Source organism: Adiantum capillus-veneris, chromosome 1, assembly GCF_014529385.1.
Source record: "Adiantum capillus-veneris isolate H3 chromosome 1, ASM1452938v2, whole genome shotgun sequence".
Lineage (NCBI taxonomy): Eukaryota > Viridiplantae > Streptophyta > Polypodiopsida > Polypodiales > Pteridaceae > Adiantum > Adiantum capillus-veneris.
The window spans coordinates 26,533,785-26,822,142 of record NC_140931.1 but is presented as its reverse complement, the minus strand read 5'-3'; the positions used below and the strand labels follow the sequence as shown (position 1 = coordinate 26,822,142).

General features: G+C 43.5%; 3 protein-coding genes across 7 annotated transcripts; 1 reads left to right on the top strand and 2 right to left on the bottom strand.

The window, feature by feature from the left end:
* The first annotated feature begins 5,580 nt into the window (after positions 1-5,580).
* Positions 5,581-30,102, top strand: LOC147464447 (uncharacterized). The gene is made up of 2 exons (XM_086515085.1): positions 5,581-5,814; positions 29,806-30,102. The coding sequence occupies exon 1, from the start codon at positions 5,633-5,635 to the stop codon at positions 5,804-5,806; it is 174 nt and encodes a 57-aa protein (XP_086371211.1). The 5' UTR covers positions 5,581-5,632; the 3' UTR covers positions 5,807-5,814; positions 29,806-30,102.
* An 18,624-nt stretch (positions 30,103-48,726) lies between these two features.
* On the bottom strand, positions 48,727-224,915 carry LOC147464445 (phosphatidylserine decarboxylase proenzyme 2-like). 5 transcript variants are annotated; one of them, XM_086515047.1, is made up of 23 exons: positions 224,668-224,905; positions 224,393-224,578; positions 198,816-198,895; positions 198,685-198,709; positions 184,707-184,766; positions 184,523-184,591; positions 183,501-183,593; positions 183,358-183,408; positions 183,009-183,092; positions 182,819-182,910; positions 163,023-163,178; positions 162,758-162,842; positions 138,788-138,899; positions 103,806-103,906; positions 96,544-96,591; positions 96,313-96,459; positions 83,378-83,473; positions 83,181-83,255; positions 83,011-83,103; positions 82,431-82,517; positions 82,294-82,344; positions 49,317-49,603; positions 48,727-49,240 (listed from the first exon to the last, which is right to left on the bottom strand). In XM_086515047.1, the coding sequence occupies exons 2-22, from the start codon at positions 224,546-224,548 to the stop codon at positions 49,334-49,336; spliced, it is 2,031 nt and encodes a 676-aa protein (XP_086371173.1). In that variant the 5' UTR covers positions 224,549-224,578; positions 224,668-224,905; the 3' UTR covers positions 48,727-49,240; positions 49,317-49,333. The 5 variants fall into 5 exon arrangements, with proteins under 5 accessions (XP_086371173.1, XP_086371200.1, XP_086371165.1 ...); XM_086515074.1 differs by having other exon boundaries at positions 49,317-49,366; positions 224,393-224,908; XM_086515039.1 differs by having other exon boundaries at positions 224,393-224,903.
* On the bottom strand, positions 72,935-74,315 carry LOC147464446 (uncharacterized). The gene has a single exon (XM_086509187.1). The coding sequence runs from the start codon at positions 73,662-73,664 to the stop codon at positions 72,969-72,971; it is 696 nt and encodes a 231-aa protein (XP_086365313.1). The 5' UTR covers positions 73,665-74,315; the 3' UTR covers positions 72,935-72,968.
* Positions 224,916-288,358: the final 63,443 nt, after the last annotated feature.

The following is a 288,358-nucleotide window of genomic DNA, read 5'->3' as shown; positions in this document are numbered from 1 at the left end:
CCCGATAAACATTTAAACACAAATGAATGAAGTGAGGAAGGGAAGAGCAGTAAATTTGCAAAGGTGGATAAGAGTGAGCAGAGTTGATAGAGAAGATGTCTCAGTAATGTAACATATTGAACATGACAAGTTGACAAAAGAGAAGATAAGAAGTTGAACAAAAATTTCTATTTTATATACAAGGCATTTACAAGGCGACTCAATCAGTATAATAGAAAGAGGAACTAATACTGAAGAGGGGGAAGGAAACTTTCACATTTAGATGGTCAAAAATCTAGATGGTGTGAACATCTCTGGCGTAGGGAGCTGCAGTAAATGTAGCCGGGTTCGCTTAGTGACGCGCGACAGCATCACGTATAGAAGGCCAGGGGCAAAAAATTCTTTTACAATGAGTAAGACGTTTGTGCTGATTGTTGCACCTTGGGACTTGTGTCCAGTCATAGCATAGGCGAGAGCTATTGGGAATGTGGACTTATGGTACCAGTGCCCATTGAATGTCCGCCTGCTATGCTTTGACCGTCGAAGTGTAATTTCCTGTTTGGATGTGTCCAGCGTCACTTTGATTGCTTTGACGCCGCCATCTTCATCTTGGAAGATTTCGTCTATGCCATAAAATGATCCATTGGTTGCTCCAATTGTTAAGTCTATGTTCTCTGTTATCAGCGCCTTTGCTCCTTCTGCTATTTTGTCAATTGTGTGGAAGTCGGGATCTTCAAGCCATGCTCGGAGCTCAGGGACGTTGTGTGCATTCGTCTTGAGGCTGATTTGGATGATGTGACTTGGAAGCGTTCCAAGAGAAGTTTATTATAATAAAGAACGTCACTCTTGTGTATGCAAATGATTGTAATGTTCCTATCCATGTGTTTCTCTATTTCACCTTGCTTTATGATGCGGTCACCGAGCGCATCGTCAATCTCTTTCTTTGTGGGGAGCCTGACTCTTATTGTATTGAGGAACTCTATGAAAGAGATATCTTTTGCATGGCGCACTGAGAAAAAACATAATGTACATAGTAGCAGAGGACCAATAAGTGGAGCTTGTGATGTGGCACGAGTAGTATTGATCACTTTGATGCCTGCATACCGGCGGCAACTGCGCTAAATCACTGAACAAGAAGACCTTTTTATCTTTGAATGGGTCTAGCAGTGTGCCGTTGGTAACATTCACAATTTGTCATACTATGAGATCAAAAGTTTGCTTTGTTAACATAGAAATCTCGTCTATGATAATCGTGTTTGCTTCTTTAATATTGACGTATCTGTCATCAGTTTCAGAGATTGACAGGGGATATTGTTGTGTGCACACTGGTATCTTAATTGGTAATGGACAGTTGTTGCGATGTTGCTTAACCTCGTGGCTGCTGCACCAGTCGAAGCACCGAGTGTGACAGTTTTCCCTTGCATTATGAGTTGGCTTGTGATGTATCTTATGAGGAAGCTTTTGCCACTCCCAGGAGTGCCTGTGATCACATGCAGTCCACCCTTTGCTGTTGTGAGCTTCTTGTAGATCTCTGCTTGTTCAGTTGTCAGTGACGCGTTTTGGACATTTTGAAGCTCGTTCAGAAGTGGAGAGATACGAGATGATGTGTCCTGTTGCTCGTAGTCTGTTTGCACATCTGGAGATTGAAATGAGGTAGCCTTTGTTGAGGATGTCTTCTGTAGTATCATGTTGTGAAATTGGTGTGTTTGATCTGTCATGAGCATATTTCACTGTGTGTACTCTGTGATGTACATCTCAAGGTCCTCATCTGTCAGTATCAAATTTCTAAGTTTGCACTCAAGATAGTATGACGTGGACGTGTTCTCCGGTGAGAGCAGCTGGGATTCATTTCTGAAGGTGATCCTCTTTAGCAACACATTGTAAAAGAAAGCCTTCGGATGATGCCCTGGGTGAAAGTCTGTGAAACGGACCAGTCGGCATTGCCGCTGCAGCGATTGGCCGTAGGTATTCTCCTGTGAAATACTTTTTTCCTTTCTTTTCCCTTCGTTACTATGTAATTCTTGTGGAAGTTGTAAAATGTAAGCTTCTCCAAAGTTCGTGGTCGTGCGTAATACAGATCAACAGGGTGTAGCACGACATCATTGTTGTGAGAAATGATTCGTTGTCGTAGTGTTGGGGGCGATGAATCAACATATTGATGCTATCGCTCTTTGAAATGATTGGGATTTGCAAAAAATTTAATGCCACTTCTGTTGCTGAGATAGGTTTCGAGAGTAAAGTGGCTAAGATCAGCTTCAATTTTACATTGTCGAGACCACCTAGGCCTAAGCGCTCTGCATCTTCTGAGCGGATGTTAAGATGGCCCATTGGTTCAATTTTGAGTGCATACTTCAAGAGGTAGTAGGACAACGATGAATCGGTGACCCGCTGTATATTCATATGTGCACCCCATAGCAAGAGCAGTGTAGGGTGGTACGGTACGACATTTCTGTCTTCATGTTGGGGCCTGAAGTATTGCCATCTGTGATTTTGTTCGTTGAAGATTGGGTTTGGATTCAGCTGCACATGAAATGGAAACCCGTGTTTACATACTCCATCTTTTTGATCGTGGTAACAACTGGTACAACACTTGTGAAGTTGTTTCCTGAGTACGAGTTCTCGGAGCCGGCTTATTTCTGGCAAAACCACAGAGCCAGTTTCTATCGGGATGTATGCAGCTATTTCAGCAGATAGTTGCTTTTTGTCTTCTTCATGCATCCAGAGTATGACATGAGCATGCAATGATCCTCGATTTTGAACCTCATATCTAACCAAGTGGTCTTGCACACGGCCCAACACACCTTTCGTAAGGATCTCTAGCGGTGAATGCTCTTCTCCTGACTGGTTCAACGATGTTTTCGATGATACCAAACATCAAACTTGTGTCAAGATGCGCCATCAGTGCAAACGGTGCATTGGCTTGTTGTTGCTGAATGATCTTTCTCACACTATCTTGACTTAGTATGCGAAGGCCAAGCTTCTTATTCGGCCATTCAGCCATCGACATGTACTTCTGTAGTACGAAGTTGTTCTCGAGATTGAATGCAAGTATGTCTGACACTTGTGATGTAGCTAGATCTTGCTCTGTGAAGGTTGTTCTATGCTCTTTACTCCATGATAGCAGAGGGTTATCTAATATTGAACGTCTGTCTAGTGTACCTCGTGCAATTGTTGTCACTATTGAGATGGCATTGACAGATATGTCAATGACACTCAGTAGCTGTATGTGAAGCTGATTTCCATTCAATATTCTTCTTGTGTAGTGTGGAAGTAAGGGCACACAATATCTGCGACGTGAACTTGAGTTCTCACATGTGGAGCACTGCACCCATTGCGTTTCTATTTGTGTAGCCTCTAAGCTAGATACCAATAGACTGCTAGGCAAACATTACAATCGATGTTTCGTCTAGAGCTCGAGTACAATCAAAAGAGGCACTTCTTTGGATGAAAACTACACCACAAACAAAGCATATGCTTAAAGGTCTGAATATCGCTGTAACGTCTGAACTCCATTGGTATACTATATTCACAATATCAATCCATGATCGTGAGCAAGGTAGAAATCTAGCCTTCTTCTTGATTGAAGTGCGACTCGCTTTCGATCTGCTGAGGTGTATCCTACGCTTTCGGTGATGGTCCATTCAACGCTTAAATCGGACTCAATCTAAATAATTCAATGCGATGAGAACCTTGTGATATTTACTTACTAGTCACATCTAAGCAACGAACAATTCAAGCGTTTGAAACAACCATGTACCTGATGCTGGATTGTGCTGCTGTGGGCTTTCGAGTTGGGAAGAGGCAAGCGATAGCTGATTTCCCGAATGTCCCTTGCAAAGAATAAGTACGAAGCGTTAGAAAAGTAATAGCACAATGTTGAAGGTTCTGAGAGTAATCTCATTATTTGTATGTGTTCTTTACTTCTTATGTTATAGAAAAAAAAGAAAACGTGCTGGTGTCCTTGCATGGGGGAGTTTGCACAGTCCTCCCCAATTTTCATAATACGAGGGAACGTGCCATTCCCACGGCAGCATGCAATTTTCGATGCGTTCTTTTTACCGTGTCCTCAACGTTCAAGACTAGAATGTGGCACTTCTTACTCACCGCACACTGGAATATGTCGCCGTTGCAAATGTAGAGGAGATGTGTCCAAGTTTCTCTTGATCAGTTTGCAGTGAAACACGATAGAGTTAGGCCATAACTAGTTGCGCCTGCAGAAACGAGCTGAGTAAGGTAGTTGAAGCTGGAAATACTGTTCAACTAGCCACTTGGTCTTGTTACACACAAAGCTGCTATGATTGCTACGTGGGGAAGGCGCATAGGCTTTACTGCAAAAGAAGGTCGATTCCAATATGCCGATGAGGCATACAGTGACATTGTCGACCTTCTACTGCTGGAATGAATAGGGAGGAGCTTGGCCTACAAACTCTATGATATTGAAGAATGCTCTCGCCATGTCGACGAGGTAGGCTTTTCTTCATGGCTCTTTTCTGCATGGCATAAAACCCCACTAAACAGTTCATTACAAAGGGTCTCCTTCAAAACCTTCTCTAACAATTTCAAAATGGAATTCTCGCCCAATTTGGAGCAATCTCAGTAGATTATAATCTCTGATTCCACAAACTAATGTGATCGCATCCGGACACACCCCCTTAAGCCTCATTTGTAGCAGACATGTCACAACTTCTTTGTAAAGACAATGCTCTACGTAACCTAAAATAAGTACAGTCCAAGAGATCTTATTTCGATCAGGCATAGATATCTAGTAAAGAGCACCCGGCTTTCACAACCGTGTTTGATGACCTGAGCATGTAGCTCTCAGCCCTTGTCACAATGATGTTACGCAAAGCACACTATAGGCATTATCTATGCAAAATTTGGTGAGCATGGGAAGGAAAAAGACTTGATATGCACAAGCGCAAGAAAACAAGCTATCGCGGCCTTATTATCTTGATCGAGAGGGTTAGGGCCAAATTTCTTTAGATTGTTTTGAACAAGTTCAAGGTAAGGTCACTCTTCAAGATGCAGTCAGCTATGCGCGCATGTAGATTGCTTTAAACAATTTCAGGGTAAGGTCACTCTTCAAGACGCAGTCAGCTATGCGTGCATGTTGGAGTCATTGGCCATGATGAGAGAGAGAGAGAGAGAGAGAGAGAGAGAGAGAGAGAGAGAGAGAGAGAGAGAGAGCACCAACCTTGCTACACGTATGTTGACAAGCTTGTGACGAGCGCTTGCTGCAATTGCGATCGAGGGTTTGCTCCAATTGCAACGACTTGCAGGATGTGTTGCGCTGAGCTATAGAGCTTACTTCTGGATCTTGCGAATTGCTTGTGGAGAAGATCGAATTGCTTCTGCGATTCTGGAACCTACGAACTGCTTCAAGGAAAAAAACGAATTGCTCTCAGGAGCAACGCAGAATCTTTTTTATTTATTTTATTCACTTGGTAGCTTTTGATGGCGTAGTTTTTATTTTTAGACCGTTTCAGCGCTGGGCTTCCGGGCGTAGTTTTTTTTAGAGCTTTTAAGCGGCGCTGGCACTGGAGCCACGTGGGCTAATGAGAGGCCAAGGTATTTGAAATGACCACTACGCTAACGAAGTAAGGATTACTAGGCCTAGAGCAGATACCTACTACCTAGCGTGAAAAGAAGAACGATGGGGAAGTCGAAAGGAGGATCTGTGCTAATACGACTGGTGTCGGCCGCAGGCACTGGCTACTTCTATGTCAAGCCCAAGAACCCCCGCAGGATTCAACATAAGCTTGAGTTTCGCAAGTATGATCCCATCGTCAAGAAGCACGTTCTCTTCACCGAACAGAAGATGAAATAAGGGCAATGGTACGTTTGCGTGCGTCACACACACACACACAGAGAGAGAGAGAGAGAGAGAGAGAGAGAGAGAGAGAGAGAGAGAGACTTTTTACTCTCTTTAGGAGAGGTTTTTCCCTTGCCTTCACCATTTGGGCGTTCATAATGACTTTAGGAGGTGCTTGTTGCTGTTATGACCACTATGAGATATCGGTCTTTAGAGTAGGACCTTGAAGTTGAAGAAGGTACAATTGCTTCACACTCACAAGATTCTTTTTGTGTAGTAGTTTATGACATGGCAGCAATCCCGGATTTTACGCTGACCTGTTTACGTGCGAGATTGTACGACAGATTCCGTGTTTGGCACTGACAACTGCTGACATGGCAGTGAACGGATTTCTTGCTTTTGTGTTGAACTTTTGGAGGCCAATTACTTTTAGAATCAATGCTTTTCAGTGTATTGCTTTTAGATGGCATGAGGGGCCTTTAAAATACAAGTTGTGGTCTTATTCTTTGCACTCTACCGCGTGTAAGTGCAAAGCAAAGCCACGGTTGATGTATCGAGTTCAAGTAATATAAAGAAATATTGAAAGGGGCATCAGGGTTTGGGGCCAATGCTCTCTTGGGATGGAATTCCTCCATTCTGCGTCTCATGTGTCGTGCATCTCTTTCGATTCAGTTATTTGAAGTTCTAAAAGTTTGTCTCGTCTATTCTTTTTCGTTGGCACGTGATGCCTATCCGTTATTGTGGTACCAAAGCTCCAATCGTGTCTCACAACATACCGGTCCTACCAAAGAACAGACAAAGCACAATGGCATTTATGGATCCAGCGATGTCACGTGCGCACTTGCGCTACGTGGACATGCTTCCGCTATAGTCTAGCATGAGGCTTAGCTTAGGACCTAGCCTGACACCTTTGTGAGCCTCTAGCATGTTACCATTTACATGTGGTAATGATGTGTGTGAACATACTTAGAACCGCCGGGACATTTTTTCTCTCTTTTAGAGGTATTTTCCCCGTGCATTGTATATACGCCCATTTATTCTAGGGCTATCAATCTTTCCATTGCACACTAAGTAATACACTCTCCGTTGTGTGCCTTAAGCTTCCTTCGTCTTCTCCAAGCTGTGTGTTTTTTTGCAACCCTAATTCCAACAATTGGTATCAGAGCAGGTTGCGTCCTCCTCGGATTTGTTACCATATACATGTGGTAGTGATGTGTGTGAACACATTTAGGACCGCCGGGGCATTTTTTTTCTCTTTAGGAGGTTTTTTCCCCCGTGCATTGTATGTACGTCCATTCATTCTAGGGCTATCCATCTTTCCATTGCACACTAAGTAATACACTCTGTTGTGTGCCTTGAGCTTCCTTCGTCTTCTCCAAGTTGCGTCTGTTGTCTTGCAACCCTAATTCCAACAATTGGTATCAGAGCAAGTTGCGTCCTCCCAGGCTTAGTCGCCAGCAGCTCCAGTACACGCCTGCTCACTTTCTCCGATTTCTGTGAGCTTTGGCGAGCGTTCGCAGGTCTATAAAAATTTCGGGTGGGTTCGTTGAGCTTTAGTCTGCTCAGATTTTTGATTCGGGCTCATTTCGGCCTCTGTTTTCACTACTCGTAGTACTGCACATGCTATTTCGTCATTTTGTGCAGAATTTTTGTATGTGTCGTTTTCTGCATAACAGACCCCTTATAATCTTCTACGGTTTGTGCTATATAGCACGTGTTATTCCCACTTCGTTTCTCCTCTGTTCTGGCAGTTTTCACATCAGGTGCAACATTTACCATGACTGACAACAACAGAGATGTGTTCAAGATGTTTGCTGCTGAGGAGAGATTGGATGGGGACAATTACCCTATGTGGGCTTACGTGATGCAACATGTTCTTGTGTCAAAGGGCGTCTGGAATATTGTGTAGGGCATTGATATACGTTCTGGTTCTAAGGATGTAGGCGATGTTGAGGATTTTGTAGGTCTTACTGCAAGGATTGCTGCCGCTAGAGTTGTTTTACCTACGGCATGCGCAGGCTCATGCGTTGATTGCATTGTCTGTGAAGCGTAATATTACTCCTCACATTCGTTCAGCGAAATCTGCAAAACAGGCTTGGGATATTCTGACTGGTTTTTATACAAGCCGCAATGAGGCAAAAATTGCATTGCTGCGTAAAGAGCTGGAGTCGAAGATTATGTATGAGGAAGATGATATGGACACTTTCCTTGTTGGTGTTAAGGATATCAATGAGCAACTTATTTCTGCAGGTGAAGTCATTTCAGACAGTTCCCTTGTGCAGAATGTTCTTGATGCCTTACCAGATTCTTACCAGACTTTTGCTAGTACTTGGAGACTTATAACCCAAGAAAATCCTGAAGTTGTCAAGTTTGATGCATTATACACATTGCTGTTGCAAGAGTCACTTTCCAAAAAAAACAGGACTAAACAGCGTGCAGTTGAACATGCTTTTATTGCTATTCAAAGGAAGGGTGGTAACAACACTTCTTATGATTCTTCTGCGAGTGGAAAATCACCTATTCCTAATGCTTCTGCTGGTAGCAATTTGTGTAGAAATTCTGGTGATAAGGGCAAAAAGAAGATGCGTTGCCATTATTGTAAAGGTAATGATCACTTGATTAAGCAGTGTCCTAAGTTGAAGGCAAAAGAGGCTAAGAAGAAAGAGGGCGGTTCCAAATGCTGGTTCCACTACAAATGCAGCTATTGTACCCCCAGATGCCCTAGCGTTTTTGCTTCACAACAGAAAATTGACCAGATTAGCGAGCGTTTTTGCTCTTGCAGATCCTTGGCGACAGCAGACCAAGCAGAACCCCCAACGTTAGCAGATTCTCCACAGCAAGACCATTTTCAGCCCTAGCGTTTTTGCATCTTCAAGACACTTCAGCGTTTTTGCAAATCTTCGCGACGAAATCTCCACAAGCATCAGCGTTTTCAGTTTTTAGCACTTAGGCACAGCAGAAGGACCCCTGAACCTCGTAGATCTCACCTTCCCGCAGCAGATCCTTGCCGCATGGTCAGATCCCGCGAAGTTTGCAGTTTCAGCCCGGAAAACGCAGATTTCAGCATCTGCGTTTTCAGCGCATCGTCGCCATCGACATCGTCATCGACGTAGAGTCAGAATTCATCAGATAAAGATTTGCAGATTTCAGCCCTTAGCAGTCTCAGATTTTAGCCCGTCTCGTCGTCCTCATCGTCGGCAAGTCCAAGCATTGTAGAGATTTGTGCAATCATAAGTAGACCGCTCTCGCCATAGAGAGTGGGGCCCTTGGAGGAGGGTTTGACAACATTCTGGTGTTGTATTCTTCTTTCTCTATCTCTCAGTCTCATACACTTGCACGCACAGTGTCCATTCACTTTGTTTGTGATCATTGCACTCTCTTATTAAGAACGGAAGGCTTTCCCTTCCATAAGAACAAAAGAACCTTGAGCACAGTTCGGAGCACTCATCTTGAGCAAAGTTCAATATTCATTCCGCTGCACCCTACATATTGGCATTTCTTTTACGACAAGGAGTTGTTTTCACACACAGTTCGGAACCTTCACGCAGTATCTTCACCCTGTATCGGTGGAGTACAACAGTTAACTACACTGCTCGTGAGGACACTTTACATGGAGATTTCTTGTTGCGGGACACCTCAGATTGTTGCTACACTCACGGAGTTCGCCGCAGTATTATCCTTCAGTGGACATTGCAGTAGACATCTTCATCATTTGCCTCATATCTTCAGCTTCACGCGGTTTGTTCAGCATCAGGTGCTGAGAAGGGGTGTTAGAATTACAATACTTGTACGGCTAGTATGTCTCCGGGCTAGCCATCCATAGTCTAGGTTTTTGCTTGGTCCGACCGTTCGAGTTTGGGGCCGACCACCCACTTTTGTCTGGGCGCCCATATATATTTCCATATATCATTTATCTGTTGGGTCGTGGGGATTTTTATTAGGCCTTGCCATACCTCCCCTTGGGCACCTATTTGTCCGGCGAGGGAGGTACCCACTTCCACCTCTCTCGTCTCACAGAGATCATACTGATTGTACTGAGGGTCTTCTGCTCATGGTAGTCATGGGGGTCTGATCGCCCCCTCTTCACCATCTCTGGTGTTTGTGTCTACCCTCTCTCTCTCTCTCTCTCTCTCTCTCTCTCTCTCTCTCTCTCTCATGCTTCCGCACGCGCACTCACTCACAAATATGATCAATTTTCAAGTTGACAAGATAGTTATGGTCATTAACAGTGCCATGACGTGGGACTTAATAGAAAGAGCTTTGGATGCAGAAGCACAACAACAATACATTTCCTTCTCCCGGAGTTTCTACAACTACCTTGGGTTTTATTTTAAATGGGAGGGAATGTCACGATTGTGATGTATTCTTTGTCTTTGTATTACCTTCTTCACTTGATTCTTTTGCAGAAATGAAGATGTACCAAATCAGAGACCCTTGATCTTGAAAGGACATGTCTCTTCGCCCAAGAGTCGCACCTGTTCGGCAAATATTCGTGCCTCCTAAGCGAATGGCTGCACCTTTACGCGGAAGGGTCATGACTCTACAACAGAGGGACACGACTATTGGCCTAGAGTCATGTCTTTTGACCTATGGTCATGTCTCTTCAGTTTCTATATAAGAACGCCCTTGTAACACATTTCAATCATTGAATCAATCAAACACAAAGTCTTTTGAGTCTTGTCTCTGAGTCAAGTTCAAGTTTCTTAAGTCTTAATCATGAGTTTAAGTCTTAATTAAGTACTTAAGTTTTACTTCTTCTTCAGCTTCAACCAGCAATGTTGATGACTCTCAGGTACGTCTTTTCGACCCTTCTTTCTTTTCAGTAACTAGAAGTAGTCATAGTCTGTATCAAGAAAGATTTAAGTTTTTAGCTAAGTCTAATTTGAAGAATTTGCATGTTTTTGGTGATGGTCCTATTCGGTGGGCTTCTTTTAAGAATGTCTTAGTTAGTACTCATTACACAAGTTCTTCCATAAAAGCCCTCAATCGTTTGAGGCGTTTAAGGAAAAAACATCTTGCGGTAGATCGTCCTCTAAGTCCGGTTCATACCTCTCAAGTTATTTATGTTATTTATAATATTCACGATAGTTCTATGATGTATGTTGGCCAAACCTTTCGAACAGCTTTTGTTCGTTTTCAGGAACATGTAAGAGAAGCGAGAAAAGTTCAAAGTAAGAGCACCGTACGTGAAAGTGTGAAACCCTTGTATGCGGCAATAGCAAAACATGGGTTTGAGTCTTTCCGTTGTTTTCCCATTGAGCACATAGAAGGTAATTTTAGAAACTCTAAAGAGTTCTATAAATCAGCGTGGCCTCGAGAGTTGTTTTGGATGAGAACTTTGCATACTTTTTTCCCTAAAGGTTTCAACTTGGAAGGAAAGTCTTCTTTACGTAAAAATAAGACAATTTACTATAAGAAACCTATGCTTTGGCGAAGGCATCCCAAACCCGAGTTAGTTCTCCCTTCAAGTCAGTTTAAAAGAATTTGGATTCCTAAAGGTTCTCGTTCAGATCCGCCTTCTATCCCTGAAATCAATCCAGTTGTTTTGCACAACACTATTTCTAGTAGAGTACAAGGTCTCCCTAGGGCTTCAATCTCTAGAATTGAGAGTGATAACCCTTCTAACCATAGAATTTTTGCTTATAGAGATTTCAAACGGAGATTGATTTACTTATCTAGTGCCATGGAATTGGGTTCTTTTTCTTATAAAATATTTGAAAGGTATAATATAAGGATCCTATTTAAGCTCTTGTATACCCTTGAGAACTACTCTTATGAAGATTTGGAGCTAAGAGAGTCTCACAGTACTCAACTTCGAGTACTGTTAGGCAAATTTCTAAAGTCCAAATGTCCTAGTCTGAAAAATCCCTTGGTTGGAAAGAAAGATTTGTTGATAACTATCTTTACCTCCCCTGACTTAGACAAGATTGGATTAAGCTCTATTTTGAGATCTCAAGAAGCTTTGGATGCTCTCCCTCCTTGTGTGAGAAAGGTATGGAACCATCCTGTCGTAGCTTTCAAATATGTGAAAACTTTAGGACAAAAAGCTTTCAACTATAGTGACATAGGACGTAATCTTAAAAAGCAAGAGAGGCTTGCAATCTCAAGTATTGATTGCCCTTGTAGTAAAACTGCCTTTTCTTCTTACGTAAATGGAGCTTTGGGTCATGTAGTTACTGCCGATTGTTCTATCCTTCCTTCGGATTCTTTGAAAGACCTTTTCTCAAGAGGTACTAAATATAGGCTCCCTTCCTCAAACGACTCTTGCCTTCTCAAAGCCATAGAAAAAGGAATTTCTAGTTTCGTAGTAAAGTTTGAGGAGTCTTTAGGAGTTCAAGGTATTTTTACCCATTGGAAGTCTGTAATCCTCAAGAAAGCTTCTTTGAAATTAGCATCTTGCTCTCGGAACGTTTCTTCAGGAAGGAATAGCTTATCTTCTTCTGATCGTGATGCTCTTAGGAAGTTTCATCGTGATTTTGTAATCTCTTATGTAGATAAGTGCTCTAATAACTTTGTTGTTACGTGCAAAAAGTTCTATTTAGAATGCTTGTTAGGTGAAGTAAATTCTCAGACTTACAGTGATTGTGATCTTTCAGTGCAAGAGGTTATCTTGAAACATGAAGACTTTTGTAAGTCTTTTGGCTTTAAGTGCCTGCCTAAATTACCTTTTTTATATACCGTTTGGAAGTTCCACAAGAACCCTATAAAGCCTAGATTTATAGCTGCTTCTTGTAACACCTCTTTGACCGAGGTTTCCAAATGGCTTAGTTATTGTTTCAAAGCCATTTTACCTAGCGTAAATGAATTGTGGAATAATATGCTAAAGGAAGCAGACGTACCTACCGATTCAAGTTGGATTTTAAATGATTCAGTAGGTGTGATTCCTGTTTTAAAGTTTTTGAACTCTTCAAGAAGCCTTAAGGAGAAATCTTCTCCTTTATGTCTCCAAACTTTTGACTTTACAACGCTATACACGAAACTAAATTTGGAGGACCTTAAATTTAGAGTCAAGTCTCTTATTTCAAAAGTTTTTGCGTTCAAGCTTGAGAAGGATAGGTACAAGGCATTGCTAGTAGAAAAGTCAGCCTTGAACTTTGACTTCTTATGGCTGAAAAATAAGAATGTAGATGTAGACAAAGGAAGAAAGAGATTCACCAGGATTGTAGATGACATTGACATCATATCTTGGTTAGATTTTCTTTTGGACAATTTATATATAACCATCGGCGACTCTCTTTTCAAGCAAACAATTGGTATCCCTATGGGTACCAATTGTGCTGTTTTTCTTGCTAATTTCTATCTTTTTACTTATGAGTTTGATTTTATGGAGCGTCTTGTCCTTGCTAACACTTGCCCAATATTTTTGCACAAGTTATGCAATGTAAGACGCTTTGTAGATGATCTTTTTGTCCCTGACGTTCCTTCTTTTCAAGATTTTATGTACTTGAATTCGAGTTCTGTAGGCGGAGGGATTTATCCCAAGGAGTTTTGTGAACTGAACTGTACCACAAATAGTGATTGTTGTGCCTTTTTAGACCTTAAGATTTTTCAGACTCCCTTGGGATTAGAAGTAGATATCTATGATAAGCGCCTTGAACCAGAATATGCCAATCTAAAAATCATCCGCATGCCTCACATTTCTTCGAACATTTCTCTTTTAGCTAAGTACGGTGTCATTTGCTCTCAACTATTTAGATTTTCTCGTCTTTGTTCTAGTAAATCTACTTTTGTTGTTCAATCTTGCCATCTTATTTCTTTACTAGTTGAAAAAGGATACTCATTCAAAAGAATCATGAAAAAAGTTCGTTCATTTTTGCATCGTAGTAAGTTTATTTTTAGTGTTTCTTCCTTTGGAATGTTCAAGATAATTAGTAGTAAATTCAATAGAAGTGGGGAGCTAAAAAGCCGACTTATTGTTTGACTTAATAACACCTTATGTTGTTGTTTTGATCTTTAGCGTTTCTAGTATTTTCACTATAGCTTGACAATTGCTAGCCTTTATCATGGCTGAGTATGCCCATCACCTCCGGAGGGTGATAGAAACTCAGCTCGTTGGTTTTGTAGAGTACGCTCAAAGCATGAATGACCTCTATATGAACCTGCACCTACTCTTGGGCACTGACGACGTGAGTAGGGATATCATAGCTGTTGTCCAAGCTATGCATGATAAAGGTGATAATCTTATTCTTCCTGTTTGGACAAGCAGTGAAGTTGAGATCACATATTGTCAAGTTTGGTTCTTTGCTCTTCGTAGGTTTGTAGTAGTATTCATTTTTCGATTTCATATTTAGCTTACCAGGACTTAAGAATGTGTTCCGTTATAGGTTGTTGTGTGAAGTTTGATTTCGAGGATTAAGTTTTTAAGATGTCTTATCCTTTTTTTTTTTTTTGCGCTTAAAGTTGAGTACTTGTTTTAAGCCAAGTAAGTCGCGTCAACTTATTTTACACATACCTTTTTTGAAAACATTTTTAAGTTAATAATGTTTTGTTTTATCTAGTTTTGTTTCGAAGCAATCAAAGTGATTTAGTTAGTTAGTTTGTTTGTTTTTGTTTTTGTTTTCTTTTCGTGTGTCCCTTGCTTTTATAGTTTGTTTGTTTTTGTTTTTGTTTTCTTTTCGTGTGTCCCTTGCTTTTATAGTTTTATGAGTGCTTTATTCCCTCTTATAATTCGTGAGTTCAGACTATTCTGAACTTATGAAGGTATACTTAATTAAGGATTAGTAACTAGAATCCTTACATTATTACCGTAATCTCGGTCCGCCTTGCCTTTGTCTTTAACTAGCTGTGAGTTCTTGCTTTTGGGTACGGAGGCAGCTAGGTAATTGAGTACTAGTACTGTCATCCTTGTCAAACTTCTACCGTTGTCCTCTAGCGAACTCGTCCGTTTGCTTTTGGCTTCACAATCTCGAGCCAAACAATCTACGGATTTCTTGGAAAACTGTGTCAAAGCATAGGCCGCTGAGTGGATGGTTGATCTGCTATCTATAGCCACTTGTTGGTTTTGGTCATTGTCGTCGCGAGCGCTCAAGCAAGGGGAGCCCATGTTGAAGTTGCAAGATGTGGAAATCTGCGAAGTCTTCTCGCACTTCAAAGGTGGCTGCACGAACCAAGCCGTAAAATTCTCCAATCTCCTCGTCTCTGCCAAGCCGCTCCACACCCTCTGCACTGAGAGCTCCACACGAAGTGGTGTCACGTGCACATCTAACCCTATGTGTACGTGGACAAGCTACTTCATGACATGAGTTTAGTTCAGTTAGAATAAGAAGTGTTCTGGCACTTTTGTGAGTCTGTTCTCTGTAGACGGCTGAGACAGTTTCACTAGGTGGGACTCGACTCCTGTGAGACGGGCAGCGAATCAGTAAGTAAATACTACGGTAATTACCATGGTAAACCAAAGACATATAAATAGGGCCCATTACATTGTAATCGGGTTAGTGTTTTGGTTGGCATTTGTTGGCAATTGTACTCGGGTTGTCAATCATTGGCAGTTGTTGTCGGCTGTACACTGTTCATCCTTTTGTTCATAAGCCACATCATCTCCATTGTAATCCTTTATCTGTAATTCCAATTACAGATAACTGGAATATACTAATTACAACAGTATATTCCAGTTATACTTACTCTGTACTCAGTACTCTGAATGTGAATGTGAATCTGAATATCATTCTCAGTACTTAGTCTGGTTCTCATTCCAGTAGATGTATTCTAGTTTAGTTTCTGTTCCTTTGTCCAGTCTACTGTCTGAACTAATACATCACCAGTAGCTGTAAGCTTCTAACACTGGAATTAGCTATCTCAAGAGATCAGCTCCAATTCCATTTTGGCGATCACGGTGGCTAGAGTTGAAGCTCGTTGATTGAAACACTCTTCTCCCAGTTGGAAGTTCTCAGCTACAACAATGACACCCAAAACCAGTCGAGGCCGGAAATCAACCATCCGTGTTGATCCTATTCCTGAGGAGTCGGGAAGAGAATCTGATCCTAAGCAAGAGAGGGTGACTGACACTGAGGCTCATGAGGAGCATAGTCAGGCTGATGAGATGTAGGACTCACAACATTCCAATCACTCTAGCCGTAGACGGGCAGAAAGGGAAGCACAGAAGGCCAAAAGTTCTCGGTCCAGGCAGGGGGATGAGGGTACCAATGGTAGTAAAGGCAGTCGCCACACTTTCAGTAGACAGGCCAGAGAGGACACTGGCACAAAGACAGAAACAGATATTGATTGGGATGCAGATACTGACAACTGTAAGAAGACTCCAAAGCGCCGTTCAAACTCTAAGAAGAGAAGCAGCAGAACTAGCGGTAATCGGCATGGCATGATTACACATCTTCAATGAAAATCTCTTTTCCAGTATTCAAAGGGGGCAAGAAGGATGATCCGGATGTTCACATCCAAGCTTTTGAGCAGTATGCAGAGTTGAAGAATATTGATGAGAATGATTGGGGGGAATACTTTCCGCAAACCTTGAAGGAGGCAGCGAGAAAGTGGTACTACCATTACCCCGCTTGTCAGCTTAGATCCTATAACAAACTACTTAAAAGCCTTCAGACTGGAGTATTCCGACAACAGAGGTGATGAAGATATTCTTTGTGAACTGGATAAGATCAAGCAGAGGAATCTGTCAGTCCGAAGCTGTGGAGAAAATCAAGGAGCTGACAAGGCAGTTGCAGGAACCGCCGTCAGAAAAGCGATTGCGTGCATGGTTCATGAATGGCTTTAGAAGTAAGAAGCTTAGAGAGCAGGAGGTACCAGCACCAACGAAGAAATTCAATGATCTGGTACAACGAGCACTGAAGCTGGAACAACAGGCCAAGAAGGAAAAGAGCCACAAGAAGAGAAGATCCAGTAGTAGTAGTTCTTCTATTGAGAATTTTGATTCCAGCGAAGTGTCCAGTAGCTTTGAAAGTAGCTCTAATGAACGGTTCAAGGATAAACAAAAAAGGGATCTTGGACTAAGAAGATTGAAGAGATGGCTAGGCAGATTGCTGAGATTAGCCATACCAGACAACCAGTTAGGAAAATGGAGACTCAGTGTTCAAAATGCAAATCCAAGGACCATGTTTCTAACGAGTGCCCTCATTGTACTTACTGTAAGGCCTTTGGCCATTTATGGAATAATTGTGGTATTAGGATTCATCACTTTAAGAAGGGCAAAGACTTGTCAGTGGTAGCATATACTGAACCAGTCAGAGTGGAAACAACCAAAGCCTCTCAAGAGGAGAAACCAGGTACCAGTGGTACTGGTCCAAGCAGAGGCAGATACTAAGCGGGTATTGGCCGAGGCCGAGGGCGTGGCAACTTCCAGAGCCAGAGTTTATGCTATACTTGTGGAAAGTATGGGCATTTCATGGCTCAATGTCCAGATACACCTGCACTTGCTGCTACTGAGGCAAAGGCACCAGAGCCAGTTCCAGTACGGGCAGTAACAAGGAGCAAAGGGATAGTAATTGAAGAAATTCTAGATGCTCTAGAAAAACCAGTCACTACTGAAAGCAATAAATGGGCTCAATAGAGAGGTATGGAAGGCCAAGGGTAAAGAGAAGGTGATAGATGAATGGAAGGAGCAGAGAGAACTAGCGGCGAAAATCACGGAGGATTTAGCCAAGAAGCTGCCAGAGCAGCCAGAAAGTTCTGAAGCCTGAGTCATTCAGAAGATACCAGCCCAATCTACTGAGAAAGATCAGTCAAAGCCTGGCATACCTGAGACCATGCTGGCTGCGGTACAAGGAATGATTGGAGAACTGGGAGTTGATAGAAGAACTGGAAGCAATGCAAGGGAGCAATGGCATTGTGAAGATACGACCAGTTGTTCGAGCTCCGACAACCAGTTTGATAAGGAGAAGGAAGAAATCCATGTTAAGATCTGTGATAGAATTTAGAAGCTTACTTTGGAGCTGGAAGATATCAGAAGAACCTTGCCTGAAGTGGCAAACTTCATCAGACAACGCAGGAAAGCTGAAGAGGAGGCCAGAACAGTTGATCTGACGGCTGTCCGAGATGATGGAAGATATCAGAAGAACCTTGCCTGAAGTGGCAAACTTCATCAGACAACGCAGGAAAGCTGAAGAGGAGGCCAGAACAGTTGATCTGACGGCTGTCCGAGATGATGAAATATCGCTCATTCAGGTGGATTACAAGGTTCGGAAGCAATGGGAACCACTTTTAAGTGTTATCTTGGATAGAGGAGCAGGAGTCAATATAATGGGAGTACATCTCTAGCAGAGGATGGGCATCACGAATCTAAAGCCAACACCGTTCAAAGTGAGAATGGAAGATCACAAAGTAGTGCAAGCTGATTGAAAATATGAAGATAAGAGTAGGCAGGGAAAAATTTAAAGCCAATTTCGTAGTTCTTGATGTGCAAGGGAAAAGTAAAGTTATGGCTGAGGGACCAGTAGTCGATGAGCAGAATTCATTACAGCTCATCACACTAAACAGGAGATTGAGACATCAACAGGCTTCCATAACCGGGCAATATCTGGAGGATGACGATCTCCTATCTGATCTGGAACGCTTTCAATGACTGTATGTCGGAGCCAGGGAAATGGTGGAGCATTGGAAATCAGTTGCTTTTCATGATCAAGAGACCTGCCATTTACCTGCGCATCCCAGTACAGTCCAGCAGCTGGAACGGATACCTGAATGGATAATCACTGCTGAAGAGAGAGTGACCAATCCACATTTGCAAAGACAGTCTACTGTAGATTGTCGCTCTCTAGCTCTCGAATTAGAACTTCTGTTGGGAAACAAGCCAACATACAAATGTATGAAGGATGTTAGGGATCAGTTGAAAGAGGTTTTGGTGCAGATGCAAATTGCTTGAGGAGTTTTAGATCAAAGGGTGCGGGCCATTCTTGAAGATCATACGGCTACCAGCAAAGGATCTCAGACCAGAATGACTGCTTTCCGGAAACTGTTTCAGCTGGTGAGAGTAACCAGAAAAATGATGCAGTAAGAGAACCAGGCTATTCTCAATTTCTTAGAATTTGTGCCCGATTCCCCAGTTCTCTTGTATGCCTTACCAGCAAGAGAGACAGAATTGCCAAGATTTTTTCCAACACTTTACCCTCAACATCCAGAACCAGTTGATCGCCTTACATATTTCAAGATTATTGATGAGCTCTAGGATTGGTATGAGCGATCGATGTGGAATGGAAAACTTGGCAAACACTGTTCAATGATGCTCTCTAACTCAATGATATTCAGGAGCTGAAACAAGAGATGCAGAGGATCAGGCTGTGTATGGGTCAATGGAAGATTCAGATTAGAGGCCTCACCAAGATCACCAATCAATTGCTGCAACTTATTGTTGAGTCCTCTAAACTGCCTGAAAAGGATATTATAGCTAAGTTAGGCCTAGCACCACAGTATAGAGAGATGGCTGAGATTCTTTTTGAAGCTCGGATAAAAACCAATCAGCCTCTCCCAGAAGGATGGATCCATACAGCTTCGCATTGTCACAAGCTGGCCAAAACTAGGATCACCAAAGGCAGACGCCCGCTCTATGATCCTGACACCAAAACCTATCATTCTCTTATGCCTTATGAAGTGGAGATGACCATGGAAAGGCGGGATCAGCTTGAGCACGAGGCCATTTATAGACTCATTCAGAAGGAGAATGCTGGCACTGGGACTTCTCAGACGCCAACCAGGCCAAAGGGTAAACGGAGGCTGGTTCAGCGGAAGGATACTAGGTAGTTCCATCTCAAAATTCAATCGGAGGCTTTTCCTTCTCAGCTGAAAGGTTGATATCAGTCTGTGTAGATGACGAGAGCTCTACACTGGCCTTTCCAGCTGGCTCTCTATCATTGGTCAAGTCCGGTCTCCAAAATCAGAATCAGACGGAGGATTTTTTCTCTTCAAACCAGAATCAGACGGGGGAATTTTCTTTTCAAAAATTTTGGAATCTTGCCAAAATTCAAGAAAGGAGGGAAGGATGTAGACGGCTGAGACAGTTTCACTAGGTGGGACCCAGCTCCTGTGAGACGGACAGTGAATCAGTCAGTAATTACTACGGTAATTACCATGGTAAACCAAAGGCATAGAAATAGGGCCCATTACATTGTAATCGGGTTAGCGTTTTGGTTGGCATTTGTTGGCAATTGTACTCGGGTTGTCAATCATTGGCAGTTGTTGTGGGTTGTACACTGTTCATCCTTTTGTTCATAAGCCACATCATCTCCATTGTAATCCTTTATATGTAATTCCAATTACAACAGTATATTCCAGTTATACTTACTCTGTACTCAGTACTCTGAATCTGAATCTGAATATCATTCTTAGTACTTAGTCTGGTTCTTATTCCAGTAGATGTATTCTAGTTCAGTTTCTGTTCCTTTGTCCAGTCTACTGTCTGAACTAATACATCACCAGTAGCTGTAAGCTTCTAACACTGGAATTAGCTATCTCAAGAGATCAACGGCAATTACTTGTACTTCGTGACTTTCATTGATTATTACTCCAGGCATGCATGGGTATTTCCGCTTAAAGCGAAGTCCGAAGATTTTATGTGCTTCAAACAATTTTTGGCTATGGCTGAAAATGTCTCGAAATGTACTATGGGCACCCTCCGTTCCGATCAAGCTGTAAGCTTCTAACACTGGAATTAGCTATCTCAAGAGATCAGCTCAAATTCCATTCGCAAACTGTGCATTTCCATGCACTTAGAATAGATGCATATCCTCTGGTTGCACATAACATGATCATCAGATTTCCATCGGAACCCATCAGGAGCATTTTTACAGTGCATAGACCCATTTTCCTATTTTTGACATTTTTCACTTATTATTTTTAAGTGACTTTTTTTGGGAACTAGGTAGGGCAAATTGGCAAGTGTAGTATATAAGAAAACCTAGCGCTAGCACTTTCTGGCAGAAGAGGCAGCAGGAGCTTCGGTTCAATAGACACCTTTTCAACAGGACCCTCCAGCAATGCCTATCGTTTTTGCAACACAGCAGCAAGGCTAGCGTTTTGCATTCACAGGACAGCCAATGTTTTTGCTCTTACAGATTTTTGGCGACAGCAGACCAAGGAGAAGCCCCAGCGTTAGCAGATTCTTCACATCAAGACCAGATCAGCCCAGCGTTTTTGCATCGGCTTGACACCCTCAACGTTTTTGCAGACCTTCGATACAAAATCAGCCCATAGACCAGCGTTTTCACTTTTCAGTAGTTAGAACCCGTAGAAGAAGTCCCAAACCCCGCAGCTCTCACCTTTCTGCAGCAGATCCTTGCCGCACGGTCAGATCCCGCGAAGTTTGCAGTTTCAGCCCGGAAAATGCAGATTTCAACGTCTGGTTTTCAGCGTGTCGTCGTTGCATTGTCGTCATCGACATAGAGTCAGAATTCAGTAGATAAAGATTTGCAGATTTCAGCCCGTCTCGTTGTCGTCCTCATCGTCGTCGACATCGTCAGCAAGTCCAAGCATTGTAGAGATTTGTGCAATCAATAGTAGACCGCTCTTGCCATAGAGAGTGGGGCCTTCGGAGGAGGGTTTTGACAACATTCTGGTGTCGTATTCTTCTCTCTCTCTCAGTCTCAGCACCTTCATTCACAGTGTTTGTGATCATTTGCACTCTCTCACTAAAGGAACGGAAGGCTCTCCCTTCCATAAGAAAAAGGAACCTTGAGCACAGTTTGGAGCACTCATCTTGAGCAAAGTTCAACATTCACTTCCGCTGCAGCCTGCACCTTACATTGGTATCAGAGCTTTGGTAGTGTTCTGTATCAATCAAGGAAAGAACCACATAATTTTATTTTTTTTTGCTTGTTGCGGTCGCACGTAACCCAAGTCCTCTTGGGCGTGCCGATTCCTAATCGTGTTGTTGAAGAGTGATAGAAACCCAAGAAAGAAGGGCTTGTCCGGCCTCCCCTTGTGCCTCTTTTCACTCATTGAGAGCGGACCGTGCACTTAGCGGCCGGCCAATCGACGTGAGGTGGGAAAAAGCAATCTTGGTGTGAGCGCAAGGCCGCTAAGGGGTGCGCCCGCGGAAAAGAGCAGAACTCGGGTGAAGAGAAGATTCTTCTCTAACACAGATTGCAAGCTCAAGAAGAACCCCAAGAACCTCAAGACCCCCAAGAACTCAAGAACCCAAGCACCACAAGAACCCAAGTTCCTCGTGAACTTAAGAACCCAAGACTTCAATGGATGGTCATCACCTGAAGCGGAATGGATACTTCGCATGGAGGTGATGAGCATGAGGGTGGCGATGAAGAATTTTTCCCACCAAGCAGTTTTTCTGACCCTCCCCCTTCCCCATCTACGCCAAGGATTTCACTAACTTCTATGGAGGCTTTCGACAAGATGATGATGGACAGGAAGTTAGAAAGCGACGAAAGAATAGCAGCCATAGAGCGTAAGTACCAAGAAAGAATGGAAGCCATAACACGTGAACGCGAAGAAAGAATGGCAGTCATAGCGCGTGAGTGCTAGCAAGCACGCTTGGCGGCCACAGAAAGAAACACAGAATTGGATTGCAAGTCCACAAAAAGACTAGCAAGATTTGATCGCGAGAACAAAGAAAGACAAGCAGAATTTGATCGCGATAACAAAGCAAGAAAAGAGAAGAGCGACCAACACATGAAAGAGTATTTGCGACTTTTTTCTATTGTGCAAGCGCAGTTTGAACATAATCAAGAAAAGGAGACTCTCTCAGTCTCGTCTTCTCCAAAAGCAAGAAACACATGAGTTGCATGATAATGACAAGGATGATGAATTGCGTGATGATGATAAGCATGATGATGAGCATGATGATTTGCATGATCAAGATGTGATTTCTCAGAGCATGATGATTTGTAGGAACAAGATGTGATTGTTCACAAGGATGATGGTTTAGTTGATACTTTTTCTAGTGAAGCTAACCTCATTGCAGATTTGATCGATCACAAAGCACCGATCTTGGCTTTCGAGTCGAGGTCCACAACACCCCCACATGAAGATTCGATTAGTCACGAAGAACCGATGTTGGCTCTCGAGTCGAGGTCCAAAGAACCCCCTAGGAAGTATTATGTGTATGAGTGATTACTCAATACGCATTGTTCGAGTGTTTCATTCGTGATGCTTTCTTGTATTTTAGTCACTGTCCTTATGTGATCCCTTTTCATAGGCATGCCCTATATGACACAGTTTCCGAAAGAGCACAAGAAGAATTGAGCATTAAGCATCGGCATTTCCATTGTGATTTGCTACAGTTGATTGATTTAGGTCAGAAAGTCAAGTTTCGACCCCATTGTTTGCGTATCTGGTATAAGCGCTCGACGTAATCATGCTAGATTTTGGATTCCTCCATGGGGTGGTGGGGCGTGGCTCTCTCAGAATCCTTCATGCTGTGGTGCAGTCTGTACTTATGAGATGGTGGTATAACTCAAGCTCCTGCGCCTCCTTGAAGGCCCGCCGTTTACGGCGTGTGACGGCCTTCATTTGTCGCCTGACCTCGCTCTGTAGCTGTTTGTATAGATCTTTGCACTCCCTGTCGTACCATCGGTTTTGGGGCATCGTCCCAGAGGGTGGGGGTCGGCCACTATGGGTAGTGTGTGGAAAGCAATTGAGGACTGAGGTGTGTAAGACTACGGAGAGCTGGCCAGTGAGTGTAGAGAGTGGTGTGTCTGGATCGAGGGTGTAGATCCCCTCATATATATGTGATGAGTAAACTCTGGCTAGCTCATGTGTGAAGTGTATAGTGGTGTGGTGTGGATGTAGGTGGTGTATGTGAGATGGGTGAGCCAGTGAGAGATAGGGCGAGATATGCGTGGTCAGCCCCAATAGGTAGTGGTGGGATGGTGAGGGATGTGAGCAAATGGGCTGCCTCTCTGAAGCCGATGATGTAATCCACTATGCTACCTCCGCTGGCTACTGATGGTGGTATACAATTCAGGCCGCCGGATGATGGCCATTGCACCATCCCGTTGTAAATAACGAGACGGTGTTGTGATCCCAAGCGAAGTAGGTGTCTCCCATATGGTATGGGTGTGGTGGTGTCTCTAGACTCTAGAGATCCTCTCTGCCCCTGTGTCCTCCATGGTGGAGAGTAGCTCTGGGTCGTCGAAGTCGTAAATATCACAGTGTCTACTCTGTGTCCTGGCGTTGAAATTCCCCACGAGGAAGACTTCACCCAATCTAGAGTACTCCATGATCTCCTCCCTGAGACATGCATAGGGTGAGTGTGAATCATCCTCCTCCTCTCCTCCATGTGTGTGGACCTCCTCTGTCTCTCCTCCCTTTGTTTATGCAAACCTAGAGCCGCTAGGTACAAAGTAGCATATGGTGATGTAGAGGATGTGGTCCTCAGATAGCTCAATCCATATCCACATGTAGTGTGCCTTTGGTAACCCCTATTGCAACCATGTCTATTCGAGAACGACACGTGCTACTATTTGTATCCTACTATGAAGTGAGTGGCGGTAGAGGACTATTCTGTGGATTTGAGAGTAGCAGCCAAAGCTACTTTGCCGTCCGTACCCAAATTGGATGTAATTTGCAGGTTGTTCCTCGATGACAATCGATGGAATACTTTGTTGCACCTCGAGCATGAGGACGGATGTGCGACCCAACAATGCTATGACAAGTTTGTTTCCGTTGCTACATCAATTGCCAAAGAGGTAGGAGCTCTTTCCACGAAGCCCCCGCTGAGGCCAAGGTCAGGTTGTCGACTCAAACCTCGGGCTCGGAGACTCATTAATGCACGCCAGAAAGCCTGGAATAAGGTGAGGAACAAGTCTGCGAACACTAGGGCTGGCCGGCAAGCGGTTAGGGAGTACAAGGCAATAGCACTTCGTGCGAAGGCCGCTGTCTGTGACATTAACCAAAGATCCTTCGAGCGCTTCGTGGAAAAAAGGAATGAGCTCCTGAGGGAGGGTCAAATGAAGAAATTCTTTACCCACCTCAAGAAAATAGTTGGGAAGGGGCAAGGAACTATTGCCAATCAACCTTTGAATGCAAATGGGGAGCTAGTAATGAAACCAGAGAGGCAATTACAAGTATGGGAGGGTCACTACTCCAAGGTATTGGTCGATACAGACGGTACAACAAGGATCCGTTTGCATGGTATGGCAAACATGTGCGCATATGGCTTGGTATGCCTGAAGTATGTGACCCGTTGAACTGGTATGAGGTACGGGAGGCTTGTCGGCGGTTGAAGAGGCACAAGGCAGTGGGTGGTGATGGTTTACCACCCGAATTCTTTAAGCTGCTTGTGAAAGATAAGGGGCTTAGGTCGGATCCGCGTAAGCCACGATCGGAGATGGGCAAGGCATACTTGCACATGATTGAGGGCATTTACGACACCGGAGACATCCCGGCCGGCACTAGTGACGCAGTGATTGTGTCAATCCCCAAGAAGGGCGATTTGACCAACATTGATAACTATCGTGGGATCGCGTTAATCTCCGTTGCCATAAAAGTCCTCACTACGGTCGTGATTTGGCGGATCACTAAGATACTTGAAAAGAGGAACTTCTTCAATCCGGGCCAAGCAGGATTCCGTACTAATGAGGAATGCATAGGGCAGGTCGCGTGTCTGAAGGAGATCGGGAAACTCCGTCATAAGGATGGGAAACCAACCTATGCGGCCTACATTGATTTCAAGAAGGCGTACGACACAGTATCGCACGAGGCGTTGTTCTTAAAGCTCGCTGCGGCTGGCCTGCAATGTCGAGCACTTGGATTTTTCCAAGTGCTCTACAGGTCCACCTCTGTTAAAGTCCGACACATGGAACAACTGTCGGATTCGATTCCGGTGCAGCGGGGAGTCCACCAAGGATGCCTGGGATCGCCCTGTCTATTCAATATATACATTAACGATATTTTAGACGCAGATGGGGAAACATGGGGCTTGGAAGTACCTAACCTCCTCAAAAGAATTGAAGGATTCCTTTTTGCTGGGACCTGGTTCTACTTGCTGACTCTCCTGAAAGCCTACAAACGAGCCTTGACAAGGTAAGTGAATGGGCAAAGACGTGGGGCATGACCTTTGGAATTGACAAATGCATGGTCACGGTGTTCCACAGAGACCTGCAGGATCTCTCTATGAGGATCTTTATTCTAGGTGGTGAGATGGTTGCAGTGGGTGAAACGTACAAGTACCTTGTCATCGACGTAGACTCGACCTTTTCCATTGAACGCATCGTCAAGGAGCGAGCGGACAAGGGGAGGAAAAGTCTATTCGCATGGCAGCACCTACTAGCGAACCGAGCCATCCCTATATGGTCTCGACTGACTGTTTTTAAGGCGTGCGTATATCCAGTGATTTGTTATGGCGCGGAAATTATGGGGGCCACGATCAGCGTGTCCTTCACTCTCTGCAGCGCCTCGTCACCACCGGGATGCGAATGTTACTCGGAAAGGGAGCAAGGTCAACCTCTGTAGGGACGACAACTCTCCATCACGAGTTTAACATACCACCCGTACCTGCCTTTTGTGGGGGACAACGAGCAAGGGCTTTTGACAAGTATCGCTCGGTTTCATCTACTTGGATAGGCTCCTTGGTAAATAAGAAGCCTAAGAACCAACCATTCAAGAAGTGGACTTGGACGACAAGAACTTAGAACTGGATGAATAAGTATATCTTAGCGGCTGACTTTAGCTCAGTTCGCTACCACGCATGGGACAATTGGGACGAGAGGCATTCGTGCCTGGCGTTGGAGCCCTATAAGGAGGCTGGCTTTGAACAAACATGTGGATACCTGCTGCAGCTCAATAGGAGCACTATAGTGAATAGGAAGGAGGAGAGAATGCTGGCTCTCGCGAGAGTAGGTGGGCTCAAACTGGCGGATAGCTACATGCGCAGACACAGCATTTGCACGTTGTGCTCCCAATTAGAGGGTCGTTCGCTTTCGCATTTGTTGATGAACTGTTTGGTGGTTGATGAATCTAGGGGGAGGTGGCTAGACCGATTCAACTCCACCTTCAACGTAATCGACCCTTCGTTGGACCCTGAAGAAAGGATCGTTATCCTCCTTGGTGGGGAGGCTCGCGGGAAGCAGATGCCCTTCTTGGTATGCCGTGATCCGCACTCGAGGGACGGAACCGCAGGGCACGTGCTTGTGGCGAAGTTCCTCGGTGAAGTTGTACCTCGATATTTGGGTGCTTTGCATAGGCGGATGGGGAGATAATGCTCCCCTTCCTATGTTGTTATTTTGAATCCGATCCCTTCCGGGGGAAATGACGTAATTCTCCCCAAGCGAAGCCAGATGAGCTACAAGAGCGCCCAAGTGCCATTCCCCCTCGGGGGGGTCAACTTCACCTAAAAGGGGTTGGGAGGTGGGAGACACCACCAACCTCAGTGGACGCCACCTGTGAGCCGACGCCCTTCCAAGCGGGTATGGCATTTCCTAAGGGAAAACCGTCGGGTTTCAAAGGCAGTTTAGTGAGGTGAGCGATAAGTTACCTGGAGGAGGTAACTCCAAAGGGAAGACCGAAGCAAGTCCCATAGTACCTAGGCCTCTGAACAGAGGTACTTGGTCGCTGTCATGCCCAAATCAAGTTGGCGAAATGGGTCTCTCAAGGGATTAGTCATGGCCCTAAGAGTGTAGATAATATGGCCTCTCGTAGTCCAGAGGAAAATAGTGACAAAAGCGTCTGCCTTCGGTTTTTGGGTGCATAGTCCTGGTCGTTCTTCTTGTATACTTTTTTGGTGTATGAGGGGAGCGGCCGGGCGTGCCCTACTCGACTCTGAAAACAAAACAAAAAGCGATAGAGGAGTGCTACTCTGCTAGATCCTCTGGAGGTGTTGTGCCGTGTAGACTCCCACTGATAGTCTTGTACTCGAGGTAGACCTCTCTCTGAGCTCTCGTGTGTCTCTGTGAGTAGAATGATGTCTCTACCATGCATCACCTCTTCCGGTCTCCCTGGGTGTGTCCATAGAGAGCCGTTGCAGTTCCAAACTGCCATATGTATCTCCTCGTAGAGTGTCCCATAGGCCGCGAGTCCCTATGCTATAGCCTTGCATCAATGATGACTCGGCTATCTCTGTATGAAGCCCTCTTCCCCCCCTTGCGAGCTTGGTGTACTCTAGGCATGCATGCGCGTTGGTGTGCCACTTGCAAATGGTGTGAGATCGTCGTCTAGGTAGAGAGGTGGTCCATCAAGCCCTCTCAAGATCACCCACTTGCGAAGGAAAGTAGACCGTGTGTCTTTGGAGGAGAAGTGTAGGATGAGGGCCCTCTTCCTTGTGAGATCTTTACCCGCTCTCCAAGCTTTGAGGAAAGGGGGTGATTCCTCTTCCTTGTTTTCGAGTTTCTTGCATAAAGCCTTTCCATCAAGCTCGGGGGTGAGGCCGCCTTTTTCTAAAATGCCCGTGAGGCGAATGTTGAGGCGTCGGGCTTGTCTCATCTTCTCTTCCTCAAGGGTAGTGTGCACAATGAGGATTTCCTCCTTTTGTGCCTCCTCTCTCGCCTCCTCCTTGATGTTCTTCTTGACTACTTCGACCCACCCATTTTTAGTAGCTTCCAATTTGTCCTCGATGCTAGCGGTCAAAGCTTTGGTGAGTTCTTCTTTGAGCACTTCCTTCGTGTCCGTGTGCATCTCGCCTTCTTCCGGGGTGAGGGATGCAATCGAGGCTTTGAGGAGCTCGATTTGCTCCCTCATGTCTTCTCTTTCTTTGGCCCATTCCTCTTGTTTCTTCCGCCATTCTTCCTTCTCTTGCTCCTTCTCCATCTCCCATCTCTCCTTCTCTTTCTTCCATGCTTCCCTCTCTTTGATATAGGTCTCCCCTTCCTTCTTGAGTTTGGAGATCTTGTGGATAATGGTGTTTAGAGTGGTATCCGATGACTTCTTGATCTTGTCGTCGAGTTTGCTCATCTCCTTCCCCATTTCTTCCTTGCTCACTCCCTTCGTCATTGTTGAGAATGAGAATAAATGTGGCTGTGATTGTGTGAATATGTATGTGGCTGAATGTGAGTGTGAATGTGTGTGTGTGTGTGGAGAGGGGGGATGTGGTGTGTGTGTGTGTGTGTGTGTGTGTGTGTGTGATCGGGGGCAGCGGGCCTGGTGCAGTTGGCAATGCTGCAACAGTGAATGGCAGCGGCCGGTGCTACAGCATTGGCAACGTGTAGTGGCAACAGGTCAGCCACAGCGGGTGCAGCAGCAGTGGCAGTGGCGCGCACAGGGGGTGAAACAGCAGCAGCGGGTGTGACAGCAGTAGCGCAGGCCTCCACAGGGGTGGCGCGTGGGCAGCTACAGGGGGTGCAGGGGCTGCGTGGTGGGGCAGGGCTGGCGAGGACGGCGGCGGGCAGGCATATGGGGGGGAAGAGAGAGAGAGAGAGAGAGAGAGAGAGAGAGAGAGAGAGAGTGCAGAACCAGCCAACCTTGGCAATGAAATGATGATTAATACAATGGGGGGCAGCTACAGGGGGTGCAGGGGCTGCGTGGTGGGGCAGGGCTGGCGAGGACGGCGGCGGGCAGGCATATGGGGGGGGAGAGAGAGAGAGAGAGAGAGAGAGAGAGAGAGAGTGTGCAGAACCAGCCAACCTTGGCAATGAAATTATGATTAATACAATGGGGGCTAAGGATTGCTTATATAGTAATCTTAATAAATTGCCCTAATCGGACTTTGTAAAATAAATACCTCAAAGCCAAACTAATTAATGGGATCACTTTGGGCAGTTCACTTGAGATGCCAAAACTCTAACAGGAAGGAGATTGGGTGCTTCTCAAGTTTGAGAGAAGGCCAGGTCGAGAAAGATAAAGGAAAAGGAGAGGCTTTACCCAAAGCTAAGTTTGCTAGTGCATTGAGTGTTTGCTTGCGAGAGCCTCCGACCCTACAACCATGAGTCTTATATTCCGGACAGCTTTGAGCTGAAATGCTTTCAATGCTGAGATGTAAATAGTTCAATTGTGACTTGGAAAGTTTATCTTTAGGTTCAAGATTTCTTATGTGAACTACTTATGCTGATAAGAAGTGTTTGGTCGGTAGGCATGCATGTAACTGCATTAGTAGCTCAACTCTTATATTTGTTCTAAGAAAGGAATTTTTAACCTTCCTAAGACTTACTGTGCTAGGTTTTTTTGTCTGTCAACAGAGCCCTTCAAAACACGCTTGATTGGAGAACCATAGAAGCTTGAAGACGGAAGTTTGATTGAAGAGCCTAAGGGCCCTTTTTGTTCTTGGTAGTCGACTACATGGTCACAAGCTAGAGACCTTGCATGCATTTGTAGTCGAGTTTCATGGTCATATGGAGAGATTTAATGATTTTGCCGTTTATGGTTTCTTTCTGCTGAGAGCTCCCAGCTTCTTGACTTTGTGAAGGGTGTTATGTTCAATTTGATGAATTCTGCATGTTGAAATTACGGATTTGAATGCCATTACTCTTCTGCTATCTTTCAATGGTTTGAGATTATGTGTTCACTTGAAGTTATGGTACCTGCTGTTTTGGTACAAGAGCAACACAGATTGTTGCCTTTTTTTTTTCCGTTGTGCTGATATGCCCAAGGAGTTGAATCATCTTTTTACGTGTGTTCAGATAGCTTTTGTATGGGATAATGTTGTGGGCTTGTCAGCATGAGTTATAATCTGTGGTTTTTAGTCTTGATCGATTGGCATAGATGACGTTAGTGGGGATGTTAGAGCATTTATTCAATACTCTGCAGGGTGACTACCAGGAACCACCCTTCATTGTGGACGACTACGTAGGTCAATTTTGACAGTCCTTCATTGGTAAACCTGTGCCTTTTGAGGAGAGAGACACACACGCACACACATCTGCATGTACATGCAGATGCAGGCGCACATGCATGCGATTTTTCCTGAAAGTACCGGTACATAAGTAAAGTTCCGTCTATTCGAGCTGATTCTGTTGATCCATGTAGGAACTGTCTGGGCATTCCTCAGGACCGATCTAATGTCGTCGGCTATGACTTAAGTGATGGAGCAGCTGGAACTTGCATGCTACCTGGGCTCGTGGTTTGGACGATGTCTTCATTAATGCATCAGCTCCTGCATCTTTCGATCCCAAATTCCTCCTGGGGCGTCGGACACAGAGTTCGCCTCCCATATGCAAAACTTGCATCATCTCTTTCATATGGATTTTTCAAGCCTGTTGTAAAAAAAGGGCATCTTTAGCTGATTCTCGTAACGGAGTGTGTTTGAGGGCTGCTGTTGAAAATTTAGCTGTCATCTTTACATGCCAGTGTCGGTTAGACAAAGATGCGGTTTATCAAGGAACATATTTTTCTTTGTTTCAACGGTATTAAAGTAGAAGCAATGGACAATCGATATTCACATCCTGATCAGAAATGTTTGCATTCAGTCAAGGAGGAGTTGCTTCATCATGGATAGGTGCAAACCTTTCAAATGGCATCGCCTACCAGCTTTCAAAAACAAGGTATGAGCGAAGTTGCTTGTTACACAATTTTGGTAAAGCAAGATATTTGGCATGGGCCATGATCCTTGAGGTGATCTGCATAGGGTGGTGTCGAATGAATAGGCCCTCCGTTGACATAATAGACGAGCAGCTTTGTAACACCCATTGGAGGCATTGAGAACGTGATGATTGAAAACCGCGTAGCTGATGACTGTAAATGATTGATGATAGGTACTTGAAGGGACAAAAGTTGTCAAGTGTACTTTTGATTCAATAAGCATCTACTCGTTCATTTGTTGCCATGTGGGTTGCCCTTGTTGATAAAAAGTTCTCCTTATTTACAAGAAGTCATTTTGCCACCCATGTCCATTTTCCTATGAACTCAAAGATGATAGATCTCTGGTACTGAAACATGTAATTTGAAAAAACACCACACCCTTTTTGGCCTACATAAGGCCTTATTAGACCATGGAATTCTTGGGAGCTTTGGGAGCATTTGTGGACCTTTTGGTAAAGCTTGTCGATTAGTTCCACATGGCAAGCTTAGGATGGCAAAATTTTTGCTTCCTTTTTCTTTTAAGAGACATTATATAAGGATTGTCTTATGTATATGTAGGCAATGTGAGAGTGAGTTGACATATGTTTTCCTATCCTATTTCTAGCGATAATAAGTTACACTTTTGGGAAACAAATTCAAATCCCACACTCCGTGGGTTTTTGTGACACTCTAAATGTGCATAGCGTACGGGTCTTCCAAGGGCAACGCCCTAAAAATGTGTAGTAATTTTTGACAGAGGGAGGGGACAACAACAATAAAAGTCCATTAGAATTGACTCAAAACCTTTTTTTATATTAAAATACATGACAACTTGTGTTACATTACAAAGTGTTGCTTTGTGCCATCAAAATTAATTTTGATGCGTTTAAGGCTTTACATGGAAGGACAATAAGGCATGAAAGGAAGTGCACTCATGCGTACGGAACTTCTAAAATATGAATGCCACTTTATAGGTGCATGAAAATTTCTCTTAAAATCTCAAGAATTCTACAAGACTCAAAGCGCCAAAGAAAGGCTTATGATAGGGTGGAAATTGGAGGCAAAGTGGATGGAAGGGATTGTAGATGGGCATGAGGGCCTAAAAAGTTGACATGTCTCTTCAACAAAGATCCTAAAATAAACTAAACTTTCACTTTGATACTCCCATACTTTGAAATCTTTCACCTCTTATACAAGATTGGATTGCAAATTTTTTTAAAATCAAATTTTAATTATTTTCAAGCTCTCTAACTTTGTAGAAGAAACCGAAAGCTCTATAACTTTGGACTCTTTCACCTCTTCCTAAAAATTCAAAGTTACTATTTTTGAAAAGGGAGGGGAAAAACTTATTGGGCATAGCTCTATAACTTTGTAGAAGAAATGAAAAGCCAACGGGATTTTCAAGGATGGTATGAAATTTCATGTATTCCCTATACTACTATGCAATGGAGCTTCTTGTCAATCTCATGAACAAAGCCCTATGGATTCCACTCCTTTTCTCTACTATATACTTAAATTAAGCATTCATTGATGTTTTAAAGAAGAGGAGAATGATTTATGATGATCAAGGAAGCCGCTAAGTTGCTTGGATCATGAAGATCTTAATCTTTACGGTTCTATTTATACTTAAGCTTGTCTTTGTTGTAAAGAGTTCTAAGAGCACGAGTAATGAAAGCCTTTTGAGGAGGGTCGGACTTATGAAATTTGGCCCTCAATTTGATGTTCTCATATTGATAATCTTTTCCTTAATTTTGGTTATAAGCATGGTAGTTTGAATATATATTTGGAAGTGATGTTTGGTTATGCATCTAAAAAGTAACTTATGCTAAGGTGAGTTTATGCATAAAGCAAGCTAAAGCTATTTAAGGTTTCAATGGCATCAAAGCATTAAGGTTTAAAGTAGAAAATGGTTCTAGTATATACTCTTTGAGAGTAGTACTCTTTTTTCTATCTTCTAAGTTACTTGATGAAAGAAAAGAGAAAAAACAAAACATAAGATGAAAATAACCATGGAGAATAATCCACCTAATGAGATTAATTATCATAAAATCAATTTTAAGGAAGATGAAGCTTGGAAGCAAGCAACTCATGCACAAAGTTATTTAGTATTAAGGTTGCATTCAATACAACATAATCCCAATTTAAGACCCACGATGCAAGTGTTGATGTTTGCACATAACATAGTTGTTACCACTAGGACTCATCTTTATCAAGAACAAGGTTCTCAACAAAAGCTTGAGCATGCTGAGAGCTTTGTCAAACGAGAGAAACCACTTCTCAAGAAGGACATGCTAATCGTTCTCCTAGTTGCACCATGAAGAGGTGAAGGTCTCCTTCAAGGGAAGGTTCTTCTTCCAAGAGTGGGAAAAGTGAAAGAGGTCACTTGCATCAAAGGAGGAAAAGATCTCCCTTGCTATCGCCAAGTCCTCCTTCTTTCCACTCCCAGAAAGCTATCTCATGAAGCTATGTCAAATGCAACGAAACGTCCTTCACAATGATACAAAATGACATATCATGCATGGAAGCGCGCACACAAACTTTAAAAGTTCAAAGAAAAGGGCAAGAGCATCACCTTCCTTTCTTTTGATGACACTTATGGCCACATGGATAAAGTGCTCAATTTTATCCAATAGTTTGATGCCACCTTTAGAGGTGAGAGAGAGTAATCCAAGCTATGCCATGTAGCTAGGTGTCTCCAAAAGTTCGCTTGTCAATGATGGGCTCGTATGCGAACCCAAGGAACCGTGGAAAGAATGAATATTTTTTGCTCTTTGATGGAAATTTTTAACCGACGAAGCCAAAGATGATGTGCTTACGGTTTGGCATGGTCTCAAGCTCAAGAAGGGAGAGTTGATCCAAAAGTATGTAGACAAGTTTTGGGATCGCCATCTCAAAGCTACTCTTTTCAGAAGAATTGACTTCTCAAAGAAAAAACAACAGTATTGTACACAACTTTTTGAGGATATGCGTGCATATGTTAATGCACAAAATCCAAAGATGATCTTATAATTCATACACCACTCTATGGTTGCTACCAAGATATTCTCTTCCAACAAGATGCTTTATAAAGATACAGCATATGAAAGAGTGAGAAGGCTCCCTACAATGAGTGCATATCTCAAAGTCAACAAAAAGAAAGAGAAGGGTGTATACAAGGGGCAAAACTAGATCTCACTCAAAGAGCTTCTTAAATTATAAATGAAGGAGAATCAGTATTTTAAGTGTGGAAACTAAGGACACACCTACCGTGCATGTTCGACCAAAATTTCCAAGAAGGAATATCCTTATGCTACCTATGTCTCTTGTCCCATAAAGGGAAATCAAGAAGCTACTCAACTATCTTATGCATAGGGTATGGTTAAGTATTAAAATCCAATCTCCTTGGTCCCGGCTCTAGTCATAACTTGATTTTCAATGAGTTAACTCAAAAGGTTGGCATAATAACTAAGAAATTGAGACCAACGCTAGATGCATTGAAACTTTTAAAGGGACAAAAGTTCTAATTACATTATTAATTGAAAAGCTAAGGCTCCACATCCAAGGCTATGCAAATCAAGAAGATTTCTTCCTATCGTTTTTGTTTCGTAAAGATGAACTTCTAAAAGCACCATGGTTCTAATGTATGGTTGCTCAAACTAAGTATCCTAATAGAGTCATACGTTTTCATCATAGAGATAGAGCTAATAAAGGGAAGAAAAATACAATTCAATGGTATCACAAGTATCTGCACAAAAATCAATAAAGTTTTTGTCGAAGTCTCCTCTCTCACCACCATGAAATCCAATAACAACTCATGTTTTAATCATGAAATGAATCATTTGTATTTTATTCAATCATATAATGATTGCTCTTTTGAATTTATCCCAAGTGAATTACCTCCCTCAAGAGGAATGATGACCATAGGATTCGGCTAGTGCCTGGAACTGCTCTTTTTGATACACCTTCTTATCGTGTTTCTCATGCACAACAAGAGGATATTATCTCCCAAGTTAATGAGCTTATAGAAAAGGGAATGATATGTCCAAGTGAATCTTTTTTTGTTGTTTTTGATTGTGCTTTTAGTGCAAGAGAAAGATGGGTATGTGCGTGGATTATCTGCACTAAATAAGAGCACAATAAAGAATTGATTTCCAATTCCTTGCAAAGAGGATATATTTGATAAGCCAGAAGATTCTTCTTACTTTAGTAGAATCGACCTTTAAAGTGGCTACCATCATATAAGAATTGAATCTAGTGATATATAGTATTTCATACGCAATTTGGGTTGGATGAATATCTAGCAATTTTTTTTTGCCTCACTAATGCTTGTGCAACCTTTAATAGGTTGTTGTAAAGAATCTTTCAAAAGAATAGAGCATATATAAGAGTATTCTTTGATGATATGTTCATCTACTCCAAAACTTTGGAAGAACACAAAGATAACTTAAATGAAGTTTTTGAAGAACTGCGTGCTAACAAGCTCTATGTAAATGGAAAGAAAAGCGAATTCTTTCTCAATGAGATAAGATACTCGGGTCATATTATCTCTAAAGAAGGAATCCGTATGGGTACTAACAAACTTAGAGTAATAAATGATTGATCATAAACAAAGAACTTACATGAGCTAAAAAGTTTTACAAGCAAGTATTCCTACCATCGACAATTCATTGAGAGATTCTCTATAATAGTAGGGCCACTCCATGATTTAATTAAGAATTTTTTTAAATATTAGTGGAATATTAGAGAGAATCATGTCTACTATATACGATTCATAGAGGGATTCTCTATAATAGTGGGCCCACTCCATGATTTAATTAAGAAAAAGGTTAAATGTCAATGAAATATTAGAGAGAATCATGCCTTTACTGAGCTCAAATAAAAGCTTATGATGAATCCACTTTTGGTTTTATGATATTTTACTAAGCCTTTGAGATCCATTGTGATGCATGTGGTGATAGCATTGGGGGTGAAAGTCGCCGACTACACCCAAAATTACTTGGGATCTATGAAAAAGAACTGCTTGCACTTATTCATGCATTAGATTCATGGAAACACTACTTGTTAAATACACCATTCATCATAGGAACAAACCATCAAAATATCAAGTACTATCCTACAAGCTAAGCTTTCCAACAAAAAAATGAGGTTAGAAACTTTTTTTTCGCAATTTGAATTTCAGATAGCTCAGATTTCAGGAAATCAAAATGCACTTGTAGCTGCACTAGATCACGTTGGCCTAGAGTCAATGGTATTTCGGTTGCATACAATCATGACCTTACAAGCATAAGTATGAGAAGATGAGAGACTATGTAACTATTATGGTGGTTGACTTAGAGAATGACAAGACCCATAAACCTTTCTCACTAAAGTATATATTTCTATTGCATCGTTCATGACTATGCGTAACAAATAATTTGCAAGAGAAGGTTATGTACAAATCCGATACACCTCTTTATGCAGGGTACTATGGAATTCAAGTCACAACCCAAGCAACATAAATTTATTTCTATATCGCCACTATGTGAACATGATCATTTTATTCCTATAAAAAGGTTGCTAAATCGCATCACATGGCTATTTTGTTCATTTCTTAATTTTAAGGTACTATCATGGGATTCCAAGTTCAATAGTCTTTGATAGAGATTAAGTATGATAATTCCTTTTTGGAGGCGGTTGTTTGAAAATATGGACACACATTTTGATCTCTCTTAAGCATATCATCTTCAAACGGATGACCAAAGTGAAATTGCAAATTTGATTATTCTTGATCTTCTTAAAAAGTATATTGGTGAGAAGGACCAAGGTATCAATGGGAGACTTACATTTGGTAGACTTTGCATACAATAAACGGTGCGTACTTCTATAAGAAAGTCTCCATTTGAGATAATTGAAAGCCACCCCGAATTAAAAATGCATTAAAGGATATTTGCAGCTCATAAAGATGTGCGTGACATTAAGATAGCTTTACAAAAGAGCTATTCAAACATCATAGTAAAAGAAAAAAAGAGCTATTGTTAAACATAGAAGACATTTAGAGTTTAAGAAAGAAGTATGGGTTTGGCTAAAATTCTTCAAGGTTCGATTATCTCAAAAAAGGGTAAGAACTAGTAAGGTAAGCCCATATAACATCAAAAGTTCTATGTTAAAATTGCTAAGAGGTACTATGGTCAATTCCAAATTTTGGAAATAATTAATGATACAAGAGTTTATAGACTCAAATTTCCTGAGCATTGACATATATGTAATGCATTTCATGTGAGTCAACTTAAGCTGTTTAAGGGTACATGGTTCCCATTGAAGAGGATCCTCTAGAGTTTGATGAACAAGAGGAGACCCTACAACCTGAGGTTATCCTTAAACATGAATACAACATTTCGCAAACTAGAAAAGATAATACATAGTATTTAATTAAGTTTAAGAATAATCCACTTGAACATGCTAAATGGATGCAAGAACTTAATTAAGGGATTCTCTTCCTTTATTGCAAGACTACAATTCCTTCATGACTTAAATGTAAACTAAGATATTGTTATACAAAATGCTCAATGTATTAATGCAATGTTTACTTTTTCTCAAAGTGCATTAAAATGCTTTTTGTGTACAATAATGTTTTCAAAAAATAAGTTTTGCGATGACTATGTGTAGATGGTGGGAACAATCTCTTTGTCAACATCAATGAGTTCTATCTTGATAGCACTCTCCTAGGGAAGAATCCATACTCCTAGAGGCTCTCCCATATTGAGGTGTTGTAGCAAATCCCATATGAGGATATTGTGGCGATTCTTGGGGGGGTGGGGGGGTGGGGGGGGGGGGTTCACTATATGTAAAACCTATATATCACGTGTGTTCAAGGAATATTTAAAAAATCCCTTAGCTATGAGTTTTTCATCAATAAAAGGGACCATTTTCCTATTCCATCTATAAATTTTTTTCAATATCATTTTTTCAACACCCTTCTATATGTGATATAGAATGAAATAATTACTATTGTTGAACCCACATGATATGCACTTTTGTATTGTATTGACCCCTCCAAGTAGTAGTTTCATACTGTACATGGGATGGAATAGTTAGAAATCCACTGGCGACTCATGAGGCCTATAAATAGGACATGCTAATCTCATTTTGGAGACCTTACGCGAGGTTATCGTTGACCATTTATGCCACTTGTATCACTTTGAACTATATCATGATCCCAAGCTGTTAATCAATCCCACTCAAAGTCTTCTGTCTATCTTGTCATCGAGTCTTGAGTATGATTTTGAGTCAATTTCTATTCAATAGAGTATCATCATTGTAATCTGAATCATGTTCTGAGTTGTATTTTATCAAGTGGCTCTATAATTTGAGCTTATCTAGTCATTTTGTTCATTCCATTAATGTGTTTTGATATTCTATGCTCTAATCATGAGTTTCACTTATTTGAAGTTTGATGTTGGACTCATTTGAATCTATTTATGCATCAATAACCAAATCTATGTTTTGTATGATTTTATATTATCTGGTCATTTGATAATTGAGGTTCCAAACCACTATCAGACCTTACCAATTCACCACTATCAGACCTTACCAATTCACCTTGTACTCATATATTTGGTCCAGTAACTCTAAATCTAGAATAGAAATGTCAAGCTCCAGCTCTTTTCATTTTGGCAATCACGATGAGTGAGCTTAAGCTCTTGACATATCTAATCTCCCAATTTTAGACTCCGAGTCAGTCATCCACTCACAATGCATGTACATCGTTTAGCAAGAGGTTGCAAAACCACCAGAGCATTTTCTAGAGAGGAAAATCATATCAATACTGCTGTTGAAGATTCATATCAAGAATTTGATGATATTCAATAATTCTCTATGAGTGAGAGCACGGAATTGAACCTAGCCAACAAAGAAGTTGAAGCACACAGAGCTTCAAGAAAGTCTGATATTTAAGAAGACTGCATTTAGTAAGGCCTGAACATCACTCTCACTCACATAGTGCTAGACATACTACCAAGAAAGGTAAAAGGTTAAGGTAGCCATTCATACAAGCGAATCAGTTAGGTATAAAAACAGGCATTCTGAATCAATGACAAAGCCTCGTAGAGGAAAGGAACCTGAAATAGTTTCAGAGATAGACACTAATTATTTTTTCAAGCTTAAATGATGAGAGAAGAGTGATGATCGGAATTTCTTTCCCAACTTTCAATGGAATAAAAAAGGATGATCCTGATCTACACACCAAAGCCTTTGAACAATATGCTGAAAAGTCCATTGAAGCAGATTGGGAAGAGCATTTTCCTTAGACTCTAACGGGTGCAGCTAGGAATTTGGTAATGGTATTACCATTACCAAATGAGTAAACTAAAAACTTACTCTAAGCTAAAGAAGGCTTTCATCCTTGAATACAGTGAGAAGAGAGAAGATGAAGATATCCTTTGTGAACTAGACAAAATACAACAAGGGAAGTTTTGAGCAAGTAGTTTTGTGGAGAAGACATGTTAGAATTTCTCTAGTAGAGGCAAAGCGAGGAGATTTCACCAAAAGAGATTTCAACCTTTATGCTTGTGGGAAGTAAATACATTATTTAGCGTAATGTTCATAAAACATGAAGGCTAAGGTGATTAAAGTGCACATGGCCAAACCAATCTAGCGCACGTGATTAGTAGGAGCTTTGGTGTCATCATCTAGGAAATACCCGAGGAACCAACAAGTAAACCAAAGCAAAGTAAATAAAGCCAAAATTGGGAGAAGCAAAGAGATGTGTGGAAAGCCAAAGAAGTGGATGAATGGCAAGAGCAAACGGTTTTGGATGCTCAGATCACTTAGGATTTGGAGCGAAAGAAGCGAGAAAAGCAAATGCTTGGAGGCCATAACAATTCAAAATCTTTCACCTAAAACTTTAATAGACCAAACAATAAGAACCCTAGAAACTAGTCTTGGTATAACATGTCAATGACTCCCACTGTGGCAATGGTAGTGGGAGTCATTGTTTGTAGTAATTTTAGTCTTGGTATAACTAGTCAATGGTTCTCCTAGTAGGCCATTGTCTGTAGTGCCCTAGAAACTAGCAAGCCATTTGATTGGAAGAGAACCTCTAGATAAAGGTAGAATCTAAACAAAGTAAAACTAGTTTTCTAGTCATGGATGTAGAAGGTGCGTATAACATGTTGCTATGGAGATCTTGGTTAAGGAATGCGAGAGACATTCATGATTATCAATGCTAGACTCTCACAATATAGGGACCACACCAAACAATTTAGATCCAGACCAACAATCCTAGAACTTGGAAAAAGGAAATGAGACCAAAAGACACGTGCAAAAAGTGTGGAACAAAGAAAATAGAGAAAATGCTTGCTTCTAGGAACATATAATCAATTGATTTGCATGCAACCCTTTTGGATCACAAAAGGGCTCAAGAACAACAACAAAATATTTGAAATCTTTACACAATGAACTAGGGGGAAATACCAGCATGCTAGATGCTAAAGCCTTAGAAGGAGCAACAAATCATGCACTAGGAATGGCTAGTTTAGACAATACTAGAGCTTCAAAAGGAGCAACAAATCAAGCACCAAGAATGATGAGTTTGAATAGTGCTAAAATGAAATTTTGTAGTGAGAAAGCAGAGTCATCAGAAGGGAGTGGTAACTTGGCACCTTAAGGAGAAAGCAAAGTCAACAGAAGGGAGTGGTCACTTGGTATCTAAAGGAGATCTTGTACTAGCAAGTTTATACTCTCTGCACAATGGATATGAAGCTAGGATAAGGAATGATTGGATATTTCTTAAGTTTTCCAAGGCACGTCCCCCATACAACAAGGACGCCTATCGGGTCATAAAAAAAATTATGCTAAGCTAGCAAAAACATATTATGGCCCATTTCAAATCCTTAAGCCCATTAACGAATCCTCTTACAAGATAATATTACCAACCACTTGAATCATTCAAAACGTCTTTCATGTGAGCCTTTCTAAAACTTATAAGGACGAGCCACACAAAGAACCTGTAATTCTACCCAAAGTAAAAGGACTAGTTATAAATTTATTTTCCCTACTCCATCGTCGAGGACGACTACGATTTCAAGGGAGAGATAATATCATGAAAATTGATTTCAAACCTTTTAATAGGAATTTTCCTCTCAAATTGGCTACTTAAGTATGGGGAAAATGTGCCAAAAAGTATTATTCTTCACATTGTTATCAACTCTAAATAAAGGTAAAAGTCTACATGTGGTATGAGTGGCATATTGACTATCTATTGTGAATATCAAATGATGTTTTTTTCTTTTTTTGCAAATAATTTTATGCAAGATGTGTTGGCATCATATAGTTAAAAAAAGGTGTAGGCTTTTGGCAACATATATCAAGCAAAGATAACGATGAAACAATCTTTGTTTGTGATTTACGAGGCACCTATCGTTCTATTGCTACGTTTGAAATCACTTTGTGTAGTCAACTAGATTCAACGTCTAAGTGAGAATGTGTCAAATTTTATCTCTTCATAAAGGGGTATGCTTTGTGGGATTGGTGTCATACATTACACAAATATTTTAACAATATATGTAGGCTATCTAGAATGTAGGTCCATTTAGTGAGCACTAGAATTTAGAATACATGTAGTCCTCATTTTACTTCATCCTACATTGGCAAGAATTGTATCTAAATTATAAGCATCTATAGTTGCAATATTAGGAATTTAGAGAAGATGGGACATTTAGTGCTCATTTTTATACTTGGCAAGATTTGTTCCAAAATGAGAGATGCTATTTCTTACATGATAGTGGAGACGCATAAAATTTGTAGAGTTATCCAAATTGAGCACACAATTTTTGATGGGAATGTGCATAATGTGAACTCTCTATGAAACATAAGGAATCATGCTAGGTTACTTTTGAGGAAGAAAAGCGTTGGGTCCAATGATTGATAAGGTATGGTCGAGGGAAAGAGGATCCTTGCCGTACAATCAGCAACGTTTCTGGCCCGGAATTTCAAGCATGCAACCGTGCAATCTTTGCCACCTTAGCTCTTGGAACAACCAGTTGCACCAACTTCCAATTAGAGTAATTAGCACCGCGTCAGAGCATGGAATTTTTCCTAGCAAACCTCGTGAAGAATCTGATTTGCAGTGTCACATGCCTGCCAAACTCAGACAGAGACAGAGCTCTGCGCAGCGATGTCTTCCTTTCCCTCAGCGTGGCCCTCTATCGTCGCCCTCCCTCATCGTGCTCCTCTATCTCCCCCTAGCTGCCCTGCACCCCCTCCCTTCCCCAACCTTGCTTCGGGGATAGACAGCGAGCTCCTGCCTTGGCTTAAGAGCCTACAGTACCCGCTCGCCGCCGTCCCATAAGCCTGCTCGCCCTCAGAGAGAGAGAGAGAGAGAGAGAGAGAGAGAGAGAGAGAGAGAGAGAGAGAGAGAGAGAGAGAGAGAGAGAGAAAACCACGCCACCCTACAAGGCTGCAGGAGAGAGAGAGACGCAGAGCTGCGCCCGACGCTTATAAACACACCACCACCGCCCAACACCTCTACTGGAGAGAGAAAGAGGCTTCGAGAGAGGAGAGAAAACACGACTTTCCTTGGCATCTGCTCTGGATTCTTGGCTTTTCCTATTTTTGGTTTTCTAAAAGAAACCCTTAGTGTTGGGCTAGGTTAGGGAGGCTTTCATAGTTTTGAGTGCATGATAAAGACTTATCTTTCATTTCACATCCTGTCTTTACTTTTCTTTGCATTCTATTGTTTTAGAATGCTATGCAGCATTTACTTTCTCTGCATACTTGAAAATGACTTCAGAGATCAAAACATTAAACAAAATATTCATAGGAGTTTGATCTTATGATGCAATCTTCGAGAAAATCTTTTTTGTCTAAGTGGCAAGTTTCCTCCTTATACAAATACAAAATGGAAATACTAGTAGAAAATTTTAAATTTGTAAAATATTCAAACTATTTTCTAGTATATTTTATCGGGTTTTTCTCCTTTGCCATCCTTTGCAATCGGCTAATCTCGATTTTCAATCGGCTTAAGTCTAAGCTCAGACATATCTTTCTCAAACATTGAGGTATTGATAACGATTCTCTTATTTGAGGATTTAAAAAAAAGCACACCACTAAATTGTTTAATTATTTTCTTTGCTTATTTGAAAGCATTAAAATATTCTTTTGTTTTGATTTTTAATGTGTCTTTTTATTTTACTTTTTTTTTGTTTTATTTTGTTTCAAAATACTAATGTTCAATGTGCACCATTTTCCTTATTATTGGGGCCCTTTCATAATATATAAGCCATTTGCGAGTAGCGAGTACCGACTAGAAGAACATAAAAAAATGGCATGATTGATACTTGCCTTAAATGTTATTTAAATTTTATTTGTTTTCTCTCACATAGCTTTATGTAGACCATAATGAACTTTCACATTGTTTTTTTGGGACTCCATGAGGCCATTGTAAAAGGGTTACATTTTGTGTGCAATTGTGGACCATTGGTTAAAAAGCTTGTTGATTAGTGATACATGGCAACAAATTATCCTTTTTGGCTTTCTAAAAGAAGCCTTAGAAATGTATTGGGTTAAGATATTTTCAATGAATTTTTTCAGTGATGATTGAGACTTACCTTAAATGTTATTTTGGTTTTAAAGTATTAAATGGATACTTTTATTTCATCTTAATTCTAGTAAGTTCTATACTACATACATACACATACACACATACATATATATAAATTAGCTATATATATATATATATATATATATATATATATATATATATATATATATATATATATATATATATATATATATATATATATATATATATAAACGAGAAAATCATGATAAAGAGAAGAAAAACCCGTGTAATGATGTCAAAACTTAGCACAAAAATCCTACATATTTCAAAAAATTTACTAGTATATTTAGTTTGCTTCTTTGCGAGGAGGACACTCGATCGCTCAATAAAAGAGACATTCTTGAATAGTGCTTCACCTTATATAATTCTAGTTAAACTCAACCTAAAGATTTTATTACTTTCTTATTGTTTTAGAAAGCCGTCGTGATCCTTTCACTTGTTAAAAAACAAGCATTCATACCTAGTAACAATGTAGTTTTGCAACGTAACAAAATCTCTTCTTGATCCCTATGTTAGAAATCATGAAAAAGATTTGACACACCTACTAGTACATGTAGTTTGGCAATGTAACAAACTCATGAAGCCACACATGTTCCGTCACCCGTGGTGAAGAAAAAGATTGCACTAAGGACTTTATCAACACTTTTCTCCAAAAGGGGGTGAGACTTCCATCATTTGTGATATTCCAAAGGCCTATAAGTGGTTTTGAGATGGTGATTGAGGAGATTTTGAGAACATCTTTGAGGAGTAGTTCTACCCAAAAAAACCAATCGATACAAATTGGAATGCATGCAAGATAAAATGTCTTACATTCAAGACGTTTCAAAATATTATGAGATCAACCTAAAAGCTTGAGGGGCTGAATAATTTTAGAAGGTGCATGTCTTCCTATGTTTTAGCCAATGGGAAGGCTCAATACCCAAAGACATTGAGCTAAAGATTTCTCAAAATTTTGATGATATGCCATTCAAAAGAAGAGTACTATAAAAAGCTTTTTAAATTAATCTCAAAGAAGTTCAGCTTTGCAAGAGGCAAAAAGAATGATAAGAGGCATGCACAAAGCTCAAAAGCTTGCTAGTGATACAACGATGTAGTTATAGGGGCCAAGAGGTCCTCTCTCGCACAAAGGTATATTGAGAGAGCCACATCTAGAAACTCTAACTTGATGCATGAGAAGAGAAATTCCCTAAGTTTAAGGAGGGAAACGATCAAGGGAAGGCTCGAGTCTATGGACATGGGGATTTGACCAAGAAATCAAATGAAGTTAAAAGAATCTTTATTTTAGCAAGGACATTAAAAAAGCCACATAATGAAGAATAAAAAAAAGGATCAAAAGTCCCTTAATCCACATTTGGACCACGCGATGGATCAAGAGTCTCCAAAATTTGTGGTGATTGGAGAGATCTTCTTTCTTTTCTTTACGAACTATGTAATAGTATATGGGTTAATATGGTTCGGAAGTGAAGGTGGAAGCTACATAAAATATTTTCTTTTGGGCAAAAAAAGATTCCTCAATGTACATCTCTTGTCCCATTTTCCATCCCTATTTGATCCAATTTATGTCGGTACAATTTGGAACAATTGTTTTAGGGGGAATCTCAAAAGATGCCTTTAGCTTGGGAGAAGCAAAAGTGGTGGGTGTGTACTTTTGCTATCTCTTGAGAGAGAGAGAGAGAGAGAGAGAGAGAGAGAGAGAGGGAGAGGGAGAGAGAGATTGACATCGAAATTGAAAAAGAGAGAGATAGAGAAGAAGAAGAAGAAGAGAGTTTTAACGTCGTAGGAAACTATCCCAAGAGACCTTAAAGATCTAGCCAACGAGGAGAGTTGAGCTCAAGACCTGTTATTCAAGAGGGAAATGGCATAACCCATCTACCACACTTGGGTGATAGAAAGGTTATACCATTTTCCTCTTTTTATTAGCGCGTGCACACACACACACACACCCGAGAAGAAGAGAGTTTTAACTTAGTAGGAAACTATCCCAACAGACCTTAAAGATCTAGCCGATGACGAGAGTTGAACTCAAGACCTGTTATTCAAAAGGGAAATGGCATAACCAATCTACCACACTTGGGTGATAGAATAGAGAAATATCTGGGTGCACGCAAAGACCCCTGGATTGGTGAAAGGGCAAACACTCCCTCTTATGGTGCGCACATGTGCCGTTCACCTCTACATTTTAGCATGTTCAACAAAGGTTCGCGTTGTTCGCATGGCGGGAAGGCCGCTCAAAGAGCAGCAAACCTGTAAAACCTGCCATGACCTGGTGTGGACCAACCGGATTCATTCCCGCTTCTGCAACGTTGCTATGATCAGATAATTGGCTTTGAACTCCTACGATCAATCGTCTGCATCTGCGCAAGTTCTATATCGGTCATCACCCGTTCAATAGTGAACAATCACCTACGTGAACGGCGCATGTGCGCACTACCTCATCGCACAGGAGAAGCTCATCGTAGGAGATGTGACGAGCGTACGCATGAGGCAGAGGTGTGATGGGCGAATCTAAGACTCTAGAGGGAGAGGGAGCTAATGCCTTGAACGCGGGTAGAAACTTGCGTGCATGTCAAAAGTTGATAGCTTGAACATACGGAAGTAGTGCGTGTAGGCCTAAAGACACAAATGAGAAGAGATTGGCAGGGCAAGCTGGGTTGTTTGAGCAATGTACCAAGGGTTGCAAGGCAGCTATGTCCACCGTCGAGTAGGAATGCCGCAAGTTGTGAGGGGGGTTGAAGGCGGGACTGCCGTTGCAAGCCACTACATGGCAAATGTATGCACTAACTTCGTGGCCATGTCCATCGCGCTAAATACACACGCACTCTATGAAGCAACACATGCTCAGGATCAAAGTAAAGAGGAGGATATTCAACAATCCTCCCATCCCAACAATAGTGGGGAAGCTCGGATCACCCAACATCGCTCTCAAAAGCGTCACAAAAGCTATTGGTAACCAATCTATGTTTCATTCAAGTCCTTCATGTAATTTTTTGCAAGCAGACCAACATGATTTGGCTAATGTCCATAGTTCTAGCTTCATATTAGACAGGAATGGAGCAGACTTGGCATGACGACACAAGAAGCACATGAGCAAGGTGTCTTGGGCTTGTTGCGCAGAGCATTAATTTGGGTGCTAGCAGTATGGTGGCTTACTATGGTCATTCCTCAGTAACAGACTCTACTACAAGAAAACTAGCGGTCCAGGTGGAATCGCATGTGACAATCCTTCATGTTAGCTAATATTTTACCAAAAGCCCACATTTGAAGAATATGATGAATCACTTAATCAAATTCTATTACTACTTTATCTTATGTGTGCCAAAAGCTTAATGAACTCTTTATGTTATATATACTTCACTTCCTTGATTGTAATGGATGGTGCATATTTCAACCTAGAAATCTCAGCCATATGCACAACTATTTGAAGCACAAAAACTCCGTTTGCCTTACTTTCCAAGGATATACTCCTATGCATTCCTAGCCTTTTCATCAATCCAAGTTACGAATTGCAAGCACTTCCAAAAGATTGTGTTTGCATCCAAACATGGGCATAACCTTGCACGCGATGTCTAAATGTGGGTAATGGAGACACCATATTACAAACATGTGAAGGTATTTTATACATTTATCCTGAGAGAGAACTTATATAGCCCATGAAAGAATGTACTAGATGCCATGTTTCTATCGCCCGATAGAATTGTGCAACCATAGATTTTACAAGGACAATAATCCTAAGAAGTACAAAAGTAGATAGCAAGTTCTTCTTGAAGCAATTTTTGCACAAATCATCTACAAATGTAAAAAATACTACCATTTGAAAATTAAGCATGATTTTTAAAACTCCCTGGACCATATGATGTTGCAAATTGACATTGTTAGTGGCATTACTTCCAAAGTACCACATGAGAATCCTTAGCCAAGAATACATACACTATGTACATTGGGTCATTGTGCACCAAAAGCAATCCTGCATGGCAGTTGCAAAGTCAGCATTTGAGGGGGAGGCATCTATGCCATTCAAAATTTCCTATCTTATTAAATTGCAAATAGTCCTTTCTTATAATTATTGATTGCCCTTTATCACAAGTTGAAGAGTGGGTACAAAACTCTGACAAGAATATAGGATGGGCAATCCCTATAATATTACTACATAGATGAGCTGTCAAGAAAACCTCATCCACAAGAACAGTCTAAACACATTTATTCCAGTCACAAGTGATCTTCACCCAAGGATTCCAACATTAGTTTCTTGTTAAATCTTTTTTGCTACAAGTTAATAAATCGAGATGTGATTATTATCATTAATGCCTATTTTCTTGATGACTGTAAGTTGATTGGTAGAGAATGAGGTTGGTGATATCTATCATTAGTGGTTTTTAGTAGTGGCCATTTATCACCCATAAAGAAAGAGAAAATGTGGGTCTTAAGGATTCACTTCATTGCACTTTACACTTTTGCGAGTGTACAATCATGACTAGACATTGATGCAATTGATTTTACAAATTGTGCAAATAGACTTATCTTACTCATGTATCTGCGGGCCGTTTCTTGATTTTGATCCCTTATTATTCTTGGAGACATAAGTTTTCTTGCACATTGCACTTCTCTATCAACTAGACACCTATGAGAGCAATAACATTCTAAAAATGCCTACAAGTCTGCTTGAAATCCTAAATTGCTTATTTCTTGGCCATAAATCACACTTGCTTCCAATGTCCACAGTGTGATCCAAACAAATTCAGAGATTCCTAATTAAACCCGATATTCAAGGCAGAAACATTCACATACATCCATTTTGCAACTATTGCCAAATCAATTTTGATTAACCTCTCATTTTCCGTGTTTTCTTGTGAAAAGGTACAGACTTGTCTAGAAGTACGGTCAGGTATTCGAGGGTGTGGTCCCCGATTTGTACAGGATAGGTATACCACATATGTATGCTTTCAAATCCAAACCACTTGTAGTACTTAAAATTGGCTTATGCAAAAGAAAATTTGTCATGCTTTAATATTTGATCAAGACATGTAGATGCTGCACAAAAATTGAGATGTATAATCAAATAAAAATCACAATTGTTGATCCAAAAGTTCTTACAATGGATCATCTGCACAGCGAATTTTACACCCAAATTACCTTTTAAGGTACGCCACTTGGTTTCATTTTTGCTTGCCCATGAATTCCTTCAAAAAGACAGTTGGAAGTACGCACTAATTTTGAGCTCACAAAGGCCTCGCAGTATATTTACACTGCTTAAGTTCATGAGCCAAAATCTCTCCTTGGCAATGGCGCCACAATAAAATGGCATTACCATTACCATTTTTCTGGCTCCCACATGATGATTATGTAAAATTCGGATTACCCACATGGCACTGTGCCACAGAACCACATGTTTGTCAAAGTCCCTTCCAGAAAAGGTGTTCAGGCTTCTGGCAAATCTCGTATGACCACCAAAAGAAATGTAGCCAGGTACCTTCTGCGAAGTGCATCCATAGGGCAGCTATGGGGTGCAACTCAACATGAACCTCCTCTAAAAAAGAATGGCCCTGTTCAGAAGCATCTTTGAGACATGCAAATAAAAAAATCAATAGCCATTATTTTTGTACACCGATGAGAACTTGCCTTTGAGAGAACATGATTCATGAACTAGTTGGCTCCTCTATATCATCTTCCTGTGTGTCACCAAGTGCAAATTCTCTAGCATTGAAACTGTTAGATGCTTTCACTCCTTTCCTTGCTATCTCATTGTCAAGTGCCACAACGCTCTGTCTAATTGTTGGCCTCGGTGTTGTTGCTATGTCTTCTATTGACATTGCAGTGGAAACTCCAAGACTCATCCCCATAAAAACCAATGTTTCTAATGATCGTTCACTATTTGCAATAAGATCCTCATCAAAATCAATAGCACTCTGCAATCAAAAGAAGCTCGTGTATACCCCACTCTCTCTCTCTCTCTCTCTCTCTCTCTCTCTCTCATAACAGATTGGTTATGCCATTTCCCTCTTGAATAACAGGTCTTGAGTTCAACTCTCCTCGTCGGCTAGATCTTTAAGGTCTCTTGGGATAGTTTCCTACGACGTTAAAACTCTTCTTCTTCTTCTTCTTCTTCTTCTCTCTCTCTCTCAGACCATACAAGTTTATAGCACCGCCGATCATAGACCATACAGGTTTAAAGAGTGAGCACGTCATTTATGTAGCCGCCACGATAGCCCCGTTGATTGCACATGCATTCAACCGGGCTATAGGGGAGGGCTTCCAAAAGGAGTGGACCAGGCACACTATTGTGCCGATCCACAAGACTGGAGACACTTTGGACCTAGGGAATTACATGACTATCATGATTGGCCATACAATGCCCAAGCTATATGGGGCAGTTCTTGAGGCTGAGCTTAGTTCTTACGGGGAGGCTGAGGCAGGATTCAAGTGGACCTACTCTACTATCGACCACATCTTCGTTTTGCGCTGCCTCATTGATGGGGCAAAGGTACAGAAGAAGAGGCTTTACAGTTGCTTTGTGGATTTCCGCAAAACGTTTGACACCGTCCCACGGGAGAGGCTCTTTCGACGACTCCAGAGTTTGGGGATACCCTCGGAGATGATATGGGCCATCTACGCTCTCTATGAGAGAGTGACTAGGAGAGTTCGCTGCCCAGGTGGCAGGCGCTATGATAGAGTCTATTGCTAGCACCATTGGTGTTAAGCAAGGATGCCCCCTCTTCGGACTCTACATTGACGAGATCTCCGACTACATCCTACGAGCAGGAGGGACAGGAGCGGACCTAGCAGGTACCACAATCCACATTATGCTATATGCTGATAACATTTTACAGATTTCGGAGTCACTAGAGGGCCTATAGAGCCATCTGAGAGCTTTGGATGAGTTTTGTACAGATAGGGGACTCACAGTGAATCTTGGGAAAACCAAGATCATGATCTTCCACATCTCCAGAGCAGTTTGCCGAGCAACCATATTTACAGCAGCAGGAGGACCAGTATATGTGGTCACCTCCTACATCTACCTGGGAGTCGCATTCACTAGTAGACAAGGGCCCTTCTCAATGGCACAGGCCGCCACTGACAGACTCACCAGAGGATATGCAACACTGGTCATGCTAGAGCGAAGATGCCATCAAGCACACTTTCAGGAGCCTTGCATGAAGGGGTGGCTATTCACACATTAGTCACTCCATGCCCTGATGTATGCAAAAGCAGTGTGGGCACCCGGATTGATGTTGGGCTAGGGTGGATCGATGAGACTAGCATTCATGATGATAACATTGGTAATTACACTAGTAATTAGAGAGAGAGAGAGTGTAAACTCAAAACATAACTTGATTATGATAATCTAACAAGATGCATACAATGATAATTGGGTTGGAAATGTGTACAAAAAACTAGCTACTTATGGTAGCTGCTAGTGACTAGATGCACCTCTCGAGGGTCACAAGTGCCTTTTCCAAAGGGTCAAGGGGAAACTCTCTAAAGGTCAAGAGTGGCTCCATAAAGTGTGGAAAGGCCATCATGACTGGGATGGCAATTTGGACTCTTGTGCAACTCATCTGCCACATGCTAAGCCATGTGCCCTCACATGCTTACTTGCTCACTAGACTGCTTATTGTACAAGAGATGGTTCTCACACCAGTTGTCGGCGTTAGGCCAAAGGCCACAAACCCAACAATCCTCCCCTTGGACTTTGGACTAGACAAGTGCAACTACAAAGAACTCAATTGACACGAAGTCCAGACCACACAGGTTGTAATGATTCTTTGAGCTATGGTGCCACAAAGGTTAAAGACGCTTCCCCTCGAACATGAATCTCTTAGGATCAGCTTTTCACCACAAACCGAGCTATCCACCAAGATGACTCCACGCTGGGGCTCACCCATATTTTGCCTACAAGTTGCCATCGTCGCTGCCAAGTCACGGGCCACTAGCTTTATTTCCATCATTCTACAGTGCTGCAATCTGGATGCTGTTGCTACTGCTACACGCTTTGAAACTCCAACAATCCATAAAATGTCCGAGCTCGTAATAGTTCTTGTCACTTTTATTGAATGAAAATCTAAATGCAGAATTGGAAAATGAAAAACTAGATACAATGCAGATTGACAGTGTTTCTCCCCTTGCAAATTGCTTTTTCCATTTTTCTCTCCCAATGTATCTTGGAGAGGTCTTAGCATTTGGACATTTAACCCGTTTGGACTCCGTACAATCGCACATGATAAAATCCTGAGTGATGATTATGGCATACATTGCTTTGTGATTGTGCTTGGTTGCAAAATTTAACTTGCAATTACAAGCGTGAGAGACAATTTGAAGCCTTAGGAAATTGATCCTTGTAGTCTTGCCTAAGAAGACTCCCTTGAAGTCTTTGTTGGGATGTTGCCTTGATGCCACGAAGAAGCCTTAGAATGCTTGAGGTTGAAGTCGAGGCTCGAGGAAAATTTCTTCTTTGATAGGAAAGGTTCTCTGCAAGAGTGCTTTAATGGCTTCATTGCTGCTGTGGTAAACTTCTTGCAGGACGTTGCCCCTAAAAGGGTTGGAGCCAAAGGGAATGGCCATTGTACGGGAGTGGGGGGCCTTGCTGGGCTGAGGGTGTTTGTGAGCAGGAATGCCTTCTTAGCGGGTATTGTGAGTCACAGAGAGTGGCCGCGAGAGGACCAAAGGCCAAAGCGTGGGACGACTTGCTTACGGAGCCGACAAAAGCATAATTTTTTTTTTTTATGAGGCTTTGGCATCTGGTCGGTGGGAGCAAGGTCCCCTACCCCGAAAATATTACTTCATTAGAGTTTGGCGCTGGCCTTGAGTTCTGCGCACCTTGCACACCCCAAAATTGGGTAGTTGAACACGTGACACACAATGGAACACCCTATTTCCAATGGCCTAGCCAAGTGGGCCAACTCCCACGCTTGTAAAGTCCTCCCAAAAAATAGAATTATATCCTTGCCTTAGTAGGGGAGCACAAAAAACTCACATACACACACACACACGCACCCAATAATAGCAAATTAAATTGGATGGGCAAATGTGATCGGATTGCGGAGCTTGAGGGCTCTATGGAGAGCTTGCAATGAGAGCTTCGAAAGGGAATGGATAGTGCTTGGCGATTGCAAAGTCGGAAGGACTTATTGAAGATGCAATTATGCAAAATCAATGCAAAAATGCACACTAGAATTAAATGCTAATGCACTAATTGACACTAATTGCGCGTTCCTCTCATGGATGAGGGTAGTGGCTCGCCATGAACGTGCCCAAAATCCATGAGAGTCACATCGCAATTGTGTAGTTTATTCGCTACTGGCACATGATGAAAAAGAGAGTAATCAAGTGCGTAATTAGGGTAGCTAATTAGTGAATGCTAATCACATGGAAGCTCTGCTACCACTTGTTGGGCTAAGGTGGATCTATGAGACTAGCATTCATGATGATAACATTGGTAATTACACTAGTAGAGAGAGAGAGAGAGAGAGAGAGAGAGAGAGAGAGAGAGAGAGAGAGAGAGATTCAGAACATAACTTGATTATAATAAACTAACAGGATGCATACAATGATAATTGGGTTGGAAATGTGTACAAGGAACTAGCTACTTATATAGTAGCTGCTAGTGACTAGATGCACCCCCCCCCCCTCCCCCCCCCCCCCCGCCAAATGGTAGTGGAGGCACTCTCTGCTTCATCTAGAGAGTGAGAATACACTCACATGACGAGCATTCGAATCAGCTATACAATTATCAAAGAGTGGATAAGACAGAGCATGGTACAATAGATTAGAGAATGGTTCGGAGCACATGGCCTTGACCAAGAGAGTTTGCCACCTTTCTAGTACGACCTCGACTCCCCCCACCTTCATCTTTCACGTAGTGAGAGAAACATAGTGATCCGACACGACCTCTGGCAGCTCTATATTAGACAGACTTGGATCAAATCCCCCCTCCAGCGGAAAATGTCACACTACAGAGACCATTTTCTTACCATACTGGAGGACGGGTTCATACAACGACCACGCTATATGGACACCTACATGCCACACAGCTCACGAGTGGCAATTGGTCAGCTCAGAGTGCCATCACACAGACTAGAGATCGAGATGGGGTGAGCTCATGAGAGAGTGTAGAGTATGCAAAGAGAAAGTGGAGAGCGAGAAGAATTTTGTTTGCAGATGCAGAGCTTATGCGGATATTAGAGGCCGATACGAGCCCCTATTCACAGTGCAGCCTACCTTCCAAGATATCATACTCTCGAGATCAGAGACAATTGGGTCGCTACTTGCTAGAGATACAGAGGCAAAGGGACACACTTCTACAGCCACCTACAGAGACCTCTGGGGGAGGGAGACAGTCATAGCTTACAGATTTCTTTCAGAGAGCTACATCCCTTCCACTCCCAGACCCACCGAGGGGAGTGACCCTTCAGCAGGCTGAGGCGAGCCGGGCCCAACGACACCCGCGGACTACCACATGCCAGGTCTCACGACTCCACCGTAGATAGATCGAGGAGATCTAGTCTCGAGCACATCGAGCTGCCGAGGAGAGACGAGCCCAGATGATGGCTTTTTACACCCCCCCATTAGCATAGGATGGAGCTAGCTAGATTGATGAATTTGCATGGTTGTACTACCCTCAGCATATAGACATGCACATATCCCTAGTACTAGAGCTCCACCCATCCCCATAGATCTCATTACCCACCAGACGTCCTTCTCTCTTTTATTTTGTACCAGTCTAAACTATTTTGTCTTTTCTGATAGATAGAGGACATACACACATGTATACTTGATTTTGTACATAGGCCAACTTCGGCCTCGCATAGACGTTAAAAAGCTCTCTTTCTCTCTCTCTCTCTCTCTCTCTCTCTCTCTCTCTCTCTCTCTCTCCTACCTACTCCTAACCAGATCGTGACACTCAGAGCCATCATTGAGGAGGGTAGGGCACACGGGAGATGGATTTATTGTAGCTTTGTGGATTTCCGCAAAGCATTTGACATGGTGCCCATAGAGACATTGATGCACAAACTACAGGAGATGGGAGTGCCATTGAGTTGATTTGGGGGATCATGGCTCTATACAGATCAGTGATGGGACATGTATGCAGTGAGCACTCTAGAGGGGATATTTGATTTAGTTCACTCCACTATTGGAGTGAAACAAGGCTGTCCATTGTCTCCTACTCTATTCGGTATGTATATAGATGAGGTTTCTGATTACATTAACAGAGAGAGTGACAGAGGTGCAGAACTGCCAGGGACATGGATTCCATTGTTGCTATATATGCTGATGATATTGTGTTGATCTCTGACTCACCGGAGGGTATGCACCGACGTTTGGATGCATTACATAGCTTTGCGGAGGATAGTGGATTGTCTATAAACCTTGGTATAACCAAGGTTATGGTGTTTAACACCACACGTAGTGGATCGGGAGATCAACACCTACATTCACTTATGGTTAGGAGACTGCGGAGTACACAGATGCATGCACTTATCTTGGGGTAGTCTTCACTAGGCCAAGGTTTAAGAGAGCAGCAGAGACTAGACTGACCAAAGCCTATGCGGCCTTGGGAGGATTGGACAGGATGTGTTCGCAGGTTCAATTCCAGGAACCTCGAACAAAGCTCTGGCTCTTTGATACCTTGTAGCTTCAGCGATGCTCTATGGGGTTCATGTTTGGGGACCCTCTATGGCTCAAGATGGGTGGAGAGGTATGTAGAGGCCCTTGGTATCTATGATCTCTTGGCAGATTAGAGCCAAGGCCCTCCGTGCCACACAAGATCATTAGAGCGGAGTTAGCAGCCCCTCTATGGAGACAGAGGCGCTTACCAGATCAGTCTCCTATATGCACAGCTTATAGATACTACCAGAGACATATTTGCCAGATTGGCCCTTGAGTCCTCCAGAAAATTAGCTTTACAGGAGGACACATCTTGCTGGTATGCACATGCCGTCATGGTTCCAGATACATGGATTTAGCATGGACAGCTTGCCTCCCTTCCAGTACTCCCTGAATGCACCATCGGTGTCTCTTACACCGGTGGAGATTACTAGATTCATTCGCCAGGACCTGACCCACTTGGACACCAGGAGGACATGGATAGAGCCGACACAGAAGTTGTGCATGAAGATGGCTTTCTATAGAAAGCATCTTCTCCAACTCACAAGGAATGGGTTTGTATTTTGACCCAGCTATATGGATACACATCTATCTCATGGGTTACAATGTACCATTCGTCAAATACAAACATCTTCACACCAGCTTGAGATTGAGACTGGTAGATTCAGAGGGATACCAACAGCTAGCACAATATGCCGCCTATGCCATACAGAGCCAAAGACGGAGATGCATTACATATGTCTGTGCATAGTGTATTACGAGCTACGGGGTTGCTGCCACTATCTATTCAGAGAAGGCTTTGGTCCCTTCTCCAGTCATGAGCTACTATCTTGACATCCAGAGTACAGATGAGGATGGATTCATCACCCAGTATATCACCCTCTTATATTGGGCACCCATTGTATCAATAGTCACACATACCCCACAGAGTTCCAGCTATTAGCACCTCTAGATTCATTTTAGTATCTCCTTTTTTTGTACCCAGACATGGTATCAGATTCAACAGTTTGTAACGGATTGGTCTCATAGGTCATTTTGGCCTTTTGAAGACGTTAATATATCATTTCATTTCATTTCAGCTCTCTCTCTCTCTCTCTCTCACACACACACACACACACACACACACACACACACACACACACACACACACACACACACACACACACACACACACACACACACACACACACACACACACACACACACACACACACACACACACACACACACACACACACACACACACACACACACACACACACACACACACACACACACACACACACACACACACACACACACACACACACACACACACACACACACACACACACACACACACACACACACACACACACACACACACACACACACACACACACACACACACACACACACACACACACACACACACACACACACACACACACACACACACACACACACACACACACACACACACACACACACACACACACACACACACACACACACACACACACACACACACACACACACACACACACACACACACACACACACACACACACACACACACACACACACACACACACACACACACACACACACACACACACACACACACACACACACACCACACACACACACACACACACACACACACACACACACACACACACACACACACACACACACACACACACACACACACACACACACACACACACACACACACACACACACACACACACACACACACACACACACACACACACACACACACACACACACACACACACACACACACACACACACACACACACACACACACACACACACACACACACACACACACACACACACACACACACACACACACACACACACACACACACACACACACACACACACACACACACACACACACACACACACACACACACACACACACACACACACACACACACCACACACACACACACACACACACACACACACACACACACACACACACACACACACACACACACACACACACACACACACACACACACACACACACACACACACACACACACACACACACACACACACACACACACACACACACACACACACACACACACACACACACACACACACACACACACACACACACACACACACACACACACACACACACACACACACACACACACACACACACACACACACACACACACACACACACACACACACACACACACACACACACACACACACACACACACACACACACACACACACACACACACACACACACACACACACACACACACACACACACACACACACACACACACACACACACACACACACACACACACACACACACACACACACACACACACACACACACACACACACACACACACACACACACACAACACACACACACACACACACACACACACACACACACACACACACACACACACACACACACACACACACACACACACACACACACACACACACACACACACACACACACACACACACACACACACACACACACACACACACACACACACACACACACACACACACACACACACACACACACACACACACACACACACACACACACACACACACACACACACACACACACACACACACACACACACACACACACACACACACACACACACACACACACACACACACACACACACACACACACACACACACACACACACACACACACACACACACACACACACACACACACACACACACACACACACACACACACACAGGGTGTGTGAGCGTGCGCGTTAATCAAATTGATTTACAAAAAAAAAAGTGTGTGCACACGCGCAAGAAAGGAGGGCTTGGTACCCTTTGTACTATGTAACTAGGTTACAAGCCTGAAGACACATAGGCAAACCAATAAGACAGATTTGGCAGTGAAAAAACCCCTTAAATCTTCAATGAGTACAAACCACCTGGTAAAAACTGTGAGTGATACATAGTTACAAACGATGGGAGAAAGAGGTAGCACAGAACTGAAGCAGAAATAGGCCATCCAGACTTTGATGAGGAGGCCGAAAACTCCGAAGAATCTCCAATATGCAACTCCAAACTTCCAAGGCCAAAAGGCGCCTCCCAGCAGAATAAGCATCTCCACCGCACAGCAACTCTGCACCAACCTCCAGGAGAGAGGTAGCCTAAGGCCACCCCTGACAATCATCAACAGGACTGTGACCCTTCTTACCATCACCACTCCCCAGAGTGCCTTAATAACCATGAGAGACGCCTACTCTCTCAAATCAGATGAGAAAACGGGGTTCACTATGCGGCGTTCGCTGGATAAGCCTAGCACATGAAAAGGGTCCCTACCAGCCGCGAGGCAGGAGTCCTTAGACAGAATGGTATCTAACTCCAACCTTGCAGGAGCACCCTCTATCATCGAATCAGAATCCACTGCAAACAGGACACAACCTAGGCAAACACCCAATAGGAGTACAGCTGGCATCAAACATACCCCACCATCTACCATGAGTAGGCAATTCAGCAGTACTCTGTATCCCTTTGCATTGATGAAACTCATCAACGATGAACTGTCCATCCAAACCAATGATGCCGCACTCACTCAATAAGGGAGGCAGTACGCTCTCTATCCAAGCCAACCCAATCAATATTAGTCAGCACCCCAACTGGCGCCCTCAAAATCCTGAACAGAGGGGCTCCATATGAAATGGCTGACGCTCAACTCATCGAATATCCGAGGCAGCTGGCCAACTAGACCTTTCCTCATCTTCACCCAAATCCTCCATAAGCAGCAAATAAAGGTTGAGCCGTAAGCAAAGGACAATCAGAATTTGTACAGCCTGCATCCATTTATAGGACCCACAAAAAATTAGCTTAATAAGTAAGGCATAACTCTGCATCTCTGGATCAATATTTATTGTTCCCCATGCCACAATCAGATCGTAGAAAAATGCATGTATGCCAAGCAACACTTGCCCTGGCATCCGAATCTCCAAAACTGAAATTCCTGATGGGATGACACCATATAGAAAAACTCTATGTATGCACAATTCAACACAAAGCTTTGACCTGAGCTGTAGCCAAAAACGCTTAGTTGGCTACCAAAGCACGCCCAGCTAGCCACAAATGAGAGGGTGAACTACAAAGCTCCTGACCATTAGGTTGCAAAATGCAAAAACTGATGGTAAAGGGGGACGCCAATTTCAATGTGAAAGCCCAATTATCGACATGCTTGTCCCAATGCAAGCCAAGAAAAATTATCTGCTCGCCCCCACTAGCGCACATCTTGCACCCAATGGAAATCCCATGCAACTTGCACCAATTGATGAGAACACAGCTAGCCACACAAAATCTATCCAAAGTTTGGCGCAAAGAAACCAAAACTGGCAAGGACTACTGAACAAAAACCAGAATATCATCCACATAATCCTGATGAAGCAAACAAGCACCCTCATCTTGACAATACAATTCTTTGTGTTCCTTCAAGACTAGCTAGTGCAATGAAGATGAAAGCTTCATGCACTAAGCAAAACACTTAGCAAACACAACTTCAATTATCCCCGTTCTCATACCCAAGACCTCACACACCTTCGAAGATGGTGAGAGCTAGCAGGGTATGAGAGTAGATTGAGAGGAAGGAGTATCTTACGAGAAAGATGTACATCTCCTCACATAATCACTCATATTAGCATAGCTTAGCTTAGTAATTAGCTTGGTAGAGGAGATGAGCATGCATTGAAGCTTGGCTCTTGGTTGGATTTGCATCCACATGCCAAGAGTGTGTCGATGTAGGCTTCTATCTCACAAGCTTGGAGTAGGTGATGAGCTCTCCATTAAAGCTTGGGAAGAGATAGTCTTCTCTTTCTTCACACATGAGATTGTGTGTGTGTGTGTGTGATAATGCCTTGCAAAAATCAGCCCCCTCTCTCTCTTGGGCGAGCCCTCTTGCTATTTGCTCTTACTCAACCCTCATTGGCCCTCCCCAAGTCAAGCCAATGACTATTAAGCAGCATAAGTGATAGCCTTCTGACATGTGTCCCCCTTTCCCCTTTTGTGAGAGCTTTAGGTTAATTAATAACTAAATTAAACTCTCATTGGACCCCTTTGCCTCCTGACCAATAAGAATCAGGCAAGCCATTGGGCTGCTGAATGCTCATTGGACCCCTTGGGAGACTATCCAATAGTCTTCTAGAGGACTTAATTCTCATTCGTTCTTTTATTAAGTGTTTTTAAATTAATTAAACTAGATTTACTCTAGCCTAATTCTCATTGGTCCACCTCCAAGGCCATCCAATAGGAATTGGGCACACCTTGTGGGCATCTGGGCTAGGGAGCTGACATGTGTCCCTAATTCCCTTTGTGTAAAGGGAGCCTGTGTGTGTGTGTGTGTGACTTTCTCTCTCATCCCCTACTCCCAAGGCTCGCCCCCTCCTATGTAGGGATTTGAAAAGACTTTTTGGTCACACACAAAGCATCCAATTTCCCCTAGGGTTGACCTTTGGACACAACCTTTGAATTTTGGAACCTTAGCATTTTGGAAGTCTTAATGGGTTGAACCTTAGGATCTTTTTAGCCCATTGTTGCACATGGCTCTTTTGCAGATGGCCCCCCCTTTGGATCCCTATTGTGGCCGGTCTGCTAGCTTAACCAATATTCTAGCTTTTTCTCCCCTGTCACTTCCCCATATTAAATGATCGGTTTAACATGAGAAAATCATTTAGGAGAATTAGATATTGATTATTATGACAGCTAACTGGAGAGGACTCAAGTGCAAAGCGGGCATATCTATCTCTGGGAAGTTCCCACATGCGGTGTATGAAGGAGACAGATCTGGTAAGTGCCTCAACCACTAGTGGGAGGGCAGCTAGCTCTGCTCGGATAATGGCACGTGTACTGAAGCCTTGGCTCTAATGAGCCGCGAGATCATAGAGACCAGAGCTTTCTCCATATCTTCCCATCCATCAGTGCAACCCGTCCTCCCGTGATGATCCAATGAAGGTCCCCATATCTCAGCTCCGTGTCAAAGAACCAGAGCTTCGTCCGAGGCTCCTGAAACTGAACCTGTGAACACATTCTCTCCAATCTACCCAATGCTGCATGGGCTCTGCTCAATCTAGTCTTTGCTGCTCTCCTCAATGAAAATGCTGGTCCACTAATAACCACTCCAAGGTAAGTGTAAGCCCACTGTCTCCTGGCCGTATGTGAACACGGGTGCTGACCTCCTGATCCACTGTGGGGTGGTATTAAATACCATGACCTTGGTTTCACCAAGGTTGACAGACAAATTACTTTCATGGGCAAACCTATGCAAAGCATCCAAGTGACGTTGCATCCCCTCTGGAGAGTCAGAGATCAACACTATCATTAGCATATAACAATAGTGGAAACAATGTCCCTGCCAGCTGTGCACCTCTATCACCATCTCTCTCAATGTAGTCAAAAACCTCATCCACATACATACCAAATAGAGTAGGAGAGAGCGGGCAGCCCTGCTTCACCCCAATAGTGGAGTAAACCGGTGTAGATAGGTGCGTACATGCCCCACTACTGACCTGTATAATGCCATGAGCCCCCAAATGAGCTCTGTGGGTACTCCCATCTCCTGTAATTTGCGCATCAATCTACCTCTGGGTACTGTGTCAAATGCTTTGCGGAAGTCCACAAAGCTCAATAGATCCGTCTCCCATGTGATCTGCCCACCTCAATGATGGCTTTGAGTGTCAGGGTATGGTCAAGAGTAGAAAAACCTTTCCTGAACCCTACTTGCCCGGCTGCGCGTATCCCCTCCCTCTCTGCCCATCTACTCAGTTGCTGGCTCAAGAATGGATGAGCACAACCGTGCCAATGTGTGTCCAATCATGATAGTGCGATAATTCCCAGGCTCCATGGGGTCTAGAATAGGTACAATAGTAGATAGGATCCAAGTATCAGGCAAGCCCTCACACATGGCACGGTTAAACATAACTACTAGTAGATCTCTAGCATGCATGAAATGCTCAGTCACTAAGCCACAGAGAGAGAGAGAGAGCGAATTGACAAGGCATGGTGGAGTTCCAAGCCAAGATGCACTGTCCCAAAGACTGGTGCCCCTTCCGGTATTTCTTTATTATTACTTTGAAAGAGTACAGTGTTTGAGGGTCCTCTCTCTTGTAGTACTCCCAAGCTAATCTACGAGAAGAAAGGCCATGACACACTGCAATTAAATGAAAAGCTCTATTCCAAAAGCACCGAGTCCAAGAGCAATAACCCCAAAATTTGGCGGCCTAAGGGCTGCTCAGTAAATTGCAGAAATCCGTACACTGTGCCATTTAGGCCCCTCAATTGGCTTCTACCAATTTGGCAAGGTTAGATTTTTAACCCTAACCCTCTTTGGGCCACTCGGCTAGAACCTGCAAGTTATTTGAGTTAGGTTTTTTAATCCCCAATCCCCAAGTGTTCTCTCGGTCAACATCTGCAAGTTTATGCAAGCCACATCATCAATTTGTGACAAAACCCTCTTCAAAGAATTGTAATCGCCCTCAATTACGCCTGCCAAAACAACCATAGGATAGACAACTAGCTTAGTAGACATTGACTCTTAAGTACAGACGTACTAGACCACATATATTCAACACTTGAACAAAGACGACAATCACTAAACATTCATATCATTATCACCATCAAGATCTTAGATGAGGATCATGATCATTGTAACTTATTTAGCAATCACATCCACACCGGCTGACCTTTTCAGGATGTCTTGATCTACTAAATCTTGTTACTATCATATTCACATTGACCCTTAGGTGATCAATCAAAAGGCTACAGTCATTTCATCTTTCCAACACGTGCTTAATACAATACTGCCAACCTGTCAGTACCCCTCAAATCTCCAAAAAAATCAGTAACTTTATTCTCATGGAGGTAGCCTGTGACAAAGGAGATGAATAAATCTCGGCTTGTGCAGCCCGCACTGCACCATATTTAACCTACTGATTCATCGGTAACTTTTGGAAGAGTTGGTGCTAAACCGAAAGCGTCAAGGTAAAGCTCTAGTATCTGAGAAGTCTCTGCTAAGTCCTCCTCCTCCATCCATTTGGCATCAAGAGCGGAATAATTCATGAGCTTGACCAAATATCTTCGTGGCAGCTTACCTTCCACTTTCCTTTCCTTGTGAGCCAGTACCTATAGTGGAATAAGAATCTCTAGTATCTGAGAAGTATCTGCTAAGTCCTCCTCCATCCATTTGGCATCAAGAGCGGAATAATTCTTGAACTTGACCAAATATCTTCATGGTAGCTTACCTTTCACTTTCCTTTCCTTGTGAGGCAGTACCTATTGTGGAACGAGAATCTCTTTTGTCTCATCCACTTTTGGTTGCTCGTGTGGCTCCATGTCCACTAGCACTTCACCTTTAAAAGGTCTCAGTAGTCTCACATGAATGCATTGTGAATCTTCCAAGTATATGGTAACTTCAATTTGAAGGATATATCATTTATGTTTTCCTTCATCTCGAAGGGTCCATAGTATAGCATACTTAGCTTTGGAGAAAGCCTCTCCTTACCTTCTGCTTTCAGCATGGTTTCTCAAACCGTAGTAGCAACCAATCATCTTCCTTCAACTATAACTCACGTCGATGCTTGTCTGCTGCCTTCTTATGCCGTGCTTGAGACTTCTACAAGTCTTGAGGTACCAAGAGATCCCCAAAGGGACGTCACACCACCCCAAAGGCATGATGTAAAAGTCTTCGTGTCCTAGATACCCTTGGCAATGCAACCGAAGTTTGCCTATGACAGGTGTAATGGCAACATCTCACCCTGGTGTCGCTAGAAATGACTCCATTGATGGTTCCATTTCTTTAGGCAAGATTTTAAGTCGAGCCGCCAATTTAGTCGATATTAATTTGGCCTTGGCTCCTCCATTGAAGAATACAAGGACTTCTACTTTGCCCCATGCTCTGTAGAGCTCCGTACTATTGTCTATCTTAGGCCTGTCCTTTCTTTGCATGCTCATCCACCGCTTTGGAACTCTCTAGTTTGTCCTCTGCTTGATCCTTTGGTGCTTTGTTAGGGCACTTTGCAGGAATGTGCCCCTACTCCCCACAACCATAACACTTGCCCTCTTTGTAGAGTTCAACACGTTGCTCAACTAACAGTTTCGGGCCGGTTGATTTCTTTTTTTTCTGTTTACCTGTCTTCTAGTTACCGTTGAACGAAGCTTGCCTTGTTTTAGAGGACACTCGCTTGTCCAAAGGATACGTAGTGTGCCGGCATGCATATCAAAACCTTGTTTGGCATGACCCATAAGTCTCTGAATGGAGTTAGACTTCTTTTGTAGGCAATATCGCAATATCTCTTAGGGTAACCCACAACAAAAACGTTGAACTTGTTGCTTGAAGGTAATTTTCATTAGAGAAGAGCCTCCCAGAACCTAATTTGAAAACCTCTGGCAATAGTCGTCCAAGGTGTCTTCATCTTCAGATGCTTCCAAGCTATGATGACATCCTCTTTGTATTCTGCAGTAAGCCAGATGGAAGTGAAGACGCATTTGAATTTTAACCACTTTGTAAGCGCTTCCTTGCGCAACATTAGGGTAGACCACCATGTCTCGGCATTCCCTTTCAGATAAAATGACGCTCTGCGTACTTTGGAGGGTTTTGAAAAATGACCTCCCAAAAAGACGATGTCGTACACCTGTATGAATGCAAGAGCTCGGTGGGTATCCTTATAGCTTGAAAACATATCAAACTTGAGTGCTTGCCCATCCTCTTTAAAATCCTTGGTCTTTCCGTCCTCCTTCTAGAGATCGTCATACTAGTTCAAAGGGTACCGGTGTCTTCTCTTCTTCCCATACATTGACTCTTTTGAGCCAAAATTGTCAAAGGACGAGGAAGTGTCAGAATGGATTCCGATGCTTCCGAGATTTCTTGTGGGATCTGCTCTTCTTAGTTTGCTTGTTTTTCTTGCTCTTCTGAGTCTTTCTCTGCTTCTGGTGCTTCCTGTCCTCGCTGGAGTCAAACGAAGAGAAACTCTCCGAGCTATCAAAAGGTGATGATGAACTGGGATCACCCTAAAAGCGAGCACGCTTCTTGGATTTGCTGGCTACCAGATTTCCGACCCAAATAGCCAGGATAGTCTACTAATCGACTCTTCTTTCGAGAGCTCTATGTAGTCTTCATCAGCTTATTGACCTGTTGCTCAACAACATTGTCAAATTCATCTCGTGAGTATAGTTTTTGCTTGTCTGCACTCAGCTTTGCTTTTTGTTTCACAGATGACTTGAGAGGTGAGTGGATAGTGGCTTGCAATCGTGAATGAATCTCATCAAGTGGGTGATTCTTAAAAGACTTTGCATACTGTGGGTCCTTAGAGTACTTAAGCATCTGATTAGCACAAGTGTCAAATTGTAGTTGACCCTGGAACTCCATCCTGTTGAGGTCACTTGGCAGAAGAGGGTCATGCTCTGCCCCTGATTCTCGGAAAGAGGTCGGCTCCCACTTTAACCTCCATTGTTTTCTTCACTCATGCGAGTAGGTGGAATGGTTTTCTCCTTGCCGGATTCACTGCTTGAATCCATGTGTGCTCCCAAGCTAATCTGCCAAAAAGAAAGGCCTCGGCACACTTATAAAGGCACTTGGCCAAAAGCACTTACATGAAAAGCTCTGTTTCAAAAGCACCGAGTCCAAAGGCAATAACCCCAAAATCTGACACTCTTATGGGCTGCCCTGTAAACCAAGGAAATTTGTGCGTTGTGTAAACGCAAAAATCCGTACAACACTGCTATGTGTCATTCTCCATGCAATTTTTGTCCTACTTTTTTATTTAAAGGGTTTAGGCCCTTGGCCGGCTTCTGCCCGTTGGGTAGGGTTAGATTTTTAACCCTAACCCTCTTGGACCAGTAGAATTTGCAAGTTGTTTGGGTTAGGTTTTTAAATCCCTAACCCCCAAGAGTCCTCTCGGCCAACATTTGCAAGTTTGGGCATGCCACGTTATCAGTTTGTGACAGGTATGTGCTAGAGGACAACCCTCTCGTGCAGATCATGACAATGGGAAAGACTCTCCGACAGAACGCCCAATCGTAACTGCACTAATGCCAAAATTGTATAACACTGAAACACAACAAGTCCATTGTTCCATAAAACCCATCCTTTGTAAAGTGCTCTCCAAAAATTCAAGTCCACTATAGATAAACCTTCTCCAAATAAAGAAGGAAGATTGCCAAGGACTGTTCCAAGGTAAGCAAGGAAAGCATCTGACCAATGTCAAAGCTCCTAACTAGAGAAGAAGCAAGTGCAAGACATCCCAATAGTCAAGAAAAAACTGCTTACTAAGACCATCATCTTCGGATAGGCAGCAACATTAATACCTACAAGATCATCATGCATCTCTCTAATTGTAAAAGCGGCCAACAAAGAACTGCTCATCAGGGAAGTGACTATCGGCACAGTGAATGACCAAATCTTCTCAAGGCCATTGTGGTTGACAACGCTGTGAACAACTTTGAGTAGAACTGCGTATCAACCTCCAAGATTTTGTTTAAATTCGTAAATACAGAGCACAAACAGTACCGTCATGAGCTCTCTCCCAATATAATGAAAGAAATCCTCGTTCATCCCATTTGCTTAAGTATTCCATGTAGAAACCGAGGCATGATAGAGAAATTGAAATCTATTGTAGATGCAAAAGTTCCAGTATAATTTGCTACTCTCTCCATAAAAAAAGCATCTTGTGGGAATTGCTCCAACATAATATTTGCTAGGACACAAGCCAAAGAGTCATGATACAACTGCAAATGAAACAGGCTTGGTTACCCAAGCGAGAAATCAATAGCAACACACAAATAGAAACCGTAAGAACTAAACTTGAATAGAGAGAGAGAGAGAGAGAGAGAGAGAGAGAGAGAGAGAGAGAGAGAGAGAGAGAGAGAGAGAGACGAAGCAGTGGAATTCCGCTTCTAGGCGCATTGACCTCATAGACCGACGCCCCTTTGGTATTTCTTTCTCGATTGATGGTTGACAAAGTACAACTATTGATGGTCCCTTCACCGCGATGTTCCCAAGCTAATCAGTTGGAGAAAGCCTTGGCCACACTTATAAAAAGTACAGAGGGGTCTAGAAACAGGGGGCCCCCAATAGCATAGCTTGCGAAAAGCTTTGCTCCCCAAAGGCTTTGCCCTAAAAACTGCCCCCTGCTGAGTCGTACAGACTGCCACGTCAGCCCACAAATCATGGTGGATTTTGCGCTAGGATGATGCCAACTTTTGGCATGAGCTTCTTACGCAAAAAATTGTCCAGCTGCATTAGTGACCATTCTAAGGTCCACTAGGAACCATGTGCCACATCATCACACTTATGACATATCCCCCTCTTGCAAAAAGAGTAAATGCTCTCGGTTACGCCTGCGAGACGCACAAAGGACAAAACCTAACTTAGTAGACACTGACTCTATGTGCCCATGCACTAGACTACACACATCCAGCACTTGCACACAAATGATAGTCGCTGAACAGTCACATCGCATTCACATCATTATCCTTGATCTCAAATCATATCGTGGGAGTGTACACCTTGGCGTCGCCACCAAGAACTGCCACTAGGAACGTTTTAAAATGCAGTCGGGGGGGGGGGGGGGGGGGGGGGGGGGGGGGGGGGGGGGGGGTGCGGATTGAAGCTTGCTACTTCACCGCAAGCTCTTCTCAACACTTGCTAGTCTCTTCCAAGGCTCTGATAACATGTCAAAGTTGACGATGCAAAAGCGCTAAACCAAGGAGAGAAGCGGAGAGAGAGAGAGAGAGAGAGAGAGAGAGAGAGAGAGAGAGAGAGAGAGAGAGAGAGAGAGAGAGAGAGAGAGAGAGAGAGAGAGAGAATGAAATGAAATGTTATATTAACATCTTCAAAAGGCCAAAAATGACCTATGAGACGAAAAGTTACAACCGGTGAATCTGATACAATGCCCGAGTACCAAAAGGTACCAAAAGTAAATGGTACTGAAAAAAGGGACGTATTATAGAATCCGAAATTGCTAGATGCGGACTAAGTAGGAGATGAGTTGGGGGGGGGGGGGGAGTAATGGATGAGGGCTAATACAACACAATGTGGGTGTATCCTCAAAAAACAGCTAAATCATAGAACATCCATCATCGGTCGCTAGCGGATCTCATCAATCTCCTTCATGGTCAATAGTCTGACAGGGCGTCGTGCATGTCGGGCCAGAGTGATCCGAATCCTCTGATGCAACCTTCGACGGTGAGAAATGAAATGAAATGAAATGTTAAATTAACGTCTTTAAAAGGCCAAAATGACCTATGAGACCAATCTGTTACAAAATAGTGAATTTGATACCATGTCTGGGTACAAAAGAACTAGAACAAAAATACTACTACTACTAGAATCCATCCTCATATGCACTCTGGATGTCGAGAGAGTATGGCTCGAATCCTTTGCTGTAGTCTCCATTGATGTTGTGTAGCCCCTCTCCTCAATCGTGGCCGTCTCGGTCTTCGTAGCTCGAGTGCTCGATCGATGAGAGTACCGGTAGTGGTCGAATGAGTGTAGGCCGAGCTCTACAGTGATGGCTATTCCTTTGGCTGTCCTATATCTAGTGAAAAGAAATCTGTAATCTGTCTCTAGGACTGTCTCTCTCTAGTTGTCCCCAGTAAAGTGTCTCTATATTTGTGTAGCTCAAGTAGATATAGCCCAAGACATCTCTGATCCTCCTAACTCATGACCCTAGGACCGTAGTCCTCTCTGAATAAGGAGTCGAAACGGCCCCGTACCTCATAGTACACTGTGCAATGATACATATAATGTAGCTCTGTCTCTGGCTCTAGCTGGCATAAGTGGCATATCCTGTTTTCTACGGGTATCCCTCTGAATCTACCAGTCTCAATCTCCAGCTGATGTAAGGATGTGCGTATCTGACCAATGGCACACCGCAAACCATGAGACATATGTGTGTCCATGTAGGTGGGTCGAATCACAAACCCATCTCCTGTGAGGTGGAGAAGATGCTCTCTATAGAAAGCCATCTTCGTGCCCAACTCCTTCGGCGGCTTTATCCAGGTCCTCCTGGTATCCAGCTGGATCAGGTCCCGACAAATGAGTCTAGTAATCTCCACCCGTGTAAGAGACATCGAGGGTGCCTGAAGAGAGTACTAGAAAGGGGGCAGCCTGTCCATGGTAAAGACATGCGTCTGAAACCATGATGTCATCTGTGCATACCAGCATGAAGTGTCCCCCTCAAGAACTAACTATCTGGAAGACTCAAGGGCCAGTCTAGCATATCTGTCTCTAGTAGTATCCCACAAGCTGTGCACAAAGAAGACAGGTCTGGTACGCGCCCCAAGCTCCATAGGAGGGCAGCTAGCTCTGCTCGAATGATAGCGTGGGGTACAGAGGCCTCGGCTCTGATTAGTCAAGAGATCATAGATACCAAGGGCCTCTCCATATGTCTCCAACCATCCTGGCCTATAGAAGGTCCCCATATCTGCACGCCATACAACATAGCTGAGGCTACTAAAGTATCAAAGAGCCATAACTTTCCGTTCCTGGAACTAAACCTGCAAACACATCCTCTCCAAGCCTCCCAAGGCTGCATAAGCTCTAGTCAGTCTAGTCTCTGCTGCTCTCCCCAAAGAAAACCTCGGCCCAGTGAAGACAACCCCAAGGTAAGTGTATGCATCTGTATACTCTACAATCTCCTGACCATATGTGAAAGTCAGTGCTGATCTCCTAATCCACTGTGGTATGGTGTTAAACACCATAACCTTCCACTATTCTCTGCAAAACTGTGTAATGCATCCAACTGTCGCTCCATACCTCTGGTGAGTCACAGATCAACACAATATCATCAGCATATAACAACAATGGGATCCACATCCCTACCAACTAGTGCTCATGAAAGAATCGCCAACCTCTCCTGAGTCTCTACTCAAGAACAGCTGATACAAGTCTCGCTCCATCTGGGTCAAGTAAGCTCGTTTCTTCCGTTGCACAAGGCGTCAGGAAGCAATCCGAGACTGTCTGTAAGTGATGACTCCTGAAAGAAAATCTCTCTGGAGCTGGGCTCTCATCTCTTTGCACTCCTCATCATACCAACTACTCTGGGGCATGCTCCCAAAATGTCGCCTCCGACCCGGCTGAGTAGTGTATGCCTCTGATGCTGCACCATGCAGTGTCTCTGTAGCGCGGATAATGTGTTGTGCTCTCTACAGTGTGGGTGCCCCTCAGTGCAATGTGCGTGGCAATCTCACTCAAACAAATGGAAACTTACTCGAGCAGAATGAAACACAGAAACAATGGATAACAACAGAACAACAGAACAACAGAGACACAACAGTGGACCAGAACATATGGACTCGACTATCTCAAAGAACCATGTACAGAGTCTGGCGTGGCAGCACACTCAGCTCCAGCCCAGGACTCACAGGTACAAATAGGGGTGTCAAGGCTCAGATGTGAAGGGTGAGTGCCGAGGTGCTCTGTGTAAGACACGCTACCTAGACGATGACTAGACCATCCATGAAAGATAATGATAATGACCCAACCGCTACTACTCAAAGATACAATCATAAATAGCCACCAACGGCTCATAAATGTCAGCCAGCTAAGTGTGACCTGGCCACATGTCCACTAGGCCACCATCCGTATCCCTGCCACGTGTCACTGCCCAGAGTATTCGTCTAGTGTGAACAAACCAGACCAACTGTACTAACTGTAACTATGTCCTGTAGCAGTGACACTGTAGCCTGCTACAGGTTACCCGCCACAAGACCGCTCACCGTCTCAGTGAGAGGAAGACTGAACAACTGTGAAAGAAAACCACTAGCTACTGCATATTTCTGAACCTGTCATCCAAGAGATAGAGTGGTGGCCACTGCTGCACCCGAAGTATCAGCCTCTGGAGGTGGAGCCATCAGATCGATGGGAAAACTCTGTACTCTATGAGGGCTATCCACAAACCGACTCTCAGTGAAAGGAGCAGCCACCTGCTGCTCGGCGGATGGGAGTACCTGACCTGAAGTGTACTGAGGCCTCCGACTCGAACACCCATGTCTATGTGCGCCTGCATAGCCATCATAGAGAACCGTCTGGGAGGATGACATATGCGGTACGGAGCCAAAAGTGCCAGGCTGCTGAATTCCCTGAGGGTAGTAGTCAAACTGCTGCTGTGAAGCTGTACCTACCCCAAACTATCGATGACTGTACTCAGCATAGCCCATAGTCGGCTGTACTGATCTAGCTGGACGAACCCACCCGTACCCCATGGTAGGCTGAGGGTGCTGCTGAAAATGCATGTCCCCTTGGACTAGCATGTCCCGAAATCCTACTGCATATTTCTGAACCTGTCATCCAAGAGATAGAGTGGTGGCCACTGCTGCACCCGAAGTATCAGCCTCTGGAGGTGGAGCCATCAGATCGATGGGAAAACTCTGTACTCTATGAGGGCTATCCACAAACCGACTCTCAGTGAAAGGAGCAGCCACCTGCTGCTCGGCGGATGGGAGTACCTGACCTGAAGTGTACTGAGGCCTCCGGCTCGAACACCCATGTCTATGTGCGCCTGCATAGCCATCACAGAGAACCGTCTGGGAGGATGACATATGCGGTACGGAGCCAAAAGTGCCAGGCTGCTGAATTCCCTGAGGGTAGCAGTCAAACTGCTGCTGTGAAGCTGTACCTACCCCAAACTATCGATGACTGTACTCAGCATAGCCCATAGTCGGCTGTACTGATCTAGCTGGACGAACCCACCCGTACCCCATGGTAGGCTGAGGGTGCTGCTGAAAATGCATGTCCCCTTGGACTAGCATGTCCCGAAATCCTAGCATTTGAGCTCTGAGGTCATCAATAATCTGTGTCTTTAAGTGCAGAGCCTGACGCAAGGCAAAAATTGTAGCATCTCTATCCGCTATGGCACTCTCTGCAACTCGCAAGCAGCCTTCCATGGCTGCATATGTGGCCGGGTGCTTCTGGTGGGTGGCTGCTAGTTTCTCTGCACCAAGTTCAATCATGGCTATGGCATTTCTTGACTCCTGTAGATTTTCTTCAGAGATTTTGAACAACGAAGAAGAGTCACCCCCACTAGAAGAAGAAGTAGTAGCACCTGGAGGTGTAGTAGTAGCAGGGTTACCCGGAGGCACTGCAATGGTCGGGGTGATAGGTGTAATCGGGGTGACGATGGTAGCGGGTTCAGTGGGTGAGTTGGAGATGGGAGAGAATGACGAGGGTACCACGAGTGTTGCCGAGAATGGTGTTGTAATATTGGTAGTAGTATAAATGGTAGCAGTGGGAAGAGATACCTGTGGAAGAGAGAGCGTTTCAGTAGCAGGAGTGGGCGTACTAAAAACATCGGAGCTCACAACGGCCTCTGGCACTGTAAAGATGGGAACGGGGTGAGAAGAAGAACGTCTTGGAGGAACTGTCACCCTAGTCTGACTCTCTGAAAATGGCAGAGGTCGTAGTGTCTCTGCCGTATCTTTGACCACTTTGACCCTTTTCTTCTGAGCATCTGTGCCGAGAGATTTCCTTTTTACTTGCAGTGGTACTGTTGTATCCTTATCCACTTCCAAAGGGTTGATACGGATGTTGATCACCCAGGCCAATAGTGGCGCTGCAAAACATTGGAAGCTGGATTGAGATGACTGTACTTGTGCTCTAAACCTTTTCGCCCTTGTCTACAATGATGTAAAGAGAATCTGATGAAATCCACAAGGAATGTTCTTGATCAAGCAATAAAGACCATCACATAGTGGGAACGTGGTCGGCACTTCTATTTTTCCCTTTGCTCCTTGCGCATCTCGCACCAAAAAGTAATCTCTAAAAGCTGCTAAGAGAGCTTTGTGATGCTGCAGCTCAGGATGATCGGGTTCGAACAATGCCTTGCATGCCTTTATGGTATCAGCTTTGGAGAGCTTTGAGTAAGACCGGATACTAGGCTGCAGGAAGGGAAAGTTTGTCATCCCCATTGCATTTCCTATACGTGCAGCTGTCAAAGTGTGACCTCTAACTTTTGGGAAATTCTTCAACATCTGATGAACCATGCCGACAGGTATGTCATCTGGGAGGATAGCTTCAGCTAGTGATTTGATACCCAAGGTATCCAATTGGGCCTGTGAGAGAATATCTCTCAGCGATGGTTTGGGCTGCTGCATGTGAAAATTTAGTGAAAACTTTGTTGTATGTTTTGTTTTTTCAGGCCTAGCAACCTCATGATTGATTACATGACTCATGATTTTTCGTTTTCCTTTTGGATCTTGCTCCTGATCACTTGAGCTGCTGTTGGAAGTGCTATCACTATCCACGTCCGAGCTGGACTCTGCCTCTGATGTCGAGGCCTTGTAACTTTCGTCGGATGGAGCACTAGCAGACATGTCAGTGACCCCATGGCTGGGTCAGTGACCCCATGGCTGGTATGTTCTGATTCTTCGTCAGTTGCATCAATTTCCTCTCTGTGTGGTTGAGCCTTTTTCCTAGGCAACAATTTTTTCCCGCCTGCCATAGCAATTTGTTGCCGATTGTATACACTGTAGTAGTCTCTTTTATACAACCCAATAGCTTATATCAAACTGACTGCTGCAGCAGAGTGGATTTGTTGGATTCCAAAGATCATACTTGGACAATATCCCCAGTGAATCACATACATTAGTACATACATCCTTGTGTCTCTCACACAATTTCAATTCAATCCCAAAAATTGCAGCTTTGTTAAAGCCTCTTTCTATCGGTTATGTTGCTGTTCTGTTCTGCTGAGAGAGAAAACGATGGATTAACGCCTTTCTCAATAATTGATTAATGCCTTTCTCAATTGGGGCAGACCCGCTGATGTAGCTTCGATAGTGGAGGCCCAGCCAGAATCCAGATCTGCACGAGAAGGTGGGCGAGGACTCGCCAGGTATGGCAGAGGTGCGGGTTTGACAGGGGGCTAATTTGAAGGCTGGAGAGGAAGCTAGTGTCGAGAGAAAGGACGGCAAATTCGATAAGGGAGGGCGAGGGTTCGATAGGTGGGGACGAGGGCGAGGGCTGGAGAGGGGAGGGCGAGGGCTCGATAGGGAGGGGCGAGGGCTCGATAGGGCTGGAGAGGGGAAGGGGGCGAGGGGTCGATAGGGGGGTTGGGGCGAGGGCGAGGGCTGGAGAGGGGGGCGAAGGGTCGATAGGGGAAGGCGAGGGCGAGGGCGAGGGCTGGAGGGGCGAGGGGTTGACAAGGGACTAGGGCGAGCTTTGGAGAGGGGGGACGAGGGTGAGGGAAATTAGTTGGTGAATGGTGAGGTTTCTATGGCTTCAAAAGAGGATTGAGGTAACCAATCCACACAATCAATATCCAGGGGGCAGCCATATTCGACAAACAACAGTTATGAGATGAGGCTTATTGAAAATGTAAGGAAATTGGTGGGCAGCAAACGGTATGAAGATGCCTTTTTGCTATAAGAAGTGCCAATTCATCTAAAGAAGAGCTCCATGTGGATGTCTACGAGGCATTGTTAGGTGATATAAAACTTGAGACATGGCAAAAAGACGCATTCAAGCATGTTCAGGATGGGAACTCTGTGCTTTTTTCTGCCCCTTGCGGTCAGTAGGAGGAGAGAATGTGGGGCAGGTTAAGAGATGACAAGGGGCTCAGTAAGCAAGAACAGTGCGGGGGAAAAGAAAGAACAAGGCCTAGATAGAGAGCCAGATATAAATGCTGTCAGAGATAGAGAATAACGATTTAGGCCTTATCTTTTCGGCTATGGGGTTTCATTAACCAGAACGGGCTTTTGACGAGGTGGGTGCTATGGAAGGATGTGTTGAAATTCCCACCCTAGAGAATCTCACCTTGCACGTGTGTGAACGAGAGGAAACAGATAACCAATTGAAAGGAGGAAAACATCAATACTGAATCAATTTGAGGAGTCTTTTACAAGAGATAGTCCCAGAAGGCAAAGAGAGAGATTTGATGGTGAGAGAGTGCTTGTAAAAATTAGAGACGGAAAAGAGAGATGCAGTTGAGTTGGTTTAATCGTCGAACAATATCCAATAATCAAAAGATCTATTCAATGAGACTTGAACCTCGAAAATTACAGAGGGGGAGCAGAGACAGAGACAGAACAACAGTAATTGATGCATGCATTGAAACAAGGGGAGTTTTGAAAGATAAGAGCTGTCATGAGGAAGATTTGAGAAGAGGGGAAAATGGTAAGCCAAGGAGAAATACCGAACTAAGGAGGGAATAATCATATGGTGTTGGGATAGCTATCATCAGTAGATGTGTATATAATTAGGGCGAGTGATAGCACTTAATCCTTGATCCGTTTACCAATAGCAAGGGAACACCTTCTAGAGTGACTAACTGGACTGCCCCCTGTGGTAAAATCTCTTCCACCACGAAGGACCCTTGCCAAGCTGGAACCAGCTTCTTTGCTTTTTTCAAATATTTTGCCTGATAGAGTAGCACGAGTGTTCCTTGCGTTATTTTCGCCTTTCAGAGGTGGCGATCATGCCACACTTTGCGACGAAGTTGCTCCGCTTGCAGAGCATGTGAAGCTAAACGGTGGCTTTCATCCAATAAGGTGAGACGGGATATAGAAGCAGATTCCATGCCCCAACTTGCACGCAGATTGCCCACCCTAGGGGATCCGGAGTTGAACTCAAATGGAGCTATGGCTTCCAAACCGAAAGCGAGTTGAAAAGGCGTGTGATTCGTTGTTGCTTTGAAAGATGTGCGGTATGCCCAAAGAGTGCCGTGCACAACCTGAGCCCACAATGCTAGATGGAGATGACATGCTTTCTGCAGGAGGGCGATCAGAACCTTGTTGGTGCTCTCGGCCTGACCATTGGCTCTAGGGTAATAAGAGCACGACTTGCGATGAAAAATCTTGTAATTGGCTAGCAAAGTTGAGATCATGTCATTGACAAAATGACCGCCCCTATCACTGGTGATCTCTAAGGGACATCCAAATCTGCATAAAATATTTTCATATAAAAATTTGGCTACTGTATTGCCAATGCAATCTACTATCGCCAGTACCTCTGCCCACTTTGTTGCATAGTCTGTAGCCACTGGCAGATATTTGCGATTACCTGGTTGAGCCGGGGGATATATTGGACCCACAAAGTCCAAGCCCCATCTCTCAAAAGGTAGCCAAGCCATCGAGACCTGCAGAGGACGGCTGGATTGCTTACTTGGCTTCGGCCCACAGCGCTGGCACACATCACAAACCTTAGAATATGCTATTGCATCCTTAAAAACGTAGGGCCACCATAGACCACTCTGTAGAATCTTCTGGGCGGTGATGTGACCAGGGTAATGGCCACCAGTGGGACCATTGTGGGCATCCTCCAGAATATGCTCCACCTCATGAGGCGAGACACAACGCTTCAGAACACCATCTGGTCCCGATTTGTAGAGCTGGCTCCCAATCAGAGTGAAAGGCCTGGACTTCAACAGCAATCTCCTCTTCTGTAGTGGAGATGCCTTCTCTGGGTACAGCCCAGTAGATAGAAAATGTAAGACCTCGCCGTACCATTCCGGTGTTGTATCTATTTTAAAAAGACTGCTATCTGGAAAGTCATCCGCAATCCCGGTAGCTTCTTCACCTGTGTGAATGCGAGAGAGGTGGTCAGCCATTACATGATGCTTACTAGGACGGAGTACCACTTCAAAATCAAACTCTTGGAATAGGAGGAGCCATCGCCATACTCGACCTGCGACCTGTGGCTTATTAAGCAGATAGCGCAAGGCATGGTGATCAGTAATAATTGTGAAGTGGACCCCTAGCAAATAGTGACAAAATTTTTGTAGAGCATACACTATAGCCAAACCTTCCCTCTCTGTGGTGCTATAGTTGCGCTCTGCTTTGGTGAGCAGGCGACTTGCATAATGTACAGGGCGATCCAAGTTGAACTCTTTGCTAGGCTGAGTCAACACAGCACCTATAGCCAGCAGACTGGCATCTGTATGCACATGAAAAGGTAGGGCCCAATCCGGGGCAACTAGAATAGGCGCTTCAGTGAGGCGTTTTTTGAGGTATGCAAATGCTTCAGCCTCGGGTGTTGACCACTGGAAGGGAACAACAGCACTGGTGAGCCGGGTCAATGGTTGAGCCACCTGTGCATACATACGTATAAACCTGCGATGATAGCCGGTGTGGCCCACAAAGCTCTGAACACTTTTGGGATTTATGGGAGGAGGTAACTTCAAGATGGCCACTATCTTCTCTGGGTCAGGTGCTAAACCTTGAGCAGACACCACATGGCCCAACGGTGTGGCCTCGGTGACCAAAAAATGACACTTGTTCGGATTGATCTTCAAACGTGCCTCTCTGCACCTGAGGAAGACTGCAGAGAGCTGAGCAAGATGCTCCTTTAGATTTTCTACTGGGGTCGAACATTGAGCACCCGAGAAGGTGGAAAAGTCATCCATGAATATGCAAAGGTGACCAGTAAGCAGAGGACAAAAGATGAGATATACTATGCGATTGAAAGAAGGCGGTGCATTTTTAAGTCCAAAAGACATTCTAGTGTAGATGAAAATACCCCAGGGAGTCACAAAAGCTGTTTTGACTTGGTCGTCAAGATGTATTCCTAACTGATTGTAGCCGCTCAACCCATCCACAAAACTATACAGTACATGGCCAGCGACATCTTCCAGGACTCCCTCAGTGAAAGGGGTCGGAAATCCATCCGGGATTGTGACCTTATTCAAAGCCCGGTAGTCGACGCAAACTCGAATTTTGTTGGACTGCTTCTTTGGGGCAATAACCATAGGAAACAACCATTCTGAGTGCTCTACTGGTACAATAATACCTGCTTCTTGTATTTTTTCCAACTCGATTTTGACTGCTTCTGCATACTTGGGATTCAGTTTGTAAGCCCGTCCTCTGACCGGCTTAGCCCCCTCAACCAGAGAAATTGTGTGGACTCCTAGCTCTGCTGGGATTCCTTCCAAATCGTGGTAAGACCAGGCAAACACATCCTCGAAAGAGCGCATGAAAGAGATTACCTGGTCGAGTAGAGCGGGGTGATCCCATAACCAAGCGGCTAACAAGATGGGCTGATGGTTGTCAGAGCCGCCTAGGTTGACCTCTCTGACTGGGTCAGGCGGTGCAGTGGGCGAGGCTGCGTCAGGGAGAGAAGACCGTGCCGCCTCTGTGAGCTTCTGGACATTATGAGCTGGCGTCTGATCAATGTTGAAATCAACATACTCTTCCTGCAACCATCCTGATGGAAGCTCTGCGAATGGTAAATCCTCATATACCTCAAAGTGCTCCGGCATGGGTGGAGAGTCAGATGGAGTGGAGGCTAAGGAAGGAGCTCGGGTGTTGGCCAACTCTTGCAAGGGAGACTTTTTCCCCCTTCTATGGTGGGTTATAGGCTCACTCAGGCCGACGGTTTCCATCAAGGGACCCTCTGAAGGATGGTCACCAGAGACCGGTCCACTTGGTTCTGGCGCCCTTGGGTGACTGGGATTACTGGCTTCAGGTGTAGGATCAGGGGGAGAGGGTGAATCTGTTGGCAAAGGTTGAAGAGAGACTACATAGCATGGCATCGAAGAGGTAGCTTCTAACCACTGTAGTAAGTCTTCATCGGACCCATCAGGAGGGACCGGCTGCTCCAAGTCAAGGTTGGACTCTACTGACAAAGAGCTATGCTGAACGACTGGATCCATACCTCCTTGGAGACGAATTTGTTGCATTGGAGAGCCAGGAGTATGTATCCACATGGCGTCGTTTCCCCAATCGTGAAGTGCTTTCGTATGTCGCAACCATGGCCTACCAATCAGCAAGGGATAACCTCCCTCTACTTGGGAAAGATTAACTACCACAAAATCCAAGTTAAAAGTGAAATCTTGTACCTTCAGAGGCACCTTGTCGACTATGCCCACTGGGTAGACTGTTCTCTAATCGGCCAATGTAACAGTGAAAGGAGCAGGTCGGGTAGGCTATAGACCTAAGGCCATCATAGTGAATTCGGGCATCAAATTGATTCCAGATCCACCATCAATGATGACGCCGGATAGCTGGTGCCCAATAATAGATACAGTGAGACGAGGACTTTTATAATCGGTGAGTGGAGCAGTTGGATAGGAAATCAAATAAGACTCTGAGGGCTGTACAGGGAGGTGCCCGCCACTAGGCCCAACCCCCAGGTACAGAGACTGAATGACTGACAGGGTGTCACTTCTGAGTGTTGCGTCGAGCCTTAGCATGTCGTATAGTGACACCTGCTGAAAAGTATTCTTCAAAATGGCTTCTACTGTGGGCTTGGCGCCTTCGAACTGGGCTCCCTTTGGGACCTTAATCTGTTCCAAGTCAGCCATTGCTTCCAAGAAGGCTCCATCAATGTCAGATAACAGGGAAGTTGGTTTGCTCTGAGCAATTTTGAAGGACTCGTCCTTTGGGTCAGGTAGACCAGATTGAGGAAGTGGGGACTGGTGAGGTGGACCTATGGGTAGACTGAGACCAAGAGCTGCTCTTTGTGCCCGAGTAAGGACACCAACAGGCTTCTCCACTTGTAGTGGCTTAACCACATGAGTAGCAGGTGATGGTCGAGGCACGGTGTTCACAGGTATTCAAGTTTATCTTCGGGAAGGTGAATTCTTGCTGGTTCTGAGTCGAGCCTGAAGACGTGGATGCCCTTTGCGTGGGACAATCCTTACTGTAGTGATCCTTCGAATCAGGGCGATGACGACAAGGAGGGGACCCCTCCGGTAAAGGACACTTGCTTTGATAATGCCCATATTCTCCGCATCTGTAGTAGAGTATGGGCCGATTGGAAGGACGAAACGGGGGACTGCATTCTTGCTCCCTCTATTCTAGTAGCAGTAGCAACAAAGTCTTCCAGATTGGCTTCAGGACGGAGGCTTTCTCTGAGCTTTTGTTGAGAAGTCTTAGGCAGAGCCTTCTCTACCCACTTCTTCACCATGAATTCCCCTGGTTGCTGAGGCAGCTTGGCGACCAGGGACTTTGTTCTGGTCATGAGCTCTGCAAATGTCTCCTTGGGCTGGAGCAACAGGTTGGCCAAATCATCTAGAATCTTCTCTTGGTAATCCCCTCGTCGGAAAGCTTCACAGAACTGCTGTCTTAACATGGTCCAAGTAGTAAAGTGGTTTTCAACAAACTGACTGTACCATTTATCTGCATGACCATCCAAGGTGGATGGGAAGAGCACCAGGTATGCGTCTTCTCTGTTGAGGCCACGACCTCTGCAAAGAGAGACAAACCTCCGAGCATGGTCGTCTGCATCCTCTGTGGAGAGACCCTTAAAGGTAGGGAACTTGATAATCACCTTTGCCAGAACACTTGTGAGCTCCTCCATGGCCTCTTGCTCCTGAGTCTGTTGCTCACTAGCTTGCTGTAACAAAATGGGAGAGAGCCTTACCGGAGAAGGTGACCTGGAGGATGTAGAACCGGCCGAAGGAATGGAGGTAGCCGTATGAGTAGGTATGGGTGATGGGGTTAATATGCTTCTACTGGGCACCAAGGGTTGACGCCGTCTGTGGTAGTACTTCAGAGGACTCAGTAGTGCACTTTGACGCTCCAATGACCTCCTTGTATGTGTCATGTAGTAACCGCCAACCCCACCAAGCTTTGGGCAAGAAGACCTTCACTTGGGCAAGACCACCTTCACTTGGGCAAGACCACCTTCACTTGGCTGAACATTGGTCTAGACTCTACTAGACCAGGGCAAGTGACTAGACCACCTGGCTTGGACCAGGACGAGGAAGGACTAGACCAGGGACGAGGAGGACTAGACCAAGACGAGGACTGGGTGGACCAGGGCGAGAGAGGACCAGACCAGCAAGGCGAGAGACTAGACCAGCTAGATTAAGCTGTCAAGGGTGAAACTGGACCAAGGCGAGAGAGGACCAGACCAGCAAGGCGAGAGACTAGACCAGCTAGATTAAGCTGTCAAGGGTGAAACTGGACCAGACCAACAAGCTGCACAGGCAAAGCGAAGAAAACCAGCTACTCAACAGAGTGAGACTTCAGTTGAGGTCCCACCGTGATCGCCAAAATGAGAGCACCTGTAGCGCGGATAATGTGTCGTGCTCTCTACAGTGTGGGTGCCCCTCAGTGCAATGTGCATGGCAATCTCACTCAAACAAATGGAAACTTACTCAAACAGAATGAAACACAGAAACAATGGATAACAACAGAACAACAACGACACAACACTGGACCAAAACATGTGGACTCGACTATCTCAAAGAACCATGTACAGACTCTGGCATGGCAACACACTCAGCTCCAGCCCAGGACTCACAGGTACAAATGGGGGTGTCGAGGCTCAGATGTGCAGGGTGAGTGCCGAGGTGCTCTGTGTAAGACTTGCTACCTAGACGATGGCCAGACCATCCATGAAAGATAATGATAATGACCCAACCGCTACTACTCATAGATACAATCATAAATAGCCACCAACGGCTCATAAATGTCAGCCAGCTAAGTGTGGCCTGGCCACATGTCCACTAGGCCACCATCTGTATCCCTGCCACGTGTCACTGCCCAAAGTGTCCGTCCAGTGTGAACAGACCAGACCAATTGTACTAACTGTAACTGTGTCCTGTAGCAGTGACACTGTAGCCTGCTACAGTCTCAATCAATAAAGTGGTGCACTCCTCCACTGAGAGGCCAGGACCAGCTGTGAGAGAGACTTCTGAACCAACCAACCTTGGCAATGAGTTTGTATATCTTTACAATGTGGGCAAGGTGTGCTTATATACTAACCTTAGCAAATTGCCCTACCCAAGATTTGATAAATAAGTAAATAAATACCTAAACCCAAAATAAACATTGGGCTTCTCACTCGAGATGCTCTAAACTTTAATAGTAAGGACATGCTAAACTTTTAACTGCAGATCATATTATAATCATAATAATATAGCATATGGAAAGTTGCACTGAGGGAAAATGCAGGATGGAGTAATGAATTTGCAACTATCCAAAAGAATTCAGACTTGCTTCTTACTATATAATGTCTACAAAAAGATATCTAGGTGACAATAGATGAGTCAACTCATACCTTCTGAAAGACGCATATAACCGTGCTACCACCAAACGAAAAGTAGCCAAACTGTAAAACAAGATAAGGAATTTCTAGCAAATGAGCTATTAGGGGCAAACATGGTGGAAAGTAAACCAGGGTGCATACTTAATTACCTCATCACCCTTCTTCACCCTATCTTTTTCATTTTTTGTGAAATTGATGCTCCCAACCATTGTTGCACCAATTGCAACAAATGCCACCTAAAAGTTTAAAAAGAAGAAAAGAAAGATTAAAGTTATTACAGGTGTCTAGCTCTTTGAGGTGCAAGTCAAGTATAAAGAGCATTTGATGTGCACAAGCTGCATTGGAGTGTGCATGTTCTTAAATTTAGAAGGTTGTGACTTTCAATAGAGTTTTTCCTCTTCTCGGTGTACAAAATCAGGCAAAGCTAGTGTCTTACTTTTTTTCCATTTGCCTTTTATGGATCTACAGCAGCAAGTCTACCATAATATGTGCAAAGAAGATAAAACATTGTGTGACAAATGGTAACGCAAGCAATGTGAAATGGCTACAGAAGCTATTTCCAAAAAACAGATCGCTCAATCGACAGTTTTTCAGTTGGTTAATGACAATGGCAACCTCCAAAATCTCATTTTTCGTTTAAACTTATGAATCACATTCCATAAAATCATTCTTGACAATTAGTACTTTCAACACAAAATATTCAGAATATCAAAACAAAACCTGGCTTACCTTTCCAAACTCTTTGCTGATGATCACATTTACCACTCGCTTATTGTCTGTAAATACATCGCAATACTTGCTATTTACCGCAATTGGGTTGACCTACGAGAAGAAACGAGCTGAAAGATGAAGATTCTGCGAAGATGCTTGTAATAAGTGTGAATTGCAAACAATGTTACCGTATAGAGGTGACCCGGGATCATGATGTTCTTCCCTATCTCACCATTAACAGGCATGTGAAACCTGTGATAGTCCTGTGCCACCACAGTTATGTCTTAAATAAGCATCAGTGGCTGAAAAACTACACACAAACACACATGAATAAATTCTACTCACTACAAGTCTGGAGTTTGAAATTCTTTATCCTATTACCAACCTGAGGTGCTAATCGAAAGATTGCAAGGGAGCCCCCCTCAAAATCATTTGCCAGAACCTCATCACCAAGAAGACCCTTCACAGAAAATTTACGACCCTACAAGAAAATAACATAGTAAATAACCACTCAACTTGAGAATGTTTGGACAATTCAAGCTGCACTAGGCACATGCCAAATATACTACTGCAAAGAAAACACTGCTGCATGAAGATAGTTGGATGTAAGGACAAAAGCAAGAAGAATGGCAACCCTTTAACAAACAAAAGTTGTGCAGGTTGCAGCTCTGCGGCTCAACATGTGAGACGACCAGTCGAAGTATTGACCATGGAGGATATTGATGAGATTCGGCAGCAACCAATGAGGGATCTCATCTGAGCTTGACCCGCCTACCTCTAATGATTTGTATCTCATTTGTATCACTAGTAATCTGTATCCATCTCTGTTTTAGCTTTGCATCAGCTAACCCATTATATCGACCCTCTAACCCATTATATCGACCCTCATCCCATCACCCCTCCCCACCTATTTCGTTTCAGTTTCAGTTTTTCAGTTCTTTGTACATTCTGTAATATAAAATTTCATCTCTCTCTCTCTCTCTCTCTCTCTCTCTCTCTCTCTCTCTCTGTGGACGGGCAGCAAAGGGGCACAGGGCAGCAGAGGTGCCCTGCCAGTAGGTGTGTAGGGCAGCAGAGAGGCGCAAGGCAGCTTTGCGCTAGCCTGAAACAAGTGCAGCAGCGGTCGCTTGGCCTGAAACAGGTGCACGCAGACCTGACAGGGTGGCCACCCTTGGTTGTGCGCAGCAGGCCATGTAGAGGGGCCGTCATAGAGATCTGCACATTCCAGAAACAAAAATTGACCCGCAGAAATTCAGAAAATTCAGTTTTTCCAGAAAATTTCAGAAAATTCAGATTGCATAAATTGCAGGGGGGGAAAAATTTTCAAAATTTTTCAGAAGGGCAATGCAGACTACATGCAAAATGTATGTTTGACATGCATGCTTGATGTGTGGAAACACATCTGCGTATAGTGTGGTCGTCTTTCTGCCACCATAACTTTCTGTACCCTCTCGTTTTTGGCGGCTATCAAGCATGAGGAAGCAGAATGACAAGATTGACCCTTCAGAGGATGCCATTCAAAAGTGCAAAGAAGAGATGACTGAAACCATTAACAAGATCAACCGCAACCTCTTGGGCACAATAAAGATGCTCGAAGAACGCATGTTGGTCCAAGAAAGCAAGATAACTACACTGGAAGATCGTGTGAGGGCCCAAGATGAAGAGATTGTCTCACTCAAGAAGGATCTCGCCGAGGTACGATCACGACACACTTGAAGAGGGAGAACTGCAACCCTCAATAATAGAAGAACTCAACACAATTGAAGTGCAAGTGCGGGCCATCAAAGAGGGGGAAGAGCAACACAAAGAAATGAAGACTTCTTGGGTGGATGTTTTTACAAAGACTCGACAAAAGGCAGATGAGGCCGAGAAATGAATCGAGGTTGCCAAGAAAGGCAAAGGCAAGGAAACAACACCATTATTAACCTAACACTAGAGGAGGAGCAAAGAAGGCGGGTGCGCGCTTTACATGTGAGAATTTGCGGCCTTAAAGACAAAGATAATGTGGACGAAGAGGTTAAAAAACTCATGGCTTTGATGGGGGTTAATGAGCCCTTGCACACAAAAGCTTGGAGAGTGGGCAATAAAAAGAAAAATGGAAGCAATGGGGAAACTTCAAAAGAAAGGGCACTCATCATTCATTTTCCCTCCATGGAAGTGAAGGACTTTTTGAAGAAAAGACCAACTCTTAAGAAGACAGGCATCTTTCTCAGGGATGACCTTACCCTCTCGCAGATCGCTCATATGTAGGAGGTAATGCCGAAGATTAGAGCGGCAAGGAAAAAGGTAAGATTGCCTTTTACCGAGATGGAAGAGTGGTGATATTGGAGCGACGCTCCACATGACGGTGCGAGACCTATGTTACCACAATCAAAGTTGCTACCTGGAATTGTAATGGATCTATGCTCCTTGATGTGGGTGCTTTTGAGGATAGTTTTACTAGGAGAGACATTGTCTTCTACTCTGAGACACACCAGGCCCCTAGGCAGTCTATGCCTCACATCAGTGCATACAGATGGGAGACAGCCTACAGACAGGAGACACGATCAGAGCACAGAGGGCGAGGCTCAAGGGGAGTGGTAGTTTTATTTAGGGAGAAGTTGCAGCAGTTGATACATACGGCCCGCAGGGATGAGCAAGCTAGGTACATGTGGATGAGATTGAGAGCAGAGACAAGGGTGTCTTTACATTGCTATTTGCTACTTTCCCCCGAGTACGCCAATATATGCACCACCCAGAGGACAATCCCCCTTTTCTATTTTAGATGCTGACATATGGGCGTTCTCTAGAGATGGTGACATTATCATCCTAGGGGACTTCAATGCTAGGATTGCACATCACCAGATAATATTTTATGATACTTCAGAGGAGATGCTAAGACAGCTAGATGTTGCAGAGACGGGCCTGTCTAGACTATCAAACAATGTGGAGCACACTGAGCATCGACGACACTTGATAGACATGGGGACTACACATGGACTAGCCATCTTCAATGGCCTACAGAGATTTCCCATTGCGGGAGGTTTTACATGCTTTCCACACAGACATGGAGCCAGCACAGTGGATTATGTCATGGCACAACCGAGCTTCGCTTCCAGTATCCAAGATCTCATGGTTGGACTGAGACCTTTTGGCGTGGCAATGGATCGTGCCCTTGTGTGGATGACCATCTCTTTCTAGTTTAGTGTAGCACATAGGCCTCGGGTAGCAACCCCTACTCGATACACCTTCACGTGGGAGACGGACTCGATATAACATAGATGGGATCTACAGGCGCCTGTGCACTGAGGAACCAGGGTGACCTTTGGAGGAGCTTACTACATATTGACACAAACATTACACGATACAGTAACAGAGGCATATCCACACACCTAGCCTGAGCAGAGAGGGCATTCTGGGAGCATGCCCCAGAATAGCTGTATGATGAGGATTGCCGTGAGACATGAGAGGGAGGTGCTTTTCCGGGACATTACTCACAGACAGTCAGAGATTGACTTCTGACGCCTTGTGCGGCGGAAGAAAAGGGCATTTTTGGCTCGAGTAGAGCAGGATCTATAGCAGCTATTCTTGAGTCACGACTCACATGAGGCATGTCGACTCTTTCATGAGAGGCCCTTGTGTGGATGACCATCTCTTTCTAGTTTAGTGTAGCACATAGGCCTCGGGTAGCAACCCCTACTCGATACACCTTCACGTGGGAGACGGACTCGATATAACATAGATGGGATCTACAGGCGCCTGTGCACTGAGGAACCAGGGTGACCTTTGGAGGAGCTTACTACATATTGACACAAACATTACACGATACAGTAACAGAGGCATATCCACACACCTAGCCTGAGCAGAGAGGGCATTCTGGGAGCATGCCCCAGAATAGCTGTATGATGAGGATTGCCGTGAGACATGAGAGGGAGGTGCTTTTCCGGGACATTACTCACAGACAGTCAGAGATTGACTTCTGACGCCTTGTGCGGCGGAAGAAAAGGGCATTTTTGGCTCGAGTAGAGCAGGATCTATAGCAGCTATTCTTGAGTCACGACTCACATGAGGCATGTCGACTCTTTCATGAGAGGCGTGTCGACTCTTTCATGAGAACCCCCCCCCCCCCCCCCCCCCCCCCCCCCCCCTTGCCATTACCTCTACAAAGGCCTGGGGCCAATATGCATAATCTTTGTACACAGTTCTTCGACAGCCGCCCCTTCCTGACCCCCCCAATCCATGCCCACACACATGTGCTTTTTTCATCACTGAAATGGTGAAGAAGGCCATTGATAGGATGAGGACTGGGAGAGCATATGATCATGATCAAGGTAGTTAGGTACGTAGTGTTCGATACAAATTGGGTTCGTAAGGTACGTAGTACAAAATGGATTGAGTTTTTAGGTACGTAAAATTTGTACTTTTTTCCACAAAGCCTAAAACTGAGTGTACTTCATACATTTATATATGCGCATAGACCATTGCAAATGCCAAAAACTAGAGTCCACGACTCTAACCGAACAATGAAAACACAAAGTTGAGCTTAGCTATCATGGTCACATGAAACTAAGAGCATCAAAATAAATACATAATGAATCATTATAATCCAAGACTGAAGTCTGAAGTCCTGACTTTAATAAGTGGTAAGTACTACAAACCACACACTGCACTCAAAGCTGGCACCTGCAAGAGAGGAGCACACACTGCACTGTACCTGTATCTCTGCTAAAACCAGTCGCTCTCAGCTGTAGCAAGGCGTTTTTCGAAAAGAGAGGCCTCATCGGCTGAAATAGTGCAACTCCCACCCGGGGAGGGGGGGAAGTGTACGGATCCGTACTGTACGGCTGTACTGTACGGATAGAACCCGTATGTATATACGGATGCAACCTTGATCGTGGCTTAGTGGCTGAGCATTTCATGCATGCCAGAGATCTACTAGCAGAGCTTCTAGCAGTTATGTTCAACCGTGCCATGTGTGAGGGCTTGCTTGATACTTGGAGCTTATCTACTATTGTACCTATCTTCAAGTCGGGAGATCCTATTGAGCCTGGGAATTATTGCACTATCATGATTGGACACACATTGGCACGGTTGTAAGAATCCTTGTTGAGCAGCAATTGAGTAGATGGGTTGAGAGGGAGGGGATACGCGCAACGGCGCAGCCAGGGTTCTGGAGAGGTTTTCCTACTCTTGACCATTTCATGACACTCAGAGCCATTATTGAGGAGGGCAGATCACATGGGAGACGGATTTATTGTAGCTTTGTACACTTCTGCAAAGCATCTGACACAGTACCTAAAGCTAGACTGATGCACAGACTACAAGAGATGGGAGTACCCACAGAGCTCATTTGGGGGATCATGGCATTATACAGGTCACTAGTGGGGCATGTACGCACCTCAAAGGGTCTTTCTACACTGCTTCACTCCACTATTGGGGTGAAGCAGGGCTGCCCGCTCTCTCCTACTCTATTTGGTATGTATGTGGACGAGGTTTCTGACTATATTGACAGAGATGGTGATAGAGGTGCACAGCTGACAGGGACATGGATTCCACTATTGTTATATGCTGATGGTATTGTGTTGATCTCCGTCTCTCCGGAGGGAATGCAACGTCACTTGGATGCTTTGCATACGTTTGCCCATGAAAATGGTTTGTCTGTGAACCTTGGTAAAACCAAGGTTATGGTGTTTAATACCACCCCACTGTGGATCGGGAGGTCGGCACCTGCATTCACATACGGCTAGGAGATAGTGGAGCATACAAATGCTTACACTTACCTTGGGGTGGTCTTTAGTGGACCAACATTTTCATTGAGGAGAGCAGTAGAGACTAGACTGATCAGAGCCCGTGCAACATTGGGTAGATTGAAGAAGATGTGTTCACACGTTTAGTTTCAGGAGCCTCGAACGAAGCTCTGGCTCTTTGACACTATGGTGGCTTCCGCATTGCTCTATGGAGCTGAGATTTGGGGACCCTCATTGGATCATCATGGGAGGTCACGTCGCGCTCATGGATGGGGAGACATGGAGAAGCCTCTAGTCTCTATGATCTCGCGGCTTATTAGAGCCAAGGCTTCAGTACCACGTGACATTATCCGAGCAGAGCTAGCTCCCCCCCCATTAGTGGTTGAGGCGCTCACCAGATTAATCTCCTTCATACACCACCTGTGGGAACTTCCCGAGACAGATATGCCCGCCTAGCACTTGAGTCCTCTCGACAATTACCCATGCAGGGAGATACAACATGCTCGTATGGGGAGATGACACCATGGTTTTAGGCGTATGGGTTCAGCATAGACAGATTGCCCCCCTTCCAGTACTCATTGGATGCACCATCTTTGGCTCTTACACAGTCTGAGATCACCAAGCTCATCCGCCAGGACACCTGACTCAGCTAGACACCAGGAGGACATGGATACAACCAGCACACGAGCTGGGCACGGAGATGGATTTCTATAAAGAGCATCTTCTCCAGCTTACGGAGGACGGCTTTGTGACAAGACCCAGATACATGGACACTCACTTGTCTCATGGGATACGATGTGCTATTGGCCAGATACACACATCTTCACACCAGCTTCGGGTCGAGACTGGGAGATACAACGGAGTACCAGCAGAGGCCAAGACATGCCCCCTATGTCACATGGAGCCTGAGACAGAGTTGCACTACACATGCCGCTGCCCAGTCTACTATAAGATATGAGGCCGCTTCCACTACTTGTTCAAAGCGGGCATTGGACCACTCTCCAGAGTCATGGGATACGAGGATTAGAGATGTCTGGGTTTATTTTTGCTCGAGCTACGCAGACACAGAGAGAGCTTGGTGAGGGGAGACGCTAGCCAGTCTTTTTTTTTTGGAGAAAAAGATCCTTCTATTAGTTAATGAAACTGCACATAGGGCTACAACAACCTCTACTAGAGAGGGCTACAACAATCATAAGGGGAGACTCCCCCAATGAAAAAACAGCATATGTACGTGAACAGTAGTGCCAGCTGAGCACACCCTAGACCATGGTGAAGAAAGGCCCCAGACGCCAGAGTCGAAGGAAAGCGTCTCTACGCTCCCGCATGCTATCGGAGCTACCCTAAAGTCTATCGAGCTGTCCCCTGAGAGTATGGATCAGCTCCAGCCAAAAATCTCGAACAGTCTCCGCTAGTGGCACTAGGTGAGCCTCAGAGATGCGGAAGCAGCGGGCTTGCCAGATGAACCAAAGAGTGAGGCCGCAGACGAGCTCCCAACACTCCTCTCTCTCACTACACCACTCCTGTGGAGTAAACTCTGTAGTAGGCTGGAGTGTAGGTCGACCCCTTGTATCACTATCATCCTGCTGGTGGAGGATAGCTCAAACTGTAATGCAAAGTGGACCAAGCAGCTGCTCCCCAAGTGTACTTCTGTGCCGTGGAGAGAGTTGGCATCAGTCGAAGGACCTGAAGCCACACCTAATGTGCCATAGGGAAGTCCCAAAGACAGTGACGCTGACTCTCCAAAGAATGGTCACAAGCTGCACATGCTGTCGAGAGGCCACTGCGTACCAGCCAACTCCCTTCTCCTATAGCACTACGTGCAACCAGCCACTAGAACAACGTGACTCCCCGCGGCCCACAACCTTGCTCAAAAAACTGACAAGAACTCAGCTATGAGACCCTTCTCCTGCCAATGAGGTGCTGTAGGAGCCTGCAACAGGATGAGCCTCTCTCCGTGCTGTCAGTATGTGACCTCCTAGTCGAACAATGTACTGAAAGAAGGGGACACCTGGATGGTCGGCTAAGGAGAAAGGGTCCCTCCAAAACCACTCTCTAAGATCGCACTGCACTCGTGCCAGTGGACAGCTCTCCCAAGCCCACAGCCTCCAGTGGCCTGTCTCAAGAGCTGTTGGGTCGGGGTCTATGACCAAGTCCTCCCACAGATGCCCACAACTCAGATCCTCTGAAAACAACACTCTGCAACCTGTGGGGCCTCTACTGACACTCTGTGTAGTCGACCCTCGCCCTATAGCTCAAAAAACATGGGAGGGTACAGTCTTTGAGCAAGCCCGAACTGCGATGAGAACCTCCAATCGCGTGAAGGCCCCCATCCATCTAGGCGCTATTGACTTGACAGGTGTAAGCCACTCAACAGGTACTGCCTCTGTGATGTCCTGACACATGCTCTACACCCCTCTCATGCACTGTAGTTGAATGCTCTGAAGCTCCTTTGACAAACCTAAAAACTGTAGCCAGTCACCTAGAGTGCGTGATGGGCCCTCTGCCATGGGATCCCAAGAAACATGAGGCCTACGACCAACCAAGTGGCCTCTCTAAGTGCTGACCATGGGGTTCCAAACAAGGGGCTGTCTCAGGCGCTCCTCCGTGCAAGTGGGCTGGTGCTGCTCTAGGCTTCTCTGTAGCTGCTCCCAGGAGCGAAGGAGGCTCACAGCAAATGGATCCTCCAGTCTCCTACTCGGGCCAACTCCGCGCATCTCTCTGAAAATCCATCTGATGGAAGGTCTCCAAGGGCCTCCTGCCTGAGGCACTCTAGCTCTAAGCCGCTGAAGCAAAAACTCCTTCCACGGCTCCTCCTCTGGACGCAGTTCTGCTCTGCTGTGCAGGGTCTATGATCCCCAACCCCCCATGAGAACAAGGTAGAGCAGCTTGGACTTGTCTCTTGAGCAGCATATTGCTCCCCTCCTTCTGTCCATCAGGAGGAAGCTGTTACATTGGAGCTTGGCACGACTTTCTTTGGTAGGCAGAGTTGTAGTAGCCAACCAGGTGTTGTTGGCTACTATGTGGTACATCACGTCTTGTTGGATCGTTTCGAGCTCTTGCATCAGCCAGGTAGAGAATCTGATCAAGAACTTCCTTTGGTCAAAGCGTGACACTCAGATAGCGCGGGCCAAAGTGGCGTGGCAGGTCATCGCGCACTGCCAACCGAGAAAGCCACTGTCTTCCTTCAGTTGATCAGTGCGCCTGATGCACAACAAAACATCTCGAGAGCCTACTCACACCTGTGTAGGTTGGCCTCCTGGCCCTCCAAGTACAAAGCTGAGTCGTCTACAAACTCAGCATCCAGTAGCTCATTGTCCCAAATAGGGAGCGCTAAGCCACGTAGACTGTGCTGTGAAACCAAAAATGTGCTCATGGCCTCAACATAGAACAGAAAGAGGAAGAGGGCAAGAGGGCAACCCTGTCCGACCGAAAGCACCTGACTGTGTGCACGTCTGTAGTAAGCCCATCCTGCGTAGAGTGTCCTCCAAAAAGTCCCAGTCAACTCTATCATAGGCCTTCTCAAAATCGAGAAAAAGAATTACCAAATCCTCACCACGGAGGCGCGGGAGGGCAAAAGCCTCACAAAAAGTAAAGATGTTGTCAAGGATACCGCGCTCCTTGACAAAACCTGTCTCAATCCCATGTATAATGCTCTCTAGAAGTGGCTGAATCCTCAAACTCAGAGCCTTGGCAAGAATTTTGTAGGCTGAGTTGAGTCGCCACTGCCGAACCTTATCCAAGGAACCGCCCTCCTTGGGAATGAGGTAGATCAAGCCCCCACTCATGATGTCAGACATCTTTCCTCTGTGTAAGATGTACCGAAAAGCGTTGCATAGGTTCGAGCCAAGCAAGTCCAACTACTCTAAGAAAAAGCTAGGAGTCAAACAATCCTCGCCAGGATAGCTACCACGGGGGAGTGCTTTGAGGGCCATGTGGAGCTCCTCTAGCTGATGAGGCAGCTCAAGCCTCTGGCGCATCTCCATCACAAGACAAGGCATCTGTGCCCAAACTTGCTCTCTGTCTGCATCTTGACGCTCTGACAGAGGCTCTGCTGACAACACAGGTCAAGGTAAAAGTCAGTAGCAACTACAACGCATATCCTCTGGCTCTGAGGCAACTGACCCGTCAGGTCTTCTCAACTAGCTGACACTAGCGTGCGCATGCCAGGGACCCACTGTCTCAAAGAACGCCCCCGTCACTCTATCACCCACTTGGGTCCACTAAGATGCCTGTCGATGGAAAGCAGACTCATGACGCCTCACCTCTGTGCTAGCAAGCTCTTGGCAAGCCTGTTGCAACTGCTCCTCCAACCAGGGACTGTCTGGGTGCTGCTCCTCCATCCTCTACAAGGAAGCAACCCGTCGGAGGCACTGCTTCTCCTCTCTCGCTGCAGGCAGGCGGGCAGTAGACTCCTGAAGAAAGAACCGACTAAGCTGAGAAAGTCCGGAGGTCACCCTGTCAGCAGGAGAGTCCAGCGTGTCCAAGCCCTCTGTCCAAAGAGCCACCACCCGCTCTCTGAGCTCAGAGTCCAGCAAGATCCTCTCAGGGATGCGTAGCATCGTGCTCCCCCTCCTCTATCTATCTGTCACTGTGAGGACCACACGTGCATTGTCCGAAAAAGATGTCCTGGCCACAATGCCGACTGTCCCACCCAAAGTCACATTCTCCTCATCATAGGTCATTTTGGCCTTTTGAAGACGTTGATATAACATTTCATTTCATTTCATTCTCTCTCTCTCTCTCTCTCTCTCTCTCTCTCTCTCTCTCTCTCTCTCTCTCTCTCTCTCTCTCTCTCTCTTAGTAGAGATCCAGGAGAGCCTTGGAGTCTATTCCATGAGCAGTCTCCCCCACCAGTGATTACTTCTACAGAGATATGGGAGCAGTATGCAGCATCTTTATACACTGTACGTGGACAACCACCACTACCAGATCCACCACAACCATGTCCGGATACGAGCACCTTCTTTACCACTGAGATGGTAAAGGAGGCCATTGACAAGATGAAGACCAGACCGGCACAGGATCATGAGGGTTTGGTAGCAGAGCACATTATACATGCTGGGGACTTGTTGGCAGAGATGCTTGCACGGTTATTCAACCGTGTCATGTGTGAGGGCTTTCCTGAGTCTTGGAGATTATCTACTATTGTACCTATCTTCAAGACAGGAGACCCCACAGTGCCGGGGAATTACCGTACTATCATGGTAGGACGCACATTGGCACGGTTGTATGCAACCATCCTTGAGCATAGGCTGAGTAGTTGGGCAGAGATTATGGGTATACAGGCACCTGGGCAGGCTGGTTTCAAGAGGGGTTTCTCCACACTCGATCATGTCTTTACACTCAAAGCTATCATTGAGGAGGGTCGAGCACATGGTAGACGGATGTATTGCAGCTTTGTGGACTTCCGCAAAGCTTTTGACACAGTACCGAGGGCCAGATTGATGCGCCGACTTATGGAATTGGGGGTACCCACAGAGCTGATATGGGGGATTATGGCATTGTAGAGTTCAGTGATGGGTCATGTACGCACATTAGAGGGGATATCTGACATAGTTCACTCCACTATCGGACTGAAATAGGGATGCCCATTGTTTGGTATGTATGTTGATGAGGTCTCTGATTATATTGACAGAGGAGGAGATAGAGGTGCTCAGCTTGCAGGGACATGGATCCCTCTTTTATTGTATGCTGACGATATCGTGTTGATATCAAACTCACTAGCAAGTATGCAGAGACATTTGGACGCATTGCATAGTTTTGCAGGGGATAGTGGATTGTCTGTCAACCTTGGTAAAACCAAGGTCATGGTATTTAATACCACGCCACAGTGGGTTAGGAAATCAACACCTACATTCACATATGGTCAAGACAGTATGGAGTACACTGATGCATACACATATCTTGGGGTGGTCTTGAGTGGACCGAGGTTCACACTGAAAGTGGCAGCAGACACTAGATTGACTCGTGCATATGCAGACCTAGGCGGTTTAGAGAGGATTTGTTCGCAGGTTCAATTCCAAGAACCTCGAACAAAGCTTTGGCTTTTCGACACCTTGGTCGCTTCAGTTATGCACTACGCGGTTCAGGTTTGGGGACCGTCTGTTGACAATGCTAGATGGAGTAATATGGAGAGGCCCTTGATATCTATGATTTCTAGGCTGATTAGAGCCAAGGCCTCAGTTCCACATGACATTATACAAGCGGAGCTGGCTGCCCCACCTATGGAGGTTGAGGCACTCACCAAATCAGTATCATTTGTGCACAGCTTATGGGACACCACTAGGGACAAGTATGCTAGGCTTGCTCTTGAGTCATCGAGACAGCTGGCATTACAGGGAGATAGCTCATGGTTTCAGAGGCATGGTTTCAGCATGGACAGGCTGCCCCCTTTCCAGTATTCTCTTGATGCACCATCCTTGGCTCTTACACGGCTGGGGATTACTAGACTCATTCGGCAGGATCTTATCCAGCTTGATAGCAGGAGGACATGGATAGAGCCATCACGGGAGTTGGGTGCGAAGAGAGCTTTCTATAGAGAGCATTTTCTCCAACTCACGACATACAGATTTGTCCCACGGCCCAGCTACATGGACACACATCTATCTCATGGGTTACGATGTGCCATAGGCCAGATTCGCACATCTTCACACCAGCTTGGGATTGAGACAGGTAGATTCAGAGGCATACCAGCAGACAGTAGGATGTCAGTTATGCCATGCAGAGCCAAAGACAGAGTTTCACTACATATGTCAATGCACAGTCTACTATGAGATACGGGGACGCTTTCATTGTTTATTCAGAGATGGTTTTGACTCGTTAGATAGAGTCATGAGATATCAGGATCAGAGATGTCTCGGATTATTTCTACTTGAGATACAGAGACATAGAGACTCTCTATTGAGAGGGCATAGACAGAGACAGCCCCAGAGACGCATCTCAGATTTCTTCAGTCCGAGTACCAAAGAGGCAGAGGGGACACCACCATCACAGAGCTCGGTTCCCACCCATACACACACCAGCGGTACTCTCAATGACCGAGCTATAGAGTTGGGGAGATCAAGACGACCGCGACTGAGGAGGGGAGCCACGCAGCACCGGCGGAGATTGCGGCAGAGGATTCACAGGATTCTAGCACAACACCCAGAGTGTCGATCAGGATAGGCTTCATGCTACTGCTATATTGTATCATGGTGACACTTATCCCCACTTTGTACCTCTGTGGCATGATACCATTGCTCAGCCTACCAGCCATCCATAGGAGTCGGTAGCACTCCTATCTCAGTGTTTAGTTTGTAGTTTTCTTTGTTTGTATCCAGACTTGGTACTAGACTCATCATTGTAATCAGTTGGTCTCATAGGTCATTTTGGCCTTTTGTAGACGTTAATATATCATTTCATTTCTCTCTCTCTCTCTCTCTCTCTCTCTCTCTCTCTCTCTCTCTCTCTCTCTCTCTCTCTCACACACACACACACACACACACACAGTAAAACGGTGTTTGCAAGCAGCTGTACTTAAAGCAGGATTGACAATGAGTTGCCAACAAATCTCACTACAAGTTTTTGCGGTTGTATAGCCCTTCTATCTACAAACCTTGATCCAAAAACGCTTGGCTTCATCAACAGACTTGTAGACCATCAGACGGCAATCTGCTGCGCAAACAGCAACATGAGGTTTGTCTTCACACATGATTTGACGAGCTCCAGGCTTGAGCTCTCTTATAAAAAATTCATTAAAAGTCTGTTTTTTAAGTACAGAAACAAAAGTTAGTACGAGGTGAATAAGCCAGCAGAGAAATCTTTAAAACATCACAAGGAAGCTAACCTTATAACTCTCAACTGGGTACTTGAACTCATCCACATTAATACGATCCTGCAGTAGAAACAGGCGATCACGTGTAAAGAAATAAGAATAGAGAATTTGAGTCTTGCAACGACACATGCATACACGCAATTCAGAGTACACACAAATGCAGGCTAAAATACAATTTTTGTACTTCGACTTCACTACTCAAAATGATCGTGTGGTAAGAGAGGTATACAATATGTGACCAAAAATATAAGTTGAGTTCTATACAATGGTAAACGTGTGCCTGGTCGTGGATGAGTTTGCAAGATAACATTACCCTTGGTAAGTAGACCACATTGGGACTCTATGAAGTGCCCCCTACGAAAAAGATATCTAGAATATACAACGATTTTCCATAATAGTGGACGGAGTCAAGTGTTACTCTGTCTGGCTGTAAAAAAAGCCGTGTTAAAGGACTTAACTCACAAAGCTCCTCATGTCCTCCATTACATGCCAATGGTAAATGTAGGCAAGAAGGTATCCAGCCATACCATGTGTTGAGCTTGATATTCCCCACTCCTCTCGAGGTCAACCTCATCTCATGCAACCCCGACATCTGCTCTGAGGCCCTTTTTGAAGATATCCGCAACCTACATACATCCGTGTGAGGCTCATTGTTGCTGCCGATGCTTCCTCTCCCCCTTTGCCCTCCCATTGATGCGTCCTCCATGAGAACACAAAGGCGCCCCGTGCAGGTTATGAGGTTCGCCCAAAGATCGCAAGTTCGGGCCATGTGCCTCCTCGATAATGGATCGCCCTTGTGGGCTTACAAGTGAGCACGGCTAAGCCATGAGACGTCGGAAATAGGGCTTCAAAGAGCACCGTTTTTCCTTTTTTGGGCAGAGAGAGAGAGAGAGAGAGAGAGAGAGAGAGAGAGAGAGAGAGAGAGAGAGAGAGATTTAATTATCGTCCACGGAGGTCAGATATGACAATGGGACCAAAACAAAAACCTTACATTTGTTCTTTCGAGAGTGGAGGTATTAGATAAATATTAGTTAGGGGCTGAGGGTCCGTCAAGGGGTAAAGGGAAAAGGAAAAGAACAAGAACAAAACCTAAGGGGGGCCAGGTGGAGGGGGAGCTAGCTTGGGAATCTAAAACTCCTGAATGATGGCAATGACCGCCACGGTAGACTGCCCATTTACCTTGTTTACGGGCTTCATGCATCTTATTGAGCTTGCTTGCTTTAAGCTTGAGTTGATTTGTAGTCAATTCCTCGGCCATCCAAAGCTTTGTCCCCTTGAGCAATAGGATTGGCGTGGCAATTTCGTCCGTTCTTCTTTGTTCTTGAAAGTGAGGATGCATTGGCCAGGTGGCACACGCCTATGCGTGTCGTTTTGATCCAAGAGACAGTGTTGGGCTCGATGTTGAGTGGTTGAAGAATGTCATTGAGTTTGGGGATGGCTTCTTTGAGGGTGTCCTCCTCGATGAGAGAGAGAGAGAGAGAGAGAGAGAGAGAGAGAGAGAGAGAGAGGAAATGAAATGAAATGTTATAATAAGAATCTTCAAAAGGCCAAAATGACCTATGACACCAAACTGATACAATCTTGGTGAATATAATAGCATGTCTGGGTACAAAATAAAATAAAATTGAAGTAAAGTGAATAACCTAAATCATCCTCATCACCATCATCAATGCCCGAGGATGCCTGGCATCGGACGATCTCCGAGAAAGTATTGCATCGGTCGCTCAGGAGCATTGTCAATGTCTGCCTCTATAAATAATCGTTCTCGACGTCTCCCATATCGTGCTAGACTAGTCTTGATCCTCTGATGGAGCCGCCGTCATAGTTACCTAGAACGGGAACGTGAACGGGGAACGCGGAGGAGGAGGGGGAGGCGGAACGGAAATGTGGCCAGAATGGTCGACTAAAGTAAGGCTTGAACTACCTCCATTCAGCTTAATCCCAAATAAACTCCTAAACAACCCAAAAACTGCTCCCAAATCTGCCCCCAACCTGCACCAAATATGTTCCCCGAACAACCCCAAAACTGCCCCCAAATGCCTACTTTTGCCAGTTCCGCCCCGCATTTCGCCGTTCCGCCTCATGTTCCCCCCCGTTTTGGAACACCGTTCTAGTTACACCCTGTTCCGGAACGGCGTTCCATTCCAGACTCCGTTTCACGAACGGGACTCGTTTGGTACGCCGTTTCGGAACGTTTGTTGTGTTCCGCCCGTTCCCTGTTACACTGGCCTCCGTCGATGTCGTGGTCGCCCTCATAGACGTAGGCGTATAAAGAAACACCGAAAGCGGTGCCAAGGTTTGGGGCCAGTGCTCTCTCGAGGTGGAACTCAATCACTCCCGTCTTGTGTGTCGTGCACTCTCTATCTCTTTCAATCCAGTCTGCCCCCAAACTGCACCAAATATGTTCCCCAAACAACCCCAAAACTGCCCCCAAATGCCTACTTTTGCCAGTTCCGCCCCGCATTTCGCCGTTCCGCCTCAGGTTCCCCCCGTTTTGGAACACCGTTCTGGTTACACCTTGTTCCGGAACGGCGTTCCATTCCAGACTCCGTTTCACGAACGGGACTCGTTCGGTATGCCATTTCGGAACGTTTGTTGTGTTCCGCCCGTTCCCTGTTACACTTGCCTCCGTCGATGTCGTGGTCGCCCTCATAGACGTGGGCGTATAAAGAAACACCGAAAGCAATGCCAAGGTTTGGGGCCAATGCTCTCTCGAGGTGGAACTCGATCACTCCCGTCTCGTGTGTCGTGCACTCTCTATCTCTTTCAATCCAGTTGTTAATTGAAGTGCTTAAAGTTGTTGAGTCTGTTCTTTCCCGTTGACAAGTGGTGTCCGTCCCCATGACATAGTATTAAAGCTTCAAGCGTGTGCGTTTCCTAAAGCATACTGGTCCTACCAAAGAGCAAACAAAGCAAGATGACACTTCCAAGCTTTACAGGAAACTTTATCAAAGAATCTTCGTATCCTGACCCGAGACTTATTAGCCACTCCCGACCTCACTCCATGGCGCATCGGGCACACTCCTGTTTTCATCGCTCTGTCTTATTGGGTATAAGCCATAAAGATCACTTGCAAGAGAAGGATCAAAGATTTTTCAAGCCGCTGTTTTTCTCTGAGGCAGTGCCATGCAGTGGTGGCTGTTAATAGCTACCAAGCCGCACACTTCAAGGCCTTGGCAAGCTTTAAGATTTTTTTTTGCCCGAAGTTATATGCCTTCTGACATCTTCCTTCGGAGTATAGCTTCTGGCAAGAGTGGGGTATCCTGAAATGCTTGCCACCAAAAGCCTAGTAGATAACAATTTGAAATTTCTCGACATCTCTCAACAGGTGTCTCTTCTTAAACCGATAACCTTGGAGGGCCAGTGTGATTGGTATATCTTGGGGCTATCATCACCGCCATAGGAACACTATCTGTTGAGGCCTGTTTCGACTATTTAAGAGCTTATGGACCATGCTATGGTTGGCTACAAATTTATGGAAGAAATCTAACCCTAATTTTCGTGTAGGTTTCAGAACGGGAGCCCTGTCCACTTTCGAGCTCGACTGATGTAAAGAATGCTTTCAATTTTCTGAATCCGTTTGAGAAACTGTTCGGTCATCATGTTTGGAATTTGTTTGAAATGAATGGTATTTGTTTTGAACATGTCTTGGTGTATATTTGAATTGTTTTAGTGATTTTACTCCTAGGTGGATGTAAAATCAATCGTTCTAGCCCGATACTCAAAATAAAAAGTAACTAGGAAGATCTCTCAGGCTCTCCATTGGCACTCCGTTAGTGGTGGTTGTTGTAACAAGTAAGGAAATTACATCTTTTATAAGTGACCACCACATTGACCGCATTCACCCGCCTTCATGTTGAACATCCATGTTCATTGGTGTCCTCGATCAGATCCCTCTTGTAACAAACTTGGACACCCCAAGTCTAGAATCTGTTGCAACACGAGAGAGAATCACTTAAAATACCTTTAAAAATCATAGTTCAATTTGGTCGACACGGCCCGGCGTAGTTCCGTGCCCAAAGAGATTGGCCATAAAGACTGGCGCCCCTTTCAATATTTCTTTTATATTAATTTTTTAGCAAAGTACAACTCCCGAGGGACCTCTGCTCTCAGACTCCGCGTCCAGATGCCCTAAAGAGTGAGGTCCTTAGGGCCCTTTTATTCTTAAAAGGGATGCCAAAAACAGAGCCCCAAGATCAGTCAAACTCAAAAGCAAACCGATCCTCAAAAACTTGCAAAAAGCAGCCAGCGCAAATTACGGAATTCCGTACAACCTTGCCATGTCAGCAGCCAACGTGAAACGTGGAAATCCATACAATCTGCCATGTCAGCATGTCAGCGCAAAGCTCGGAAATACGTACAGTACTGCCACATCAATTGTCAACGCAAAATCAGGAATTTTCGTACAATCAACCACGTCATCACTTTATCGTGTGTGTGTGTGTGTGTGTGTGTGTGTGTGTGTCCAAGTTGCATTGCCACGTCATCAATTTGTGACATACCCCCCTCTTGAAAGAATTGTAATCGCCCTCAATTGCGCCTACAAAATAGACAGAGGCCATAAACTGTCTTAGTAGACACTGACTGTTAGTACCGACGCACTAGACACGACACATCTAGCACTTGTACAAAGACGATAGTCACATCACTACACATGACATCACAGGACATCACATGACAATCAATCACAGAAACAGTCATTCCAAATCTCAGACCATGACTGCCAGCAACGTATTTAGTAACCACATCTAGATCCATTCTGAACCTCATTGATGTCGGGTTAACTAATCCCATATTGCGATCATGTCTCTAGAGATTTTTTTCGACTCAAGCACTGTCGTGTGCAAGAATCCTTCGCCTGCGAGAATCATTCGCCTTAAGCATTGTCGTGTGCGAGAAATCTTTTCCGAGGATCCCAATCCATCACTATGTTCATGCTGAACAGAGTGGTTCAGTCCTTCATTCCATTGAATCAGTTGTGCTTCATGATTCATTATCAGGTTCATTTGGGAGCTGTCACTGACTACTCCACAATCATCCTCATCTCATTCTTAATCCCGTCATCTGTTCACAAATAGCGGATTTCATTAGTCTCCTTCAAAATTCATGATACTTATCGTCACGTTCATTCTAGAGCTGTCAGTGCTCCGAATTCGTCATCCATTATCATCGATTTCACATGTTATCTGCACACATCTAGCAAGTTCTTCCAGAGAACATTAATGTCATATATAAATCAAATTCATCTTCAAAAATTTCTATTTCAAAGTTCTTCATTCACACACTTAGTTCATATTGAACACAATGTTTCAATCATCTAGTCATCTCATCTGTCTAGAAGTCTTGATGCACCTAGATCCCTGTGTAGCCATCTCATCCCGCAGAAACTCTTGATGCGCTCACCATAGCATCTGGTCATCTCATTCATATTGGAATCTTGACGCACTAGAATCATTCAACATGCGTCATCATTCATTTATTCAAATTCATCATTCTTATCTCGAATCGAAAGGATATCCGATTCATACTTGAGCTTCCGTCGCTCTTGATGTCACCATCTCATCCTCGATTTCACCTGCAACACAAGTAAGGAGATGGCTCACCGTGTTGCAAAAGAGTGGATTTCCAGCTCCATGCTTCCCAACCCATACAGAAGCAAGTTCTTTGCTCCTATTTCCGGTGATTTGTCACAAACAACCAGATTGCCAGTACATCAATATCCCTTTCGGTGTCCTTTCGAGTATCTGGTTTATCTTCTGGTCAATAGTTTTGTTCCAGCTCTTCCTGCGAGTAAAGATTCCGCTTTTCTGCACTCGTCTGTCCTTTCAGCTTTCCACCCCGTTCTGAGAGGAGACTCAATGGCCTCATGCCATCTGGAGTGAATCTCATCAATCCGATAATTCTTCAGGTGTTTTGCAAATCTCGGATCTCTGGAGTACTCAATCGACCTTTTCACACCCATGTCAACGTGCAGTGGACGTTGGTATTTTGCTTTGGCAAACTTCTCCACCAAAAAAAATTGCCCAATCTTCATTCTTTTCTTCAGTTCCCACGCCTGATTTCAACTGGGAGGTGTTATCTTTGTCAGATTCTCGACGAGAACCTATGTGTAATATGGGATCCTTAATGGCCTTATGCCCCTGTAAGACAGAGCAATGAAGATGGGAGCGCGCCCGATGCGCGATGAAGTAAGGAAGGGAGTGGCTAGTAAGTCCATGGTCGGGACACGAAGATCCTTCAATAACAATTTTCAAAATTGTGCCCAAGTGATTTGTCTGCTCTTTAGCAGGATCGGTATGCTTTGAGAAAAGCACACGCCTGATGACTTGATACCACTGTAACAAACTTGGACACCCCAAGTTTAGAATCTGTTGCAACACAAGAGAGAATCACTTAAAATACCTTTAAAATCACAGTTCAATTTGGTCGACATGGCCCGGCGTAGTTCCGTGCCCAGAGAGATTGGCCATTAATACTGGTGCCCCTTTCGGTATTTCTTTTATCTTAATCTTTGAGCAAAGTACATGCGTCCAGATACCCTAAAGAGTGAGGCCCTTAGGGCTCTTTTATTCTTACAAGGGATGCCAAAAACAAAGCCCCAAAATCAATCAAACTCAAAAGCAAAAGTTCCAAAAGCAACTGATCCTCAAAAACTGGCAAAAAGCAGCCAGCACAAATTACGGAATTCCGTACAACCTTGCCATGTCAGCAGCTAGCGTGAAACGTGGAAATAGGTACAATCTGCCACGTCAGCATGTCAGCGCAAAGCTCGAAAATCCATACAGTACTGCCACGTCAACTGTCAGTAAAAAATCAGGATTTTCCGTATAGTCAGCCACGTCATCACTTTGCCGTATGTGTGTCCGGGTTGCACTGCCATGTCATCAATTTGTGACGCATCTCTCCTTCAGGATCATGGATGTCCTGATCATTGAAGTGAGGAAATTCAACTTCCGTAGCTCTACCTGACACTCAAAGGGCGATTTTTTGAGGTGAGACCTGGCTAGTGGTTTCTAGTTAAATTATATGGATTACTATCACAATCTATCAACATTCATGCAATGTTGGCACAATGATTTCTCCTCTGCAAATTTTCCAAGTTTTAATGTATTCGTTGCCTAGTAAAGCCATCCACGGTCTCACAAAGCTGCAATTTAAGATCAATAAGAAATTTAACTTATTCATGATGCACAATGTAAACATATTGGCAATTCTATTAATTGCAAACAAAATAGAACTTGCCAAGGATGTCACAACCAAAGAAATATATTTACCTGAAAAAATTCAATAAACTTTGGTATCTCCTTTGCAGATTCTAGAGAGCTCATATGCAGTCCTTGCTTGATAGACATGTTGACAAGTAATTCCTTTGTACCTTGCAAAAACATAACAAAACAATTTCTTTCAATCTAAGTATAACATTTGAATGTGCGCCGTGACACCCGAGCAAGGAAAATTGAGGCGCCTTCATGTTCATTGTCAAGACAAAATAAGAAGTGGTAGCTTAAATTAACACTAGTATTTGAGATTATCGATTAAAAATTTTACGATTCCCCAATCAAGAAGAGGTAACTAAGTTTCCATTGGCATCCAAGACTCCTTACTAAAGAGTTTACACTTATCAACTACCCGTCGTCTGTAGACAACGATAGGCTGCCCGTGACCCTCTCTGTCTGCTGTCTCTATCCCTCCTAATCACTCTCATGATGTTGACTTTGTTAAGAATACACACACACACACACACACACACATATATATATGTACATATATAGATGTATATATATGTGTGTGTGTACATATATATATATATATATATATAGAGAGAGAGAGAGAGAGAGAGAGAGAGAAGAAGAAGAAGAAGAAGAAAGATTTTTTACATCCATTAGAGGCTGAACTCGGCCTATGAGACAAAACAATGTACATGATAGTGAGTCATCCATGGCAAAAGGACAAATATACAAAAAAAAAAAAAGTAACAATGCTGCTACTAGGGGGTGGTGATCCATGGGTGTACAATACAAGGTATGGGGGGGTGGAGCTCTATCTCATAGGGAGAAAATGGGAGGGATCTATATGCTCAGGGAGGTACAAACATGAGATGCATCAATCTATCTAGCTCCATCATGTGCCTTGGTATGGTTGAAGTATGTGATACATGGGGGATCGGAGACGAGAAGCCCTCTAAGCATGGCTGCAAGATCTGATATCGCTCTCCCCTGTGCCGCCGCCATGGCCTGATCTTCGTAGGTCTCAAACTCCTTGCAATGACATCTCTGGGCCATGTATCCTGGAGCTTCGAGTCTCCGTCTCTCTCTCTCACCTCCTCTATCATTGTTAAAGTGTCACCCTTCGTGGTGGGGTGATTTTGTGCCGTGTGGAATCTCCTTCTCTCTCTCTCTCTCTCTCTCTCTCTCTCTCTCTCTCTCTCTCTCTCTCTCTCTCTCTCTCTCTCTCTCTCTCTCTCTCTCTCTCTCTCTCTCTCTCTCTCTGCTCGATTTCAGCAATTTTGCAATTTTTGTTCGTGTATTTCTATTGATTTCTCGCTTGTATGTGTAAGCCTATTAACAGTGTTATCAGAGCTCAAAAAGATATTCTCTACAAAGGATATGATCCATCTACAGCACACATGGGTTCTCGCGGAGAATCTGATATAGACCACACCGCTCTGTAGGGAGAGCAAGAAAAGTTGGATCCCGACGTGGGAATTGAAGAAACAACGAAGATTTGGGTAAATTTCCGACGGGGAAGTTTGCAAGAGCCGAGTGCACACATTAACTGCAGGTTGACAAATGTGTGAAAAGATTGATCAAGTACTTCAGAGACCCCAAATTTGCGAAACAATTGAAGGATTACCCAATTGATGAGATTTACTAGAGATGGCGTGAGCCTAGTGATTCCTCTCTCAAGTCGGGAAGAAAACTGAAAGAAATGTCAAGTGCAGAAAACTCTACTCGCAGAAAGAGTTGTCCAGAGCTCTTGAAAAGAAGATGAACCAGATGAAAGGTTTGTGGCACTCTCAGAAGAAGAAGAAATCGGCAGATTTCCTTGGTTATTTGGGCCAAAAGTCGACTTTCGAGGTAGCAAGCAGATCCAAGAAGCGTATTTCTTTCGAGGATGACCCAAACTTTTCTTCTTCTTCTTCAGAGAGTTCCGACTCTTCACCGTCCTCTCATTCCAGTGAGCATAAGGAAAGCCGAAAGAAGCTGAGAAAAAGCAAGAAAAGCAAATTTTTGAAAAAGTCTAGAAGGTACGGGAGGCGATCTAGCAATTTAGAGGAGAAGGGCTCCTCCTCTTCTGACAATGAACACATGAGCAAGAAAAGCAAGGAGTTTAAAGAAGAGGGTCAGACCGTCAGGTTTAACACCTCTTTAGGCTACCAGGACGCCCATTGAGCCCTTGAGTTTATACAACAATTTGACGTCGCCTTCTCAGCAAAATTGACGTCGCCTTCTCAGCAGGTCAGTTTGTAAGATTTGATTAAGGCGGAAAAATATTAGTTGCATTCATGATAGTGAATGTTTCATAATGATTAGAAGCAAACAAATTAGAGAGAGAGAGAGCATTCAATGAAAATAAACTCGCTTGATTGAAAAAAATGAAAAAAGCCAAATACAAGCTAAGCAATATGGCCTTATATAGGCTCAAAGTGGAAAGGTGGCATTTAATGCTAGAAAGTGATTTCCATCACATCTGGGAGAAGGGTCAAATGTCACGTAGCTATAGTGAACAACATTTTACAATATGTTTAAGGAAGTCTATGTAGTGGGATGCATACATGCACATAATGGTGCATGGTTGATATGCTTGGCTTTAGGGGTTGGTTACACATCGAGTATAAGCTAAACGGCTTACCCCAACTAACGCCCCCGTAAGCTAAAGCTTACATGAAGTGCATGGATTCTAACCAAGGCTAATATCGGTTACTTAGGGTAACTACATACGGCTCATAAGGTGGAATCTGATGCAAGAGAGGGTAGGTCTTACCTCCAAACTTTGGGTTTGAAGCAGTGTCTAAAACCCATTACAATACATCCTCATAATAGACAGTGTTGACTTTCCCTTTTTCTTCTTCTTCTGCCACTACTTTAACTTTGGAATCTCTAGGATTCTTTTGGTTGACATGGTGCTTTGAGTAGAGTTGCATAGGATAGCCCATTAGTATGTGGCTTACCCTCACACAGTTCTCGAAACGCTCCAAGGTGCGAAAGGCGGCATCTTACTTGAAAGGAAATGCACAGACATGGTGGTCTAATCTGTTTTTACACAGAGAAGCACCTACGACATGGGTAAAATTCAAGAAAATTTTCACATCAACTTGGATAACTGAAGAATACGAAGACATCATCATGGCATGGAATCATCTGAGAATGACTAAGAAAGACATGTTGGATGACTACTACCAGAGGTTTTGGATACCTTTTTGCCAGTGTCCTCATTTCGGAGGATCACTTTGAGGGACCAGGTTGCGTGGTTTTGCTATGGTTTGCCAAAAGAGATCCGACAGTATTGTCTGCAACAGAAGTCCGACTCTATATAGAACTTATGGGACATGCCACAAGCAATGTTTGGAATGCATGCCGGCTCATTAACTTACCGTACGGACAAGCTAGTGTCTACCTCTACAATGCAAGTGTCTTTTAATGAAGAGAATCAATCAAAGGAACCGGACGAAAGTTCATCAGAGGATTTCGAGAAAGTAAGGGAATCAAATGATGGTTCCAACGAACCAAAGGAACCAAATGCAAGTTCATCAGAGGATTCGGAGAAGAAAAGGAATCATAAACCATCATAAGTTCACAATAGTCTGAACTCACAAATTATAAGAGGGGATAGAACACTCATAAAACTACAAAAGCAAGGGACACAAGAAAACCAAAACAAAAACAAAAACGAAATCATTGTATTTGCTACTAAACAAAACTAGATAAAACAAACAATTAATTACTTAAAATTGTTTTTCGGAAAGGCATATACAAGTTGACGCAACTTACTTGGATAAAGCTTGAAACAAGTACTCAACTTTAAACTAAAAAGGATAAGACAATTGGACTTAAGCCTAGAAATTAGACTCCACACAACTTCTAAAGGAACAAATTCTTAAATCCTAATGTAAAATAAAAATTAGATCTGACTACTAATAAAAACGTACGAAGAAGACGCCGAAAATAACCAGAGAAGTACAAAGATCGAAACTTTACAATATGTGACCTCAACTTCGCTACTTGTCCAAACAGGAAGAATAAGATTATCACCTTTATCATGAATAGCTTGGACAATAGCTATGACATCCCTATTCACGTCGTCATTGCCCAAGAGTAGGTGCAGGTTTGTATAGAGGTCATTCATGCTTTGAATGTACTCTATAAAACCAACAAGCTGAGTTTTTTATTACCCTCGATGGGCATACTTAACCATGATAAAGGCTAGCATTTGTCAAGCTAGAGCAAAAATACTAGAAGCGCTAAAGATCAAAACATCAAAATAGTGAGTTACCCAATTTTAGTGAATTTACTATTGATTATCTTGAACATTCCAAAGGAAGAAACATTGAAAATAAACTTGCTACGATGAAAAAATGAGCGAATGTTTTCATAATTCTTTTGAATGAGTATCCTTTCTTAATCAGTAAAGAAACAAGATGGTACGACTAAACAACAATAGATTTACTAGAACAAAGATGAGAAACTAAATAGTTGAGAGCAAATGACACCGTACTTAGCTAAAAGAGAAATGTTCGAAGAAATGTGAGGCATATGGATGATATTCAAATTGACATATTCTAGTTCAAGGCGTTTATCATAGATATCTACTTCCAATCCCAAGGAGTCTGTGTAACAGACTTGGACACTCCAAGTCGAGAATCTACCGCGACACCACAAGAAATCACTTCAAACAATTCAAAGTCCACAATTGATTTGACACTCCGGCGGAGTTCCGTGCCTAGAGATGTTGGCCCCAAAGACTGGCGCTCTTTCGGTATTTCTTTTTGTATTAATCTGCAACTCAAGTACAAGCGAGTGGTCGATGCTCACTCTCAGACTCTGCGTCCAGATGCTCTCAGAAGTGAGAGCCCGAGGCACCATTAAATAAGTTTACAAGGGATGCTAAAAGCAGAGCCAAAAAGCTTAAAAAATCAAAAGCTCTCTCTCTCTCTCTCTCTCTCTCTCTCTCTCAAATTGTGTAGCCAAAAGCTGGATGAAATGCGTAGAAAAAGGCAGGTCCCAAGCTGCCGCAATTTCTACCTTTTTCCGTACGCTACTGCCACGTCAGCACTCCGAAATTTGGTCGTGATTTCCGAACAGGTCTGCCACGTCACTGCCTGCCACACCATCATTTCTACAGGGGTATTCCCGCGGGGACTGTCCATGCCTAGGGATAGTGTGTGTGTACAAAGGCCACGTCAACAGTTTGTGACATACCCCCCTCTTGAAAGCATTGTAATCGCCCTCGATTACGCCTGCAAAACAGACAGACACCATAAACTGTCTTCGCAGACACTGACTATTAGTATCGACGCACTAGGAACGCACATCTAGTACATGTACCAATCGACAATGACATCACACAACATCACAAGACATCACTTGACATCACAGGACATCACATGACAAATCACATTCAACATTCATTCGGATGTCAGACCATGATTTATCGACAATGCAATTAGCAATCGCATCTAGATCCACTCAGGACCTCATAGATGCCCGATTGACTAATTTATTGCAACCATGTCTATCGAGATCATTCATACCAAAATGCTGCAGTCATTTTGTCTATCAGTTCCTGCACTTAAACAACTCAAGAACAAATCAGTATCATGTTATTGGGAAATCCATTTTATAAAGTCATTACAACAGAATACTGTAAGCTCTCAATATCCCTGAACCTCAAAGAGACATCAGTGACTAGTATCCAAAATCGAGGCATCTGTTGACAAAGGAGCGGAGTAACTCCCCTCTTGTTCTAATTAGAATAGACTATGCTAAACCAAAAGCTTCAAGATAAAGTTTCACAATATGAGGAGTATCTGCTAGGTCCTCCTCCTCCATCCACTTCGCATCCAATGCAGGATAGTTCTTGAATTTAACCAAGAACCGCCTTATCACTTTACCCTTAATCTTTCTGTCTTTATGTGCCAATATCTCTTTTGGAACAAGAATCTCCTCGTTTTCTTCCACTTCGGATTGCTAATCAGGCTCCCCATCTTCGGGCACATCGCCTTTAGAAGGCCTCAGGAGACTCACACGAAAAGCATTGTGAATCCTCCAAGTTTTGGGCAGCTTCAGTCGGAAGAAGACATCATTTATCTTTTCGGAGATTTGGAAAGGTCCGTAGTATCGCATACTAAGCTTTGGAAAAAGCCTCTCCTTTCCTTTTTTCTTTCTCAGGCGTGCTTTCTCAAAACATAAGAGCACCCAATCGTTCTCCTTCAATTTCAAATCGCGGTGATGGCGATCTGCTACCTTTTTCCGTCTTTTTTGAGATCTAAATGGGAAAAGTATTTACCATTGGTGGAATTTGCCTGCAATAACACGATACACTCTTCGACGGGGAAAGATGACGAGAACTGCAACCGCATGCCAATGTTCTCCCAAATAGCCTTCTAAACAAACTCCTAAATCTGGGTCCCTGTCGGAGACAATCGTCTCGGGCATGCCATGTAATCTGAACATCTGGGCCAAAAACAGTCTCGCTAAGTGATTCGGCTTAACTGTTTTCTTCATTGGAATGAAATGAGCTTGCTTGCTAAACCTGTCAATAACAGTCCAGATACCATCGTGACCACTCTATGTTCTCGGGAGATCAAAAATGAAATCCGTTGCAATACTTTCCCAAGGGCGGGGGGGTATGGGCAAAGGTTGTAACAATCCATGTGCTTTATGCCTGTAAAACTTGACCTTCTGGCATACCAAGCAACTGCGCACAAACTCCTCCACATCCTTCTCGAGTGTCGGCCAAAAGAAGTATCTCTCTACCCCTTTCAAGGTGGTAGCAAAGCTACGCTGACTCGTAAAAGGTGGACAATGGCATTCGGTCATAACCTTCTCCCTCAACGGCTGTGTAACACACAACATGGTTTTCCTCATCAAGTAGCCATCCTAAATGGAATATCTTCCTACTATCTTTGCATCCTGTATCCGTGTGAAAATGTCTGCAAAATCTGTATCTGTGGCATACTGATCGACCATACCCTCGAAGCTCCTTTGATGTATCGGGGAAATAGCCAGAACCAACGGCTTCCGAGACAAAGCATCTGCAACCAAATTCTTATGTCCCTGAACATAGACAATTGTAAGTGACACTGTGACAAGATGTTCGCCCACCATATCTCCTTTTCCGATAGCTGCTTCTGTGACAAGTAGCGTAAAATCTCATGGCCTGTAAAGACAGTAAAATCCGCTCCGAGTAGGTAGTGCCGCCACTGAGTAAGGGCATGGATAACTGCCAAAAGCTCTTTCTCATAAATCTGTGCTGTCAATTCCGGCCTTGAGAACAATCGACTCTCGTAAGCCGCATCCAGACTACGACCACAAGCATCACAATATACTTCAAATAACTTTTGCAAGTCCGGCAAAATCAAAACTGGTCCTGTAGTCAAATTCTCTTTCAATGTCTGAAAGGCAGTCACCTCTGTGGGTCACCACGAGAAATGGACTCCTTTTTGTGTCGAAATATGCAAAAAGGAAGCAACCTCTACAAACTTTCTAATGAACCGCCTGTAGTACGTACAAAAGCCCAAGAAGCTTCTAACTTCATGGACATTCTTCAAATCGGGCCAATCACAAATAGTCTCTATCTTGGCCAGGTCCATCTACACTCCTGTTGCTGACACAATCTGTCCCAAAAAGTGTATCTCCAGTAGAAAAATTTCACTTTTCCATGCATTAATCACCAACTTGTGAGCTCGTAATGCCTGAAAGACCTGAAGTATATGTTCTCTATGTTCTGTCTCACCCTTGGAGAAAACAATGATGTCGTCAAAGAAAGCACCAACAAATAGTATGTACTTGCAGTGTGGAGAAAATCTTGGTGTTCTTTATCAAGTTCAGACATATTTGTCCTATTCTCATCATTCATCTCTGTAAAGATGATCGAGTAAACAAACAGACTGGATTTCATTAATTTTGAAATGGCCGAAGCCGATAAAATAGGGACAGACACGCCGTTAAGTTTCACGTCAAGTACAATGGTTCTGCCCTTCTCTATGGTTAAAGTCGCTTTTCTCGCTTGATAATCGACCATGGCGTTGTTCTTGTGGTACCAGGGAATTCCCAAGAGGACATCACAACCTTCCAAAAGCATTATGTAGAAGTCCTCATGCCCCAAATACCCCTAACAATGCAACAGAAGCTTGCCAATGACAGGTGTAATGGCTACGTCCCTGTCGGGTGCCGCTAGAACTGCTTCTGCTAGTGGTCCCATCCGATCGGGTGTGATCTCGAGCCGTGCCGCCAATTGAGGTGAAATGAAGTTGGCCTTGGCTCCTCCATGAAAGAAAATCAGGGCTTCTTGGTCTATCACTTTGCCTCAAGCTTGGCAAAGTTCTGTACTCTCATCAATAGTGCCAGTCTTGCTTTCATCTTGCCTTTTTGTCCACGTTCCTCAGCTGCTCTCGAACCTTCAGGCCTATCTTCATCCTTGTCGTTCTATTCTTTCGGTGCCTTTTTAGGGCACTTCGCGGAGATATGCCCAGTTTCCCCACATCCAAAGCACTTCCCCTCTTTGATGTAAAGAGCTCTCTGTGAAAGAGTAAGCTTGGGTCGTGCATCCTTTTCTTTCTTTTCTGGGTTACTCTTCTTCTTTCTACTTTCATTGTTCGAAGTCTGTTCATTTCTTTGTGTCATGATTTCATCTGTGGGGTAGGTCAAACTGCCAGAGTGAATGGCAAAACCCCGTTTCGCATCACTCATCAGTTCCTGAATAGAATCCGACTTTTGCTCTAAGCAGTGATCTCGGATCTTTGTAGGAAGACCCAAGGTAAACCGCTCAATTTGTTCTTTGAACGAGATCTTCTTAAATGAAGAGGCTGATAGAAAAGAGCTCCAGAATCTCTCGCAATATGCGTCCAAAGTATCCTTCTTGGTCATCCAAAGATGGTTCCAGGCAGTTTGTATGTCGCGTTCCTACTCTCGAGTTAGCCAAGAAGAAATAAAAAGCCTTTTAAATTTCAGCCATTTAACTAACGCTTTCCTGTTCAATAGAAGCATGGACCACCAAGTTTGAGCATTTTCCCTGAAGTAGGAAGTAGCCCTCCGAATCTTGGAGTGCTCTGAGTAACGCCCTCCAGAGAAAGCTATGTCAAACTAATGTATGAAAGCAAGCCTTCAAAGCATCTCCAAAACGAGAGAACGTGTTAAATTTAATTGATTGTCCACCTTCTTTGAACTCTTGGACTTTCTTGCTTTTATCTTCCAGAAAGTCATATTGGTTGGCTTTGTAGAAATTCTTTTTCTTTGCATAGAATCTGCGGCCGTCAGAGTCCGAACTATTCGAAGACGAGTCCTCTATAGAACTATCTGAAACTGGGCGAGATTTAGACTTCTTTGCCTTTTTCTTGCCATTCTGCTTTTTGCTTCGCTTTTTGCCTTTTTTGTCTTCTTCGCTCGAATCGGAAGAGCTAGAAGAACTTGAAGAAGAAGAAGAAGAAGAAGAACTAGGTAATCCTTCAAACCGCACACACTTCTTTTGCTTCTTGGCCGAAGCAAAAGTAGACTGACGACCCAAATAACCCGGGAAGTCAGTTCCTTTCTTCTACTTTTTGTTGTGCTTTTCTGCTTTATTCTGCGTGTCAAAAAGCTGAGAAATCCGTGCAACCACCTCTTTTAATTCCTGCTCAGTAAACATCCTTGGAGTAGGAGGTTTCTTGAGTACTGGTTTGGGGGGTGGTTCTATGGTCTGCTGCCACTAAGCATACACCTCCTCGAAGGAGGTCTAAGTCATAAATTTTGCAAATTTTGAGTCCTTTGCAAAATTTAGAATCATCTTTCCTGCGTCGTCGATCAGTCGTCGACGCTCCATCTCTTCAAGCTCCACCGGAGTAGGCCGAGGCGGGCCGTACTCCTCGTGTGAATCTTCTTCGTGATCTCCTCATCCAGAGGGGATCTCTGTCTGAAGCCATAAGTGCCGCGTAAAAAGGATCGGATTTCCCGGTAGAAGAGAAATCAGCCGCGCCCTGACACCACTCTAACAGACTTGGACACTCCAAGTCGAGAATCTACTGTGACACCAAAAGAAATCACTTCAAACAGTTCACAGTTCACGATTGATTCGACACTGGCCCGACAGAGTTCCGTGCCTAGAGATGTTGGCCCCAAGACTGGCGCCCCTTTCGGTATTTCTTTTTGTATTAATCTCCAACTCAAAGTACAAGCGAGCGGTCAGGACTCACTCTCAAACTCTGCGTCCAGATGCTCTCAGAAGTGAGAGCTCGAGCCACCATTAAATGAGTTTACAAGGGATGCTAAAAGCAGAGCCCAAAAGCTTCAAAAATCAAAAGCTGTCTCTCTCTCTCTTTCTTGAGACAATGAAGCAAAAACTCTCTTTCTCTCTCTCTCAAATTGCATAGCCAAAAGCTGGCTGAATTGCGTAGGAAAAAGCAGGTCCCAAGCTGTCGCAATTTCTGCCTTTTTCCGTACGTTGCTGCCACGTCAGCATTCCGCAATTTCCGCCGTCATTTTCGGATAATCCTGCCACGTACTACCTGCCACGTCATCATTTATGCAGAGGTTTTCTCGCGGGGACTGTCCATGCCTAGGGGTAGTGTGTGTGTGTGTACAAAGGCCAGGTCACCAATCTGTGATAGTCTAAAAAATCTCAAGGTCTAAAAAGATAGAACAATCACTATTTGTGGTGCAATTAAGTTCACAAAACTCCTCGGGATAAATTCCTCCACCTAAAGAACTCAAATTCAAGTATATAAAATCTGGAAAAGGAATGTCAGGAACAAAAAGATATCTACAAAGCGTCTTACATTACATAAGTTGTGCAAAAATATTGGGCAAGTGTTAGCAAGGACAAAAGCTCCATAAAATAAAACTCGTAAGTAAAAAGATAGAAATTAGCAAGAAAAACAACACAATTGGTGCCCATAGGGATACCAATTCTTTGCTTGAAAAGAGAGTCACCAACGGTAATATATAAATTATCCAAAAGAAAATCTAACCAAGATATGATGTCAATGAATCTTTGTCTACGTCTACATTCTTACTTTTCAACCATAAGAAGTCAAAGTTCAAAGCTGACTTTTCTACTAGAAATAATGCCTTATACCTATCCTTCTCAAGCTTGTATGGGAAAACTTTTGAAATAAGAGACTTGACTCTGAATTTAAGTTCCTCCAAATTAAGCTTGGTATATAGTGTTGTAAAGTCAAAATTTTGGAGACATAAAGGAGAGGATTTCTCCTTAATGATCCTTGACAAGTTCAAAAACTTTACTACAGTAATCACACCTACTGAATCATTTAAGATCCAACTTGAATCGATAGGTACGTCTGCTTCTGATGATAGTACATCTGACGGTTCCGACAAAGCAGGGGAATCGGTTGAATGTTTTCCTCAAAGAATTCAGACAACCATGATTGAAGTGCCAACGGGCAAAGGAGGCCAGCGAGGCTACCAACAAGTCCCAGGGCACAAGAAAAGAACATGAAGGAAGATTAGAGAACTCCAATGATCCAGATTGAGGTGCCAAGGAAAGGGAAGGCCAGCAGGGCTCAAACAGGTCAAAGCGGCACAGTAAGTTAGGTCCATCGGATAATTTGGTCAAGGGTACTTTTTGGCCCTTGGTGCACAGTGGATAGAGGAGGAGAACAACCCAAATTCTCTTAAGAGAGAGAAGCTTTTGGGTCATTAGTAGTGTCTATGCCAAAAGTTACCGATGAATTAGCAAGTTGAATCTGGTGTGGTGCAGACTGCACAAGAGGGGGTCCACTCCACTCCTTTGTCACAAATTGCCTAGATTGAATTAAGTAACTAATTTCTCTCTGTGATATTAGGGGTACTAACGGGCTGAAAGTATTTTGCGGAATGACTTTATGAACATATGTGCACTGAATTGGAAATTTCCTTAATTGAATTGAAAACATGTGCTCTTTCATGTGTGTATTGTTAGAGATATGTAGAGAAAGATGAACTGCCTGCCAATTCCAATGGGGCGCCACATACAATGACGTGGGTACCCAACTAGAAAGGAAGGGCTGAGAGGACAAGACAATCCAAACCCGGAAGATGGCCAAGGGCTCAACCCTAAAAAGAGCTAAAAGAGCACTGGCCTAGGGCCTAACCTGAAAAATGCTCAAGCTTGGCGTCTGGCTGATGCATGCAAAATGCGCGGACAGTTGACGTGGCAGACTGTATGGAAGCTTTGCGATTTGTGCAAGCTATGATGTGGCAAGCTATAAGGATTTTCTCTTTTCACGCTGCTGAGTTTAGGCAGTTTTTATGTGAGCTATTTGGGAAGCAATGCATTTGGGTTACAGTGCTTTTGAACCTGATGCTTTTGGGGCTCTACTTTTAGGCAACCCTTGTACAATTTATAAGCACTCTTAGGCTTTAACTCTACAAAGCATCTAGACGTAGAGTCTGAGAGTACAGGACCCTCGGGAGTTGTACCATTATGACTCAAGAATAAAGAAATACCAAAAGGGGCGCCTGTCTTTGGGGCTAGTGCATCTAGGCGCGAAACTCCGTCATGCCGTGTCGATCTCCTTCTCTCTCTCTCTCTCTTTCTTGTCAAGTTCAATGATTTTGCAGTTTTTGTTCCTGTGTTGCTATTGATTTCTTGCTTGAAGTGTCCAAGCCTGTAACAACTGCCAACTCTACTCGAACTATATCACGTGGTACTATTCACTTGCATACAAATCTAGGGTCTCTTTGTCTGGGTCCATGTGTTTGCTATGAGGCCTGGGGCCCATACCGCTGCACCGTACGTCATAGCCGGCGTCACCGAAGTGTCAAAAATCTACCCCTTGGTGCAGGGCTCCTGAAAGTGTGATGAGTGGCATCTCCGCTCCAACATGGCCAATGTTGCATATCCTCTAGTGAGCCTCTCTATGGCAGCCCGAGCCATGAAGACGTGCTCGAGGGGGCTGGCAAAGGTAACCCCCAAATTCACATATGACTACCACGTCCACTCTGCCTCCAATTGCTTGAAGATTGTGTTGTGTCTGACTCCTCTGGATGTGTGGAAGTCTAAAGATCATGCCCTCGATTTTACCAAGGTTCGTTGTCATGCCCCGGTATGTACAAAAATCATTGAGGCCATCGAGATGGCATTGTAGCCCCTCCTATCACTCAGAGATCAAGACAATACCATGAACATAAAGCATAATATGTGCCAGCGTACCTGCTAGATCTACTCCTTGTCCTCCAACACTAAGTGCACAATCAGAGATCTCGTCAATGTAGAGTCCGAATAGGAAGGGCCCACCCTTACTTCACACCAATGGTGGTAGCAATGGTATTTGAAAGTCCTCCTCGGCATCTAACACACGATGTCACATGCACATACAAAGCATATATGGCCCAAATGATCTGTATTGGGATCCCCAATCCCTGTATGTGCTGGAAAAGTCTCTCTTGAGGCATTGTCTCAAAGGCTTCACTGAAATTCACAAAGCAGCAATATAATCTCTTCTTCCACGCCATGGCCCCATCAATCAGGCAACGCAAAACGAAGATGTGATCTATAGTAGAGAAGGCTCGTCTGAAGCCTACTAGTCTTGAAGCTTTTGGTCCCTCCCCCTTTGCATTTGAGCTAAACTCTGCCTCCAAAATTGCTCCATAGAGTTTGGCCATTCTGTGGCCAACCATTATGATCCCGTAGTTCCTTGGGTCCAGGGTATCGCCATATTTGTAAATAGGCACAATGGTGTATCTGATCCACTCCTCTGGCAAGCCTTCCACCATAGCCCTATTGAAAAGGTATGCAATCAATGGGGCTAAGGTGTCGACTGCATATATGAGGTGCTCACTCTGTAAACTTGTATGATCTGTAGATCTCGGATGTTGTAGCCTATGGATGGGCCACCCTACCATGTCTACTGTGAAGAGTGGATGTCGTGGGCCATGGCTCTGGTGGCTCTAGGATAGATCGTTGTCCTCAGATCTCCAAGTCGCTATGCATAGTCATGCCATGCCTGAAGTCCTCATTGGGGGTGGTAAGGCAAGGCTCTCAGAGTGTGCGCCATGTTGTCGCACGGTCCATGCTCATAGGTAGCTGATATAGCTCAAGGCTCAAGCTCCTTGGTCTCCTCAAACGCTCACCGTTTTCAGCGAGAGGGCTCTCACCTACATCTCGCTCTATGAGCCACTCTAGTGCTCTCTATGCTCGTAGTTTGTGGTTTAGCTCTGTGGACTCATCATCATACCAATTATTATGGGGTCCCAGGTGGGGGCGTGAGTGGTGTGTGGGAAGTTACTCATGGCGGATGTATGAAGGATGGATGAGATATATGAGAGGTAAGGGTAGCTAAGGGGGTGTCAGGATTGAGGCTAAGAAGGCCTTGGTAGACCTATGATGAGTAAACGAGGACTAGCTTGAGTGAAATGTATCATGGTATGAGGAGTATATGTGCGATGTGTGAAAGATGGGGGCTCCTATTGTAGCGCGGGTGGCCTAATGGATAAGGTATTTGACTTCTAATCAAGGGATTGTGGGTTCAAGTGCCACCGGGCGTGCCAAAAATGAGAGACCTGTAGCGCGGATAGTGTGTCGTGCTCTCTACATTGGGTGCTCCTCGGTGCAATGTGCGTGACATCTCACTTAAAACAACATGAAAACACAAGAAACAATAGATATGAGCAAATCAACACAGAGACATAGCAGCACACCAAAACATATGGTCTCGACTATCTCAAAGGAACCAGTACAGACTCTGGAGTGGCAGCACACTCAGCTCGAGCCCAGAACTCACAGGTACAATGGGGGTGTAAGGTGCAGCGGAAGTGAATGTTGAACTTGCTCAAGATGAGTGCTCCAAACTGTGCTCAAGGTTCCTTTTACTTACGAAAGGGAGAGCCTTCCGTTCCTTTAGTGAGAGAGTGCAAATAGTCACAAACAAAGTGGATAAACACCGTGAATGAAGATACATGAGACTTAGAGATAGAGACAGAAGAATACGACACCAGAATGTTGTCAAACCCTCCTCCAAAGGCCCCACTCTCTATGACGAGAGCAGTCTACTATTGATTGCACAAATCTCTACAATGCTTTGGACTTGCCGACGATGTCGACGACGAGACGGGCTGAAATCTGAAAACGCTAATGGCTGAAATCTGCAAATCTTTATCTGCTGAGTTTTGACTCTATGTCGGTGACGATTTCAATGACGATGATGCAATAACGACGCGCTGAAAATGCAGATGCTGAAATCTGCGTTTTCCGAGCTGAAACTGCAAACTTCGCGGGATCTGACCGTGCGGCGAGGATCTGCTACAGGACGGTGAGATCTGCGAGGTCTGGGACTTCTACTACGATGTTTGACTGCTGAAAACTGAAAACGCTGGTCCTACCTAATGGCAACAAATCTGGAGCCAGTAGGAGAAAATCAGCAAGGGGCTATGTATATGATATCTCGCTCCATGCAAATCCAAAGTAAATCGGTGTTTGGAATGTGTGCTACAATTTGTATCTTGCTCTGCAGCTCTCGGCGGAAAACTACGGCAACTCCTCTTGACCCTCTCGATGTGTTCTGGCATGCACACCCTCTGTGTATGGACTCCCAGTGAAAACCATGTATGCGTGGTAAGCTCCTCTCATAGCTCTCGTATGTCACAACCACTCATCACTGATGTGTCTCTCTGGATGTGTCCATAAGTCCCCATGGCAATTCCAGATTGCAAGGTGCATCTCCTCAAAGTGTCCCATAGGCACAAGTCCCTAGGCTATTGTTTTTCCACCAATGATTAACCAGCCGTCGTGATAAGAATCTCTCTTTCCGTCTTTGCATGCTTCAAGTACTTTCGGCGTGCATCTTTGATTCATCAATTACTCTTGGAATAGTCGGTGCTAAACCAAAGGCTTCAAGGTAAAGCTCTAAAATCTGAGGAGTATCTGCTAGGTCCTCCTCAATCCACTTGGCATCCAAAGCCGGGTAGTTCTTGAACTTGACTAAATACTAGCTTACCTTTTACTTTCCTTTCCTTGTGAGCCAGGACCTGTTCTAGAATGAGAATCTCTTGTCTCTTCCACTTCAGACTGCTCCTCTAGCTCCCTGTCCACTGACACTTCACCTTTAAAAGGTCTCAATAGACTCGCATGAAATGCATTCTGAATCTTCCAAGTATTTGGTAACTTCAGTCTGAAGGATACGTCATTCATCTTCTCTTGAATTTGGGAAGGGCCATACTTAGCTTTGGAAAAAGTCGCTCGTTACCCTTCCGCTTGGATAGGCATGCCTTTTCAAATCTAAAAGCGCCCAATCATCCTCCTTCAGCTGCAAGTCACCTCAATGCTAGTTTGTTGCCTTCTTATGCTATGCTTGAGACTTTTCCAGAGCCTTTCGCACCTTGGCAAAAGCAATGTGCAAATCCTGTGTGTATTGATCTACTTCAAAATCTTATCTTATGTGCTTAGAATAGGTGGATCCTTCTTAACACCCTCGATAATCTGAAATGGTGCCTTCTTCGCAGATGTATGAAAAAGTGGTGTTGTATGCAAACTCCACCAAGGGAAAATACTTCTCCCATTGAGTTTTCTGATCAGAGATGTACGACTTTAGCAATCCAAAACCAATGAGTTGGCTATCTCCAGATGCCCATCTATCTATGGGTGGAATGAGGACAAGCATTGTAGTTGTTGCCAATATTCTCCTAGATTGCCCTACAAAACAAAATCATAAAATGGGGATCTCTATCTGAAACTATAGATTCGGGCATACCATGTAATCGAAAAATTTGCGAGATAAACAGCTCAGCCAAATGGTCGGCTTGAACTGTCTTGTTTAGCGAAATGAAGCGAGCATGTTTGTTGAATCGATCAAAGAGCTAAAAACGCGTTTAGAGTACAGGACGGGACGTTTTAAAACGTTCAGTACGTTGCTTTGTTAGAAAACGTGGGCAATTTATAGACTTTAATAAAAGTTGTCTTGCCTTAAGAGTTTAGGGTCTATAGATGTCAACTTTCCATTTAATTACGTGCAACGTTTGACTTCAATAAATTATATATCTTTGTGTGGACCCATATAATATAATACTTTTAAAAATATATATATTTGAAAAACACCGACGTACTTTATTTTGATCCTCGAGAAATACGTCTAGTACGCATATTAAACCCCCCTGTATAAAACGTCTCGTATCGTACCTTAGCTACTATGGTCCAATGCCATCATGCCCACTTTGAGTCTCAGGAAGATAAAAAATGAAGTCCATTGCTAAACTTTCCCAAGATAGGCTAGGAATAGGTAGAGGTTGTAGAAGACCTAGTGCCTTATGCCTGTCAAATTTGACTTTCTGGAATAATAACCAAGAGGATGATAGTGACTCACGACGGCAGGCTTCCGCTCCAGCCCGTCATAGAGCTCATCCCTCGGGAGTGGTGCAGGGATAGAAAGTGGTGATGGTAGCTCATGTATGGCCTCACATTGTGGTTCATCTGGCGAGCCCACTGCTTTCGCATCTTCAAGGCTCGTCCTTTCCCACCGGCAGAGACTGTTTGTGACATCTGGCTGGAGCTGATCCATACACTCACTCAAGGGCCAATTAGATAGACTTCAGGGCAAGGGCAACTCCGATCACATGCGAGAGTGCCGTGAGGCCTACTTTCGACTTTGGCACCCAGAGACTTCCTTCACCATGGTTCAGGGTGCGCCTAGATGGCATTACCGGCCATCGGTGTGGTTGTTTCCTCCTCCCATCTCGTGATCTAGCCCTCATTGTACATATCTTGTCTTCTCATTGGGAGAGTCTCCCCATGTTTCTGATGTAGCCCTCTCTAGCAGAGGCCGATTGTAGCCATTCAGGTAGTTTTATTAACTAATGGAAGGATCTTTTTCTTGCAAAAAAACAACTACGAACAAACTCATCCACATTCTTTTTGAGCCTTGGCCAATAGAAGTACTTCTCCACACCTTTCATGGTGGTGTCTATGCTGCAAAGGCCGAAGAAATGTGCACACCGGCACTTTGTCAAACCTTCTTCCTCAATGTCTGAGTAACACACAACATAGTTTTCCGCATCAAATAGCCTTCCTTTAGAGAATAGCCTGCAACTATTTTCCCACTCTGAAACCGGTCAAAGATGTTTGCAAAATCTTACTCTGTGGCGTACTAATCTACCATATCCTCGAAGTTCTAATGGTGAATCACCGAAATAGCCGAAATTTGTGGCTTTTGAGACAACGCCTCTACCACGAAGTTCTGTTGTCCCTTCACATGAACGATCTGGAAGTGAAACTGCGACAAAATATTTGTCCATCTCATTCGTTTGTTCGATAGCTCTTTCTCAAACAAGAAGTATTGCAAACTCTGGTGGTCGGTGAACATTGTAAAATCGACTCCAAGAAGATAATGGCACCACTGAGTAAGAGCATGAAAAATTGCCAATAGCTCTTTCTCATAAATCTGTGCAACCCGCTTTGGTCCCGAAAACATTCTGCTCTCATAAGTGACGACATGGCCCTCCTGCATTAAGACCGCTCCCACACTGCGACCACGAACATCACAGTAAACCCAAATGGCTTTTGCAAATATAGTAGTGCCAACATTGGACCCGTTGTCAACTTCCTTTTCAATATTAAATGTTGCAATCTCAGATGTAAAAAGGAACCCTCTTTTGTGTTAAAGGTGTAACGGAGAAGCAATTTCCACAAACTTCCAAATAAACCGCCGGTAATACAAGCATAAACCCAAAAAGCTTCCAACTTCATGTACATTCTTCAAATCTGGCCAATTTTAAATAGTTTCAACCTTGGCCAGCTCCATTTTTTACACCCTCTACAGAGACAATGTGTCCCAAAAATAGTATATCTTGCGAGAAAAACTCGCTCTTTTCCCATTAACCACCACTTGATATTGCCGCACTGCTTGGAAAACCTGTAGCAAATGGTGTCTGTGCTCTACCTCACGCTTAGAGAATACGATGATGTCGTCGAAAAAAGTGCCCACAAATGACTTGTACTCTCTAACAATCCTGTCCATCATCCTATTGAATGTTGCAAGAGCATGAAAGGCATCTCCAAATGCTCGTACAATCCAAAGAACGTCCTGAACGCGACATCTCCAACAACGATCTTGATCTCATGATAGCCACTTTTCAGGTTGATTCTACTGAAACATGTAGAACCTTGTAGCATGTCTAGTATATCATTGATCATGGGTATTGGAAACTTGTTCTTGATGGTGATTTTGTTGAGAGCTCTGTAGTCAATGCACATTCTCCAAGATTCATCTTTCTTCAATACCAACAACACTAGCAAATAGTATGGTGATGTAATGGGCTGAATTAGACCCTTCTCCAGAAGCTCTTTCACTCGGTTCATAATTTCCTCATTTTGGCCTTTGCTGACCCGGCAAGGTGGCCGGTTCGGTGGTGTGTTTCCGGGAATCAGATCAATGGTGTAATCTTCAAGACGTTGGGGAGGCAACTCTCCCGAGTACCGGTAAGCCTTCAGAGAAACAATCAGCTTGAGCTTGCAGAAAATCCTGTTGCTTCTTTTCAAAGTCGGACAAATTTGATGTTTTTTTTTCATCTAACTCATTTAAGTAGATCGAGTAAACAACAGCCTGGATTTCATTACTTTGGAAATGGCCGAAGAGGATACAAGTCGACGGACTCGCCCTTCGATTTTACATCATGAATAACTAAATTCAGAGAATGCACATAAGAGGGTTTATAAAGCCAATGTGATATACATGAGGACCTTACTAACTGTGTCAAGTTACAATGCCCTCATGGACTAGGTTAGGCTAGGGAAGCTAGTATAGGATGTGGCTATCATGCTATCACGCATAATGTGACTGCTGGGTAGAACCATGTTGTGGCTCAGAGGGATGTTCCCTCGTACAACCAATCTGTCTCGGTTATCACCCTCTAGGGCAGTTCCTCACCAGATGACCCATCACATGACACTTAAGGCACTGCCCGTAACCACAATCCTCTGCGAGTCAAATGTAAAATAGACAACATAATCTTCGATGAATCTTGAATGGGATAAGAGGACGAAACCAGGAGACATGTCCCCAACGCGATAAAAGGAGGAAGCCGAGACACAAGAATGTCGAGAAGAAGAACATGATCTTTGATCTCTATAGCACTCCATAGAAGAACGAACGTGCAAGACATTTAACGTTGAAGAAGAGCAGGTTGTAGACAAGGCTAAGGCCCACCAGTCCTAAAGTCTCTCACAGGAGTGATGATGTGGCATGACACATGACCCAAGGGGCCCATTAAAATAAAGGAGGACTGGACAAAAACTCATGCCTAAAAAGACTTCGCAAAAGCTGGCATTGCCTTAATGAAAATCGCACAGTAAATCACGGGCAGCCACATGGCACATATTTTGTGAGCCTCTAGGGTGAGGTTTGCGCCTACGCTTTTGAGCATTGCTTTTGGAGAAAAGCTACTAAAGGGAACCCTCATTTAGGGGCCTATGTAAACCTTTAAATATGTGGCTAGGGTTTGTTTGGCAAATTCGCTTGGAGGAGCAACATGAGGCAACATGTAATTCAAGTACTATTGAAAGCTCTACAAAACTGGGAGATTTTGCTGAGGGTGCTTTGAAAGAATGTCACAAAAGCTCATTGGGGAGAAACTACAAATACTCCATAGAATCCGGAAACACCATCTTGCTTCGTCTGTTCTTGGGAGGACCGGTATGCTTTGAGAAAAGCACACGACTGAAGCTCTGATATCTTTGCAACGGGGAGAGACCTTGTGCAACCTAAAAAGAGCAAACTGAGACATACAATTATCAAACCAATGTAACAAGGAACTGGCGGAACTTAGCCCAAACGTTCCGAAACGACGTTTCGAACGAGCCCCGTTCGTGAAACGGAGTCCGGAATGGAACAGCGTTCCGGAACAGGGTGTAACCGGAACGGTGTTCCAGAACAGGGGGAACATGAGGCGGAACGACGAAACGCGGGGCGGAACTGGCAAAAGTAGGCATTTGAGGACAAAAAAGTAGGCATTTGGGGGCAGTTTTGGGGTTGTTTGGGGAACATATTTGGTGCAGTTTGGGGGCAGTTTTTGGGTTGATTAGGAGTTTATTTGGGATTAAGCTAAATGGAGGTAGTTCAAGCCTTACTTTAGTCGACCGTTCAGGCCCCGTTCTCGTTCCGGCTCTCCCTCCTCCTCCCCATTCCCGTTCCGTTCCAGACCCTCCCGTTCCTGTTCCCCGTTCCAGGTAACTATGCTTCAAACAACTCAAGCGAAAGACAGAGAATTTACATAAGATGCCGAGTAGCGGAGTTCCACTCCAGACTGCTTCAAACCATGGCAACCCATTTCGGTGTTTCTTTTATATTACTTCGACACCATACAACTTTGTGATCTACTCTGCTTCTCGTAGAATGCCAGAGACAGACACACACACACACACACACACACACACACACACACACACACACACACAGACCACAGTTCATATTTGAAGGCCTTGGGCCCATCCAAAAGCAGTTACGTGAAAGCGGTAAGTTCTACAAGCATCTGGTCCAGACTGCGTTGCAAAAGCTGACAGCGGAAATCACAGAAATCTATACAGCTGCCATGTCAGCATGTCATCGCAAATCACGGACGTCCATACAACAGGCTACGTCATCATCATCTTCGCAACTTTGGGGTAGTGTGTGTGTGTGTGTGTCCCCTGTTTTACTTTAAGTCGGGCCCCTCGGCCACGGTTCTATAAGTTGGTGGTCAAGGATTAGGGCTTTTAATCCTAACCTATTTTTATAATGGGCCACTTGGCAAGAACCTGTAAGCTGGTAATTCCTTCTTCTTTTCCTTCTACTTCTACGAGGGTTTAGGCCCCTCGGCCAGGATCTGCAAGTTGGCAAGGGTCTTCAATGGCTTGACACATCAGCACTTTGTGACACATTACTAATAGCCATGTTGAGCACATTCACACTACTATGAAGACCTTAGCAGAGCGGTTTCAGTAGATTCCTATCCGGTGGTGGCTCCACTATCTCCGAGGAGCACATTAGGAAGTGAGGGCTGTTTTGTGGCTGTGCCCGGCTATACCTGAGGTAGACGTACTTTCTCGGTGACGCATTCCAAAGTATTGCCCACCCAATAGGCTGGCATGAGGTGGGATCCCCATTCCAAAGGTTTCACGAGGTCAGTGTCTCTAGTGTTCTAAAGTTCTTCTGCCAAAGGTGGGCAGTTTGTCACTTTTAGGTGACTTTTATACATCTATTAGGCTTATCATTTATAATCTGGGTCATGGGGTCGTCAGACTCAGTAGGGCACTTTCAAATTTTCCCTTATTAAGGAGACCCCCCCCCCCCCCGACAGGTACTTTACGCATATCAGATTAGTAGAGCTTGCCAGTGTTTGGGGCCAACACACTCTCTCTCTACCATTTGTGCTCTCGCGTTTTTCTCACACTAGCGTCTCTCTCTCTCTCTCTCTCTCTCTCTCTCTCTCTCTCTCTCTCTCTCTCTCTCTCTCTCTCTCTCTCTCTCTCTCTCTCTCTCTCTCTCTCTCCATTGTGCCACCCTCTGCTACAAGTTCGCTTGCAGATCGACTACCCGTTCGGTGGACGGTACATGATTGGAGGACGTTTCTGAGGAGATTTGTCCCGATAGATCCAAGTTCCATTGGCTACTCGGTCCAAAGAGAAGATTTGCTTTGGTTCCAACAAGATCATCACCGCATTCACCCTTTTCCGTTGCATCTTTGACAGAGATGACATGACCCACAGATGGGCATTTAAGGAGCCCATTAGAATAAAGGAGGACAGGATAAAAACTCATGACTAAAAAGACCTCACAGAAGTTGACGTGGCCTTCAGCACAAATCACGTCGTAAATCACACCCTGGCCATATGGCACTTATTGTGCAGACAGTTGGTGCCAGATTTGGGCCTATGCTTTTAAGCATTACTTTTGGGGATGAAAAGCTACTAAGAGGGCGCCTTGTTTTAGGGGCACAATTAAGGCTTTAAATATGTGGCCAGGGCTCTTTCTCTAGCAGATGAGCTTAGAGACCTAAGGCAAGTTGTACCTTTGTGATCAATCAACTTTCAAGAAAGAAATACCAAAAGGGGCGCTAGTCTCTGAGGCCAGTACTTCTAGGAACTCTCTCTCTCTCTCTCTCTCTCTCTCTCTCTCTCTCTCTCTCTCTCTCTCTCTCTCTCTCTCTCCCCTTATTTGAGGATAGCTTTAGGGGAAGAGACATTATTTTTTACTCAGGAACGCATCAGACTCCCGGCGGCTACACTAGACGGGGCCCGGGCACCACGTACCAATAGAAAAGAACAAATTGAACTGGCTTTTAGCACTTCAATAACAACTAAACTGAAAGAGAGAGAGAACACGGGGAGTGGCGAAGTTCCACCCTAAAGAGAATTGGCCCCAAATCTTGGCGCCCCTTTCGGTATTTCTTAATATTACTTGAACTTTGTATAATGTCAGTACTCCACCCTCTGCACCTTCGTACGAAAGCATGCTAGAAAATGAGCCCTCTGCACATATTTAAAGGCCCTTGACCTCTAAAGCAGTTACATGAAAAGCAATAAACTCAAAAGCATCTAGCCCAAAATCTGCCAACGCAAAAGCAAGAAAATCCGCACAGCTCTATCACGTTAGCAACTAGCATAAAATCCGAAATCCCATACAATCTACCACGTCATCAGCTTCTACGCTTTTTCTCTCTGTGTGTGTGTGTGTGTGTGTGTGTGTGTGTGTGTGTGTGTGTGTGTGTGTGTGGGATGCTTTACTTTAGACCCAATTGGATAGGAACCTTAAGTTGGTTGGATCTTCTTCCGCTACTTTTGTTGCTTCTCTTAGGGTTTAGGCCCCTCGGCCGGGATCTCAAGGTTGGCTCCGTTCTTCAATGGCTTGACACATCAACAATTTGTGACATCCCCCCTTCTTGAAAGAAAGTAATCGTCCGCGATTACAGCATATCTGCAAAACAACTCAAGTTAGCTCAAAAATTTCCGAGGGTCATTCCGAGGGACAATCAATTTTCTCATTCCAAATCGGAGCTCTTGATTTCCTCGGTCGTATCTCATCCAATAAGGAGTGTCATTCCAAATCGGAACTCTTGATATCTTGGTCAATGACTTCCCAGAAGTATCTCATCCAATAGGAAATATACAGTGGGTGGCACATCACAATGCAACACAAATGCTCACATATGCATGTTACAAGACATACAAACATAAAGTCGTCAATAAACACTCCCCCCAAAAATAACCATCTTCGTCCAGGCCATGAGTTGTTCGATGACTCCCTCATCATTTCTCCCGCAAATAACCTAAAAGGTCTGGACCATGAGATATAGAGGCCCTTTACAACCAAACCACTGCCTGCATCGTTTGGAGGTGTTGCAAGTAACCACTGCTCAAATTTTTAATACTCCCCCCGTAAAATAACCATCCAGGTCCGGGCCATGAGTAAAAAGAACAGTTTTCAATCATTCAATACACCCCCTGCAAATAACCATAAGGGTCCGGGCCATGAGTATGAACAAGCATTCTCAAACATCATTTCTCACTACTCCACTCAGGAGTAAAATCACCAATCATTGAAACCAGTACCAAAACCAGAGTCAAACAATTCAAATCGGCACCAAGACAGGTTCAAAACAAATACCATCCATTTCAAACATATTCCAAACAGGATCACCAAACAAGTTCTCAAAAAGAACTCAAACAAAATTCAAACTTAAAAAGCAATGTCGACATTAGTTGAGCTCAAAAAGTCGACTAACTTTCCATCTTGAAACCTGCACCAAAAATTAGGGTTAGATTCCTTCCATAAGGTCGCTGCCGACCGCAGCATGATCCACAAACTCTTGAATAGTCGAAACAAGCCTCGACAAGCAATGTTCTTGTGGCAGTGATGGTAGTCTCAAGACCTGGAAATCACACTAGACCTCCAAGGTTATCAGCTCGAGAAGAGACACCTGGGTGAGCGATGTCCAAACATTTCAAGTCGTAATCTGCTAGGGTTTCTTGGAAAGCATTCCAGGATACCCCACTCTGCCAGAAGTTGCACTCCAAAGGAAGATGTCAGAAACCATATAACTTCAAGAAAAAAAATTCTTGAAAGCTTGCCAAGTCCTTGGAGCATGCCACTCGGTAGCTATAGACATCCACCACTGCATGGCATTGCATCTGAGAAAAACAGCAGCTCGAAACAAATCTTGGATCCTTCTCTTGCAAGTGATCGTTTTGGCTTATGCCCTGTAAGACAAAGCGATGAAGACGGGAGCGCGCTCGATGCACGATGAAGTAAGGGTAGGAGTGGCTAATAAGTCCGGAGTCGGAGCATGAGGATTCTTCAAATAAAATTTCTAGAAGTGCCATCTTCCTCTATGTCCTCTTTGGTAGGGCCCGTATGCTTTTAGAAAAGCACGCCTGAAGCTCTGATACCACTGTCAGAAGATGGGCACCACGTGCCAACGGAAAAGAACAGACTAAACTAACTTTTAGCACTTCAAAAACAACTGAACTGAAAGAGAGAACTGAACTGAAAAAGAGACGACATGGGGAGTGGCGAAGTTCCACCCCATAGAGTATTGGCCCCAAACCTTGGCGCCCCTTCCGGTATTTCTATATATTACTTGAACTCTATACAATGCCAAACTCCACCCTCAGCACCTTCGCACTAAAGCATGACAGAGAATGAGCCCTCTGCACATATTTAAAGGCCCTTGGTCTCAAAAGCTGTACATGAAAAGCAGTAAACTCAAAAGCATCTCGTCCAGAATCTGCCAGCGCAAAAACAGGAAAATCCGTACAGCTATGCCACGTCAGTAGCCAACGTAAAACACAGAAATCCGTACAATCTGCCACGTTGGCAACCAGCGTAAAATTTGGAATTCCATACAATCTGCGACGTCGGCAACCAGCGTAAAGTCCGGAATTCCATACAATCTGCCATGTCATCATCTTCTACGATTTTTGTATCTGTGTGTCTGGGCTGCTTTACTTTAGGCCCCATCGGATGGACATCTTAAGTTGGTTGGATCTTCTTCTGCTGCTTCTGTTGCTTCTCTTAGGGTTTAGGCCCCTCGGCGAGGATCTGAAGGTTGGCTCTGTTCTTCAGTGGCTTGACACGTCAACAATTTGTGACAGCGGCACATTACCTAGAGTGACGGGGTACCATTGGGAGATTACTTGTAGGCAAGAAGTGAGATCAACGCATAGAGGACGGGGACAAGAGGTGTGGCAGTCCTATTCAGGGAGGAACTGCACCCCCTCATTTGTATTGTTCGGAGGGATGAGCAGGCCAGATATATGTGGGTAAGAGTGAGAGCAGAGACGTGGAGGCCACTCTACATTGCAATATGCTATTTTGCCCCCAGCACATCTCATTATGCATCACCCAAGGGGGAGTCACCCTACTGGATATTGGATGAGGACATATGGAAGTTCTCTAGGGATGGAGATGTCATTCTTTTGGGAGACTTCAATGCCAGGACGGGCTAGTCTCAGACAGCTTTCTACGATACCTCAGAGGAAATGTTGAGAGAATTGGATGTCAGTGATATGGGACTGGCCAGGTGTTCGCAGGATGAAGAGCACACCCGATATGGGGGATATTTGACAAATTTGGGGACTGCACATGGACTAGCAATCTTGAATAGCCTCCAAAGATTTCTAGTGTCGAGTGGGTTCACTTGCTTTTCTCATACACATGGGGCCAACACAGTGGATTATGTTTTGGCTCAGCCCAGTTTCATACCATCTATTCAAGACTTTACAGTCGAGGGCCCAGGCCTTTGGGGTAGCAATAGATCATGCTCTCCTTACGTTTACCGTCTCATTCCTGTTCAACACAGCTCGACTGGCACACACACCTATGCATATTCGATACACTTTTACTTTAGAGATTGATTCTCTCTACATAGATAGTATCTACAAATGCTTATACATAGAGGATCCGAGGAGACCTTTAGGGGAGCTCACCTATATATTGACAGAGACACTACAGGATGCAGTAGCAAAGGCATACCCCCATACTAAGCAGTCGACGTTTTGGGAGCACACCCCAAAATAGCTAGTATGATGAGGAGTGCTGAGAGACGAGAGCCCGACTTCAGAGGGGGGTACTTTTAAGTTTTAGGTGTCATTACTCACAAGCGATCACAAATTTCTTCTCGGCATTTGCTACAACGAAAGAAGAGGGTGTTTCTAGCTCGGCTAGAGCAGGATTTATATCAGTTGTTTTTGAGCCAAGATTTAGGCGAGGCATGGCGACTTTTCCATGAGCACTCCCCCCCACCAGTCATCACTTCTACGAAGGTATGGGGTGAGTATGCATCATCTCTCTACACCGTCTCAGGGCAGCCACCTCTTCCAGATCCACCAAAGCCATGCCCACATACATGTGCTTTCTTCACCGCCGAGATGGTAAAGAAAGCCATTGACAAGATGAACACTAGGAGAGCATATGATCACAATGGCCTGCTAGCATAGCATTTTTTACATGCCAAAGATTTGCTTGCACAGCTTCTAGCAATGATGTTCGACCATGCCATGTGCGAGGGCCTACCTGATGACGTTTAGTATAACATTTCATCTCTCTCTCTCTCTCTCTCTCTCTCTCTCTCTCTCTCTCTCTCTCTCTCTCTCTCTCTCTCTCTCTCTCTCTCTCTCTCTCTCTCTCTCTCTCTCTCTCTCTCAGAGACAGATATGCCAGGGTGGCTCTAGAGTCCTCCAGACAATTAGCTCTTAATGGGGATACATCATGCTGGTATGCACAGATGGCATCATGGTTTCACCATGGACAGGTTGCCTCCTTTTCAATACTCTCTACAGGCACCCTTGAGGTCTCAGACGCGGGTAGAGATTAATAGACTCATTCGTCAGGATCTAATCCAGCTGGACACGAGGAGGACATGGATAGAGCTGATACAGGAGTTGGGCACAAAGATGGCTTTCTATAGAGAGCATCTTCTCCACCTCACGGGGGATGGGTTTGTGATTCGACCTAGCTATATGGACACGCATCTTTCTCATGGTTTGCGTTGTGCCATTGGCAAGATACGCACGTCCTCACATCAGCTCAAGATTGAGACTGGCAGATTAAGAGGGACACCAGCAGATAGCAGGATATGCCGCTTATGCCATCTAGAGCCAGAGACAAAGGTACATTATATATGTCATTGCACAGTGTACTATGAGATACGAGGCCGTTTTCATTGTCTATTCAGAGAAGGTTTTGGGCCTCTATCTAGGGTCATGCTTTATGAGGATCAGAGATGTCTTTGGCTATATCTACTTGAGTTACACAGGCATAGAGAAACTTTACTGAGGAGAGCTAAAGAGAGACAACCCCAGAGACAGATCACAGATTTCTTTACACTAGATATTGTACACCCAGAAGAACAGACAGAGGAGCAGCCAGCAGTGGAGAGGTCTGCCCGCACTACTGGCATTCTCATAGACCGAGCACTGGAGCTAGGGAGATCTAGACGACCCCGGTGGAGAAGAGGAGCTACACAGTTTCGAGGGAGGCTACAGCAAAGGATTCGAGCCATACTTTTTCGTCGTCCAGAGTGCAGATGAAGATGGATCTCCACTTCCCTCCCATATTGTCTACACATTGTACTGCTTAGTTCACACATTTCACGCCCTTCACCTTTCACACCTATCAGCTTAGTTTAGGTTTCCGCAGTTTTTATATTTTGTTATCCTAGTTTAATTTATTTTGTTAATCTGACTTTGTATCAGATACACCGCATTGTAACTTTCTGGTCTCATAGGTCACTTTGGCCTTTTGAAGACGTTAATATAACATTTCATCTCTCTCTCTCTCTCTCTCTCTCTCTCTCTCTCTCTCTCTCTCTCTCTCTCTCTCTCTCTCTCTCTCTCTCTCTCTATCAAGGAAATTAAGGAACAAGTAAGGATGATCACAGAGGAAGAGAAACTCAGTATGGCAAAGACATCTTCATGGGCGGAGATGATAACAAGGACACAGAAAAAGGCGGACGAGGCTGAAAAATGGATTGAGGTCGCCAAGAAAGGGAAAGGTTAAGAAACTCCTTGTACACCGACGATTATCAACATGACTCTCGAAGAGGAACAAAGAAGGCGGATGCGAGCATTGCATGTGAGAGTGACCGGTCTCAAGGGCATAAACAATGTGGAGAAAGAGGTCACAAGCCTTACATCCATGATGGGGATGGAGAAGCCTTTGCACACAAAGGCATGGAGGGTAGGTAAGAAAAGTGATGGCACGGGAGAGTCTTCAAAGGGCAGAGCTCTCATACTACACTTCCCCTCGTTGGAAGAGAAGAAGGAATTCTTGAGGAAGAGGCCTACTCTCAAAAAGACAGGTATTTTCCTCAGTGATGACCTGACTCTCTCACAGCTCGCACATATGAGAGAGGTAATGCCAGAGGTTACAGCGACAAGGGAGAAGGGAAAGATAGCCTTCTACAGAGATGGACGGGTGGTGATTTTAGAGCGGTGTACTGCATGACGGTGCGAGACATATGGGACCACACTGAAGATGGCTACCTGGAATTGTAATGGGTCTATGAGATTGGACGTGGGTGCATTTGAGGAGAGTTTCAAAGACAAGGATATTGTGTTCTTCTCAGAGACTCATCAAGCCCCTAGACAGGTAATGCCACATGTGGTGGGATACAGATGGGAAACAGCTCACAGGACAAATGCGAGATCTCACCATGGGAGTAGAGGCTCAGGAGGAGTAGCAGTGCTATTCAGAGAGGAACTACAACCATTACTGCATATTGTACGAAGAGATGATCATGCTAGATATATGTGGGTGAGACTGAGAGTGGACACAGGTCGATTCCTATATATTGCCATATGTTACTTTCCTCCCAGTACATCAATGTATGCCGCATCCAGAGGGCAGTCGCCTTTCTCTATCCTAGATGATGACATTTGGGAGTTCTCTAGGGATGGTGATATCATTCTCCTAGGGGACTTTAATGCCCGAACGGGCAACTCGCAGACAGTCTTCTACGACACTTCAGATGAGATGCTTAGAGAGCTGGATGTGGGCGATTTGGGACTTGACAGATGCTCAGATGACAGAGAGCAAACGGAGTATGGGAGATACCTCATGGAAATGACGACTACACATGGATTAGCCATACTTAATGGCTTACAGCGATTTCTTGGAGCAGCCGGTTTCACATGCTTTCCACATAGACATGGGGCCAGTACAGTGGATTATGTTATGACACAACCAAGCTTTGTACCCTTCATTCAGGACTTCACAGTGGGAGCCAGGCCAGTGGGCATAGCAGTAGATCATGCTCTCTTGAAACTATCCGTTAAATTTCAGTATAGTACAACCCAGACATCAGGAGGCAGGTCACACACCCGCTATACATTTACACCAGAGACTGATTTCGTTTATTCAGAGGAGATCTGGGACCGTCTATTGGAAGGCACAGCTGGCACAAATGGTACATGCCTCTCAGTGGAAGAGTGCACCACTCTACTGTCTAAGACAATGCATGGGGCTGCATCAGTGGCATACCCACACACTCAGCCGGGCAAGAGACGACATTCTGGGAGCATGCCCCAGAATAGTTGGTATGATGAGGAGTGCAGAGAGATGAGAGCCCAGCTTCAGAGGGTTCTTTTTTTAGGAGGCATCACTTACAGACAGTCTCGGATTGCCTTCCGACGCCTTGTGCGACGGAAGAAGCGAGCTTACCTAGATCAGATGGAGCGAGACTTGTATCAGATGTTCTTGAGTAGGGACTCAGGAGAGGCATGGAGACTCTTCCATGAACACTCCCCTCCCCCAGTGATTACTTCACCTGAGGTGTGGGGTCAATATGCGACATCATTATATACGGTCCTTGGACAGGAACTCCTTCCAGACCCTACCAAGCCTTGCCCAACTACGAGCACTTTCTTTACTCCTGAGATGGTACAAAGGGCCATTGACAGAATGAAGACCGGAAAGGCATATGATCATGACGGTCTAGTAGCGGAGCACTTTATACATGCCAGGGATATGCTGATGGAGGTTCTCGCAGTGTTGTTCAATCGTGCCATGTGTGAGGGATTACCTGAGACTTGGAGGTTGTCTAATATTGTGCCCATCTTCAAGGCTGGTGACCCTACAGAGCCCGGGAACTACCGCACTATTATGGTTGGACACACATTGGCACGGTTGTATGCATCTATCCTGGAGCAACACTTGAGTAATTGGGCAGAGGGCGAGGGTGTACGAGCGAAAGGTCAAGCCGGCTTCAGGAGGAGTTTCTCCACTCTTGATCATATTCTGACACTCAGGGCCATCATTGAGGAGGGCAGAGCACATGGGAGACGGATCTACTGTAGCTTTGTGGATTTTCATAAAGCATTTGACATGGTACCAAGAGCTCGATTGATGCGCAGATTACATGAGATGGGGGTGCCCATAGAGGTGATTTGGGGGATTATGGCTTTGTACAGATCAGTGATAGGACATGTACGCACTCAGGAAGGGGTATCTGAACTAGTTCACTCTACTATTGGAGTGAAACAGGGCTGCCCATTGTCTCCTACTCTATTTGGTATGTATGTTGATGAGGTGTTTGATTACATCGACAGAGAGGGTGACAGAGGTGCACAGCTGGCAGCGACGTGGATCCCATTGTTGCTATATGCTTATGATATTGTGCTGATATCCGACTCACTAGAAGGTATGCAACGACAGTTGGATGCACTTCGCAGTTTTGCAAAGGATAGTGGATTGTGTGTAAACCTAGGTAAAACCAAGGTTATGGTGTTTAACACCACACCGCAATGGGTCAGGAGATCAGTACCTACTTTCAAATATGATCAGGAGATTGTGGAGTATACAGATGCATACACTTACCTGGGGGTAGTCTTTACTGGGCCGAGACTTTCCTTGAGAAGAGCGGCAGAGACTAGACTAACCAGAGCTGGTGCGGCTCTGGGAGGAATGGAGAGGATGTGTTCGCAGGTTCAGCTCCAGGAACCTAGGACAAAGTTATGGCTCTTTGATACTCTGGTTGCCTCTACTATGTTATATGGGGTGCAGGTTTGGGGACCTTCTGGAGGCCAGGAGGGTTGGAGGCGTATGGAGAAGCCCTTGGTATCTATGATCTCTCGGCTGATTAGAGCCAAGGCTTCCGTACCACATGATATCATTCGAGCGGAATTAGCTGCTCCCCCTATGGTGATTGAGGCACTTACTAGATCAGTTTCTTTTGTACACAGTCTGTGGGATACTACCAGAGACAGATATGCCAGGGTGGCTCTAGAGTCCTCCAGACAATTAGCTCTTAATGGGGATACATCATGCTGGTATGCACAGATGGCATCATGGTTTCAGACACATGGTTTCACCATGGACAGGTTGCCTCCTTTTCAATACTCTCTACAGGCACCCTTGAGGTCTTTGACGCGGGTAGAGATTAATAGACTCATTCGTCAAGATCTGATTCAGTTGGACACAAGGAGGACATGGATAGAGCCGATACAGGAGTTGGGCACAAAGACGGCTTTCTATAGAGAGCATTTTCTCCACCTCACAGGGGATGGGTTTGTGATTCGACCTAGTTATATGGACAGGCATCTTTCTCACGGTGTACGATGTGCCATTGGCCAGATACGTACGTCCTCACATCAGCTCGAGATTGAGACTGGCAGATTCAGAGGGACACCAGTAGATAGCAAGATATGCCGCTTATGCCTTCTAGAGCCAGAGACAGACGTACATTACATATGTCATTGCACAGTGTACTATGAGATACAAGGCCGTTTTCATTGTATATTCAGAGAAGGTTTCGGGCCACTATCTAGGGTCATGAATTCTGAGGATCAGAGATGTCTTGGGCTTTATCTACTTGAGCTACACAGGCATAGAGAAACTTTACTGAGGAGAGCTGAAGAGAGACAACCCCAGAGACAGATCACAGATTTCTTTACACTAGATACTGAACACTTAGAAGAACAGACAGAGGAGCAACCAACAGTGGAGAGGTCTACCCGCACTACTGGCATTCTCATAGACCCTGCATTTGAGCTAGGGAGATCTAGACGACCCCGATGGAGAAGAGGAGCTACACAGTTTCGAAGGAGGCTACAGCAAAGGATTCGAGCCATACTTTTTCGTCGTCCAGAGTGCAGATGAAGATGGATCTCTATGCAAATAGATCTCTACTTCCCTCCCAAATTGTCTACACATTGTATAGCTCAGTTCACACGTTTCACGCCTCTCGCCTTTCACACCTATCCGCTTAGTTTAGGATTCCGCAATATTTATATCTTGTTATCCCTAGTCTAGTTTAATTTATTTTGTTAATCTGACTTGATATCACATACACCGCATTGTAACTTCCTAGTCTCATAGGTCACTTTGGCCTTTTGAAGACGTTAATATAACATTTCATTTCATTTCTCGTAATAGATTGGTTATCCCATTTCCCTCTTAAATAACAAAACTTGAGTTCAACTCTCGTCGGATAAATCTTTGAGGTCTCTTGGGATAGTTTCCCACGACGTTTGAAATTCTCTACTTCTCGAGGGTGTGTGTGTGTGGGTGTGCGAGTGTGTTGATAAAAAGAGGAAAATGATATAACCTTTCTATCACCTAAGTGTGGTAGATTGGTTATGCCATTTCCCTCTTGAATAACAAGTCTTGAGTTCAACTCTCGTCAGATAGATCTTTGAGGTCTCATGGGATAGTTTTCCCACGGCGTTTAAAATTCTCTTCTTCTCGGGCGTGTGTGTTTGTGTGGGTGTGTGAGTGTATTAAAAAAAAGTAGAAAATGATATAACCTTAACCTTTCTATCACCCAAGTGTGGTAGATTGGTTATGCCATTTCCCTCTTGAATAACAAGTCTTGAGTTCAACTCTTGTCGGATAGATCTTTGAGGTCTCTTGGGATAATTTCCCACGACGTTTACAATTCTTTTCTTCTCGGGGGGGGGGGGGAGTGTGTGTGTGTGTTAATAAAAAGAGGAAAATGATATAACCTTTCTATCACCCAAGTGTGGTAGATTGGTTATGCCATTTCCCTCTTGAAAAACAAGTCTTGAGTTCAACTCTCGTCGGATAGATCTTTGAGGTCTCTTGGGATAGGTTCCCACGACGTTTAAAATTCTCTTCTTCTTCTTCTTCTTCTTCTTTTCTCTCTCTCTCTCTCTCTCTCTCTCTCTCTCTCTCTCTCTCTCTCTCTCTCTCTCTCTCTCTCTCTCTCTCTCTCTCTCTCTCTCTCTCTCTCTCTCTCTCTCTCTCTCTAAGTTCGGTTGTTGCAGTTTCTATTCCTCTGTCGCTATTGATTTCCTGTTACAAAGTGGGCCAACACTAGCAGCAACCCGAGAAGGGCAACAGCAAGAGGAGACAAGGCCCTGGCCAAATTCAACAGAAACGACAGGAGGTTAAGAGACAAGTGAGATACATGATCGACCTTCGATGGGGATTGCACAGCAAAGTTAGCAAAAGTCACAGAATCCACCAAGAATGCAAAGTGGGGCAAAGTGGGCAATGTATACAGGATATCTTTTAGTGAGTATAGCTATTTTCTCGTTTGTGCCCATCTATGGAACACCTGATGTACCAACAAAGACATACATCAGTGTCCCATAGACTTTCCTGATATTAGAACCCTTCACTTGAATAGGGTTGTCTTTGTGATCTCTAGGGATCAACATTAATTGCAAAGAACGGCTGGTAAGGGCAAGCCAGGTGTATTTGTGCATAAAGACTGTTCACCCAAAAATTCTAGGCTTCATCACTCCAGGCATACTCAATCGTTTGAAAAGAAAGATCCAGTTCAAAATTTAAACCCTCTCATGCCTTTTGTACACATTTCAAAAAGACGTTTGCCACTACTTTGCCTCTCATACAAACTTTAGCTATTTTTCTTTCCATCGAGTTGCCTCCCATTTTCAAATTAACACCATTATTACAGTGGAAAAATTCCAAAGAACTACAAAATCAAAATAGCTATTGAAGCGTGCTTAACAGCTTTGTTTTTAGCGTGCATGAGTGGACTTCAAAGAATTTGTTGTTGAATGACATAAGTAATGACAAGGGAATCTCACTAGAATGTTAATTAGTACTTTGCCAACATTAAAATCTCGCACCCGAAAATGGAAGCAGCTCCTTTGCCTACTAACAACTGCTCCTTACCTTTGTCAACCAATGCAAGGCCCATTCTAGATTGGTAGATTGCCCGCATTGCCAGAACAATCTTGTTATCTATCAATTCTTCTTCCAATCTCATTGTTCTTCGATCAAAGACCTGTACAGTCATCATAGAGTCAATTTCAACAAAAAGCCTTGGTTAACAAGTGAATACCTCTACAATAACTTATGAAAACAGTGGCCCTTTGAAACTCAAAAAGAAAGGGCTATACTTTGATCAAATAAACAAAAACTAAGACCTGTTATCAACAAGAAAAAGGGGCCACATGTAAGCACAGAAACAAAACATTCATAGTGAAGACCATCAATATTAACATTACTACATCAAGACACGAGACACTTTTACAGTTTTTAAACCTTATTTGAAAGACAAATTTTAAATCCTAGATAATCGGGATTGATAGGAGGGTAGCTGTAAAAGGACGTTGTCGGGGGATTTGTCTTTGTAAGGTGAGCCGGGAAGGCGTGGGGCGTCTGGCTGTGATAGATGTGAGAGAGAGCGATCAATAGACGCAGATAGTTTCAACAATCACCATAAGCATAAATAGACCTCGAGTAAAGCTTTCTCAATAATCAAAGCCGGCCGTTAAATGGCACCATAACTTGGACTACATTAGGGTTAAGGAGTTTAAGCTCCTTACAACGGGTTAACCCGATTTAACATTGTGATTAATAGAAAATCAAACTTCGATGATCTTGCTGATGATGGTGATGGAGATTGGATTAATTGAGAAAAAGAGCGCCGACGACGGTAACAAGCACAATAGCTCCCTTTGTTCTCCTCTTTTACTCTTCACTCCGCTTGAATTGCTGAAAAACTCTCTCCTCTTGCTGCCTACTTAATGTCCAATGCCGAGATTTTAATGTATCACGGCTTGATTATGGCAGCCTTCAGAGAAAAAAAAACTTGAAACTTATGTTGGCACTTTATTAGGATTAAGCTTAAGATAGTTGAATCTCTTAAGCATTGGAAATAATGAGATTAATAAAAGCTTGGTGTCTTGGCAGAAGGGAGAACGAGAGTTACGGTTAGCTCAAGCATGAAGCTTATGGGTGCTTAATTATGAGAGCTTGATGCACTTCAAGAGAGATAAGAGTAGATATGGTTTAATGAAGCTTAAGCTAATAAGCTTGGGTTTAATGAGGGCGAGAGAGAGAGAGAGAGATTATGACATAATGATATTCAAACTTAACAGCTTAACAAATGTGAAAGGCAGATATGAAAGCATAGGGCTATGGGAGCTTGGCTATGATGGTGAGAGGGAGATTTGGCTATGGGAGCTCAGAGCTCAAGCTGTGGCTTATTCTTCCCCAAAGAGAGAATAATAATCCTTAAAAAACAACTTTTTCATGGTTTTATAACAACACCCCCCCCCCCCCCCCCCATGCATGCACTAACCCCCTTTCTAAATTTAGCCGAAATTGCCCTCCTCCTTCCTAGCACTAGCCTTAGCAACAGTGGTCTGCGCGGGAAAGGCTCTTGATGACGTGGCGGACAACTTCTGGAGCAGCTTCGAATCTGGCGACAGGAAGACCAAAAAGGGGCACCATGTACTGTTGAGGATTTTTCACTTGATGGGCGACTTCTCCCGAGCCCCCTACAGCCCAACGCAAGCTTCTCCTTCTCTCCATACGCCCTGCTTGCTGCCTGCGTTGTTGCATCCCCTCCTTTTCTCTCTTCTTTCACATTTACTCTCCCTTTTTTTAAATGGGCAGCCACCCCTTTGCTTTGGGCGGCCTTTAGCCCTTATAATACACCATATTTGGCATGCACAATCGCCCAAGGCATTGCTTAGCACCACATCAACACAAATCTCATCAAATGGTCAATGTGCTTTCGTAAAGGAACCACATTTGGCATATGTATCGGCCAAAGCACTGTTAAGCACATCACGGTTCTCCGAAGCCTTTATTGGCATACATATTCGATCAAGTGACACAACAAAGGCACCACGTGCCGATAGAAAGAACAGACTGAACAGACTTTTAGCACTTCAATAACAATTGAACTGAAAGAGAGAGACGAGGCGCGACACGGAGTGGCGGACTTCCACCCTAGAGAGTATTGGCCCCAAACCTTGGCGGCCCTTTGGGTATTTCTTTATATTGCATCAACATAGTACAAGCTGGTACTCCAAACTCTGCACCTTCTCCAAGAAGCATGCCAGAGAATGAGCCCTAACCTCATATTTAAAGGCCCTTGGCCTGAAAAGCAGTTACAGTGAAAAGCCTTCAAAACTCAAAAGCTTGTGGTCCAAAAGCAATGCCAAAAAGTTGCCAACTTAAATCACGGAAATTCTTACAGTCCTGCCACGTCAACACTGCCAGCGCAAAAAGCGAAAATCCGTAGAGTTCTGCCACGTCAGTGTTGGGTTAAAGGCCTAAATAACCCCTTTTTGTACATTTTTATACTTTGTCCAAGTTCATATTGAACCTAAACACATTTTTTAAAGGTCACTTATAATAAAAGTGGGAAAACCCAAAACTCACTTATTGAGTTTTCCCCAAAAACGTGAGCTCTCTCTCTCTCTCCCTCTTCTTCTGCTAGCGCTTCCTCTCCTGCTGCTCTTCGCCTCCCCTCTCTGCACACACACTGCACTTCCTCGCGTACTCTTTCACTTGCACACACCGCCGCGCGCTCATCAACTGGTATCAAAGCCCAATTAGGGTTTGCCCACAAACCTGCAAATGCTGAATTTCAGCCAAGAAGGTCAACTTTATCGCGAGATTTTGCGATTTCGTCGCCAATGGACTCGTCCCCAGACACTAGAGCGCTCCCGGCAACCCAAATTGACCTAAAACAGGCTGAAATTAGGTCAAAAACAAGAAATTACAGGTTATGATAACGAAAATACAGGTTTTGCAAATGATGTATTAAGGTGTGGGAATACTTTTGCTAAGTCCCCGCTACCCAAAAACCCTGAAATTGCCGAAAAACAAGCCCTAAAACAGGTGTTTTAAGCAAATTTCAGATTTACGTAGGTTTTTGCAAGTGTTTTTATGGTGCGATTATATTCGGGAAAGTGCAAATCGATGCAATCTACGCACATTTGACAAATTTTGTCGATGTATGACCATTTGTGGCTCAATTTCATGCAATTTTGATGCTACAAATTGGGGATTTTGCGCTGACATGCTTCTAAAGGCTGTGTACTAGCCTTATGTGTGTCTTCTAAGGCTAAAAACAACTAAATTCGTTGTTTTCGAGCACAAATTCGCTCGCTGAAATTTCCTGCGCATAAATTTCAGAAATTGAATTTTGTGCCCAAATCGTCCTATTTTGCCCCAAATTGCTCTTGAGAGCATTTGGAGCTGTAGTGCACATCTCTGTGAGGCTATACTCCAATTTTTGCGCATTTTGCCCAAAAATTCAACGTATTATCCCTCTTATTTCATGCAACTATGGCCTCATCTTCTTCGGATGTGAAGAACCTCTTCGAGATTAGGAGGTTTGATGGTACAGGTTTTGATCTTTGGAAAGACAAGATTCAGGGAATCCTATTTCTTAAGGATTGCGAAGGGGCACTTGAACAGCTGAAGCCACAAAATATGACAAATGAAGCATGGGTTAGCATGAACAGGAAAGCCGTTACATACATTAAAATGGCCATGACAGATAAGACCGTCATTGATGTGAAAGGTCTCACGACTGCTTTTGATGTGTGGGAGAAGTTAAAGGGAATGTATGAAAATACAACGTCTGTCAACCAGGTGCACTTGATGCGAAAACTTGTTGGCATGCAACTAGATGAGTCCAAGAGCGCGGCAGAGCACTTGTCATTATTCGCAGATACTTTGTCGCAGTTACAGGATTCTGGCTTGCCCCCTTTTGATGATAAGCTGAAAGCTATCTTCTTGCTTATGACCTTACCTGAGTCATGGGAAACTTTGGTGGTTTCGTTGTCCAATAACCCCAATTTGACCTTTGATGGTGTTAGGGGCTCTATGTTGAATGAAGAAATCAGGAGGAAAGCAAGTGGAGAGGGAGGCAGCTCTGCCAACATGGTTAGAGGCAGGACAGAAAAGAAGAATGCTTATGCACAAAGGAGTAAGAGTAAGAGTAAAGAAAGGGGAAATGCAAGCAAAGGCAAGAGTGATGTGGCTTGCTATCAATGTGGCAGGGAAGGTCACAAGAAACCCGGTTGCAGGTACTATAAAGCTGAGTTAGAAAGAAAAAAGAATGACGGAGACAAAAAGCAAGAGAAGAAGGAAGTCAAGGCAGATGCACAGGATAGCTCAAAGGAGAAAGAGAAGGCCAATGTGGCTTCTAGTGTCGTGATTGAGGAGCTGTCAGATGTAGAGGACATCTTGTGTGCCACTTTGTCAGATGATGATGCTTATGACTTTGATGCCTCTCTAAATGTTCATTCACAGGACATGCAGATCACCAAGAGTGATCTTATTGATGCTTTATTGACTGTCAATAATGCATTGTCCCAGACTTGGATTGTTGAAAGCAGGTAGAAAGCTAAAATGCTTGCGTACAGACAATGGGGGGGGGGTACACAAGTGCTGAATTTAACAAGTTTTGTGAAAATTTGGACATTAAGAGGGAGCTTACTGTGCCACACAGCCCCTCTTCTAATGGTGTGGCTGAAAGATTCAATAGGACAATTTGTGAGAGGATGAGATGCATGTTGTCCACAGCTAATCTCTCTCATGGATTTTGGGGAGAAGCTTTGAAAACTGTAGTGCATATATGCAATCGATGCCCTCACATGTCTTTGAAAGGTGACATCCATGAAGAGGTTTGGTCTAGCAAGCCTGCTTCATATGATCACTTACGCATTTTTGGTTGCGAAGCTTTTGTGCATGTAAGACCGGAGTTGAGGAGTAAACTAGATGCGAAGTCCATTAAAGGCCTCCTCATGGGATATGTGAAGAAGGCGAAATGGGTTAGAGGATTTGGTTACCTCAGCTCAAAAGGGTTGTACGCAGCCGAGATGTTGTTTTTAATGAGGCAAGGCTGCTTCAAAACAATTGTGCCTCAAAGCATGACCATAAAAGGGTGAAATTTCAGCATGACCAGCCACCTGTTATGCCTATTTTTGACCCTCAGGATGCACCACAAATGGCTGAAAATGTAGATGATCCAGTGGTGTTTGAGCCAGATGATGTTGGACAGCAAATTGAGGCTCCTGAAGGGCATTTGCAGCCAAGAAACAATGCTGAAAATGGTGCTGAAAATGATGTACAGCAGCCCATTGTCGATGATTTTGTAGTGCCACTTGATGTAAACCCATTTCCGGATAATGTGGATCATTGGGTGAGGCGGTCTACTCGTCAAAGATTGCCTGTGAGTCGATATGACCCCTCTTTGCATTACATTATGTTGACAAATGAGGGAGAGCCTCTTACGTACAAAGAGGCAAAGACATGTGAGCACAGCGACAAGTGGGAACTTGCTATGCAGGAAGAGATTAAAGCTTTGCATGCTAATCATACTTGGGATTTGGTTGAATTGCCCAAAGGAAGGAAGGCTATTCCTAACAAATGGGTGTATAAATCAAAACTGTTGATGCAAAACCCAAGTATAAGGCAAGGCTTGTGGCAAAGGGATATGTTCAAACCAAGGGCATAGACTTTCAGGAAGTGTTCTCTCCTATTGTGAAGATGACCACTTTGTGTGTATTGTTTGCCATTGTGGTTGCTCTTGATTTGGAAATGGACCAAATGAAAGTACATACCGCTTTCTTGCATGGTGATGTGGAAGAAGAACTTTACATGAAGCAACCCCAGGGTTTTGTCATCCCTGGCAAGGAACATTTTGTATGTATGCTCAATAGAAGCTTGTATGGGCTGAAACAATCATGTAGACAGTGGTACAAGAAGTTTGATCGCTTCATGCTTAAACATGGTTACAAAAGAAGCCATGCAGACCATTGTTTGTATACCAAACGTGATGAGGATGGCAGCCCTATCATTCTTGTGCTCTATGTAGACGATATGTTGATAGCTGCAAAGAAAAGAAGCACTGTTGATGCTCTTAAAGGGCAGCTGAAATCTGCGTTTTCAATGAAAGAGCGGCTGAACATATACTTGGAGTGCGTGTTACACGGCAAAGAGACAAGCGCCTATTGTATTTGTCGCAAGAAAAGTACATTGAAAAGGTGCTGGACAGATTTAACATGGCTGAAGCAAAGCCTCTTGGTGTGCCATTACAGCCATATGTCAAGATCTCCAAGGATGATTGTCCCAAGTCAAAGGAAGAAGCCAATGACATGCAAAGTGTGCCTTATGCTTCAGCTTGTGGTTCACTTATGTATGCTATGGTTGCTACTAGGCCTGACATAGCCCATGCAGTGGGAGTTGTGAGCCGGTTTATGGCTAATCCAGGCAGGTTGCATTGGGATGCAGTGAAGTCCATTATGAGGTACTTGAAAGGGACTAAAAACAAATGCCTCTGCTATGGTAAAGGACCAATGGACCTGAAAGGATTTTGTGACTCTAACATGGCCGGTGATGTGGATACACGGAAATCCACAAGTGGCTATGTATTTACTCTTGCGGGAGGTGCTGTTTCATGGTGTTCTAGATTGCAAAAGATTGTTGCATTGTCTACAACAGAGACTGAATATATTTCAGCCATTGAAGCTTCCAAAGAAGCTATTTGGTTAGCACGCCGATGCAGTGAGTTTGGTTTGCCTGCCAAGGCACTTATGCTTGGTTGTGATAGCCATAGTGCCATTTGTCTAGCAAAGAACGCCATGTTTCATGCACGCACAAAGCATATTGATGTGCGGTATCACTTCATACGAGAAGTGCTTGAGGATGGCCTTATTACATTGGTTAAGGTCCATACATCACAAAATCCAGCCGATGCTCTCACTAAGTGCTTACCCAAAGCACATCATCATCTATGCATAGAGATGGTGGGAGTCACGTAGCTTAAAGGCGCCATTTATGCCTTTAAGTGGGAGGTTGTTGGGTTAAAGGCCTAAATAACCCCTTTTTGTACATTTTTATACTTTGTCCAGGTTCAATATGAACCTGGACACATTTTTTTAAAGGTCACTTATAATAAAAGTGGGAAAACCCAAAACTCACTTATTGAGTTTTCCCCAAAAACGTGAGCTCTATCTCTCTCCCTCTTCTTCTGCTAGCGCTTCCTCTCTTGCTGCTCTTCGCCTCCCCTCTCTGCACACACACTGCACTTCCTCGCGTGCTCTTTCACTAGCACACACCGCCGCGCGCTCATCAATCAGCAGTCAGCGGAATTTTCGGACTGTCCGTATAGATGTGCCACGTCAACAAACCAGCGCGTATCTTTTGTGTGTGTATGATGGTCCTGCTTCATCTTTTGCTGCTCTCCCTCTTCACTTAGGGTTTAGGCCCCTCGGCCCACATCTGCAAGTTGGCTCCCTTCTTCAGGGCTTTGACACATCAACAGTTTGTGACATCTCTCCTTCTTGAAAGAGAGTAATCGTCCACAATTACAGCATATCTGCAAAACAACTCAAAATTTTCTGAGGGACATTCATAGGGATAATCAGTTTGCTCTTTTTGTTGAGGAGTTAGCTTCTCCTTTCGTCCATATCGGAACTCTTGATATTCCAGCATAGTAAAATTAGTCATCACACTCAGACCGTACTGATCTTCCACTCGTGTCTTGATACACTAAAATTACATACCCACGCAATCTCATCCAATTAGGAATATTTAGTGTTTGCACATCACAATGCAACACAAATGCTCATATATGCATTTTACAAGACATAGAAACATAAAGCCACCGATGAACACTCCCCCCGCAAATAACCATCCAGGTCCAGGCCATGAGCTGTTCAACGATTCCCTCATCACTCCTCCCGCAAATAACCTAAAAAGATCTGGGCCATGAGATATAGAGGCCTTTTACAACCAAATGCCCCCCAGACCGCAACGTACGTCGTTTGGAGGTGCTAAGAATAACCACTGCTCAGACTTCTTAATAATCCCCCCGTAAATAACCATGCAGGTCCGGGCCATGAGTAACAACAACAATACTCCCCCCGTAAATAACCACAAGGGTCCGAGCCATGAGTAAAAACAACACTTTTCAATCATTCAATACTCACCCCGCAAATAACCACAAGGGTCCGGGCCATGAGTATGAACAAGCATTCTAAAACATCATTTCTCACCCTCCACCCGGGAGTAAAATCACCAATCATTGAAACTAGTATTAAAACCAAAGTCGAACATTTCAAATCGGCACCAAGACAGGTTCAAAACAAATACCATCCATTTCAAACAAATTTCAAACAAAGTTTAAAACAATACTTTCTCAAACAAAGTTCAAAAGTATCTAACTATGAAACAACTAGAGAGTTCATTCACGGTTTTGTTCGAACAATTGAACTTTGAGGACGATTGGCTTGCCCTTCTGCATCACAGTGATGGTTCGGTTCCGAACCTGGAGAGTCGCATCATTCTTGTCATGCCAAGGCATGCCTAATAGAACGTCACAGTTGCCCAACTTCATAATGTGGAAATCAGCTTTTCCATGATAATCTTGGATAGTCACTGGAAGAGCACCAATGAGTGGTACCACTTTCTGAGTTTGCGCTATGGCTAGCTCAGCTTCAATTTCTCCACCTTCTGCATTATAATCAAAGTCCATTTGCTTCAAGAATTGTGGATGGATGAAGTTCTCTGTAGCTCCTGGGTCAAAGAAAATTAGGGCTTTCAAACCGTTGACTTTGCCATATGCTCAACACAATTCATTTGTACTCTCAAGGTGTATGCCATAAATATCAAGTACTAATCCAATGGCCGGTTTAGCTCGTTTGGTTGAAGATGGTCTTGGGTTTCTGTCGACCGTCAAAGTGGGAGTTGGCTCCGCGGGTCTGTCAATGCATTGGGGACAACCAAAATAGTTATGTCCTATTTGAAAGCATCCAAAACATCGGCCTTCTTGTAGTAAGGTGTCTCATTGTTGAGGTGTCAAACGAGGCCTTTGTGGTTGACTCTCACGAGACTCTCGAGAAGTTGTTCTTTGTTGGCGAGAGTTGTGGTTATTGGCCGGAGGTTCTTCTGTGGTAAACTCTAGCTTTCCCTTCATCAATTGTAGCCGACCGCGGCATGGTCCATAAGTTCTTGCATGGTAGAGACTTGCTTGGAGAGACAATAATGGTGATGGTAGTCCAATGGTGTAGCGCTCGCACTGGTCCTCCAAGGAAATGAACTTAAAGAAGGACACCGAGAGGTACACGTCGAGAAACCTTTGGTTATAGTCGTCCATGGTTTCGGTGGCAAGCATTTTCAAGTTGCCCCACTCTGCCAAAATCCGGACTTCAAACATAGAAGTCATGTAATTGCGTGCAAAAACTGTCATGAAAGCTTGCCAAGTCCTTGGAGCATGCGGTTGTGTCGCGATTGAACTCCACCATTGCATAGCATTATCTTTAAGAAATCCTGCTGCTTAAGAAATCTTGGATTCTTCTGTATAGTTGCCCAAAGCATAGATGTTGTCGAATTGCTATAGGAATTGTAATGCTTTCTTCCGATCTTTCACCCCGGAAAAAGTGAAAAATTTGATTTCGTGCCGCCATCCTTGAAATCTTTGGGTTGGTTAGGCGGATATCCCGAGTATGGCTAATAAGGGTATCCATATGGGCTCCAACCATTGTAGCCTGGTGGTGGCGGTGGTGGTGGTGGTGGAGGTGGTGGCAAAGGCAGTTGCATTGGATCCGGGTCAGATGGCTGCACCATATTCCTGAAGACTCCCCCAATCGGAACAGACGGCTGGGAAAGTTGCCGGTTGGAAGCTCTCGTACTTTCTGGTACCAGAGGAGGAGGTACAACCTGAGGCATCAGAGGGGGTAACATGTAATTCAAAAATTGTTAAAAACTTTGCAACATCGGAAGATTCTGTTGAGGATGCCGCGAAAGAATGTCTTGAAGCTCGTTGAGCAGAAACTGCAAATATTCTGTCGAATCCATGTCTTGGGTTCTTTATGGCTTATGCCCTGTAAGACATAGCGATGCAGATGGGAGCGCGCCTGATGCGGGATGAAGTAAGGGTGGGAGTGGCTAGTGAGTCCGGGGTCGGAGGCCGAAGATACCTCAAATAAATTCCAAAAGTCTCTGTTTTGCTCTGTCTACTCTTTTGTGGGACAACTATGCTTTCTGAAAGCACACACCTGATGCTCTGATACCACTGTCACAAGACGGGCACCACGTGCCGATATAAAAGAACAGACAGAACAGACTTTTAGCACTTCAATAACAACTGAACTGAGAGAGAGAGAGAGAGAGAGAGAGAGAGAGAGAGAGAGAGAGAGAGAGACGACACGCGACACGGAGTGGCAAAATTCCCCCCCAGAGAGTATTGGCCCCAAACCTTGGCGCCCCTTTCAGTATTTCTTTCTATTGCATCAACACAATACAAGCCGGTACTCCAAACTTTGCACCTTCTCTAGGAAGCATGCAGAGAATGAGCCCTAACCTCATATTTAAAGGCCCTTGGCCTGAAAAGCAGTTACAGTAAAAAGCCTTCAAAACTCAAAAGCTTTTGGTCCAAAAACAATGCCAAAAAGCTGCCAACGTAAATCACGGAAATCGTACAGTCCTGCCACGTCAACACTGCACGTAAAAAGTGGAAATCCGTACAGTTCTGCCACGTCAACAGTCAGCGGAATTTTCGGACTGTCCGTACAGGTGTGCCACGTCAACAAACCAGCGCGTATCTTTTGTGTGTGTGTGTGTGTGTGTGTGTGATGGTCCTGCTTCATCTTCTACTGCTCTGCCTCGTCACTTAGGGTTTAGGCCCCTCGGCCCACATCCACAAGTTGGTTCCCTTCTTCAAGGCTTTGACACGTCAGCAGTTTGTGATCCCAAGGCATTGCTAGGCATGGCATATCAACCAAACCAATGCTAAAGCACTGTATTAGGCATACATTTCAACCACAGTAGTGCCAAGCACAAGTCCACTAGCATACCTTGTTGTCAATGCACTGCAAGAGGCGAAATTCTGGACTAGGTGCTCCTCGAGCACATATTGCTCTATTAAGTGCACCATATTTGGCATACATAACATTGAACTTTCTCGTTACTGTCAGTAAACATGTGAACTTCAATTAGACTCCATCTGCATCTTTTTATTCTTTTTCCCATCACAAGAAGCAGAGCCACACGACAACGTGCTACAACCTTGTAGAATACAATAGCCAATCCAAGGGCTTAGTCACTAGATTGGATTATAAATTGAGTATAGGTTAGCTTATTTAGCAAAGTAACCTCCTAGCCAACAAATTGTCATTGATCGAGAGACTGAAAAGGTCCTCACCAACCAGTAGGAAACAAGTTTTCAAAGACAAGGATACCACAAAGTCATTTCCTCGAGGCACACAACAGATAGACTCTAACCGGTCTCAAGAACATAGGGAATAAGGTACAATGGTGAGTGTTCCAACAGACGAGTGCTCACAAAGAATTTGAGGTGGTCTTTCCTCTGGTGTTTTACTTGGGCTCAAGGAGAATGTCTAAACCTCTTAGAGCTTGACTTGAAGGATGCGGTTTTGACAAATGGATATCGACAAGCAATACGATCTTACTTTCTCTTGGTCCACCATTGATGATGCCATAGGTGAATGTAATCCTCTAAACGTACCTACTCCAAAGACTAAATATCCTATACATAACTTTTTCCATTGTGCCACTGCAATGAGATATGGCATGTGCGACATCCTTGGGTGATTTTTCATTGTGTTGTGAGGAGAGGTCTTACCACTATGGGCAATGTCTAACTCCTTGACAATTTCAGTAATCAACACATATGCATCATATGTGAGGCATAAGGTATGCATGCTGAAATGAAATGATGAGGATTGATAAGAGCAATTAAGAACAAATAGGGATGCAATGAAAATTAGCTCAAAAACTGTAAGTGGATTAACCTTATAGAAGAGTCGTCCTTGAGCCTCGAGTAAAGTGATATGCTGATTAGAAGTGTCGACCTTAAGCCTTCAAAGAGCTTTGAAAAGATTAATGGAAATTCTCCAAAATAACTCCAAGAACCTCCCTTGTCCACCTTTTGAAGATGGATGAGCTTTATGAGCAATGCAAGCGAGGAATGCCAACATGCCCAAATGTGTCCACCACTTGCTTGAAGATCTACAAAGCCTTACAAAGCGTGTATGTCTCTGTTGGATGACCCCCTTCTCTTGAGGATTCGTACCAAGGTTAGTCCACCATTGCTCAAGATGTTCCCAAGAGATCTCCTCCAAATGTGAAGCCAATATGAAGCAATGCTTCAATTATTATCACTTTAGAAAACTGGAGTAGAGGAACAATAGGGTAGAGATTGATTGAAAGCCTACACTCTTCACAAGACCACACTCTTCCTATCGACATGCTGACAGGTGACACAATTGGTGATGGTGTGGGATCTTTTCGAACTGCCATGTGGGAGCAATATGCAGCTGAGATGGGTGACAAGACGATGAAGATACGAACCCTACTCAATTCTCCCGATGATCGTCAGTTGGATGATACCAGCTACAGTTCTAGAGGATGACAGCATTGGCAGTGTTTGATTCGTATGATCTCGGGTCCTTTGTGACCGAGAAGCCTGAGAAGTCTTCACAGAAGTGTCAATGCTTAAGAGCGGTCCTTTATTATGTTGAATTGTACCCCAGTGATCTTGGAATGTGTGAAGGCAATGACGAGTGCCAAGCAGAATTAGGATCATTTGGAGTATATCTATGAAAATGTTACTCCTATGAACCGTGTTGCTTTGAAAGTGCAGTTGATGAATCTGGATGTAGTATATGCTTCTTCCATGAGGTCTCATATCAACGAACTGCAAGCATTGCCACACGAGATTATTCAAATGGTAAAGAACATTGTTGAGGAGGCCATGGCCATTTACTTGATGTCCCGATTACCGTTCTCGTACTCAGGTTTATATTGTTCATTGATTACGGGTGGACGACTAAACACTATCTTATAAGTTGGGTGGGTACTAGGAAATTAACTCAAAAGAGGCATAAGGGACACGTGGCGGCTTCAGGTGAAATTGGAAGACTCATCCCATGAGGGGGCGCCCAGATTGAGAGTGGAGGCTGATTTTTGGAATTGATTGTGACGACAATGTGTGTGTGAGTAGTGGATGCAGGTGATCACAGCTGTAATGGGAAGCTTGCCTTCTCCCTTGTCTCATGTAGCGCAATGATTTGCTCGTGCATCTCTCTCTCCGTTTAGCACATATGGTAATGCCCAACTAGTTGGGCTTCTCAGATGACCAAGTACAGTTCTGGGGGTTTTATGTGCATTTGCCAAGGCAAGAGCCTTCTGTACAGGAACCAGATTAGCTAATTGCTAATCCCCCACAAGTACGCACCATGCCATCGCGAAGGATTGCAAAATCGGAAAGTTTTCTCGCGTGAAAACTCATCGGATTCAAAGGAGAATTGTCCCGTTTCGTGCAAGAGCACGAAACTTAGACACGCGTAGCCGAGTTTGCTCCTCCCAAAATGATCCAAAACAGAAAATTACAGCCTGCTGTGTTTTCTGCAGGTTTAGGGTTTCGCACCTAAACTATAGGACATCGCCAAGGAAGCCTCTAGAAAGCCTTGGGATGCTTAAATAGGGCTTTGGCCACCTGACAGTGACAACAGGTAATTACAACATGCTGTGTTTTCTGCAGGTTTAGGGTTTCGCACCTAAACTGTAGGACATCGCCAGGGAAGCCTCTGGAAAGCCTTGGGATGCTTAAATAGGGCTTTGGCCACCTGACAGTGACAACAGGTAATTACAGTATGCTGAAATTGACCTGCAACTCACTGGAAAGCTTCAAATTGCAAGGGAAAGTGTCCTTGGCGTGTACTTTTGACCTACAAGGGTTTTTGTGCTGTTATACTGGCAAAATTCGGTCAAAAAACCTGCAATTACATCCATGGACAGGTTTGGACAGCTTGGTGAGAGTTAGGTGAAAGCGTCCGGATTGTGTATTTGCAATAAGAATAAAGAAATACCGAAAGGGGCACCAGTATTTGGGGCTTGCAGAGTGTCGCTATCTGCTTGGAAGTACTCTAGCTCCCAAGCCATGTTTTGTTTGAAGTATAATTTCTAGTCACAAGTTTATTCGTGAAGTTTTTTTGTGTTGTAAAGTTCAAGTAAAGTTTGTCAAGGAAAGAATCGGGTGAAAGCTAAATTCTACCACCCTACGGGCCAGTTTCATGCTTCTGTCACCGGGACAGAATCACTTTTTCTTTAAAGAGTGAGCCTTGGTTCGTTTGCGGCGAAGACACAGAGCACGGGAACTTGGAATTACACTATGGCTGACAGGACAAATGACACCTGGGAAGAGGGTTCCTCTTCATAGGACAGACAGACTGTTCCTCCTCCAGTGTTTTGAGCGTGGCGAAAGTTCACAGCCACCACTGATTGTACCTTTCGTTGATGTGAATGCTCCAACGGTCAAGGGTTTATGACTAGGCAAAGGATGCATTCAGGACACAGTTGGTTGCTTCTGTGAATGTGTTTTCTCAGTTGCTATAGAATCCTAGGTTTATGGAATTTTTGCAAGCGCCACCAATGTCATAGCAGACAAGGCAACTTTCTCATGCAGGAGAGACCGTTCAGGCTCAAGCCCATGTCCCTTATGCATCTGAGTAGGGCAAGATGCACTCGTATGCTGCGGAGTTAGTTGGGGCTCCAAAAAAATTCTTTTTGTCCACGAACAAGTGGTTAGGACATCGATTCCACAAGCTTTACCAGTTCGTCCAGCCACCTTTCAAAGTCCAAATGTTGCATTAAATGGACAGGGAACCAGTTTCCAGGCTATGCAACACGTTCTTCCACCACCCACGGTACATCCTGGGTATTTCGGGGGTGGATCTGTGTTTCAGAGCATGGTTGGTTATGAGCCTGGAAACCAACAATATATGCCAAGAACAATCTTTGGAGGTATGCAAGGCATGATGCCAAACCCCATGTATGGTAATATTGGCATGCAGCAAGGGTTTCAATGCAATCAAAGCCAATTTGGGGTGCCACAGGGAAAATTTCGCATGGCTTGCTTTTCCGACCAACATGCAAATATGGCACCAGTGACGTAGAATGTCAATGGCCAAGGGGCGCCGATGATCCCTATTACAGTGCCCATGTTGCAGACAATTCCCTATGACAATTTGGGAGCACAGGAAAAGCCAAAAGCATACAAAGAAGGTGGTGCAACTGTGAAGTTTGATACTTTCAACGGCTTTGAGGATAAGACAAAGGCTCTCACATTCCTCCAACAGTTTGATGGTGCTTATGCAAGAAGGGGGGGGGGGGATTTTACAGAAGCCTCCAAGGTTAGGAAAGCTGTCACTTTCTTGAAAGGTAATCGCTTACATGGTGGACGACACTGTTAATGCAAGGACAGGCATCTGCCACATGGGTATACTTCAAGCAAATGTTTGCATCTGCGTAGCTATCAAATGAATTTGAAGCCGATGTCATGACCGATTGGCACCAACTCACTGCGGCTACTTGCAAGAGCCTAGAGGAGTACAATCGGAGGTTCTGTAAAGCGTTGCTCTTAGTAACCTCCTACAGGTTTGTGCCACTAACAGAGCAGATTGAAAAGTATTGTTGTGGGCTGCCTAGAGGGCTTCGAAACTACTGTACAAAGAACCGAGTGGCCACCCTTACTCAGCTGATGGAAGATACAAACAAAGGTCATGCCTTGTTGAAGGGAGAGGACAGTGGGTTTCAAGGAAAAGTGTAAGGGGGTCAGCAAAAGAAAAATTCAGCAAAGAAGCCCTTTGTGAAAGTGACTCCTGAAACAACCCAAGGGTCAGAAAAGACAGGGAAAGACCACCAGGGAAAGCTGAGGACTGGACGTTTACGATTTCAAGAGGGGGGTATGTCACGAGGCTGTGGCAACCACTAACCTTAGTTGTTGGTTTCTTTGCGACCATCTTTTTTAATTCACAAACAGTCGGATATTGTTTGGTCACTGTGAAACGGCCGACAGCCGAGAGTTTCACTTGCAACCATGAAGGGCAAGTCCCCACGAGATGGTTGGGCCAGTGGACACTGAAATCCGGGCAGTAAAAGGTTGGCTAGGCTCAGTTCAAAGTCATTTAGGCCCCACGCGACGCTTATAAGTTGGGTGGGTACTAGGAAATTAACTCAAAAGAGGCATAAGGGACACATGGCAACTCCATATGAAATTGCCTGACTCATCCCATGAGGGGGTGCCCAAATTGAGAGTGGAGGCTGATTTTTGAAATTGATTGTGTGTCTGTGTGTGAGTAGTGGATGCAGGTGATCACAGCTTTAATGGAAAGCTTGCCTTCTCCCTTGTCTCATGTAGCGCGATGATTTGCTCTCGTGCATCTCTCTCTCCCCTTTGCATACCCCACTAGTTGGGCTTCTTAGATGACCATGTACAGTTCTAGGGGTTTTAGGCGCGCTTGCCAATGCAAGAGCCTTCAGTGCCATCGCAAAGGATTGCAAGATCTAAGAGTTTTCTCGTGTGAACCGATTCAAAGGGGAATTGTCCCGTTGCATGCGGAAGCACCTGAAACACGCGTAGACATGTTCGCTCCACCCAAAACGATCCAAAAAAATTACAGCCTGCTATGTTTTTCTGCATGTTTAGGGTTTCGCACCTAAACTATAGGACATAGCCAGGGAGCCTCATGAAAGCCTTGGGATGCTTAAACAGGGCTTTGGGCACTTGACAGTGAAAAACAGGGAATTACAGCATGCTGAAATTGACCTGCAGCTCAGTGGAAAGCTTCCAAATTGCAAGGGAAAGTGTCCTTGACATGTACTTTTGACCTACAGGGGATTTTGCCCCGTTATGGTGGCGAAATTGGGTCAAAAACCGTCAATTACAGCCATGGACAAGTTTGGACAGATTGGTGAGAGTTAGGTGAAAGCGTTTGGATCGTCTATTCGCAATAAGAATAAAGAAATACCGAAAGGGGCGCTAGTCTTTGGGGCCTACAGGGTGTCGCTGTCTACTTGGAAGCACTTTGGCTCCCAGGCCATGTTTTGTTTGAAGTGTAATTTCCAGTCACAAGCTTATTCGTGAAGTTTCTCTGTGTTGTAAAGTTCAAGTAAAGTTTGTCAAGTAAAGAATCTAGTGAAAGCTAAAGTCTAGCACCCTACAAGCTGGTTTGAGGCTTCTCTACACAATGAGAGCGCAATGGAGCTTACTCCCAAATGGCAACGAGAGAATGTATATCTCCCAAGTCTTATATGTGGCTTAGCTTGGTTTATCACCAGTGTCACAGGGGACCCGGGGACGGGAACCTTTTGGGCGGGGACAAGACAGGGGACCCGGGGACGCGGAATGGGACGGGGGGATGGGACGCCAGAGGAGTCCCTCACATGGGACGCAAAGGGGACACGTCCCGGGACGCGGGTCCTCAGTGACACAACCGGGTGGGACGCGGGCAAGGGATGGCAATGTTTGAATTTTGACAAGGGACAAGGTCCCATATATGTTAATGTTGCCCACTAGACTCTACTTATCCACTCTTCACTTGTACATCATTACTTTTTGCCCTTTCAGTATGAAGATTGATCACAATTTCACCACATCAAAGTGCACGGTGCGCACGTCACATCCTTACCACATGTCATATTTTGGTATTATAACTGCAAAACCCACTTTTTCTTTGAAATCTTGTGCTCGTAGTGTTGTCTAGTATACTTAGCACGTGTCCCCCCACCCGTCCCCTGTTTTGCCACGTCCCCGTCCCCGGGACCCGTCACATCTCCGAGACCCGTCCCCGTCCCCGTCCCCATGTGACTATGGTTATCACATCTTATCAGTGCATTAGCTTTACAAACTTCGCATGGTGGTAGTATTTGACAAGCATAAGGTGTCAATTTTAGATCAGGACTTCCATGGAAGTAAGAAGGGATACAACGGTGAGTAGATTGTGCAGACTTGATCCACATTCTTTAGATTTGGACTCACATCCAACAAATGTTACTCTCAGGTAAGTTACATCGGACCAAATGTTACATGGTGTGGCACACGAGAGCAGTTACATCGCAGGCGACAATAGCATGTACAAAGCATTGGGTGTAAATTAGAGAATTGTGTCACCATGAATAATCAAGGACTTCCTTCTATTGTATTATCCCTTCCATGATGTATGTCCATACCACTTGCAAGAGAAGAAGATTAAGAAGATAATTGGAGAGGAAAATGCCCATTTAAACAAAGAAGGGCATACATCATGAAAAGACTAACAGAAGATCATAAATAGTTGGAAAGTGGGAACAACTTCTAGGGAGGTCACCCACCCCATATTATCGTTGCACATGGGTGCACAACTCAAAGATTTCCCAAACACCCCCCTTGGTGCCAACTTGCCATGGTTTATACATGCCAACACATTCAAAATCCATTACATCATGAACACATGGCTACCAGCCAGTTTTGAAGGGCACAATACACAAGGCATCTTCGCTAGCCAACGACTCCCGAATGCTGGCCACTTCGCCTCCAAAGGCACATGAAGTTGACTCTAAGCCAATTGTGGTGAAAACGTCCTTGGAGGGTCAGTCTAGCCCTCTAGACCCCAAAACCTAAAGGTGAAGGAGACCTCCACTCTAACCAATTTGAGTCCTCTTACATGTTGGCAACATTTCAACATAAACCTGGTATTTGACATGAAGATCACATGCTATGGAAGATCAAAACACGTCACAAAGTTCAAGAGTGCAGCACCAGAAGACCAACAATCTTCGAGATGCAAATGAAAGAATTTCACAAAAAGGAGGGCCCTCTTGAAGAGAGTAATCTTACCTTCGCTTTCTCATTAATCCTTGATCTTTTGTTTTCTATCCATCAATCATCCTTATTGTATCACATAATGCCATGAGATAGCTACTCAAGGACTCTACAAAGAGCATTAATACAAAGGGGGCATCGAGGAACTCTGTGTGACATATCTTAACAATGCAAACCTCCATCCCTTCCCTATTGCAATCAATACTTAGACTAATGAGTAGTGGAATGCGACACAGAAACACCCCCAATCAAAGCCTCTAAAAAGTCCATCCTTAGCATAGTGCCTTCAAAAAGTGCCACCAAATCCTCATCACGCATACAAGCAATGCCACCAAATCCTCATCACGCATACAAGCCAAAGCAATGCCATCACCAAAAATAAGAACGTCAAGGCTATTGCGCTCCTTGATCCAACTTGTGGCATGAATTAAATGCCCAAGGAGTGGTTGGATCCTCAAACTTAGAACCTTCACAAAAATTTTGAATTTTGTAGGCTGAGTTGAGACTTTTGAGTCATGACTGCCACATATTATCCAGTGCCCCACCTCCATGGGAGTGAGATAGTCACACAACACACCTGATTCCTGAATCAATCACATGCTTAAAACCGCTCCACAGCCTAGAGCCAAGCTAGAGTGAGGCCGTCCTCTCCAAGGCACTCCAAGGAAGGCCTCTTCAAACTAGCCATATCATGGGCCCACACCACGGACCTACAAGCCTCTCTACTCTCGTAGGGCTCGTATATAGAGAGGAGAACCTTGTTATAAAAAAAAAAATCGATACTTTTGATCCGCCAAGGCTAACTTGTCAATGAGCCATCCTATTGTCTCACCTACCTAAGTCCGTCGTAAGGCTTGCCTTACAAAAACATAATCCTATTGTACCTCTTGAAGCTCAATGATCTGTTGTCTGCTGGCATGGCCAATTTGAGACTCAATCCACTGGTTTGCTCTCCCCCATCCGCCCCTTTTGTGAGGGCAAGGATACACCGCATGCACCGCTCACGGTTCCAAATGTCAAGCGCCCTAGAATGTGCAGTCTCATGAACAAAGAGGCAAGAAACTTTGCAAGGTCTAACAAATTCAGCTATTCATAGGAAAAGTATTCGATCGAAGAAAAATTGAACGAATGCTGTTCCATCGAGCTCGTATTCGATCAAAAATTTGAAACTGAAGTCAACCCTCTTTGTTCATGTGTCATCGTATTATACAACGTCTTGTTCAAGGTCCTTGGTATAATTTTCCCCTATTCTCAAATAACTAAGACTGCAGCCTAGTGAGAGACCATTCACATTACCTAAGGAGAACTACCTATTGAGACTTTGTTCGATGGCAAGAGAGCTTCATTGCAATCGGTTTTTGGTCACATGGAGTTCTATCAAGCAGAAGGCGGTAACTCAAGATGAAAGCATAGTGCTGCACGGCACGTCCACACCACCTTTCAGAGATCCTTTTGAAACAGTTTGTGCACTTGAAGTTCTGAAATATAAGTAGACCCATATTTTGTCAAAAAGATTACACATTTCTTTTACGAATACCAGCAGATGCAACAATCAATTTATTGGTCACATTTTCAAGCATATTTGTGAGATCAATTGTCACCTCACCTCCCTGAAAGCAATAAAAGGTGTTCCAAGTAGTGACCCAATGATTTGATAAACACTGGTTCAAACACATACAACCAGCAACGTTTTACCAGAAACATTCGTTTAGGTTTTAAGCATACACGGCTCGCTACTACTTGCGACCCCCCCCCCCCCCAACCCCCCAAACTCCTGCCTCGCTTAGACCTCGCCCCGCCCCAAATCCTTTGCACCCTCCAACCCCCAACTCCCTCCTCCCTCGCCCGTTACCTGTGGGCTGCCTCCAGCTCATCGGTGGCCTTCATCGTCGTCTTCGGCTTCCTCTTTCCAGCAGCAAACACAGAATGGCGGCCCCTGCTCCACCTCAGAGGGACTCTCATGAAGCCTCCTCATCCGACACCACGGAGCCGACCCTTTGACTTGCTCTTTCGCCAAAAGAGCAAGAGTGCTTGCTGGCCGAGGTGTGCCAACTTCAAGCCGATTGTTGGCACACGGCCCAGCAAAGGCGAGGTTCGGGTCTTGCTCCAAGCCCGACTCCTCACCAAAGTGTGCAAGATCATTGATGTGCAAATTCTCGAGAGAGGCTACTACTAGATAGAGTTTGAGTCTCTAGAGATGGCAACCAAACAGACTGAGGAGGAATAACACCAGATCAGGGGCCGTCGTCGACAGGACCAGGCCCCTCGCCGGGGTGGGTCCTACTCGAGTTCAACGTGGGTTCCTACGGGAAACCGCTTCGAACTTCTGCAGCACGAGTCCGCCTCAAATCCTTCCCCCTCTTTTGTGCAGGAGGATCCACCCCACCCCTCCCACCCCCCTCCTCCCCTAACTGCTGGTTCTGAGCAGACTCCTGTTGCACGACGCTCCTTAGGAAGGCTGGTTCACAAGAGGCAGCCCTCCCTTCGACCTCCCCTCTTGGTTGAGACAACCTTTGGGGCTTTGACATCAACAGACGGTGGGATCTCTTCAGCTACACCTTCGTTCGGTTGCTTCGAGAACCCCCATGCTCACTCAAAGACGGCTTGCTTTCAAGTTTATGTCATGTTTTTTACAGCACGTGGTACAACTGTTCTAGACTCTGCAATGGGATACTATTCTCCACTTTGTGGTAGAGACCGACCTTGGATTCATCACTTGGTTGGCTCCAGACTCAAGCCCATGAGTTCTCTCACCACACGGGGGACCTCGGGATCACAGGTTTGGTGCAGACTTTGTGGCCGTTGGCCAAGTTCACAGTGACTTTGCCCGATGCCACAAGCCGCACACACATTATTATCCACGTTTTTGCAGATGTGCAGCTCCCCCTGCTATGTTTATACTCGTGAGACTTTTGGGCAGAGGATGTGGGTCAAAGGACTGCACGGACATCTTGGGCATAGGTGAGACATGTTATGCAGACTCATTTATTGCAAGGTCGATCAGATGCAGATTACTCCACATCCAATTGGCCTCGAAGATTGTTTGTCTGGCTTCTGTAGCAGCATCAGTTTTCTCTCACTGACCCCATGAGGATTGTCTCATGGAATATCTAGGGCCTTGGAGGACCACAGTTTGTGTGCCAGCGGGGTCATTTGAGACAAGAGCTCCAGAGATGCCTTGTGGGTGATCCTATTGATATTCGTATGCTGCACGTGCATCATCTGTGTGAGAGCCCCATTCGGCGTTGTGGCAACGTTCTGCGAGGTAGATTTTAGACTCTTTGGTCAACTGCTTTTAGGCCTCGCGGCATTCATAGAGGTGTATCTATGACCATTCCGAACTCATGGCAGCAGGCCATTGTGGGCAGAGGTATCATTGTGCCAGGAGGGGTCGAGTGGGTCACCACGCAAGTTCAACGTAGCCTTGTGGGCTTCTTGAACATTTATGCGTGCTACCATGCGAGTGCACGGGCTGTGTTTTGGTCACATATTGTGGAGTCCTTGCCTCACGCAGAGTAGTGGTGCATTGGGGGGGAATTCAACATGTTGGAGGACCCCTTGGATAGGATTGCACGCAGCCATGCTGCTGTTCACGGGGCTGAGTTGGCTGCTTGGGAGCGCCTATGTATGACTATGAGGATTTCGGATGTATGGAAGCATATAGGCTATGTACAGCCCTCAGATAGCCTCTCGGTCTCAATGTCGAGTAGGGGGCGTGAATCTATCGAGGATAGATCAGCTCTATGCTAGTGACCACTGTTGTCAGATAGACAAAGGAGTGGCAGCGTCATGCTACACATCCCAGGGAGGATTTTGCTGGATACTGAGCTCAGGGAGCAGGTTGTGGGGGTATGGACAGAGTTTGGACACAGAGGGGGACCTTGCTCTTAGAGCGGCCACTGGCATTGTGGAGCTTAGTCGTTTCTTACTCCAAGGGTCTGGAGCTCGCTTGTCTGTGACAAGTGAGGAGGAGAAGCGACTTCGACAGGGCATTGCCTCCTTACGGTAGATGCAGTAGAGCCACCCAGGTAGCCCTTGAATGGAGGAGCAGATGCTACAGGCTCGGCAGAAGTGGACTCAGGTGGGCGACAGAGTTACTCGTCAGTTCTTTGAGATTGTGGGTCCTCGCCATGCACACACTAGTGTTGGTCAACTGAAAAGGCCCGATGGGTCCATTGCTACAGAGACCGTGGATATGCGGCGGTTGCTACTGACTTTTACCGCAAGCTATTTTCAGCCGACCGTCGAGATGCATGAAGAGTGCAGGTGTGGGCACAGATGACTTGTTTAGTCACTGAGGAGATGCGCCAAGGGCTTGAGCGCCCGCTCCAGCCTAAGCAGCTACAGGAGGCCCTCCTTGGGGATAAGGTAGATCAATCCCTCACACATGCTGTTAGGCATCTCCCTAGTGTGCAAAATGTGCTGGTAAGCTCTACAGGTCTCGACCAAGCACCTCCTAGTGCTCCCAGAAGAAATTGTGAGTCAAACCATCTTCCAGGCTCCTTGGGTGAGATTCAACAGTGGCGACCATCACCATTCTCAATTCAGCCTACAAAATCTTAGCTAAGGCTCTGCCTTTGAGAATTCAGTGGCTACTTGAGAGCACTATACATGAGACTCCGACGGGTTTTGTCAAGAAGTGCAACATCCTTGACAACATTTTTACCTTCTGGGAGGCAACTGCCCTCACACGTCTCCGAGGAGAGGATCTTGTGATACCCCTCGATTTTGAGAAGGCGTACGACAGAGTTAACTGGGGCTTCCTTGAGTTCACTATGCGTTGGATGGGGTTTTCAGATGCATGGATTAGGGGAGTGTCAGCTCTCTACAGGCCTGCGCACATTCAGGTGTTGTTGGCAAGGGAAGAGGAGAGCGTTTCATGCCCACACGCTCGGTTGAACAAGGCTATCCTCTTGTCGATGTAGCCCTCTCTAGCAGGGGCAGATTGTAGCCCATTGGGCAGTTTTCTTAACTAATGGAAGGATCGTTTTCTTGTAAAAGAAAAAAAAAAAACACATACAACAGCATGTGACCAGAATCATTTCTTAAGTGCAGAAAAAGACATCTATATCTTTGCTAGTCGTAAATGGAATTGCTGATAACCAGAACTTTATCACATTTCGAATATCTTCCATATTGAGAGAAAAATGAGAATTACTTCCATGGTCAACCACAAAAAGAAAATTTGGATTTACAATAGCCAATATAAATTACCAAACTCTTACCAAAATATGTGACGACTTGCTCCCTTCTTTCAAGCCAATGTCATAGGAGGAGATATGAGCCCACTCACTTAACTTAAACATCCATCTGCTCAATATGCAACGCTATTAGGATTTAAATGACAGGTGCAAAATAAAAATTAGACTTTTCTTAAGTTTCAGACCGTAGACACCCTACATACTATCAGAACTTGCAAATCACACATGTAGATGAAACAAAAGTTACCCTGCTAGAGTGCTATGCAAAGACAACAAGTAGAGACTTTACCCATATGATGCTTGTTTCTCTGTTAAGAAGCCCCCAGTCATGGTTTCATATCCAGAGCCTTCATCGAAGCAAAGGCTGACATGTATAACGTCATCAACTGAGCTGGACTGTCCAAGATTTTCGCCACACACAGGACATCTATTCATCAAACCTGACCTGCCTCAAAATAAGAAAGCAAATATACTTTACCTTCAGAACTTCCAAAACCTCGAACAAACAGGAATTCAAAGCTAACAACAAAAGAAACACGGTAACACATCTCTAAAGAAATACATGACAGAAAGAGCTCTTTTCTAAGTCAAGCATCAAAATATCTTAGCAAAACTAGTAGATGGTCCCCTTTTCAACCACCAATATATCTTAGGAGCAATGGAATGAAGAAATAGATTCTCTGAGAGAACCACAAAAACAAAGCTCCACTCCTATGGTCTCACCAAAAAAGGGCCACTATTACAAATGGTATCAACTGACTTGATACACATTCTCAAGCTCCTCAATAGAAAACTAGAAGGAAAAAGAAAGGATAGAATTTGGACTCCAGAATAGAGAACTAATACTAAGTTGCAGCAAATTGCAGCACTTGCAAAACATGAATTAACCAGATACATCCATAAGCAGGAATTGCTTCAAGCACGTTAACACTTGGATACACCCATACATGCCTGGAGTAATCATCAACAAAAGTCACAAGTACAAATGATTCCCATAAGATGGAGTATGCATCAGACCACAAACGTCATTATCGACAAGGTGCAATTTGTGAGTAGCCTGCACAAAACATCCTTAGGAAACTTACCCCAATATAGCTGCCTCACATACATGTTGATCATCATGTAGAGTCTCAATTCAAGCTGCAAATTTCTACACACACCATCAGTACCCACGAGCACAATCGCTACACAATGATGCAATATGATTCGATACGACATATTTTCCGTACATTCGAATTCTCAATTTGTGTGATACAATTAATCGAGTAGCTTTTCAAAACTTACATAAACCATCCTTCATGCTCGTGTGAATTTTAATTTTTTTTGCGAGAAAGAGATCCTTCCCAATGCGCCACAACCTGCCGCCGCTAGAGAGGGCTACATCAAAATGTGGGGAGACTCTCTCAATGAAAAGGTAAGATATGTACAATGATGGCCAAATCGGGATATGGGAGGAGGAAACAACCACACTAGTGGATGGTACTGCCATCTAGGCGCGCCATAAACCATGGTGAAGAAGGGCCCCTAGTCGCCAAAGTCGAAAGAAGGCCTTGGGGCACGCCCGCATGCGGTCGGAGCTGCCCTGAAGTCTCTCAAACTGGCTCTTGATTGTATGGATCAGCTCCAACCAAATGTCAAGGACAGTCTCCGTTGGTGGAACAGGTCAAGCCTCGAAGATGCGGAAGCGGTTTTCTGGTTTTCGAGATGCTTCGAAAGCTTTGGCCTTCATACAACAATTTGACATAGCCTTCTCTACAGGACGCTTCTAAGAGCACTCCAAGATTCGGAGGGCTACTTCCTATTTTAGAGGGAATGCTCAAACTTGGTGGTCCGCTCTTCTATTGAAGAGGAAAGCGCCAATTAAATGGCTGAAATTTAAAAGGCTTTTTATTTCTTCTTGACTGGCTCGAGAGTATGAACGCAACATACGAACTCCTTGAAACCATCTTCGGATGACCAAGAAGGATACTTTGGACGCATATTGCAAGAGATTCTGGAGCTCTTTTCACACGATGCACGACTCAAGCTTAGTCTTTCACAGAGAGCTCTTTACATCAAAGAGGGAAAGTGCTTCGAATGCGGGGAAACTGGGCATATCTCCGCAAAGTGCCCTAAAAAGGCACCGGAAGAACATAATGACAAGGATGAAGACAGGCCAGAGAGTTCGAGAGCAGCTGAGGACCGTGGACGAAAAGGCAAGATGAAAGCAGGACTGGTTCCAGATTGCATGGGTATTGACCCTAGCACGATTGATGAGAGTACAGAACTTTGCCAAGCTTGGGGCAAAGTGAAAGACCAAGAAGCCCTGATTTTCTTTGATGGAGGAGCCAAGGCCAACTTTATTTCACCTGAATTGGCGGCGCGGCCCGATCGGATGGGACCACTAGCAGAGGCATTTCTAGCGGCACCCGGCAGGGACGTAGCCATTACACATGTGATTGGCAAACTTTGGTTGCATTGTCACGGGTATTTGGGGCATGAGGACTTCTACATAATGTCTTTGGAAGGTTGTGATGTCCTCTTGGGAATTCCCTAGTACCACAAGAACAACGCCGTGGTCGATTATCGGGCGAGGAAAGCCACTTTGACCACAGAGAAGGGCAAAACCATTGTACTTGATGTAAAACTTAAGGACTGTCTGTCCCTATGGTATCGACTTCGAAAATTTCAAAATTGATGAAATCCATTCTGTTTGTTTACTCGATCTTCTTGAGAGAGATGAATGATGAGAATACGACACATGTCTGAACTTGATAAAGAATGCCAAGATTTTCTCCACACTCATGGCGATTGCTTCACAAAGGGCCTACCAGACGAGTTACCACCCGCTCGTCCTCAGGATCATACTATTGATCTGATACCTGGAAGCACACCACCGAACCGGCCACCTTACCGTGTGAGCTAAGCCCAGAACAAAGAAATTATGAACCAAGTGAAAGACCTCTTGGAAAAGGGTCTTGTCCAGCCTAGTACTTCACAATATTGCTCCCCAGTGTTGTTGGTTTTGAAGAAAGACGGATCTTGGAGAATGTGCATCGATTATAGAGCTCTCAACAAAATCACCATCAAGAACAGATTTCCAATTTCTAGGATCGATGATATACTTGACAGATTACAGGGATCCTCGTGCTTTAGCAAGATCGATTTGAAGAGCGGATATCATCATATCATAATCGTGCCGGGAAACGTCTACAAGACAGCTTTTCGGATGACTTTTGGGTTATTTGAGTTTTTGATGACGCCTTTTGGCTTAACCAATGCTCCTGCAACATTTAACCGAATGATGGACAAGATTTTTCAAGAGTACAAACTATTGTTGGCACTTTCTTTGACGATATCATTGTTTTCTCCAAGGGTGAGGCAAAACATAGAGAACATCTGCTTCAAGTCTTTCAGGCATTATGAGATCACAAGTTGGTGATTAATGCGAAGAAAAGTGAATTTTTCCTACCACAGATACACTTTTTGGGACACATTGTCTCGGTAGCAGGAGTGCAGATGGACCCGGCCAAGATAGAGACTATTCGTGATTGGCCCGATTTGAAGAATGTTCATGAAGTTAGAAGCTTCTTGGGTTTGTGTTCGTACTACAGGCGGTTCATTAGAAAGTTTGTAGAGGTCGCTTCCCCTTTGCATATCTTGACACAGAAAGGAGTCCCTTTCTCGTGGGGGCACAGAGAGGTGACTGCCTTTCAGACATTGAAAGAGAAATTGACTACGGGACCAGTTTTGACTTTGCCGAACTTGCAGAAGTCATTTGATGTATATTGTGATGCTTGTGGTCGTAGTCTGGGTGTGGTCTTAATGCAAGAAGGCCATGTCATTGCTTACGAGAGCCGATTGTTCTCAAGGCCGAAATTGACAGCACAGATTTACGAGAAAGAGCTTTTGGCGGTTATCCATGCTCTTACTCAGTGGCGGCACTACCTTCTCGCAACGGATTTTACTGTCTTTACAGACCATCACAGTTTACGCTACTTCTTGTCACAGAAGCATCTATCGAAAAAGCAAATGACGTGGGCGAACATCTTGTCACAGTTTCACTCACAGATTGTCCATGTTCAGGGATAGAAGAATTTGGTGGCAGATGCTTTGTCTCGGAAGCCGTTGGTTCTGGCTATTTCCGCGATACAGCATAGGAGCTTCGAGGATATGGTCGATCAGTATGCCACAGATAAAGCTTTTACAGACATTTTTACACGGATACGGGATGGGGAGATAGTAGCCGGATATTCCATTAAGGATGGCTAATTGATAAGGAAAACCATGTTGTACCTTACACAGCCTTTGAGGGAAAAGGTTATGACTAAATGCCACTGTCCACCTTTTACAGGTCACCGCGGCATTGCTACCACCTTGAAAGGGGTAGAAAGATACTTCTTTTGGCCCACACTCAAGAAGGATGTGGACGAGTTTGTGCGCAGGTGCTTGGTATGCCAGAAGGTCAAGTTTGACAGGCATAAAGCACAAGGATTGTTACAACGTTTGCCCATACCCACCCGCCCCTGGGAAAGTATTGCAATAATTTTCATTTTTGATCTCCCAAGAGCACAGAGTGGTCACGATGGTATCTGGACTGTTATTGACAGGTTTAGCAAGCAAGCTCTTTTCATTCCAGTGAAGGAAACAGTCAAGCCGGATCATTTAGCAAGACTGTTTGTGGCCCAGATCTTCAGATTACATGGCATGCCCGAGACGATTGTCTCCGACAAGGACCCTAGATTTACGAGTTTGTTTTGGAAGGCAATTTGAAATAACATTGGCACGCGGTTGCAGTTCTCGTTATCTTTCCACCCGCAGACTGACGGGCAATCCGAGATTGCCAATTCAGTGGTTCTAGATTTATTGAAGTCTTAAATCTCAGATAAAAAGACTCAATGGGAAAAGTATTTACCTTTGGTGGAATCTGCCTACAATAACACGATACACTCTTCGACAGGGAAGGCGCCATTTGAGATTATTGAAGGTGCTACGAAAGTTCCACCCTTCCTAAGCACGAAAGATAAGATTTTTGAAGCCAATGAGTACACCCGCGACTGGGACACGGCTTTTGCCAAGGTCCGCGATGTTAGGTTTTCAAGCCCGTGGGAACACTGCTTATAGCATGCAGTGCAGGTTCAGTTAGAGTCAAGTTTGCATGGCAGCCTTTTTTGGCTTTATATATTGTAAGGTTTCCTTTTTACACACAAGCATATCAATAGAGCGCTATTTTTACTATGTTTCGACCTGCTCTCTCTCTCTCCCCATCTCGTTCTGCTTGTTCTGCACCTGCCCCTCGCCATGAACCCCCACCGGCTTCATCCACCATAGCTGCAACGTCATCAACTGGTATCAGAGCTCCCGACCTCGGCTTGAATCAACACGGCATAAGAACCGCTGCCTACAGAGGAAAACATGAAGGTGTCGACTTCAGCAAACCGAGCAAACCCGCCAACAACAGGATTGCCATGACCTCATACAGAGTTTTCGACTCTTGAGCGTTCCCTGGTTCGGCCTTCCTAGCTCACTGCAAGCAAGTTTCGCCCTCGCGCAGTGCTCGTTCGTCTGCTACAGAGAGAGCCCTGGTCTTCACACCCCCTTTGTGAAGCCCACACTTCTTTTAGCCGTTGCTTCCGACACAGCAAGCCTTTTGGTGGTGAAGTTGGTCGTTCAAAGCCTAGCAAAGTGTTGCTTGGCAACTGTATAGCAGATAACCAAGGCAATGTGTGGTGCTTTTGATGACGATCATACACAACAAAGAGTATCAAAGTACTGCAAAGACAATTGTTTACAAAGATTCTCGCTTCATGGTGAGGATGTTGGGTCTGATATTGAATTTGATCAGCTAGTCAATAACTCAATTATAGATATTGATACCGAAGAAAAGCAAAAGTGCGACTGTAAAATCAAAGCAATAGAAAGCAAGTGCGTGACGATTTTTCACCAGTGTTGCTTCGAGCACTCTGTATATTAGCAACACAGCATACAAAAACTATTTTTCATGTTAAGTATCATAGTTTTGTTCATAAAAGTTTGTCTTTTTTGTCAACAAAATCAGTCAAACCCTTCTTTTAGCTTATTAGCTGTCAAGTATTGCCATGTACCAAAAATTTTGTACGGGTTATAGACACTGCCACACATAAGTGGTAAGACCTCCCAAAAATGTATCTGTTCTCAGCCCTTTTTTTTTTCATCTCTCGTGAGGTTATTGGGTACACCTTAAATCCAAGGTTTGGAAGTGAACCAAAAACTCCATTTTTGGTAGCAAAATATTTGGCCTACACCCTATCTGTTCAAGGGGGGGTTTACTGACCTAGCACCAGGTTATGGATACACCAGAAATCCTTGGTTGTGAGAGAACCTAAAACTCACGTTTGACGAGTACACCAAAAACTCGAGGTATCATGAGTTGCCTGTCTAGTTCGGGCTTGAGGGGGGGGTTGTTAGGGTTTCAAGTCCGTGGGAACACTGCTTATAGCATGCAGTGCAAGTTCAGTTCGAGTCAAGTTTCCATGGCAGCCTCTTTTGGCTTTATATATTGTAAGGTTTGTTTTTTACACACAAGCATATCAATAGAGCGTTATTTTTACTGTGTTTCGACCTGCTCTCTCTCTCTCTCTCTCTCTCTCTCTCTCTCTCTCTCTCTCTCTCTCTCTCTCTCTCTCTCTCTCTCTCTCTCTGCTTGTTCTGCTGCAGCTACACCTCGCCATGAACCCCCACCGGCTTCATCCACCATAGCTACAACCTCATCACACGAGGCACAATTCGGAGCACTCATCTTGAGCAAAGTTCAACATTCACTTCTGCTGCACCTTACATTCAACACGCTGTAGTTCTCTGTTTTGCCACTGTCACGTGCCCAAAGCCCTGTTTAAGTATCCCACGGCTTTCTCGAGGCTCCCCTAGCAATGTCCAACAGTTTAGGTGCGAAACCCTAAACCTATAGAAAAACACAGCAGGCTGTAATTTTTTGTTTTGGATTGTTTTGGACACGTCTACGTGTGTCAGACATTCCCACACGCAATGGGACACTTTCATTTTCGCGATAGAACTATGCGTACCTGAAGAAGATTAGCAATTAGCTAGTCCGGTTCCTATACAAAAGGCACTTGCCTTGGCAAACGCGCATAAAACCCCAAGAATTGTACATGGTCATCTCAGAAGCCCAACTAGAGGGGCATTACCATATGTGCAAAGGGGGGGAGAGAGATGCACGAGAGCAAATCATCGTGCTACATAGAGCAAGGGAGAAGGCAAGCTTTCCATTGAAGCTGTGATCACCTGCACCCACTACTCTTACACTCTCTATAGCACTTAATGAGCAAAACAGCCTCCTCTCTCAATGTGGGCGCCCCCTCCAACGGATGAGTCTGGTAATTCTGCTTGGAGTCGCCATGTGTCCCTTATGCCTCTTTTGAAATTTCCTAGTACACACCAACTTATAAGTGTCGCGAGGGGCCTAAATGACTTTGAACTGAGCCTAGACACCCTTTTACTGCTCGGATTCTAGTGCCGATTGGCCGAACCATCTCGTGGCGACCTACCCTTCCCGACTATGGGTGAAACTCTCGGCCATCGGCCGTTTCACACTGGCCACACAATGTCCGGCCATTTATGACTTCAAAAAGAGGAGCTCATAAATTAAATAAAAATCATCGAAAAGAAATCAACGACTAAGGTTAGCAGTTGCCACGTCCTCGTGACATACCCGCCTCTTGAAATTGCAAACGTCCTTGATTGCATGCCATTGATGATCTTGTGTTGTTAGCACGCTTTTATCATCGCATGTATGCGCAAGAAAGGTCATGAAACATAGATACAAATGACTTAATGAGACCTGCATACTTTTGTCATTTCATCTACGATAAAAGTGAGCATAATACCTTTAGCATTTGTAGAACAATGTCCACTTCTATTGCATTGAATCCGTATGTACATTTGATGTGCTAGCTCTATCATTACCCCTCCTCTGAGCACGTTGAGTTGGGGCATACGTAGGCTGTAACCAAAGGCCTCAAGGTAAAGTTGTAATACATTCGGTGACTCTAGGAGTTCACACTCTTCCATCCACTTTGCATCCATAGATGGATAGTCCTTGAACTTCACCAGATACAAAGTGAGAATATATCGACCACTGTACAAGATGGCATAGCACTGCAAACTTTTATGGCGAGAAGACGGGGAAAAATGAACAAAATTTCCTTTGCAAAATGAGGCAACACTCAACGCAAACCGCAAGCCAAAAAACTGCAAATAACTACCAAAGTGGGAGTAAACTTGATCACTAAACCATCAGACAGTAAACTGCAAATACGCATAAACCATGGCGAGAATCTGGGAAAAATCCAACAGAGTTTTCCTTAAAAATTGAGCAAAAACTCAAAAATATCACTAAATATGCATGAAAATAGATACTCAATGTCTCAATAGCAAAATCCACAAATGTCATACATAGCACTGTCAAAACTCTCGCAAAACAGCTCAATCCTAATCGAGTGGCTCTATGGACATATACTTGTCCAAAAACACATGTAAACCTGCGAACCTGCTACCTGCAAGCTATGCCAAGCTTAAATTGAATCCGCATAATGCATACATAGCATGAAACTACACCAAGACCGTGCCAATTCCTCTCTGGAATGCACTGTGCAGCCTGTGAGCAAAACTACTAGGAAACTGACACACTCTACCTCATCGGTCGATAAACACGTCAACCGAAAACGCTATCCAAGAGCCAAGTGCGCTCAATGGAAAAACCTACTCCGGAATGGGCCGTTGGAGCCGAATGTGTCGGTATGTGCCGTCGAGCTGAAACTAGGGAAAACCGTCGAAGTCGAAACATCGTGGAGAGTACGTCAGAGTCAAGCCACTCCGAATGGGACTAGAGGAGAGCCGATGTCTTTCTCGCTCTATGATCACCTGCTGTTCCGAGGTCGAGATACCGAGAAAAATGTCGTCGATGCCGTCTTCTGTCGTCGAGAAAAAGTACTCTAGGCGGCGAGGGAAACCCTGTGGGAGGGCGTTCACATACAACCCCGCCCCCCTCTGCTCAAGTTGAAAACCATCCCCCTGCTCACGCTTTTACCCGACTGCAGATGCGCTAGCAGCCAACTCCGCCCCCCTACTCACGCTTCTACTCCTGCCGGACTATGAATACACAAGCCAACTCCACCCATGCGCACTCCTGCTCGACCGCATGTGAAACCCAACTCAACTCGGGCCCTCTTGTGCTGCTCGTAGAGTGTTGTAAGCCATTCACAAAGTTGTCCCAATATGGTGCAACCTTCCAGATCTGAGCCTCAAACAGTGAGTTGAACTCCAGTCAGACTCTGTTGAGTTTGAAAAGGTAATAAAGGAAGCCAGATTGTCTTTCTTTGGCACCCCAATCCCACGCAAGGGCTTCCTCGCAAGGGCTGTTGCACCAAGAAAGGATCCCGCACGTCGCCAAGAAGTAAGGATTACTGCTCTCGAAGCTTAGATTCAGGAGAGAATGAGCAACTCAAGCAACGCTTGCTTAAGTTAGAGGAGACGAAGATAGAGAGTCAACCTCTACTCTCAAAAGCCGCAGGTGTTGAAGCCTCACTTACTGAGACCGTCAAAGCAATGAAGGAAGCCCGTGAAGTGCCACACAAGAAGATCGACACCAAGACACAAGCATTTTCACAAGAAGCTGCCTCTCCCGATCCCCCCGAGCTATGCCCACACACATGTGCTTTTTTCACCGTTGAGATGGTGAAGAAGGCCATTGATAGGATGAGGATTGGGCGAGTATATGATCATGATGGTTTAGTGACTGAGCATTTTATACATGCCAAGGATCTCCTCGCAGAGCTTCTAGCAGTGATGTTCAATCGTCCCATGTGTGAGGGTTTGCCTGATACTTAGTTTATCCAATATTGTACCTATCTTCAAGTCAGGAGACCCTATCGAGCTTGGGAATTATCAAACTATCATGATTGGACACACATTGGCACGGTTGTACGCATCCATTCTTGAGCAATAGCTGAGTAGATGGGCAGAGAGGGAGGGTATACGCGCAGCCGGGCATGTAGGGTTTAGGAGAGGTTTTTCTACTCTTGACCACATTCTGACACTCGGAACCATTATTGAGGAGGGCATATCACACGAGAGACGGATCTATTGTAGCTTTGTGGACTTCCGCAAAGCATTTGTCACAGTGTCTAGAGCTAGATTGATGCACAGACTACAGGACATGGGAGTACCCACAGAGCTGATTTGGGGGATTATGGCATTATACAGGTCAATAGTGGGGCATGTAGGGGTTATCTACAATACATTAGTTCACTCCACTATCGGGGTGAAGCAAGGCTGCCCGCTCTCTCCTCTATTTGGTATGTATGTGGATGAGTTTCTAGCTATATTGAGAGAGGGTGATAGAGGTGCACAATTGGCAGGGACATGGATTCCACTATTGTTATATGCTAATGATATTATGTTGATCTCCGACTCTCAGGAGGGAATGCAACGTCACTTGGATGCTTTGCATAGGTTTCCTCACGACAATGGTCTGTCTATCAACCTTGGTAAAACCAAGGTTATGGTGTTTAACACCATCCCACAGTGGGCCAAGAGATCAACACCCACATTCACATACGGCCATGAGACAGTGGAGTATACAAATGCTTACACCTACCTTGGAGTGGTGTTTAGTGGACTAGCATTTTCATCGAGGAGAGCAGCAGACACTAGACTGGCTAGAGCACATGCAGCATTGGGTGGATTGGAGAGGATGCGTTCAAACATTCAGTTTCAAGAGCCTCGGACGAAGCTCTAGCTTTTTGACACTCTGGTGGCTTCCGCATTGCTCTATGGAGTCCAGATATGGGGGCCTTCATTGGACCATCACGGGAGGTCGGGTCGCACCGATGGATGGGGAGGCCTGGAGAAGCCTCTAGTCTCTATGATCTTGCGGCTTATTAGAGCCAAGGCTTCAGTACCACATGACATTATTCGAGCAAATATGGCTGTCCTCCCACTAGTGGTTGAGGCGCTTACCAGACCAGTCTTCTTTTTACACCGCTTGTGGGACCTCCCTAGAGACACATATGCCCGCCTAGCACTTGAGTCCTCTCGACGGTTAGCTTTGCAGGGAGACACAACATGCTGGTATGGGGAGATGACATCATGGTTCAGGTACATGGGTTCAGCATGGACAGATTGCCCCCCTTCCAGTACTCATTGGATGCACCATCTCTGACTCTTACACAGTCTAAGATCACCAGGCTTACCCGCCAAGACCTGACTCAGCTAGATACTAGGAGGACTTGGATACAGCCGGAACAAGACTTGGGCACAAAGATGGCTTTCTATAGAGAGCATCTTCTCCAGCTTACTGAGGATGGTTTTGTGACGAGGCCCAGATACATGGACACCCACTTATCTCATGGGATACGATGTTCTATTGGCCAGATAACGCACATCTTCACACCAGCTTCGGATCGAGACCAGTAGATACAGCGGAGTACCAGCAGAGGCCAAGACATGTTCCCTATGTCACATGGAGCCTGAGACAGAGTTGCACTACACATGCCACTGCCCAGTTTACTATGAGATACGAGGACGCCTTCACTGCCTATTCAGAGAGGGCTTTGGACCACTCTCTAGAGTCATGGGGTATGAGGACCAGAGATGTCTGGGTTTGTTTTTGCTCGAGCTGCGCAAACATAGAGAAGCCTGATGAGAGGCGAGACTAGCCAGTATCAGAGACGGATCAGACTTCTTTAGAGTGGACACTCGGTAGCCAAAGGCGCAACTACCACAACAGAGCTCACAATCTCCTCACACCAGAGACACGTTGATCGAGCGAGCGACGGAGCTATGGAGATCTAGACGCCCACGACTACGGAGGACTACACATCATTGACGGAGGCTGCATCAGAGGATTCGGATCACTTTGGCCCTACATGCACGACGCTCGGTCAGACTATTGACCATGGAGGAGATTGATGAGATCCGCCAGCGACCGATGATGTATCTCCTATGATTTAGCTCTTTTTGTACGCCCTGCTCATCTTGTATCAGCCTTTATATCAGCTCTCACCCAATATAGTCCCACACGCACACCCACATTGTTTTGTATTAGCCCCTAGTCACTACTTTCACCCCCCTACTCATATCCTACACAGTTCGAGCTAGCTACTTAGTTCACATCTAGCAGTTAAGATTTTAGTTTTTCACTTTACTTCATTTTATTTTTGTACCCAGACATTGTATCAGATCCACCACATTGTAACTTTCTGGTCTCATAGGTCACTTTGGCCTTTTGAAGACGTTAATATAACATTTCATTTCATTTTCATTCTCTCTCTCTCTCTCTCTCTCTCTCTCTCTCTCTCTCTCTCTCTCTCTCTCTCTCTCTCTCTCTCTCTCTCTCTCTCTCTCTCTCTCTCTCTCTCTCTCTCTCTCCTGTGTGCGGCCTCGCTGCTCCCCCTGCTGCCTGCTCCCGCCTCGTGCTCCTCTCCCTACTCTTGCCTCCCCCTCGCTCTTTCCCTTGCTCCTGCCCTCGCACTGCCCCCTTGCTCCCGCCTCACGCTACTACTGCCCCCCTTGCTCCCGCTCCCACTGCTACCCCCGCCTTCCCACGCGCTCTCGCGCTCTCCCCCCTCCCCCCTCCCCCCCCCCCCCCCCCCCCCCCCCTCTTCACGCTCTTGCAACCCCAACCCTAAACGCCCCCTGCCGGCCCAAGCGTAAAGAGAGAGTGGGGAGGGTTTTTTAGGTGTAGAGAGAGAGAGGGCTGGGAAAGGTAGCGTAGAGAGAGAGAGAGAGGGAGAGAGAGTTTTAGGCGTAGAGAGAGAAAGAGGGTTAAAAGGGCATAGAGAGAGAGAACCCTCGAGCGTAGAGAGAGAAAGAGAGGGGGAAAAAAGGCGTAGAGAGAGAGAACCCGCGACCATGTAGAGGGAAAGAGGGTAGGAAAGAAAAATATATATATTAAAAAAATAAAAATAAAAAAAGGGGACGTAGAGGGAGAGGAACAGATGAATAGAGTAGAGAGAGAGAGAGAGAGAGAGAGAGAGAGAGAAAAAAAATCCTCTTCTTCACTCTTATACCCTGTTGTGGCCTTTCAATCATGAGAAAGCAGAATGGCAAGGATGACCCGGTGGAGGATGCCATCCAAAAATGCAAAGAAGAATTGAGCGAGTCCATCAGCAAGATCAACCGCCACCTCGTAGGTACTATCAACAAACTCGACGCACGCGTGGCAGCACAAGAAAGCACGATACATACACTCGAGGATTGCGTGAAGGCCCAAGATGAGGAAATCGCACTACTCAAGAAAGAGCTTGCAAAGGTGCGATCGCAGAATGTCCTCGAAGAGGGAGAACTTCAACCCTCTGTCATTGAAGAGCTTAAAACAATTAAGGAACGAGTACGGGCCATAAAAGAAGGTGGGAAGCAACAAAAAGAAATGACAACCTTGTGGGTAGATGTCATCACAAAGACCCAACAAAAAGCAGAAAAGACCGAAAAATAGATCGAGATTGTCAAGAAAGGAAAAGGCAAGGAAATAACCCCCACCCCCACACCAACCATCATCAACTTGACACTAGAAGAGGAGCAAAGGAGACGTGTGCGGGCCTTACACGTAAGGATATGTGGCCTCAGAGACCAAGATAATGTGGATAAAGAGGTGAAAGAACTCATGACTATGGTGGGGGTCAACGAGCAGACGCATACGAGGGCTTGGAGAGTGGGCACTAAGAAAAGTGGGAACAACGGAGAAACCTCGAAGGAAAGGGCACTCATTCTCGCTTCCCCTCCATGGAAGCAAAGAAGGACTTCTTGAAGAAGAGACCGACTCTAAAGAAGACAGGCATCTTTCTCACCCTCTCGCAGATTGCTCATATGCAAGAAGTAATGCCGTAAATTAGAACAGCAAGGGAAAAGGGGAAGATTGCTTTTTACAGGGATGGAAAGGTGGTGATATTGGAGAGACGCCCCGCAAGATGGTGAGAGACCTATGGGACCACACTAAAGATGGCAACCTGGAATTGTAATGGGTCACTCCGTCTTGATGTAGGGGCCTTTGAGGATAGCTTCACGGGGAGAGACATCATTTTCTACTCTGAGACACATCAAGCACCAGGGCAATCCATGCCACAGGTGAGCGGATATAGATGGGAGACAGCCTACAGACAGGAGACCATATTGGAGCATCGAGGACGGGGCTCAGGGGGAGTGGCAGTTCTATTCAGGGAGTTGCAGCCATTGATACATATAGCACGCAAGGATAAACAGGCTAGGTACATGTGGGTGAGGCTCGGGGCAAAGACGGGCAGATACCTCTACATTGCTATTTGTTACTTTCCTCCTAGAACGTCAGTATATGCATCACCTAGAGGACAATCCCCCTTTGCTATTTTGGATAATGACATATGAGAGTTTTCCAAGGATGGTGACATTATCATACTAGGGGATTTCAATGCTAGGACTTCCCACCACCAAACAATATTATATGATACTTCCGAGGAGATGCTTAGGGAGCTGGACGTCACAGAGATGGGTCTATCCAGACTATCACAAGATGAGGAATACACTGAATATGGCAGATACCTGATAGATATGGGAACCGCACATAGATTGGCCATTGTGAATGGCCTACAAAGATTTTCGACAACCGGAGGTTTTACTTGCTTTCCACACCGACATGGTGCCAGCACAATGGATTATGTTATGGCCCAGCCAGGTCTCATTCCATTCTTTCAAGATTTCAAGGTGGATACTAGGCCAGTTGGAGTAGCAGTTGATCATGCTATCTTGTCTTTCACCCTGACCTTTCAGTTCAGCACAGCTCCATTAGGAGAGGTCCCCACACACACTCGGTATACCTTCATGAGGGAGACAGACTCTGTGTATATGGATGAGATATACAAGCAGCTATGCACCCAGGAGTCGGGACGACCACTAGATGAACTCACTCAGATACTGACAGAGACGCTCCATGATGCAGCATCAGAGGCATATCCCCACAGCCCAGCCCACACGGAGACAATCTGGGAGCATGCCCCAGAACAGTTGGTATGATGAGGAGTGTAGAGAGACGAGGATCAAATTACATAGGGAAGTGCTTATGGGTATTACCACACACAGACAGTCTTGGATTATCTTTCACCGCCTAGTGCGACGAAAGAAAAGGGCTTATCTATCTCAGCTAGAGCGGGATCTGTATCAGTTATTTATAAGTCAGGACTCGGGCGAAGCATGGAGGATATTCCACGAGCATTCACCACCACCAACGGTCACCTCCACTGAGACATGGGGGCAATATGCCACATCTCTCTACACAGCATCATGGCAACCACCTCTGCCCGACCCACTAGAGACATGCCCGGAGACATGTTCTTTCTTTACTGCCGAGAGGGTAAGGAAAGCCATTGACAGGATGAAGACAAGGAGAGCACATGATCATGATGGTCTGGTAGCAGAGCACTTCATCCATGCCAGAGATATGCTTGCAGAGCTCCTAGCTATGATGTTTAAACTTTAATCGAGCCATGTATGAAGGCTTCTCGGAGACTTGGAGTATGTCTACGATTGTGCCTATTTTCAAGTCAGGAGATCCCATGATTCCCACGAATTATCGCACCATCATGGTTGGTCACACATTAGCTAGGTTGTATGCATCCGTTCTTGAGCAGGAGCTGAGTAGATGGGCAAAGCGAGAGGGCATAAGAGCACCAGGGCAAGCAGGTTTCAGGAGAGGTTTCTCCACTCTTGACCAGATTCTGACACTTAGAGCTATTATTGAGGAGGGTAGACACCATGGCAAGAGGATCTATTGTAGCTTTTTGGATTTCCGCAAAGCTTTTGACACAGTTCCGAGAGCCAGACTTATATGCACACTATAGGACATGGGTGTGCCTACAGAGCTGATATGGGGTATTCTGGCTCTATACAGGACAGTGATGGGGCGGGTACGCACCACTGAGGGAATGTCTAACATGGTCCACTCCACTATTGGAGTAAAGCACGGATGCCCCCTATCCCAGACTCTTTTTGGGATGTATGTGGATGAGTTTTTAGACTATGTAGAGTGTCAGGGGGACGAGGCTCATCTAGCAAGGACATGGATTCCGTTGTTACTATATGATGATATTGTGCTGATTTCTGACTCTCCACAGGTGATGCAACATCATTTGGATGCTCTGCATACATTTGCTCGTGACAGTGGATTGTCTGTCAATCTGGGGAAAACCAAGGTTATGGTGTTCAACACCACACCACAGTGGGTCAGGAGGTCGGCACCCACATTTACGTATGGCCAGGAGACTGTGGAGTACACAGATGCATATACTAATCTTGGGGTACTCTTCGGTGGACCGGTGTTTTCACTAAGAAGAGCATCAGAGACTAGACTGACGAGAGCATATGCAGCTTTGGGAGGACTGGAGAGGATTCGGGTATGGGGACCCTCAGTAGACCACCATGGGAGATCTGGCAACACAGATGGATGGAGATGTATGGAGAGGCCTCTGGCCTCTATGATCACTCCGATGATTCGGGCTAAGGCCTTAGTACCACATGAGATTATCCGAGCCAAGCCACTCCCCCCTCGTGGTGGAGGCGTTGACGAGATCAATATCCTTTATGCACGGTCTATGGGATCTCCCCAGGGACAGATACGCTTGGCTTTCCTTGAAGTCATCTCGACAACTAGCTCTACAAGGCGATACAGCATGTTGGTATGAACAGATGACAGCATGGTTTCAGTCGCATGGTCTCAACATGGATAGATTACCTCCACTTCAATACTCCTTGGATGCACCCTCCCCGTCTCTCACATGGACATAGATCACCAGACTCATACGTCAGGATCTGATTCAGCTAAATACCGAGAGCACATGGATACAGCCGACACAGGAGTTGGGCACGAAGATGACCTTCTACAGAGAACATCTTCTCCAACTCACGGAGGACGGCTTTGTGACTAGGCCTGCATATATGGATACACACTTATCTCATGGGATAAGATGCACTATTGGACAATACGCACATCCTCACATCAGCTCCAGATCGAGCTTGGCCGATTTCGAGGGGTGCCGGCATACTATGAGATACACGGCCGCTTCCACTGCCTGTTCAGAGAAGGGTTCGGACCTTTTTCTAGAGTCATGAGATACAAGGATCAGAGGTGTCTCGGATTGTTCCTGCTAGAGCTGCGCAGACTTACGGAGAGCTTGCTGAGGACATCAGGGGAAAGACACTCTCAGAGACGAATCACAGATTTCTTGATACCAGCTAGAGGAGAGCCAATGGAGCAGTCATTACAGCAGATCTCAGAGCATACTCATACTAGGGTATGCTGCTTGACCGAGCCACCTTGGCAGATCCAGACGCCTACGACCTCGGGAGGTCTCCCACTACCGACGAAGGTTGCAACAGAAGATAGAAATCACTCTAGCTCGACATGCAAGACGCCCAACCAAAGTACTGACCATGGAGGAGGTCGATGAGATCCGACAGCGACCGATGAGAGACTTCATCTTAACCCACAAACCCCCTCCCCCCCCCCCCCCCCCCCCCCCCACCCCCCCTCCCCAATTTCCTTTCTCCTTAGTGTTTTAGTGTTAGTTCTTTGTAATTTTGTAATTTCCATACTCATACATGGTATCAAATTCACCAATTGTAACATTTTGGTCTCATAGGTCATTTTGGCCTTTTGAAGACATTAATATAACATTCCATTTCATCTCTCTCTCTCTCTCTCTCTCTCTCTCTCTCTCTCTCTCTCTCTCTCTCTCTCTCTCTCTCTCTTTCGTCGATGCCATAGCACCATTGATCATCTTGTCACTCTTCGTGTTCTCATGGAGGAAAGTCGGTTGAAAGGCAAGCGATTGTATTGTTGTTTTGTGGACTTTAAGAAAGCCTTTGATATAATTTCACGTAACAATTTGTGGAGAAGGATGGAAGAACTCCAAGTGCCAAGTGAGTTTATGCTTGCGGTTTCTCGAATCTATGAGAAGGTGATTTGTCAATTGCGCATGGGAAGAGAAATTTCAAAAATTTTTGTAAGCACTATTGGGGTTAACCAAGGATGTCCATTGTCACCAACTCTCTTTGGTCTATGCATCGATCAATTGGAACAAATGGTACTTGACTTTATGCAAGAAGAAGGCATTGAAGAGGTCACTATTTGCAATGCGGTAATCATGCTTTTGTTGTATGCGGATGATGTAGTGCTTCTAGCACACACTTTAGAAGATGCACAAAAGCTTATGGTTGTCCTTGAGAACTTTTGCTTGCATAGTGGGCTGATTGTAAATGAATCCAAAACACAGGTTATGCTTGTGAAAACCAACCATAAGGAGAAGCCATGCATTGTGTACAACAACGAGACACTTGAAGTTGTTGAGAGCTTTAAGTACCTTGGCCTTGAGGTTCCATCCAATCACAAGTGGCATGAATGTGCTATGCGTCGTTTGGAAGCGGGAGAGAGAGCATATTATGCATTTGAGAACATGTGTAATGCGGGAAACATCAAGTGTTGGGTTCTCAAGAAGTATCTTTTTGATGCATTGGTGACACCGGTTCTTCTTTATGGAGTTGAAGTGTGGGGCGGGAGCATCTCAAAGTCTACTTGGAAAGAGTTTGAGAATGTCCAAAAGCGTTTTCTTACAAACTTTCTCCAAGTTAAGACACAAACACCATATATGCTCCTACTTCTTGAGTCGGGATCTCTTCCAATTGAGGTTATGGGCATGGAAAGGGTTGTGGAGTACATGATAAAGATGCGTCAAAACCCCTCACATCGACTTCCTACAATTGCATGGGAAGCAAGCAAAAAAGTTCAAAAGACGCATAAAAGCAAGATCTTGAGCACGGGATGGATGCAAGACATAAAGAAGTGGTTTGGCAGATGGGATGCATTACACTTGCTACATGATGCTTCAATTGACTCTCAAGTGAATGAAGCTTTTCTACAACGCCAATGTATTACGGCTTGGGAGAAATCCGGTGGGTCACACTTCATACATTACACCACCTATATTGCCCCCAACTACAAAACCATGTTCTTCGCTGAGAGAGGAAACCGTACTCACACTTACATGCTTGAGCCTATTCCCTTGTCCGCGATACGCACTATCGCAGCAATTCGGCTTAGCTCCCATTTCCTTCGATGCGAGATAGGGCGTTGGGGCAATGGAGAAGAGTCAAATCGATTGTGCACATTATGCTCACTGCAAGTTCGAGAGTCTGAGTACCACACACTACTAGAGTGCTCAGCTTTTGATCACATCCGAACTTGCTTCTCTCACATTTTCAGCCATAACTTAGACCTACACACTTTCCTCTCCCAGCCAAAGTGTGGGCTCTCCATTGCGACTCTCATCACTACAATTTTGGAGCATCGAGAGTCACTCATCAGCCATACACATACTACATCACATGTAACTTTGGTCCCATAGGTCATATTTGACCTCCGAGGACGATAATAAAATCTCTCTCTCTCTCTCTCTCTCTCTCTCTCTCTCTCTCTCTCTCTCTCTCTCTCACACACACACACACACACACAAGCGCGCACGCGCGCGCACAGAGCTTGGATTTAGATTTGAAGAGTTCCACACACACTTCACCTTAATGTCTCAAACCACTAAATTAAAATGACTTCTTTCCGAATTCTAGTACATACCTTCTTAGAAAACTTTTTTTCTTTTGTGCAATATTGACAGGTCCAAAGTAGAGCACAGAGAGCTTGTTCATAGGCCTTGAAAAAGAATTACTCCACAACTTCATATCTAGAAAATTTTCTTTCAACTAAACCACTTACAATTTGCTGTTGCTTCTATAAAATAAATTTAAAAGTTCCTTATTTCTTTTAATCAGAAAGCTATTGTGAATCCAGCATTCATCAAGATAAAGAAAGAAATAATGATAAGATTACTGTTTAAGCATGGCTTTTCTTGCTGACAACACAGGAAACATACAATCTCTATGTAAACAGTTTCATGTTAGGCCCTGAACATTGCAAATAGCTTGTTATGAAACACGTAATAGACATGCAAATCTTATGTTCTTCATCGCCTCTTAATCTTGTGCTCTCTGCATGATCATTTTCTATGGAGAAAACCAAAATTCAACTAGACTTACTTTTCCTGATACTCAGCCAGAAGTTGTGCTAGTTCATCAGCACTAACTTTTCCATCTCCATTCGTGTCAGCTTCAATGAAAAGGTTTTCAATCTACAAATTAAGAAACCATGGGTTGATAGCAGTCATGATGCATAAGCTTTCTATGAGGGGGATAGAAGCACATGCAAGAAGCAGAATGCACACCGTACCTCACGTGTTGAAACTTTGTTTCCAAATGCTTTGATCAGTTCGCGGAATTCTTGCAGAGATAGCTCGCCACTCTCATCTGCATCCTGTCATTAGCGATAAACAGGTACATACCAGTCTGGTAGTGTGCATATATATATAGCTGTAGACATGCCTTCTCTTGCAAGCATGCATGATGCAATGTGGAAAAACACCCAAGTAGCCGGGTTAGAATGCATGTTCATTTCTTGAGTGGATGTAATGGGGTTTCGCAATGCTATCTGAATGCTCAAAAATATCACAACCCCATGAACATTTGTTCTTGTCCGGAAAAATATTTCTTGCTACAAAATAAAATTAAAAAAACTTCACCATGATTGAAAGCAGGCGTCGAGCAAAACTCCTCTCCGTTTCCAATCGATCCTAAAAGAAAGTTGCACGTGTTAATCAGCAGCCAACTACCCTTGTCACAAACTTAAACTCTACCCTTTCAATCAAAAATGATAAAGAAGTACCTCAATGGTGTAGCCCAGAGAAATGGTTCCAACTATTTTTGCCTTTGTACTTGGATCATATAGCTCAAGTAATTTGTCTTTGTAATCTGGTCCCTGTGCAGCATCACTTTTTGTAAAGGGTAGCGACATTATTGGTAATTAGGAAATTCTACCCTAGTTATTCACATGATTGGTGACCCCCCATAAATACTTACTCTTCACACAATGAGGAAAGCCAAACACAGGTCAGATATTTTATTTTTATGATCCTTTCCTTAAAACACTACTTTTTCTAAATCAAAAGAGACAATAATAGGGTAGCTATATATGCTTTTAATGTGATCAAGCAGTTATGAATGTTTCATGGTGTGGTGACGTTGAGCTTCCACTAAGAGTCCAGCGTGTGTCCAGACAAAGCCATCACCGTTCCAAATAGCTGCAATGTCTTATGCTTCTCTTTCATCTCTTAGATCATGAGTCCCTATGCAACCCACCTCCCATCAATGGGCACCCTGGCTTTCACTTACTACAGTTTGCCATGTGGCTAGTTGTATCCAGGCTTTGCAGTTACATTCTAGCCTGCTTTGTAATCAGTGATGTACTTGCCCCCAAAATCAGCACCATTTGGGCTTTTTGAGGGACTTTTCAAGTAGTAGAAATCAGCCTCTTTCTTTGCCGAGAGAGAGAGAGAGAGAGAGAGAGAGAGAGAGAGAGAGAGAGAGAGAGAGAGACCTCCTTGCAATTCATTCCCATCAACTTCACCTTAAAGTTTATTTTTTAGCAAAATTTCTTGTAATTTGCTGCATTTCTATTTCCTTCCTGTCTTGACAGTACATGAAAAAGCATTTTCAATGAAAGCCTCAAGAATTGGTTTTGGTGACCATATTTATTGACAAGACTGGAGCAAAACAGCAAAAATGCAAGCAAAAAAAAACTCTGTATACTGTTTGCCCATTTTACCTAAATGTAAGCGCACTGGATCACACAAACTAAGTTCTTACATAAACACTTTCAGCAAAAAGCAAAAGCTCCTTATAACTTACCGAGTTCAGGGCATCTGAAAGATCAAGCTCACAATAGCCAACAAGATTGTTTTTTGACAGCCTGTTTGTCTGCAGTATTTTAGAGATAATAACTTTAGTTCAGCAGGAAACAGAAGCAAGCTTAAGGACTTCGGCCACTAATACTTAAAAAAGAACAGAAAACGCATATGCCCTGGATCATCACCTCAAACACTGATATACGAGCAATACGCGCCCCATTCTCCTCCAATGCGATCTTTTTTTCCTGAAAATCCAGCCAAAATTTAGGTAGTTCAAGCAACTTCATTAAGGGCAGTCTTTACTACCCTCGAAATGAAATGCCGCAAGCCAAGGTTGCAGAATTTTGAAATATTATAGTTGGATTTCTTTATCCCATGTGAATGGGCTCACTAGCATATAGACAGAGACATTTAAAGCCAATGAAAAAGAATGGGACTTTTTAAGCAAATGCGCTTTTTCTTTCAAATTTTGCTAAATAGGTCCTTGGCAGTCTCCAAAAGTGAACATCCCCAGATAACCACAATCTCTCAACATCTGTAGAAACCTGACAGTATAGGATTTTACGTATCAAAGGTCAATGTTTCGAGGGCCAAAAAAAAAGAACGTATTTCCTTCCGGCATATGATTCTCTTGTATGGCCCTAGGGATGTGTCGTGTAAGATAATTGAGTTATTGATATATGGCATGCCATACACACATGATATGCCCCTATGATTTGTCGAATTCGCAGCAAGATGTGCACTCATGACAAATGTAGTGCACACTCTCTTTAGAAACAAAGATGAGACACCCTTCAGTCCTCACACACAAGGACATGAGAGGAAGCCATAAGTGATCGATCTCTTGCTCTATAATCCTCCACATACACCTAGCAATCCCCAATCTGAAGTCGCTCTTCATAACAATTGAGAGACAGACAAAGAAGGTGGGCAATTAGGGGGGGGGGGGGGGGGGGGGGGGGGGGGGGGGGGGGGGGGGGGGGGGGGGGGGAGAGAGAGAGAGGGGTACATTTGACATTTGCAAAAGGCCAAAATGAGCTATGAGACCAAAATTTACGACCATCGTATGAATGACACAAAGTCTAGAGCAAAAGTAAACTAAAACCTAAAAGAGTTGCAACATATGCATCCAGTGCAACCTTTGATCACCAGCCATTGAGGCACTTCAAAGAAGGGGAGAAGCACAGAGTTGTACCTTGTTGAAGCAATATAAAGAAATACCGAAAGGGGCGCCAAGTTTTGGGGTTACTACCGTCTAGGAATGGAACTCCGCCACTTTGTGTCTCGTGTGGATTCTCGCTCTCTCTCTCTTTCAGTTCAGTTGTATTGAAGTGCTAGAAGTTAGTTCCAATCTGTTCTTTCAGTTCGCACCTGGTGCCGTCTCGTTACAGTGGTATCAGAGCTTCAGTCATGTAGCATACCAGTCTCCCAAGAACAAACAGAGCAAGATGGCATTTCTAGATTCCACGAATTACCTACACTTCCTCCTCGACGAGCTCCACGACTCTCTCTTGAGACATCCTCATCAGAATCTCCCAGTTCTGCAGAGCTTCCAGCATTTCCTAAATTACATGTTGCCACCTCTATTGCCGCTGGCAATTTCTCTTCCACCGGCACCAAAAAGCACCAGGGCTTCTAATCGACAACCTACTCGGTCATCAATTCTGATTGGGGGAGTTTTCAGGAACACAATGCAATTGCCATTGCCACCACCTCCCCTACCTCCACCCACATACAATGGTTGGAGCCCTCATGGTTTCCCCTACTATTATCCACATCCTAGATTTGCACCAAATCAACCAAAGGACTTCAAGGATGGTGGATCTACAGTAACTTTTCCAGCGTGAAAGATAGGAAGCAAGCCTTACAGTTCCTATAGCAATTTGACAACATCTGTGCCTTGGGAACTACATAGAAGAATCAAAGATCTCTCGAGCCACGAGATTTCTCAAAAATAATGATGCAATGGTGGAGTTCTATAGCTACCAAACCACATGCTCCAAGGACTCCGCAAACTTTCAAGAATATTTTTTCCTTGAGCCACATGGCATCCCTATTTGAAGTACAACTTATAGCAGAATGGGGGAACCTTGAAATGCTTGTCACGGAAACCACAAAAGACTATAACCGAAGGTTCCTCGATGTTTACCTTCTTGCATGTTTCATCAAGCTGATCAGCTTGCAAGACCAGTGTGAGCCCTATATTGTTGGACTTCAATCACCTTCATAAGAGTATTGTTCATCTAAACAAGTTTCTACAAAGCAAGAACTTATGGCAAGACCTCGTTTGACACAACGCTGGCGAGACACCCTGCTACAAGAAGTCCGACGCTTTAAATGTTTCCAAATGGGACACACTTACAATAATTGTCCTACTAAAGGGGATAAGCCTCAAGAACAGCCTCCTGCTAAGAGAACTAAAACTAAGGTGGGACTTGTTCTCGACGTTTATGGCACCTCTCTTAAAGGTTCTAACGAATTATGAACAGCTTATGGAAAGATTAATGGCTTCAAGGCACTTATCTTCTTAAACCCAGGAGCCATCGAGAATTTCATTCATCCAGAATTCCTGAAACAGATGGATTTTAAGAATCATCAATTCATTGGAGAACTTGAACCCGAGCTAGCCACGAGGCAAACTCAAAAGGTTGTACCACTCTTTGGTGCTCTTTCGGTCACCATCCAAGGATACCATGGCAAGGCCGATTGTCACATTATGAAGATAGGCAATTGTGATGCACGACAAGAATGATGCCACTATCTAGTTCAGGAACCGTACAATCACTTTGCAACAGAACGACAAGCTAGTCGTCCTTAAAGTTCGATTGACAAAGATGAACCCCGAATGATTTTAAGTTTAATTTGTATTTAGATCCTTTTTAAACTTTGTTTGACAATATTGTCTGTAAAATTGTTTGAAATAGAATAGATTTTTTTTTAACTTGTATTGGTGCCGATTTGAGATTGTTTGATTCTCGTTTCAATGCTGGTTTCAATGATTTATGATCTAGTCTTGAATCCGCCTTTCCCGAGAGGAGTATTGAAGAGATACAGGTGTTTGATACTATCTGAATATCTTTGGCTCGGGCTTTTTCTGAGAGTAGTATTCATGTTAGTTGTAGAACCTCTAAACAATGCAGACCGCTGGTATGGGGAGTGTTTAGTTGTAAGCTAAAAACGTCTAAATGAGGCAAACAGTGGTCTGGGGAGCGGTCAGTTGTACTCTTGGAACCTCCAAGCAACGCAGACTACAGTATGGGGAGCATTTGGTTGTAGTAGTCCTATCTATCTCATGACCCGGACCTTTTTAGGTTATTAGTGGGAGGAGTGATAAAGTACTCGTTGAATATCTTCATGCCTAAGACCGTTTGTTTAGGAGGAGTGCTCATTGGCGTTGTTTGTTTTCATGTCCTGTAACATGAATCTGTAAGCATGTATGTTACATTGTGATATGTCAACCATTGAGAATCTTTGAAATTGTGTGAGATTGCCTAGGTATATGACTTTGGTGCATCGAAACACCCCTTAAAAGGTCAAAGCGGTCTGGGTGTGATGGCTAATTTTGCTATGCCAGAATATCAAGGGCACTAATATGGAAGGAGGAAACTAAATGACCCTCGGATATTTTTTTATCTAACTTGAGTTGTTTTGCAAATATAATCAAGGACGATGACTTTTCTTGAAAGGGGAGGGGATATCGCAAACTGCTAATGTGTTGTCAACCACTAAAGACCAAGGGGGTTAGGACTCCCTGACAAAGTCACCGTGAAACCCACTTCACTAAGCCTGAAACACGAAACGACTGAAACGATCGAAACATCATAGAAACTTGGGTATCAAAAATCATGTTTTCTCTTTTAATGTTTATGGATTATAAGGTTGGAAAATGGAGCATCGCATGTGCCTTTTGTCTACTACAAGCAACAATAAGTTTAACCTATTGAGCATCTATCCCGACAAGACCTTGTTGATTCTCTCTCTTTTCTGCATATCTCACACTTTTCTGCATCTCAGACACATTCACTATACATAGAGGGTGAATTACTTTCTCTCATCACTTGTAGACTATGATTGAAATAGATTCTTCTTCTTCTTCTTCTTCTTCTCTCAAGGATACTTTCCATATAATCGACTCCCATCAAGTCAAAGAGGGTGTGGTCTTGATAAAAAGCTTGATGAACATTGTCTTTTGACAACAACAAAAAGCTTCAACAATAATGACGATAGTCTCCATATGCATCTTCGATCCATACAGAGAAGAAACCGCCAGTCATAGCAGAGAAAGGTAAAGCTAAAGCAAACATTGAAGCAGATCAACCTCACAAGTCGACTTTGCCTTCAATGAATCTCCATAAAACTTCCTACACAGCCTCTACATCAAAAGCCAAACCTTCATCAAGAACAGCCTGGCGTTTTCTTCAACTACAGGTCAGCCCCAACGTTTTGCAAGTTGCAGATCAGCCTGGCATTTGCAAAACCCCTAGTGTTTTTTGCAGCAAGACAATAGATCAGTCTAGCGTTTTTGGAACAGCAAGTCAGCCTAGCGTTTTGCAGATTCCCCACGACAGGAGCATCATTGTATCAGCGTTTTTGCATTTTCAGCAGTTAGCATCCGTAGTATTCTGTACCGCAACCCCCAAAGATGCATTTTGAGGTATTTGTGGGTTTAGCTAATTGGAACAAAGTATGGTATGACATGGCATGTATCAACCTTGGAGAAAATTCATATCATGCATGGGATCCAGGTGGGCAGTGGCATTTTGGCAAGAAAAAGGATGCTTTTCTCTTTGACAGGGGTGGCTTGCTTGAGCATGTAGTTGGTTCTATGCCGATGGATAAGTTTCCCTATGATCCTCGAGGAAGTGTGCGGTCACTTTTATAGGTTTTTGTCACAGTTTGATGCGAGTGTTGAGCATAAATGCTCAACTTGGGGTTGGGCAATGATGATAAATCACTTTTGGTCTGTACAAAGTAGTGCATATATGCAGGGTCATATGTACAAAAAGATGTAAATACATGCATTTGGGAGCTTTGCAAAGTGCTTTCAAGTTTTAAAAAGATTCAACGTGTACACATTGTGAATAATCAGGTTCGCGTGCCAGCAGTCGGGTTCATGTACATGCCTGGATAGGGTATCAGGGCCTTGGATATGATTCTAGGTGGCTTCTTTTGGCTCTAGAGAATGTGTTTGAGCTTTCTAGAATGTAAATAATGCAAGCAACAAGTGTGGGCACTCTCATCCCACTCGAGAAGTTTGGGACATGCAGTATCTGTCTATTTACGGTGCTTGATCTGCGGTGATGCGTGCACCGCCCTAGAAGTGGTCAAAAATGGAATGTGGGGATGTGGCAAAGGGCTTTGGGTATCAAGGATCAAGCGTACAAAATTTAGTGAACTTTGGAGTCCGTTTTGGGTTTTTCCCGCGAAAAATGCCCGCCGGGGGTCAAAATTGGCCAAAACTGGGCCAAAAAGGGTCAAAAAATGACCAAAAATGGTATGAAAAGGCTTTAAAAAGCCACGTCGCTCACGGTGCCGTGATGGTCCAAGCTGAGGGAGAATTTTTGAAGCCAAGTTTTGGCACTTTCACCTCTTTGTGTGTGGGAAGAAGCAGGGTTCCTACAGGTGGTCTAGTGCAATCCCGTCGCGGTCGCATCCTGTTTTTGAGTGTGGAGGAGTGAATGAGAGCTTGCTCTCTTCGATTTTCCACTTGGGAGAGTCTATGGAAGTTCTGAGGTTTCCATGGATGTGTGTATGCGAGGAATTGAGGGAAGAAGGTGCAGCTTTCTGCAAGATTATGTGACCCTGTATCGGTGTCATTAGGGTTGGCACTATACTCCAAAGAGTCCAACAGAGTGGAGTTGGTGAAGGCTTTGCAATGGTTTGAGTGAGGCCTTTTGTGGCTGGAGTTTTTGAGTTTTTGATGGTTTTTCTTGTATATTTTGGTCAGCATCGAGTGTGATTTCAAGCGTTGATCAACTCGACTCACCTTGTAGTGTCTACGCGCAGCAAGGGCTTGTAGGTCGAGGTGTTTGGAGTTTGAATAGGGATTGTGGGGAGGGTTTTTCATTGAGCTCTTGAGTGGTGGTGTGTGTGGTTTGGAATTTAAGTAAATTACATGTGTGGTGTTGAGTTGTCTGAGTGTGCCCACGGTATCTTTTGCTCCATCAATGGTAAGATGGATGCTAGCGTTATCCATTCTTGGTTGCATCAATTTAATATACCTTCATAAGTTCAAAATAGTCTGAACTCACGAATTATAAGAGGGAATAAAGCACTCATAAAACTATAAAAGCAAGGGACACAAGAAAAAACAAAAGCAAACAAACTAAATCACTTTGTTTGTTACGAAACAAAAATTAGATAAAACAAAACATTATTAACTTTAAAATGTTTTTAAAAAAGACATGCGTAAAATTTAAAAACTTAATCCTAGAAATCAAACTTCGCATAACAACTTCTAAAGGAACACATTCTTGAGTCCTCAGGTAAGCTAAATACGAAATCGAAAAATGAATACTACTACAAACCTACGAAGAGCAAAGATCCGAACTTGACAATATGTGACCTCAACTTCGCTGCTTGTCCAAACAGGAAGAATAAGATTATCACCTTTATCATGCATAGCTTGGACAACAGCTATGGCATCCCTACTCACGTCGTCAGTGCCCAAGAGTAGGTGCAGGTTTGTATAGAGGTCATTCATGCTTTGAACGTACTCTATAAAACCAACGAGCTGAGTTTCTATCACCCTCCGGAGGTGATGGGCATACTTAGCCATGATAAAGGCTAGCATTTGTCAAGCTATAGTAAAAATACTAGAAGCGCTAGAGATCAAAACAATTACATAAGGTGTTATTAAGTCAAACAATAAGTGGGCTTTTTAGCTCCCCACTTCTATTGAATTTACTACTGATTATCTTGAACATTCCAAAGAAAACACTAAAAATAAACTTATTACGATGCAAAAATGAACGAACGTTTTTCATGATTCTTTTGAATGAGTATCCTTTTTCAACTAGTAAAGAAATAAGATGGCAAGATTGAACAACAAAAGCAGATTTACTAGAACAAAGACGAGAAAATTTAAATAGTTGAGAGCAAATGACACCGTACTTAGCTAAAAGAGAAATGTTCGAAGAAATGTGAGGCATATGGATGATATTTAGATTGGCATATTGGGGTCTAAAAAATCTTAAGGTCTAAAAAGGCACAACAATCACTATTTGTGTTACAGTTAAGTTCACAAAACTCCTTAGGATAAATTCCTCCACCTACAAAACTCGAATTTAAGTACATAAAATCTTGAAAAGAAAGAACGTCGGGAACAAAAAGATCATCTACAAAGCGTCTTACATTGCATAACTTGTGCAAAAATATTGGGCAAGTGTTAGCAAGGACAAGACGCTCCATAAAATCAAACTCATAAGTAAAAAGATAGAAATTAGCAAGAAAAACAGCACAATTGGTGCCCATAGGGATACCAATTGTTTGCTTGAAAAGAGAGTCGCCGATGGTTATATCCAAAAGAAAATATAACCAAGATATGATGTCAATGTCATCTACAATCCTGGTGAATCTCTTTCTTCCTTTGTCTACATCTACATTCTTACTTTTTAGCCATAAGAAGCCAAAGTTCAAAGCTGACTTTTCTACTAGCAATGCCTTGTACCTATCCTTCTCAAGCTTGTACGCAAAAATTTTTGAAATAAGAGACTTGACCCTAAATTTAAGGTCCTCCAAATTTAGCTTCGTGTATAGCGTTGTAAAGTCAAAAGTTTGGAGACATAAAGGAGAAGATTTCTCCTTAAGGCTTCTTGAAGAGTTCAAAAACTTTATAACAGGAATCACACCTACTAAATCATTTAAAATCCAACTTGAATCGGTAGGTACGTCTGCTTCCTTTAGCATATTTTTCCACAATTCATTTACGCTAAGTAAAATGGCTTTGAAACAATAACTAAGCCATTTGGAAACCTCGGCCAAAGAGGTGTTACAAGAAGCAGCTATAAATCTAGGCTTATAGGATTCTTGTGGAACTTCCAAACGGTATATAGAAAAGGTAATTTAGGCTGGCACTTCAAACCAAAAGACTTACAAAAGTCTTGATGTTTCAAGATAACCTCTTGCATCAAAAGATCATAATCATTGTAAGTCTGAGAGTTTACTTCACCTAACAAGCATTCTAAATAAGAACTTTTTGCACGTAACAACAAAGTTATTAGAGCACTTATCTACGTAAGAGATTACAAAATCACAATGAAATTTTCTGAGAGCATAACGATCAAAAGAAGATAAGCTATTCTTTCCTGAAGAAACGTTCCTAGAGCAAGATGCTAATTTCAAAGAAGCTTTCTTGAGGACTACAGACTTCCAATGGGTAAAAACACCTTGAACTCCTAAAGCCTCCTCAAACTTTACTACGAAGCATCAATTTAATGCTTATTTTGCGACAACTAAGAAGACAGGGAATAGCAAGGTTTTAACGGCAACCACGTACCTTGCCAGTGATGCCATTAATTGGTATCACGCATGGCAAGAGGCACAGTTGGCCGTGCAACTAGAGACAGCCGACGAAGACACGTCCCTTTCCTTCAATTGGGCCGACTTCCAAGACAAGCTCAAGGGGCGGTTTATGCCTCCTTAGTACCTAGCGCGGTTGAAAGAAGATTGGCGCAATCACAAGCAGAATGGTATGTCAGTCATGTCTTTTTCTAACCGTGTTTTGCAGCTCGGCACCCAATTACGCAAATCTGATGATGAGCGCAAAGAGGCTTTCCTTTTTGGGTTGGACGAATATATCAAGTTTGATGTAGAAGTCTTCAACCCCGCGGATCTCAACAAGGCGGTAGCAATTGCTCTCTCCCAAGAGATGAAGCACAACAAGGGAAAGCCCAAGGAGAACAAGTCATTTCAAAGTACCTCTCAGAACCCTCAAAATGGTAAGAACGGTAAGAGTGGTAAGAATGGTAACTCTTCTAACCAATCTTCCTCTAGTCTCTCAGAAAAAAACTCTCCAAATGAACCTAAGGGTAAAGCAAACACAATTGCTAAACCTAAGCTCACTCCATATGAAAAGACAAAACAAGGAATTTTAGGAGGATACATCACGTCGAAAGAACAAAGCATTTATTCTAAGGAAGGTCGATGTTATCATTGTCACATCAAGGGTCACATAAAAAGAACATGTCCTAAGCTTGACTCTAATGAATCTAAAGAACCCATAGAACCCACATCCTCTGTCAATGCAATAAATGAGAACACGAGTGTGACCCAAGTTTCTCACGATCCTCCCATTGATGAGTCTCTCATTAACCAAGGTTGTTTCTGTACGTACGTACGGTATGGTTCCGTACCGTACGGTACGTCCGTACGTACCGTACGATTCCGTACGTACCCAAAAAAAAAAACCCTCTGAAAAAAAAAACCTCTGGAAAAAAAAAATCGCCGATGGTGCCTATTCCCCGTGGTCGGATTAGGTGGGCGAGGCCTTTAATAAGTCCACCTATCTTATACTGGTTATTATCACAACAGAGAATCAGAGAGTAGAACAGAGTCTCTGCACAGTGTCTGCACAGAGACCAAGGAAGGATTTGCCGCCACCGATAAGGTTCTTTCTCCCTCCCTCCCTTTGTGTTTGGAGTCTGCAAGGAGGCACTCTAGAGTCCTGACCTCGCGAAAGATTGTAAGTTTTGTATTCAGCTTGGAAGTGTGCGTTAATTGTGTTGCAGAGTTATCTAGCGGTTACGGTACTTGTGGGGTGATTTTAAGTGTTTTTTGAGAGTTGTGGCTATGTTTAAGTATTGTGCAGTGTTTTTAAACTAGATAGGTTGTATATAAATTTGAAATTCTTTGTATTTTTAGCTTTTAAAAAATATACTACGAATTTTACGCACCTTATGGCCCAATCCATACGGTACAACGTACAGTACGTACCAAACACGTACCGAATACTACGTACCTTACAACCTTGTCATTAAGTGTTATGGTCATGTAAAGGGTCAGCGTTTTGTTATATTGTTTGACCCAAGCAGTTGCATGATGTGATTAATGACTCTCTTGTCGAAAGAGCCCGCTTGGAGGTTAGCAAAACATCTCCTTTCGAGGTGTTGGGCTTCGCTCCCAGTATGGACTCTCTCATCACGCAAGAGTGCCTTGATGTTTTGTTCACTGTTCAACAAGCGTCCTTTCGCAGAAAATTTGTAGTTTCTCCTCTTTCAGGATGTGATATGCTTTTAGGCATTCGATGGTTTCGTGAGCATAACCTCTCATTGATTGGGCAGTTAATACTTTCACTTTTAATGCCAAGAGTGACTCTCCCATTGTCATTCGTGGGGAGCAAGTTGTTCATTCTTTATCTCTCATTTCTAATGTGCAGGCGAAGATTGAAAAGAATCAAGAGAAGGAGACTCTCTCAGTCTTGTCTTCTCCAAAGCACGACACACATGATTTGCATGATCAAGATGTGATTATTCACAAGCATGGTGATTTGCAAAATAACGATGTGGTTGTTCACAAGGATGATGGTTTAGTTGATGCTTCTTCTAGTGAAGCTAACCTCAATGCAAATTCGATCAATCACGACGAACCAATCTTGGCTCTCGAGTCGAGGTCCCAAGAACCCCCACAGGAAGTATTATGTGTGTACATGATTAGTCAGCACGCATCATTCGAGTGTTTCATTCGTGATGGTTTCCTGTATTTTAGTCACCGTCCTTGTGATCCCTTTTCATAGGCATACCATATGGTACGATGAACACAATTCACTCATGAATGAGCACGGATGTATGCGGATTACTCATGAAGAGATGAAATGTTTGCATTCAAGGAATTCACATTTCATGTCTCTTCCTTGGCATGACACAGTATCAAAAGGAGCACAAGAAGGATTGAGCATCAAGCATCGGCATTTCCATTGTGATTTGACACAGTTGATAGATTTAGATCGGAAAACAAGTTTCGATTCCATTGTTTGCGTGTGTTTGATGAACGGTTTGGCACTCCGTCTATATGTTCATTTCCATTGTTTGCGTGTGTTTGATGAACGGTTTGGCACTCCGTCTATATGTTCATCTACATTGCATGCACAGTCATTAAAGAAGACTATAATTTTTCCAGTCACTTTACATGGAATGGGTATGTTCATGTTTTTGTGTTGAAAGTGGTTTCAAGAATTTTTATCCTCGGAGATTCTTGAAGAAGTTAGACACATGACTATAGACGAAGTTGAAGCATTGAATGAGCCACAGATAACTTCGTGTCGCTTTCGGTGCAGCCCAAAGAAGCAAGCGTTGCAAACCTTTATGAAGTTCAAGTATCAAATGACCCACGCATCAAAGTGGGCCGACGAAGAGTCCTTTCCAGGATTCCAAACGCTGTTGGCAATCTCCCTCGACGCCATACAGTTCGATACCAGTACCTCACTTTAAAAAGGAGGGGATGTGACGTGCACATTAACCCTATATGTACGTGGACAAGCTACTTCATGACTAGGGTTCAATTCAGTTAGCTTAGGAAGTGTTCTGGCACTTTTGTGAGTCTGTTCGCAAACTGTGCATGTCCAGGCACTTAGAGTAGATGCATATCCTCTGGTTGCACACAGCATGATCATCAGATTACAATCAAAACCCATCAGGAGCATTTTTACAGTGCACAAACCTGTTTTCCCTATTTTAGCCATTTTGCACTTATTATTAATAAGTTACTTTGTTGGGAAACTGGGTAGGGCAAATTGGCTAAGGATATATAGAAGAAAACCTAGCGCTAGCACTTTCTAGCAGAAGAGGCAGCAGAGACCACAAGTCTGACAGTGTACCTTCTCAGCAAGACCCCCCGACGGAACACCTAGCATTTTCAGCCATCAAGAACAGACTGGTGTTTTCTTCAACTGCACATCAGCCCTAGCGTTTTGCAAGTTGCAGATCAGCCTGGCGTTTGCAGATCCCCTAGCGTTTTTGCAGCAAGACAGCAGATCAGCCTAGCATTTTTGGAACAGCAAGTCACCCTAGCATTTTGCAGATTCCCCGCAACAGGAGCATCATTGCATCAGTGTTTTTGCATTTTCAGCAATTAGCATCCGTACCGCAGCCCCAAACCTCGCAGATCTCACCTTCCCGCAGCAGATCCTCGCCGCACGGTCAAATCAGCCAGCATTTGCAGATTCAGCCCGCTATTCGCAGATTTCAGCATCTGCGTTTTCAGCGCATCGTCGTCGCGTCGTCATCATCGCCGTCGTCAACGACATAGAGTCAGAATTCAGCAGATACAAGATTTGCAGATTTCAGCCCTTAACGTTTTCAGTTTTCAGCCCGTCTCGTTGTCGCCATCATCGTCATATTCTTCTCTCTCTATCTCTCAGTCTCGGCACCTTCAGTCACAGTGTCTTTCACTTTGTTTGTGATCATTTGCACTCTCTCATTAAAGGAACGGAAGGTTCTCCCTTCCATAAGTAAAAAGAACCCTTGAGCACAGTTCGGAGCACTCATCTTGAGCAAAGTTCAACATTCACTTCCGCTGCACCTTACAAAGCATCGTCCCTAGTCAACTACAACTTGGGAGTTGGTGAGGTCACCTAAGAGTCTTCACCGGTTTTGTTGTCGAGGAAACTTGAGAAAGAAATTACACACAAGAGGGGAAGTGTTACATCCCTAGAACATCAAGATGGACGCATGCAATACATACGACCAGCCACTATGACTAGGGCCCCTTATGTTGGGGCAGTCAAGGTGTCCTATAAATAGACTCGTGTGTGAGCTATCTTGTGTGATCACCACATTTGGACTATAGACTGTTTGGAGTGGCTACCAAAACAACCAAGGTAGGGTATGGGCTGGTGATATGCAATGCCTATCCTTCAGGCATGGCTCCAAGCCCAGTAAATGCTGAAAGCTTCCGGAGGGTTCAGCCAATGACACTCCATTGCTGGGAGATGAGTCTAATGTCTATTCCTTATGTTGTGGCGTATGCTTGTTTGGCTTGTGTGAAATCTAGTATGCAGCATGGACAGAGCAGTAACTTTCCAACCATTTCATCCCGTTATCTCAAGATTCAACACAGCCTACTGTGGCCACTTCCAATCGTAGGCTGTGTACTTGGCAGCTTTTGCAGCTAGTGTTTTAAACTTGGGTCTGATTTTAGTGTTGAGAAAATAGTCTGTTTCCCTATTTTCACTCACAGTTAAGAGCATAAAATTGCAGCTGCAAGAAACCAAGCATATTATGCTCGCACTAAACACATTGAGGTGAGCAATCACTTTTACAGGAAGGAATTCTCTGCACACGGAAGAATGGTGACAAACTTTTGAAGTGCACACTGGTTTAGCTCAATGATAGGATTGCTCATCAAAAAAAAAGTGCTTCCTTTCTGGGAAACATCATGACTCCTCAACTGATATTCTGAGGCAGAAATGTCTCCCCACTATTCCCAATTGAACAACTCCAAATGTCTTCCAAACCAAGGATGGAAGTCACTCTGGTATACCATAGCAGGTATCTTTGTTTGCCATCTCCTTTGCTACATGCTTGCTTGATAACATAACAAGAAGAAAATTAGAGCCAGTTTCATCGAGATACAAAACGAGCAAAAATGGAACAAATTTTAGGACCTGAAGAATAAGGCACATGGTACAGGCACAGATAAAGGGCAAGGCATAAACAATTTCATGTGAAGGTACAAAGAACTGAGGCATTCTCTACCGTCTTGGCGAGCTTTACTAACCATGAGCACACATCCCAACTTGTCATACTTGCTAATGCGAAAGACCTTGTTCCCCATCACCTCCCTGGTTTGATCATTGCTCCAGTTTTTCCCACCTTAATGGCTATTACATATACCTATGCAGGCAACTTTGCCTAGGCATCAATAGCCTTCTTTATTTCGTGATATCATAAGGTTAATTGACTCGAGGATGTAAAATGTCACATTACATGTCAAATGATTAATTAAATTAAGGGCAACTCTACATAGGCAATGTTAAATTACATCTCAAATTAATAAAATTAAGAACAACTCTACATGGGAAACTAGGTTTTCATGTTAAAACACAAAATGAGACAGTCTTTCTTAATTGGGATTTCTTTCTGCTTCATAAATAAACACGTGGAAAAATCATGCCTTTTGATGCATCACAACTTCAAATAAAAACTGAGAGTGATAAAAGCTCATTACCGATCTCCAAACCGGTCTGTCTGTGCTGAGATTCCAACGATCAACATGCACAACAAGTGTTGAAAGAAAGCCATTGGTTAGTTGAGTGAGCATTATAACATCTACAGTAAATGTTGAACAAACTGAAGTACTTTGAGGATGTTGCAGTCCGGAATGTTTGCTGACCCAACGAAAGACACGCAAACCATCGATCCTTGAACTGCATTTCAGCCTGTAACACCCCAGCCCCCCCAAGCATGCCATGCATACATCCCCAAAAACAGACATCAATGAGCACAAGTTTTACTTACTTGAATGAAGCATGGTACCAAAAAGGATAATTGTTTGTGTACTTGAACAGTACCATTTGATTCACTGCCTATAGCAAATATTAACAGTGGTATAGAGACCCAATTTATGCTTGAAATTCATAATTTTTGTGTAAGGCTCAGTTTCTTGAGTTTCCTCTATTTTAGTAGCTCGACTACATTACACTACCATATTCAAACACATGAAGTTTCACCTCCAACAAGCCCCTCAGCATACAAAGACCAAGACAACATTTCAAAAGCTATGGCTGAATGCTGAAAACGCTAGTGATGTCGATGGCTAGAATCTGCAATCATGACGAGGCTAGGGGCTGAAATCTGATGGCTATCATAGGCTGAAATCGCTGGCTGTTCTAGGCTGAACGCTGATGCTACAGGGTTGAAAACGCTGATGAGAAAAGGCTGGAAATGCTGAGGTGCTGATCCTACGAACACTGAGGCTGCAGGTCCTTCTATTGATGCTGCCTCTTCCACTTCTCCCAGCACTGGCCATGCTGCCTATATAGGCCTAAAAATTTGGGTCGAGCAGTGTCAAATCAGTCCCCACGATCCAGAAGTTGAAAAGTCACTTATAAATAAAATGCAAGGCTAAGAGGTGGTTCACACGCGGCTAAGTGCACATGCTAAAACGCGGTACTGTGCAAGAGAGGGTATGCAACTATGACCAGCCTCGACATGCTAGACTACGTGAAACCGGCCCATAGGGCGGTATACTTCGGTTTTCACCCGAAATTCTTTACTTTACTTTAAATTTTCACACAGAGAGAGAACTTTGCAAAGGTAACCTGCGACAGGAATTAACACTCAAAGCACACACATAGCTCGGAAGCTAGAGTGCTCCAAGCAGACGCCGACAACTTGTAGGCCCCAAAATTGGCGCCCCTTTCAGTATTTCTTTATTCTTTAAGAGGGTATTTACCTGTATCCAGCTAGATACCACCTGTTCCGGTAAAATTTCGGCAACATAACAGCCCCAAAACTTGCCCAAAACTAATTCCCTTGCTAGAACTCACTCCCACTGACATAAACCCTCTGATTTCTACCCAAAAACAGTAAATTCAGCACGCTGTATTTACTGGTTTTTTCCCTGTTTTCAACCCTAAACAATCCTTGCACTGTCCTCTATCAGTGGGGCACTATTCCCAATGGTTCTGGCATCCGTATGGCTGAAAAACAGTCCAAATTCAGTGCATAACCAACACTAAAAACGCACCTGTACGGTGAGGTTATCACCCTCGCGGGTGCCTGCTTTTGGAGCAGCAGTTAGCTACTCTTGTTCCAGCTCAAAGAGGCTCTTGCCTCAGCAAAAACGCATAAGACCTCACAACTGTACATGGGTCAAATGAAGAGCCCTCTTGAGGGGCATCACATTACTACACGTAAGGGGGAGAGAGAGCAGTGTGAGGTGTGAAGGACATGACTTCTTGCACCACACTGTACATGAGAGGGAAAGCTTGCAATCAATAGCTCTTAACCTATGACAAAAACTTGCAAATGAGCTCTCTCAGCTGGAAATTCAGCGCTACCTTCTTCTGCATGAGGAAAGTGCACGAAAAGATGCCACTTGGCACATTTACAAGCAATTTCCCGTTTCGGGGTTGCCGCTTAAAATCTCCCGACTGGTTGCCCAGTTGACTTTGCAATAGAGTTCTAAAATGTTCCCCTTGTCATTCCGGAGGTAATGACGCGAACAGATTTCATGGTCCGGAATAGCAGTTCCCTAAATTTTAGGGGATGCTTCCGTTGGAATCCCACTGCTCATCTGACCATCTATCCCCACTGGAACCGCATCCAAAATGCAATGTAGCCCAACTGTCGCGTACTTTCCTTAGGTGACCCTACCTTGGCATTGTGCCTTTATTGAGTTCACTTCGTAGTATCCACCAACTTGCTAAGTGCGACGGGGGGACCTACATGATCTTGAACTAAGCCTAAACATCCTTTTACTATACGAATTCCAGTGCCGACCAACTTCCCGTCTGTGGGTGAAATTACCGTTCACATTGGCCATGCAATGTCCGACTGTTTGCAACTTCAAAAAGAGGGTCTCAAAAATTAAACAAAAATCATTGGAAGGAAAACAACTAAGGTTAGCAGTTGCCACGTCCTCGTGACATACCCCCCTCTTGAAATCCCAAACGTCCTCGATTGCATACCATAAATACATGCCACTAATGATCTTGTATTGTTAGCACTCTTTTATCATCGCATGTATCCGCAAGAAAGGTCGTAACACATAGATACAAATGACTTAATGAGACCTTCATACTTTTGTCATTTCCATCTATTACACTGAATTCTTATGTACATTTGATGTGCGTCACACTGGACCACAAATGACTTCCTGAGATCTGGCAAAACAATTACTGGATCTGAAGTCAACTTTTCCTTTAAGAGACTAAAAGCTGAAATCTCTTTTTGGGTCCATCTGAAAGTGGCCTCTTTCTTTTGCAAAGCGTGAAGACGTGATGCTATCTCTGCAAAATTCCTGATAAACCTTCTATAGTAGGAACACAATCCCAAGAAGCTTCTGACATCGTGCACAGTCTTTAAGTCTAGCGATGTCTTAATAGCTTCAACCTGCGATCCATTATAACACCATCCTTTGAGACTATGTGGCCAAGAAAGTGGATCTCTTCCAAGAAGAATTCACTTTTCTTAGGATTGACAAGTAACATGTGACTGCGCAGCTCTTCGAACACAATGGTCAAGTGACGCATATGCTCCTCTTTATTCTTCGAATAGACTATCATGTCATCGAAGAATGTCCCAACAAATTGTTAATGCGAGCGGAAAATCCGGTCCATCATCCTATTGAACGTGGCAGGCGCATTGTTAGACCAAACGGCATCACTAGGAACTCATAAAGACCAAATGTCATTCTAAACGCAGTCTTGTGCACATCCTTTGCCCTTATACAAATTTGATGGTACCCACTCTTAAGGTCTATCCTGCTGAAAATTGCAGCACCCTCTAAACGATCGAGAATATCATCAATCCTTGGAATAGGAAACATATTCTTGATGGTATTCTTATTCAACGCACGGTAATCAATATACATGCGCCATGAGCCATCCTTTTTCTATACTAGGAGCACTGGGGAGCAAAAGGGTGAAGAACTAGGCTAGATCAGCCCCTTCTCTAATAACTCCTCAACCTGGCCCATAATCTCTTTCTGCTACGCCGCGCTAACCCTGTAGGGAGGTCTATTAGGTGGGCTACACCCTGGCACCAAAACTATCCGATAGTCCTCGGGGTCTCTCTGGCAGCAATTGCGACGGTAATGAATCAAAAAAACAGTCACTAAACTCTAGCAAAAATGCTGACCTTTCTTTGTCTAACACAGATAAATTTAATTGACAATTATTTGAGACATCACGCGCAAAAATCAAGTACACAGAAAGATGATTCTTTATTACAGAAATGATAGCCGAAGCAGATATAATAAGGACAGACTCCCCTTTGAGCTTTACATCCAAAACATCAGTTTTGCCCCTATGTTGAAGGGTGATCGTCTTGCCGAAGACATCTAGCACGCCATACATACTCTGAACATCCACGAAATTCCAAGTAGCGGATCGCACCCTTCCAATGGCGTTATATAAAATTCTTCTGTGTCTACATATGACTGAATATGCAGACGTAGCTTTCCAATAATGGGAGTAACACACTCTGAGTGGCCAAGACATGCAACTCTGCCTCTGTCGTGTACCCCATCTCTTCAGCTCTGATGCCCAGCTTCACAGCTAACTCTAGTGAGATAAAGTTTGGTTTGGCACCTGGATCAAAAAAGATGAGTGCCGTCTGCATTGTTTTTCCAAAAAGTGGCAGCTTTCCTGAGCTTAGAGGCCTCTGTAAAATTCCCTCTTGCATAAGCTATATCAAACTACTGGAGGAAAGTAAGAGCCTTTGCCTTATCCTCAAAGCTGCTGAAAGTGCTAAACTTTACAGTTGCACCACCTTCTTTGTAAGCTTTCGGCTTTTCCAATGCCTCCAAATTGTCATAAGGAATTGTCTGCAACATGGGCACTATAGTAGGAATCATCGGCGCGTCTTGGCCATTGACATTTTGTGTCATAGGTGCCATATCTCGCTGCTGTCCAAAAAAGACAGCCATGCCAAAATTACGTTGTGGCACCCCAAACTGGCCCTAGTTGCTCTGAAAACCTTGTTGCATGCCCTTGCTACCATACATGGGGTTTGGCATCATGCCTTGCATACCCCCAAACATTGTTCCTGGCATGTATGGCTGGCGTTCCGAGCGCATAACCAGCCATACTCTCGAACATAGATCCACCCCCGAAATACCCACGATGTACCGTGGGTGGTGGAAAAACTGGATGCATTGGCTCGTAACCAGTTCCATGTCCATTCATGACAGCATGCGGGCTCTGAAAGGTGGCGGGCATAGCCTGTGGAATAGGCGTCCTAACCACCTGTTCAAGGACGGGAGGAACCTGTTTTGGAGCCCCTGACTCTACAACATGCGAGTGTTCCCTATCCTGTTGAGACGCATAAAGTACTTGGGATTGAGCCTCAACAAGCTCTGTTCGCGGTGTAGGTTGCCTATTTTGTTGTGGCAATGGTGGCGCTTGCAAGAACTCCATTAACCTTGGGTTCTGCACCAATTGCAAAAACACATTCACCGCGGTAACTAACTAAGTCCTGAATGCATCATCCTTGTCACAAATTGCCGACGTGTCAAAGCCTTGAAGAAGGGAGCCGACTTGCAGATGCCGACTGAGGGGCCTAAACCTTAAGAGAACAAGTAACAGAAGAAGAAGTCCTACCAACTTATGGGGACCCCCCCTCCGATGGGGCCCCAGTGACATAAAGAAACTAAAATAAAGCAGGACCCGCACACACAAACTGATGACGTGGCAAATTTTTGAAAATTGCGCTGGCATGATGACGTGGCAGGCTGTACGGATTTTCGCGTTTGGCGTTGGCTGATGATGTGGCAGTTGTATTTCTGTAAATTACACTGGCAGCCAAACGCATTGCTTTTGGAACCAGAAGCTTTTGAGTTTTGAAGGCTTTTCACTGTAATTGCTTTTCAGGCCAAGGGCCTTTAAATATGAGGTTAGGGCTCATTCTCTGGCATGCTTCCTGGAGAAGGTGCAGCATCTCGAGTACCTGCTTGTACTGTATTGACGCAATATAAAGAAATACCGAAAGGGGCGCCAAGGTTTGGGGCCAATACTCTCTGGGGTGGAATTCCGCCACTCCGTGTCGCGTGTCGTCTCTCTCTCTCTCTCTCTCAGTTCAGTTGTTATTGAAGTGCTAAAAGTCTGTTCTTTTCTATTGGCACGCGGTGCCCGTCTTGTGACAGTGGTATCAGAGCTTCAGGCGTGTGCTACTCGGACTTATTAGCCACTCCCACCCTTACTTCATCGCACATCGGGCGCGCTCCCGTCTTCACCGCTCATGTCTTACAGGGCATAAGCCATTAAGATCACTTGCAAGAGAAGGATCCAAGATTTGTTTCGGGCGCGCTCCCGTCTTCACCGCTCATGTCTTACAGGGCATAAGCCATTAAGATCACTTGCAAGAGAAGGATCCAAGATTTGTTTCGGGCTGCTGTTTTTCTCAAAGACAGTACCATGCAGATGTCTATAGCTACCAAGCCGCACACTTCCAAGGACTTGGCAAGCTTTCAAGAAAAAAAAAATTTGCCCGAAGTTATATGGTTCCTGAAATTGTGCAACTTCTCGCAGAGTGGGGTATCCTGAAATGCTTGCCATGGAAACCCTAACAGATTATAACTTGAAGTTTCTCAACATCTCCCAATAGATGTCTCTTCACGATCAAATGACCTTGGAGGTCCAGTGCGATTGCTATCTTGGGACTACCATCGCCGCCAAAGAAACACTGTTTGTCCAAGAGCTTATGGACCGTGTTGTGCTCGGCTACGACCCTATGGAATGAACCTAACCCTAATTTTTTGGTGCAGGTTTCAGGATGGAAAGTCGGTCGACTTTTCGAGCTCGACTGATGTTGAGATTGCTTTTTGAGTTTGAAATTTGTTTGAGAACTTGTTTGGTGATCCTATTTGGAATTTGTTTGAAATGGATGGTATCTGTTTTGAACCTGTCTTGGTGCCGATTTGAATTGTTTGACTCTGGTTTTAATACTCATTTCAATGATTGGTGATTTTACTCCCGGGTAGAATAGTGAGAAATGATTGAAAAGTGTTGGTTTCTCGACATCTCCCAATAGATGTCTCTTCACGATCAAATGACCTTGGAGGTCCAGTGCGATTGCTATCTTGGGACTACCATCGCCGCCAAAGAAACACTGTTTGTCCAAGAGCTTATGGACCGTGTTGTGCTCGGCTACGACCCTATGGAATGAACCTAACCCTAATTTTTTGGTGCAGGTTTCAGGATGGAAAGTCGGTCGACTTTTCGAGCTCGACTGATGTTGAGATTGCTTTTTGAGTTTGAAATTTGTTTGAGAACTTGTTTGGTGATCCTATTTGGAATTTGTTTGAAATGGATGGTATCTGTTTTGAACCTGTCTTGGTGCCGATTTGAATTATTTGACTCTGGTTTTAATACTCATTTCAATGATTGGTGATTTTACTCCCGGGTGGAATAGTGAGAAATGATTGAAAAGTGCCCGGACCCTTGTGGTTATGTGCGGGGGGAGTATTGAGAATGATTGAAAAGTGCTGGTTTTTTTTACTCATGGCCCGGGGAGAGAGATGCGCGAGAGCAAATCATCGCCCTACATGAGACAAAGGAGAAGGCAAGCTTTCCATCAAAGCTGTGAACCTACACCCACTACTCACACACACTCTGTAAATGCACTTGTGTTGAAAATCAGCCTCCACTCTCAAAAATGGGCGTCCCCTCTTGGGATGGATCTGACAAAACATTGTGGAGCTGCCAAGTGTCCAGTTTGCCCCTTTGGTTCGATTCCCCTAGTTCCCACCAATTTATAAAGTTATAAGTGACTTGCCGAGTGGCCCAAATTCCATTTGGTGCGCACAGGCTTCCATTTGGTCAGAATTCAGTGCTAACTGGCCACACCAGTCCCAGACTGCTGACCGACCTAGACTCTCGATGTGAGAAACCCGTTCGCTTCCGCCGCAGCCATTTCACACTGGCCATGCAATGTCCACTTGCACCTTTTCAAGGGTTCCGGGGAAAACAAGTAAAAATAAAATAGATAAAAATATGTAGTACATATTTAAAGAAGGCAACATGAAAAATACACCTCCTGATGACACCCAACCCTTAAAATACTGCATGCGAGAAATACATGCTGATATCTCCTGATATCACATATAATTTATGATGGGAATCAAGGATATACATTTTCCGAAAATGTAGCATTGGACGATCAGACAATCCCACCAACCTAGCTACCACACATATATCAAGCATAGAAGTTTTCAAGTGTACTCTCAAGCACAAACTTCTCTTGCCAAATTCTATATGGAAAGAGTAGATACAATTGCTTAACTACTCCTTTGAGCATCATGAACCATGCTCTCACCTTGCTCCATAGGGCTACATCAAGTCACTATGGGTTCCATCTGAAAGGCTTCAAGATATAGTTGCAATAGTTGAGGTGAATCAACCAATTTAAACTCTTCCATCCATTTAGCATCCAAAGATGGATAGTTCTTGAACTTCACCAAATAGCGTCTTGCAACCTTTCCTCTAGCCTCATCCAATTCTTCCACTTCGGGTTGTTTCTCATCAAGCATATTCTCTGGCACATCACCAATAAAGGGCCTTAGAAGGATGACATGAAAAGCATTATGTATTTTCCAGCTTTCTGGTAGCTTCAACCAGTAAGCTACATCCCCGATCTTTTCTGAAATTTGAAAAGGATCATAATATTGCATGTTGAGCTTAGGAAACAAATGTTCCTTGCCTTTCCTTTTCCTGGACTTTTCAAAGCGCAAAAGTACCAAATCCCCAAGTGAAAATACAAGTTCACGACGGTCACGATCGGCAACTTTCTTTTGCTTAGCCTGAGTCTTCTCGAGAGCAATCTTTATCTTCCTATATGCTTCATCCATATCTTGCACATACTTGTCTGCCTCAAATATCTTGTTCTTAGTTTGCAAAATGCGTGGGACTTTCTTCCCTCCTTCCACTATCTCAAATGGTGGCTTGCCTATTGACGTATGCACAGTGCTATTGTAAGCATATTCAACCAATGGGAGATGGTGTGTGTTCCCAAGTTGCCTTGTGCTCTTAACACATAACATTTGAGCAGATCTAGGACATTAGAATTTGCCTCTTCTGACTGTCCATCAATTTGTGGATGTAACAAAGATGAGAACTTTAGCATAATGCCCATGTTCTCAAACAATGCCTTCGAGAAAAGACTCGTCATAGGTGGATCCTTGTCACTGACAATTGACTGAGGCATCCCGTGATACTTAAAGATATTACTCATGATTATCTTGACCATGTGTAGCTTTATCTTCTTCCCAACAGAGATGAAATGGGCCTGCTTACTGAACCTACAAATGATATTCCAAATCCCATCATTACTTGTTTGCGTTCTTGGAAGATCAAAGATAAGTCCATCGCTATGCTTTCCCATGGCCTATCGGGGATCGGCAATGGCTGCAACAATCCCAGTTGCTTTTGCCTGTCAAATTTAACTTTTTGACATACTAGGCATGATCTTACAAATGTGTCAACATCTTGAAGTAAAGTTGGCCAATAGAAAAATGCCTCAACCTCTGTCACTGTCGCATCAATTCCACGATGCCCAGCATATGGTGGGGCATGACTTTCCATCAAAACCTTTGGCCGTAACTGTTTGCTAACGCATAACTTTCCATGCATCATGAGAAAGTCATTCTTAAGCATATAGTGCTCATGATGTTGCCCATCAATAAGCTGATCATAGATCCTTGCAAAATCTGAATCTTTAGCATATTGTTTTTTTTTTTTTTTTTTTGTAAAATGATTACCGTTAGCTTCTCTTTCAAGTGTTTGAAGGCTAGAATTTCCTTGGCTGCCCACTTGAAATGACTGCTTTCCCTTGTAGTGCATGGAGTGGAGAAGCAATCTCAGCTAAATTTCGGATGAACCTCCTATAATAGGAACATAAGCCTCGAAAGCTTCAAATGTCATGTACGGACTTCAAGTCTGTGACCTAATTGCTTCCACTTTGGCGGGATCCATGTGTACCCCATCCTTTGAAACAATGTGCCCAAGGAAGTGAATCTCTTCCAAAAAAAAATCGCATTAAGGAGTAACCTGTCCTGCGTCGCTCATAGAAAACTGCCATCAAGTGATCCCTATGCTCCTCTTCAGACTTTGAGTAGACAATCATGTCATCAAAGAAAGTATCCACGAAGTTTCTATGTGGTTTGAATATTCTGTCCAACATTCTATTGAACGTGGCAGGAGCATTTGTGACACCGAATGGCTTAACAAAAAACTCATAGAGACCAAATGTTGTCTTGAATGCATGTTAGACATGCACCACTCTGCTGCTTCACAGGTCTAGGGCATGCATGTACAGCTAGTGCGCCTCCGGGCTGGCCACCCATAGCATATGCATATAGGCTGCATTGTCTTGCTGCCCACTTCTGGGCCGGCCGCCTTCCCTCTTGTTCGGCCGTTCGAGTTTGGGGCCGGCCGCCCACTTGAGTTGGGCGCCCACCTTGGGCACCTATATATGGGGCCAGGAGGGTACCCATTTCATAGATCACAAATCTCATCTGGCATTTGTACGGTCTTCAGGTTTATGGTAGTCATAGGGGTTGATCGCCCCCTCTTCCCCATACAAGCGTTAGTGTTCTCTATCTCTCTCTCTCTCCTCTCCTCTCTCACGCTTCCGCACACGCACACTCACATGGTATCAGCAGCTTTAGGCTCTCCATGGTCCTGGCGCATCACCCGCATATGGTACTCCTCCCAAGGGCTGGATCAGCCAGCGTTTTTGCAATAGCCAGCATTGGGGAGCCCATTCTACAGCGATCAGCCCACAAACAGCCACCGATCAGCCTTTAGAGCATTTCCATTGCGGAAAACTCTTCAAAAGGCAAGCAATCATCAGCACCCCATCAGCGATCATCAGCACCCCATCAGCGTTTTCACCTCAGCCCTAGCGTTTGGAGGTTCAGTAGCGTTTTTGGGGCAATTGGTTGCATTTCCATAAAGGACATCAGCGTTTTGTCCTCACGGGCCTCTACGATCCTATTGTGCTTGCGTTTTCAGCACTGGGGAGACCCATCGTCTGCATTTGGCAGAGTTACCTCTCCATCCCCTACCCCTCATTGCCTTGACATTGGCTAGGCATTTACCTCTTCTAGAGCAGAAATTTCTCCTTGCTGCGTTTTCCAGATTTTCTGTGTTCTCAGCATACGAGGTGAGGAACACATGATATTTCCTTTGCCTCGCCGGCTTGGCATCCGGTGCCTTGCCGGCAACAATCCTCTTCATCTGCTACAGTTTTTAGCCATATACACCTGCTGTTTTCTCTGTTTACAGCCCATCAGGGGCAGTGACTTTGATTCACCATCATCCCTACACCCTCTCACTGCTCCGGACCCTGCCAAGAGCGTATGAGCACACTGAAAATCGCTGGACAGAAGCGTTTTCATCACCTCGCAGTTACGTTTTTGGGTGGACAGCAGCCACTTGGCTTGTGTTCACAGAGGATGAAGTTACCTCCTGCTAGGACACCATCAGGTGGTGGTCCGTGCGGCCTCTCAGTGACTGCTACAGTACACGGTCTCTTCGACATCAGCTTGATCATCTACGGGCGTACGATCCTTGGGAGATCCATTCAATCCCATTCGGCGGTTGTGCACTCCAGAGGGACGGTGACTTGTGGTTTGCTATGGACACACCTATGCACTCATCAGAGGAGTTCACACGAGATATGGCCATGCTCATGGCATATGGGATTCCAACATTCCCAAAGAAGACACCACCATCTTGGATGGACAGACACTTATCACTTGACCTCAACACGTCAGATCACTTGCTTACCCAGGAGCATCTACATGGACTTAGGGAGAGGATCTTGGATCTCTTCTTGGACAGGTTCATGCTTGGATCTACAGACTGGAGTGGGACTTCAGTGCTCTTGGAGAGTTTACCTGTGAGATGCGAGAGATTAGGCATCCCGCTACTACATCTGGAGTAACCCGGAGCTTGGCTTGAATGGTAGTGCAGTTGCTCTCCTACATGATTAGGATTGCTACCTTCAGAGTTGCTTACACTCACCCTCGGTAACCTTACAACAAACTTATCCCCCAACCTGGGCAGTAGCCACTCCCAGCTCATTTACATTGAGAGCCACACCAAGATGCGGTTTGGTGGCGTTGTTGGCGCGGATTTTGCTTTGGAAGACACCGAAGGATTGGAGGCAGGAGAGACAAGCAAGACGGTGAAGACAGATTGGTCTGGCCTTTCCTCTTCTCAGAGGTTATTCACGACGCAGACTTCTCAGTCTGGCTTCCCTTCTTCATACAGGATGATTACAGTGTAGACAGTTTGGTCTGACCACACCTCTTCTCAGAGGTCCTTCACAGCGCAGACTGTTGAGTCCGGCCTTCCCCTCATCTCGGATTACCCTATCTACTGCCAGGACACCATCCGGTGGTGGTCCGTGCGGTCCCTCGGTGACTGCTGCAGCTTACAGTAGCTTCTACAGTGCACACTTCTTAGTCTGGCTTTCCTTGTTTCGGAGAACGTTTATGGCGCAGATTGCTACATCTGCCCTTTCCTCGAGTTTACACAGCTTAGCCACCTGGCCACACTGGGTTACAGGTTCATGCATTGACAGGCTTAGCTGCCTCACCACACTGGGTTACAGGTTCATGCATTGACAGGCTTTCGTTCATTCTCATGACGGTTCCTGAGCTTCTCCATTTTCTCCAAACGGTTTGACTACACACACCCAGATCTTATTGGGCAGGACACTTGCAGGTCTATTGGCACTTCTTTTACGACAAGGAGTTGTTTTCACACTAAGTTCGGGACCTTCACGCAGTATCTTCACCCTACATTGGTGGAGTACAGCAGTTTGCTACATTGCTCGTGGACGGAACTTTACCATGGAAATCTCTCGGAGGTTGGGACACCGCAGATTGCTGCTACACTCATGGGGTTCGTCGGAGTATTGTCCTTCAATGGACATCACAGCAAACATCTTCATCATTTGCCTCACATCCTCGGCTTCACCCGGTTTGTTCAGCATTCAGTGTTGAGAGGGGGTGTTAGACATACACCACTCTCCTGCTTCACACGTCTAGGGCATGCATGTACGGCAAGTGTGCCTCCGGGCTGGCCACCCATAGCATATGCATATAGGCTGCATTGTCTCGACGCCCACTTTTGGGCCAGCCACCTTCCCTCTTGTCCGACCGCCCGAGTTTGTGGCCGGCCGCCCACTTGAGTTGGGCGCCCACCTTGGGCACCTATATATGGAGCCAGGGGGGGTACTCATTTCATAGATCACAGATCTCATCTGGCATTTGTACGGGTCTTCATGGGGGGTTGATCACCCCCTCTTCCCCATACCAGTTCTCTCTCTCTCTCTCTCTCTCTCTCTCTCTCTCTCTCTCTCTCTCTCTCTCTCTCTCTCTCTCTCTCTCTCTCTCTCTCTCTCTCTCTCGCACTCTCACAACGCAGTCTTATGGACATGTTTTGGCCTAATGTGTATCTGGTGGTACCCACTCTTTAGGTCTATCCTGGTAAACAATCACGCTCCCTCAAGCCGATCAAGGATGTCATCTATCCTCGATATGGGGAACCTGTTCTTGATGGTATTTTTATTCAAGGGGCGATAGTCAATGCACATGCACCATCCTTCTTCTACACTAGGAGTACAGGCGAACAAAAAGGGGATTTACTGGGCTGAATCAACCCCTTCTCTAAAAGCTCGTTGACCTACCTCATAATCTCTTTCTGTTGGGCTGCACTAACCCTGTATGGTGGTCTATTCGGTGGACTAGAACCTGGCACAAGATCTATGGTATGATCCTCAAGTCTCTCAGGAGGTAACTCCCCTCGCAAAGAGTCCGAAAAACAATCATTGAAACTGCTCAGAAAAGTTGACCTATCTTTATCTAAGGTAAGACAAATTAGATACAACTTCAGGTAGTTCTTTTGCAAAGATCAAGTACGCAGAAAGATGATGGTTTATTACAGATGAAATAGCAGAAGCAGAAAAACTGGACCAGACTCGCCTTTAAACTTTACATCACTCTATGTACAACGGTAATCTTTTTGTTGTAAGTATCCACCATAGGATGTAACATGCAACATCATGGGAATCAGGATACCCAATAACACATCACAGCCCTCAAGTGGCATAATATGAAACTCTTCCGCATCCACATAACTCTGAATGTGCAAACGAAGCTTCCCCAAAATGGGAGTAACAGGCTCTGAATGACCTGGGCATGCCAAACCTGCTTCACAAGTCATACCCATCTCCTCTGCACAAATGCCCAACTTTGATGCCTATTCTGGTGATATGAAATTTGCAAGGGCTCCTGGATCAAAGAAAACCAAGACTGTATGGTCTCTAACTTTGCCCTGAGCTCTGCACAATTCCGTGGCATCTATGTTTGGCTGGTCACCAACCAAATCTGGGACAAGTCCTACACTCCGCTTTGACTTCTTTCCTTTATGCTCTTGACTTTTCATCCTTATCCAGTGACTTCTTTTGTGGACATTCATTCGCAGAATGTCCCCCCTCTTCACAAATGTAGCATTTCTTGGCCTCTCTTAGAGCTTTCCTTTCTTCAAAAGATTTACCAAAAAAATGCCTTTTTGTCCTTGTCCTCGCCCAGAAAAAGATTTAGACTGCTTCTTGGACATGTCAGCTCCATAAGTGGAGGGTTTCTTTGTGGGAGGCACAGAAGGCTTTGCTGCAGCATTGCCCTTGGCTGAAAACTATTTACCCTAGGACCCCTTCTTGTGACTATTAAATCCATCAAAACTTGACCCTAATTCAACAATGTGGACCACCATTAAAGCGCACAAGGGAGTGGCAGCCTTGCGTATCTTTGAAGACTCTATGAAGTTTCCTCCATCATAAGCTGCATCGAATTGCTATATGAAGATCAAAGCCTTCAGTTGATCCTCAGTTCCCTTGAAAGTCTCAAACTTCACTTTCTGCCCACCTTCCTTGTAATCCTTAGGCTGACTCAAAGGAGTCACTTTGTCATAAAGAAGTACCTGCAAAAGTGGTGCTCCACGATTGTCCATTCCAACACTCACATCGCCTGTTTTACCTGTCATACCTGCATTTTGGGCATATGGCTGCGAAAAACCAACCATACCAAATTGTGTTCTAGGCACTTTGAATTGACCATAGGCACCCTGAAAACCTGGTTGGACACCCATGTTCCCATACAGAGGGTTACCCATGCATGTTTGCATTGTCCCAAACACATTCCCTGACATATAACTTGTGGAAAGTGCAGCCATAGCTTGAAACACTGAACCACCTCAAAAATAGTCAAGATATGAAGTAGGTAACGGAAGGGTCTAACGCATAGCCTGCTCATTACTCCCTTGACCATTCACGAAGGGTTCTTGTCCTGGTAAAGCAAATTGCTTGGGATTAATGGACATTGCTGGTTGCTCAATCACATGGGCTTTCCCTCGAGCATCACGAGTCCTCTGTGCATTGGAAATCTCCTTTTCCTGCAAAAGCTCAGTCATGCCCTGTGTCGGAGCCTAAAATTCCTGTGTAGGAGCCTGTAAGAACTCCTGCATCCTTGGGTTGTTAGCCTACTGCTGAAACATTTCCATGCAGCTACGCAGTTGAGCTCTGAACAACCTGTCCTTTGCTTGAAGGGTTGAAGGAACCTGCTCTGTGCCATGTGAGGAAGATCCCTCTTCAGGTACTTGGTCTCTCTTCTCTGCCATAATGACAAGCTCTGTGTTGCTTTCACCCACAACAATCCACGCTACATTTCTTGAAGAAAAAGTGGCTATCCCGTCGATGGAACCATATAACCGACCTATACAACGTAGAGGGCAGCACTAATTCAATTACCTGTTAACTTTGCACATAGCACTGAGAAGAAAAGAGAACACTAATGCGTCCAGCGACTAGAATGTCACTGCGCACACAAAGACTGACACCCTGTAGGCCCCAAAGACTGGTGCCCCCTCCGGTATTTCTTTATTCAATTAAGAACACACGATCCAAACATGTAGATCAAAGTCTCACAAAGCTGTCCAAACCTGGCGAGGGCTGAAATTGCAGGTTTTTGACCCAATTTCGGCATTATAACCACGCCAAATCCCCTGTAGGTCAAAATTACCTGTCTTGGACAAATCCCCTCGCAATTTAGAAGCTTTCTGGTGAGCTGGAACAGAATTTCAGCGTGCTCTGATTCTCTGTTTTTCCACTGTCAAGTGCCCCAAACACATACACGCATCCCAAGGCTCCCTTGGGGTTCTCTTGCACTTTAAATGCGAAACCCTAAACCTGCAGAAAAACACAGCAGGCTGTAATTCTCTGTTTTGGATCTTTTTTAGCGGAGCGCACATCTACGCATGCCTCAATGACTCTCGCACGCAATGGAATAGTCCCCCTGTGATTCGGACAAGTTTTCACACGAGAAAACTCTTCAAATTCGCAATCTTTCGCGATGGAACTGTGCATATGTCACGTGACACATCTAACCCTATGTGTACGTGGATAAGCTACTTTATGACAAGGGTTCAATTAGCCTAGCTTAGGAAGTGTTCTGGCACTTTTGTGAGTCTGTTCGCAGACCGTGCATGTCCAAACACTTAGAGTAGATGCATATCCTCTGGTTGCACACAACGTGATCATCAGATTACAATCAAAATCCGTCAAGAGCATTTACAGTGCAAAAAACCTATTTTCCCTATTTTAGCCAATTTTCACTTATTATTTTTAAGTGACTTTGTTGGGAAACTGGGTAGGGCAATTTTGACAAGCATGTATATAAGAAACCCTAGCGCTAGCACTTTTTGGCAAAAGAGACAGCACGAACACCTTGTTCAATAGGCACCTTCTCAGGAAGACCCCCCCCCGACCGCAAGCCTGGCGTTTTTCATCAGCAAAGCCTAGCGTTTTCAGCCATCAACAAGAAGAGCCAGCGTTCTCCTTCCATTGCAGATCAGACCTAGCCTTTCGCATTTGCAGGCCAATCTGGCGACAGCAAGACATCAAGATCACTAGCGTTCTTGCATCAAGTACCAGATCAGCCCCAACGTTTTTGGAGCAGCATAGCAGCCCAACGTTTCCCAATTCCATCGCGACAAAACCCAGAATAGCATCAGCGTTTTCAGTTTCAGCATCAAGACTCCGCAGTAGAACCCTCGAACCTCGCAGATCTCACCTTCCCGCAGCAGATCCTCGCCGCACGGTCAGATCCAACGTAGTTTGCAGTTTCAGCCCGGAAAATGCAGATTTCAGCATCTGCGTTTTCAGCGCATCGTCGTCGCATTGTCATCATCGACATCGCCATCGACCTAGGGTCAGAATTCAACAGATAAAGGTTTGTAGATTTCAGCCCGTCTCGTCGTCCTCCTCGTCGTCGTCGACATCGTCGGCAAGTCCAAAGCATTGTAGAGATTTGTGCAATCAAAAGTAGACCGCTCTCGCCATAGAGAGTGGGGCCTTCGGAGGAGGGTTTGACAACATTCTGGTGTCGTATTCTTCTCTCTCTATCTCTCAGTCTCATGCACCTTCATTCACAGTGTTCATCCACTTTGTTTGTGTCCATTGCACCCTCTCACTAAAGGAACGGAAGGCTCTCCCTTCCATAAGTAAAAGGAACCCTTGAGCACAGTTCGGAGCACTCATCTTGAGCAAAGTTCAACATTCACTTCCACTGCACCTTACAGCGTACCTGTGGGGGATTAGCAATTAGCTAATCCAGTTCCGTCAGAAGGCTCTTGCCTTGGCAAACGCGCATAAAACCCCGAGAACTGTACATAGTCAACTGAGAAGCCCAACTAGTGGGGCATTACCATATGTGCAAAGGGTAGAGAGATGCACAAGAGCAAATCATCGCACTACATGAGACAAAGGAGCAGGCAAGCTTTCCATTAGAGCTACGAACCTACACCCACTACTCGCACACACTGTGTAAATGCACTTGTGTTAAAAATCAGTCTCCACTCCCAAAAAGATCCAATCTGGGGATGGATCTGACAAAACACTGTGGTGCCGCCAAGTGTCCAGTTTGCCCCTTTGGTTTAATTCCCCTAGTACCCACCAACTTATAAAGTTGTAAGTGACTTGCCAAGTTGCCCAAATTCCATTTGGCGCACACAGGCTTCCATACTCATCATAATTCAGTGCTAACTGGCACGACCAATCCCAGACTTGACCGACTAGACTCCCGATGTGAGAAACCAGTTCGGCCGCAACCATTTCACATTAGCCATGACGTCCACTTGCACCTTTTCAAGGGTTCCGGGGAAAACAAGTAAAAATAAAATAGATAAAAATATGCAGTACATATTTAAACAAGGCAACGGGGAAAATACACCTCCTGGTGACAATCAGCCCTTCATTCCAAATTTACCCTTTGGTGGCCATCTGCAACCCCTCATCGAGACTCCAAAGGTGCATCAAATCAGCCCCGAAGGTGCTTCATTTTTAAGGTTTACCGCGGCGACATTCCCCATTCAAGTCAGTAGAGTCTGCATGTTAGGTGCAGCAAAATGAATGTTTGTGCTTTGCTTAAGATGAGTGCTCCGAACTGTGCTCAAGGTTCCTTTTGTTCTTATGGAAGGGAGAGACTTCCGTTCTTAATGAGAGAATGCTATGATCACAAACAAAGTGAATGGATATTGTGCGTGCAAGTGTATGAGACTGAGAGATAGAGAGAGAAGAGAGATATGACACCAGAGACGTAAAACCCTCCTCCGAAGGCCCCACTCTCGTCGGCAAGAGTGGTCTCTTATGATTGCACAATCTGGTACAAATGGTATGCATGTGACTGATGCAAGTCTAGGCTATGATGACGACGGTGATGGCAAAGTCGACCTAAGGGCTGAAATCTGCAATCTTTCTATTGCTGTCCAAAAACGCTATGGGCTGAAATCTATGACTAGTCCAAAAACGCTGATTTTGGGGCTGTTTTCTGTGAGTCTTTGTCGTTGAAAATCTACAGGTTTAGGACTGAAAACAGAGGTCTCTTTAGGCTGAAAACTGATGGTCTTTCCGGCCCGAATCTGCTACCTTTTTAGGGCTGATCTTGCATGTCTTCTGATGATGAAAAACGCTGCCTTGCTGAATCTGAAAACGCTGAATCTGGGACCAAGAACGCTAGGGGCTGAAGTTGGACCAAAAACGCTAGGCTGATGTTTCTGCTGGCGAGGATGCTGATGCAAAAATGCTATATGCTGTGACTTGCTGGCGATGGTGCTGATGCAGAACGCCAAGCTAGTGCAGTTCCAAAAACGCTAGTGGAAGGGGTTTTCTGGCGATGGTCTTCATGCTTGGTGGGGGAAACCGCCAAGGTCTTGATGAGAAGTTGCATGCTGAGCTTGGCTCCTCTTGCCTCTTCTCCCAAATAGTGCTAGCTCTAGTTTGCTTATATACAAACTTAGCAAAATTGCCCTTCCTACTTTTGTTGGAAAGTCACTTAAATTAATAAGTGAAAAATGCCAAAAATAGGTAAAATGCACTGGAAAATTCCCCTGACTGATTCTGATGGATTCTGATGGGAATGCTTATAATCATGCTGTGTGCAACCAGAGGATATGCATCTATACTAAGTGACTAAGCATGCACGGTCTACGAATAGACTCACAAAAGTGCCAGATCACTTCTAAATCTAGACTGACTTGACTGACTGAACCCTGATCATACTGTAGCTTGTCCACGGACACATAGGGTTGGATGTGTCACGTGACATCCCCTCCTTTTCAAAATGAGGTACTGGTACCGAACTGTATGGCGTCGAGGGAGATCGCCAATAGCATCCGAAATCCTGGAAGGGACTCTTCGCCGGCCCACTCTGATGTGTGGGTCGTGCGGTACTTGAACTTCATAAAGGTCTGCAACGCTTGCTTCTTTGGGCCGCGCCGAAAGCGACACAAAGTCTTTTGTGGCTCCTTCGATGCTTCAACTTCGTCTAGAGTCATGCTTTTTTCTTCTTCAAGAATCTCCATGGCTGAAAATTCCTGAAACCATTTCCAACACAAAAACATGAACATACCTATTCCATGTAAGGTGAGTGGAAAAAATCTTGTCTTCCTAAAAGACTGTGCATGCAATGTAGATGAACCAATAGACGGAATGCCAAACCGTTCACCACATACACGCAAACAATGAGATCGAATCTTTCTCTTATGATCAAGAGCAATCAACTATGGCAATTCACAGCTGAAATGCCCATGCTTGGTGCTCATTCTGTCATGTGCTCTTTCTATAACTGTGTCAGGCCAAGGAAGAGACATGGAATGTGACTTCCTTGAATGCATACTTTTCAGCTTTTCATGAACAATCCGCATACATCCGTGCTCATTCATGAGTGGAACGTGCTCAACGTACATGTCATGCCTAGGAAAAGGGATCACAGAAAGACGTTGACCAAAATACAGGAAACGATCACGAATGAAACACTCGAACAATGCGTGCGTATCAATCATGCGAACACATAATACTTCATGTGAGGGTTCTTTGGACCTAGGCTCGAGAGCCAAGATCGGTTCTTCCTGAATGATCGAATCGTCCTGTGGGGGTTCTTTGGACCTCCACTCGGAAGCCAAGATCGGTCCTTCGTGATTGATCGAATCTACAACGAGGTTAGCTTCGCTAGAAAAAGCATCCACTAACACATCATCCTTGTGAACAATCACGTCATCTTTATGCAACTCATCATGCTTGTGAGAAATCACATCTTGATCATGCAAATCATCATGCTCATCATTATCATCCAAATCATCATGCAAATCATTGTCAATCAAATCATCATCATGCTTCTCATAATCATGCAAATCCTGTGTGTCATGCTTGGGAGAAGAAGAGACTGAGAGAGTCTCCTTTCCCCAAATCTCTTGCATCTGTGCCTGAACTTGAGAAAAGAGTCGCCACAACTCTTTGTTTTGTCGGTCGCTCTGTTCTTGTCTTGCTATGGCTTCCTTTCTTGTTGCTTCTCTTTCTACTTCTCTTTCTGCTCTTCTTTCTGCGTGTCTGTGTTCCATTTCTGCCATTCTTTCTGCATATCTTGCTTCGCGTTCTAACTTCCTTTCCATAAACATCTGATCCAAAGCCTCCATAGGAGTTAGGGCAATCCTTGATGTAGATGGGGAAGGGGGAGGGTCGGAAAAAACTCCTGGTGGGGAAAATTCTTCTTCGCCTCTCTCATGCTCATCACCTCCAAGCGAAGTATCCATTCCGCTTCGAGTGATGACCATTCTGAAGTCGTGGGTTCTTGTGGATTCTTGTGGTCTTGGGTTCTTGAGTTCACAAGGAACTTTGGTTCTTGCGGGTCTTGAGGTTCTTGAGGTTTTCTTTCGCTTGCAAACCGTGTTTGAGAAGGATCTTCTCTTCACCCGAGTTTCTGCTCTTTTCCGCGGGCGCACCCCTTGGCGGCCTTGCGCTCACACCAAGGTTGCTTTTTCCCACCTCACGTCGATTGGCCGGCCACTAAGTGCACAGTCCGCTCTTAATGAGTGAAAAAAGGCACAAGGGGAGGCTGGACAAGCCCTTCTTTCCTGGGCTTCCTATCACTCTTCAAAAACACGATTAGGACATGTGTCCCCCTTCTGACATGTGTCCCCCTTTCCCCTTTTGTGAGAGCTTTATGTAATTAATAAATGCAACTAAACTCTCATTGGACCCCTTTGCCTCCTGGCCAATAGGAATCAGGCAAGCCATGGGCTGCTGAATGCTCATTGGACCCCTTGGGAGACTGTCCAATAGTCTTCTAGAGAGCTTAATTCTCATTGGTTCTTTTATTAAGTGTTTTTAAATTAATTAAACTAGATTTACTCTAGCCTAATTCTCATTGGTCCACCTCCAAGGCCATCCAATAGGAATTGGGTACACCTTGTGGGCATCTGGGCTAGGGAGCTGACACGTGTCCCTCATTCCCTTTGTGTAAAGGGAGCTTGTGTGTGTGTGTGTGACTTTCTCTCTCATCCCCTACAAGCAAGGCTCGCCCCCTCCTATGTAGGGATTGCTAAAGACTTTTGGGGCACACACAAAGCATCCAATTTTCCCAAAGTTTGACCTTTGGACACAACCTTTGAATTTTGGAACCTTAGCATTTTGGAAGTCTTAATGGGCTGAACCTTAGGGTCTTTTAAGCCCATTGTTGCACATGGCTCTTTTGCAGATGGCCCCCCCCTTTAAATCCCTATTTTCCCTCCTTTGGATCCCTACTGTGGCCGGTCTGCTAGCTTAACCAATATTCTAGCTTTTTCTCCCCTGGCACTTCCCCATATTAAATGATCACTTTAACATGAGAAAATCATTTAGGAGAATTGGATATTGATTATTATGACACTATGGGCTGAAATCTGTGACTAGTCCAAAAATGCTAATTTTGAGGTTGTTTTCTGTGGGTTTTTGTCGTTGAAAATCTGCAGGTTTAGGGCTGAAAACAGAGGTCTCTTTAGGCTGAAAACTGATGGTCTTTCTAGCCCGAATCTGCTACCTTTTTAGGGCTGATCTTGCAGGTCTTCTGATGATGAAAAACGCTGCCTTGCTGAATCTGAAAACGCTGAATCTGGGACCAAAAACGCTAGGGGCTGAAGTTGGACCAAAAACGCTAGGCTGATGTTTCTGGTGGCGAGGATGCTGATGCAAAAACGCTATATGCTGTGACTTGCTGGCGATGGTGCTGATACATAACGCCAGGTTGGTGCAGTTCCAAAAACGCTAGTGGAAGAGGTTTTCTGGCGATGGTCTTCCTGCTTGGTGGGGAAAACCGCCATGGTCTTGATGAGAAGTTGCATGCTGAGCTTGGCTCGTGTTGCCTCTTCTATCAAAGTGCTAGCTCTAGTTTGCTTATATACAAACTTAGCAAAATTGCCCTACCTACTTTTGTTGGAAAGTCACTTAAATTAATAAGTGAAAAATGCCAAAAATAGGTAAAATAGGTAAAATGCACTGGAAAATTCCCCTAACTGATTCTGATGGATTCTTATGGGAATGCTTATGATCATGCTATGTGCAACAAGAGGATATGCATCTATATTAAGTGACTCGGCATGCACGGTCTACGAAATTCGAATAGACTCACAAAAGTGCCAGATCACTTCTAAATCTAGACTGACTTGACTGACTAAACCCTGATCATCCTGTAGCTTGTCCACGGACACATAGGGTTTGATGTGTCACGTGACACTGCATTTGAGGTATTGCATGTGTGTACAGTCCATTTACGCGATCAAAAGCAAATCCCACATCGGTAACAGTGGTGGGGGTCCTTGAGAGGGTTGGTTGGGACCCCATCGGGTGTCCTCTCTCTCTCTCTCTCTCTCTCTCTCTCTCTCTCTCTCTCTCTCTCTCTCTCTCTCTCTCTCTCTACACATCGCTATCTTTCTCCCATTCTCTCTCTAAAAGGAACCATCATTCGTGCTAAGTAGCACACATTCAAGCAAGGAAAGAAGTAAAGATTTGTGGAAGTGTAAAGTCCAGATCTTGTCAACCATTTCAATTCTGTTGCACCTGACATAGGAAATGGTCTTCTCAATTCTCCCAGTTTTGGTTCCACATTCCACATGTATATTTTCTTTCGGATTCACCTACCTCGGGTGATCCAGTTACACAAGTACAGATTGTTGGAGAGTTATTGCAGTTATCCATAGTCCGAGCGTTCTCCCTTCAGAGGGGGGTGTGGAGCCAGCTTGGGAGTCCAGTTTCTCCGAACTACATCCTTTCAGTTCTAGTGGTTCCATGTGTAGCGGGCAGGATTGACAGTCTATTTGGTGGCTTTCTATAGCACCTTGTTCTTCTCTGGCAGAGCTTGGGTGTACGATCTCTTGATCTTGCCGTATGAGCTGCAGTCCCAACATTGATGTGTGTTCCTTTTTGCTGGATGTTTATTCCCGAATCACTCTGAGAGTAGGGTGATAATCTCTCAGGATGTGTTCCAAAAGATAAAGATAAGTAGCAAGAGTTTTCACTCTCCGTTCCAATGAAGTTTCCTCGGATACAATTTGCTATTCATCATGATATTAGTGAATTTCTTTGGTTCTTTGTCATCGGAGGGTTGATTTCTCAATATCCTCGGTTGTCCGCATTCTTTGGACTTTCCGTAGCAAATTAGAGATTCTCGTATGTGGTATGTGAATGGAGGTGCAGGTTTCCAACTCATTCCTTGAGGTGGAGCACTTGAGAGGTGAAAAATGATCCGGACATCCATAATTTATGCGTACACACTCAATTTTGATGCATTCTATTGGAACGGTTAGCAGCACTACCTTCTGTAAATGCTGGTTGTGCAACTTGTGAGTCGGTTGCGTTGAGGAGATTTTTGTTAGAGATGGATTTACTTTCAACGAATAGCATTTTACCTCTTGGACGTCTTTCGGGGGTAGTTGCTGGATGATACTACGGCACCTTGTATTATTCGACCTTGAAGTTATGTGGCAGATATATTCGTGCACGAAACCCTCTCTTTACAATTGCCGATTGCTCACTCCAGCTTTCTGGTCCTCCTTTCCGAGAGTTGGGAGGGGGTGTTGGCATCTCTCTCAATTCGTTCACTCGGTCCCACTTTCTCCTACGGACAGGTGTTAGGGAGTGGGGGCTGTTTTGTGGCCGTGCCCGGCCAGGGTGATGTAGTTTTTTGATGTCAGGACATTCCAACCATGTTTAGCTCACGATTTTCGCTTGGTTCCATGGCCAACAAGAGCCTTGCCCCAGCCTCACCCCTAGCCCTACTTGGCTTTTGGTGCCTATTTTTCTCCTATTTTCCAGCATGTATATGAGTGGGTAGAGTACATAGGGAAGGGGTGTGCCAGCCTAGCGTTTTGGTCTCGGATGCAGCAAGGCAGCACCACCGACAATGATGGGCAATATTGTGATCTCTCCTTATTTCCTCCTCACGGCAACCCGTCCCGTGGGCATTCAATGCAGAGGGCAAAGCACCTAGTTCTTGATACAAGCCTAGGAGTGCACAGACCTACATGTCCTCTAGATGGCAGCCATGCTTGTAGCCTTGAGGCATGTCCCTCTCTTTCTCCATTTCTCCCTTGATGCCAGGAGGATCAATCCAGGAGTGATAGCCCATGTGGAGACCTTGTCAGTGGTCTCCTGTGCAGGAGCATATGGCAGTAGCAATCGCAATTGTGTATACCTCGGGTCTATCCAATGAGCCATGTCTGATCTATGCCGGACCACCCTTGGTCGCTTATATGAGCAGCTTTTTATCAGCATGGAGAGTCTTTCCCAGATCTCTCTCTCTCTCTCTCTCTCTCTCTCTCTCTCTCTCTCTCTCTCTCTCTCTCTCTCTCTCTCTCTCTCTCTCTCTCTCTCTCTCTCTCTCTCTCTCTCTCTCTCTCTCTCTCTCATTTCAGATGTCTTATCTCTTTCTGATCTCTCTTCTCCACATGTGCCTTGTTTCATGTATGTGGCATTGCAGGTGTTCTAGATCGGAGTCGAGGCGTCCACTGGATTGCGAGCCAGTTCTTGTCTTCATTGCATCTTCCGCTGCCTACTTTGACAAGAGAGAGGTAGAAGCTGTTTCGCACTAACCTAGGGTACACCTGCAGAAGGTACACACGCAAGACGCCTACCACGCTGCTAAAAGATTTAAGAGACAAAGCAAGACAAACCCATCACATCTGCCCACTAGCAACAACTCAATTGCAGTTTAAAAATTTGAGTTTATCATCTTTTGATTCCGCAAAGCCTCAAGCAAAAAAGTTGAGACAAACAGCAATGGAGTATTAAAGAGTTGTGGCTTTACTCAGGTTCATTATAGTATCATGGCTCGGATTCTCTAGACCGTACCCACGCCACTTTCCTTATTATCTATCCATCACTTCACTATCACAGCTCAGATTCTCTAGACCGTACCCACTCCACTTTCCTTAGTATCTATCCATCATTTGGCTCTCCTTATTTCCATGACCTTCTAACTAACAAGTCTGTTGTGACCTTCTGCCCTCGAATCTGTGTCTCTGTGTCCGTGCCTTGGGATGCTTATAAAGCAACTGTTAAAAGGGTTGGACGGGTTCTCTCAAAAATGGAAGAGATTCTAGCGCCAGATAGTACTTCATACATTAGAAGAACCAACCACATTTCATGAATTCAAACAGAATCTGAAAGCATCAACAACAAAAAACCACAAAAATGCAAGTAGCTGGCAAGTTGATTATGAGATGAGCAGCAAATTTGTCCATGCATTGTGAGAAAACCAAAAAAAAATTGCCTTGAGTATCTCCTGGCGCAATGTGTATGCAGGGAATGAATTGCTTGAAGTTTATGGTAAGGAAGCTTACTTGTTCGATTCGAATGCGGATAATTCCACTGTAAGTTTTGTTGCGAGGAGCAGAAGAAGGCTCGTCTGCACCAATCTTTCCTCTACTTGACACTGAAGCTTCGCGCTCAGTGTTCTTTCCGTGGCGAGACCTACCTGTAGAGACCTTCTGCCCCATTTTGCTTCCTCCCTGCAAAGCTCGTGTGTTCTATGCAGGAAACGAAAACAACGACTGAATGTCCTAGACTAACAAAGGCGTCAGAAACTGTCAACAGAGTCCCACATAAATATTCGTACACTCAATCCATTTTAGTTCCTGTAGAGACTTTCTGCCCCATTTTGCTTCCTCCCTGCAAAGCTCATGTGTTCTATGCAGGAAACGAAAACAACGACTGAATATCCTAGACTAACAAAGGCGTCAGAAACTGTCAACAGAGTCCCACATAAATATTCGTACACTCAATCCATTTTAGTTCCTGGTCTTCGGGGTCAAGAAGTGTAAGGCGAATATTTATTCCCCACTACGGGCATGGGGGGTTCAATCTTACACGGGCATGGGAGGTGGTGGGATGATTGAGCACCGTAGATCTCGAGCAAAGTAAAGTAAACTCGGGTATCCGACATCTGTCACCTTGCCCCTCCCACCTCAAAGGATTGAACCCACAACCTGGGGATGAGAGCCATGTGCCCTAATCACGTTGTCTCCTCATGCCGTTTGTGGGGAATATGGCCATCTTTCTCGACTTTTGACATGCAAACATATCGCAATGAAGAAGTAAACTCGGGTACAAAAGTAAATTAGGGGGTAGTTGCTTGTGTACCCGAGGTTACTACCACAACAAGGTGGACTAGGCATTCTCAACCCTGTCACTAATGATATGGCTTTATGTGCTAAATTTTTATGCACCCTTGCCAGTTCTGAAGAGAGTTGGGCATGTATGGCAAGGGATATGAAAATGGAAGCCTGCATGAGATCTAAAGGTGGCTCATGGTCCAACCTCAGCATTCACAATAGACTTCTCCCCCTACAGTGTAAGGTCTCAATTAGGGGGGTTTACTGGGAAATTTATTGAAAAATGTTGTAAAGCCGTTGAGGTGCTCATTTGGAAGGAAGAGACCAGGTACTGGAAGGGTACTCGGGTCGCCATGGGGTCCTATTGTGGAAGACTTGGGCCTTATCAACCATTGAATTGAAATAGCCAGGAATCTTAATAATAAGGGTATTGTCACCTTGGATTCCTTTTGGGACTCTCAAAAAGGGGATTGGCATTCCTTGGAGCATCTTAAGCTATGTTGCACTCACTCCACGAGGAGATCCTCATTGGTAGACTTCTTCGAAAAATCTCACACATGACCCTTCCTCCTTGCTCCACACCGTTGGATTGGAAAGCTTGGAGGTGGCCGGGAGAAAGACTATTTTGCTTGCCCAAAACTAAATCGATATATGAAAAGCTATGCTCTTCAGAGGCTTGGCTCAACAAGATCTAGGCCAAAAAATGGGCTGCAAGCAAATGGTCTCAAGTAGTTGGAAACATATTGAAAGCCAAATGTGATGAGAGAGGCAAAGTCTTCCTTTGGAAGGTTGTCTTTGAATTCATGCCAACCGGTGATAAAGCCAAAGCCAAGGAACTAGCCGAAGGTTCTTGTGTCAGATGCAAGCACCTGAATGAATCCCTCGCAGACTTATTATGGGATGTCCCAAAATCAGAAACTTCACGGGCACTGTCTGTAGGTGGGTATTCGTACATCCGAAAACTCTGTTCTTTAGTGCGACCTTGCTATGGGCTCTATATGCATTGACAATGAGGATCTATTGGCTGACATATGAATAATAAGAGCTACAGTATTGAGAACCATATGGCATCCCAGAAATGAGTTACTCTTTCAAAAGAAGTGTGAACCTCTGGACACAAACTCTGTTCTGGAATCATGTAAGTGGAATATCATTTTGAACCGACCACCTCAACTTCCTTACCCACATGCCTTAATAACATTGCTCGCTCACATTTTCTTGATGTAAATGTTGCGACGCTCGTTTTCTGTGTGTGAAACATTGCAAGGCAAAAGTAATCTTGAGTACCCAACATTACTTTCATGAAGAAGATCTATGGCGCATAATTATTAGTGGCACCCACTTTTAAAAGGAACCCCTCTCCCTTATGTTGGAGGTAATTACAGCTAGCGGGAAGGGGGGGGAGGTGTGTTTAAGAGATTTTATATTGACCTAATGTCACTTTGTGAATCTATGTCTAGTGAAGAATTTGCTCCAAAACTTTGATGAGCCTCCTTACATCATGATGATAACAAATAGTAGCTAAGATCATCCACCATATGGGGACGGTTATGGAGCGAGCTCAATGGAGCAAGCTTTTTTTTTTCTTTTAAGGGCATCCACCACTACCTCCCATTGCCGCCCCTTAGCACCCATCGCCACCACCACCTAAGTCCACCATTGGTGGTTAGTGGTGCTAGCTTACTGCCACCGTGAGCCGCCCCTAATCCTACCACCACCGCCCATTGCCACCCCTCCTCTCTCTCTCTCTCTCTCTCTCTCTCTCTCTCTCTCTCTCTCTCTCTCTCTCTCTCTCTCTCTCACACACACACACACACACACACACACACACACACACACACACACACACACAAATCCTTCAATTGTTGACATAGATTTCAACAAGATTATCCAAGAAAGCAGGGAAGTGATAGTGTCTATTGGAAAAAGGAGGAGCTTTGAGGAGTGGGTTCAAGCAGTAAAAGACATCTTACTCCCGTCTAGAAAACACCACAAATAATGATTGCAATGACTAGATGCAACCCCATCTTGGCCCGCCTATGCACCCAAAATTGGCCCATATACAACTCTGGAAGACCCGAGTGCTATTGCATCTTTGGAAAAAAAAACCTTGGTAGATGGCCTCTCAAAGATTAGACAAGAAAACAGGGATGTGCTCACATCGCCATGGGAAAACTCAAGAGCCCTGAAGTCTGGAATTAAGCTCGCAAAGCCATGTCGAGGGTGTTACCCTCCATTGTATCTATCTTAGTAACTCTCTTGTGTATGTAACCAAAATGGCCCTCTTTGGTAATGTTGTTCCCCCAAGGCACAAGATGTGCTTGATGTTCTTTGTACATTTTTCTATTGAGGTAGTATAACATCTCCACTCACAATTGTGAGTATGGCAAAAGAAAAAGATAACAAATGTAATAATGCTTCCTAAACGCTAGGGTGTGTGATGGGAGCATGGGCCTCTAATCAGTGTAGTTTGTGTTTGGCTTGCAAGGGGCTCGGAATGGGGAGGCTCATGGTGCTGCCTACGGCAAAAAACATGCCTTCTCATCATGGCCCAGGACTTGCACGGAGTTGGCATGTGCCAGAGGGACAGAGGTTTGTCGCGTGGAGGAGGGCATCTGGCTATCCCTCCCACATTGGTTCTTGCCCAATCTCCAACCCCCCTAATTTTACAATGGGAGAGGCAAACCCTCTTGCCTCTACTCGAGGAGGCAATGGTGGCCCATGACTTTCTTGGTACCGCTCGGCATGTTGCTGATACATAGCACATCCTAGCTCCATGGTGGCAACAATCAGCATCAATGGATGGGGCATGGCCCCCCCATGGCCTGTCTTTGCTCGTGCATGCTGGTTTGGAGACAGAGATCAATGGTTTGGTGTCCGGAGGCAACAACAACCATTGACCCTGTGTGTCATCCTCTTGGTATCCTCACTAGACAAGTCTTGAAGTTGCTCCAATGCACATTGTATTTCCCTCCTCCTTGCAAGCTCCTCCAAATAGAAGACATACAATCTCTTGCAATACTCGAGGAACCCATTCACCCATCACCAACGAGCAACACAAACATAAGTAATGTTATGAAAAGGTGGAGGGGCACCGAGGGTGGATGGGGCGGATAAGGATTCTCCTTTATCTAAAGCTCAATGGCCTTGGATTCTTGTATTTGGAGAAAATCATGTAGAAGACAAATACTGGGTAGAGTTGCAGATTTTGTATCCAAATCAATGTGTGCTATTTGAAGCCTTTTTGTTTCCCAGAGGCTCTGCGGATCCGGCTCCGCTTTGGAGGTGCATTAGGTTGTGGGTGGCAGGGACATTATGATAGGTGATGGAGACTTGGGTTCCCCCCTTGAAGCTATGGTATTTTCTTTCTCTGATTGTTGTATCTGTGGCATTTTGTGAGGTTTTTGATAGGGTGGCTGCCTTGTTAACCAAGATGGTTGACTTGCTATCTCTATGTTATGTGGATGCCATGGCTCGTTTGGAGCATGGCTTGTAATGTAATTCATTTTTAGATTTATATAACTATATTCATGGTTTGTGAGTATTGCAACAAAAAAAAAATCCACCATATTAGCAAGTGTGATGCAAAATTCTCGTGAAATAGTAAAGGCATTGATGAGGGCAGGTGGTCAAGGACTTCACTTACATCGTACCTTAACATTAAAGCTCATCAAACTATCCAAATTTTTAATTCTTTCTAGAACAAAAAAGTTGGGTTTTTCCATGACTTATACTTCAATCCCCGACCAACTCTCTGAAGGGGATCGGGGAGCACCACAGACGGAGAGTGAGAGAGAGAGAGAAGGAGACACACACACGATATGGGTGGGAAGACTCAAAGAGTGAGCAGCCCCCTATACACTTATGCTATGTATAAGGTATACAAGTCAGTGGGCGCCCAGACTCTGGGCGGCCAGGCAAGGCACAGGCGCCTATACCCCAACAACCTCTCACTTAAAGGCGACTGTGCCTTTAAGCAAGGGAACCTAGTCTAAAGACTACAAAAGGTGAGAGAAAACCGCTCTCAACCGATGCCCACTGGCTGGCTGTGATCGTGTGCATCCGGCTCTACTGATAGACAAACATCCCGCTGCGGAAGCCACATAGAGCTAGCTCCAAGCTCTGCAAATAGTCTATAAGAGCTCATGCACTCCTGCAAGTATCGGTCCAACACCTGCAAACCTCCCCTATGCTCTATGCCGAGATCAGTCATCGAACGACTGATCAACCCTGCTGCAAATGCTCCCACTACAGCTGCTATGTCGGGCCTCGAGATCAGCATCTCGTACATAAGGACACCGAACGTTGATGCAACCCTAGCAACCTCTGCCACCTCCAACTCAGAACTCAACTCATGGCAATCTTGTCCCCTATCATAGAGACCATGGCACTCTGACTCCGAGCTCTGGAGTGACTCCTCGAGTTGAACCCGCAATCTCTACTTAGATCGCATAAATGATACGCATAAAACTCCTGGGAAAATTTCGCCAGAGTTTCGTCAGTAAAACGGCCACAAAACCAGTAACCAAACTGACTGAACGCTCAAAACCATGAGCAACCAAATCGCATCAAACCGCACTCCAAATGCATGCACCAATCTCCACACTTTGCATACATCATTGCAAACACCTGCAAATCTAGTACACAAATATCTTCTCTACCTGTGACTGCCAAAAAACATGCTCGAGGCATACATTGCCGAGCTCAAAATGCAATCCCATTAGTCTCCCTGAGGATCAAACCACATAAGGCATACATCGTATCCTCCCACCTGTGAGGAAACTTGCAGCAAATATCACTCTCACATCTGAGAGCAAACCATGTGTGGAATCCTCGACACACAATAAACAACTGCTGCTGCAGAAAATTCAGCGTTCAGAATTTTAAAATTCTGATATGACGAGCGCGTCCGGAGCATGCCAAAACCCCAAGGTAGACTCCTAGATCACATGTATCCGAGTCCGGGTGTGAAAGCTATGTCAAAAAACCTCCGTTTCGACCCAAAAAACGCAGCATAAACTGCCAAAAGAGGGCTGAAAAATGCAGCTCCTCAACCGTAGCTCGAATGAAGTTTTTGATGGCTCGAATGGCTTCGAAAGGGGGGTAAAACGCCAGGAGATCTGGTGGAAACGCTTTCGGAAAGCTGTTTTTGGAAGTCGAAACCCTGTTTGCACTCTTGAAAATGCGAGCGCGCGGACGCGATTTCGGGAATGAAACTGGCTCTCCGCTGTCGTCGTGACTGTGCACACACGCGCTCCCTCCGCACCTACACTCTGATACCAATTGAAGGAGATCGGGGAGCACCACAGAAGGAGAGTGAGAGAGAGAGAAGGAGACACACACGATGTGGGTGGGAAGACTCAAAGAGTGAGCAGCCCCCTATACACTTATGCTATGTATAAGGTATACAAGTCAGTGGGCGCCCAGACTCTGGGCGGCCAGGCAAGGCACATGCGCCTATACCCCAACACTCTTAGCCATTTGGTAATGAATGGCTTTGCTAATGTTATTTTGCAAGCCCTTGAAGCAAAGACCCAACTACGCAACCAAACCTTAGTTCGCATGAGCCACCTTGAAAGATGTGTGGCTGCAAAAGAGAAGAAATGTGCAGAGAGAATGGTTGATCACGTTGAAGCCTTCCTTAAACCAATCCATTAATGGGAAGGCGAACTTTTGGATACATCAGAAGATCTTCTGGTTGAGCTTGACCTCATCCAAGAACACCTAAACAAAGTTGCTGCTATATATGTCTAGCTCTTTGAAAGTGTCAGAGCCAACCATTAAAAGTATATATTTCTATCATTTTGTATCCTCATTTGCGAGCAGTTGTATGTGAAAACAAGGAACAACTAAATAGCGATGAGCGTATGTTAATCCTAGTAGAGATGAGACCATTGATCCATACGCAAAGGTAATCTTTTAATTATAGTAAAGAATACATAATGTGGATACAATATTATGGTGACATCTATTAAGTAGCTTAGGAAGCAAACACACACACACACACACACACAATGATATATAAATAGATAGAGAGAGAGAGAGAATTGTTGCATGCGTTGCTAAAAATGCAGCCTACTCATGCACTGCACAGAGTAGCGAACAATGCTACTATGTGCAATACTGCTACCAATGTTGCTAACTCCACACCCAAAACCTCTCCACGCATATCATCATTGTCGTTGTCATTTGTAGTGAATTCGGCCTTGAGTGTGGCTTGATTACCACCCATTGAGGAATCTCGATCAGGTTCTTGCCCCCAAATGTGCTACTTCAAAACAATTGCCCAATAGTAAATAACTCCTCTCTCCTTATTGTTCTAAATTAATATAAGCCTCAGAAACCACTTGCTGGCCACTCATGTTGAGAGAGAGAGAGAGAGAGAGAGGACGGCTTTGCTTTGCCTCTCTTTGCCCTATTATAATAGGCCGATTGCTTCAACAACCAGGTCTCTCTATACGAGCTCAATCAATTCTTCTCTCTCCCTGTGTGTGTGTGTGTGTGTGTGTGTGTGTGTGTGTGTGTGTGGGGCATAACAATAGCCACCATCGGCCAGCGCTAACAGTGCATCTTGGGCATACACACTAGCTAGCGTCTACGGGAACCTTCATCTAATGATGGTGATTCATGCCTTATGTGCCCTCTTGGAAGTGCATGAGGCAATTGAGAGAGAAAGAGAATAAAAAGTTGTTAATGTGGTCATGAGAGAGAGAGAAAGAGAGAGATGATCTTGTGGCACACTTTGAAAGCACATCTTTGCACCCCTTAGTCTCTCTTAATTTGCACATCACCCTTTGCTTAAAAAGCCCCTTCCGTTCTTCACGCCACTTTGCTTCTAGAATCCATTATCTCCAAGGCTTCGTATCTTCCATCTTCTCGAGTTGCGAGGCTACATGGGCACTGGATAAGTCAGATGCATCGGGTTGTAAGGGCCCACTAATGCCTACAAATCCATGAGTCTATGCGACGTGGCTAGCTATGTGCTGACGTTGCTAGCTGCATGGTGACATGGCTGGCTGTCCGACGATGTCCGTGTATGCATGGCTTGGGCCATGTTGAATACAAGCAAGAAATACACGACTTAGATCCCGTGGCTGCAAACATCACATGGATCGTAGCTACTATATTTTTAATAGATCGTAGATAGATGTTATATTGCACATGAAACCAATTAGCTCAATTCATTTTGAATAAAGCCTGGAACAATACTAAAACGAATATTTTTTATGGAAAACTACACATCTTGCTTGTTCCATTGCATATCTAACCCGCTACGACACAAGTAAAATCCACACATTTGGGTGGTATATGTTCCTCTAGTATGTTCAACATGTATTTTAGGTTGGAAAATGAGACACACTAGAAGACAAAAGTATAGGATAATGATCATATCTTAAGAAACACTTTTTGTGATAGTTTACGGATGTTTGCAAAACATGTTTAGTATTGTGATTCCAAATCTTTGTCTTTGCGTGTGAAAGGGATTGCCAATTGCTTCTTTAGCTGAAACCAACTCCCACTTTTGTGAAGCCTCACTATTTTCCTTCTAGGTAAAATGATCCCAAATAGCACGCTTGAAGCAAAGTAGCAAGGGAAAGATTTGCTAATTTATATTATTCTCTTGTCGTAGGTGAGAGGCTCAATGGGATCACGAGATGGACTTAACGAATTTCCATTTAGTGGCGTGTTCCAAATGATAATCACTAATGCCTTAAAAAAATATATATATCTATCTATAAGAGTCCTCACCAACACTACCACTACAAGAGAATGAATCTTTTTCTTGGGTTTTGGAGAGAGAGAGAGAGAGAGAGAGAGAGAGAGAGTGTTAAAAGGAACTTACTACATGGCTATTGAAATCTTCTTTTGTTTAAAGCCCTTGTTGCCTATGTGTGTATGTGTGTGTGCGTGTGCGTGTGTGTGTGTGTGTGTGTGTGTGTGTGTGTGTGTGTGTGTGTGTGAGAGAGAGAGAGAGAGAGAGAGAGAGAGAGAGAGAGTTAAAAGGAACTTACTAAATGGCTATTGAAATCTTCTTTTGTTTAAGCCCTTGTTGCCTATGTGTGTGTGTGTGTGTGTGTGTGTGAGAGAGAGAGAGAGAGAGAGAGAGAGAGAGAGAGAGATAATTGTGTTGGCCTTGTGTGTGTGTGTGTGTTTGAGAGAGAGAGAGAGAGAGAGAGAGAGAGAATGTATCGTTGAGCTCTTGGGGACTCTCACTCACCATGGACACCCTTGCCCTTCAAATTTTCAAGATATTCTAATTTTCTTGGACATTTAAGGTATATTTTGAAGAAAAACTAACATTTTTACATGTAGAAAAAAGGCAAAATATCTTGAAACCTATAAAATTTCCAACAACAAAAAACTATGACATTGACACACTCTAATGGAGATAGAGAGAGTATCAAGTCTTTTACCATTTCTAGAGTATTTTGTCCATTTTATTTTTAGGAGTAATATTGTGAGCCACCCTCAAAAATCTATTCTACACACACACACACACACACACACACACACACACACACACACACACACATGCTTGGCTATTGCATATAGCTTTAAATTTGCCTCGTGACACACACAACTAATCACTTCATCCATCCAACTACACAACAAGCATCTTGGTTGCGATATAACCTAACCTATGAGTGGAAGCCTTGAATTCCACCCTAATCCAAACCACCCCAAAACCACCAATTTTCTCTCTCCCGCCCGCCCACACCACCATTGCACCCTTTCTGGAAGATGGATAGCCTATGGGCATTAGCCCTAGAATCCTTTTTATTTGGTAAATTTTACTTCTTTTGAGATTGGGTAGAGTGCCCTATGGGCACTAACCCTTGTGCCTGGAATATAATCGGGTTAAATTTTTTCACCATGTGTGGCACATGGACCTTTATGGTCACTCTCAATGGGCTATTGAGTAACTGCCCTCCTATTATACCTCTCCCATGTGGGTCGTAGGTTAATCCATAATTACTTACCCTGACTATTGATATTTCAAGTACACAATAATGACAAGACGACTGTTCATATGAGAGTCATCCATGACCCATCGAAATATGCAAGGATTATGGAACAAATTACACAATACTTAAAGGATCATCCTCCTAAAAAAACCCTGGCCCCTAGAACCACACTTCCTGCCTAGAAAAGCTAAAAGCAATATGAAATTGTATCCCAAATAAACCCCATATAATCTGTCAACTCTGTTTTACAAGCTTTATCCCTATCCCAAGGACTTGAGCTACCCTCTGAACCCCTTTTTGTCACCACTTCTTTTGTCCTTTGATGTATAAGCAATCTGGATGCTTCACAACTTATCTATGGATCATCCCTAACTGCTGACCAAAAGTCGTCTATTCTACATTTGCTCTCTTTCAATGACTGGGTAAAGATTTTGGCTACCTTGGATAAAGATTCAGAGGATGGTGTTGCTATGGCTTTGCAATATATAGCCCAACTCCCTATTTTAACTATTCATACAAGCAAGAACTTGCTCAATTCTCTTCCTCTGGTGCTGAACTTGCTAACTTTCTTAAAAAACTATGTGGACTTAACCCAGCTTTTATTAGTACTCCGGCTACCCTTGCTGTTAAAAGAGCTCCAAAGAAATCTTTGTACCCTCAGTGATTCCACCCTCTTGGAAATGGTGCCTAAAGTCTCTAAAGTCTTTCCTTTCTTGCCAATTAGGTAGATTGAAGTTTATCTGGCCAATCTTTCGACATCTACTGTGGAAGATTGCAGACTCAAAGTAGTAAAAGGTGGACAGTACTTGGATGAAGGGGAACTCATCAAAGCCCCTTTCAACCTCGACTTTATTGATCACACTAAATGTTCCTCTAATGTTAGCCTATATATCCGCACTAAAGGGAATATGGAGTTTGCCAAAAGCAACCCTGACTTTTATACTGAGTCAATTTAGAATGTTTTTCGACGTTACATAAAGTGTGCCTACAAATTCCTTGACCCTAAGGCCTCCTGTGAATCCAATATTATGTGGTTTGATCATGCTATTTGGTACATTCTCAACCATTTAGAACATCTATTTCCAGAAAAACCAATAAATTTCCATTTATCTTTAATTTGCTCATGGCTTGGTAGGCAAGCCAAACCCCTTGTTGTTACACATATTACTTTCAATGCCTTTAGAAACCTTATGCTAGATATTCCTAAGGAACTAAAATATGAGGATCCTGGCACTTATCTCACCACATATGCCAACTATAAAGGGATCAAGATTGCCACTGGTCTGCTCAAAATGTGCATCAAAGATGAGAACTCTTCATCTCTCAAAAGACCCAACTCTTTGACCACTCCTAATAACTTTTTCACATAATTTTTAACACCTAGCAGTTCAACTAGCTATAATAGGGGTAAATCTCGTAGTTTTACAAGAGGCAGAGGGAGAACGACCTCTGTTCTACATCTCCTTGACTTGTGACTTATTTTGATATGCAAGTGATCCCAGGCCTTGCGGAAGAAAAACCATTGTCTCGATTGTTTTTTCCCTAAATCTATCTTTTTTGAATGTTTTAAACTTCTTTTTGGTAATCATAACATGTTAGATAATATCATGTTTGGATGGACATATCATCAACCTATCAAGAATTTAGTTTACCACAATGAATTTTTGCAAGATAGAACTATTTTTTAGAATGCTTTTGTGAAGAATTTGATAACTTTTGTAAAGACTTTGGAGATCTAGGTAAACATGTGTATACATGTCACCTTAAAATTATTCATAATTCTGCAATTTAAAAAGTTATGGGTAAAGGCTTAAACCGCATCCCAATGTTTCCAAAGAACCCATACCTTGTTGTTTCAGCTTTACTAAGCTGCTTAATTGACCTTGTCAATACTCTCCAACTGGAGATGGCAGTCCTATTGGACTTAACCAATTTGGTTAAACAATGTTTCTTTCACAAAATTGCTCTCCTACCACTAAAATGGCTGTCTACTAATAGTGCTGGATTACTCCGGAGTTAGGATTAGAATCTCAAAGACTTTCACAAAAATGGTTCATTGTTGGTATTGGCAAAGCTGCTACCTGTCCAACCCTTATGTGTAAAAGTCTGGCTTGGATGGCGGGCCCAAGCCAGGCTCACTGGAAATGAGTTTTCACTACTTAAAATACCGCCTATGGAGACCACAAACCATATCATCAGGGACTGTGTAGATTTTGGCTATTCTATTGACTATGTCAAGCTAGTTGTACTCTTTCCAACCTACAAACATCACAAACATAAATTCAGATGGATTTTGGATGCCTCTAATTGCGTCTTTACTAATATCACTAAGGATATCAGTTCTTGCCTAGATCTTATATTATCCAAATTTGAACTAGTATGTGCAATCAAATAAAAGGTATGTCTGAATTTCTGTAAAAAAGTTTTGAAACATGGCTTTATATTAAGGGCTATACTTTACATTCTGTCTACTGGCTCACTAGCGATTACTTGGCCCGTTTACTTGGTTTTTTGCTGTTAACTGCTTACTAATGCTTAGGAAGGATTGTTTGAAAAAAAAAGAGATGGTTTACCATTTACATCACTATGGTATTGGTTGTCGCCATGATTACTTTTGTGATGGTTCCCTAAGGTCTAGTTGTTACACTGCCTTGTTGACTGCTGCATAAGAGCTATGATCTTGTAAATTATGGTGTAAATTGTGTCTAAACCTGCCACTTATGGGTGTTTGATGGTAACACCAGTTCTCTTGGTTATTAGTTAAATGGCTGAAACCAGCATGTGGAAATTTCTACAAATAATCTCCTGTTTACATTCTCATATAAGATTGCATATTGTGTAACATTAAAAAAAAAGTTAGATTCTGCAAGGGCTTCCTACTACTTGGGTTGGCTGAAAAGATGATTAAGGGGTGTTAACTTACAAAATATGGTAAGTGTTGGTAACATGATGGGCCTAAAAATTTTGCCCAAAAACAAACATGGGACTAGCCTATGGCTAGATTGTGACTACTAAAGGAGATTTTTTATTTAAAACCTACTGCACTAAAAAGATGAACTTTGACTAAATATGGGGGATTCTGACACTTGGATTAGAAGGGGTAATGGTCTTCTAATCAAAATGATGTTAAATTCTTCTATAAATGGAAAATTTTGGGTTCCTTTTCTTAAAACATTTATTATGGACTAAGCTTGTACAAAGTTGAATAAAAGTTTGTAAGATCGACTTGGATAACAACTGGTATAGTCCATTGATACTTGTAAAACACATCCAAGGCTAACATATATGTTGTCTTGTTTGGATGGATACAGGTAAGGACTCTATCTTGTCTTGGAAGGTTTTCTTTGGCTTTGGTTAGCTGTCCTACACTCGATTACACATTCACTTACTACTTGGGAAGTTCTTATGTCACCTTGTACAATGGAATGAGGCTTCGTTCTTACAAACATTGTACAAAATTAATTCTAAGACCGAGTTACTTTTGTACTTATCTTTTTATTTCTTCTAAAGCCAGATGCCTTTTGAATGTAAAAAGTTCAATTATGTCATATTAATTATGGTAAAACAGCTACACACACATCCCATACATAAGGTTTTTTCCTTTTTGGAAAACCCGGGATGCTGGCTTTGGAAACTTAGCTTGAAATTTAGCTCTAGGATTGACCCACGGTCTATAGTTCCTTCGTTGGTTGACTTGTGTTAGGTGGTCCTTCTTAGACTATTTTTTTGGTCTCCTGCTCATGGCTATTATAGTCTTTGACTTTGCCGGTTTTAGGTTTGCATGCCCAACTTACTGTAACATATCTTATTCATATTGTTATATTTCCTTTCAGGACCACAAACCTTTTAGAATGACAACTCGCATGAGTGTAAAACACAGCTCTGATAATTATACAAAGATTCTCAAAGAGATTAAGTTGTACCTTAAAGACCATAAACCAAAAAATGCGTTGGCAATTAGAACCAGACCCTTCCTTGCTAGAAAGACCAAGGATTGTATTACCCACTACTCTAAATAAATATTTCCTCACTTACCTTTTTTGGTATACTGCAGACTCTTGCTCTCTCACAAGGATTGGAATTGACCTCTGAGCCCCTCTCTATAGCCACATCTCTTGTTCTTAGATGTATTAACAGTTTGGATGCTTCTCAACTAATTTATGACTCAGCTCTTGATTCAGACAAGAAAATTTCTATCTTACACATGTTGTCTTTTAATGATTGGGTTAAAATTTTTGCTACCTAAGACAAGGACTCCTAGGAAGGAGTATTGATTACTTAGTACATTGCACAACTTCCCATACTCTCTCTACAATACCAACAGGAGCTTTCCCTTTTCTCCTCTTCTGGAGCTGAAAGGAAGCTGTGTGCCCTCAATCCATCCTTTGTCTGTACACCTGCTACCCCGACTATCCCTCAAACCGGTGGTATTTTTTGTAGGGATAGTGCTGCTCTTGAAGCAGTCAAACCATTCTAGAGTAATCTTTGTTCCCTCAATGACTCCAACCTCTTGGAAATGGTGCCAAAAATCTCTAAATGTTTTCTTTTCTTACCTGTTAGACAGACTAAACTCGAGTCCTTTGATGTAGACCATCAGCTTTGGGTTCTTCCCAACAAAGACTTTTTATCACCCATTTTGAGTGAAACCCGGGTGTACCTTGCCAACCTCCCTGCCTTAACTGTCGATTTTTAAATTCACAACTCATTTAAGACACTTAAATGAAAGGACTCAAATACACACTTGTGCTCACTAGCTTGGTTTGATCCAATGGTTCAAAATATGCATCAAGATTGCAGGCTAATAATCACACCAAGCAAGAGTCCAATGTGAAGTGCCTGCGTTTTGTTCATGGTAATATTTTATATATATATATATATATATATATATATATATATATATATATATATATATATATATATATATATATATATATATATATATGTACTACATTAATAGAAGTTGAATTTTAAAAAAGTATTAGATTACAATAAAAAATCTCTATATTTTAATACATTTTCCTTTCCCAAGAAATAAAGCAAAGAGGATAAACTTTTTATGTCCACAATAGTCTTTTATCCACCAATTGCAAAAAAATTCAATGCATGCAAGTTAGAAACACAAAGTGTTAAAAGGAACTTACTACATGCCTCTTGAAATCTTCTTTTGTTTAGATTCCTTGTTGCCTATGTGTGTATGCACATGCGAGAGAGAGAGAGAGAGAGAGAGAGAGAGAGAGAGAGAGAGAGAGAGAGAGAGAGAAAGAAAGTATCATTGAGTCATTGAGTCATGGGGACTCTGACTCACCATGGAAACCCTTGCCCTTCAAGTTTTCAAGATATTATGATTTTATTGGCCTTTTAGTGTATATTTTGAATTGTATCTAACATTTTTACCCCTAGAAAATAGGCAAAATATATTAAAAATTATAAATTCCCAACAAAAAACAACTTTGACATTGGCACCCTAATGGGAAGAGAGAGAGTATCAAGTTGACGGGCCTTCTACCAATTCTAGGGTATTTTGTTCTTTTTATTTTTAGAAGTAATAATGTGAGTCATCATTAAAAATCTATCGCTCGCACGCACACACGCACACACGCGTGCGCGCACACACACACACACACACACACATCAAGCAGAAGGGGAGAGAAAGAGAGAAAAATGGTTAAGGGTGTAGAAACAACCTAGAGAAACATTTAAGTTCTACACGGCAAGTTGTCAACAATTGATTACCTATGGGGAGGGACTTAGAGAAAAAGAAGAAGAGAATTTTTTAATGCCATAGAAACAATCTCAAAAAATCTATCTAAAAATTTGGGTGAGAATAAAGTTATTCCTATTTTGTCTTTTAACTCTCTCTCTCTCTCTCTCTCTCTCTCTCTCTCTCAACTCAAGATCTAGACCATCGAATATAACTCTGTGATCTCTTGCACACATCTTGATAAGAGGAGAATTTCAAACATTGCAAGAAAAATCTTATGAGCTCTCAAAGATATTTCAATGGTCTCAAGTTCAAGATCTGAGAGAGAGATAGATAGATAGATTTTATTATCGTCCTCAGAGGTCAAATATGACCTATAGGACCAAAGTTACATGTGATGTAGTATATGTGGGGCCGATGAGTGATTCTTGATGCTCCAAAACTGTGGTGATGAGAGCTACAATAGAGAGCCCACACTGTGGATGGGAGAGAAAACTGTGTAGGTCTAAGTCATGGCTAAAAATGTGAGGGAAGCAAGTTTGGAGGTGACCACTCTTGTAGTGTATGGTACTCAGACTCTCAAACTTGCAGTGAGCATAATGTGCACAATTGATTTGGCTCTTCTCCATTGCCCCAATGCCCAATTAAGTTGTTTATGCTTTTCTTTAAAGAGCTTGCAAAAGAGGAGGGCGATCGGTCTATGCATGCAACCTGGGGCCATCTCCTCAAGTGTAATGTCAATTTTTCAGCTACTATGCCATGATGGCAAGTCATATGTGTATACATACACAAGTTCCAAGCAAGCTGCTATCAACCCAACACGTGTGTGTGTGTGTGTGTGTGTGTGTGTGTGTGTGTGTGTGTGTCTGTGTGAGAGAGAGAGAGAGAGAGAGAGAGAGAGAGAGAGAGAGAGAGAGAGAGAGAGAGAGAGAGAGAGAGAGAGAGAGAGAGAGAGAGAGAGAGAGAGAGAGAGAGAGAGAGAGAGAGAGAGAGAGATGAATTGTTTATCATCCTCAAGATAATGACAAAAAGTCCACATCTTATCATCCTCAAGCTAATGGACAGCAGGTTGAAAGCACAAATAAGACCTTCGTGAATATATTGAAGAAAATTGTTCAAGACAACAAGAAGGATTGGGATCAAAAACTTGATTCAACATTGTGGTCCTTTAGGAAAGCTTTCAAGGTCCCCACAGGTATGACTCCATTCAAATTGGTGTATGATCTAGAAGCTGTGGTCCCTACGGAATTTGTGGTTCCAAGCCTTAGAGTAGCTGTAGAAAAAGATGAGTCCCAATTTGTCAGTCAGGTACATGACCAAATATTTGATGCAGTTAGAAGAGGACATGTTGATTAGTTCATATATATCTGAAGTGATTCAGAGAAGGAGTAAAGCTAGGGTGAATATAAATGTTTAGTTTAAAGTTTTCCAGGTTGGAGATTGGGTAATGTTGTATAACTCCTAATTAGGGCCACATCCAGGCACGTTAACTTTGAGGTATACTCTCTCTTTCTCTCTCTCTCTCTATTTGTTTGAATTGGATACTCTCTTGATAGCAATCTAACCATACATATAAACTGATCCAAGGACATCTGTGATGGAGAGTTTATCAATGCTTCAAACCAGTCCTTGTCATTTTTTTAAATCAAGGGTCTCTCATAGTGCTGTTGCAATTGATCCCCTTGAACATCTGAAGTAGTATCATCCACATTCCAATTCTTTTGGTCCTTTTGCATTGTTACCATATACATGTGGTAGTGATGTGTGTGAACACACTAGGACCGCCGGGCATTTTTTCCCTCTTTAGGAGGTTTTTTCCCCCGAGCATTGTATATACGCCCATCACTCTAGGGCTTTGTATCTTTCCATTACACACTAAGTAATACACTCTCTATTGTGTGCCTTGAGCTTCCTTCGTCTTCTCCAAGCTGTGTGTATTTCTCTGCAACCCTAATTCCAACAATTGGTATCAGAGCAGGTTGCATCCTCCCGGGCTTAGTCGCCAGTTGCTTCAGTACACGCCTGCTCACTTTCTCCAATTTTAGTGAGCTTTGGCGAGTGTTCGCAGATTGACAGGCAGTACTGCACAGGCTATTTCTTCATTTCGTGCAGAATTTCTGTCAGTGCGGTTTTCTGCATAACAGGTGCCTTACAGTCTTCTACGGTTTGTGCTATATAGCACGTGTTGTTCCCGCTCTGTTTCTTATATTTTCGAGCAGTTTTCACATCAGGTGCAGTATTTACCATGGTTGACAACAACAACACAGATGTGTTCAAGATGTTTGCTGCTGAGGACAGGTTGGATGGGGACAATTACCCTATGTGCGCTTATATGATGCAACATGTTCTTGTGTCAAAGGGCGTCTGGAACATTGTGCAGGGCATTGATGTACGTCCTGGTTCTGAGGATGTAGGCGATGTTGAGGATGTTGCAGGTCTTGCTGCAAGGATTACTGCTGTTAGGTTGTTTTGCCTACGCCAGAACAAGCTCGTTGGGATGTAAAGGATGCGCAGGCTCATGCATTGATTGCGTTGTTTGTGAAGCACACCATTGTTCCTCACATCCGTTCAGCAAAATCTGCAAAATAGGCTTGGGATATTTGGCTGGTCTTTATGCAAGTCGCAATGAGGCTAAAATTGCTTTGCAGCGTAAAGAGCTGGAGTCGAAGATTATGCATGAGAAAGATGATATGGACACTTTCCTTGCTAGTGTCAAGGATATCAATGAGCAGCTTATTTCTGTAGGTGAAGTCATTTCAGACAGTTCTCTTGTGCAGACTGTTCTTGATGCCTTACCAGATTCCTACAAGACTTTCGCTAGTACTTGGAGACTGATGACCCAAGGAAATCCTGACGTTGTCAACTTTGATGCATTATGCACGTTGCTATTGCAAGAGTCACTTTCCAAAAAAAACAGGACTAGGTAGTGTGCAGTTGAACAGGCTTTTATTGCTTCTAAAAGAAAGGGTGGTAACAGTAATGCAGCCACTTCTTATGGTTCTGCTACAAGTGGAAAAACTTATGTTCCTAATGCTTCTGCTGGCCGCACTTCGTGTGACAATTCTGGTGATAAGGGCTAAAAGAAGATGCGTTGCCATTATTGTAAAGCTAATGATCACTTGATTAAGTCGTGTCCTAAGTTGAAGGCCAAAGAGGCTAAGAAGAAAGAGGGTGGTTCCACTACAAATGCTGGTTCCACTACAAATGCAGCCATTGTTGAGTCTTCTGTGAAAGGAGACTGTGATGCTGATGTTGATGCAGAATGGGCTTTTAGCGTAGAGTGCACTTACAATCCTGCTATCCATGATGCATGCTTGCTCCATATTCACATGTGTGGTATTTCGACAGTGGTGCTACAAAGCACATTACCTCACATCGTGAATTGTTTACCTCTCTCGAGTCTGTCCCTCATGGGAATTCAGTCACTTGTGCCAACAATGCCTCTTATCCAGTTCAGGGAGTTGGAAAGATTGTGCTTACTGCTGCTAATGGCAGTTCTTTCACACTTGTAGATGCACTTTATGTACCTGGGATCAAGAAGAATCTCTTGTCTGTATCCACACTTGCTAGACTTGGACTTGTAGTCAAATTTGTGGATGACAGATGTACAATTCATGATCTCAGTTTTGGTGATGAAATTATTGCATCTGGCCTTTTGTGTCATGGGCTGTATAAGCTCACTTTTTATGACAAGTGTGGACAAAATTTTGCAAATGTTGTTGCATATTCAAGGGCTATTTCAGATGCAAAACTTTGGCATGCACGTTTTGGTCATCTGAATTTTGCCAGTTTGCTGCGTTTGCAGAAATCTGATATGGTTGCTTCTTTGCCGCCTCTTGAAGCACCTGTCAAACATGTTTGCGAAGGCTGTATTTTGGGTAAGATGTAGCATTCCAAGTTTCCAAAGGATGGTTCAGTTCGGGCCACATGCAGGTTGCAGCTTGTGCATAGTGATGTTTGTGGGCCCATGCAAACTCCGTCCTTGGGCAATTACCTGTACTTCATGACTTTTATTGATGATTACTCCAGGCATGCATGGGTACTTCCGCTTAAAGCGAAGTCCGAAGTTTTTATGTGCTTCAAACAATTACTAGCTATGGCTGAAAATGTCTCGAAATGTACTATGGGCACCCTCCGTTCCGATCGAGGGGGGGAGTATATGTCTCATGAATTTAATGCATTTCTGGCTAGTCGTGGGATAAAACACCAATGTACAATGCCTTATACACCTCAGCAAAATGGTATTTCTGAGAGAAAAAAAAGGTCACTGATGGAAATGGGACGATGTATGGTCAAAAGTCAAGCTTTGCCGCATTCTTTTTGGCTTGAGGCCATCATGTGTGCCACTTATGTACTTAACAGGTGTCCTACGAAAGCTTTGCAGTCTATTACTCCATATGAAGCATGGCATGATAGAAAGCCTTCTATTGAGCACATGCGTGTTTTTGGCTGTTTGGCATATGCTTTGGTGCCACAAGTGCAGCGTAGAAAATTGGATGATAAGGGTGCCAAATGTATTTTTGTTGGTTATAGTGCTGAAAGCAAAGATTACAGGTTGTATCATCAGCAAACAAAACGTATTCTGGTTTCTCGGGATGTAGTGTTTGTGGAAGATTCTATTCAGCCCTCGCTGTCATGTACTAGAGACAGTAATGTAAGCTCACATGACATTTATGACACTTTGTTGCCTCTTTTCAGTGGTGGAAATACGAATGTAAGTTCCAATGAGGCAAATGTACAACCTATGGGGGTTTCTGAAAATGAGCAGGCTAGAGGTATGCCAAAATGGATGGTGCACACTTTGCGTGACAGTAAATTGGATGCACCTTTGTCTAGCCGTACTCGTTCAGGCTCTCGCCATGCATCTTATGCATCAAATTGTTATGCTTTGGCTGTGTCTAGCTTAAATGATGTTGAGGAGCCTTTGTCTTTTGATGAAGCACATAATTCAGAAAATTGGATGGCTGCCATGCAATCAGAATATGATGCACTTATAGAAAAGGACACATGGACTTTATGTGATTTGCCTCCTAGCAAAAAGGCCATTGGTACGAAGTGGGTTTACAAGTTGAAACGCAAACTGGATGGTGAGATTGATCGCCATAAGGCTCGACTTGTTGCAAAGGGTTATGCACAACAAAAAGGCATAGATTATAAAGAGACTTTTGCTCCCACTTGTCGTATGACTACTGTGCGTTTTCTATGTGCATTGGCAGCTCATTTTGGTTGGGATGTACATCAATCAGACATTGTTACTGCTTTCTTGAATGGTGACATATTTGAGGAAGTTTATGTAACGCAGCCTCGCGATTTTGTCATAAAAGGACAAGAGGACAAAGTGTGCAAATGTAACAAGGCTTTGTATGGGTTGAAGAAATCTCCTCGTGCTTGGTATGAAAAAGCTCACACTCATTTGGTCAAACAAGGCTTTCGTAACAGTCCAACAGAAAGCACATTGTATGTAAAGAGTGAGAGTGATGTACTTCTCATTGTGGTTCTTTATGTCGATGATTTGCTGATCACTGGACCAAATGAGAGACATATTGCTGAATTTAAGGCTGATTTGAATGCTACTTTCAAGATGAAAGATTTGGGGCTGTTGCATCATTACTTGGGTATACAGTTTAAGCAGTGTGATGGTGGTGGTATTTCCTTGTGTCAGAAAAGTTACATAGAGACATTGCTATGTAAGTTTGGACTTGAGGATTGCAAACCTATTGCCACTCCATGGAAACAGGTTTGAAATTGAGTCTACATGATGCTGGCGATCCTGCTGATGCCACTCTTTATCAAATTGCTGTTGGCTGCCTCATTTATGTATGCAACACGAGGCCGGATATTCAGTTTGCAGTCTCAAAGGTCAGCAGATTTATGCATAGCCCACGGTCTAAGCATTGGCAGGCTGTCAAGAGGATTTTTCGCTACCTTAGTGGCACTTTACATCTCGGCTTGTTTTATCCCAAGGGGGGATCATTGCCGCCAGACTTACATGCTTTTTCAGACTCAGATTGGGCTGGTTGTTTTGACATGAGAGTGTCCACAAGTGGTTTTTGTTTCATGCTTGGCAGTTCATGTGTATCATGGTTGAGCAAGAAGCAACCTACTGTGGCCACTTCAAGTTGTGAGGCTGAGTACAGGGCAGTCTTCACAGCTACGGTTGAGTGTGTATGGCTCAGACGCCTTATGGCTGATTTGGGTGTTGGACAGGACACTGCCAACACTATCTACACCGACAGTCAGAGCGCATTGGCAGTTGCAAGGAACCCAATTTTTCATGCTCGCACAAAGCACATTGAGGTGCATTACCACTATGTCAGGGAGAGGCTCTCAGCAGGAGAGATCAGCTTGGCTTATGTGCCAACACAGGACAACCTTGCAGATCTTTTCAAAAAGGCATTGTCTCATGACAAGCTTGAAGCTTTCCGCAAAGCTTTAGGCTTACTCCCCTTTGTGGACTGATCATGTCCTTAGGGCATGGCACTTCCCTTTACTCATGTGCCAGCTCTCGTTCACCGCATCACTCCAGGGGGGACTTGTTACCATATACATGTGGTAGTGATGTGTGTGAACACACTAGGACTGCCGGGGCATTTTTTCCCTCTTTAGGAGGTTTTTCCCCCCGAGCATTGTATATACACCCATCACTCTAGGGCTATCTATCGTTCCATTGCACACTAAGTAATACACTCTCAATTGTGTGCCTTGAGCTTTCTTCCTCTTCTCCAAGCTGTGTGTATTTCTCTGCAACCCTAATTCCAACATGCACCTGTTTTTGAACCTGGTCTTTGATGCCTTTTTGTTCCTTCCAATCAATAGGACCTTTAGCCTTAGACCTTGTAACAGCCATGACATCTATCTCTTGGTTCTCCCCACACTAATTACAATCACAAGCCCATTCATCACAATGCTCTTGATATGGAAACTCCATATTCTTACCAAGGAACACATCTGATGTTTTTTTCTCATTAATGTCAATTATGATGACATTTGCTTGAGCTGGTGGTTGATGTTGGTGCTGTTGCTATGGGTTAGCCTGCTAATTATCTTGCTTGTAGGGTACAATTGTCATCCCTCTCTCCTCTCTATGCTTAACCCACAAAGCACAATTCAGACCAACCCAATGATCTCGTGCTGAACAATACACACATGGCATGATGCCTGGTGGTATTCTCTGATTATTATCCTCATTTCTCCAAGGTGGTCTTGGAGGTCTAGGAGGTCTCTGAAATGGTGGTCTCCCTCTAAATGGAGCTATTTGATTTGTTTCAGCATCTCCCTTTCACAAATGTGACAGTACTGCTTTTCCTTTGGAGCTACAACAGAATATCCGATTTTCTTTAACTCACTAATCAAATATTCTTCTTTGTATTTTTTATCCTTTTTCTTCTTACCACTCTGCTTCTTCTTCTTCTATTTTCCTTTATTGCTTTCAGCCTTACTTTCAGAGGATACCTCGGAATCACTATGTTCATCAGTTTGAGACTCAACAAGTGACTCTGCTTTTGATTCAAAGCTATGCTTGCTCCTTGATTTTAACTTGGTCATACCAAGTCTTTTTTCAACCTTTGCTGCAGCTATGACCAAATTGTTGAAGCCCCCTACAATGTCTATACTGACCACCGCATTCTTCAATCCCTTTCTTAGACCTTTCAAAAAATAACCTGCTAACATATGATCTATGGGTCTTTCATTACCCTGTAATCTCTCCACCAAAATTGTGAATTTTTGAGCATAATCTTCCACCAATATACTTCCCTGTCTACTGTCCCCAATTTTCTTTAGAATATCAATTGGAGTTTTCTCTTTTTTGAAGATCTGTAAGAATGCTACTATGAGTGCAACATAAGTTGCAAAATCTGCAATTCCATATTGGCTAAACCGACTCATTGCTTTACCTTCCAATGTTGCTGCAAATTGTTGCAATTTGATATCATCACCATACTTCGCTTGATGTCCACTAGCTTGCCACTTTGTCTCAAATTGAGCCACATGACAATCTGCATCTTCATCTAACTTGCCTCGGAATTTTGCTGCTTTAACCTTGAGATTAGGAGGTGGTTGAGCCATAGGGGGAGGCTGAGGTACTCTCCTAGGTCTTTGCCAGGTAGATACCTATAGTGGGTCAAAGTGGAGTCTTCTTCTACTTCTTGTAGATCTTGCTGTCAAGAGTAGAGCCCCGACAAATTGGCCCACCTGCCTTCCTGTTGATGATCCTGAACTCTCCTCTACCTGATTCCCTGGTTGCGCTTCCGAGACATCTACTTCTACTTCTTCCTCTATAGTATCTGCATAATGGAAAGGATCAATATTCCCTGCTTGGGTCTAAGCCCTTGTGTAATAGAACCTAGATACCCTTCTTGGTCGCTCTGACATACATCATTAATTAATGAAACAAGGATACCCGTAGCAATGCTGACACTGAGAGAATTCCGACCAAACCCTAACAAAGTTGTAAGCACAACAGAATCACCAAATGTGTTGGGGTTCAACAACACAATGATCTCTCTCAACAAACATGCTCTCAATATAGAATCAAGCTTCACTCCATACGCAGACTCATCAAAAAACACAATCATACAACTTCATACAGAGCAAAGTCAGAGCCAAGAGAAGAAGATCAAACACATCAAGAAAAATCCATTGATCAAAGCTTGGTTACATCTCGACTCATGTGTGTTTATGAACCTGAAAGTTTTCACAAACATCAATGATTGGAGTGTTTTGTGGCCAAAAAATGGATTTCTTGATGTTTTTGAGGGGGAATATGAGCAAGCCATCTTGGTGGTGTTTTTCATGTGTGAAGAGACTCCGATTTGTTTTTTGATGCCTTGAATCAAATCAGTTTGATGAAGAAGCAGATTAGTTTAGGTGTTTCTTGAATCAAGATTTTCAAGAAAATCAATTGTTTGGCATATGGAGTCTAAATCAGGTCTCCAAGTGTTTCATCTACATGCAAAGATGTTGGATGCATGCATAGAGAGATCGCTCTCCTTTTTCTCAAGCTCTTCAAAGAAAAGTATAGATAACTACGATGGGGCATTAGGACAATGGAGAAGAGTCAAATCGATCATGCACATTATGCTCACTCTCCAAGTTTGAAAGTCTCAATACCACAAACTACTAGAGTGCTCAGGCTTTGGTCACATCCAAACTTTTTTCCCTCACATGTTTAGTCATGAATTAGACCTACACACTTTCCTCTCCCAGCCACAGTGTGGGCTCTTCATTGCAACTCTAATCTCACCACAACTTTGGAGCATTGAGAATCACTCATCGGTCTTATGCATACTAAATCACATGTAACTTTGGTCCCATGGGTCATATTTGACCTCCAAGGACGATAAATTAAATGTATCCATCTATCTCTCTCTCACGATCTTGAACTTGAGACCCTTGAATAGATCATTGAGAGCTCATCATATCATTCCTACAATGTCCAAAAATCTCCTCTTTATCAAGACTTATGCGCAAGAGATCACAAGGATCATATTCGATGGTCTATATCTCAAGTTCAAGACATTAGAGAGAGAGAGAGAGAGAGAGAGAGAGAGAGAGAGAGAGAGAGAGAGAATCGAGAGACAAAACATGAATAACTTTATTCTCACCCAAACTTTCGGATAGATTTTTTGAGATTGTTTCTGTGAATTTATCTTCTTCTTCTTCTCTAACTCCCTCCCCATAGGTACTCAATTGTTAAAAACTTGCCATGTAGAACTTAAAAGTTTTTCTAGATTGTTTCTACACCCTTAAAAATTTTGCTCTCTCTTTCTCTCTCTCTTCTTCTCCTTGTGTGTGTGTGTGTGCGTATGTGTGTGTTGTTGTATTAAACTTAATATATATACACAAAAGAACATAATGTTCAAAAGACAACTTGCTTTAGATAATTGGACAGAGATTTGTACAAAATTGATTTAGTTTTAATTTCACTTTTGTACAATATAATAAGAATGAGGCATCATTCCAATGATCCTATACAAAAAAATGATAAAGTTGTGGAGGTCATCTAGGTTGAACCAGTAGGATTCTTCAAACTCACAGATAGCAACAAAGCCAAAAAAATCTTTAAGTAAAGATAGAATTCTCACTTGCATCCATACAAGACAACAGATTTGTTAGCCCTGTAACATATTACAGATGTCAACGAACCGATCAATTTTTATCCATGTCCTACTTAAATTTTTTTAAACTTAAACCAACTATCCATTTTAGAGTATCAAATAGTGCAAAGTATTTAACAGACACATAAATCTTCCAAAAGTGAGTAGATAAACCTAAAGAAGTGTATGTCAACATGTTTTCATTGTGATCAGAAGTCCACCACCCCTTTTGATCCATGTGTTGAAAAATCTCCATAATTTTAAAGTGTATTCATTGTGATTAGAAGGCCACCACCCCTTCTAATCCAAGTGTCAAAAGATCCCTTTAACATTTCATTTTTTTTTAAAATGTGACATATTCAAGATAGGATGTAACTTTTAGAATCATAAACCCATTATAAGGGCATCAAAAGACCATTACCCCTTTTGATGTAAGCGTCTTGACAAATATTCATTTCCTAGTATATTTTTCATGTTCTAGACATGCTTACTTTCATAAGTTATTCCAATAATGGAATCATTAATATGAAAAGCCAAAATGAGACCAAGCCAAGCATAACATTTCTTATCAGTATCAAACCAGCAAGTACCTACCAAAAGAAAGGAATCTAGCCAAACATCTTAAAGAGTTTCAATATTACCCACTTCTATTTGTAGGTCTCTACTGCTCGCTTTCCGTGTGATCCCTACGCTAGTTTTCGCGACAAAACAACAAAATGCATGAAAAGCTCAAGGTGGTGAGCCTACCTCTCATGTCTGGAGCCTGTCGGGTGGTCGTGCGCGTTGTAGAAGCTACTGGAAGTCCCGATCGCTCTAGGTGGCAAGAGCTCTCTCTCAAAAGGCAATAGTAGAAATGAGCTTAAAATGAAGTGAGAAATATCTTATAATGGGGGTCCCCAAACCACTTTCCATGAAATTTGACACGTGCTCCCAACTTTTTGCGAGATGCGGTTTAGGCTCAAAAATTTCTTGATTTGGACTCCATTTGCCCAGTTTTCGAGAAATTTGACGTTTCGGTCCATTTTGCTTTCTGCTCCATTCACATAATTGCACCCCCATTGTACCATAGGTTGTCCTATAGTCATTGATCATGCCCATATTTTTTGTTTTTCATTACGACTGTATTTCACTTACTTTTTGTATTTTTGAAGTTTTTTTGCCGATAATTAGTAAAATTAAAAAGAAAATAGCAAATCAAACCCAGAAAACCATAATAACTCAAAAAAACACTGCAAAACACTATATACACTCACATGCAATTTTTATGGCCGAATTTCTCCGTTTTACCAATATTTTACCCTAAAAATGGCTATTTTTACTTATATACACACACCTAGGGGCTTGATTTGGCGTTTGGCCCCATATACTTGTAGATTCATGCTGTATAAGGGCATATGTACTTGGGTTAGTCCAAAAATTTTCGCAATCAAACGACAACCTTTTAAAATAGTCGAAAAATATGGCCTTTTTTGCTCTTTTTTCCATTGGGTCCGCATATGAGAATGCCTCCCCCCCTCCTAGACAGAGTCCTCCCGGATGACAAGGTATCGCCTCGGTGTATGTGCCGTGCATGGGTTAAAAATTGTGCTAATTCTTGGCCGTGTAATGTGCCCCTATATAATGCATACTTGGTCAATGCATGGAAAAATTAATGCTGTGCAAGAGGAGGGTATAAGCAAGATGCTTATGGGATTTCGCCGTCGAGGTTTCCTGTTTGTTGTTGATTTGGTTGGCGGATTTTTTTTTCAAGTAAAAGTTGTAACTTTACCGCTCTCTGTTTGATCGTCTTTCTTGCAAAAGTCGCTTGGTTTGCCGCTACTGTCGATACGGGCCATGGTTGTCTCCTTGGAGAGAATTGTCGTGGTGGAATTGGCCATAGTCTTTGTCTCTTATGCTTTCCATTTGTAGCTTTGTTTTGCAGGTTTTTGTAGGTTTATTGCTACTTCTGCGGTTGTCATTGTTTTGCTGCTGATGGGCACCCACATAGATCGGTTTGCCGGTTTCATATGTAGTGTGTGTCTGCCTTCCGATGTTGCTTGTACTGAAGGGAGTTCCGGTTGCTTTGGTTTAGGGATCCAAATGCGAGTCGCATTTAAGTTATTGCTGAGCATTTTCTTTGGGATCCATATCTCTTTTATTCCCTTAGTTTTTGGTTGAACTGTCTGCTTCTGTCAACTTCTTCTATTGTATTGTGGTTTGTCTGCCATGTCACCTCTATCCTTCCGCACCCATACTTGTTTGTAGTGAACATGGTTGACAATTCCTTGTTTATTCGCCATGGGTATCGTCTTGTTTTTTAGTAGCACCCATCCTTTTGGTTCTTTCTCTAGTGATTGTGTTGCTGCCATCTGGTTCTTCTGGGGTTGCTGAGGAAAGGCTATCACCTGTTGTTCTTGTGCGTGCTGAATTTTGACTACATCCACATTCCAATCTATCTGCACATTATACTCTTTTTGCCAAGGTTGTCCCAACAACATGGGGTGTTGTGTGCTTTCATCCTCAACCACATAAAACTTGTGTGGGTAAATATATTGATGTACTTGGACATGCAATATAATCCAGCCCAATGTTGTCAACGAATGTGATGTACTACTTTCCAGCACTTGTGGAGTAGGATATAGTTGACCTTTGGGCTTGAGCTGTTTGTATAATTTGTAAGAGATTAGATTTGCTTGAGCTCCAGAATCAAGCAATGTCGTCGATTCAACTTGATTGCTACCCACTTTGATTGGAATTATTGGCTCCACTGTGTCTTCATCAAAATTCGTTAGTCGAATAGCATTTATTCGCAATGGTGATCCACATTGTTGTTGTTGTTGTTGTCGTAGAAGCCTTCTTTTTGCTTTTGCGTTCTTTTGCTTCTGCCTGGGTATCTTCTCGTACCCTGTGTTTCTCCTTCATTCATTGTTTTTCTTGATGGATTTGTTGAAGCATATCCTGTGTTAGTGGTAAATGATATTTTTTTAATCGACACCCACTAATCGAATTTGGCATTTCTTCACCTGCTAATGTCGCAAGCTTGACAGCTCCACTTTGTGATAAGTCACTAATCACAAAGGGTCCCATCCCTCACTTTTTAAGTTTCTTGGCATGTTGCTTCAAGGTATAAACAAGTACATAATCACCTGTTTTGAACTCTTTCGTGCGCACACATGCTTGTCAAAAAACTCTTTTTGTTGTCTCTTTTTAGCATAGATCGAAGCTACAACTCTCAATCGTAGTTCATCTAGCTTTTCAAGATCATCTATTCTTGAAGAGAGCTCGTGCCCTGTCCATTCTAAGTGTTTCGCTACTCGTAGAGTTGGAATTAAGAACTCTATGGATAATATAGCATTTAGGCCAAACACCATGTTGTACGGTGTTGTTCCTATGGATGTTTTGTAAGATACCCTGTATGCCCATAGTGTTGAGTGTAACTGCTGATCCCAATCTGTCCTTGATTCTGATACAATTTTAGTCAGAACAGTGCACAGTGTTTTATTCGTGGCCTCAGCTTGTCCATTTGCCTGTGGATGATGATATGGAGAAGATTTTCTATGTATGACCATGAATTCCTCTAGCAGATATTCAATGACTTCATTAAGAAAATGTGTTTCTCGATCACTGACAATTTCTATTGGTAATTCATATCGTACAAAGACATTCTCATACAAAAATTGTGCAGTGGTTCATGCGTCTGCTTTTTGTTTTGCCTTGGCTTCCGTCCATTTTGTGAGATAGTCCGTAGCCACAATGATATATTGGGTATGGGTGCGATATGCAGGGGGTGAAATAGGCCCTGCAAAATCAATGCCCCATTTTGCAAATGCCCTTGCTCCCATCATTGGTGATAGTGGCATCTCATCTCTCTTTATCGGTACTTTGGTGCACTGACATGCGTCATAACGCTTTACAAACTCCTCAGTATCCATATGCAATGTAGGCCACCATATTCCTGCGGTTAAGACAATTTTTATCGTCTTATCGCCTGAAAAATGGCCTCCACTTATTCGTCCATGTGCATGTTCTAGAATCAGCAGGTATTCACTTTCACTTGCACAGATTCTAAGTTGATTGTCCTTTCCTCGCTTATAGAGTTGATTCCCAATTAAATTAAAGTCGCGAGCCTCCAGCTCTATAGCCCTTTTCCGTGCTTTTGTTATGTTTTCAGAAAATGTCTTTGTGGTTAAGAAATCAATGATATATTGACTCCATGCAGGTGCAATGTTTACCTGAAACAATGTCGCGTGATCCACTGGTCGTTTGGCACTACATATAGTACAATTGTTAACATAAGCATGTGTGTCAGCATACATAGTTGGTCAATAAACCCCTAATTGTTTCAGTCTCTGGTGTGTTTTCATTGTCGAACAATGAAATGCACAATCCTGGACGTGTGCTTCTTCAAGATAACATTCGAATTCCTCCGGATTTATACATAATCGTAAAATTTGGTCCGAGCCTAAATGATACAGTCGTCCTGCAATCAACTGGAAGTTTTTTGTTTGTCGAATTGTTTGTTGTTTGGATCTGTCTTCCTTGTTATCAAATCTACCTCCAAAGGAAAGAATGCTAACAATTTCGTGAGACTATTTGGGTATCATTTCAATATTGAAAAGATAAGCATCAGGTATGTCATCATCTACTCCTTCAAGAGCTTCTCTGTTTTGCAGCCTTGAAAAATGATTAGCCTGTAGATAAGTTTTACCCTTTTTGACCACCACTGTGAAGTCAAACTCTAGAAATATAATAACCAACGCACAATCCTCCCAGTATTGCATGGTTTATTTACCAGATACAAACGAGCTTGATGATCTGTGAAGAACACACATTTGTTTGCGAGCAAATAATGCCGAAATTTCTTCACAGCATAAATCATCCCTAACCCCTCTCTTTCAGTGGTTGTGTAGTTCTTCTCTGCAGTATTTAACTGTCGGCTTGCATAACAAACTGGGAAATCCATTGTTCTGTCTCTAGGCTGAGCCAGAATACTCCCAATTGCATATGCAGAAGCATCAATGTGAACATGGAATATCTTTTTCCAATCTGGTGCTTTAAGTACATGTGCTGATACAAGGTTTTCCTTAAGCTTTTGGAATGAAGTTTCACACTCCTCAGTCCATTCAAAATTGACTAACAAACGATACAGACGTTGTGCAATGACTGCATACATATATATGAATCTTCGATAATATCTGCAGTGTCCTATGAAGGATTGCACTTGTTTCGCATTAGTAGGCCTGGGCAAGTCTACTATGACTTTGATTTTGTATAGGTCAGTGATTATGCCATTTCTTGAGACAATATGTCCTAAGATGCGGCCTTGCCTAACCATAAAAATGCACTTTTCCGGGTTGAGACAGATTCGATATGTTCTGCACTTCTCATACCTTCTGTAAATGGTCAATATGTTCCTCTCGTAGAAGAGAGTGTACACAAAGATCATCCATATATATTTGTAAGAAGATTCTCAGGTATTCTTTGAACGCATGCGTCATTAACCTCTGAAAGGTAGCTGGTGCATTGGTTAAGCCAAAAGGCATAACTCTATACGCATATATTCTCCATTCTGTGGCAAACGCTGTTTTGTGTTGATCCTCTATTGCAATTGTCAGTTGATTATACCCTGAAAATCCTTCTAGAAAGGAATAAGCCCGTTTCCCAGCCACCCTCTCAAGTACATGTTCTGTGATCGGCAAGGGATAATTATCCCTTATGGTGGATGCATTTACCTTTTTGAGGATTACACACACTCGTAGTTTTTCGTTCTTTTTGGGGACAACCACAATGGGTGACACCCAATCTGTATGTTCGATTTTGTAGATGAATTCAGCATTCATCAGCTTGTCAATTCCCTCTTTGATTCATTTAGCAAATGTGTCATTATATGTGTAAGGACACTGTTTGCTAGGTTTGGCATCCTATTTCAATGGAATTGTATGTTGGCATATCGATGGATCAACTCCTTTGAGGTCTTTGTAGGACCATGCAAACACATCTTTATACTTCTTGAGAAGTTGTGTTAACTGTTCCTCTTCTTCACGCTCTAAATCAGTTGCGATATAGACCGGTTGAGGCTTTTCACCTGGTTCAGCGAGGTCTATCCGTTTTGCATTTTCTGGCCCGTCATAAGATTCCTGGTTTGTTCTTTCTTTGACTGGTGGTGTCATTATGATTTTTCTATCCTGGATGGTGAATTTTCGATAGTGGGCTGGTACATTCATGTTTTCTTTTTCTGACTCCTCCTTACCATCACTTCTCCCTCAGTAGTCCATACCTCTCGTAATGACCGTTTTAGTTCTTGGTATTTCTTTTTACGCTCCAATTCGGTCCACTCTGGGTCTTTTGTTTTTTCGTGTTTTGATTGTTGAGATTTTTTTGATTTTGTTTCTACTTTGGTTTTTTGTACTAGTTTTATTTTTTCTTGCGTTCGTTCCCTTCGAACTTTTGAGAATCTGCCTGATATTTGGTCTTTTACACAATCCTCTACTTTGACAAGCATTAGATAGTGAGTTTTATCTTTTAGCCTGGGCATAAGGTTCTCTCTCATTTTGTTTTTTGCTCGTTTTTTCCTATAGCGTTCCTGGCATCTAGGGTGCTGATTGGCAAAATCATAGAACTTGATATTCGCTGTTTTCTCCCCACGCTCGCTTGAGGTGTCTGAACACTCGTTATTTGCATCGTTATTTATCTCCAGATGCTCAGAGGAGTTATAAAACTCTTCTTGTTCTGGTGGTTCTACAATCTCATCTCCTGCTGGTATAAGGCTTACCATGTAATAGGGTAACACATCATAGCTGTCCTTATCGCAAAATTTTGTCGTTGGGCTATCTGTAATGGTACAGACATCCAATGTAGCTAGTATGTGTTCCCATTCCAGAGGTTCTAGGGCATCTTCAGGAAAAGGTTCTGGAATATAATCCTTGTCCTCAATAGCTCTTTTTAAGACGCATTCCTCTCTTTTTAAACTCCCACAATGTGAAGCTCTGCACATCCATAACTCTTTTTGTTGCCCTAACCATGCTGGGAGTTCGGACCCTGCCAATGTAGCTGAATAAAACTCTTCCACTGGTGTCTGGTTAACATCCTTGTAACTATGGTCTTTTAGGTGTATTTTGGTTGTAGTCTCACCATGTCTGAGGTATATGTGGTCGTAGCCCCAATCCTGGACCATCTTTAATTGTCTCATGAATGGTCTTCCCAAGATGATCTCGTAATTGTTCTTTTTGTTGAAATCGACTATTACAAAAGTATGCTCATACTCGATTCCACACAAGGTGAAAATTACTTTTTCTAAAAGTCCTAGAGGATTTTCCATGAACCCATCTCCCAATTGCAATTTCATTCTGGTAGGTCTCAAAGCTGGTTTTCCCTATTTTTTCCAGATTTCCTTGGTGGCAATAGCGACTCCTGCTCCACTGTCAAGAATAGCTTTGGAAACTAATTGGAATTCTACTGGTAGCGTGGTATCTCCATCTTCTCCCTCGCAATATTCTCCAACCTTGTTTAAAGGTACTGGCCTAGTGTTTAGTTGAGGCTTGTCCAATTCTCTGATCCCTTCTTGAAGCTTCGAGGTGGGGTCTTTTACTCCAATTTTTCTACGCATTTGCCTACAGTGGTCCACATGTTTGGTCGTAACCTCAGGAGTTCGGCTAACGTGATTGTGCATGCCACAGGGGTGGACAATAACTCAATCAACCCTTGTGAATCTATCACTCTGTTAGAAGAAGGTCTTTGAGGTGGGATTTCTCTCACCTCAGACTTGGCTTCATACTCTCCTAGGTAAGAGGGTAGAGTTTTTAGCGAGTCTGGTTGGTTGTGCCCTGAACTAATTGATCCATGTTCTCCCCCTTGTGAATACATATCAAAGTTCATTTGTGATCTTGTCTCAAATTCTTCAATAGGAGGTAAGATCTCATTTTTCTCTTTTCTCGTGCTAGTTATGTGGTAACTCACCCTGTTAGCTTCGTTGGCATCACGGATTTGCTTCCACAGGTCATCTAGACCGTTACAATCCTTACCCATTTCTACCAATGTTTTAGGATGGAACCCATCGATTGTCTCATCTGTTGTATTTGGCACTATGATAAGCTCTCTCCTAGACTCAGAGGCATTCGTGAGTCTCTCCGTCGTGTCTACTTGTTTCTCTAAAGTTGGTTTGATAGGGGTTGGAGCTGGTACTTCGTGCCAACTTGCAGGTTTACTAAGCGGGTTTTCTATCAAGGATTGAGCTGTTTCAATCATCTTTCAACACATTTTCAACCTCTATTTTTCTATTTTGGCATATGGATAAGTCATCCATCTTTGCTCTTGGGTTTGGTTGTTTTTGAGTCTGGCTTCGTAGGCTTTTAAAAGTGCATCTAACTGCTCATTTACCTTTTCTGCCAACACTGATCCTCCTGATCCTGCACTTTTGGGTTTTGCTATTTCCTTGGGCGCTATGGTTGCCGCAGTGTGTGAGCTTAGACTAGCTAGATCCTCTAACCGCTCTAATCTTTCCTTGGTGTGTTTTAACTCCTCGAATAGAGCCGTTTGCTCTCGTTCTCTCTTAGCTTTCATACGTGCCTTTCTAGCTTTCCAAGTGCTTCTCTGATTTTTCATTTCTGAACTTGGGGCATCGGTTTTTGGCTCTTCAATTATGGGTTCATTCGTCATTCTTTGAGCTTGGGCTCGTGTCACTACCTCAATACGTATTATTGTCTCGTTTTTTGACCCTCCAGTGGAAGGCACTGCTTCCCGCATATTCAAGGTAGTTTTTACTCCTTTGCTCGGGTTCTTAGGACAATCAGGAATCAAATGAGTAATTCCACACTCGGTGCAATATGCGTTGACTCTAATGATTTCATCATGAGGACAGTCTCTTAGCCAATGGTCTCCACCACACTTGTAGCATGGTCCCTTAGGTTGTTGAGGTGCTCCTTGAGCTCCTCTTTGTTGGTATGCATGTCTCTGCCCGCCCATGCCTCCGTTGGCTATGAACAACAATGTTCGTTCATCCAAGCTATATCTTCCTTCTCGTGCTGCATGTGCAGCTGTTGGTGGTCCTGCACTTCCTATCATGCTCCATGGTTCTGGCGTTGGGGGTTCTTCCGGTGGATAATAGACAGGATTTGCAGCATATCCACTGGGATCTTCGTAATATGCATGCATAGGCACCAAAGACTTCTCTTCTGGTTCAGTTACGGTTGGTGTGTATCTTATGTGGACTGGTCGTAATCCTGGTAGGGGTGGTTGCTGTCCTAACACTGGTTGTGGTCTTTCTACACCTACAAGTCCTGGTAGGTTGCCTGCTTGATACCTAGGCATCGGTGGAAGTTGAGGAGATGCTACCTGAGCTTGAGGAGCATAAGGTCTCTCTCTCACATATCCCTTGTTATAATAACATTCCTCCGTCACATGGTTTGTCCATTTTTGTTCAATAGCACACCATTTTGGCTGTTTAGCCTGAGGTTTGGCATACAAGTTAATATTTTTTAGCACTTCCTCTACAAGCTGCTCCTGGCTCACAGCTACTTCTCCTTTCGGTGTTGTCTTAGCGAACTTGCTTCCACTTTGTTGTGAGGATGAATCGTCATCAAGATCCTTGAATTCACCCTCTTTGTAGACCGCACAATTGTCTACAAGGTAAAGAGCCTCTTTAGTTAGCTTAATTAACGTCGTGCTCCTCTTCATATGTAAGTCCTTATGGAGATCTGCATTCCTTAGTCCTTGAATGAATATAAGCATAAGTCTGGACTGAGTTGGCAGTTCTTCCACATGGCAGAAGTTAACATATCTTTTTAGTCTTAGGATTGCCTTTCGCACAGATTCCCCTTCTTTCTATTTGAATTTATGGATTTGTGAGACAGTATTATGAGCTATCCCCCTTTGTGAGAATTCCTCAATAAACTCGTCAAACACCTCCTCCATAGACTCAAAGTCTCTACGCTCCACAGAGTCAAACCAAGTAGCAACATCCTCCTCTAGGGTCAGTCCAAACCCTGCAAATTGGGTAGGGAAGTCTAACACCTCTTCAACTCTAATTACACACACAAAGGCTGCTACATGATCCCTAGGATCTCTATTTCTCTTGTATTTCTTGTTTACCCATTTTTGCACTTGAGAAGGTCTAATTCTACGATGGTCTACAAATCTCATCATTGGATCTCCTCGTCCCAATCTATATACCGCCTCTGGCCTTCGGTAGTGGGCAGGTTCCTCTCCCAATGGTGCTCCTAAGCCATAATTTCTGACGGTTTTTGCAAGAGATGCTTCATCTCGTTGAACTCGTTCTATGGGTGGTCTTTCAGACTCTGTTGACCCTTGAGTTTTTGGCTTACTCTCGCCTTGATACCGTGAATAGAGTGGTGGTTCTTGTAAATCCCGTAGCCCTCGTGCGGCTGGATAACCATCTCAATTTTGGTCTTGTTCTAATGTTGCACTCTGTCGAAGCCATGCCTGCAACGATGGCTGAGTTGCTGGTTGGTTCTGGTAGTTGAACGTCTGTTGTCGGGTAGAATGTGAGGTCGCGTCATATTTTTCTGAAAATGGATTTGTCAATTTTCTAGGGGTGTAGGTGACTCTTGGCACTTCTTTGGGGGCATATGTTGATGTTTCTGGAACTGTTGCTTTTTCTACCTCCTCTGGGAGAATACGTTTGTATTCTCGCCCGTACCTATCAAAAAAAACAATATCCTTCCCCATAGCAATTTCAGAAGAGAATAAGTAAAGAACCTTGTTCTTGCTTAATTCATTTGGGTAGGGTTCTTTGCAACAAAAATAAGAGACTATTCCCTCGCTCTCATGCTTGTAAATCCCCACATTCTCATTATAGGTTGAGACCCTGGTTGTTTTCTTATCATACATAAAAAGAGCTCCAGGTCGATCAATGTTTGGAGGCGGTTCTTGAGTTTCTGAAACCATTTGTCCTTTTGCTACGCTATTTCCATATCTATTGTAATCCTCAGGGTTACTAACTATCAGATAGTGGTTCCCCTTTTCGTCTCGGAATCTATCTCCATCATCATAGATTCGAATTATCTCTAGTCTCTAAGTAGGTCTTTCTTCAATACAAATACAATTGCGTCCTCGATAGTCATAATAAACTAGGGCTCCCCTCGAGTTTGTTCCTTCTAAGAAGATTATAGTGAACTTGGAATCGTTCAAAGGATTTAGGGAGGTGCTTCCTCCTAGCATTGGTCCTTCATTGGAGAAACCTCCTGGCTGTTGACTACCCATCATGAAGAAGGACTTGTCTGATGAAGTGTCAGTATCACTATCCTCCTCAATGATCGGTGCTAATGGATCTAACCTTGCCTAAGTTACACTCTCTTCGGTGGACACTAAGCTACGTCGATAACCTGTCAGCTTTTGGTCTCTAAAAATGTGTCTTCCTGATCCTAAATTCATGAAACTTAGCAATGCAATTTATCACAAATCCAACCACTCACGTGGTAAAGGATCAGTTTCCGCACAACTTCTTGCTTTCCAATGAATATACCTGTATACATTCATTTAATTTTGGCAATCGAATCAAAGCATTTAACCGCTAGAGGTGGTCTTAGTAATGATTGGTATAATTGGAGGGTTAACCTCAACCACTACTATATTTTATACACTTACGATGCTCTGGATTGGGTCTGCTAATCTGGAACTGTACTTCCCTCATATGTTGGTCAATTTACATGGAAAGTCTTAATTCAGCCTTTGCTCCATCAAAAGGTCAAAAAGGGTCCAAATTCACTTCTAAAAGAAGTTCTGGAACCCTCAAGTCAATTGGAACATCACCCTATGTCCTCAATCAAATTTTCTCTTCTAAGCCCTTGTAGACATCCTCCACGTAGGATGTCTCCTGCTCTGTTTTGCCTGGTTTTTGCACTGTAGATTCCCCTTGATGTGCTGAGTCCATAGCTGTTTTTACTTTTTGATTTGGACACCTACAAGCTGGTCAATGGATAAAAAATCTATTCCAGAAGCCTGATGCTGGTCTGACTAGTCAAATCAACTTCAATTTGGACCAAAATTGACTAGGAGGCTTGCCTCAGGCTAGACAACACCTTGCTATGCCTACAGTCAGTTTCTGGCTTTAATTTCATGCATTAGACATTCTACGCGTAGCATGTCTAACTGATCAAAATTGCTTCAGATGCAAAGCATAGACTTCCCTTAAGGTCCTGATCACTTTGGTATGCTCAAAGTTGGGTTTGGAGTGCCAAATCACACAGGACACATCCTACACATAGGATGTATATATGGCCTTTTTGACCCCAGACTTGAGCCACAGCTTCCCCTTGATGTTAGCAACCCAGTGCTATGCTTAGATTTTAGTTTGGATTTCAAAAGACCCCAATTTTAGTTGTTCTAGCCCTTTTTAGTAAAAAATGCTAAAATCTGTTTAAAACCCAATTTTCTCACCCAATTGAGATGAAACCCTTCTCAAGCACTAAATAAATCATGCAGATCATGCTCATGCAGCCACCCTATGGTTTTGGTCTTAAAATAATGCCTTGGCACAATTTGGATAGGATGTCTAGTAATTTCTGTCTATCCGGCCTTATCCTGTCAAGATATGGTCGAATTTACACTTTCCAGGTGAAAATAGGGTAAAACCTACCTTCTGAACACACCGGTCAACTCAAAATTTCATAATTTCCACTAGATCACCCTGTAGACATCTTACGCGTAGGATGTCTCCTGGCTTAAAATGTAATTTTTTCCTGACAGAAATATTCCTAATGCTCTGCAGCTCTCTCAGAAACACTCACAGCAACTTTTGAACTTCACTTCAGCTTTCAAATACTCTTTTGCGTCTTTTACAACCTTGTGAGGAACCTAACAACAAGTATATGCATCCACCGTGCCGTTGTCGCAATGCTCGATCACACACACACCCTCTCTCTCTCTCTCTCTCTCATGCATACACACACACAAGGAGATGTAGAAGAAGAAGATGGAGATGGAGCAAGAGCACTCTTCAATTGCAGAAATGAGAGAATAAGTGAATTTAAGGTTTAGTTGACTTTTATATGAGCCCGCCCCATTCACACTTGGGCACCCATGCTTAGCCAACTAATCCCTTGAATGGCCAGTTAGAGTGCGTCTCTCATCGGTGATCACTCTTACCCTTTTTCTATTGGACCGACAAGCCCGGTACCTGACTCTACCAAATAAATAATACAGTGTCCGTCGTAGGTGATAGGAATGTGCGTGAGGGTTAACATATAGAGAGGGGCTCAGAGGTCAATTCCAATCCTTGTGAGAGAGCAAGAGTCTGCAGTATACCAAAAAAGGTAAGTGGGAAAATATTTATATAGAGTAGTGGGTAATACAATCCTTGGCCTTTCTAGCAAGGAAGGGTCTGGTTCTAATTGCCAACACATTTTTTGGTTTATGGTCTTTAAGGTACAACTTAATATGTTGGAGAATCATTGTATGATTCTCAGGGCTGTGTTTTACACTCATGCGAGCTGTCATTCTAAAAGTTTTGTGGTCCTAAAAGGAAATATAACAATATGAATAAGATCAGTTACAGTAAGTTGGGCCTAAAAACCTAAAATCGGCAAAGTCAAAGACTATATTAGCCGTGAGCAAGAGACCAAAAAAACAGTCTAAGAAGGAACACCTAACACCAGTCAACCAACAAAGGGATTATAGACTATGGGTCAATCCTAGAGTTAAATTTCAAGCTAAGTTTCCAAAGCCAGCATCTCGATTTTTCCAAAAAGAAAAAACTTTATGTATAGGATGTGTGTGTATCTGTTTTACCATAATTAATATGACATAATTGAACTTCTTACATTCAAAAGGCATCCGGCTTTAGAAGAAATGAAAAGAATTTAGTCTTGGAATCAATTTTGTACAATGTTTGTAAGAATGAAGCCTCATTCCAGTATACAAGGTGACAGAAGAACTTCCCAAGTAGTAAGTGAATGTGTAATCCAGTGTAGGACAGCTAACCAAAGCCAAAGAAAACCTTTCAAGACAAGATAGAGTCCTTACCTACATCCATCCAAACAAGACAACATACATGTTAGCCTTGGATGTGTTTTATAGGTATCAATGGACTATACCAGTTGTTATCCATGTCGATGTTACAAACTTTTATTCAACTTTGTACAAGATTAGTGCATAACAAATGTTTTAAAAAAAGAGCCCAAAATTTTCCATTTATAGAAGAATTTTACATCATTTTGATTAGAAGGCCATTACCCTTTCTAACCCAAGTGTCAAAATTCCCCCATATTTAGTCACAGTTCGTCTTTTAGTGAAAGCACTAGTTAGTGTAGTAGGTTTTAAATAAAAAATCTCCTTTAGTAGTCACAATCCAGCCATAGGCTAGTCTAATGTTTGTCTTTGGGCAAAGTTTTTAGGCCCATCATGTTACCAACACTTACCATAGTTTGTAAGTTAACCAACCTTAATCATCCTTTCGGCCAACGTGGGTAGCAGGAAGCCCTTGCAGAATCTAAAAAAAAAATTAATGCTACACAATATGCAATCTTATATGAGAATAAAAACAGGAGATTATTTGTAGAAATTTCCACATGCTGGTTTCATCCATTTAACTAATAACCAAGAGAACTGGTGTTACCATCAAACACCCATAAGTGGAAAGTTTAGGCCCATTTTACAACATAATTTACAAGATCATAGCCCCGATGCAGTAGTCGACAAGGCAGTGTAACAACCAGACCTTAAGGAACCATCATAGAAGTAATCATGGCGACAACCAATACCATAGTGATGTAAATGGTAAACCATCTCTTTTATTTCAAACAATCCTTCCTAAGCTTTAGTCAACAGTTAACAACAAAAAACCAAGTAAACGGGCCAAGTAACCGCTAATGAGCCAATAGACAGAACGTAAAGTATAGCCCTTAATATAAATCCATGTCTTGAAACAATGACAGTATGCTTCCTGACCCATTAGGTGGAATCTTTAAAAAAAACCCAGTTATTAGCATTGACAGTAGTTTGTGAACCATCAGTAATCATGCGACGCAGAGCACCCCCATGTTTGGGATTAAAACTTTGCAGGAAGAAACAACCCATAGCTTCCTACTAAAGCTGTGAAAAAAATCATCATCCTGTTAGAGTAACAAACCCTCGTAGTATAAACATATAGCCATACAACAGGTAAAACAAACCATAAAATAATAGTGGCCGACCTGTGTTACTTGAGTTGAGAGCTCCATGCTTCGATGCAGTGGAGATTCAGATATGCAATCACTAACTTTATGCCAACAAATAGAGTACAACCAAAGCTAAGTGAGGGCCAGAGATGCACCCTCACCTTTTAAATAGAGAGAGAGGGAGGTCGCCATAACTCCATGTCGTGCAATTACCCGAGCACTAGGAGATCTCCACCAGAGAAGGTGAGGCCGCCTGCGAGGTGCAATGAAGAGGCCAGCAGGAGTATTCACGATTGGGTTTCACTCGAGGTTTATTCACTTAAGTACTAAGAAGGGCTAAAACCCATGGTAGTGCGCATAGGCGGTGGGTTTTACTAAAGTCCCAGGAGCCAAGTAAGCTCAGGAATACCCCCAAGTTAGGTGGTACAATAGGAGTATGTGTGTGCCATTTAATAAAAAAATACCAACCCCTTACCAAGCCTTTAGTAGTTATGAAGGGCTGAGTCCCATAGTGGAGAATCAAACACTTTGAAGTTAAAAAAAAAAAGAAGGAACAAATAAGTTAGGAATTTATTAAGTAACACAGTGTGTGTGTGTGTGTACCCACCCTGTCCAGGCACCAAACACAATGAGTCAATAGTAGGCCCATTGTGAATGGGTCTTTTTCTTTATTAGAGAAATGAGATTTTCTCGGTTAAAGTGTAACCCAGGCCAGTCATGCCGAGTAAGGGATTGTAAGATTGAGTTTAGAATCTCGTTTTTGTTAAAACCATCATGATAATATTTCCTTATTAATAGTTTAATATCTTCCCAGGCAAGGAGATAGTCGAAAGAGGAGTAGATGGTCACATACAACAAGCTGATACAAGAGCTAATAGCCGCCTTGTGAGGCCTATTACTATTCTTTTAATGAATTCCATAGGTGGCAGTTTCAGGAGATCCCTTTTCCATACAAACCTTAGGACATAACCTCCGACAAAAGGAATATGAAGAGAGATAAAAAGGTTAAGGAATTGTACCGACGTGAAAAAAGCCCCATTGGGTGTTATGAACCCATGTAAAGATATAGGTTCAATCCTTAGGTAGTGAGGATAAATCAGACAAATTTCTCTAAGGAAGGCTTTATGGTTGATGCTTAATAAGTCATCCATATACCTGTAGGTATGTCCGAACTGTGAAAGATTATCTTTGAAAATTTCCATGGCTTTGAGAAACCATTTGTATTCAAAGAAAGCAAGGTAGATATTACACACAAGTGGAGAACATGAGAACCTCACGGGGATGCCTAGGCATTGGTTAAAACATAGACCCCCAGAAATGATAGTACAGTTATTAAGCAACCATGAGATGTAAAGACAAAGCTTCTCTTCGTTGAAGTGTAAGGGGTGTATAGGGTAATCCACCTGGGTTTCTTGGAGAGTGAAATGTAAAAAAGGCCCTTATTTCTAGTATTGGAGAAGCCATTTTTATCACATTGGCTAGAACATTCTTTAGGCCAAGAACCCCGTCAAGGGGGATGTTTTCGTAGCAGTGTGATATCTGCAGAAAAAATGTGGAAAATTTGTTTTGGGAGGTTAAGAGAGACCTCAGTGGAGTTTTTGTTAACCAAAAGGGGTTGTACTGAATTTGTAAGAAGTCATGGCAAATTTTCTATTTTGTGGCACAAATAAGTTCTAACTCAGCTAGAACTAGTTCAAGGCAAAGTGTGGTATCCTTAGTGATATCAGTAAAGATACCGTTGGAAGCATCATATATCCATCTGAACTTATGCTTATGTAACATATAGGTGGGAAATAACACATGTAATTTAGTGTTATGTATGCAATACCCTAGATTCCCTAAGTGTCTAGAGATACAACTGGTAACAGTTTGTAATAAGGAGTTAATTCTAATGAACTCTTTCCCAGAGACATGATCATTGGCAGCCATCCATGCTAGGTTTTTGTAGATAAGAGTGGGACAATTAGAGCTTTCATCAAGCCCGACTACGAACCATTTGTTAGAGATCTTTTGAAAATCAAGAGCAAGTCGTGATGTTAGCCAGGAGTTATTAGTGGATAACCAATTTTTCCACCAATTTTTCCACCAATTTTGTTATGTCCAGTAGAACTGTCTTCTCCAGTCGGAGAGAACTGACGAGGTAAGTTAAGCAGCTTAGTAAGGCTAATAGAGCGAGATAAGGGTTTTTGGGAGAGCTAGGTATGTGATTGAGCCCATTGGCCAAGATTCTTTGTATTTTTTATTCTCAATAATGCTAAGATCACAAATACAAACATGCATACCATATGAATCAAAGTTCTTGTAGAATGTGGTAAATTGATAGCAAGTGCAATCGGGAATAGATTCATGTCGAAGAAAATCATTATTATAAACCAAGTTTTTGACGGGTTGTTGGTATATCCAACTAATGAGAACATTATCGAGTAATTTGTGATTGGCATAAAGTAAGTCAAAGCACTCACAAAAAAGAGCTTTAGACTGTATCCAATCGAGAAGTACATTGTGGAGAGACAATGTATGTAGATATAGTCATGGTTAGGAGCAGCTTTGCTGAGAGACCTTCGTCCGCAAGGGCTTGTAGTAACCTACAAATCATCAAGGTTTACAATTCAAGAAAATTCATGATTGGGAAGTTTCTTCCTCTTCCCCTAGTGTAGCTATGAGCCTTCCCTCAACTGGAGGAAGAGCTAGGAGTTAAAAAAGATGTAAAAGAGTCGGGGGTAGTAAAAGAATTGGGTCTTTTTAGAGCAAGGGAATCATCCTCATCAATACAAGGTTTGAGTAAGATTGAAATGATCTTTACACCTTGTAGTTAGCATAGGTAGTTAGGTAAATTCCTGGTTCATCAGATTTCAGTTCTTTCAAGATGTCCAACATTAATCCTCAAAAAATGTTAAAGGCAATCTGAGCAATTACAAATTTAGCTTGGCCACCCAACACCAGCTCTCTCATGATGCCTCCCAGTCTCAAGCTAGACCACCTTGGGGCTAATAGTTTGTCATGCACCTCAATCCCTTTACACTGCCCACATTTAGAGCCAAGTTTTTCCATGTCTACCATATCCTTGGGCATGATAGCCCAGGAATGGTCTTGTTTTGCAATTGAGACCACAAATTTGGCGCACAAGGCCTCAACATGCACAACTTGGCTGAGAATCCAAGGCCACCTTGTAACACCGGCGGAGCGATAACGTCCCACTTTGCCCATTGCCATGGAAAAAAGGCTTTAGTGTTGTTCCTTTGATCACCCACAATAGCACCCTTAGGGCCCCACCACCAATTTTCCACCCTCTCTCTTTTGCAGCTGCTCCATCCTCGAGTTCGGTCTTGTTATTGTTTTTTGTAGTTTCCTGTTTGCCCAGTCATCTTTGCAATGGTTTTATTTTCTAGTGATGCTCTTTCAAGGTCTACTTTGCAGCAATCTCATTTACAACAGTCTTAGCATGCCACCTACTCATTGGACCACTCACTGGGAAGGTGAGTGGAATAGTGGCGGGCATCTGTAGCAGAGCTATAGGGCTACACAGAGCTCAAATTGCATGGCGAACTTGGTGGACATGCTCTAGAGGACATCATCTTCGAGTTAGACCTTCCTTGGTCTTTGGATGTGTGGAGCCTCAAAAAATGGGAGTTTAAAATGAAAAGAATGTATCTTAGAAAGGGATTTCACAGATGAAGCATATATACCTGAACCCTTTCCGGAGCATTTGTTTGAGACATTTGAATGGACTCATATTCTAGCAACAATGGATGTGTGTGTGTGAATACGTCTATGCCTACTCAATTTTGCAATGAGGATGTTCATGACATAATTCCCATACAAATACTCAACCCTTCACATTGAAGATGAAGTTCAGGAACCCAAGGACTTACTGAAAGCTCAACAAGTCTTTGTAGACCTCTATTATGATGCTACTCATGAGTTTGAAGAACATTCAGGTACATTTGATGATTCAAGGTCAGAAAAAGAACATGTTAGAGCCCAAGTACTCCTAAAAGGAGAGAGGATTTTTTTTTTGATTTTTCGAATTAGAAAACAAGAAGAAAAAATTGGTATAGAAGAAAAAGAGACACAAAAGACTTGAAATCTAGACCTATGTCATCAATTTCTAGCAGGACATAGTTTTTGATGCAGATAGATGTACATGATTGTGTCAAAGACAAGATCATGGGTAGATATCCTTCAGAAAACAAACAAGGGACATCAAAAACATCAAGAAAAAAGAGAAAGGAAACTGAACCAAAACCTAAACACCAGGATGATGAATCATCCATGACATGGGTTGAACAAAAGAAAAAATATCAAGAGTTGAAGAAAACTCTAAAAGGAGATGTATACCACTAATATGGAAACAATCGAAGAAGGGAGTAAAGATGTAATGAGTGTTCCATCCCATTACAAAAAACATACTCTCCAAAATCGAAAGATCATAGTAAAAAAACCTGTAAAGGAATTAAGAAAACAGGGTGAGTCATATGAAGGACCTAAAAATGCAAAGAAAATAGATCTAGCCAAATCAGAGAAGAGCCTAGACATGCCTACATTGCAAATGACTTGACGAAAGAAGAAGAAGAGATTTTTCTAAGCTTACTAAAATAATAATGAGATATCTTTGCTTGGTCTTATAAAGATCTCAAGGGTGTTGATCCAAAAATTTGTCAACATACCATACTCATGAGAGATGATGCGAAGCCAAGTAGATAACGTCCATATACTAATAATGAAACATTTGCCAAAAAGATCAAGGAAGAAATAGAGAATCTCAAGGAAGCCAAATTCATTTATGAAATTGAACACACAAATTGGGTGTCTCCTATTGTGGTGGTACCTAAGAAAACTGGAAAATTAAGACTGTGTGTCAATCTCAAAAAAGTGAATGTAGCCACCATTAGAGATAGCTACCCTCTTCCAATAACTGAGCATGTTTTAGAACGAGTTGCAGGAAAAGAACCGTACAGCTTATAGTGTTATTCCTTTTGGGCTAATTATTGTTCCTTCCACCTTTCAAAGATTGATGAGTCATGCTTTCAAAGAATATCTTAAGAATTTCTTGGAGGTATATATGGATGATTTATGCGTACATTCATCAATCTGGGATGATCATTTTGAACATCTCAAAAAGTATTCAAAAAATGTAGACTTTATAGGATTTGCTTAAATCCTAAAAAGTGCACCTTTATGGGTAGACAAGGAAAAATTCTTGGACATGTAGTGCCTAAAAATAGCACAGCGACCGATATTGATAAAATTCATGTTATTGTTAAATTGCCTAGACCAACAACTATCAAAGGGATTCAAGCTTTCATGGGACATTGTGGATATTAGAGATGATTCATTTACATGTATTCTATAATCGCAAAACCCATGTATGGTATGATTACACTCTTTGTATGGACTGATGAGTGTGAAGAATATTTCAAGAAGCTTAAACAAGCTCTCACTTCAGCCTCAATATTGAAAGCACCAGATTGGAATAAGATATTTCATATACATGTTGATGCTTCCAATTTTTCCATTGGGTGTATATTAGCTCAACCAAGAGACGGAAAATTTGATTTTCCTAGCTAGTAGATAGCTGAATGTGGCAGAGAAGAATTATACAACCACCAAAAGAGAAGGATTACATATATTACCTATTAGCCAAAAAATTTGTGTTCTTTGTGGACCACCAAGCTTTATTGTACTTGGTCAACAATCTATTCAACACAGGGAGAATAGTGAGATGATTCATCATTCTTTTGGAATTTGATTTCACTGTAGTTGAAAAAGGCACCACACATCAAAGAGCATATCATTTATCAAGGATTATTCTAGGAGAACCACCAAAAGGGGTAGATGATGATCTACCAAATACATATTTTTTCTCTGTGAAAATGATACATCGTTGATCAAAAAATCCGGTTTCATTGATGACCATAGCTCAAGTGGGCTCTCAAATACCACTTTCAATTACACCAGGATTAATTGGGAAATCTGCTATGTATCAATTACTAGCTGGAAGGCTATACAAAAGAAATCGAGATGAAATGTTGCTTTTGTGTATTAATCCTGAGGAGAAAACCCAATACCTAAGTCAAGCACACATTACCGTAGTAGGAATTCACTTTGCAGAAGACCAAACTATGCAACGGATCTAGAGACTTGGAGTATTTTGGCCAACCATGAGATGTGATGTTCACTCATTTGTAAGAGTTTGTCCTCAATACCAGAAATAAACACCCATACTTCATGTGACATTATTTAAAATCTCACTCGTTCCTAAGTGGAGTAACTATCTAGTTACTTACTTATCAAGCATGACATTTCTAGAGGATATGAGTAAACACCACCAAAGAGCTATTAAAACTAAAGCAAGAGATATGCTCTTATTGGAAACCATTGTATCAAAGAGCAAAGGATCAACATTTGCATCTTTGAGCAATGACTCAGAAAGAAAAGCTGCAAGAATTGCCACCCTACCAACTGGAGCCAAGTTTAGTGAAAACGGCCAAGGTAACCTACCTATTAAAGGGATAGCTTGAAGAACATAATATGACAGTCTTCACCGACAGTTTCAAGAGTGAAGATGGAAATCAGGTAGAGTTGCAGATTCTACTAAAATAGATTTATGATGTAGCTGCAAAGCCATCCATAAAAGAAGCAAACAGAAGGTTACGGCTTCAAGAATTCTATGATCAAGAGCCACGTGGAGTAGATTTCTAGAGAGCCTATGAATTGAGCCCATGATTAGCTCAAATCATGGATGAGTAAGGCCAAAAACTCAAAGTGTTCATTAACAAGGACATAGTGACTGAGTCATTAAAGCTGCCAACTGAAGGAATGACAATAAGGACCAAAGATAGGAAAACAACGGGTACATTCACCAAGCATACAATTGTTGCCACCTTCTCTGACCTAATTCTAAAGCAAGTGGAGGATCCTGTCCGTCTCTATCACCAACACTTCCATTTCGGCTCAAAGAGAACGCCAAGATACACTACTCTGAATCATGCAGTTGCAACTACTTTCATGCAAGTGTTGAAATCAACAACAAGGCAAACAATAGATCACATGTTACATGCTTACAACACTCAAGAGCACAAAGAAAGAAGGAAAGATAACATATCTGGGTGCTTCAAAAGTTCTAACATGAATCGCATACCATGCTATTGGAATGGCCGACAACTTGCCGCCAGCCCCGGATCAGAATACATGGATAGTATCAGCTTAACCTTCTCGACAAACCATTAGATCAAAGAAGAAAAGGGTATATAAATCAGATGGAGAATCAATAGAAAGCTCGCCTGAAGCCCACAATAGTGAAAGCTCTGACAATGAAGAAACGAGGGCAAGGAGAGAAGAAAGTAGTGGCAGCACATCAAGAAGAACCACACCTAAAAATCAAGGTTGGAAAGAGAGAAAGAAACATTTAAAAGAAGTCGCCAAGCTACTGAGCAAACTCGGAGTCATGGATCCCCAGGGAAATCAAGGGTCCTAGGTCCTAGGACCAAGAACCCCGCGAAGAAGATCCAAAGGATATACCTGAGTGAATGTATGCAGAAGCCAAAGCCTTGAAGGTACAAGAAGCTCTAGAAGCACAAAGGAAAGCAAGAGAAGAGTCGACTGTGCAACAAAGGCAAGCAAAAGCTGAACAACAAATTGAGCCACATCATGAAGAAGGAGAGATGTCTCGAAGACCCACTTTACCCACTATGGAACCTAAAGACCATCCAATGCCAAGTCCAAGCCCTTCACCAGCTGGAAAATCCAATGAGAAGTGCATGCATGCGTGGACAAAAAAACGGCAAGCACAAACCTCGCTATGATACTAGTTGAATGTGCTGCAGGAAGCGTGTGCAAGTGCAAGTGAGAGAGTAGAGAGAGAGAGAGAGACTTGCTTTGGGTGGAGCACACAACAACGTTATCCTATTGCAGCTCCTTATTCTAATGTATTAAAGAATAAGTATATAATGGTTAAGTTAGTAGATGGGTTAGTAGTAAGTGGGATGTCTGGCTAGTTGGCTTGAATCCCAACACAACTCTTAGTCACAGTGCTAAAGTTAAAGAGTTGGAATAGCTAATCGATGCTCTCCAAGGTGAGCTTGAAGACTATTGCAATTAGGGTTGCAGGAAAACGCACACAACTTGGAGAAGATGAAGGAAGCTCAAGGCACACAAGAGAGAGTGTATTACTTAGTGTGCAATGAAAAGATCGATAGCCCTAGAGTGATGGGCATGTATACACCGGGGAAAAAACCTGCTAAAGAGGGAAAAAATGCCCCAATGGTCCTAGTGTGTTCACACACATCACTACCAAATGTATATGGTAACAAATACCCCGTGGAGTGATGCAGTGAACGTGAGTTGGCACTTGAGTAAAGGGAAGTGCCATGCCCTAAGGACATGATCAGTCCACAAAGGGGAGTAAGCCCAAAGCTTTGTGGAAAGCTTTGAGCTTCTCACGAGACAATGCCTTTGTGAAAAGACCTGCAAGGTTGTTATGTGTTGGCACATAAGCCAAGCTGATCTCTCCTGCTGAGAGCCTCCGCCTGACATAGTGGTAATGCACCTTAATGTGCTTCGTGCAAGCATGAAAAACTGGGTTCCTTGCAATTGCCAATGCACTCTGACTGTTAGTGTAGATAGTGTTGGCAGTGTCCTGTCCAACACCCAAATAAGCCATAAGGCGTCTGAGCCATACACACTCAATCGTAGCTATGAAGACTGCCTTGTACTCAGCCTCACAACTAGAAGTGGCCACATTAGGTTGCTTCTTGCTCAACCATGATATGAAACAAAACCCACTTGTGGACACTCGCGTGTCAAAACAAACAACCCAATCTGAGTTTGAAAAAGCATGTAAGTCTGGCGGCAATGATCCCCCTTTGGTATAAAACAAGCCAAGATGTAAAGTGCCACTAAGGTAGCAAAAAATCCTCTTAACAGCCTGCCAATGCTTAGACCCTGGGCTATGCATAAATCTATTGACCTATGAGACTAAAAATTAAATATTCAGCCTCATGTTGCATACATAAATGAGTCATCCAACAGCACTTTGGTAAAGAGTGACATCTGCAGGATCACCAGCATCATGAAGACTCAATTTTAAACCTATTTCCATGGGAGTGACAATAGGTTTGCAATCCTCAAATCCAAACTTACATAGCAATGTCTCTATGTAGCTTTTCTGACACAAGGCAATACCACCATCACATTGCTTAAACTGTATACCCAAGTAATGATGCAACATTCCCAAATCTTTGATATTGAAAGTAGCATTCAAATCAGTTTTAAATTCAGCAATATGTCTCTCATTTGGTCCAGTGATCAACAAATCATCTACATAAAGAACCACAATGAGAAGTACATCACCCTCATGCTTTACATACAATGTGCTTTCTATTGGACTGTTACAAAAGTCTTGTTTGACCAAATGAGTGTCAGCTTTCTCATAGCAAGCACGAGGAGATTGCTTCAACCCATACAAAGACTTCTTACATCTGCACAATTTGTCCTCTTTTCCTTTCTTGACAAAATCACGCGGCTGCGTTACATAAAATTCCTCAAAGATGTCACCATTCAAGAAAGGAGTAAAAATGTCTGATTGATGTACAACCCAACCAAAATGAGCTGCCAATGCACATGGAAAACGCACAATAGTCATACGACAAGTGGGAGCAAAAGTCTTTTCATAATCTATGCCTTTTTTTGTACATAACCCTTTGCAACAAGTCGAGCCTTATGGCGATCGATCTCACCATCCGGCTTGCGTTTCAACTTGTAAACCCACTTCGTACCAATGGCCTTTTGACAGGAGGCAAATCACATAAAGCCCATGTGTCATTTTCTAAAAGTGCATCATATTTTGATTGCATCGCAGCCATCCAATTTTTTGAATTCTGTGCTTCATCAAAAGACAGAGGTTCCTCAACATCATGTAAGCTTGACACAGCCAAAGCATAACAATCTGATGCATAAGATGCATGGCGAGAGCCTGAACGAGTACAACTAGACAAAGGTGCATCCAATTTATTGTCATGCAATGTATGCACCGGCCATTTGCCTCTAGCGTGCTCATTTTCAGCCCTCTCCTCATCAAGTACATCTGCATCAATAATAGGCTGATCTTTAACATTTTTGAAAATCCCCATAGGGTGTGTGCATTTGCCCCATTGGAATTTACATTCAAACTTTCACAACTAAAAAGAGGCAACAAAGTGTCATAAATGTCCTGTGAGCTTACATAATTTTCTCTATTACATGACAGCAAGGGCTCAACAAAATCTTCCACAAACACTACATCCCATGAAGCCAAAATACTCTTTGTTGGCGGAGAATACAACCTGTAACCTTTGCTTTCAGCACTATAACCAACAAAAATAGCTTTGACAGCCTTATCAATCATCAAATTTTCTGCATTGTGTTTGTGGCACTAAAGCATATGCCAAATAGCCAAAAACACGCATGTGCTCAATAGAAGGCTCATGCTATGATTCATATGGAGTAATAGACTGCAAAGCTTTCATAGGACACCCCTTAAGTACATAAGTGGCACACATGATGGCCTCAAGCCAAAAAGAATGCGGCAAAGCTTGACTTTTGACCATACATCGTGCCATTTCCATAATTGATTTGTTTTTCCTCTCAGCAACACCATTTTGTTGAGGCGTATAAGGCACTATACATTGATGTTTTATCCACAACTAGCCAAAAATGCATTAATTTCATGAGACATATACTCCGCCCTCGATTGGAACGAACGGTGCCCATAGTACATTTCGAGACATTTTCAGCCATAGCCAGAGATTGTTTGAAGCACATAAAAACTTCGAACTTCGCTTTAAGCGGAAATACCCATGCATGCCTAGAGTAATCATTAATGAAAGTCATGAAGTAAAGGTAATTGCCCAAGGACGGAGTTTGCATGGGCCCACAAACATCACTATGCACAAGATACAACCTACATGTGGCCCTAACTGAACCATCCTTTGGAAACTTCAAAGGATGCATCTTACCCAAAATACAGCCTTCACAAACATGGTTGACAGGTGTATCAAGAGGCGGCAAAGAAGCAACCATATCAAATTTCTGCAAACGCAGCAAACTGGCAAAATTCAAATGACCAAAACGTGCATGCCAAAGTTTTGCATCTTAAATAGCCCTTGAATCAACAAATGCATTTGCAAAATTTTGTCCACACTTGTCATACAAAGTGAGATTATATAGCCCACAACACAAAAGGCCATATGCAACAACTATATCACCAAAACTGAGATCATGAAGTATATATCTGTCATTCACAAATTTGACTACAAGTCCAAGTCTAGCAAGTGCAGATACAGACAAAAGATTCTTCTTGATCCCAGGTACATAGAGTGCATCAACAAGTGTGAAAGAACTGCCATTTGTAGCAGTAAGCACAATCTTTCCAACTCCCTGAACCGGATAAGAGGCATTGTTGGCACAAGTGACTGAATTCCCATCAGGGATAGACTCGAGAGAGGTGAACAATTCACAATGTGAGGTAATGTGCTTTGTAGCACCACTGTCGAAATCTGTAGCAATTGACATGCATGCATCATGGACAATAGGATTGTAAGTGCACTCTACACTGAAAGCCCATTCTACATCAACATCAACATCACAGTCTCCTTTCAAAAAAGACTCATCAATGGCTACATCTGTAGTGGAACTAGCATTTGCAATGGAACCACCCTCTTTCTTCTTAGCCTATTTGGCCTTCAACTTAGGACACTGCTTGATCAAGTGATCATTAGCTTTATAATAATGGCAATACATCTTCTTTTTGCCCTTATCATCAAAATCTCCAGGCAAATTGTTGCCAGCAGAAGCATTAGGAACATGTGATTTTCCACTCGCAGAAGAATCATAAGAAGTGGTTGCATTGCTGTTACCACCCTTTCTTTGAGAAGCAATAAAAGCCTGTTCCACACTAACATTGTCTTGTCCTTTTTTTTTTTTTGGGAAAGTGACTCTTGCAACAACAATGTGCACAATGCATCAAACTTGACAACTTTAGGATTTCTTTGGGTCATAAGTCTCCAAGTACTAGCAAAAGTCTGGTAAGAATATGGTAAGGCATCAAGAACAGTCTGCACAAGGGAACTGTCTAAAATGACTTCACTTGTAGAAATAAGTTGCTCATTGATATCCTTGACACCAGCAAGGAAAGTGTCCATATCATCTTCCTCATGCATAATCTTCCACTCCAGCTCTTTACGCAACAATGCAATTTTTGCCTCATTGCGGCTTGCATAAAGACAAGCCAAAATATCCCAAGCTTGTTTTGCAGATTTCGCTAAACAAATGTGAGAAGTAATGGTGCGCTTCACAGACAACACAATCAATGCATGAGCCTAGACATTCTTTACATCCCGACGAGCTTGTTCTACCGTAGGCAAAACAACTCTAACAACAAGAATCCTTGGACCAAGACCTGCCACATCCTCAACATCGCCTACATCCTCAGAGCCAGGACGTACATCAATGCCCTAATATTCTAGATGCCCTTTGACACAAGAACATGTTGCATCATGTAGGCCCACATAGGGTAATTGTCCCCATCCAAGCTGTCCTCAGCAGCAAAACATCTTGAACACATCTGTGTTGTTGTCAGCCATGGAACATGCCTGCACCTGATGTGAAAACTGCACAAAATGAGGAGAAATTGAGTGAGACTATCACGTGCTATATAGCACAACCCACAGTAGAATGTATGGGACCTGTTATGCAGTATTTGGCACTGATAGAAATTTTGCACAAAATGAAAAAATTGTATGTGCAGACCTGGCTGTAGTGGGAAACGGAGGCCGAAATGAGTCGGAATCAGAGATGTGAGCAGACTAGACTCTACGAGCTCACTTAAAATTTTTGTCGACGACCCGCGACGCTCGCCAAAGCTCACTGAAATCGAAGAAAATGTGCAGGCGTGTGCTGGAGCTGTTGGCGACTAAGCTTGGGAGGATACAACCTGCTCTAATACCAATTGTGGGAGTTAGGGTTGCAAGAAAACACACACAGCTTGGAGAAGATGAAGGAAGATCAAGGCACACAACAGAGAGTGTATTACTTAGTGTGCAATGAAAAGATCGATAGCTCTAGAGTGATGGGCGTATATACAATGCTCGGGGGAAAAAACCTCCTAAAGAGGGAAAAAATGCCCCTTTGGTCCTAGTGTGTTCACACACATCACTACCACATGTATATGGTAACAAAGACAGAATGATCTTCATCAAGAATCTTCAAGAACAGATCAAAGAGATCAAAAATGAAGAAGAGCAACACCAAAATGTCAAGGAGAAGCAACAAAAAGAAATGGAAGATTTAGGAGAGCTTCTCACAAAGCTGTCAAATGTGTGCAAAAGCAAGGATCAACAGCTGACAAAAGTGACCAACGAACTTTTAATCACTACTCAGTAAGTCCAAAATCTTCAAGTGCAATTAAACTTAGCAAATGCTTCATTGCAATACTCAGAGCAGAGGATGAATGACCAACTGGCATTCCTAAAGCAAATCAAGGAAAACCTAGCCGTAGCTTCACTCAAGGGGACAGATGAAGTCTACAAGACTTTGGAAAAGAGAACAAGGACCTGGAACTTGAGTTAAAACTGGAACAGACACAAAGACAAGACCTCGCCTTAATGCGGGTACAAAGAGAAGAGCAGTTTCTCAAGGAGATAGAGGAATTAAAGAGAGCTAACCAACTGCTGAGATAAGGGCATGGGGAAGCTCAAGAGGAGGCAGGTACCTCTGAACAGCCAATTATAGACATACTATCAATCTCCTTTGCAAATATACGGAAACACAGCCAACATAAGTGCAGATAGGAGAGTCTAAATTCCAAGTACCAATCATTGAAGAGAAACAAGTGCCAATGATACAGCTTTCTAAAGATGAAGAAGATGCACTTAAATAACAGATGGTCGATTAAGTGGATGCTAAGTGGATGCTAAATGGAAAGCGACAATGGATTGGGAGTTGAGAGTTCTTCACTCAATCAATGTAACACAGCTCACTCCCAACCAAATCAATGCTCAATGGCATCAACAATCGCTGCCCTACCCTTTGATAAAGGTGGAGCTACTGCAAGTCAAAAAAAGATTGTACAAGGATATGCAAGAAGAGGGTTCAGATGCTCTCCACCCCAAATGGAGAAAGAATTGGCTCAACAAAAGTCCAAGGTATCTCATTCTTTTTACAAGAGCACCTGTAGCAATACAAAAAGACTCTACATTATGTCATGTATCAAGGGTAAGGACATGGCCAGCACATGAAGTATTGAGGAAGAAGAGGCCGACTTGGCTAAATTACCCTAGACTGCCAGCTCTAGAGCAAGGACCTACGACTAAGGAATACATGGTGAAAACCCTAATGGATGCCATGAACTTCTTCAAGATCCTCCCTGATCTCTCATGTGCAATGCTATATGAACTCTACAAAATGCTCCTCAAATGCATTCAAGTTTTTCATGAGCCTGAGCAAGCAGGAGCCCCTTGGATGTCTTTGTTGACGGCTGGGTCAACAACACGACATAACTCAACAAAGCCTTATTCTCTGAGAGTTATGGAATGCTGCGGATTATGGTCATAAACATTTTTTGTAATAAGTAGGTAGTCTAGGTAGCAAAAGCCAGGGTCCAATGGCACTTCTAGATTGTAAATACAAAGCCATTTGACCCCTCAAACTCTATTTTAGGTTTAACCTAAGGTGACCTTAGTATGTAAGGTACCTAGGTCATTTTGTAAGAACAATTTTATCATAATTATAGTTTTAAGTTGCCGTCGACTGTGCATGAGAGAGGAAGAGAGAGAGCGTGAGCTTCATCCTGACGCAACACTCCGCTCGTTCTCATCACATTGTAGATCCAATTGCGCTATCGCCTAGCCTCAGCAAGAGCTACACGACAACGCCAAGCATTCATCGCGGAACAAAGTGAACGTGCTTGCGCTTATACGAGCTACTCGTGGCCGTAAGTATATCAAACAATATCTCTTTTCTACCTGCAAGTAGTCGTTAGAATTGCAGCGACATAAGCTACGCATAGGTACTCATAGATTTCAGTTTTGAGCACTTTTGAATTTCTACTTTGTCTTTATACGTGTTTTCCACATATGAGTTTAGAGCTAGGATTTTAAGTGTAAAGGCTTAGGGACAGGTGTATCCTAGTGAGGGGATGGTGTTCCTTAAGATTCATACGATTCTGGCATGGTTTAGTGAGTTTCCTTCCGTTTGTGTGTATGTGGGTAGGTGGTGTAGTTGAGAGTAGAGAGATACTAGATTGTGGTTTAGTTGGCCTGCCAGAGTATTGTATGTGTAGGATGGTCTCAACCTGACAAGCTAAAGAGATTTCCTTTGTGTGCCTATCGTGTCGTTTACGTCCTCGATTGACATTATGTTGATCTAGGTTGTGTTGCATGCACTTTATGGGTGGTGTGATTTGATCCCGCACCGCTGTGCCGGGGACACAAGGACTTAGGTAGGTATTCCTTCTAACACTCGTGTGATGGTTGCTTGCTTTAGTTTCCACTAAAGAAAGCATTTTTCTTAAGTGGATCCAAAAGAGGTTATTCCTAGATCAAGTGGATAGCCAGAAAGCGTTTGTCTTGCCGAGGGTCTGCGACTAGATAGGTTTAGTTAGGATTTGTAGATTAGAGTAGTTGTTGGGCGAGTGGTTTGTGAGGTGATGAAAGCGTTTGCTAGTCCGTGGCATTGAAGCGTTGTTCTACTCATAGATGTAAAACCCCATATGATTTGTAGGAGTAGCTTTAGGTAAGTGGTTTGGATTTGATCTAGAGCTATTCATCATTGATCTATTTGCTAAGTGCTTGTTTGCATTCATGATCTCTAAAAAGTTTGCTTTTGAGGAAAGAATGCAATAAAAAGAGTTATGTTGACATTTTTGCATGATTTTTTGGTGCTGAGCATATAAGAGGGCATGTGCAAGGGTTCTGGTGCTGACAAATTGTAATTTGTAAACTTAGACTTTATACACGTATAAAGTCTCAAGGGGCATCTGAAGACCAAATCTAAAAATTTTGACTCCACCAGTGTGTTTAAAAGGGGGGTTTTACCCTAAGTACACATTGAAACTAGAGTTTTGACCAACTCTTGACACCCAAAAGACAAAAGACGGAGTGTCTGAAACGAAAATAGAAAATTTGATGATTATGAGCAGGTTTTTGCATGAAAATTGGTAGAAGTGCTTGAAAACTAGTGCTAGATACTTGGAGATGCTTGTGAATGAAATCTGTCCAAAAAATCATCAGCAAATCATACGCGTATGAAGTCTAAAGGGTGATTTTGGCATCAATTTTGAACTTTTGACATTATACTCATCTTTTGCATGTTGTGTTGAGCACACCCACCAAATCTTATATTATTTGGATATAGATTGAGAGTTAAGGGGATTTTACTCTTTCAGAGGATTTCCTTATGAAAACTGATGATTTTGAGCAATTTTGACATCCAAAAATTGTTGTGAGCACATATTCCTATCTACACACTAAGGGGCTCCTCTGGTAGAAACATAACAAAAATCTGAGCAAAAGACTTTATACGCATATAAAGACTTAGAGGCCAGATATGAGGTCAAAATTTACGTCTGAGTGTACCCTTGTGATCTACAACATTTAGGAAGCACATAGGCCAAATTTCATCAAATTGCTTTTGGGCTTGCAAAGAGCAAAAGACAGAAAATTGCAAATTCAGGCTTGTATCGGTCAGTTGCCAGTATAGAGAGGGACCTCTGGAGTGAAATTCACTTCATTCTGACAAGTTAGACTTTATAAGCATATAATGTCTAAGGGGCACTTTTAGAGACCAAAATTCAAATCTGAGCTTACAAGGGTGTTAAGCACAACAAGAGAAGCTTACTCACCAAATTTGGGCCAAATCTGAGCACATAGATTTTATACGCGTATGAAGTCTCAAGGTCAGATCTGAAAGTCAAATTTCACTTTTGACCACATAGGGTGTTGGGAAATGAGGTGTTAAGCTTGCTTGCAAAATTTCATCTCATTTGAAGGTAAAGGTGAGAAAATGGTGATTTTGAGCAATTTTGACATCCAAAATTTACTGTAATCACATATTGTTGTTGTATGCATCAAGGAGTACCTTGGGTACAAATCTAAGTGAATTCTTAGCCAAAAGACTTTATATGCGTATAAAGTCTCATAGGCTAGATCTGGGTCAAGTATACCTCAGTGTCCTAGAGCATAAAAGAAGTCCCTAGCCAAAATTCATTGAATTTGGAGCTCATTTGGGCTTGCAAAGAGCAAAAGACAAAAAACTGCAGATTCAGGCTTATATTGGTCTTAACTTGCTAAAAAATGTTTAAATTGAATTCTGAAACTTGCTGAGAGTTGCTTGAGCGATAAGGAATCAGTGAAAGAAAAGTCACCTCATTCTGCCACAAAAGACTTTATACACGTATAATGTCTCAAGTGCCAAAATAAAGGTTAAATTTACAAACTAAAACTTGCAGTGGGTAGAGGACATCAAGGAGAGCCCACATACCAAATTTTGTCAAATTTTGAGCACATAGACATTATACGCGTATGATGTCTCAAGTGCCAAATTAGAGGTCAAAAGTTACATTTGAGCTCATATAAGTGTTTTTCAACATAAAACACACTAAGACACGGTGGATCCCAAAGGAGTCTCTTCAAACACAAACAAAGCAGGGACAAGTATGGGTTCCCAAACGAGCAACATCAACAAAACTGCCAAGAATCACAAATAAGTGGATCCCAAAGGAAACCAATAACATTGCTATCACTGCACTATCCCTTGAACTCTTTCAATTCCTTTTACAGTTACAATACAGTTAGAAGAGAACCCACTTTAAGGAACAATGCCAAATATGAAACCAACCACAGGGCTAAACTGGATTCCAAAGAAACATCGAACAGATAAGTAATCCTTCAAAAAAGCTCTACAACCTTCCATCAAGCAAACAACACAGGAGCTTCAAGACCAACACATTGCTTAGAATAGGAAGCTTTGCCAGCAAATGCCAATAAGCAAATTGCTTATACCCACATCTTGCACATCATAAATCTTTTCCATGCATTGACTGTGTATGTATAATAGGCTATATTACAAGGCCTGCATAGGCACAATTTTTGATTTCCCCAGCACAACACATACCCTTGGTGATACCCTGTCGTCGAGGAGGACTCCAAATAGGAGGGGGGGAGGCATTCTAAATGCTGACCTAATATATGAATATTAGAGGGCAATGTTTTGTGAGTTGTATTGAATTTTTGCGTTTGATTTTGATGATTTCTTGACAAAATTTAGAGTATATGTCCTCATAGTAGCATTACAAGAGCAGTACGGGGACAAAAGCCATATATGAGCCCCTAGGGACATTGTATAGTGTACATAGAGTTTATAATTCTGTTAAGATGATTTTGCTTTTTAGTTGACTTGATTTTTGGTTTTAATTTGTTACTTTTGAGATTAAAAAAAAAGCAAGAAAAATCCATAATCCAGATGAAGGAAAGACTGAAGAGATGTCGAGCCATACAAAGCAAGAAGGTCCAAGAAAATGACGACACTTTACGCGGCATGTCTCAAAAGCCATACGCACGATGGATAATGTCAAAGGTAAGAAAAGAATGCTGATCAACCTTCAACAACAACATGAGTCCAAACATGATTGAGAATGGTCATCAAACTCCAAGATGGACTACAAAGACAAATGAAGTTGGTGATGCGACTAAACAAAAGCAGCCATCAAGTGTAAAGCTGCCTATCAGCCACTTCATGCGTCTACAAGGCCATATACAGGAAGTAGATCTTTATACTGTAAATCTTCTATCTTGTATGTGACTTAATGAAGCCTAACAAACAAAAGGGACTAACCATACTCACAAGAAAAAAAGGGGCAAAAATGGCAGTTCATACATCTATTGTGATAGATGTCTGCAAGAGCAACCAATGATCAAGCCCAATTCTGATGATCGTCATTGGTTCTACATGTGTTTGATATCCAAAAGGTGTCCAAGATGCCCATCAGTCATTCTCGAGATTGAAATTCAAAGATGAAGCTTTAAAAGCCAAATACAAGTCCAAATCAAGCCAAGCTTTGCTCGGAGGCTATGAATAGAGGTTACAAGCTAAGGGTTATTATTTTAAAAAAGAAAAAAAAAGGTATAACCCCTAGCTAGTCAAACATGCAATTTTTTCAAATCTGAAGCCATGATAGCCATCTACATATCCTGTACATCATGTATATGAATTTTTGGGACAAATGAACAATGATAGCTCATTGATAGTAATGCCCTTTTGATGCAAGTTACTAACTTGGGAAATTAAGTGGAGTTTGTCAGGCTTTAATTAAGTCATGTATGAAGTAGAAGTAGTATAATGATTTACACATTACACAAAAGCTAACAGTGGCAAATGAGACTTTGATCACCTTGATGCAAGAACAAAGAAGTCACCAATAAAGAAGAGCATACACAAAAGTAATTAGAGGATCTGAAAAGATTGTCCTTGATGAGGCGGATTGAATGTTGAATATGGGTGAAATACCTCAAATTAGAAATTATCTCTCAGGTTTGGCCTGAGAGACAGACCTTGTATTGGAGTACAACTTGGCCTAAAGAAGTTGAAGATTTAGCCAGACAATTTCTACAGAATCCTTACAAAGTTGTTATTGGTCACAAGGTCTAAAAGCCAATCACTCAATTCTACAGATTGTAGAAGTCGTTTTTGAGAATCACATATACTCAAAGTGACAGATTTGTTGGAGCAAGTGATGGATGGAGATTTCTCTATCCATGATGATAAGAGTCAAGCTGAACGAGATTGGGTTCTTTCTGGATTTAGATCTGGCAATAGACCTATAATGACAAAAACGACATAAATTTTTCCATCAATTATGATTTTCTTGAATCATCTGAAGACTATGTACATCGGATTGCACAAACATGACAAGCTAGTACAAAGGCTACATCCTATACTTTCTTCAGGACAACAAAACGACAACAAAGACCGAACCAACATCGACAACCAGGTCATGTCAGGGACGATATGATCACGAAGGGGGCGAGTGTTGACGGTTGGGTCAACAAAATGACATAACTCAACAAAACCTTATTATCTGAGAGTATGGCATGCTGCAGATTATGGTCATAAACATCATTTGTAATAAGTAGGTCTAGTCTAGTAGCAGAAGCCGAGGTGCAATGGCACTTCTAGATTGTAAATACAAAGCCATTTGACCCCTCAAACTCTATTTTAGGTTTAGCCTAACGTGACCTTTGTATATAAGGTACCTAGATCATTTTGTAAGAACAACTTTATTATAATCATAGTTTTAAGCTACCATCGACTGTGCGTGAGAGAGGAAGAGAGAGAGTGTGAGCTTCATCCTAACACAACTCCCCACTCGTTCATCACATTGTAGATGCAATTGCACCATTGCGCTAGCCTCGGCAAGAGCTACACGACAACGCCAAGCATTCCTCGCGGAACGGAGCGAACGCGCTTGCACATCTACGAGCTACTCCTGGCCGTAAGTATATCAAATGATGTCTGTTTTTTGCCTGCAAGTAGTCAGTAGAATCGTAGCGACATAAGCTACGCATAGGCACTCATAGATTTCAGTTTTGAGCACTTTTGAATTTCCACTTTGTCTTTATACGTGTTTTCCACAAATGAGTTTATAGCTAGGATTTTGAGTGTAGAGGCTTAGGGACAGGTTATTCCTAGTGAGGGGATGGTGCTCCTTAAGTTTCGTACGATTCTAGCATGGTTTAGTGAGTTTCCTTCCGTTTGTGTGTATGTGGGTAGGTGGTGTAGTTGAGAGTAGTGAGATACTAGATTGTGGTTTAGTTGGCCTTCCAGAGTGTTGTATGTGTAGGATGGTCTCAGCCTGTCAAGCTAAAGAGATTTCCTTCGTGTGCCTATCATGTCATCTGCATCCTCGATTGACATTATGTTGATCTAGGTTGTGTTGCATGCACTTTATGGGTGGTGTGATTCTCTCCTGCAACAGTCTTTCTTAGAAGGTAACAAAGGCTTGTGCTACCATTTGAGTGGACAGCCGTCAGAAGAAGTCCTCTAAGGCTTCTATGCCAGATGTATGTTTTTTTCATCCAGCAATATGTCGGCATTTGAAGAGGTTTTTTACACGAGATTCTTCACATGGAATACAAAGATATTCGGGCCAATGATCAGCAATGTGACAACAAGATTTGTTGGCTATTCTTCGATAGAACTTAGGAATACAATCACTATTTAGTTTCTGCAAGTCTCTGAGAAAGAAGGACGCATCAGATATCAGAAAGCACTACAAGCCCTTAAAGACCTTCTCGCCAGCCGTCGGCCAAAAGACTATTTTAGTCCATGAAATTGTGTCAAGGGACGACACAATCGAGGAGGGGGGGAATGTTAGCAGCAAGATAACCCATGTAACATTTTTCGGGAGCTTTTATTGTAAAAACACTTATTCTTTTGATAAATCGGGGATATTGTAACTCCTATTTTCTAAGTGGATATTGTAATTGATGAGCCAGGGCTATAAGCTTCTAGATTGTATGAATTTAGCCTTAGTTAGAGCTCCCAGACTATTAGTTTTTGACCAAAGAAGCTTTGGCTAAGGTATAAAAGCCAATTTTTGTAAGTTAATATCAAGTTTTGGATAAGAAATACACATCGTGAGAAACGACGCTCACTTCTCTCCTTCTCATGCTTCCTACTCCCTTGTCGTTTGTCACATTGCAGTGTCGTATGTTGTATTGCAACCGCAGGTAAGAGCTCTACGCATTGACGTAAACATATCATGGTAAACCATAGCTTTGGCGTTGCCAACCTGCGGCTTAATTTCATCATAAGTAGGAATTTAAGCTAGGAAATCACAAAGTAAGCATAGGCAGGGTATTGGGACATCATTGCTAAGCATTTAGATGCATTCGGAGTAAAGAACGACTAGGTCAAAAACTCACTGCTATTAATAATCGTGTTTTTTGCACTTCATCAAAAGTGAGGTTTGAGACCATAATCATGTGTTCTTAGGTCTTATATACTTGCCGTAAAAGTTTTGTAATGTTCGGATGTCGTTTGATGCTGTAACGGTCATGTTTTGTGTGCCGATTACTTCTGCAAATCTTCCACCCCTTGGAGTCCAAGTCTTCTAGCCCTTGGCTTCCATGACCACTTGGGTCAGCAAGATTGCAACACCAAATTTTTTTCCAACAATCCTCATACTATTCTTGGATTTTGGGATTTATTTTTCAACATTTTGGTGTTCATTATTGAATGAAAACTTTCTTGTAGTTAGGATATGATGTAGACATTGTCCTTAAAACTCATATATGTCTTCCTCTATATGTTGCATTCGACGACTCCCTATAGTCTTTGGAAAAAATGCTATTGGTATAATATACAGGTGGTAGTGATGTGTGTGAACACATCCTAAGTGTGTTCACAGTCCTAAGTGTGAACACACTTAGGACTGAACTAGGACATTTTTTCCTTCACTAGGAAGGTCCCCCCTCCCCCCCCCCCCCCCCCCCCCCCCCCCCGTGCATTGTATATATGCCCATCACTCTAGGGCTATCTTATCTTTCTATTGCACACTAAGTAATATACTCTCTTCTGTGTGCCTTGAGCTTTATGCATCTTCTCCAAGCTGTGTGTATTTCCCTGAAACCCTGTTTCCAACAATTGGTATCATAGCACGTTGTATTCTCCCGGGCATAATCGCCAACATCGCCAACACACGCCTGCTCACTTTCTTCGATTTTTGTGAGATTTGGTGAGCATCAGCAGGTTGAAAATTTCTTTAGGAGAGGTCGTAGAGCTCAGTTTGCTCAAATTTTTCATTTGAGCTCATTCCGGCCTCCGTTTCCAGTACAAGCAGTGACGTGCAGGCAATTTTGTCGTTTTTTGCAAAATTTTCGTAAGTGTCATTTTCTGCATAACAAGTCCCTTACAGTCTTCTACGGGAGGATTGATAGACCTATCTAAAAGTGTCAAAATCGCAAACTGAGACTTGGAGGAGAGTCTACATTTAAAGTTTGGAGAAATTCTATGTCAGTAGACATTGTATGTGTATTAAGTCTCCAGGCATAGATCGACTGTTTTGGCCAGAACTTGAGCTACTGGTACCAGATTCATAAACTTTTTTTATCAAAACAAAGCTCCAGACTAGCTCTACAAGATTCGGTGTCAACCTTGAACAACTATAAAAGACCCTACGGGTCATTTATTGTTGGTCAGCGTCCAAAGAAACGTCGTTTAAGGCCTCAAAATTTATCCGGAAGCTAGGGATGTCTAAAATTTGACAAAATTGTGACAAAACTCTTTATCTGGTGGATAACTGTGAGGAA

Excerpts from the sequence above, each read along its gene's own strand:
- LOC147464447 (XM_086515085.1), top strand. The coding sequence starts at position 5,633 with ATGGGGAAGTCGAAAGGAGGATCTGTGCTAATACGACTGGTGTCGGCC.
- LOC147464446 (XM_086509187.1), bottom strand. The coding sequence starts at position 73,664 with ATGTCTGCTAGTGCTCCATCCGACGAAAGTTACAAGGCCTCGACATCA.
- LOC147464445 (XM_086515047.1), bottom strand. The coding sequence starts at position 224,548 with ATGGGGCAGAAGGTCTCTACAGGTAGGTCTCGCCACGGAAAGAACACT. Across the intron at positions 198,710-198,815 it reads CGGACTGCAACATCCTCAAA|CACAGACAGACCGGTTTGGA; the intron begins GTACTTCAGTTT and ends TTGGAATCTCAG. Across the intron at positions 83,474-96,312 it reads CCAAGCGTTTTTGGATCAAG|GGTCGTAAATTTTCTGTGAA; the intron begins GTTTGTAGATAG and ends ATTTTCTTGTAG.